The following is a 288,358-nucleotide window of genomic DNA, read 5'->3' on the forward strand; positions in this document are numbered from 1 at the left end:
CAGATATGCCTGGTTTTACACTCAAGTAATGTCACTTCCAGCAGAAGCTCATTTATTAAAATACCAGAATACTGCTGTATGATGCCTATCGTAACACCCACCTCCCACACACACAGGGCAGCATGCATCTTGTAACAAAGGAGGCATTCATAGCTATTATCTTGAAAGGTAGTAGGGGCGATGAATGCATTAAAGGGACCAGAGAAATGTTCACTTCACCAAAGAAAAGCTGAAATAGCTTAGGGGTGTTTTTGCTGGAAGTTGTGGTGCCTCCACATTTGCTATCCCAGGACCAACTTTCCCTCTCATTGCCAAGAACTTAATTGACTTTGAACTTCTTCGGTTTTGCACCTACCCAGAACTCTGAACCTAAACACCTCACTCTGTGCTTTCAAAATGACCAAAACTAAATTTGGATCTCAGCTCTTCGTAGCTAAATTTCTTTGCAGCTTCAGCTGGACTGGTTACCCTTGGGGCATCTGCTGCTGGTTTGAGCTCTGTTGCAGGCAGGAGCAGGAGAGGGCTCCTGAGAGCCCCTTTGGTTTGGATAGACAGGCTTGGTGACTGGATTCACTGCTCCTCTGCAGCAGGGTGCTAAGCTGCACTGCAGTTTTGTTTTATTATCACTATAGCAGCCCTGAGCCTATTAATACGTATTTTGTGAAAAAAAGAGTCTGGCACTTTCAAAAAGGGAAAGGTGGCAATGAAGAGAATCTTTAGCTTCTAAACACACTCCAAACTATTACAAAAATTATACCAAGAGCTGCAAATTCTTGAGATAAAATTAAATTTAAAAATGAGGAAGTAAAACTCAACCTAAGTGCTGTCAGGTCATTCTATCCAAAGTAAAATCTCCAATCTTACCTTCCTCTATTGCTTTTGTTGAATACTTTAAAAAGATTTTCAGTGAAGCAGCCTGACAAATGACGCTTTGGTTTAGGGGTCAGCCCTCCACAGTGGCCACCTGAAGCTGGCAACAACCTGTTTGCCCAGCTGGTAGTTGAGGGTGCTGGACAGGTTTAGGTGCAAAGTGGACAGCTGTGCTTTCTTAGCTCTGGCAGTGTTATTCAGAGCAACCAGCCCTGCCTCTGGTGTTGAAACTCACTAAGGCCCCTGGGACCCACCCTGGCACAAGTGGCTTCCAAGCCGGAACAGCCAGACTGGGGGTTTTTCCATTAGTCACAGGACAGAGATCAGCAGTCATGGGGTTTGTGTAGGTTACACCTTCACCTTTCCCCAGTGGGTTTAACTCCTGAAGCACAGCCGGCTCTTGCTTCATCTCAGCGCCTTGTCCCGGCCAGCGCTTGCAGGAAGCAGGAGAACTTAACGCGTGCTATATAAAGCAGCAGAAAGACACACATTGTGTAACAGATGTCTGTTGAAAGGAGATAAAGAGACAGCCTGATTTCTTTCCCTTTTTATTCCTTTGCCGGTGTCCTCATTCCCCTCCGCCTGCCCGCCTTGCAGTCTGGGGGAGGTTTCAGATTGCATTAGCCTTCCCTCCCTGCCTTGGCTGCCCAGCCACCGCTGCCCGCCCGACAGCCGGGACAGGGCCAGCCCCCGACAGCCGGGACAGGGCCAGCCCCCGACAGCCGGGACAGGGACCCCTCGGTGACAGAGCCCCAGCCTGAGGGGGCCAAAGGGCTACATGCAGATCTGCTGGGGAGCCGAGCAGCCACACGGCACGGCAGCTCTTCCCATCTCTGCTGCCGCTCCCGTTCCCATAGGTAGCTTTAGTAGCTCTCAAAGCCTGCTGTTTCAACACATATTACCCCCAGTTAGACCTCGGTTCTCAGCAGGGAAAAGGTATCCTTCTTTTTTTTTCTTTCTTTTTTTTTTTTTTTCTTTCCCCTCAGGGAACTTCACGGTACTGTGCAATGCCTCTGGTATCTAACCTCATTAAAGGAGCTCATCTAATTCCACCATACTGAGGAAACTCTCACCTCCCTCAAAGGCGATGATTCAAGATACTAATCAGTGCAACGAGGATGTCTGAGGGTTTTTCTATCTCCTGCTTCAGTCTGGGCTATGCTTTTCCTTCCCCCTTTACTGTTGCCACAAACACTGTGCTCACCTTGCCGAGTAAGGCATCCAGTCTCTTCTTGCATACAATGCCTCGGGTATATTTAAATTTAAGCCAAGTGCCAAATAATTAAAAGGGGCCCTGAGCACACCCAGAAGAGACTATTTTCTGCTTTTCCATACTCTTCCCTCTTTACTGCTCTCTGTTGTTGCTTTCTCTGGTTTCTGTCATCCTTTTCCTCTGCAGCCTTTTGGGGTGTAAGCAGAGGAAGACATCTCTCCTGAAGAAGAACCTTAAAAGAGATACGTTTGGCCCTTAAACATAGTTACAGCTGCTGACCATTACATCTCTTTCCCTGGCTGTTAAAGGGGTGATTTAGGATCACTCTCAGGATTCAGGGTATGTCTTAATAAGACCTGACCTAACAATACGACAGTAGCTAAAGTCACTCAGTTCACATCTCTGGATACAAAGTTAGGAAGCTCTGACCTTGAAATGATGAGTCATGAAAGGACTGACATCAACTGCACACAGAATATGGGGATTTTCCAAAAACTGAGGACACTTCCACTCCCACTTACTTTCCCTGATGGTACCTGTTCCCATCCTTCAGGCTGGTGTGGAAAACCTTCATCAGGATCAGTGAAAGGTCTAGAGAGTCTGTCCTATGAGAAGTGGCTGAGGGAGCTGGGGTTGTTTTGCCTGGGTAAAAGGAAGCTCAGGAGAGATCTTACCACTGTTTACAACCACTGGAAAGGAGGCTGTAGCCAGGTGGGCATCAGTCACTTCTCCCAGACAACCAGAGACAGGACAAGATGAAATGGCCTCAAGATGATCTAGGAGAGGTTCAGGTCGGACATCAAGAAGATCCTTCACTGAAAGGATGGTGAGGTATTGGAATGGGCTGCCTAGGAAGGTTGTGGCATCGCTGTCCCTGGAGGTGTTAATGAAGCAATTGGACATGGCACTGAGTGCTATGGTTTAGTTGACATGGTGGTGTTTGGTCAAAGCTTGGATTCAATGATCTTGAAGGTCTTTTCCAACCTTAAGGACTCTGTGATTCTGTGAGTTATTGCTAACAACACTGAACCACCTCCAAAAGGTTATTATTAAAAGTCATTCATTACATTAATTTGCAACCCTCATTTAACGTCAGCAGACCTTTATCTTTCAGCCTAGGGGGTTATGCTAGCTCCTGCAAGCCAAAGCCCAATCATAACAAGTGTTTCAGGTTGTAATTACAGGGTGATTTCCAATGATCCTAACTGCCTATTTTGCCTCTGTACATTTTCAAGTCCAAAGGTTACTTCATGATTTCAATTCCTGAATGTCTACACAGGGGAAAAAAAATCTAATAAACAAATAAATTAATGGAAAAAAATTGAATAATAAATAAACCGGATGGCCTGTGTCTGTACTCAGTGCAGAGGAGGAAATGGGGGCTGGCTGAGATGGGCCCAGAGAGTTCTCTCGACAGGCAAAAAGATCTCTTGAGCAGTGGGATGCCCTCCTTTTCCTTGGGAGGGGAAAGGAGCAGCACAATTTCAGCTTCATTCCTCATTTCTTTGAGGCCGATAAGTTGAAATCAGTTCATATTCCTCCCACATTTCTCCTCCTCCACAGTGTGTTAAACTTTCTTGACTCAAAAAATTATGCCTGCTACTCCCCCGGCCCCATCCAGCACCCTTCAGAGGAGGGGGAAGATAGCTCAGTGAGCCACTTAGGCAGAGGCTTAAAGCTAAATAAGCAGCTGAGTGCTCGGCTGGGTCAGGAATCTCTTACTTGAGATAAACATGCTTTTGCAGGAGGTGTTTGAAGAGATTTAGGATGCTGTCCTGACCAAGTTCCTTCACAATTCCTAAGCACAGAGCTAGAATCTCTGAAAGTACTTTTATGAGGTTCTTTTTTTATTACTATTTCTAAAAATAAATCCACGTGAAATTATATTTCAAGAAACAAGCACAGGAACTGAGATATATTTATATTCTTATTTACACAACAGTTAATGAGACGCAAGATAATGAAATGCTAGGTTAATGGAGGAGGACACCATTATGAATATAAGCACTGCTGAAATATTTTTTATGCATGTTTTCTGATCAGTATGAACAGTTACATTTAACCCAAGCCAAATTTCAGGAATGCAATAATTTCCATTGAAAATAACATAGTGTTTCACATTGGGTTTTTTATGGTTATGTCATTTTTTGATAAGGCCAGTGTTGAAGGACTACCAGAAAGAAAATATTTTACATAAAGAAGGAATGTTGACCCTAAGCCACAAAAAGAGACAATTAATTATTATGTCAGAGAATAATTACTTTTCTTGGTTGTATACTAAAAATTATAACTTTTTCTAAAACCTGTCCCATATGCTCCTGTATTCACATCAACTACAAGATAATGGCTTGGACACGATAATCTTGAAGGTTTCTTCCAGCCTAGTAATTCTGTGATTCTGTGATAAATAACTTTTTTTTTTTTTTTTGCTCTAAGGAAAACGTTGAGGAAAAAATTAAATTGCCTAGAAAGGGGAAATAATTGCAAGAAATTTTTGTTAACTACAGGCATAAGGAATGTGGTCAGAAGTAGGAAACACATCCGACAAGATGGTCCCAGCCTATTTAAAGGTTGTGGAATGCACCTCTCCCTTAGAGAAACAGTTGACAAGCGGCCAAAACTCTGAATTGCAAATCCTCTAGCCATGAATAAATCAAAGGAAATTCCAAGAAATAACTTAAGGCAGCTTAAATGACTTATTTTGCTATAGCAACTGCAAATTCTCTGTGAAGATATATGGGATCTGTCACAAGTCAAAGGTATTTAAGCCACCCTCAGTGGGTATTATGGCTGTGCTGCTAAAAACATGTTGTATTGAAACCAAGCATGTCTGCATGGATCTGATGAGGTTCCCGCTGGAGACTCAATGAGCTAATTAGAGTGAAATGGCCAGTAGGCTGCACTGTTGGTCTGGGAACACCAGGTAATTTTATTTCAGGGGTATTTATGTGGCTGGGGAAAATTTTTTCCTCCTAGGTAAAGGACCTTGTGAGTGCATTCAAAGAAATACATTCCTTGGAGTAGCACACTTATTAAGCAGGCTTTAGCAAGCCAACCTAACCACTACCACCCTGTAGGGGCTCTGCTCTGCCCTGAGCAGTTGGAGCCAGGAGCCATGCAGGGAGCTTCGGCTAGGATGACTGCTTGGCAAAAGGCAAGTGTTTCCTGAGCATTGACTGTTTCATTTACAAAGAAGGTGCAAAGATCTATTTCACTGAATGGGGAAGGAACAATCTGGAAAGCCTTGTAACTTTCAAGAAGAAACGGGATGTGCCCAGTCTCAAAACCACAGTGGTTCACTCTGAGGGCAGATAAGCTTCAGTGAACTCTTCCCCCATCTCATGAGATGCTGCAGTGGGTGGGCTGCCAATTCCTTGTAAACTCATGAAATAACTGTAGGTTCAAAATCATCTCTGCAAATGCCTTTGTCAGATCTGGTCAAAAAATTTATTACTCTCAGAGTCTCTTGTCTCCTTTGTGGAAAAACTTCCAACCATTTTGTGAGTAGTTGGCTGCTGACAGCAAGTATTGATTGCCTACTTCTGCCTCAATCAAGCAAAGGTTTACACACATCAAAACCAAACCAAAACAAAGCAAAACCATGATCCATTGATGATCCCATGAGATACAGCTGCACAAGGGCCACTCTTGTCTTACATGTATCCTTTTCCTTAACACAAACATCACCTCTGCTGTGCCAATGCTCTTTACCCTGCCTGCATTTTACACAGCTCTATATGTGATGGCAAATCACTAAGGGACTGCATTGAGTCTGTGGTCTTGGGAAATTTTTAAGCAGAATGCTGAGGGAAGCTGAGGGACAGGATGAAGTTAGGCCACTTCCCATTTTGAAGGGAGACATTTTAATCTCTTTGAACTTGGTAGCTGTCTTATAAATGGTGATCTATCAAATCTACTGACTCTTCCTTTTGAGTTTGTCATAGTTTTCTTTTATAAAGCACATCAAATGTTTTTGTGGATCAAAGATATTGCAGAAACAAGCAGGAATCCATAACCAGTGAGACCCTCTAATAGATAAAATTTAAAATTCATCCTAAAATGAATTTTATTTCAAAATCAGATTCAGTTGATGACTGCTTTTTCCTTTTCCCCCTCTTTGATAGAATGCTATTTCAATATACAATTAATTATATCTTCTGTTTTCTAAGGCAAAGCCATTTTCCCACAGCAGACCATTTGCCTAAACACTATTTGCTTGATGTTTTCACATAGAATTCCTCTTTTCTGGCATTTAGGACATGAATCAACAGCAAAGGAATCTGTTGTCCCAGTCATTTAGACATTATTTTTTCAAACTTCAAAACTTACTTTCTAAATTTCTACAATTTCTTCAGATCTAAATAGATGCACAACTCCATGTGACATTCTGCACCTAAGGTTCATTCTGCACATGAATACAAGGCTTATTCTGGGTCTTTATCTTCCAGTATTGCTCTGCATGACACTTGTCACTATATTATGTTACAGACATGAGCCAGTACTCATATTCCTATGCAATTCCCAGGTGTTACTTCTGCATTTCAATCCTCAAATTCTCCTTCTCAGAGCATCTCACATCTTCCTTCTTTGCCCATTGTATTGGGCTGCAATTCCCTTGAGTGACCTTCACTAAGCTTTTGGGATGTTCTGTTGCAAACATCCTCACTCTTATGGAAGTCTTTTTATGATCTTTTTCCCCCCATTGCACCCAGTTGATCCACCTGCTTTAAGTTTCTGAAGTATTGCAAATTTCCATGGGTTTACTGAGCAAATATAGACTCAAAAATAAAGTCTTCACAATATGACAGCACAATTTTGGATCCTTCTTTCCCTCATGTTTATTTGATTGAAAGTTGCCCTTGCCAAGTTTGCAGTTATGAGCTGCTGTCTGACCAAGGGCTCCTTCCACTGCCACTGGGCTGCTGCAGGGATCCATGGGTGCATTGCACATACTCATGGCAACTCCACTCATCCCATTCTCACTGCCTTTGCTCTGAAAGGTAAAATCTAGCTCAATACCTAACAGTTGTCCAGAGTCCATTTATCCTGCAAATCCTCACTAAAATGAATAATATTCCACCCAGCACTGTTTCATGTGAAGTGAGACCCACAGGAAAACTACCTTTTCCTGGGGTCCAGGCAGATCTCACAGAGTTTCACTTCCCCAGAGTTTTAGAGGGGAAACAAACATTTTGGTTTGTGTATTAACTATTCATGAACACAAGTATGGTGTGTAACCAAACATGCAAAAATTAGCAGATACATATACATAATTTTCCTGTGGTTTTGTTTACCTTTTATTTTAAGCTTCAATTAAATGCCAAGGACAAATATCTTCACTAAACGGCTTTTGTCTCTAGCCTCTTGTCTCATGCACTCTCTTGGGTGTCCTTGGTAATTCATGTGCATTTAACAGTGCTGGGATTTCCCTGTCTTAAGGATTTCCCCCTGCAGGCTGTTCCTCAGCTGTATGAGCTGATCGAGTCTTAACATGATTCAAGAGGGTAAATTCTCCCTCCTTTGTCAGATCGGTTTCTGATTCACCTCGTTTGACGACAACAGTCCCTTGCCAGGTGACAGCATTGCCAAACTGAGTTATGCAGCGATGAACCAGTTTGACTTGCCATTGCTCAGCATGTGTGCATTGCATGGCATCACTAATTATCAGTGCAAGCCCTGTGCCAGCTCCTCCTAGGAACACTAGCTAGCCCGAGTCAGAGGGTGAAAGGCAGTGGACACAAAGATCAGTCTTCTGATAAAAAGGAGTTTTCTGTATCACACACATTTACAAAATCCATAACCAGTAAACTTTTCTTACATAAACCCCCAAATCATCACATCTGCCACAAGACACCAGCTGTCTCCAGCACAACAAAATATTACAGTACTTAATCTCTTGTATGTCCTGACTAATATACCTCACTTGGCTCAGTAGAATGCATTGGATATTAATATGTCACAAGTACAATGCAGAGAAGAATCCAGCAAAATAAATATTCTGTACCATGAAAGCAACCTCCCATGATATCAAGAATTCCATGGGAGAGTAAAGCCCATGCAATGGATACTTTAGGATATTCTTTTAAATTAATTAATCTTCTCACTCAGAATACATAAAACTAAAGGCTGAATTTTCTAGTTTGCTCCTGTTGCACATATTTTGTCCTTGAAGTTTTAATTCTTCTGCTAGTGAGTAAGAGTCTTAAATTAAACTCTAAACAACAGCTTGGATGTTTTCTTGCATTTGAGCAGTTGAGTTCCTTCAGGAACATTCAATATACCCAGAAGTTCCAAAAAGCAATTCACTACAAGCTAGAAAGTTGCTTTCAAATGTTCTACCTGGACTCATTCTCAGGTGGTCACATACAGCTTTTTGTTAAAATATCTCTTTGCAAGTTTTGCTATTTGAGCTTGGTCTCCACCTGCTGTAATTTCATGGTTTCTGGGAGGGACAGATACCTGAATGTGAACACCACAAAATGATGATGTAATAGGAAGTGTAACCTGCTACAAGAAAAGGTACTTCTAGCTTTTTTAGGGCTTTTTGCTGTTTCCTTTACTATTGTCTCTCCCTCTTTTGGTTACCAATTTGCACTTTAAAAAGACCAGTGACCTACCCTTGACTCTTCGGAAACTGTGAACTGTGTCCTTTTTCAAGTTTTCCTCTGGCCTGAGAGTTTGTTCCCTAGGGCTTTGTCCCCCTCATGCCACCTGTAACAGCTTCCAGATTTCTATGCTGATGAGAGCAAACAGGCCAAAGCTGGTGGATTTTTCTTCCACGTTGTTGTCAGCTGTCAGTAAGCTGTCTCTAGACTGGTGATGAAGGGCAACCATGAAAAACTGTACCACTGAGACAACAGGAAACTGTTGTTTAAAATCTTAAGCTTGCTGTGGCACAGTGAGAGTGCAGCACTGAGGGTTATGATGGCAACTCATCATCACAAGTGTACATTCAGTGAGGTGGAACAAACAGATTTCTAAATACAACTGTCTACGATTTATTGTAGCCACATACAGTCTAAGGACATAATATATTTGGTTTGCAAAAGTACAGATCTGGTTTTGATTGCTGTTAATACATTTTGTACTCACCTGAAAACCACAGAAAATCAAAGCAAAACTCAGCTCCAGGCATTTCTTTTTCCATCCAGCTGCTCATGAAAATCATGCAAAATTAAAAGCCAAATCCTATGTAGAATTAAATCAGGGTATCTCTGTTATTGGATCTACACCAGCAGAGATGAGGCACTCTAGAGGGTTGCCTGTGTACGAAGGACAGGCTTACTCTCCCCAGGGGCCAGGACACATGCTCCATGAGAAAATTTGGCCTCCAGTGCATGCTAAAGGGTTATCTAACCCTCAAGCATGGAAAAACTGCTGGGTTTCCTGTGCTTAAGAAATAGGGTTACCCATTACACTGCCACAAGTGTTGTGCTTGGAAGGATGCTCTGTCTGAAACAGAATCTTGGCCAAAGAGGCAGACAAAGTCTGTGACTAAAAGAGCTTACAAGTTAAGGCACAGACCATACGATGAGTTTAAATATATTTAATCAATGGGGCCTCTCTGGGTGTGTTAAGCACATACCTCTCTCTGGGTAGGACCAACCCCCTTGAAATTTCTCTCTGTGGGAGTTTGCTGTAGAGACAGACTTTTTCCATTCTCTTGGTCTTTTCTTCTTATGGAGCATTTGCACACAAAACCTCCCACAGTTCTTCCTGAAGTAGGAAGCCTTTGGAGGGTATGATGGAGAGCTCAGTTTTTCCTTCACAATGAGCAAGACTAATACAATTAATGCACAGAAAGCAAAGCCTTTCCCCCTAAGAGCTGGGAGCTCCTTTGCTGGCACTCTCAGCTATTCTTAGCAAGCACCAAGATTTAGTCATGAACATGAACTCCCAAACCCCCAGCCCAACTGAGGTGCATTTAATGCTACATAGCACTACTCTTATTCATGTTTAATAAACACCCATTCACTTAAGTAATCCCATTGATGTCATCAGCATGAGAAAGAGTTGCAAAATCTATCTGCTTTCAAGCAGCATTGTGTGTCATGAGGTTGCTTTTAGCACGGATATAAATTTTTATCCATTCAGCTTACATAGCCTGTTTCATTGTCCATCTTAACTCTGGGTTCCCAACCAAGGTGACAGATTCTTGTTCTTCCCAGAAGCCAATGCAGTCTTCTGAAATTCCCTCTACCTTCCCAGAGGATTTCTTTGAATACAAAGCAACAACCTTCAAGTAATTCTCTCCTTAGCTTCAGTCCCTGATACCACTTTAAAAATTATTGACACCCAATTCTTCTCTGCCATGATCCCAGACATCAGCAGAAACAAGGTACAAAAGAAGGAAATAATATTTCCAACTCAGATATGCAATCTGAATTATTAAAGTGCAAAGGGTTGCACATATGCTGTAATGCAAACCCTGGGAGGTAATGTTTGCCTGTAGTTTGACTTTGTATTAAGATAAGAGGGAGCAAGCACACACCTGAGTTATGAGTTGAGCCAGATCCCCCTCTTCAGCTCAGCCAGCTTGCTCATATGTCAGATTATGCTGTAGCTGGGCAGCAGCTTGAACTGCAGTAAGAGAGGCTGGAGCTGGCATGACTGTGACTGGACATTTTGGGCAAACTACAGCCACTGACTTCAAACACATTTCCACTCAGAGAAGCAGGTGACTCACTAACCTTGCAGATCAAATAAGGTGAGATGCTGTGGTATCAGATAGCCACTTAGTCAACAGCCTTTTTTTCTAAGGACAAAGAATGCCTGCCAAGCAAAGGGCAGTGGTTCAAGCTGTGGTTTAAGCACTTAGATTCCAGGTGGGAGACATGAACAAGGCTCTGGGCAACTCTTGTGTATCCTGATGGAAGAGGCCACAGCACAAAGCAAGTGAAAGTTCTTCAAGGGCCTTGTCCACCACTGCACAGGACTGCACCTCTAAAGAGATACATCAGGGCTGAGCCACAGGACATCCCTGTGTTGCCCTGTTGTTGTAAGGGCTGTGCAAACAGCCCCACACTGGAGGAGCATTGGCAGCGGGATGCAGGAAGAGCCATGCAACAGAACAACATGTTCCAGTGGGGTGTTCACTGTTTAGTCATCATCTGGTGTCCACCACTGAGTGGAGATTGATTTACAGCCTACCCTACCACCTGGTGTTTGCACCTGCATTGCTTGCACCATGGGCATTGTGTCACCTTTCAAGGGTGCATGGCCATTTTCCTCCAGAGGACTTGAGCATGTAAGACATTACTTCCTTTTAGACCAGGGCTAGTTAGGCTTTGACCAGCAGGGAGACACAGAGAATCTGTTTTACCTGTAGTATGAGAGAATTTTATGGGAAGGAAGGAGCTCTTGACGTCTTAAATTTGGACAAAGTTCTTGATATACTTCATGGGAAATGGGGAGAGAAGGGCAGGAGAAATTAGGAGAAAAACAACAGGAATACAGTGCAATATGACTCTGGCAAAAAGAAAATGGTAGTTAGGGCTCAAGAGTCAAACTCTTAGAAACTTATGGGCCCCTGTGCTCGAGGCACACCTACGCTCTGGGTACTCAACACAGCAATGAGTGCACAGGTAGTTCTTTATGTGGTTGCAGACAGCCCTTGACAGCAGTCCTACAGCAGCAGCCACTAGGCAAAGCTGGGAGCCCTACTAACAGTGCCAAAATGCACCCAGGCTGCTCACCCCCCAACACTGCTCTGGTTGTCCCCTTGCTTACCTGCTGCCTTACTGCTGGCAGTCAAAGCTCTTGGCAGAAGACAGTCCCTGATGGCTCCCCTCCCCTGTTGGTTGTCATTTTCTTGGCACTTGGGTTGGCTGTGTGTGTACAGGCATATGCACACACGCCCTCCCCACAGATAAGCACAGGGTGTGGTTACAAAGCATCCGTAGAGTTTCTTCCTAGGCAGGGACATACTTCTATTAGCCTGTATTTACACAGGACTTGGAGAACAAACTAAAGGCCAACCCTGCATATGTTAAGAAACACCCTGAAACCAGGAGAAGAAACAAACAGTACTGGGAACTGTGTTTTAATAACTTGCAAGAGCAAAACAGCTTGTATAAGGTATGAAGTAGCTGCATGAGCAGACTGAGTGGACCTGAGCCACTGAAGAGCTTTGAAACAGGCAGCAATCCACACTGAAAAAAATATTGCTCACCAATATGCATGCGAAAATTTTTCACAATGAGGTGGAAACATCAGAAATAATGATAGTGACATTTGTCTGAGGACAGTTGCTACCTTCTTATAACTTCTTTTTTTTTTTTTTTTTTTTTTTTTTTTTTTTTTTTTTTTTTTTTGCATCTGGTTCCATTTATGACTCATACTTCCCAAACAAGCCATATGTTGCTGCAGAAGGCCTTTAACTTTGCTTGATTCGTATTGAGCTGTATTCTTGGCTGTCAGCCAAGTAAATGTAATAAAACCACTTTTTCCATCAAAAAATAAAAATGAAATCCCATTTGCAGTGAGATTTAATTAGCAGCCAGTAAGTCATTTTGGTGTTGAAAGCATGCACACTCATGTTTTGTTATAGCCTGATTTGCACCTTCAAACTCCATGGTAGCATTTTATTTGTTATAATGCAAAAAGGTTTCCTCTTCCCCTGCCTCAGCCTTCATTCCAACTGCAGATCCTATAGCATTTGAATGATGGCAACTTTTTGGAAAATGTAGCACCCTCTGAGCTCTTCTCTTCAGATGTTGAATTGTGCATCATCTATTTAAAATACTGGGACATGTATTGGATCTGCAAGGCAAGATTTTGGTAACAGGAGGGGCTACAGGGCTGCCTTCTGTGAGAAGCTGCCAGAAGCTTCCCCTGTGTCCAATGGAGTCAATGCCAGCTGGCTCCAAGACAGATGTGCTGCTGGTCCAGACTGAACCCATCACCAGCAGTGGTAGTGCCTCTGGGGTAACAGATTTAAGAAGAGGGGAAAAACCTGCCCAGCTGAAGCTGGATAAGAGCAGAGTTAGAACATGAGAGAGAAACCACTCTGCAGACACCAAGGCCAGTGAGGAAGGAGAGGCAGGAGGTGCTTCAGGTGCCTGAGCTCAGATTCCCCCACAGCCCACGGTGCAGATCACAGGGAAGTAGCCGTGCCCCTGCAGCCCATGGAGATCCATGGTGGAGCAGAGATCCACCTGCAGCCCATGGAGGACCCCACACTGGAGCAGCAGGATGCCTGAAGGTGACTGTGACCCTTTGGGAGGCACACAGAGGAGCAGGCCCCTGGTGGACACATGGAGAGATGAGCCCACGCTGGAGCAGGTTTGGTGGCTGGACCTGTGACCCCACAGAGCATGAGCACTGGAACAGCCTATTCCTGGGGGACTGCACCCTGTGGAAGGGACCCACACTGGAGCTGGGGAAGGGTATGAGGAGTGCTCCTTACCCCATGAGGGGTAAGGAGCAGCAGAGACAGTGTGTGATGAACTGATCACAGCTCCCATTTCCCATCCCCCTGCACCACTGGGGAAGAGGAGAAAAGATGGGGAATAAATTAAGCCTGGCAAGAAGGGAGGGGTGGGGAGGAGTGTTTTTGGGATCCAATTTTATTTCTCAGTATCTTACTCTGATTTTATTGGTAATAAAAACTGTTTCCCCAAGTTGAGTCTGTTTTGCCCATAACTGGTGAGTGATGTCTCCCTGTCCTTATCTCAACTCACAACCTTCCATCATGATTTCTGTCCCCTGCCCAGCTAAGGTGGGGAGTGACAGAGTGGTGTTGGTGGGCATCTGGTGTCCAGCCAGGGTCACCCCACCTCTGACACTGATAACTTTAGCACTCCAAGCACAGCTGAAAACAGTAATTTCTGCTGAAATAGACCAGTCTATCATAAAACTTGTGTATAAAATCAGGAGCTGGCATTCCATTAAAACATGCAGAATACAGATGACTAAATTATCGTCACAGTCGATGTTTCTGGAGCAAACAGACTAAAGTTAGAGAAGGAAAGAGACTCTATCCTATCTATTTTAAACAGTCAGGGCATTTCTTATTCACCGCTCTTTTTAATTTGATGAAATTCTCAGGTAGTTTGCATTGTGACAACATATTTTTAGTTCCTGTCTCATATTCCCCCAGGGAGGAGCAATGTTTGATGCCATCAGCATTATTTTGAATACCTTAAATTTAAAAAAACCAGAAACCAAACCATTGGAGGTTTTAGCTTGTCCCCTTTCCTGGAAAATAAAGACTGCAGGAGCCAGGAAAATTTGCAAGCTCCAGGATACAGAATTTCCAAATGCTTTTGAGGAGCTCCTGGGACACTGACGAGCCAGAGCAGCCTTAAGCAGATCATTGGCCTCCAAGGCCAGCATCCCTGGAGCCTCCACCGCCTCCCTGACCAGCCCCACCCAGCTCAGGCCCCCAGCCGGCACTGCCCCACCAGTGGTTTTTGCGGCAGTGGCCAAGGCAGCCCACAGCTGTGCAGTAGCAGCTAGAGAGCAAACCAAGCCAAAGTTTAGGCTGCCTAAACACAGCATTAACTCTCACTTGGATTTCTGCATGGAAATCCAGCAGGTTAGTGCAAGGCAACGCTCTAGACAGTGGCTGATCCTTTGCCCCCGCAGTCTGGCAGGAATCCAGCTCTGCAGAGAGCCAGCAAAAACATTTCACAGGATCCTGCAGAGCAGGGGCAACACCACAGGGGCATTATCTCCCTCAGCTTCTTCCTACTGCCTGTGTTAATTGATGGACCAGCAGCAAGACTTGGCTCATAATATCACCCAGTTCCCTTCACCCTCCACCCTGACAGATCAGCTGGATCTGAATCCCTTTTGCTCACAGTAGGGCCAGAGGAAATGCAGATGGAAAAAACTATTAGACTATTTAGCTCATCTTCTGCCAGAGAAGGACTGCTTCCTGCAGTGCTCCATTCCTTTGCCTTTCTGATTTTTCTTTTTTTATTTTCCCCCGAGTTAAAAGACCCCCTCTCTTCTGTATATCCAAGGAAAATTTCTGAAATATTAAAAATTAGTCCAAGATATCTCGCTGTGCCAACCCCATGTGTTAAAATGTCATCAAGAAATATGAAATGGAGAGGAAAAACTTTGTCACAAAATGGTCCACTTTATCATTTACATTTTTCCTGGCAGTAAAAAGGAACAGGGTATTTCAGCCATGAATATTGGCTCATTGTTTCATTCATTTGTTTTTTTCCTCCTTTTTTTTCTGGCTAAATAAAGATGTTGTGGAGGAAAGAAAGATTGTGGAAAATAACAAATGGAGGTAAAGTGCCAGACATCATTAAGTTAGTCATTAAGTTTTTTAAGGGCCAGATTTTCACATGTGGCCAGAAACCAGCAGTTTCTGCTGATAACAAATGCTCAGCACTTCTGAAAACTCTGACCACTTCATCTAAGTGCCTCAGTCAAAGTCCAGCTCTTCAGAAAACCTGGCTTTTCTAAGAGTCACTCTTTCAAAGTAACCCTTTAGAGATTTTAAGTGTATACCTCTTTAGGAAGAATAATCACACAGCTTCTTCCCAAGCCTTCCTTTGCCTTGCAGACTACTGCTAACGGGCTAATGTGCTTAGAGGATTCAGAGTATTTATACCAGAAACAAGGACATTCAGGGGCTACCTCCTCTCGTGGCCCAGAGCTGCCCACCCAGGCCCTGGCAGAGCCAGGCAAAGATTTTTTTGCTTCTCTAGAAACAGATGGGAACGAAAGAGGTTGAAATGGCAAAATGCCAAGTACTCTGACATTCCTCTGCAACTTTAGCAGCAAGATTTCTCATCACCTCATGGAAACAAGCCTTCAGAGACTACACCTCCTGCTGTTAAAATGAATGTGGAAACTCCATTAATTTCTATGGGAGGGTGTCAGCCTCTTCTTATATTCTGGCAGGAGATGGGGGGAAAGAAATACTGTTCTTCAGTACAGAGCTGGATCTGCCTGCACTAGCTTTCTCCAGCTCCCTGGGTGCTCACAGGGCTGTGTGCTGCCATGCATATTCATCCCGGCTGTTTCGCTTTGCAGCGCTCCTGTCAGCTCAGAGATGTCACTCATCAGGAAGGTATCCGAAAAGGCAGTTTATATAGTAACATTGTTTGGCTTTTTTTAAAATTAAGCCTCCTGCTGACCAAGCTCCCCTCAACATGTCAGCTTCAGAATGAATATTCATACAATGCAGAAAAGCAAGGAAACTCACTAGAGCAGAAAATTTTTCTGGTTTTCAGAAAGCTGTTGTTCTACCCCTGCTCCCACCATCCTGCAGCCCAGCCTGCAAGCAGATCTTGTAGGCTATTTGTATGCTTGAACAGACCTTGGAGGTGTTAGGCTCCCAGAGTCCCTTGGCTGCCCTACAGCAGAGGTGCACTGGTGCCTGATGTGCCGTGGGTGAGAAGCTTGCCTGTAGGACATGATTTTGCAACATATACAGCAATGCACAGTGCAATAGTAGACCATCCATATTTGTTAAAGCTCAGTGAAAATGACACCAAGGCACCTTGTGCAGACACTTGCCAGCATGGAGAAACAGCAGTCCTGAAAGCCAGTTTGTCTTGTATGGGGACTCTTGTGGTTCATGGTCTTTGCTCCCAAGGACGAGTTTCATTCAGTTCTGTCTCCAATTAAGATTATATTTTATGAAAAGATAGAGACATTTCCTTAACTTCTATCATATGCCTACTAAAGCCCTACACATATGTACAGGCCACCTCTATACTCACAAATTAAAGAAACTCTTAGAAAGAGTTTTTGTCACCAAGCACAATCACTTGGAAAAGACTTGTGTAGACACAACAAATCAGCTTATTATATCTCATGTAGGCATCATCACAGGGGCAAAAGCCAAACATTTCGCAATGAAAGCTGTCTCCCACGTTCCTGGTGCTACTGGTGGTTTCAAAGCCAGTTAAAAGCAGGCATATTAAAGATAGTTGCAAACACACGTGACAGATGTAGCATATGTAAAAATCCCAAGAATAATTGCAGAACAAGTCAAGCCATCCAGCATTTTCATCTTAAATTGACCTTACAGTAAGCATATGTTCAGGGTCTGTGTTTAGTGTGTGTAATCTGTGTTTGAAAAAAGGGCACAGGAACATTGTCACTGTAGTGTAGTCAATTAGTACACAGACTGCTGATTTTTTCATGCAGGCATTTTAACTGAAAAAAAACCCCACCAAAATAGTGACTAGACTAAGATATATGATATGCTGTGCAGGTTTTGCATTGAGTATCCTGGATTTACTTTAAGGACATTCCTTAGAGAATATTGATTGAGATTTTCAGGGGTGGCTAAATGACTTAAAAGGATAACTCCCATTGACTTGTTCCATTGGACAATGAAATAAATCAATAAGGCTTGCTCTCCCTGAGCTATTTAGGGCAAAACCCAATGAAGGATTAAGGCACTGTAACACCTAACTTTTGGGATTTGTTCCTCACTCTGAAGCCCAGAATTTTAAGTTTTGGCCCACCTCCATTGGACATAAGAGAGTCAGCCACCTCAGACAGGAGCTGGATGCTAAGTAGAAATCATGTTTGAAACTGTGCTCTCCAAGCTGTCTAGAAGACTTCAGGCAGAGAACCGCTTGAATTCAGTCCTTGTCCTTCTAAGTCTCTGTCACACTACTCTACTCACCAACTTTCCAGGCATCTCTCTTCCTACTGAGCAGGGCACATCCAACAGCTCTTCCTCTTGTGGACAATAGCCTACAGTAGTGATGATCCAATGAATCTTGAATATTTTGTTTCACAGTAGGAGAACTTCAGCAGGAAAGAAAAAACTTCATGTGGGACACTTTAGGGCACTCTCCTAAGAGACTGGAGAAGTTGATCTAGCCAGTTGCAACACAGATTTAGGGTGTTTTGGGGTTCCTTAGATACTCATAAATGGGGACCAAATCTCTAATCTGTAAGAGATGGTGACAGAACTTGCCAATATATTGGCCAGTATAATTCAAGAGGGAAGCATATTTCATCATGTCAGGTATTTTCAAAGACCCACTCAGTAGAGCAGGCCCCTTGGAGGAACTAGGGCAAGAAATACACTTTCTGGTGGCCAGATCAATGTGGAAGGGGAAGAGGTGTGAAGCAGTTCCAAGTAGAAAAATTCACCTCACACCCAAAAGCAGGGAATAGCTTCAAACAAGGCAGGACACCTTGTAAATCAAGGTGCCTCTAGGGTTAAATGAGAGTTGACTGCCTCATTCTGGAACTGAAACTTTTGTACTTAAGTCCCTTGACTCCATTTGGGTCTGTTATAGTTACTGATGCCCTTTTATTGGTGCTCATTATTATCCACTGCTGGCAGTGTGTCCTGCCGTGGGGAAGTCCACATAGAAGTATTTAACATGCAATGGAGTTACTACCCTGAGTCAGAATCTAAATCTTCGTGAGAGGGTGGTGCAGGCAGCTACATGAGACAGATACACCCTCTGTCTTGCTGACGCGAGTAAGTCCTGAAGTGACTCTGGTGACAGTATTCTGAGGCAAGAAAATAAAGAGAGATTGCCAGAGCATCTGTATTTCCCTTGTGCTTTACAGAAAAGACATATGGATCTTCATAGAAAATTATAACCTCCTTGAACAATATAATAGGTAATTATATTCCTGACATGGAATATTTTTAGCATATTGCACATAAAGATCCTTGTTCAGTCCTGCAGTTTTTTCTAGAGTGCTTGTTAAATCTCTTCTTTTCACCCCTTTTGAAAACACAGAACGTTTACATCAGAGAGCTCAGGGTTACACTTTTTGGTCCAAAGAGACCTCCGTGCATCCACTGCACCGAGTATTGTGGAGGAACCCTCTCCCGGTCACCCTCGGAGGGGCTGCCTCACACAGGCAACTCCAGTCCTGCCTGGAGACTGACATACCGGGCAGGGAGCCATGCAGCTGCACTCTCCCAGCATGGAGGCTGAGCCGTAGGCTCCTCACAGCGGGGCACAAACAGCCCCACACCATCATCTCCACAGGCAGCTCGCAGGGGGCTGCACTGAGACGTGCAGGCAGAGCGCTCACGGAATTATTTGCCCCTCAGTCCCAGTTGCTGTGCTTGCTATGTTGATTCTGAATATTGCTCATGCCTGGGAAAATTTTGTCAGACATGTTTGCCATTTCTCCTCCACACCCTTTCCAAAGCAAGAAAAGTTATCATTGATGCCTAAACCTTGTACAAGGATATGTTTTTTTTTCAAAGCACTCTATACACATTAGCTCATTAAGAAAATACAATTAAGATTGTAAGCACCTGAAACTTCTTCAGTGTTGCTCCACTGTAACTCAAAAATATCATATGCAATTCCAGTGATACTTGCTCACGGATTATAAAAAAAATGCCCCAAGGCTGAGAAGGTGGATGGCAAATTGCAGCTGCAAATTAATTGAAATAATCAAACAACTCAGAGGTAACTCCCACAGTAAAAGGGTTGCTTACAAAGGCAATGCTAATAGAGCATTTACCATCAGGGGTTGCCTGGTTCCCTTTTAATAAAATAGCTATGATTACCTGATTAGCTGATCATTGTGCAGAGCATTTTGTTCTCAATACAGCCATGAAGCCCAGGAGGAGAGAGGCTTTTATCAGATGGAGCTTGTTTATTTAAAATGTATAATTGAGTTCTCCTTTTTTTATGGAAGCATGATCCAACAGGCTGCTCATCTCCAACTACATACATTGTTTCTCTTCTCTCCAGTCTGAGATGAGCCAGTTTTCTGGCATATGCTTATCTTGGCAAGGTTACCACAATGATCTGGAATAAAGGCAGAACATTGCAATGGGTACAAGAAGCTAACCTTTAATGCTTAGAAGTGGTCACCGTCCATTATGGTATTACACTAATCATATGCCATCATGCTAGAATTATGACAACATGCCACCTGTGGCTCTGCCCCCACAGGGTATTACTGGAGAACTAAACCGGTTTGGTTTGATAATATATGAGGAAGCCAATATATGGTCCACATTTTTCACTACCACTCACATTTTTAAGGGTGCTTCTTGTGCAGAATGCTGGAACACCAACAAACTTGGGAAATTCAAAGAACACATGAAAACTAGACACCTCATGCATGTAACTGTATATTTATTTCTTTTTAAAGAACACTCCTTAGATGTATTTTCAATATACAAACTTGTTTTCACAGATTTATAATCCACTAAATAGCACAAAATATAATCCAGGTCGTTGGTTTCTTTCATCTGTGCGTATGCATGCGTGTGTTTGAGTGTGTGTGTGTGTGCGTGCGTGCGTGCACGCATGCTGCTGGTGGAAGTGGTAACCCACCACACGTGTTCAAACACAAGCCCGGGCTCCTCCTCCCTTCCCTCTGGAGCAAACCCTACTCAGATGGAGACCCTACACTGGAAGACTGTGACTTTCTTGCCCATGAAACCCACTTCAGAAGAGGCTGGGGTGATGACACCTCCGTCCACAGGACAGGACGGAACAGGACAGAACGGGAGCCTCCCCCTAAACTGGCACGGATATTGCAGTAGGGAGTGGCCAGCTGTGGAGTTCAAGTGCAAGGAAACACTTTTTTCTCCTCTTCAAACCCCTCTCTACACTCCAGGACATTCCTCCATGACACCTACGGCCCTTGGTCAGCCCTCGGGAGCAGGGGACTGCCAGGCTCGGCAGGGCGCCGTGTGTCCAGCCAGCAGGCCAGCTCCTCGCCCAGCCCCAAGCGGCCGTAGGGGCCTTGCCACCCTGCTGCTGGAGGCCAGGGAGTGGGGCAGGACACTGCTGGACTCTGCCCCTGGCAGTCAGCAGTGCCCCGGTCCCGCTCCTGGAAGCACCAGCACAGCAAATCTTGGTGGTCCCGGTGAGCTACACAGATGGCACCAGTGATGCACATATTTACATGGGGTGGAATGTTTTCCCATAGCTTTTTAAGGAGTATATAGATCAACATGTTCACATAAGACCAAATACTTTTAATATATTTATAACTGTTTTATAAAGCTTTGAAAAAACTCACAATAGCACATTGTTTTACTTTAATGCTTTACGGTACTATCAGTTTAAAATCACAATCAGCACTTAAGTTATAGTCAATCCGGCAAACAAGAGACAAAAAAAAATTACAAGAGTTAAGAACTGACTGATACATCTTTTATCTTTGTTTTTTTTAACTAATGCATAAGTGCAGAATAAGATAAGATACTCTAGTTTAAATATCTTGTTTTACAATATACATTTTGTTCTAATTACGCAACAGTAAATCCCATGCTTCACATAGAAAAGCAATCCACAACATTAAGAAAAAAATTTACAATTTATGAAACAAAGTAAATAAATATTAGTATTACAGAATCAGAGCTGTACATAAAAGCTGTTCAGTTTTAATCATATAAAAATATGTTTTAGTGCAACCTCACATATATTGATGCTGTTCTGTTTTACATCATTTAGATCCAAGTGTCCAAAAAAGGAAAGAAATTACATTTATTACAAAGCAGATACACAAATTCTAAAATATGTACAAATTACTGCTAAAAAAATGCTTATAAGAATATAAGCAAAGTAAAGAAAAGGCACAAACATCTGTACAATTTAAAAGTACCAGACCCAATAAGAATTTCAAATTTTGTTTTGGTCAGGTTCATGATGACTTGTTACTTTATCTAATTCTTTTGATATAACAAAAGTATATATAATAGCAAACTACTGTAACTTAGAACAGGCATGCTGTAAAGTTGAATACTTTTTCTATCTCTAGAAAAAAAAAAAAAAGTGGGGTAAATGTATGGGTGAAAGTCTCCATGCATCTCAGATCAATGTGGCTTGCTCTTCTCAGATGACGGATCTTTCCTTTCCTGTGTGCTTGACGGGGGGTCGCTCCTGCTGTGGAAGCCCAGCTGCTGGGCATCCACAAAGCTCTTGCTGTAAAAGGTGGGATGGGCTAGCGCAGTCTGTGATGTACCAAAACTGTCCTGTTCACCACCGTGCAAGTCAGGATGGGTGGCTGAGGCACAGGGCTGGCCCGGCTCAGATCCACTAAAGTGTTTAATGCTAAAATGTGCACTTTCTAAGGGTTTCTGGTGAGGCTCAGAAGGCCTCTGCAGCTGCTCCGCCCCGTGCAGAACGGCTTCTTCTGTGGCGATTCGCAGAGAGGCTATGGCTTTTGTACAAGTCTGTATGTTCTCCTCCTGCTCCCTCTCGGTGGCCACGACGCTGTCCTCGGATGTGCTCTGTGCCAGCAGCAGCAGGGGTGAGGAGGGGGCGCTGGGGGGAGCGGTGGGGTGCAAGCTGTGCGGAGAGGTACGCTTCTCGTGGTGCTTAGAAATGCCAAACGATTCTTTCGTAAGGGTTTCTGCAGTTCCTCTTTGCTTCTCCTCAGAGGCCTCCCTCTGCAGGGCCAGAGCGGACGGAGAATGTAAACCTGAAAGGGCCACGGGGACTGAATGGACCATCTGGATACCCCCAATAGGCATCATGGGGATGGGTGCTCGGATCTGTTGCTGGGAGTGTAGTGGAAGATGACTGAAGACGTAGTCGCTCGGACCTTTGGGGAACAGGCTAGACCTGCGATGCTCCATGCCTCCTTTTTCTCCATATATGTTGAAGTAAGGTGCCTGAGACAACCCCCTCCTCTGTAACCAGAAGAAAAACAAAAAGAGGTGTCAGCACTGCTTACTAGCAGAATTCTTGTCTAGCTGCCAAACCACCTATCTGCTTTCCTGTCTAATACAACCTCCCATTCATGAAGCACCTTTCATTCAGATGGATCCCAAAGCATTTGGAAAACTCCACTAATTGCATATCCAAACAACAGTGGAGGTTTTGCTTAGCTCAGCCCTGCAGGGCTCATGCCTCTGAGGTGAAAGGCAGTGGCTAGTTAAGAGAGTTCAGCAACACAATGCAGCAATTTAGGTCAGGAAGTGGAGGCTATTATATTCAACTGAAACTTTGAACTGAATTTGGAGTAGATTTTCATTCCCCAGGAGAAATTTGGCCAGGAGATCCATCTTACCTCTCTTTTGGAAAGCTATGCTGGTATTTAAACTTTAATGCAGAGACGTACACATCTGAACATCCCCTGCTCACCACCACTGCTTGGCGTAACAGGGAATATCTGACAGCATGTATGTATTTACTGCCTTCTGAAAAATCTGCTTTTGAGCCCCACAAAAGCCACTTGCTCCCTGGGAGCTTTGCCCAATCCTTGGTGAAAGCAGGTGGGTACTTCCATGCAAGTTGAAGTGTCTCTGTTCAATGAAGACACAAATTTTTCTACTCATTGAGACAATAGAGCACCCCTCTGGTTTATCTGCAGTGTAAACAATAAATAATAACAAAAGCACAGGCATCAGCTGTGAGCAAAAGTGATGATTCTGTCCCAGGGAGACTCACCAACTCATAATGGGATTGAGAAGAATGGGAGATTTTGTGATGGCTAATAAAAGCCAATCTCACAATATTGACATTTTCACTGCCTTCCCATTAGTTCCTGCCTTGGAAGAATAAATAGCTCCATCTCCACTAAGTATTAAATATGCCTTGGGCTTTTGGGTTCCTTTTTTTTTTCTTAAGTTTTAAAATTTTGCTATCTGATGATTAACTATCATTTATTGCTGACCAGAAGAGTAATGATGAAGTGCAGGATGACATTTTCATAATTTTATGTGGGATTTGGCCACACAACTCTCAGGGACTCTCATATGAAAGAAATTAAATGAATTAAAACACTCATCTCTGCTCTGCAAATTGACCAAACATGGATCAATTGCCCCAGAGCTGTGATGCCACCACAGCCTTGGTGTGGCAGCCCCAGGACTACACTGCTAAATGCCAATGCATTAAAGTGGCAGCACTTCACTGCTGGGATATCCTAGCTCTCAAGGCATCAAGCAACCTCTTGATCCCATCCCAGGGAGCTGGTTTAGGGGGCAATTAACGATTCAGTTTCTGTGCTACCCAAGGGCTCCATCTCACTGTGCTCAGATGCTTTGTCCTGTTTAATATAAATCAATGTCAAGACAGGAAAGGGTGACCCATAATCATCAGAGTCAAACTTCAGAGATATTATTCAGAAACTAATCTATGTTGGGAATTTTCCTATTGAGAAAATGAGGTGCTTGAGTCTCATAAAAGAGAAACTGTCATAAGACAGCACAGTGACCACACATTATATTGCTGAATGGGGAAAACTTTACAAAATAAACTGCAGATGCCAAGCCACAAGACAGTTCACCTACCCTGTCAGTCCTTCCTATCACTAACTTCACCTCTGCACAGCCACCTGCCCCCTACTTTTTTCCATCTTTGGTCTGTCAACCAGTTTCTCAGTCATATTGTCCTTTTGGATGTTTCCTACACCATGACATTTATTACTATTACATCTGATGTGAACTTTGGCTAAGGGAAATTGAGCAAAAAAAGAGTAAAACTCATCAAAGAATAAACCAAGTCACATACAAATGTCTAACCGAGAAAGACACTGGCTTCATGTTTTACCCTGCCAGAGTTTCACAAGGAAATAGAGCAAGAGTGTGACCTTGTTGGACAGAGGTGGCTATAGAGACTACTGAGTGCTTTAATATCAGCAGCATCATCCAATATATGTCTCACATGCCTGATTTTAACATAGACAGTGACAGTGTGTGCATGTCACTGAATACCTTCCAAGCCTGGCTGGGCACATACTGGATTACTTTTCTCTAGGTCTGGCAGGTAAGTTTGGAAACAGATAACATAAAGGGTTACAATCACTAGTAACTGTTCCTATCTCTCATCCTGCTTTTATTTCCTTACCAGTATCTAGCACTTTCATTTCTACAAGCAGACACACATATTCACAGGGAAAGACTGAATTTTTTCAACAAGCATCCTGAAAATCTGAAGATTTTCTTCAGTTGGCAGGGCAAGTAACAGATCACAGAGCACAGTGCAGGAAGTCACGGTATCTTTTTGCAGTGCAGTCAGAATGGGTTGCTGCCAGTGCTGTGAGCTGAGCTCTTCTCTTTGTCAGGTGATGGGAATGCAGTTTAATTCTCTTTTGTTACAGTTTAGCATGTTTCCCTTCAACTCCAGGTGACATATAATTTCCCAAGCAACAGTATTCTGTAGCAGCTTTTCACTAAATGCTCTGACCTGGTCACAAAGCTAGACTGCCACATCACACCCCTGAGCAAAGCCATATCCAGCTTCACTAGTCCCCCAGAATGCCTCAGGGATGAGATAGGGTTTACCCTGTATCTGGTACATCACCCAAATCAGGCTGTGGGAGATTAAGAGGAAGATCACATTTCAAAGCCAAGCACCCTTCACAGACATCCTTTGGGCAGCCTCAGACCACAGCTTGCAAAAACATGTTGGGTGGAAAACAGTCTCTTTGATTAGCTTGTCATAATGTACTTGAGCCTTTTTTAAGTTAAAAATCAGAAAACACTGAACTCTATAGTGAAAATCAGTAGCAGAGTGTATAACCGATGTGCCTCCTGAAAGACATGATGAGTAATAAAGTGACTGTAACTCCATATGGCCTTCACTTTCAGGACCAGCTGAATTTGCAGCCCTACGGAGAATGCACCACAGTAGCCCAGATGCACCAGTGAACCTATTTACAGTTTACCTGGAATTCAGAAGTTTCTGGCTCTATGTACGAGAATGCATTTCACTCATGATGATAAAGTAGTGAGTGTTTGGGAAGGGATTTAATATTCATGTTTGGGATAATCAAATGACCTTAACTCCTATCAACTTTCAAGTGGTCATAGAGGTGCCTAATTCCCTTCAGCCCTTCTGAATACATCAAGACAGGCTTCACACTTCAAAATGAATGAGATGAAAAACAAGGTGGAAACACAAGGAAAATCCACTAATGCCTAGAAGCTAAAATAGCTGTGAGAGACAAGTCTGTACCACTCACAGCAAGGCACTTTCTTGGTCTTGTTGCCTCTATCCTGAGACTGGAAGAAGAGGCAAAGGTTCTGGTCTGCACTAGGAAGTAATAGGGTGTACTAAGGGTTGGGACAAGCAGGAATGGAATGAAAATGTTTGTGCTGGATCCCATATTCACAATGCAAGTGTTGTGGGTTTGGAAGGGAAAGTTGCTTCATATTAACCCTATGTGGCCTCTTTGCAGTCACCTGAATGGCCACTCATAGTTCAAGTGCACCAGCTGCCCTCCTGGTGCACATTTTCAGTTTAATTCCATCTGATAACAATTCAGATCACTTACCCAAAGACTGATCTGAAAATATGAGTCAAAGCACAAAAAATATGACAACAGACGCATATGCCTGATCCAAACTAAAATGCTAAAAGAGAGTCACTCAGGGTGAACAAATGAAGCCTTCTTATGCCTTCTCTTAGGACTGGCAGAAGATGACTGGAAGAAGAATCTGAGCCCTTTGATAATGGCATCAGCTTCCTCAGTAAGGAAAGAAACCTCTGGCATTGACAGAAGAGAAGATCCCGAATGTATTTAGAGAGCAGAAGATATCTGGCATTAATTTTAAATACACCAATTTAACTTGTCAAAGCCAAGTCTGACCCAGCATACACTAGAGACTTAGGCTACTTTAGAGAGAGTATTCTGTTGCAAGAGTGTATCCTGTTATCGACTGCCAAAGGAAAAAAAAGTGTGCATTTTCCTGTATTTTTATACAATCCTAAAAATATATTTACTTTCACCATGCTCTTTTCTACTTCCTAAACAAATAATTTTTATTGCTTTCTGTGTGGTGCTTTCAATGCCAGAGCACTTAACAAGCCTTTTGCATAAGACCACCAAAGTGCATGGACATGCAACAGGAAAGAAGATGAAGGGCAACTAGACCAGCACTGGCCAAAGAGATTAAAGCAAATAGCAAATACATCAATTTCAGTTAAGAAGAAAGAAAATTGGCCTCTTCTGGGAATAGCAAGCACTGGAAGCACAAAACTTCCCTTATTCCCACAAGGACTGGGAACCCAATGCAGCTCTTAAAGTATTTTAAGGATTGTAAGCTGGCATGTGCATCACCAATACAGCTGCTAATTAATGATGTTCTGGTTTGCTGGATTTCACTAAAAAGTGAAAAACAACCTTTATTCCTTTTTATTCTCTGACAGCTTTCATTTATAGCAAGCTTAGGTGTTATTTGTCTTCCCATATGCTGAGTATAATAACTTGTGTTTCACTTAAGCTTGTCTAATGTTTGGCTAAAGTAGGTTTTCCAGAAAGGCATCAAGACATGAGGAATCCACCTGTCCTTCCTTGCAGTCATTTGTTGCAATGGGCAATCATCCTCACTTGTCATTTTTTTTTCATTTAAGTTTACCTAGGCTCTACTTCCAGTGATGCCTCGTGTAATCAGGTTGTAGTGACTCTACTGAGGTCTGGCCTTCTCTCTCAAAACACTGAACATGCCATCAAGTTACTGATGCTTTCTGTAAGACAACTGATTTTTACGTTTTGTTTTTCACAACCACATGCCTGACTCTACCTCAAAAACAAGGTAAGCTTTAAAGTCCGTCTCGCATGGTGGAGTTTTCAAAAGAAGGAGTGAGAAGTGATAAGGGAGTCCTTACAATGTGCTAAATGCCTTGCTGGAAGGTGTGCACAACACATAAGAAAAATATTACAGCAAGAACTGTGAGATGGCCAAGAATTACTGTCAACATATGCTTTTGCTAGCACCATTACACATCCAAAATCTTTACTACAGGATGCCAGTGTGTCTCCTGTGGGATATGAGGGACTGGGCCACCCTGTACAATGTCAGCTGTAGAATGACATTTGATTTGATAATTTGACATGGTGATTTCATTTGATACTAAGACATCATGACTGGTTTAACTGGTGACTCTTCACCCACTTGTGCTCCCTCACGTAGTCAGTAGAACTGCTAGTGGGATTTGTTTCCTCTCTCAGCTGTGCAGTGATTGCTCCTGTGAGAGTGCAGGAGGGTTTCAGCATGCCCTTTCTCAAGGACTGTTTAATGAATCACCCCTCTCCAGTGCTCTCCCCAACAACTGACTAGGTCATGGGGCCATGTCTAAGATGTGGAAGAAGTACCTGCGTTGCTCTCTCCTATAAATATGGCCACTCAAGTTGCAGATTTCTCTTATACTCCCGAAATCTTGGGAAATCACTTTTGGATCTGACAGGCTGGCAGCTGAGTGCTCTTTTTGGTCCACCTCTGCTCCAACCACCTTTGCCCAGGTGCATCCCTCACTCTATTCCTGAGAGCAGATAACACATCAGCCTGACACTTGAGAGAAAAATCACACCAGAGCTGAGAAATGCTGACTGTACGAGCTCAGCGTTCAATTCTCCTCCACAGAAGAATACCACAAAGACTACATGGAGAACCGAAAAGACTGGGAATGAAGAAGCAGGGAGAAGAGGCCAGCCAGGAGAAGAGCGGGGAACAAGGAGTTCTGAGGTAATCTGAGACTGTCACAGCTTGCCCAGATTGAACCCACACGCAGGCAGGCAGTGAGAGAGCAGCCACAACAGTAACATGGCAAGGAAAGCATAGTAAATAAGCAAATTCACACCTAGCAAGGCCATTCCTTACCTCTGCAGATGTAATCTATTTGTGGAGTGAGTGCTTTGTGAATGCTAGGGCTGGTCAAAAGTGCCAATCTGGCAGTTTCTCAGAGCTGATTTACCAAAAGGGAAGAGCACAGACAGCAGCTGCACAAGTTTTGCATATTTCCATCCGGACGGTTGGGGCACTTTCTGTGGGGCAGACAGCTGCCTGTTCCTCTCACACAATTATATCCTTTAAATTCCAGCCACAGATCCTGATTTCAGTGTGCACTCTGCTTTTCTAAGAGGTTCCATTATCTTAGCATTTTTGTTCCATTAAACAATACTCAGTGATGGGCACCATACCATAAGAATAGGGCTTTAGGCCTTGATCTTGGCTTGATCTCACCTGAGAGCTCAGAAAGTACAAGATTTTTTACAGTGCAGAAGCAAGCCTCACAAACCATGTAAGTCTTCTGAAACAGAATTTAAAAATTATACATATACATATACATGTAATATAATGAATATGGAGGCAGAAAGTGAAAACCAGCCTAATTTCATTGGAGTTGATGGAGCTACTTATTCTACCAAGTGAACACTTCCCCCTTAGGCTGACTCTAGTCCATCTAAATGAATCAGCATCCTGACTTGGTCCCTTGTCTATTCCAAGTTTCTTGTATTTTTCCCAGGACTTCCCACTAAGGCTCAAAATTTATGCCTTCTTCTTCCACAAAGCTGCAAAAATTTCCGAAATGTACAAATTTATTAAGAGCACAGTTTTTGACAAGAGGAGTGAAAATATTGTTTCATACTTACTGAATGTCCCACCGGAATAGATTCAGACTGTAAATATTGACCCATGGACAATGCTGGATTATGGTACAAGCCCCTGCGAGGAGATGCCGCTCTGACGGAGGCCATATACCTCCTCTCTCGCCTGGGAGACAAATCTCTTCGAACAGACACATCTTTCCCTGGTGACATTGGCCTCCTTGGCGATAGGTGACGTCTCGGTGACACATCCCGTCTTGGTGACAGCTCTCTCCTCAGCACAGCTTCCTTCCTTGGGGAAAGGTGCCTCATGGGTGAAATATCTCTTCGGGGTGACAGATGCCTTCTGGGTGACAAATCCCCCTTTGGCATTAAATACCTCTTTGGTGAGTTATCTCTGTAGGGTGAAGAATCGTAGCCAGGTGACGATTGTCGACTGGAAGGTGAGAGGTCTCTCGGAGAAGAACTTGGATCTAACGAAGGCGTGTAATCCTCATCCATGGAGTTGGGTATGTCCAATCTGTCTTTATCAGGCTCTGAATCCGTACTCTTACTCTGGAAAAACCTCTGATATTCTGTCATTTGTGTGTCTTCACAGGAGTCACTTGGTGTTATAAGCTGAGTAACCTGAATGCTAGGTAAGGTGACCAAGTAACTGATGAGGGAAGAGTGTCCCATGGAAAAGGAGCCCTCAGGGGAAGCCCCCTGCGATGCCCCAGCTGAGTTCACTGACAGGGAGGAGAACCGAGGGGGCTGCGGGCTGGTGCTTCTTGATCTGGTTTTTGGTGTTGAGTCTCCCTGAGTATCATCAAAATCATCCTCATCGTCATCATCATCATCATTGTCATCGCCATCCTCACCATCCGATTCCTCCGCATCAGAAAACTGGTGCTCTGCTGACAGCCCTGCCAGGTTGCTGCTCTTCTCTGCCTCTTGCTGCATGTCCTCCATATTTTCTGAAACAACCACAGCAAGTCCAAGTGATTAGCACATATCCCACCTCTCACGCCACAACCATTCCCCACCCAGCACACTTCCTGCCATTCTGTATGCACTTCATCTGGGATGGCTGCATAAAGCCATTCTTCATCCATTAAAACCACATATTTTTCAAAATAATATCTTAAAATTCTATACTTGAAAGGGAGTATGAAAGCAAATTCATCCTACAGTACCTTGCAACTTCACTAAATGTTGCCATCTCTCACATCTTAAGTGGAAATATTGGGAACCTCATATGAGACAGATGACAACTGGCCATACGTTTATTTCTAGTGCCTCTTATGTAAAAAAAACTATAACCCAGACAACTAGATAGAATTTACTTTTTTTACCTGCTGTTTATTAAAGAGTTAACTCTCAATTAAAAAATGCCCCAAATAGTCGTAATATATTTTCCCATGCCCATCACTGTGCTAAAGTGCAATGAGTCATTTGCAGATTCCATACTTTCCATACTGTAGTTGGAATGAGGCCATTCCGACTAAATTAAATCATTTTGACATACCTGCTTCCTCAGTTTCAGCATCATCTACGGATGTCATTGATACTCCAAGCTCCAAGCATTTTTTCATGTGTGCTTTAGACTTCATATGTTTTGTCAGATTTCCTATGGATCAGAGATTAATGTAATTAAAGGACAACAACAAAGATCACTTTTCAAGTAAGGTTTTGGTGTATCTTAACTCCACTATGCTGCAGATGATGGGTTTTAGCTTTAAAAAACACCACAACATACAGGGCTGACTCATCTAGACCATTGCCCTCAGAGCCTATTTTAATGAGAGTAGGTTTTTATATCTAAAGAGAATAAAAAATTCAAATAAATTCAGGGCCTGAAAGGTACATAGGCATCTCTCCAATTTTACACATGATATTTAGGCATCTCTAAAAAACTTATTTTTGGATGTTATCTGTTCCTGGACTCACTGTTCATGAATTGTACAGACTGCCTAGACATCAAAGTAAGTCCACAGCACAGCAGCCACTTAGAATTCATGCTCCTATTTACACAGTGGCACTTCCAAGGTAAGGGCTCTCCCATTTACTTCACACATGGTTTCCAAATGCTCCATGCATTTCAAGCATTTGGAAGCAAAAGTACCCCACCAAAAAAAAGACAGTTATGGGAGACTTCTCTATGCAAGTTTACTATCTAATTGCAGTCTCTGAACTGAGAGAAGCTGTGCTTACAGTGCCCATCTGGGATGTGGGAAATTCAGGTTCAGCTCCCAGATTTAGAGTATGGATCTAAATCAGACACAGCAGAGATTTGAAAGCAAATCTTCCATTTCCCTGAGGGAGCAATCCAACACTAGACTGTTGACTTCTTGGAGTGCTTGTCTTGGTCTGTTTTTATCATAGATAAAAAAACTGGGTTGAGATTGGCCCCAAGAGACATTTCATGACAAGGAATCTTCAGCGCAAAGCACAAGCTGGACAATATCACTCTAATCCATTTGCCACTTCAGTCTCATTTGCAACACCCAAACGGGAAAGCACGGCACAAGCAAACCCAACCCACTACCAAGACTGGTGCTTCTTAGCTCAAGGAAAGCCCTCTGGAAAGGCATTTATGCTGCTTACAGGACCTCAGCTAGCATCTCCAGATGGTGTTGTGCCACATGCCATCTTGGGGCAGGAACACTGAACTCCTCTGCTGGACAGTGCAGGTGTGCTTAGAAACCCACAAGCCAGGCTCTTCTCTGACCTTCAGTTCCAGCTAGTTCAAATGATTCCCTTCTCAGTAGGAGGTTTTTTGTGCCTGTGCACTGCATGAAAAGCCTAACTTGGTCATTGATGCTTCTGGATGGCAAAATGCTTAGAAAAACTAAAAACCTAAGCACCTCTGAAAATTTGTCTGCTACAAACTCTCAGCAAAATAGCAACAATAGTTATGAGGCTGACAAGCGCTTATAATCAGTAATACACCCGTTTAACACTTCTTAGACTTTGAAGGCTAACCTAGTCTTTTGCTACTCCTGCCCTTCTTGTGCAATAGGAAACCACCTCCTCCATGTTTCTTCTTCTTTGCCAGAGAAATGCCAGCCTCAGCAAGCAATTTCTCTTTTTTCCCCATGCCACCTCTTCTTTCTGGAATGTCCTCTCTGAAAATAGCTGTAAAACCACAATACTGTCATGTACTTCAAGGCCTTCCTCAAGACCCTTTTCTCCAGCAATGTCAAATGTAAGCAATGATATGAGGACAGCTCACCAGATAGTCTACTGGGACTACAAACAAGCAGCTCCTTGTCTTTGTCTCTACATGCCCATGAAAGTTCTCGTCTTAAATTAGGTTGATGGGTCTACTACCATCCATCAGCTATTCCCATCTTTGGCACAGGAAGAAGTGCTGGAGTCATGGAAACTATTACAATTCTCAATCCTCAAAACAGCTATGAAGCTGCACTGGGATCTTGGGAGAAATTTCCTTAGCTTCCTTTCTCCCCCTCTGAGTTAAGTTTCACTGCACTGGGACCAGAATCCATTTCTTTTGTCTGCCAAAGGGAAGCTAAGAAACTGAGAACGTAAGGCTCATTTAGGCTGTGCTACAAAGAAATGATACTAAGGAAAGGGTTTTTTTCCTTTCAAGGAGATGGTTGCATCACAAATCTGAATTCCAAAGAATATCATTATCTGTGTCTGAGAGTGACAAATGGAAGCTTTTTCTGTGCTGATAAATACATGTGAACAGAAGCTATCAGATCTCTATTCATAATTAATGCCACAGTGGATGGAGTGGCCCATCTGGGAGACATACATTATTTATAAACTTGAAACTGACCCACTGTAAAGCCTGTGAAGGCATGTATTCCTCAGCAGCTGATGCTCTGCTTCTACATTATGTCATAAAGAAGTATGGTCTCCTGGTAGCATTTAAGTGTTGCTGCAATTAAAATTTGCACCACGTAACAATGTTGGCAGAGTATTATTTTTCAGGGTGGTTCTTACACTACTACATTTTCTCTGCAGACAGAAGGACCAAGAGCTTATAGGTCTTAATGAAGCTATCCAAGGAATTTCAGAGTCTTACAAAATCCCTGGATCAATTAAACAGAAGAGAACAAACTCTCTTATACAGTCCTGTATTTATAAACACAACAATTTTATTCTGAAGAAAATACTCTCCTTGATTGCAATAGGTGATTGGACCCCAGAGGGCAAAATAGCTCCACAAGTGGCAAGAGTTCAGCAAAAAGGGTCTAGTACCTTTAGTTTTGAAGGCAAAATTGCACAACTTGCAAACATAAGGCCGGACATCAGTGTGAGTGCGGATATGTTTTTTGAGCATGCTTGGCTTTTTACAGCGAATGCCACATTCTTCACAAATGTACTTTCCTCGGCCACGACCTCTGACATAGACATAATCCTCATTTGATTTATACCTGTTGGAAGAGAGCAAGTATTTAAGTCATACAGACTCTAGGTCTCACACATGTACAAACATCACTTCTATGCATCTGATCCTCATCATCAAAGCAAACTCACGGAAGTTCCAAGGAACCTGAATTTTCAGTCTGAAACTCATAAAGCATTTGGCTTTTAGAGAACATACTGCTCCCGATGTATTTAAACAATATGAGACCAACACGTTGCAGTATGAGAACAGTATAAACACCATGTCAGGAAACCAATGAACAACCATTCCTATAGACACAACTCCAAATACAAGTCTGTAGGTTGGATTTATTTCAGCCCATTGCAGCCTCGTACAGCACAGACATTTACCACCACTGACAACAGCGTTGTTTTGCAGTGCGGTGCATTTAACTATTTTAGTGTATTTAACCCTTGGGATCAGATAAATCACTGGAAATATTTCATCCTGGAAACGCCCGTTTCTTCCCATTAAACATAAAGGGAACGTGGGTGATGAGCAAGGATGGACATTAGAGATGCCTGACACTCCCAAAGATAAATCGCACCCTAAAGAGAAACCGAGCCGAGTTCACTAAGGTATGTGATCCTCTAGAAATAAAATGGTATATGTCAAGCATGGATGCTTTGAAGAAAGCCATCACTGAAATTTTTAGCACAGACATAAGCTTTCTATGCTATCTTTGCTGGTCACATACTGCGTAGTTAGAAAACAAATAAGATATGAAAATCTACGTAAAGCTGTACACTGCCTTCCTTATCATGCTAAATTGTTAATACTAAAATCTAAAAGAGTCTAGAGAATCTACACAGGCTGTTCTGAGGTTTGAAGACTTCTGGGCATTCCTTTGGGGAAGAATTCCATCCTCATTCATCCAAAGTAAAATTCCAGGAAGTCCAAGAACTGAGAAATAATATTTTTTCTGTCCTCCACTGCCCTCTTCCTAAGCAGCACAAAGTACTTTCAGTCATTCTGTGGATGCACAGCCCACAAAATATTGTTGGTACTGACATTCAGTACTTTAAATAAAAAAGGGACTGTGTGAAAGATTCTGTTAATGTGATGATAACTCTACAAGAAAAAGTGGCAATTTTTTGGGTTACAGAGCTGGAACATTTTTCAAGTGTTCTGCTCTTAGATGAATGCTTTCCCGTATGTTTAGCTGTATCATGGGCAATATAAATTCTGAAGTTAATATCTTAGAAAAACATAAACCAGTGTCCTGTTCTCAAGTCCACCTTCTTATCTTTTAAACACATTAGCTTCTCTTTCAATTGTAGATGCTTAAATTCAAGCTTTTCATCTCATTTCCAGCCAAACTGTACCTCTCCCATTTCCTTCATTGTCCCTGGCAGCATGGGCAAAACAGGCATAGTCTAATGGAATTTAATATTTAGTCATCTCTCTAGCAGGTTTTCTGTAAAACATTTTTGGGATCTTGGTTGTGTGGCTGCCCATTTCCCAGGTTCTCCTTCATATGCACAGGCCAATGACTGCTAGTCATTTCTCTATCCACTGCTTCATCAACTACCTCCAAGCTTTCTTCCGCAGACAAAAAAAGAGCCTATCATTATTTGAAATATTGCTATTTTATCTTTTCTTCATCTCTCCTTACAGTCTGATTTTGCTGGTGGTCTACCATACCACCCCTGATTGATACTGGTAAGATAAATGCTGTGCTATTACATGTGCTTTTCTGTTGCTCCATCTCTGCTCTTCTTGTGTTTGACCTCATTCCACTGGCTTCTGTCACCTGTCAGATCCCATTGGACACAAAGACAATGACAAAACATGTGTCTCTTCATCATTCATATAGATGGTTTTTGGCCACAACTGACCTTGACTCTTTAAGTATGCTTCATCATAACAATGACTGTAAGAGAAATGACACACACAAACTTGACATTTAAAGAAGGGCTCGTGCAAAAACTAAAAGACCAGAAGTTTGAGTCTATGGTGGTTACCTTTTAGACCCCAGGAATAATCTGTCTTACTGCTAACTTGTACCTCTCTCAAAGCTTTGAGTAATTTCCTCCCTACTACTATGTAATGTCCAAGTAAGGACTTTGGCCACTGCTGCTGAGTTTGACTAAGATGGGACCCTTGAGTTAAAAAGCATTAACAAGTCTCAGTGTCCTGCAATTTCTACCCAAAGTGTTATTTTATTTGGGTTTTTCAATTAGAGTCTATTACTGATAGATATGAAAGTACAAACATAAGCAAACTGTGAATTCTTGCTGTCAGCTGATAATGTCATTAAGCTAAGTGTCAGAGGAGCAGGCATGCTTGTCCTGTCCCTTCTGTCTTTGCACACCATTAGTAACTAACTGTACTGCAACAAGTACTGAACTACTGAACTTCAAATTACTGCTTTTCTTTCAGAAATACTACTTCATATCCCATCAGTCACATCTGCAGTCACAGATGATGAAAAGCAAATTTTGTGATTCAGGTAATTTCACTTGAATCAAGCCACCTGCCTGGGGTAATAAAGCAGTGGTTAGCTTCTTCCTTCCAAACACCCTCTGCTAGGATGCTCACAAAATGCTCTTCATGGCCTTTCTGCAGTGAGGTGGTGATGTGCTGTGACTTCTGGTGCTACTGGCTGACAGCTGGACTCAATGATCTTAGAGGTCTTTTCCAACCCTAACACCTCTGTGACCCTATGATCTACTTTTTGCCTCAATTCTGATTCTCTCCTTCAGCTTCTCACTCATCCCCAGCCACAGCTATCTACTTTTTGCCCAGCTGCCACATGAATGATCCACCCCACCAGCACAAAGCAGAGCTGCACTTCCCTGTCAGATGGACAGGCCTTCCCACAAATCAAAAGTAGACAATCACAGATCTGTCTCAGCTAATTACCTTCTTCACACCTATGAAATGAAAGCAATCACAAAGCCTAAGGAAACCCATTTCCCATGAAAACCGAAAACCAAAATGAAAATATCCTGCTGAAAAAAGATATGAGCATCCATGCTTGTCTGTCCAGGGGAGAAAATCTGACATGAAGACAACAGACATTTGCTATATGGTCCATTGCACCATGTGCTGGGAGGAGATGAAGATGCGCTTGAAGAGGGAAGAACAAAACAGCTCAACAAACAGCCAAGAAGAAGCAAGCATAGAAACCCACCCATGTCAAAAACTAGCTTTAAGAAGTCATAAACAATAACTTGAAGAGAAGGAAAAATTCAATAACCAGGACAGAAAGCAGTGCAAGACATGACAATAATATCTAAGGTACATTACATCAATTTAAAAAATAGCCAAATGAACGTCTAGAATGGAAAGAACAAATCTATTCTTCCACAAATAGTTCTTGTAAAATGTACCATAAAGTTATGATGTGTGATTAAAGAGTGGACCTACTGACAGTGCATCACCTCATTTGCTGAAGTTTTGCAGTTTATATGTTTCTATTAAGGAAATCCCAGTCTATTGCACAGGCTATTTGTTCTCCCCCCTCCAGAAATTAATGTGCACATCAAGGTTTCATATGTTCTGTTTTACTCAAAGGGTATCTAAGCATAGCCAAATATTACTAGGGGCCATTTCTAGGTGAAGTGTGAATGATATGATTTTACTCAATTAGTTTCATAAACCTTATTGGCATATGGGAAAATTCAAGGTAGAGCAAGTAACACACAAAATTTCTTGAAGTAAGTATTAGATAGTAGAAGTTTTTTATAGAGTAATCTGCTGCAGCTCACACTCATCTGAATCCTCCTTTAAGTTGCTTTTCTTGACACACTTTTACTCTTCTGATCTCTCATCATGCAGCTTATATCAAGGCAGACTATCTTCAGATGGGTCATCCAAATTCAGAAATGGTACATAGTGGGAAGTAGGCAAATTTTATACTTCAAAGTGGGTGTGAGTTGAAGCAACAGCTCTTTAATTTTCTTGTAAACTTAGGCTCACCTAAGGGTGACTCTTGTAAAGCCAGTCTACTGGCTTAGGTACTAGGACAAGGTACTACAGAGAACAGTCAGGACAAGGGTGTCTGGGCGAGTACACCCATAAAAATCTCCAAAATAACTTTTTTTAGTCTTTCAGAAAAGATGTAGCTATACTCCTTCAGTGTTGCAGACTACAGAGAAAGGCAACAGTAATTTCATGGAGATTGTTCAATCTTGGACAGAAATACAACATCAATGATGGACGAATGACATTTTAAAGGGTACAAACTGACAGAAGAAGGAAATGGATGTATGAATTTCTCACATCTCCCTCCTGACCTATTTAGTTACCCCAATAAAACAGAGCTGTGGGACCATCTGAGTTTGGTAAGTCTGAAAACCACATCTTGTTAAGCCACCTGACTACACACTACTAAAAACTGGCAAGCTAATTGCATTGTGTCAGAATTCTGTAAAAGAAACTCAAAAATATCATTCATTTTAGAGTATGCTGCAGAGACAAATGTCTATTTCATTTTCTTTTCCTAACAAGTTTCTTAAGCCTCAAAACTATGTTAATTGGCTTTCCCCTCTTTGTTACTTATTTCTATTATCACTTGAGTGATAAGATTGCCACAGTAAAATTAAACATTATTTTATCAACCATACATGACAGATCTATGGATTAGTCTTAGATGCTATAGATTTCATTGGCATCTTACATTTTATCTCCAAAATCCAACCTCAGTAAATAATAAATAATACAATATTATGAGAATAAGACTAAGCATGCCTGATCAACCCGTTCAACTGAGTGGAAGTACATAGTGCCTAAAAATGGAAACACATCCTCATGGAAGTCATTAAATACAGAGAAATGGCACAGAAAATATCAAAATGTTAACAGTTCATCCACTTCCCTATGACTTAAGGAATTAAGGTAATAAATTTGAGTGAGTGCTCTTTTCCACACAGATGGAAAATAATTGTCTTAATAGCAAAGCAGAGCCCAAAGTGAGTATACAGGTAACCTGCAGTGCGTTTTAATACTGACAAATACACAAAAAAGAAGAGACTTGGAAGCTACAAGACATGGCAAGAATACAGGAGACTGTTCACATTCTAATTCATTCATATTCATTTTCAAATGTCTTTAAAATGACAGGCTGAGCTTGAAATTTCCAGTTATATTTTCTTACCCTCCTTCAAAGATTTTAATTCGTATCGGCTCAGTTTGTTTGGATGTAATGTCTTTATCTCCATGAATGTCTCCTTTTACTCTTTCTTTTATAATATTCCCCACTACTTTCTTTTCAAGCTTGCTGCCAAACAAGAAGAATGGCTCGTGTTTCATCTGTAGAACAAAGTCAAGGAAGGGTGTTACTTCTGGAGCATACAATAAACGCACACTTCATTTCAAATACTTTTAACATACCAGGTCAAAGCCAAACTCTCATTTTGGTTCAACTCTATGTGATGAATTAATCTGTCCCATTTAATTTGACAGAAAATAAGAGAGGAGGCAACATGGACAAATTTTTACAAGAGTCTTGACAGAAAAGACAGTACTGTATCTTTCCTCAGGAAAAAATAAAAACAAAAATACATGGAAAACAGATATGGAGAAGCCTCAGAAGGTAATTTATTGCCATTACAGAATTTTCCCTGGCACCATTAGCAAATGCTTAATCCATGAGGAAGAGTCAATATGTAAAAAACATTAAATGCATCTGAGGATCCTTATTCAATTTTATCTTAATCTTTTCTTAAAAACGCACATGGATGTTTGTGTCGGACACTGTTTAAATTGGGAAAAACAAGAGGCAAAATAAAAGGAGATAATGTATCAGGCTCTGGCCCACATGAAAGGAGGGCTTTAAAAGCCTCACTTTTTACATCTAATTTTGAAAATGGAGACAGAGACAGAGACAGCAGAAATAGCAGAGCTTGCAGAAGGATAAACTGAGGCTCAAAAGTTGTATTGGAAAGATGTTGCTGGCTGATTTCTCAATGGGGAAACTTTTCTTTTAAAAAAATATCAACTCACATTTTATAATTTACTAGAAATTTCTCATATAAACATATATGAATTAATTTTATTAAAATTTCTTATTTACCTGAGCAAACTGCTTCCATGCACTTGATGATGTCAGTTTACCAGCTCCAGGCCTGTGCATAGCCGCCAGGGTGTAGATTTCTGTGGTGTTTTTTTGCTTGGACCTTAAAAGTGCTAAAGTGGTCTTTGTACTTAGCCCAGACGGGTTTGGGTTACATGAACTTATACACCATGAGGCATAAACAGAAGCTTTGAGGGTTGGCTGCTGAGTGTAATTGGGTTTCGTATAGTTTAAGAAACACCAGCTGACAGTAGTCGTAGTACGCAGACTTGGGAACTGAAGGATCTGTTGAAAATCTGCTACATCTGTCAGGAGAATGGTTGAGGTTGTGACTTTCCCAACAGTATTAGATGACATCTGGACTAACATCCCAAGAGGTAATTTTTGATGTTTCTGTTGGTCTTCTGCAGGAATTTCTCCTGGTGGCAACGAAGACCTCTGTGGACTCATGCTCATATCTGAGGCTGTTTCATCTACATCCAACTCTTCTGGTGAGTCTCTTCCTTCAGACAGGCCACTGGACTTCTGTCCCGGTGATGTGGAATCAAAACTGGAAAGTTTCTCTCTGCTCAGTGGGAATGCATCAGCTCCTGCCATGCTGACAGGTGGGAAATCTTGAGATGTTGATGATGACAGTGATGAAGAGGATGACATGGATGGCAGACTTTCTTTTGGTTCAGTAGCACAGCTCTGCCTTACTAGTTGAGGCTTCTGCATTCTTGGAAAATCTTTCTTTATATCTGAGTTAGTCAACTCAACTGCACTTAGTTCCTCAACTATCTGCCCATACATTTTTTCTTCTTTGACTCGTTTCTGCTGCTTGGTCTCCATGAAGAGCTCCAAGCTGCTGGCAGGGGAAAGCATTCGTTTGCTTCCTCCCAAGGTAGAAGCCATGTCAGAAGTGGAAGGCAAACACAAGGGAATTGGTGGCTCCAGTCCAAGTGGAAGTGTCTGCGGCACTTTCCACAAAGGATATTTTTCTAGTCCTCCATGATGACCCAACATCTGAGCTATGTTAAATCCAATTCCTTGCATGGTTGCATTAGTTGCCAATGTTCTTTGAGAAACTGTCTCATCAACTTTACAAATTACAATTGCAGGACTGTTGCTCTGTCCGAGGATCTGGGAAATGCTTGTATACATGACACTACCATAAGATGGCACGTGGGTTTGAATCCTGACGGGAACAACTGTTCCTGGCAAAGACTGTACAGATCCATCACTTGGGGAGTCAAAATCTGTCTGAAGATGCTGCTCAGAGGAGGTATCTGTTGGTTTAATGCTATGGTCTGACTGGTACTTAGCAAGAGTATTTTTTGAATATGGCCCAGATGTTCCTGAGTAATGCTGGTATGCTTGCTCTTTAGCATGCACATAATCAGCTGCTTTCTTTCCAATAAGCTCAGGTGCATGTTCCAGGTGGTAACTTGGAGGTACGTCTATTTGGAAAGCCTGTTTGACGTAAGATTTCTGCAGCTGTTGTACAAATTGATGCTGGAAGTGCAGGGGTTCTGTGCAGGACTGCCACAAGATAGGCTGCTGAGATGGTGGTAAGTGAACCATGCAGACAGCTGGATAGGGGAACTGAAACAAGGTGCTATGAATAGGGGGAAATGGGACTTTTTCCTGATGTGCAAATAGCTGCTGCTGCTCTGATGGATGTTTGTTAGGAATATAAGGTGCTTGTTGGATTAAAGGAGTCCTTAACATTTCTGGGCTGTCTGCAACAAGAGCCTGTTGCTGGGCAAGGTGGGATGAGCTATTGCTAAGCTGAGGACAAGAGCCAATAGCCTGTTTTCCGGAGTCATCTACCTGAATAGGCTGAAGTACAGAGGAAGGGGAGTGATGCCAGACAAGCTGGGAAGAGCGAAGACCAACCTGTGAATGTTCCATCTGCTCCTGCTTTATACTTTGTTCTGTGCTCTGATCAGTCTGAGAAATCTCTGGAAAACCACTGAAAGAAGCTTGGCGAACCAAGAAGCATTTCTTCCTTTCTCGGGATGGAGACAATGCCACAGTAGGTGTTCCAGCTGAAGAAGCATGAGACAGGTTCCCATAATCAAAGGATTTACTTCGGATCTCCGGGATTTCAGCAGCATGAGGACAGGGCATCTGTTCAGATGAGCAGCGTCTCATTTCCCTCTGATGGTGATGCCCAGGGACGGAAAGTGAGTAAGCACCTGCTGGAACTGTTAAAAACTCAGACTGTTTTCCAAATTCATCTTGTTTGGGAGGTGTGATGAACTTCATATTCTCTTCTCTTTCAAAGGACATTGAAAAACTTGAACTGTGAGACAAATTACTTTCTTGGCTCGGGCTGCGAGAGAGACTGGTACCTGTTGACTCAAAGCTGGATTCCCCAGAGGAGTGCTCCATGTCAGCCAGTCTTAAACGCTTCTTTTTGGGTGGTAGCTTCTCAGCTGGAAGTTGAGAAAGGGTTTCACTTCTCTGGGGCCACTGGAACTCTTCAGTGGGTCTCTCCTGCTCTTTACTCAGCACTTCTTTATCTTTTTCAGGCTTATCTGGCTCCTCCGTGACACGAATTTCAGGTACCTGTATGTTGTGCTGGCGAACCAGCCTGGGCTGCATGTGACATGGCTGAGGCTGCTGGGATGGGGCTGGCTTCCCAGTGTCAACATTTTCCATCTGTGGAGCTCGGTCTGGGCTCATTGGGGACTCACAAATCTCACTCTCACATGTTTCAGATGGTGAATACATCTTTTCCTGCTGGCATGCAATATGTTCTGTAGATTCAGACCTTTCAAATGAGTTTGGCCTACTCAATGAATTTGTGTGCTGAATGACAGAGATGACATTTCCAGGGGGCTTTCTAACCAGTGATTCTGCAGTCTTTTCTTGTTCTGCAGTAAGGGGTGAGTCTTCCAAAGAAGCTGCTGGACTTCCAGACTGCAAGTAAGGCCTGCACATTTCGAAACGCTCCACATGGCAATGGGGAGCATTTTCCAGGCCTTGAAGGGCAAATCCACTTCTTGGCACTTCCGGAATTTGGGATTTGGGATCTAAGTCCAAAGATTGACTTCCCCCAGGGGTGCCAGTTGTACTGCTGCAAATCATAGGACTGTCTTCTTCATCTCCAACACTCTCCTCTTTCCTGCGCTTTCTGTTTTCAAAAGTTGTTCCAAGCATGGATGGCACTGACTGAGATTGTCCAAGTGCATCAATAAAAAACTCTCCCCCTTTGTTCATCCCACCTAAGGATGGTGAGTCCCTGTAGTTCTGCTTCTGAGCCTCAAATTCTTCCCACTTTCTGTAGTGCTTTCCACTGGCATCATAGTCATAAAAGGTCTTGTCTCCTTTCTTCTCTTTTAAGGATGGCCCTTTGTCACCTGCTGTCTGTCTGCTGGAAGCAATAATGATATTTTTCCCTGGTCTTCCATGATAGTCTGAATCTGAGTGTCCCTCCTGTACAGATGGCAGTTCAAAGGCAGCCTGCCTTCTCAACATTCTTTGGTGGGATATTCCCACTGTCCCAGGGTAAAACACATCATCAGAGCCAGTCATCTTCTCATCAAATGAATGGCTTCCTCTCAGAGACGGGGGAATACTTAAGCTGTTTGCAGAAGAGGTTGGCATGGAGTTACTTCTAATAAGAGGAGAGGAATCTACTGGGGGCTCTAGAAGGACAGGCACATCACCCTGCTGACTGCCTTGGTACAAGTTGGATTCACTTTTGATGGATGATGTGGTCTGGGATTGTCTACATTCTGTATTGCTGCCTGGATAAACTTGTGTAGACTTAATAGTGCTCAGATTACTGGAGTCAATGAGCTCCTCTTTATTTGGAGTCAGGTGAGAAATATGTTCCTCAAGCATCTTGATATCTAATCTGTTATTTAAAAGAGGTGACGGGTCTGTTTTGCCCTTTCTACCCATTAAACTGTGTTCCTGATTTGTTGTGGCTACAGTTAGTGCTGTTCTTTGATTAATCCTATAGAACTTCCCAAATATTATTTCCTCGTAAGACTTTGCATTAGTATTTGGTGGGCTAATTTGCTGCTCAGCACTTTCTGAGCGGGAAAAATAGCCAGAGTCAGTGCTTCCCTTACTGTGTGGGCTCAGGAGGTTTAATGACTGCTCAGAATCTTGTCCTTTTTTCTCTGACAGTCTTAGTGCAAGTCGCTGTTTAACTGTATGAGAGTCATCGGACTTGGAACTTAAGGATGGGGTTTGCAACATATCAGAGCTAATATATGGTGAACTCTCACTGGGTAACGGAATCCCACCTTTAGGGATAATCAGAATGGGGACTTTCATTGGCCCCACCAAGGACTCTTCCATGGAGGAGTGAAAACCACTCCTGCTAGCAATGTCCAGTGGGAGCTGTGAGACGGGGCTCAGTTTGTCAGACCCTTCCACTAAGAGTGAGGTCTCCTCATCAGTGTCTGTGCTCTGTTCTCCATCTGAATGTATCTCAGCTTCCACATCGATGTAACTGGCATCAAGGTCCAATTTAGAGACTGCTGACTCTGTGAAAGGTACCAACCCTGCCTTAATTGCATGGGCATGTGACTTCCTGTGTTTGTAAAGGTTGCTTTTCGTCTTGAAGGAGAAACCACAAGGGACACAAGGGTAAGGTCGCTCACCAGTATGAGACCTAATATGCTTTTTAAGTACACTAGGTTTGGCACAGGCCCGATTACAGTAAGGACAAATGTACTTGCCAGGCTTTTTGGGTTTGTGCTCTTTTTTGTGAGCATCTTCTGATTGTTCTAAAGATTTCTGTGAATATTGGCTGTATGTAGGGTTCAAACTTGAAATCTTCTTCCTGGAGAAACCTCCACTATGGCTATGCATATGAAAAGGAAACAAGTCCTCTGAGGCAACTGATTGCAAGTGGCTAGGAAACTGCCATGGAGGGCCTTCCAAGCTCTGATGTGGCTTTATGTTGTGCAAGAAACCTTGTGGCAATGAATGCTGTGGAAAGGAAAGTGAATGTTGACATGAGTAAGGACTTGGACGATGCTGTGGATATTGCTTCTCTGTGACTTGCTGTGCAGCTTCATTTGATGATACCAGTTTCCCAGAACTAAAAAGTTGTGCTGATGCCGTGTTTCCTACTTGCTCGTGATCTATTTGTGGTTGCCGCTGTACTTCTTGACTGCCGAAATTGCTCATCTTAATAACAGCTGAATGTTCTTGCCTCCATCTGCTTGGTACTTTAGCAGTTTCTCCAGACCTTGAGGTAGCTTTTTGCCCTATAGCTGTGTCCCCAGAGTCCATTTTGTTACACAAGGTCTTAAGTGCTAGTTCACTTGAAAGCTGTGCAGACACATGGAGTGTGCCCAAAGCTGTGCTTTTTAAAGTTCTGTTGCTCCCATTTTTCCAGGGCTGTTGCAAGTTCACAGACTTTTCTTTCTCTTTGGAACTTTCCACGCAGTAGTCTATAGGCATTAGATTTGTGTCTGTGCACTAATGAGAGTATTATACAGTTCTGTTCATGGCATGAACTTTCCTAAACAGTTTATTATACATTTGCAAAGACTTGTTATAGCATTTGGACATGCTCCATTGTTATTAAAGAATGAGACGGAAAATGATCCAGAGATACTTGTGATCTCCTACAGCAAAGTTCTGTTCATCTCTTCCATGGTGACACAGCTATCTGTACAGAAATACAAAAACAAAACAACCCCCCCACACCAGTTAGTACAGCCATACTGAACAACATCGCTGCAGTCAGTTGCTCTTCTATTTAGCTTTACATGGAAATTACTGAGGGACTTCAGCAAAGGTAACTACATTTCACAAAACTCTCTTTTGTGAGCAGACACAGTAAAGACTGGCTCCAGAGACTGCACACAAGCATAATCACTACTCCATAGCAGCTCTAGGAATAGAAAATAGAGACCTACACATTCCAAATTAAACAGTTTTGAAAGGCTTTCAGGGGACAGTTTAAAGGATTGATCTCAAAAAGTCCACCACATCTTTTCAAAGCTTTTTCAGCAAATCACTGCTGAAAACAGACGCCTAACACTGTGAGTGGAAATTACCTTATCCAGTATTACTCACCTAGAGTTCAGACATGCACTTCAGGGCCTTCCTCTCAAGTCAAAGTAGGTTGATCAGAGAAGAAATCTTTCCATATCATGATTCTGACAGCTTCTGACATAGAGGCTGTCTGTGCACATGGCCCTCCACTATGGAGATGCTTGTTTCTTACAATCAACTAGTCAACTTGGGGCATCTACCGAATATTGCTAAAAAATTGCTAAAGTTCTTAGCAATTTTCTTACTTCTTACCTTAGATCATCTAAATGGTTTCATAAGGAGGTGTTGTTCAACATTCTAAAGTACTTTTAAACAGTCAAAAAAGAGACACCAAAGTGGTATTTCAAACACAGTACTACTGGTACCTTTCCCCAACTCCACCTTCAAATCACTGTGTTAAATTCTAGTGAGAATGCCTCGCTAGATGTAAAGAATGTATTAGAGATTGTGCCTATGTGACTTTAGCAATTTAGATTTCACTGTTGAAACAATTCCATCCAGATATACATGCATTTTTAATGCTTAAATGCAATAGGTTTCCACAGTTATATTAAAAAGACCAAAAGCTCAGAGGTATGATTTTCACAGAAAAGTACAGCATTTGAATTTGAAGTAGAATGCTTGCTTGCTGTTTTCATATTATCCAAACACAGGATATTTTCTGGATAAAATAGTGAGAATTATAAAGACAGCCATGATTTAACAATAGCAAGGAAAAGGGTAAAACGTCAGTATTAGAGATACTGGAATACTTTTCATTCCTACAGTGGAGAAAATTAATTTGGCTTAAAGAAACAACAGCAAAGTGCAGGAAAACACAAAGGTAATAGGCACTTATGGGTTTATTTTCAGTATAAAGTAATTACCTGCATCTTCAAAACATCTAATAGGCATGACTATCTTCAAATTTCCTGTGGAAAAAAAATAAGAAATTTTTGATACTAGGTATAGATGATGACGAAAATTTTCTATTCTTTACAGTACAGGTCTGAAAATTTCATTTTCTCATCTATTGAAAATTTCATCTTGTGTCTTAAAGGTCTGAGCAATTACATTTGAAGACTAGAAGCATGAATGGTTTTAAAGGACTTAGGTTTCTAATGTGTAGATGAATAACATCAAGTCTAAACTAATAAAGTTCCACCTTTCTGAATCAGTGAAAAGAGAGCCGCCAATGTACCTCTTCATTCCTATGCCTTTGTTAAGCCTGGATTATCCTTGAATCCCCTTGGCAAATCCCCTTTCAATGCCTCTCCTCAGCTAATACTTTTAGACTCCAGGCCTCTCATTAAATGTTTCAGGGACCAGCACAAACTCCTGGTCAAGGTGTCACCATTCAGGGACAAGAAAATGCAGTGAAACAGGAGTAGGTGCCCAAATCAGTTAACACCTGTGTGATACCGCTACAGAATATATGGCTGCCTTCTCAAAGACAAAACTCACAAACCAAAATTATAGAATACATGGTTAAAAGACTTCTGTGATTGCCATGATTTGCCACCTCTCTGTCAGCACACTGCAGGCTACTCTGTACTGTTGAAAAGATCAGCTCAGAGAAGAGGGAGCCTGAACATCATCTCACTGCCTTACGAACATTTCTCCCATCAAAGGAGGACTCTCCCTTTCATTGAAAAGGATGTTTGTTCAATTGTGATAACAAAAGCAACAATGACAGCATTTCTTTATAGCTTTTATTTATACCAAAAGTCAGTGCATCTCTAAAGAAAGGCTTTTAGAAACAGCTGGAACATAAGCTTCAGAGTAGGGCATATAGACTATAGTAATGATCCCCAATTAGCAACTATCAGAAAGAAGTTAGACAATTCATGTTTTCTCCATTGAATAACACCAAAAATTATAAAAAACTAACCTCTATAAATAAAAAAATCAACAAAAATTGAAAAATAATTTTTAATTCTTTGTAATTAATAACACTTTCCAAGAACAAATGGACTTAGCAAAGCCTGACAACTAGACACAAATAGAATCAGTACCATGCCACCTGTTATGAATTAATTACAGTACAAATAATATATCAGTAGTTAGGCCAGCAATAACTGATGGAATGTTGGTTTAGTCAAATATTTTTTAAAAAAATTTAACTATTGAGAAATCCCCTGTAGTATAAAATAACAGCAAGTTATCAAATGCAAGCCAGAATATTTTAGGTCATAATGTCATTTAGTTTTGATGTACTAATGGCTTTTTAAAGTAACTCTCTTGTACGAGTCACTAAAATAAAAAAGAAAAATGCAACCCAAGTACAATTTTTTAAAATTTCCTAATCCACTTCCTCAAATAAAAGGTGCATGTCCAAATGGAAAAAGAAATCCTTTTGCAGGAGTTACATTATATCAGAAATAGTTACCACAGAGCAGCTGGGCATGGGCTCAGGAGGAAATGGCAGGTAAGTGGCCAACCAGTTCCAGCAGCTGAGCTGCAACTGCAGGTCGCTAATGATGCCAATACACCAGCACAGATGTAAAGGAATATGTGTGGCTTGAGAAAGCAAAAACAGAGACAAGAGTGAATGGTCTTCTCTGAGAGAACATGAAGTTATTTTCCATCTTCAAAGAAAAATACTCTTCTCCTTATTTTGCAATTTTGCAAACGGTGAAGGATAAATTTCTATAAGATGGGAGTATCCTTTCTTTTCCATACTCCTTTTACTGAGAGCACCTTTATAGAAGAAACCTGCCAGTCACAGCAATGTGGCAGCAATGGTTTTATTTCAGCAAAAGATGATGCTAATATACATCCAAAACTTTCTTGTTCTGGACTGAGAACTCTGTTACAGAGTTAAAACCATTCTTCAGCCCTGCAATTTCAGAACATTCTATGCAATTTTTCAACCTACACTATGAAACAGGTATAGGCTAATTACAGGGATTATTGATGGCTTAAGTATGGCAAGAGCCACTCTCCTGGGGAAAATAAATCTCTTTCCAGAATGAACGTAATCATTTCTTGTTTGGTTTCAGCTGCCACCCATCCTGTGTCAAAGATGGCTTTAACATTATTTCTCTCCTTTTTTTTTCCCTCCCTAATGGGAGATTGGCCTAACTGGAGAAATGTAAGACACTGCAAAGCTAGTTGGCATTCTGTCTGTTTTATCCAGTCAAGACTCTATCTCATCTGGCTACATCCACAGCCTAGCTTAAAGCAACAAAAACTTCCATTTTTCCAAGTGATTAATGTTTCTCCTTTAGAAAAAAATTGCAAGTATACTTTTAAATATTGCTTTTCATCAAATTCATGCTATTTGATAGGCAGAAACTCATTATATTTCAACTACTACCTATTTAAAACCAAGGAACTAAGGATGATAAAAGTGCACAATTTTTTCAATACTTTTGGCATGGCTCAGCTCTGTGGAGTGAGTAAGAGTAGCCCACCTACACGGATCAGAAGCTGTATGGGAGTTGCACTGAGCACATTGTTTGACAGGAGCTGCAAAGTCCTTCCTGGCTGGAGGCCAAGCCAGGTTTCCTGGCAGGAATGTGGCCCAGGAGCCAGCTCCCCTAGTCACATTAGCTGTGCTATCTGCCTGCTTCAAAACAGGACATTTCACTTCTATGAAAACTTTGAACATGAGAAGATTACTTGGAAACCAGGAGCTGTATTTATGTCAGATGCACCTACTAAATCAAGATTTTCAGAACTTTTGAGAAAGAAACATTATCCTATTGCTACTTTTTTAAAGAGAGTGCCTTTGTGAGCTGCATGCAGGGGATGTATACCTGATTGACTGCAGGGTTCCAAGATTATTCCTTCTTTTCTTTTTTACTCTTTTTTTTTTTTTTTTTTTTTTCAGACCATTAAAATGGTTATACTCAACAGCTTTAAAATAAAATTTGGCAAAATATTACTTTTACTGCTTCTCAATTTGTAGCTCATATTACAGTTCTTGCAAGTGAACAAATTGGAAGCTTATGTCTTCCAAGCTAAATCCTGAGCACACCATACAGAATAAATATTGACTCTAGTCTAATGACTAAGGGTCAGATCCAGCCTTGTTTTAAATCTTTTCTGTCCAGCTCTGCCAGCACAAGGCCGACCCAAAACCACAGTAACTGGCCCCTGAAGAATTTGTATTCTATAGGGCAAGTGCTAGCACAGACAAACTGCAGTGGCTCCTATGAAATCCCTATACTCATGGACAGACCTCTGGCAAGACTCTTATTAGGCAAGTCTAGTTTATATCTGGGACAAGCCCAGCAGCCTTACAAGAGGAGCCACCTCTGAACTCTTATCCACCTGCAACTGAGAATAAAATTGCCTTGGCCTTTCAGGAAGAAAGACAGCATACTTTCAGCTTGCTGTCCTACATGTTTCCCTCTGTCCTACTAATGAGATTCCCCACAGAACTGCTTGGTGTTGATATCCCAGTGAAAAACGTAAAACGACTGGGATCACTAGTAAAACATGGATTTACAGTTTCTCCTGCATAGGTAGAGTCATAGGTGGGCTAAATCTGAAGAGAAGCTCTCAATCATCATCCAGTGTGCACCTCTGAACTGAAGGATTTAACTGGCATGAAGATAGGTAAGCATTTTCTCATCCTGCTTGCCAAGGTTATATATTCATTCACGGGCTGAAGATGTTATGTAGCAACATAATGAAAAGCATGCAGACCTTGGGGTGAATAGTTTTGGCATTTTACCCAAATGAGAAAAAAGGTGACCAACTGACACTTGGCAAAGTCTGAATTACTGGGGAATGGGAGCCTGCCTGTGCTGTTGCTGCAGTTTGGCAGGAGCAGTAAGACATCATTCTGCACATGCGAATCAAAGAAGGCAGCTCTTTTAAAACAGGTTAGATGTATCTATTTTAATCTACCACTTTCTCTCTCGTAACTGCTCGTTACCTCCTCAGATTTGAAGATACTACTCTAATTTGTTAATTTAATTCCACCCCTGATGTTCCATCTGCCCTCTGGATTTCAGTGCTTTATTGAATGTATAGCCACTCTCCAAAACCAGCCAGAGAACCACAGTTTTTGAAAAACCCTGAAATATTTAGAATTATACATATGGGTTTGGTTGGGTTTGGGTTTTTTTGGGGAGTGGTTTCTTTGGTGTTTGATTGGTTTGTTGTTTTTTTTTTTTTTTAATTTGGGCAGCTGAACTAATTATTACAATATACTTTTTAAAATATTATTTTAAAGGACCATCCAATACAAACCCAAACACAGCTCAGCAAGTACATGCAGTACACAATGATCTAACAAACTGTACTAAGTTTACTTGAGGACAAGCTACAGGGCAGGATCTGTTCTCCATTGCTATATTGTGCTCACAAGGATTCCCCAAGAAGCCAAGAACTGAGGGGACTCACTGAGAGAATCCAGTCATAGGCACATCAAGGGCAGACTGCAACCTCAGTGTGACCAAACAACAGCTTCAGGCTTTTACTCTCATGAGAGCACATTTGTCCCTGGTAGTTGCTGGTTTCAAGGGACAGATTCTGTGTGTGCAAAACTAGAATTGGTATAAAACCTGGCATTTTGATTTGTGCAATTATTATTTCAGTGCTCAAACTATATCTGGCTTATACTTTCAGAACTGTTATAGAATCTCAGCCATTGAGAATTGGAATCTGACACAGTTTAGATATCTGTACTAGTAATATTTAATTAATTTTATGCTTTTACCAAATTCACCTTAATCTTAATTATTGCATGTAATTCAAAATACTACCTGAGACCACATGTTGCAGAAAATGACTGGAATCTGTCTGCTTAAAAGTACACTGAAATCAACTAAAAAAACAATTAAATAATCAAATCTGTTGCACTCTAACACCTGAACTGTAGGATTTTAGACCTGTTCAGACATTTCACATAAATGTTCATGTGTACTTGCTGTGCAGAAGAGCTACACTCTGAATGTGACCCTACTGAGTCAGAGGTCAAGCAAACACTGACAGAAAAAACAGGTATGAAACAAGAGCCTCTCATTACGAGACTTGACTCAGAGACACTAAAAGGAGACAAATTATTCCAACAGCAAGGAGAACCAAATTCTCCTCTACGTTAACCTGGTATGAATCTGAAGCAATGAGTTGCAAATCCAACAACATAATACCAGATTTATTCCTCATAAAAACAAACAGAATCAGACCACTCAGGTTTAGCCTTTTACATCCTACCCACAAAATACCTGAAATTATTTGCCACAAGGTGAAAATAAACTAATCCAACACCTCTAAGAACACAGAAAATTGTAACATATATTGCAAGAAATGTTCAATTACACAGTAGTAAGAAAACATGGGTGATTTTCATTAAGAGATGCTGGTTTGTATCATAAATGCTTTGAGTACAGCTGCAGCAAAATACTCAGTTTTTGCTATGTTAAGTATCTCAAATATAATTTTAAACTGCTGCTCTCTGTAGAAAAACAGCACCAACCAAAAATCTTAACTTCAATTTGAGTGTATTTTAAGAAGCCATAGAGAAGTCTAGAGCAGAAATGCATTAACACTGACCTTTTAACGACAAGGATTGCTCACTTAAAAGTATATCACTATTTCCTGTTTCAGCATCATACACAATGTACACATTACTGCCAGATGGAAAAAAAAAAGTATAAAAAAAGCTTTAACGTTGCCAAAGACCAGTTGAACACTTATTTCCACAGGATGAGTAAAAAAAAAAAAAAAAAAAAAAAAAAAAAAAAAAAAAGAGAGAGAAAAACCTATGCAGGAGCCAAATTAATCTAAAATACTTCCTTTATAGGTAGGAATTTGAAAACAAATCACAATTCTTCTCTTTGAATTGAACAAAATCCTGCTATCAAAGAGATGCCAAGTCAAACAGTCTTGTCAACCAATTAGCAGTTAATTGATCCCTCTGATCCCACTGCTTTTAATGGATCAGGTAAGTATTCTGTTTCTGGTTGCCTAATCTTGCTGTAAACTTCAAGAGTCTGACAGACCATGTCAGATAACACAAAAGCTACCTGACATGAACATCCTGAACCCTGAATCTATACAAAGCCAAAGGATTGGGATTATTCAGATATGAAACTAAACAAGAGAACTATATAAACTGCTACTTGTTTCACGCTGGTACTTATTTCCTTGGGGAACAAGTTAAAAAATGAAAACAGTTTAATAAAATACCAATCATTTCCCATGTGGACCTTAAAATGTAATGGCAGAGCAACAGCAGACCTGACAGGCAGTACTTCCAGGATTATTAAAATTTCAGAAGGCAACAAAAATACCACAATTGTTTTGCCCTGCCCATACCCCCACCCCAACACCTCATTTTCTTTTGAACTGTAGTACACAATGACTTATAGGAGTGGGAACAGCTCCCATGCAGAGAACAGTCAGAAACCGATCCTCACCAAGGTCCACTTCATTGTTTTGATGGACGTAACAAGTTTTTTATGATGCCCAATCCCGTTGGTGCTATCTGCAGAAGAATGAGTGTTTCTTGAGGATGAATTAAGTAGTAAGCAACATATTTACTAAATACACATTAACAATGTCCAGGAGTATCCAAAACAGTGCTGAGATACAAATGAGCTCTTGATTCTTGGACTACTCTCTCTCAGCAGAAACTCAACTTTATCTCCCTTTCTGCTGAGCCACAGCAGTTAAACATAAGGATAAACAGAACGATACTGTGCCAAACCATAGAAGTGTCAAATAGTTTGGCATCACTATTTGTAGGATTACTTTTCACCATGTAGAAAATAAATGGAACTTTGGCCCTGCTCAAAAAGGGCTAAAAACCTCTGAAAAGCAAAGGCTCAAACACTAACCAATGATGCTATGTGGTGCCACTGGGATTGCAATGAAAGTTTTGCATTTTAAAGAACTGGTGAAAATTATGGAGATTAAAGAATTTTTTTCTCAATTCAACACAAAGGAACGTGCTAATCGGAAAGGGAAATTTCACACCTAATAAAGGACAGATTAAGTAAACTATGAATTTAGCAGCACTTGGGAAGGTTAAAGTGTATGCAAAGAGCAAGATTCTCAAGTGGATGTGGTTTGTAGTCATTTAGAGAATTATAAAACATCACCTACAGTAGGAAGGGTAAGAACATTTTCACAGAGTTCAAACTGTTAAAGCTGTCAGATATAAGAATTTTCCTAACTGAAAGACATGCAGAGGCTGAAATGCCTCGTCATTTTCATGCGAGGACTGCAAACAGGCAGCCACTGGGGAGAACACAGCTGTACTGGTAAATCCCTGTTAAGATATGATACAGCTTTCCCCCAAGTTTTCCCAGGAAAAAAAAAAAAATCAAAATTTGAGTAAATATTGCAACATTTTTAGGTACAAAGTAACTATTCTTCTCATGCCAAAAGGAAACACTAAGCAAATACCAGGCCTTTGCCTAGCATTTTCAACTCAGAGGGAAAATATAACTGAATTTTCTGGGAAGTGAGGTTTTTTAAGTTAAAATGTTACACAATCCTAATTATGCAACTGCGGCAGATTTTGTGAACAGCCATGCCTCCTTTCACACCATGTCAGAAGAATCCACTTCCATTTCACATGAAAATATCAGTATCTTTCTAACACCTTTTTGAATGAGCAAATTCACTGCCTCTGACTGAAACCCTCACCCTGAGAAGAATTACATATGGAGACATTTATAGTACCTGAGCTTGCATTTGTTTTTCACTCACACCAATTATTATACAAGCTTATTTTAAAACTCGTCACTGTTTACTAAGCTCTGTGGTCATCACATGTCAAAACAAAAACAGACACATGCTAAACACCAGCAGTATGTTCTTCATTTTTTTTTTTTTTTTTCACTTTTTGCCCCTGAAGTAGAATGGGTCTTCACATTAGTTCTATTTCCATCCATCCTGGGTACTTTGTAAGAGTTCAGCTGAGATCAGCTATTAAGCCTCAAATATCGCATAGATGTCACAACAGTCCTACTCAGCAGCCAAAATGTTTCATTTTGACTAATGATTCAATACAGGCATTTTGGTGCAGCAGATCCTGTCACTAAGCATTGTCTAAAGATTCTGATCACTATAGTGGTAATGTAGGATACATCAATTAGACTGCATATTTAAGAACACTGCTTTCTGTACAACCCTCAGGATGGTTAGCAGAGGGGAAAAAAACCAAAAAAAACCTCTTCAAAATTATTCTGGTCATATTTTACAGTACTTTGTTCTTTTTTACTGTATGAAGCATTGAAAGTCAGTATGTATAACATTCAATCGCATCAGGACACCTCTTAAAAGTTCAGCAAAAGATGCATATGCTTTTTGCTGTATTTTTTAGTTATACATGGAATTTCACTCTCTGCACTTAAGTTTCTTTCTACAAAACACAAATCAACTGTGTTTATTAACATTACCATCACTCTCCCAAGCAAACACTTCTGAAGAGATGAATGTCCACCAAAATACTTGAAACTACATTTCAAACCTCTGTTATTCCAGAGCTGTTGCTATTTAAGGCACAGACCAAGCTGAAAGCTAAGTTACAGATTCTCAACAAGCACAACATAATAAAGCCCAAAACACCTTTTGGGAAAGACACTATTCAGATTTCATGATGACTTTTCATCAGACAAGGTCAGATCAGGTGCATCACCACAGCACCCTCAAGTTTCATATATGTATCCCACATACCACTAACTTTTGAAACTACTCCAAGGAAACCTGCAATATGAAACCATTGAACACCAAATTACTCCTATCCATGAAAAGCTGAAATAAGTGCAGCAAAGAACCCTGATTTCAGCCACCAGGGAAGAGGTCAACAAGCTCTAAGAGAACATTCTCAGGACTGATGGTCCATCAAAAGGGAAAGCAACTGTTGCTCAGCTTTAAAAAACTCCAAACAACTTCATACAGGGTTGTCCTTCTCCTGCATCCTTACTGGTTCATTCCACCAAGTTTAGTTTTTCTTTCCATTATCAGAAGTGGAAGTGGAATCACATAACAGTCTGGCCCAAAAGTATCTTGGGTGCTTATGATACACCAACAACATCTGTGCACAACAAACAAAATAAAGCATCACCAACATGCAACCCAATGTTTTGAGTTGGACATGACCTTTAAAGATCAAATTCAGCTCCCAAATATCCCCATGTTAGCCCTCAACATTCCTTTATAGACAGGGAAATTATCACATGGAGTATATGTACAAGCATGCAGGGCTTCATGCTTGCTAAGCTACACTTGAACTAATTACTACTAAATGTTCCTTGGGATATCTCCTAACAATCTGAAATGCTGCATTGCAAATCAAAAACATGTAGGGCTATTTTCCTTATGACAGTACAGTGTTTTAGCACTCAGACCATCTATGATAAATAATCTTATCTTAGACTTAATCGACTCACTTATTCAATTGAACTCTTCCCCCTGCTTTTTCCTTCCTCCCCCACAGACAGGGTTTGAGGACACCCTGTTCGCCTGGAGATGGTGAATCACTACAAGCCAGCAGGCCCACTCGGTTCCTCAAAAGACACAAAAGGTGTAAAAATAGCTCATACTAATGAAGCAAGTACAGCGTCAGCAGCCAGATGAGCGTGGGATCTGATAAGGGTCTGTTGTTGCAAAGGGCAAATTATTAAGAGAATGCTTCTGCCTCTCTCTCTCTTTTTATTAAGCTTTGTTCCTCCTTTGCTGAAACCAGCCCTCTGCAATGCCTGATAAATGACACCTGACAAGGCTGGCTGTAATTGCCAGTTTCATACCAGCGCAGGAAGTGGTGCCTCTCTACAAGCTGAAGGTATAGTGGAGGTGTCACTAAAAAAAAACACAAATAAAGAGAGGCACAAATAAAGCCTAAAAATAACCAGGACTACCCACTGAGTATGACTGTGTGGGTATATTTAGTCTGTCTAACATCAACTTTTCTTGCTAAAAACACAATCTTACCTTTATGCAAAACAGCTTCCTGTTTCTAACTTGAGAAACTTGAGAACACGGGGTGGGGAGGGAAGTAAGATTTTGAAATCATCCCCTTTTCACTGACATTATAACAAGAGTAAAGGTGAAAAGACCAGACAGACCTTCCATGTGGCTTTTGCATCCTGACATCCCATGACAAACAGTTGGAAGCTTTCTATTAAGACATCCCAATAAACCGCCCCTCGGACTATGGGAATAGATTCAGAGGCAAAACCAGAGCTGTACCAGCAAACTCTGGGAAGCAGCAGGAGGTGAAGGCAGGGGGCAGGTCCCATGCCCTGGAGTGTGGCTGTGCCCAGCCAGCAGCAGTGGGACACAGTGGCTCTCCCACAGCCCAGTCCTGCAGACCCCACCTGCCCTGGGCCGGTGCACAGCCCTTCCCCGGCACGAAGGACCTGCCAGGAAGGGAAACATCAGTTACCCACTTCAGGCTGCAGCCAAAGGGCCACCCCTTGGCAGGAACAGGAGGGCTGGACCTACTGTTGGTGCTGGCCAGCCTTAGTTGAGCCGCCACATGGACCATCCCACTCCTCATCCTGACAGGAGCCCTGAGCCTCCCGTGGGTTTGACTGCAATAGATGAGCCACAGCTTCACTCAGATGAGGGGCTCAGAGATGTTCAGCCAAGATTCCTTCCAGGGAAACTCTGTGCTCCTGCACAGGCCATGCACTTCATTCCCTGCTTCTCAAAGGGAGGGAAGGGACAGTCCCCACAATCAGAACATCTGCAGCTATTTAAAGCCTGTGACTGCAATACCACGCCTGGAAGCCACACTCACGGCAAATTCCTAGTGCTGACTAGTGCTCTGCATGAGCTGTGCAAGGAAATGGTCTTTCCCACAATTTTGCTTTTTCTGTTTGATATCATGATTTGTTTGGCTGATGTGCATAAGAGGGGTTTGTTTCATTATTTTGCAGCCTTCCTGTGTGCCTCCATACACCACCCATCACTTCTGCTGGGCTAAACAAAAACACGCAGGTTTTTACCAGACCTTTTCTCTCATTTACAACAGGGAAAAAAGCCTGCTGTAACATATTGCCAACTTCACATGCAAGATTCAATCCAAATGATTATTCTGACATTAGAATTTTTATTTTCCTCTGATTTTAGCATTAAGCAGAAAGCAATTGAAGTTAATAAGATTAAATTTTTAACATTAGCTCCAGTGGGAAATAGAGACCATGGGGTTTTTTTGATATGGTGTGATTAATTCCCACTGATGCAAGAGTACTCCTTGAGCAGCATCATAGTTTTGTCTTTTCATTCTTTGCCTTAGCAGTAAATTTAATAATCACTGATTTTTTTACTAGAATAGATAAACATGATGATGCAAGACAAATCAGTTGATGATACTATTCTTCAGACAATTTAATTTTCATCTGAAATGAAGAAGAAATGTTATTATATTAAAGGAAATATGGATGTAAAAATAATTACTAGTAGGCTTAAATACTGAAGACCATATTCAGGCAGTACATTTCCATAAAGTTAATAGGAGACAGGACCGCACACCCTCAACCACTTTGAGGATCTTAAGTTACAAATTTAAAAGCAAAGTGATCACAACCTCAGCCTATCTCCCCATTCAGATTCGGAGTAGAAATTCTGTTTAAGTACCAGTAATATATTGCCAATCTTTTTAAGATTGCACCCATTTAAAGAAACATGTACAAAGGAGAAGATTGAACTAAGAAGACTGCAGAAAAGTGGATTAGAAAAATTAAAAATTATTTTCACCATACACTTACGAAAACATAACACTTACTATAACATTGTATTTTCCAAAATTTTGTAGAATACACTGAAATCCCAAAATCATAGAATGAAGTCTTCTTTTTGGTAAGTTCCTGCTATAGGCTTTCTCCTTTGTCCAGTGTTTAAACTATGGGTGTTGGAACCCTCTTGTCCCAAATGTAGAATTATGGAATCATTTAAATTGGAAAAGACCTTTAATATCATTGAACTCAAACTGTTAAGTCCGCAACTAAACTGTGTCCCAAAGTGCCACATCTACAAGACTTTAAATACGTCCAGGATGGTGACTCCACCGCTTCCCTGAGCAGCCTGTTCCATTGCTTGACCAACCTCTCTATGAAGAAAGTTTTCCTAACACCCCAGCTAAACCTCTCCTGGTGCAACTTAAGGCCACTTCATCTTGTCCTAAAGTAAGTCCCTAACTCACACCTTCACAAACAGATGGCACAGGTGGGATGGGACACTGGATATAGTGGTGTCCTGCACTTCACATGGGACAGCAGCTCCACAATGGCATTTCCCACACAATGAAAGCCTACAGTTGGTTGAAGCACACCCCTCCACCATGGGGAAATGGAGGCAGTGGGCACCAGCACAGGACAGCAGGGGAGGCTGCAACAGGAGCTATGGGAGGCAGTAAGGAAATACGGCATTGAATAGAGTCTGCACTATCTCACATCTTCCTATATCCTGCTGCAGGATGCTTTTCCTGCCACAGCCTTCTCTCTCACGCCCCTGCACGGTGTCATTTTCCCCCGTGTGCACTCCCCTCCCACTCACCATCACATAAAGCACACACCATGATTTATGTCACCTCTCCAATCTGGCCCAGCATCTCGGAGGTGCAAGCATAGATGCAGTCTACAAAGGGTTAGGATTAATGCTTTATTGCAGCAGGCAAATGGCTCAGCTCCTAATGCAATTTTGTCCTCAGGAAGACCTGTAGCAGGTGGGAGCAGGCTGTCACAGGGCCTGGTGCCTTCTGTGCACTGACATATGTCCTTGTTGCTGGGCAAAAGGGCACATCCAATTAGGTGTCTTTTATTATTCAAGTTCTGCTGTTTCATCTGTTGATCATATATCCTCCTCCTGGCCCCTCTGCACCCCAGCTTGTGTAATGCACTGACATCTGCAGAGACACTGCTCTACCTGGGAAAGCTCAAGTGAAAATCTGATGGTGGAGACCAGGTATTTTCCTCTTGTAGACCCAAGCAAGGGGTGGCACAGCCGACAAGTTGAACAAGACCACAGTAACTACGATCCTCGAGCTAAAAAGATGAGAAATATGAGGTATCTGCCCTGCTGGGAGTAATAATTACAATGTATTATTAACAAAACTCAGGTTTCATCATTAACTTGACTCGGGTTTCAAGAGCTGATCTCACCCTAATGATCCTTCAAATTACATCCAGCCTTTCCTTCAGAGTAGAACCACTACCAGCACAGAAGTCTGCTGGTAACTGTTACACTGAAAAGAGAGCATGGGTAAAAATGAGCTATAAATACCACAATCAAACAGGTGCAAAAAATTACAGACATTTTAAGTTGCTCGAACTCAGGGCCATCTCACCACTTGGATCTGATCCTGCCAGAAAGATAGAGACTGTAACTTCAAAGCAGCTGAGAGGAAAGAGCTCACTGTCAGCGCATGCTGCATATGGCACAGCTGACCCGACCCTCCTTCTGCAAAGGATTGACTCCACTCAAAGATGTCAGTCAAGTCAGAACTCCTCTCTTGGATCTCAAAACATGAGAAAGGCCACCTACGCCTTTGCTATAATGAAGTAGCCAACTGTCTCTGTCACGACCCAACTCCTGCCACAAAAAACTTGTTTGATTTTGTTCCTCTCCCAAGTTCATCAGAGGAACTAAGACCTTCAAAAGTGTTCTCTCAACCCCTAAGCATGAGATGAAAATGCCACTTTAATTGTGGATTGGTGAGGCCTGCCTGAGTAAAATAAACCAAATTGCTCAGATGCAACTGAGTAAGAGGGAGCCTAATTGCTTTGCTAGCATCAACAAAGAGCTGCTGGTTCATTAGAGCAAGCTGGAGGAGCTGCTGTTTGCATCTTCACAAGCTGGGAATATTTGATTGCAAAATCGCTACGGATGTTTGATCCAAAATTCTGCCTCTGATTTCTGATCAGCAAAACTTAAAAGCAAAAAAGCAATATCGCTCTGATATTTTTCTTCTCAACTTCCTTTGGGGTAACAATTCATTTTTCTCCTTGATCTGTTCAAGGATGTCAAATCTCATCATAAGATAGGATATGAACTTTTATGTTCAGTATAAACTGCTTAGAAAAAGAACAGAACTGATGTGAGCCAAACTGCAGTTTCACATGACAGATGGAATATGCTGGCACTTAGGCTGCTATCCTGAAGTCTAACTGCAACAGGACCTTGCCAGAAAGAGCAAAGGGCAGAGGAAGGCCAGAAAAGGGCCAGAGGAGGTCAAAGGCACTCACATTTCCTGCTGACTGGTTAGAGCAGGTTTGGACAGCAGACAGCCAGGCAGATGGCAAAGGAAGCTTACTTCCATCTTATCCAACAGGGAAATAATTTGCTGAATCACACTAAAGGGGAATGTGGCAGCTAGTGTCATCAAAATGCCCAGGGGCATCCCCTGCTTGGGGCAGTTCTACACCCTTTTGGGAGACCACACTGCTCTGCTCAGGTTTGCCTGTGCACTCCCTCCTCATCATAAAGCTCACATAAACCACAGCCTTGCTTTATGCTTTTAAGTAGTTCTTCTCCATCACAACCATCTTTAGACTTAAAACTTTCTGAATGAAAAACTCAAACATATTCTCAGGCAGATAACTGCCTCAGCAAGTCTACCAAAAGCACCTTATTTTCTCCAACTCAACCTCCACATGTGAATAGGTCCACATACGGGCTCAGACACACCTGCATAAAGAGATCCATTTGCCTGAGTGTTTACTAATAAATGGTTGCCACTCAGAGGGACACCAGAAGTGCATCCAGTTGTTTTCCATTTTTTAAGGAAAAGGTTGTTTACGCCTCTAGGAACAAAGCCTTGATGAAGTTGCTCATAAAATGCACCACCCATGGATTCAAATCTGAATCTTTTCCTTTTTTCCCCTTTTTATGCAGTTTGAATCAGCTTGTGGGAAAGTTAATAGAAATATTCCACCAGTGAAATGAAAAGTGGATCAAACCAGTACAACACAAGCCTTCAATAAAGCAGAAAACTCCACATGGGGCACTCTTAGGAAAAATCACTCAAATGCAAAACTACCCATTGTGCTGAGGGCTCAGGTAGGTCAGCCCTTTGCATGCTCTGCTTTTCACTCAAGGTGCTCATCAAGAGTGGAACCCAAAACCTTCTTTTCTGACAGGTCATGAATTAAATAACTACAGCTGGTTTCCAGGATCTCTTACCTGCTGCCAGCAATCCCACATAGAAATAACAAAAGTCCTCACAGAGTAAATTATTTCTAGAGGTATCCTTTTAATCACAGACTGCTGTAAGATACTTCTTCTCCAGTAGCAGTGAGTCCAGGAAGCACAGAGTATCTGCCAGCATTAAAAGAGGAGCACATCTAAAACCACAGCTCCAAGTTGTCAAAATACTGCTTGTTGCAGGAATTTCATCTATGTTAACACTCTGCCAGAGCAGTCCAGGTAATAACAGCAATAACAGACAAGGAAAAAGTTAAAGGTATGCTAATATAAATAGGGCAGCATTGCTCACAGATATTTTTAAGTCCCAGTAGTGTTGATCCACCCATGAGCAGGTCTGAATTTAGAGGAAAGGAAAGAGTAAGTGGGTGACTACCCCACAGGAAGTTTCTATTTTGAAAAGTGTCTGCCTTGACTGAAAATCAAGATAACACCTCTGAAATTCCCACCTGTCAAATATATTCTGTTTCCTCCTTAGTCTTCTTTTTCTCTCTACAGTGAACTGAGCTGCTCTAAAATTATTTTTCTGTGATTTTCAGCAAAAGTAAACAAGGAAGGAACTGCAGACAAGCACTGAGGGCATTAAGCCCACAAGAGACCTAGCCTTTGTCCCCTTTGAGAAATCGATACAATGCCAGCTTGAGTCGACTCTGAATCCAAGTTTTAATTAGACAGAAGGTGAAATCAGTCGAACCTACCTCTTGCTCAAATACTATTCTTTCCTTAGTATCCCACTGTTCTCCAGAAAAAATGCTCTTCTGACCTGTTGGTTGCCTGTTGGTGACCACTTATGCAGGCACAGGATCCAAACTCTGTCCAACTGTGTCCTCACTATCTGCACGTTGTCTACCTCTCTATCGAGAGCCTCCAATAAAAGCTTCCTATAATAGAATTGTCCTGACTCACAGGTAGGGGGGCAGGGAAGCTGACCTCGCTGCAGCATCAAGAGTCTCTGACGCATTTTGGGAGGTTGTTTCAGGTCTGAAAGAATTCAGCCTTGTTTTCAATGAGGTTTTATACAATTAACTTCCAAAATATCCCCCTATAGCTCCATGTCCATTTGAAACTTGATACTGTTTAGTGGTTCAACTCAGCACTATTCAGGGCTTTAGCCGTGTGCTGGGTGAATTAGCAGTGCTCACCAGGAGAAGAGAGTTTCTCAGAAACGCAGCCACCCAGGCTCCTGCCTGGCTCCACCTCTTGTCCACCCACTCCCAGTTTCAGACATTTCACATTCCAAAACTGGAAGTGTCTATGCAACGTAAGGTCACATTATTGCACAACATGCTCTTTTCCTTCTAAGAGCCACTGCATCTTCAAAAGTACATCAACTCTAACAGCAAGAGAGCTGTTTACAGTGAATTTCTATCTGAGTGGGAGTATTTTCTCCATAAATCTTATAACAAGGACAGGACACGTATGGCTTTCCCTGCATTTGGTAAAATTCTTACCGAGATGGCATTTATTCAATACTTCCACATCAGCATGCCTTCCCCTTTAAGCTGCCTTTTGAAAAATTGAGAATTCATTTTTGCACTTCCTTAAAGTATTTCTGCGCTGGATAATTTTAGGACATACTAAACAGAACAATTTCTGCCTATCTTATATTTAGAACCAAGGCCTTTGCAATGCAACTGTGAAATACAACTGATTGTCACAAATGTAGGTTTTGCCCATTTGCCAAACAGTGAATAATTGCTGTGATCATTCCTTCAGTTAGTCCTCAAATTCTAACAGGTGAATGAAAACTCCAGTTTCAGTTATACTTGAAGAAAGCCTTCTGTTTTAGTATAGGGGACTACAAGAGTGGGGCTGTATTGTTTTTCCCACAGAACAACACACAGGTGGAAATGGTGGAGATACATTGTGCTCTTTGAAACAGTGCTGAGCTTTTTGGTACAATTAGGTCTTTGCTGTTTGCTTCTATACTTTGCCTAGTATAAAAGGCCTATTTGATGTTTCCTTGAATGCCAGCAACTTATGTTGGTATCACCTAAAGGCAGCTGTTGACATATTTAAATAAAGAATTAATGACCAGTCCTTATGTGTCCCCTCCTCTTTCTACTCAGACCTGTAACTTTTGTCTTCAGCACCCCTGGGGCAGCTAAGCAGTGGGGAAGCAGAAGGTTTTGGGGCTGGGAGAGTTCCCAGCACCATCTGGTAAGAATGGGGATGCTGGCAGGATAAATGACTAAGGCAGCTCTCAAAAATCCTTCCTGATTTCACAATCAAACAAGTTCTCCATAAACTGTCAGCCCTATCCTCTCAGAAAGAAGGTGATTCAGATCAAACAGTCAGCATTCAGAAATCTAATTCAGGCTGCCCAGTGAATATTATGAGGGTCGAAACAAACCAGTGACAGAGTAAGAGGGAATGGGAACTCCAGAGAATCCTATGAGAGGTGCAGAAAAAGGGACAGAGGAGGATCCTTTAGATGTGTGCTGGCACCACGCTTTTCTGTAGGTAAAGGTAGCCCAGGATTTTCACTCTGGGTCATTCATTTGGAAGACATGATTGAGAGTCAACTGCCCTTCATCCAGTGGAAGAGATACCTAAAACCGACCTAATGGCTTCAAGTTACTTAGCCCCTATCCAGTCTGTGAGCAAGTAAAAGGTTAGATTGTAATGTTTAACCACAACTCCCATGCCTTTCTGAGGAGCACAGGGGAGGCTGCCTGAAGGAAAGTCAGACATTGGCCATGCTGCTTCCTGTGTGCACCAGGTGAAAAAATCTGCACCTGCCTTCAGGCTCATGTAGATAGTGAGCTTCCTCTGGTGCAGTGGCTGTCACACAGTTCACTTTCTGATACAGCCCATTTCCTCCTGGGAGACATTTCCCTCGGGGACAACAGGGGCTACTATTCTGTGTGTGCCCCCAGTCACGATCACCAAAACTGCCACCATGCCATATAACCAAAGTTTTACTGCTGTGACTAGAACTTGCTCCATGTGTCAATGAGAACAGAAAGAAGAACTGCTATGAGAGATAGCAAGACAAAGAAAAAAGTTCATAGAAATCAGTACCACAAGGACAACCCAACACCTACCACAAACGCTGGTGCTATTCAAACTGCTAGCTTAAAAAGTAAAAGTGGTATTCATCCTTTTTTGATATTCATCCGTAAGAGGCCACTGTGTCATACGATGAACACCCTGGTGTCATCAGCATTCTCCCCCCTTCCCATATGCTCAGCACCAGGTGTCCAGTCACTTCCAGTAATGTCTCAGCCATTACCCAGCTGCCCTCAGTAGGGGTTGTCAGGGTAGGAATTAAAACACGCCAAGTGAAAGTCCTTCGTCTTGATAGTGTGATCTTAGTCAACTTTACAATCACTTAAACATACTTTTTATTCCTCATTAATATCAAATGGAGTCCAAGTGTTTCACAACTCCCACAGACATTTTAAATAACCAGTAAAATATACCCAAAATTTTGGGAAACTGAATTTAAACAGCAAAGACACAACCTCACAGATGAACAAGGCTCCTCTGGTTTCCCAGGGCTTGGGGCCTCTTTTTTAGAATTTGTTTTGCTTTGGCATTGCTTTTTCAGTAGTGAGTGGACTTTTTCACACAAGTGACTACAACCCAGTGTGGGACATGAAGACTGTCAAGGTGATCTGCCCACAGGAACTTCTTAAGAATAAAATGTTTGTACTGCCATTCATAATGAGATGAGAGACATAACAGGCAAATGCAACTTAATGCCAACTGAAACCATTTTAGCTCAGATCAGCTAAACAAAGGTCTTCTTCATGGAGTAAAGTGACTTAAAGGGAAGTATTTAATTCGGAGATTTCCATGGGAAAACAAAAAAATAAAAATAGCAATATGGAAATTTTCCAGTGGAAAACTTGTTCTTGTGGAAATTCCGCTTTCAATTGACAAATTGTTTTTATGGGAAATTCCTAAGCAGCTGTAGGCACAGCCCTCATGCTGAGACTTTTAAAAGCAGCTCATGTTTGACCCAGCACCCTCAGATTTCCCACATCAAATAAAATGCAAAAGCAAAGCCCTCGTCTTTCCCTTACTCCCGAGCACACCCTGCAGCACACAAGCAGTCCCACTGCAGGCATGAGAGTATATTGACTGCAGTGGCAGCATGCATGGGGTGCTTGCAGGAATTATCTTTTTATGTCCCAAATCAAGACTAACTAGAGGCTCTTACTGAGCTGTCTCTAATGCTCTGATAACTCTGATACTGGTAAAGCTGTCACTGACTCCAGCAACAGGTTTACCTGCATTAGAGATTGCAGGCTTGGGAGAATTTTAAATGAAACTTCTCACAGTGGACTGCATCAGGGAGAGAGAACTTGGTGCTGACTTTTATGTGCTTATGTGAATGGTCACAAATCATGGATATAAGTCGGTCATTATTAACTGTTTTACACTGGCTTAAACCTGTCAATGACAACTATAGACTCTACAGCCACCATTACAGAGAGCAAGACAAACATTTTTAGCAAGCTTGCTAAGCCTCTTCTAAATTTGCAGGAGCATTGAGTAAGTGTTGCCTTTACAGAGTGATATTAGGAAAGCATAAACCATTCATTATAATGCATCTTCTATCCACCACTTTAGCATGAATCATCATACTGTGTAAACAGGCTAGAAATTGTATTTATGGTAGGACTCAAAGTATCTCAGAAAGTCAGAGGAAGAAAAAACGTACTACAGGAGGCAGGCTTGTACAAAACCTCACAGTCCAGAAAGGTACTAGAAAGGTACTGAGCACCTAAATCATTCACCAGAACATTTGCAGTGATTTAAAGTGTTTCTGTACCAGACCTGAACATTTCACACTAATGCATTTTTAACGCAAAATAAAATTTAGAACCCTCTAGGTAAATTTGAGTAAAGTTAATTCTACTGGCTGTACGGGACTGGTCTTCACAATTTATTCTAAAGAGTGAAACTGTCTCTTTCCTGATGGCCTTCTGCCTCATACAGCCTATTCAAGTGCAGAGAGGATCCAGCTGATCAAGTTTGGATCAAGCCCAAACTGAGTTGGGCTTGAGAAGCTCAAGCACAGTGGAGCTTTAGCAGGAGCCAGAGCCCCAAGGTGCCATCGGAGGAGGCTTCAGCAGCTGGCTGCCTGCCAGGGGCTGAGGGCCACAAGGTGAAGAAGTGGACAAAGGCCACTGCTCAGCTGCTACAGTGACCTTCAGCTATGTTGATCTGCAACAAGAATGCAGCCCCTGGCCATGCTTCCTTGGCTGTCTGCAACACCACATACACACTCATGACATCGAGTTGGCACACACAGCCCATGCCCATGCTGCACACAGGGCCAGTGAGTTCCCTTCTAGCCCCAGTGCTGCTCTGCAGCAAGGCAGCACAGCAACCAGGTGTGCTCACCCAGGCACGCTGCACGGCCACGACAAACAGACACCCCAAGGCTGAATTGCAAGTAACTTGAATTTCAGAGACAGGCAAAAAAAATCCTGTGTCTCTCTACCTGAAGAGAGCCTTTTCTGATGTCACAGTAATAAAACTGCAATGAAAGCCTTATTAATGCAAGCTTTGCTACTGAAGTGTCAAGAAGGGCATTTATTTTCAGAGCCAGACACTTGAAGGAATACCCCACATGCTAGATAGCGTAAGTATCCTGCATTTCCAGTAGAGAACAGAGCTATGTCTACTACACTGAAGCACATGTGATAAGAGAAGAGGGCCTGGGCCTTTCTCCATATTCTCTGCATACCTGTTACTATCACACAGCTGCTCTGAAGTCTACAGTTTCCTGTGAAGTACAAACTGCATACCACTTCCCCTACGGAAAAAAAAGGCCTTACTTGTTCTTAATTGACGATGGAAATACTGTCATATTTTCCACTAGCCAAGCTTGAAACCATTACTGAACAAACCTTCATTAATTTTTCCACAACATTTTGCAGAAATGTCAGGAAACAGCTGCACCAGAATGATTAACTGTCCTTATCACTAAGGTTTCGTTGGCCAACTTCAAATTATATAGGTTTTCTTCTTTCAAAACTCTACATTTAGTGATATTTTTGTTATTCTTCATTTGACTGTTTCAGTACAACACTTTCTCTCCAAAAGTATCTGATTGCACATGTTCAGTGGCAGACAGACATTTTATGACCAATGGAAGAATTTGTACAGTTTGGAGCTGCATACTTCTAGGAAAAGATTGCTTCCTGCAGATTGCTCAGCTGTGCCTTTCTTGGATCAAATTCAATGAAATTCACAACTTGCAGTCAGATTGTATTTGCCAGTCAGGCTGCATTCATTACACTGACAAAAATTTCTCTTGCTACACTTTCTTATTCCTTTCTTTTCCCGTCCTCCTCTTTTCCATGTCCCTTCTCTCTCCCCACACTCTCTTTCTCACCTCTTCCTTGAGCTATACCATGTGTCAAAACTTATCATACAATGCCCTTACATTTTCTGGCAAAAACAAGTGGAACAGTACACATCACCATCCCAAACATGCAAACACTGAGATGCTAGAAGGCTTAGTACCAAATGAAAGTGCAGCCATCTGGAGGTAACTGCTAATGTGGATCTGAGCTTCCCAACCAGCTGAAACTTTGCAGTCTCAGAACTTTTTAGCAAAGTGTCAGCGAGCAAGAGACTCCACTCACAGGGCACTGTGAGACTCCACTCACAGGGACTTGCACAGGGCACTAACTGGACTGTAATTTTTCAAAATTGAAAATTCTTCAAATTTTGTTTAGAACACAGCAAGGTTCATAGAATTGCTTTTAAAGACTGACATTGTGGTATAGGGTCCTGCTTATATTTTGAAATTATTTAGGGTTACTACAGCATGGTATGTAGCAACAATTCTGCATATGTGTCACTGGCAGATTTGAAATTGCAATTGTTCACTCCATGTCTTAATTGAAGCTGTAAGCCTCAAATCTATCTTAAGGTATTTTTAGACAGAAGGAAATACAGATGCAAACAGGTATATGTATGTCTTGGAAGTTAAATAAAATTAATATCATCAAGTGAGGGGGGTTCAGTGTTCTAGTGTTCATGCTGTTATGACCCCCAGCAAAAAGTAGGGTACTTGCAGAATTATAAAGAAATGAAACATATAGAGGTTAATCTAGGTATTATAAAGAATCCTTCCAGCTGCCTGTATTTCAAGACCATTTGCATGTCTTGCTTCTTAAAAGTATCTGTGGCACAGCAGTGTGCAGTGCAGCACACCATCCCCGCACAGCCCTGCTCAGGGAGAGGCAGCCACTGATGCCCTCGCCCTGTGCTGGGTTACCTCCTGAGCTCCTGCATTGCCTTCAGCAGGTACACGGACACCTGGGAGCCCCTGGGCCAGGATGCCTAACACAGAATGCTGGCCCTGTTATTTAGGTGGTGCAGTGCTGGCTACGGGAAAAAAAAAAAAAAAAAAAAAAAAAAAAAAAAAAAACCAGCTCTGTTTTTAAATTACTCTACCAAGATATCTGCTTAGATGGCAGAAATCGCAGTACGCTATATTCTGCTTAAAATACGCATGAATATAAATGGGTTCTATTTACAAGACATGAAATACTGCCAAAAGTACGCGGGTTTTTTGAGGATTCGGTTTTATAACTCGCAACGCCAAATTTCTCCTTCACGATCTCCTTATCTGTCTCTGCTCTGGTTTGAAAGCAGCAGCTCGCGGTGCCAGAGGATGTCAAGGACCGTGTCCTTCCAAAAGGGGGGAAGTCAGTGTGTGTGTGTGTGTGGTGGGGGGGAATGAAGTTGTTAGATTTCATTAAACAAGCGCTGACTCTGATGGCTCCGGGGGTTGGGCTCGGTTTTGGGGTATGGGGACGCTCTGGAATGGCCAGGAGCCGAGGGCCGGCCCGCAGAGGGGCCAGGGCTGCCACAGCAGCTGTGCCGGGCAAGGGATTCTCCCTCCACACCCCGCCAGCCCCCGCCGGAGCCGCCGGGAGGCTGCAGAGCGCAGTGCCCGTTTCTGCCTCCTCTGGACCGTCTCGTGTCCCATCCGCCCCCCGGCACAGGCTGCTCAGGGAACTGACCAAAGGATTTGCTGTCCAGACACCCTGCTCGGCCGCCTCCGGGATGGGAAAGATGTTTTGCCTCTGTCTGCTACCAGCGGGACCAGAAGCAATTGCCCTTCTCAGTTCCCCGAGTTTGCACGTCTGGAGCTCAAACCTACAGGAAGATTCAGCCTCCTTCTATTCACGCTGTCAGCAATGAGCAGCAGCATCTAGGGGCAATGTCACAACAAAAAGAGAGATCTTGAACTTGCTTCACCCTTTGTGTAGTCATTTATATTTGGGCAAAGTGGATAACAGCTCCTTTAGCACTGGCATAGTGGTATTTTATGCTCGCTCGGCATTCACTTTACCCAGGTATAAATAGCAAAAGGTTTCAGACAGTAGAGAATCAGGACCAGTATCTTCAAAGGATTCTCAGCCAAAATAAGGCAGCTAGTCCTCCACACCACAGCTTGCAGTCTTGCTCAGCTGCAGGAAACATTCCCTGAAGGATGCCTGGGACTGCTGGTTTGACAGCATTGCATGCTCTTGGTCCTTGGAGACAACGTGCCTTCCTACCACCCTGTGCCTAGTGGTGGAATCAGGCTCCAAGCTTTCACCTGTAAAGTAGGCAGTAATAGGCTTCCATTTCTTAATGGGAGCCCTTCGTTAGCTCACACAGCGTATTTATTACCCTACCAGTATTAAGTGCTTGCCTTAATATCCTTAGCACACGAGGTACTGGTACATATCATCATAGTTACAATAACACTGGTTTGAACAATGTTAATTGAGAGCATCTATTCTAAAATGCAATTGTTCCAAACAGAAGTGTGCTATTACTCGGCTGACACATTATTGGGGAGAGTTCTCCATGTACAAGAGCCACAGCAGTAAGGGCCCAATGCACACAAGTGCCATTAAGTTACCTGCTAACAAAATTTAAAAATGCATGCTAAAACCCCATTTCAGAGGATGGCAGCCGTACTCTTGTGTACCAAAGTTCTCAGTTTTCCGCTTAAACCCTGCCTGGTGAGTCAGGACATGGCCAGGTTTCCATATTCCAGCAGTGTTCCATTACTCCTCCTTATAAATTTCACACGCTGTTAATGCTTTCCAAACTGGCAGCAGAGCTCAGGGGTGCATGAGGACAGTTTATTTTCCTGCTGAACTTTAAACAGAAATTCCACAGGACCTCTGGCGGGGGTAACAGCCCTGCTGACAGCCATCAGCTCACACCCTCTCGCCCACCCAACTTTGATCCCAGGCTGTGCAGAAACAGCTCAGCTCCTCTCAGAGACTGCAGAGGGGAAAAAGAACAACGGAAATACCCACGACTCCCATTGCAGGGACCTTGAAAGGGACCCATAAGAAGAGATGTCCCATATAGCACCATCCTTGACTGCAGAATATTTGGATCAATTCCAGGGTTGAGCAAAGGTTCAAGGGATTGCCCTTCTCAATTTAACCCCTTTCACTGAATTCATATATTGAATGAAACATAGGCTCAACACTATTTACATAATTCTGAAAAATATGGCAGGGTTATCTCGTCATATGTTCTGTGTTTTCTTTGAACACCTTCTCCTGTGCTCATGATATCTCATGAGAATGTTCAGGATCTTCCTTATACACCTAGCTTCTATGGCTGAAGATAAATATTGGGTAATTAAAAAAAAAAAAAAAAAAAAAAAAGGAAAGTCAATGAGAGAGATCAAACTTTCCTTAACCTTTTACTCTTTCAAGCTTGTCTTAATAAATTCTAAGAGCTAACACTTCTTTTACCATCAAGGATGTGCCTGTAGAGAGAAGATGAGAAAACAGGAGCTTCTCAATGCTTCAGGTGTCCTATAGCAACAAAAGTAACTGTGTACTGCACACAGGCACAGATTTTGAGACTGTGGATGTGAAAATTGACCAACTTGGTCAATCAACCCAAATAAACCTGGCACTGCAATTAGAAGCTGAAAATTGACCTTTTCTTGACAAGATAAATTATCTTCTGAATTATCAGAAAGATAAGTAAGACCTCTGTTGGGGATACACTAACTTTAAGCCATCTTGGGTGTCACTGCATTCAACAACATCAGCACTTTCATAACTGCAGTTTCTACGTTCCCAAGTGTTCCCATCTAGAGGAGAAATTAAACCTTGAACAGTACTATCCATGGTGCATTGAAATGGTAAGACTGTCAAGTAGAAATCATCAACTTATATTTTAGTACAAAGTAAATTAAAATCTCCAGACATTTCAGATATAAAAATCTCACCCACCATATCTTCTTGTATTTTTACAAGCACACTTTTCTGCTTGTTTAGTTCAAGAAGTAGGGTCCCTAGGTACTTTATACAAGAATTGCATAAGAGAAGAGAAAGTGGAAGACCAAATATGTGGACAAAGTGAAGACATCATTTCCAAATTAACAAAAACCTGCCCCAAAAGAGAAATGTCTCTGATTTCAGCAAAAGCAGGCTTCAATTGTAACAAAACACATAATCAGGATTTATATGTGGGTGACTTCCACATGAAACCTTTTGAGAATGAAAAACTCAGACCCGCTCCCTCAGCTCACGCAAAACCACCCTTCCTTCGCTCTCCTACCTGGCTGCTGTCATCAAAGGTGCAAGCGAGTAATGGTTCCAGTCAAAGCAATTTGGTTCACTACTCCAGCAAATATGGCTGTTGACTCTCTCTTCCACCTATTTCGAAAACAAATATTAAAGATTTTTAATGACTGCGATCAATTCAGCTTGCTGTTTGATTTTATAACCAACATTTTGGTGTTGGCTACAGCAATACAATGTAAGAACTTCAGAGATTGTCACAGTCATTCTTGCTACCTTCAGAGCAATGTGGCATGAGCAATCAGTACATCTCCTGTGGTTTCCAACTTGCTGTGGGCTAGAATACACATCAACTAATGCATGTCAAAGTGAAAACAATAGACGTACAAGGCCAGTAGGTGCATACAATGATGTATTTTCAAACACAATATATACAAAAGGCAGGGTAAACACAAAGCATGAGTTGTCTTTGTAGTATTTTTACATTTAGGCCTTGTCATTCCAAGTGTTCTCCCTAATTTCTGTCTAATTTTGAAAACATCATGCCCAAATCCTAACTTAGGATCACATAATTTTTAGTAAATGCAAATACTTTCCTGTTATTGAACCAGAGCAACATGATTGTCTTTCATCCTGCTTCTTTCCTATTTAGCACTGTGCTTTGAAAGTGAGATCGCCTCTAGGAATTCCTGTTTCCATACGATGCTAGTACATTTTAGGAAGTAAGTTATTAGCATACACTGTGAAAAACAATCATAATCCTTACATTTCTCTTTACATGTGATGGCACTCTGGGAAAGACCGCAAAGAAAGCACTTTATAAATGCAGAAGACGTGCTGTAGACGTGTGTGCAGGAGTGTATGTGTACCCAAGGCACAGAGCACCAGGAGATATGTTCATTAATGTGTTAGACATGTTAGCCACAGGCTGCTCTGCTCACACCTTGCAGGGAGTGGGTTATTGAATACCCTTTACTGGAGTATACAGACAAGGCACCAGGAACTGGAGACTCAGATCTAATTTGTACACAGCAGAGCTGGCTGAAACACCCACCTTGTAAATACTAAGGAAACAAACCTTCAGTGATCTTGTAGTGACAAGGAACTCCAATGGGCTTGGCTGTTCTGATTTTGTCAAGACCAGTGTGAACACACAGACAAACACAGCATGTATTTTGCTCAGGGCACTTTCTTTCAGGCTTCCCTGAATACCCACATGAGATCTCAGGTGATGTAATGGGTAGGAAACAAATGTGAGCATCCCAGGTGGATGTGCTCCTGCACAGGGCAGCACTCCAGAGGTGCACAGGGTCCCAGCAAGAAGTACAGCTCATGTTGCCCCTTCTCCTGCTCTTTTGCCCTGGCTGTGTCACTGAGTGGCACAGGTGATCAGGTCACCAGAGCAGAAGAAGGTATGTGCTCCTCAAGAGCTTACTCAAGTCATGGTAAGGAGCCTGTCAGAGGACTTGGAGAGGAAAATCAAACTTAGCACACCTAACTTGCAGATTTGTGCCCGCAGCCTGACCATACCTTGAAGCCAAAGAAAATTTCCCTCTGCTTCCAGCAGGGAAAGACTGTCCTCTGTGGGGTGGGCAACACATGGTGCTTCCACTGCTAGCAGAGCACAGATGTGAGCTAGTGGAAACAGGGTGCCAAAAGCTGAAAGGTAAAGCAGGCCTGTAACTGGCTGACAATAAAACGGATATGCTTATGCTGTTTTTCCCTGCAATGTTTGCTACCAGCAACAAAAACAAATAGCAAATGATAATGTGTTATTGACCAGCTATGTCACCAGCAGTCTATACAGGCATCTGAGTATATAAAATAACACATGCTCTGGCTGCAGCCCCTGGCGCTTTCTCACACCAATCTACAGCTTTCTAGGAAATTATCTGGGTGTCAAGCCAGGAACCACTTTTGAACCTTTGAACAGACAGGGTCCAATATGGTTTTAATCTGTTGGTGAAACCTTGGCATGGCTCTGCTCAAGGGCAAAACTATATATTTAGCAGGGCCAGTAATTCAGTCACTACTTTTACAATTGACCTGAAAAATGTTCCAGCCAAAAAAGCAAAGCAAAGCAATAAAGAAGTTGTGAGTCTTTATTCTCCCATACTTCAGTAGGACCTAGAGGTATTCTGGATTATAGCATCCTCCCCCTGGTGTGGCATGGATACCTTCCAGCCCTAAAGCAGATACCACTGTATTTTCAAAGGCCAAACTGGTTTTAGTGATGCTGGCTACACGAACTTGTTTATCTTATCTGCAACCTAAAGGCAAGGGGTTTTATTCTCATTTACACTCAATCCTCTTTACAGCACCCTGGCAGAAGTAGAGAAGACTTTCATGAAAAGAGAATAAAGCCATAAGTGAAAGATGTCATTTATAGAACAAAATCACACCTCTACAGCTCCAGCTTCATAGAGAGGGTTTAAATTGAAATCCATGAGGAGCACTATATTCCATTTTGCCCTAACCTATTTTAGCTCAAAACTGATGGGATCGAGTATCTTCCCACTTGCTGTGGTAACCTCATTATCTTCAACATTCTTCCTCAAAGAATACTCTAGCATCTGATCCATTCAACGCAGGCTGGATCAGTTTCTGAGTATTTAAGAAACTTAATCATTACTTACAAGGAGGCAAAACATTATCCAAACCAAGATCTGGTTAAGGACAGCAGTTTTGTCCTGGCAGTACTAGTGCATCGCCTTACTAACTTAGCATCTCATAGCAGCACTGGTTCTAGCAAATGGTCTGAAGGAACAGCCAACCTGCTGAGTCTCTAACAAGCCCAGATAACACATGTTATCAAACAGGATTTTGCTGCCTAATTAAAGCTCCCAGAGTTATTGTTTGGTTAGTAAAACAATATTTGTTTTTTTCACTGCATTAGTAAAAATTTGAGCAATCCTTTGTTCCTTTGCTGCAGAAGAAAACGAGCGTGCCTCCAATGCCTGCCCACCAAAGACAGACAGTAATGCAACCACCATGCTGAGCATTTTCTAGTGCTTAGAAATTGCTAGGTCTCTTCTTACAACTAACAAATGATTGGGGAAAAGGAAATTACCTAAAGTTGCATCAGAGGAGGTTTAGACTGGATATTAGAAAAAACTTCTTTGTGGAAGGAGTTGTCAAGCCTTGGGACAGTCTGCCCAGGGCAGTGGTTGAGTCACCATCCCTGGAGGTATTTAAAAGACATGCAGATGTGGCACTTGGGGACAAGGCTTAGTTGTGGACTTGGCAGTGCTGGGCCAACAGCTGGACTTCCAACCTAAACGATTCTGTGATTCTATTTGGTCATACCTGGTCATGACTCTCCTAATCTCCTGCAGTTGTTTGCCAACCATTGGGACTATGAATAGACAAGCTCATCAGAAGGGAAATGAGAGTATGAAAATCACAGCATGTCTCACTGTTTGGAAGAGCTTTTTCAGTTTGAACTTTGCCTCTCAAATGTTCTGGGAATAGCTTTTTACATGGGACCTGGATACAGAGTCAGAAGTGCTCTGATAATGACTTTTACACCATCTGCTTTCGAAAGACTGCTAGCAGCCTTGGTAACCACTGTAATCGTTTTCTAGTCATGAAACTACAACTTAAGTGGTGAAACAAAAATGTAACAGAGACATCAGCATCATCTGACCATAAGAATTAATTAATGTCATGGATCAACAAAATTTTTTTGCTTTATATTACTTCTTATGTATTTGTTAAACTGACACTTTAAGGTCAGTTGAGGGTAAGGGGTTGACAGTGAGATTCCTGTGCACCTTCCAAAGGAAAAAAAAAAAAAAGTCAGAGATCTCATGTGTATTTTAATCAGAAACTATAATTTTTGGAAAGCAACTGGATAATATTTTACTGCTAATTATTCAAAGATTCTGAAATACTACAGTAAAAAGGTGAAATTGCTTCAAGAGTACAAAGGGTAAATAAAGCCATGCCCATGTTGCTCCTTAGCTGGCTAGCAGCAGATAGCACTCCAGCACAGACTGTAACTTACCATCGTTTGGGGATTTACCTAAAGCCTCACTTTGACCACTTCTGTAAGGTACCATTAAGTTGCAGCCAGGTTCTAGGATTATACAAAATAATTTGTACTAAAGAAGAGCCAGGCAATACGGGTAGAAAAATGTGCATGCTTCTGCAGTGCATCAACAAACAACTTGAATTCATGGCTGGTAACTCGAAACAGTGGGGCTATATGCAAATCTCCCACTCCAAATCATCTTGCATGACTTCTCTCTTTATAGATGTTTTCTTACTTAACACAATAAATGACCATAAAAATTTCTGTACTGTAATATGTAGAGAGTGTGAAGCTAGTCAGAGTGAATTTTCTAATATTTTAATTTTTTCATTTTTCTCTTTTTGCTCCTTTCCTCCTTTCTGAACACAGAAGGTCCATAGAACTCTGAATTACTGTCTGTAATGGGAGAACTAAGAAGTCTAAAATTTGCTTGATTGCAGCTATGATGCATTAAGTTCCAGGCATCAATCTCAATTGCAGCACTTTTCCTCCAATGGGCAATATTTTACAGCTATCGCTCTCTAAACAAAACACAATTTATTATACACACAATTTGACAGCTACAGCAGCTGAGACTAGAAGCAAAAAGTCTTCTGACATGAGGAAGGTAAAAGCAATGTCATACTTTAAATTGATTTCATATGATCGATGCCAGAAGACAATCGTCTGTGAAATGATGTTCATGCCCTGATCAAATGCAATCATATAATATGCAATTGAATTTGGAAAAAGTGGAAGAAAATAATTTCCATTAGTTTACTGGTGTTCTTTATGTGTTCATCTTTGAATGGATTAATTAAAATACTTAAAGCAGCTCTACCTTTGCCCTCTTAACTCCAGGTCATTCTGGCAGCTCCTGATACTGCAGAAATATGTTTTCCTACAACCAGTTTGATAAAATTAACAGATCAAATCTTGAACTACTTCCAAAGTAAAAGGTATATAATTTATTTTTTGAATCAAATGTCTCTATGCTGTAAACATTTTTGTCTTCATTATTAAAACAGCAACAGATTTGAAGCCTGCTTTCTTTTTCAGTATTTATGCTTCTTTTGTTTTCCTCTATTTCCTCAATAGGAGTGTGATAGCCCATTTAAATCTGTTTTATAGACAGCTTTTCCTCATTTTGGTATCCTGCTAACACCACATTGCAGATCTCAATGCAAAGAGCACCAAGAAATCTTTGAAAAAATTCAATTTGTTCAAATTTGTACATGAATAAATTTATGTGCATACATGTATGTTTATCAACATAAATATATGTATATTTCCATATATGCATATTTATACATATTATATAAATAAAAAAGGCATATTTACTAATGCATGTGTGTTAGTGGAGCTGGTTTTATTGCCTCTCAGACTCTGCAATCCAAACAAAATTTAACTAAAAGGAACATCTATGAACTTTGTTTACTTTACATGTAGGTAATTCACTTTACTAAAACCAAGAACCTAATTTCTTCTTGGGAGCTTCGATATGTTATCTCCTCTGTCTTCAGAGCCCAACGTACACAGGAGCTTATTTTGCTGCCACCACTGAAACTATGATTTTGGGTTACTTTTTTCACTTCAGCCAGGAACTAAATTAGCAAGAGCACATCCCCCTAAGTATAGGTCCATAACCTCACTGCAAAAAATGGTTCAGATACTGCCAGCTGAGACGAGCACCCTCACTAACCAGGCTTGATGCTTTTAGACAATGGTCAAGCTGACAATTGACACAGTGTCCTCAAACACACATTGCTCAACCCATTTGCCTAGCCTGCTGCTGCCAAGAGGGCTGTTTGTGCAGGCAGCTGGCAGGAAGATGGGAGTACATTTGGCGATCCTCCGAGAGTAGGCAGGGAAAATGAAAACATCGCATCTCAGCCAAGCCCAAGATAGGATTCTAGGTAAAGCTCATGCTCTATGGGATCCAAACATGCTCTGGCAAAACAGACTTTGGCAAAATCATCATGAGGAACCTCCCACACTGAGTGGCCTTGGCTTCAATTCTCTCTTTGAATGACTATCCTGCTATGACACCCACGCATTGGGGAAACCAATGCAGCAAGGTACACAATGAAGAAACTGAGGCAGAGGAACTAAGTGGCCATTAAGGCCACTAAACAGGTAGCCTACAATATGGCAGGTATCCCACTAGACCATGGCAATCACTTGAGCTGCCAAAACTATCTCCATCTCCACGGGAAGACCATTGCAAACATCAAGCCCATGGCAGAGTAATGGCCATAGTGCTGGACAATCTCAGCAGCAGGCAAAAGCTAACTTGTCTCTAAGAAGCTGGCAACTGGTCAACCATGCAGGATAGCAGGAGGGAAGTGGGGTGTCTGAGAGCAATTGGGTTTTGTCAGCAGGAAAAATAATCTAAAGGCTTGTTTACAGAGTTCTGGTTGTTACCTGCAAAATCTAAGCCAAGGTTCCCTATAAAATAAAACTAAGAGCTCAGTGAGTCTGGTGTTAATTAGAAGTATAGACTTCACTCAAGGCACTCTGAATTTAGACTAGCTAAGCTGAGATCAGTCTCATAGAGTTGCAGAGACAGCTTGTACAGCACAGGATTACACAATTGTTGTTTCAAGTTGGCAGTCTCCGCATAACACCATCACTGGCAGCTGATCATTTCTCTTGAAAATCTGAATGGGCCACCAAACCATCTCTGAGCACACACTTCTATAGCACTTCTGCTGGACACCATGTGACCTCTTTACAAAGAAACTACCTCACTATCCTTTGTTATTGCCACATCTAGAGAGAGACTGTTTAAAGTGTCCTTTCTCCCAGTCCTTCTACTCTGGTCCTCCAGGTCTTAAAACTACCAAGAGAAAGGCAGCAGTGAAGTCTTTGGTCCTTCCCAGTGAGGCAAGATCCCTCTGCACTGATGTCACTCTGTTCTTGGGGTGTGCTCAGTAAGACAGTAATTTGTCATGAGCGTGGGCCCTACCCATACATGGCAGGCTGGAGGAGGAATGACCTCAAACTCCGCTTCTAATCCAGGGGGCGTTGCCAAAGCAGAGTGTTTGAGTTTGATGCATGAAGCGCAGAGATATTTTCAGCTACTGAATCACACTTTTGGCTCCACAGCTAACTTGAACTTCTCCTTAGTTTTGTTTGCAATTTTTCACATTTTGCGATCACCACTGACTCTCAGAAAAAGAAAAATAGGTGGTGTTTTAAAGAAAAAAAACCCTCCATAATCAAAAATGTGAAGCTTTTTTTAAAAAATAAATTTTATTTGAATAACTTCTATTTTATTCTCTTGCATGTGTGGAGGACTGGAGTTAAACAAATTACTAATAGATTATGGTGCATCACCAATGTCTGGCTTCTTTATTACATGTTCCAAATATATGCTATTAAATGCTGCCAGTGAATGTTTTCTAATGATTTTTGTGCCCAACACAAGAATGAAAGAGTCTGAAAAACAAGGCAGTGCAACAGCAGTTAGCTTGGACACAGCTACACAAGAGCTCTCAGCTATATATTTCTACAGCTGAAGAAAAATATTTTGTATACTTGCCCCATGAAACCATATTCATCTGACCACAATTCACAACCATAATTTGAAACTGGCAGTAATGAAAAAGCAAAGTGTCATTTTACATTACAAAGGCCACAAGTCTTAATTGGTTTATCCTGCCTGCTACAACTGCATTACCTCTCTGTCACTGTAGCCTGAGCCTACTCTCACTGATTTGGGAGGAAAGCTCTGGCAGAGAAATTATGCAACCTCAGTCACAGCTAAGCAAGTCCTTTAAGCATATGCTTAATTCCATCTCTAATCAGTAAAGTCAATTCAGCAAAGTAAAGCATGTGCTCAAGTCAAAAGTGAATAGGTAGCGAGCATCTTTTTGAATATTGGTTTTGCACAGGGTGAGGATGTAGCACAAAACTTCCCTTGATTTCCTTTGGAGCTCATCAGGCTGGAAGAAGGTAGGATTCAGCTGTTAATCAAACTGTCACTCACACATGTAAAGTACGAGTATTTTAACTCATCCATAGTTCGGTTAAGCAAAAAAAAAATAAAATTAAAAGGTGATGGGATATATCCTGGGAGTGGACATAGATATATATACATATACATATACATATACATACACATACACATATACATATACATACTACATATACTATGGATTGCAGGGACCACAGAAACAGGAGTCAACACAAAAAAAATGAGGTAAGAAGCTACCATAGGAAATTCTGTACATACACTGCTGATGAGCCTCACTGAGCCTTTTCAAAGAGGGAATTGGGAGCTTTTCTTATATACTGGAAGAAGAGTGAAAAATAATGGACATTCAAACTCTTCATTTACATTTTCCTCATGTGGCAACAAAGAAAGGGTGGGAATAATAAGCACTCTACTTTGATAAGGAATGTGGCTCTTCCCTTGATGGACTGAAGTAACAGGGCAGCCTCTAATATAATCTGAAACCTATTCTTTTCCTTTAAATTTCTTTCAGCCTTTGCAAGCAACATTAATCTAACAGAGACGACTTGCAGCCAAGCACAGATCCCCAGGAGCATTCCTCGACTGCAGACAAGTGGGAAAGGAAAAGCCTGTTGCAAAGAGCAGGGCTGGAACCAGTCATGGGGAATTTATGCCCAGCAGCAGGCTGCACCATTTGCCTGCCTCTGCCCTTCTCCCCAGATGAAGGAGCCTTATCTACCTTTGCACATATCAGAATCAATTACAAATACCATGGGGCTGCCCTAAATTATGCTCTGCTGCCCGAGGCTGCTTTCTGCCGAGATCCCAAGCGAGTCCCCATAGAAAAAAGCTGTGGGGAATGTGGGGAAGAGAGCTCTGAGGGCCAGGCTCTACCTGTTCTTCCGCTCCTCCAGCTGCTGTCAATGCACTGACTTGTTCTGTGTTTGAGATTGCAATCTGTCCCTGCCCCAAAGGTGCTGCCAACTGTATAAATGTTTTCAGAAATTAAACAACTCCAGAAAAGCACACATTAGGCAAACATATTCTCTCTTCACAGAGGACACAACATGGTGCACCAAGCATAAACAAAAATGGACCAAAGAAAGCACAAAGGCACTGTGGAAAATAACTTATTTAGTGAAGGGCTTCTCTGCCTTCTTTACAGCCATTAGGACTGTGATAATGCTGAACTGGCTGGTCAGCCACTAAAATTGGATAAACTGAGACACAGAAGAGACAATTGAAAGCAAGGAGACAAACAGCAAAAATAAGTGAGACAACAGATGGAAAGCAGAAATGCAAAGTCTAAACTGCAGCTGTAATTCCACTGGTAACAGTCACATTTAAGAATAGTTCAGTTTGCTTTCCAGTTTTGGAGAGAAAAAGAGTTTTCTTATTAAAAAAACCCAACTTTTTAGCTGAACTGCTGTGGGTTTTCCCCAGATATTTGTGGAACAGGAAAATTATTTTTCTCCAAGCCTAGGAATGCAGAAACACTTCTAAGAAAGGGCAAAATTCTGACAACCCTCTGGTGTTATGCTAGTACTGTTGGGAGGGGAGAGGAAGGTCACATCAATAAAATCTATAGCCACAAGTGAAAGAGCTATGTTTTAGTTGCTGCTGGCCAGGGGTCAGTCTCTGGCACTGTTTAGAGCTCTCTCATGGTAGCACAACTTCCTCAGTCGTTCTCCTTTACTAGTATGACTCTTACAATTAGGCAGGAAAAGGGTAGTTATTGTTGTAGCAATGTTTTTGTAGGTTTATTTGGCAGCTTTTCTAGCAGGATTTTAGTATAGTTTTGATAACATGTAAGTATGGGAAAGAAGGATTTCCACATTGGCCAAAGAAACAGTTGTGGCAAGACTACCTATTTTTAACATGGTTTATTCCTAGCACTTTTTCAGACATAGTATTTTCTCTCCCATCTGTTGACACAGTTGTTTTGTTTCTCTAAAGACACAGTTGTCTGTCTCTTAGAGAAAAAAAAAACGAAAACCAACACCATGAATAGTTGCAGAGAAAAACATGAGACCAAAACCCAATCAAACAGTGATCTGGTCAAAAGGTAACACTGGCAAAGCTTTATGACAACAATGTATAGCAATTCTTCAGATGCCTCCTAAAATTTACATCAGGTATTTTAAGTGTGACTGTGAATCTTTCAAATTCAGATCTGGTTTACTAAACAACGACTAACTAAGATGGTATATTGATCTAAGGGGTATGACTGCAAAGCTGCTATTGGAGCAATGTACCAGTCTGTTCAGGAGGGAAGCAAACACAGAGGAAGGTGCAAACACTTTCTTTAATAAGGGGAGGAAAATGTAATGAGAGCACCAAGGTGAAAAACACAAACCCCAAAGGCTGATAAAAATTAAACTGGTAAAACAGGACAAAACATTAAGCAATCCTTCTAACACTTGGGTTGCCAGGCTGTTTTCTCTGATTTTTAGTGATAATTTTTCTGCCTTGTTGGACTGCTGGAGTTCATGCTTATGATCTCGCAGGCAATCTGAAAACCTTATCTCCTCTGAAAGGCATTTCAGGCAGCTTGAGAGCTAGTACGTGGAAAGAAATAAAACTGAAGCACGGCTAAGGTAGGACCTCTGCAGATCACTGAAGCACCTCTGTTCTTGTAGGACAGCCTATTTGCTTGAAAAGCTGCAATATGAAAACCTGATATATTAAAGGTCAAGACTCCAATACAGAGCAGACTCATCTGTATTGTGTTTTAATTTCTTTTTATGCCAAGAGGTGCCTAGGGTTCTGAAGAGGTGACAGAAAGATAAATCATGCATGACAAACTGGAACAGAAGACAAGGCTGTATCCAGAATAGGATAGCTCTGCTGGTGCAGCTGTCCGAGCACACTGTACTGACAGTGTTCCCAGCACAGCCTTCATTCCTACCAGCAAAATTATGCTATTTGCTGGCACAGCTTTTTCCTGAGGTACATCTTCCCTCATCTAACACACTAAAAGTGTTTCAGTAAAAGGAAAGGTTTGTTTTAAGTGTATCCACAGTGAGAGTTTTGTGTGTGTTAGAGATCAAGTCAAGGATCATCCCTTCTTTACACCTTTGGTCAAGACAGCAGAGACAGCAAAAATCTGTAAAACTTCGTTTGACTGGAGTAACAAGTCCTTTGTAGAGGCTTCAATACTGGCTTCTGCCCCTATTTAGAATCTTACCTTCTCCTGCACTTTTGCAGAAATGTAGAGATAAAATGTCTCACCACACGTGCCCTTATCAGAAAGGTTATGGTATTTCCACAAGCAGAAGAAGTTCCCAGTACTCCCATGACTGACCCCAGCTTGTGCTCCACCCCTGTTCCGTAGAAGGCTCACCCACCTGGCCCTGCCCATATCAGTAAGGCTGAGCCCAGGCTAAGCACCCCTCCCCAGAGCCACAAGAAGGAGGAAGCAGACAGTGGGCTCGGTGTCACTCCACTGCCTGCTGCAGGCACAGCCTCCTCCCAGGATGGAGAAGGGAGGACCATGATGTACAGAGACACGGGGGAAAATTATGCCAAACCAAGTGCAAGTACTATGTGGGCAGTTTAAGAAAACAACCAAATTCACCAAGACGATGAAAACAACTGATTTAAGATGCATTTTAAAAATAATTTTATAAGAAAGCTTTGGAAAATAACTTTTGTGAAGTTATTTTCCACGTGTGCTATATGGTATGACCTACTGGTCACAATCATTTAAATGATTTAAGATTTTAAGAGTGTTTTCTGTGATTTTCTTAAGTGACTTTAACATGCCTTTGAAGAAATTAGGACCAGCAAAGGATCTGGCAGCTACTCACACATGTTTTTCAGCCTGTTAAAAAGGCTTACCTGCTTACCTGCCTTTGGTTTGATGATGTCTACAGCAGCAGTCATTGGCCACCCAGTATTATCTAATTTTTTCATAAAATAAAATACTGTACCTATTTCTGGAAGGCTGGATTTACTCCAAGCTACTATGGTTTCCATAGACAGGAAACTCGAAGGTTTGGGATTAAAACAGCAGGAGATTGGAAAGAAAATTGAGGACCTGGAAATAACAACTGATAGTCCTGACGCAATCATCACTGAGAACACTGCAGCTCTGAAAAATGTAATCAACAGCCTGGAGAATAATCTCAGATGAAAGGCTAGGTTTTGGAGGCCAGTGGAAAGCTCCTGCAAGGACAGTTACAAGACAGGTTCTGGTATACTTTTCCATAAGAGTTTCATTAATTTCTCCTCAGCATCACATAGGAAAACATGATATAAAAGCTTGTAGCTATCCAAGCTATCCCATCACATCTCATTTAAAGGAAAATGTTGTTGCCTAAGAGCTATTACAGTACATCTTCCTCTAGCCATGGAAGCTGAAGATCCTTCTGTCCCTACTTGTTCCATGCTAGCTAAAGGCTCACATTTCTACCTCATTCAGTGTGAGCCCTCCACTGACCTTCAACCAAAGCCAACACAGATGGCTTTCCACAGCTCTCCTCGCAAGTAGGGTGGTGGGGGTAGTAATCTCCAGCCTGTAACCCATGATGATCCATAGGCAGAGGGTCATCTTTATCCTGTGCAGTCCCTTGCAATTCCTGTCCACTGTCTGAGATCTGAATCATAGAGTTACAGAAAAGGCAAGATGGAAAGTTTAACTTGCTGAATCACTGAAGTAATATCTTAAGAAATAAGCTGACCAGACATGCTACTGAACTTAAACCCCTAAATAAAAATTATCTATGATGTGGTACTTGACAGAAGACTCATTTCTTCAGAGCAGACAGAAAGGTTTTATCCTGAATTTTCAAAGTTCATGAAAGTTGTGGTAGACAAAGTATCCACCTTGAATATCCTTTTGTGATAGTCAAGACAAGAAAGAATAAAATACAGACTCCAAATAGTGTACTAAATCAATTCCTCTCTAAATTGCCTTTTTTTACTATGCCCAGAAAACTCCTTAAAAAGCAATATATTTTAAGAAAAAACTTATTGACCTTTGAAACACAAATGATAATGCAGGTGAGCAAAGCCTCTACTAAATTTGATGCCTCTGTTCCAAAAGCTAGGTGCCAGCTCAAACAGATACCATAAAACTAAATGGCAGAAAGAGACTGGCTGACTTAGAGAGACTGGCAGGGATTAGCTAAACCTGGTTTCTGAGGATGTTTCATATTAACATATGGTATCTTCAAGGCCTGGTTGCCCCAGGAAACAGAGAAATGGAAAAACAGGTTTTTAGGCTACCTTTGCTTTTTCTGCTGCATTCAGCTGAGCTTTGGTGCAGCTGCAAGCAAAAGACTAAGGAGTATAAGGTGGCAATTTCACCAAGACTTGTACCCTTAAACCCTCAAGGTTTGATTTTATATTAGGGCTCCTGCTCAAAAAATTAGTAAAACCAGAAAAACTGTGAGAGGCCACTCTGACTGTAGAAGCTCCAACCAAGGTAAAACTGCCCTAGGAAAAGAGACAAGAAAATTGCACGGAACTTAAAAATGCTTTTGGATAACAGAATCAACACATAAGGCTCAAAAATTTTTTTCAACCAGGAAAACATATTACCACTACTAAGAAACATAAAAAACCAAGCTAAAGGCTTCTCATGAAGAATAAAAGACACAACAAACCATAGTGATCACTCAGAAATTCAGATACAATGAATGGTTAAGGAAAGTGATAAGGTAGGAAAAAAAACCAAAACAACAGAACAGATCCTTACTAAATTTTACATCTCCAAAGAATTATTCAAATTCCCATTCAAGCATTTTCAGAGATTAACACGACCAATTCTGATTCAGGCAGTCACAACAGATATATTAAAATTTAGTCAATTATGTCCCAAACCATTATTGCACTGTTCTAGAACCTTTGTGATCACCATAAACTGCTTACATGATAGAAGAGCAAGCACTCAAAGAAAAGAAGCTGTTTTTTTCTGTCAGGACTACTTCATGGGAGACAAGCAGAATAACAAGATCCCAGGAAGAGGCTCCTGGGATGACAGAGCCTGATGAACTCTGCATGACCTTAGGTCAGGTAAAGCACTGCTCACCACTGCTCTACGGATTGCTTACTAATACACCAATCCTACAGCAGTTTCAAATGTGATTTAAAGAGGATAAGTAAATGGAGTCATTAACTTTGCTGGGGCTACTCCATTTCTTTCATTCTGACAAGTCAAAGAAATTCTTAACTTGAACTGCAGATGTAGGTTTTGGCACCTGTGTTCCAATGCTTTTCATACCATTTCATTACAACTAGTCCTGGCAATGAGCAATGAAGTCCTCAGTGGGTTTGCAGATCATCACAGCAACATGATTAGAAAACTTGATCCAAATATCGTAAAAGTCAATGGAACCTGGATTAAGACCAAAGAGAAATGCTCTTCCCTGCCAGGCCTGATTAGCTATACATCATGTTCCTTCTGTGGATTAAAGTGAACCTTTGCCCATGCACCAATTTTAATTACTTAACAATAGAGCCTGCTTTTGAGCAGTGTAGTGTCATGAAAGAAAACATAACCTGGCATAGAGAAAACATGTCTTCAATTAAAAATTCCACTGACTACAGTCACTGTGAGTAAGACTGTCACACTACTACTTAAGGGTATGTGCATACATATGAACATGCATGCACCAGCTTACTGATCTGTAAGTCCTTTAAATCCTTCCCTGGGAACCTGCATCATGACAGACATCTGTAGCAGGAGAGATGCGGCTCATGTGGACATGGGGACAGAGATTGTCTCACCTCCCATGTGAGATTATTCTCTAAAATTCTATACATTTCCTGTCTTTAAAATATGGAGACATTCCTGGGGGGGGGGGGAAGTATTCTAAGGAAAAGAATCCAAAAGTTTCAAGTATAGCCTAAATATTTATAAGATATTTTATTTTTAATACCAACTTCCAGAGATTATCCATATACGCAAACACTCTATTGAATTTATGTAGTAATTATTTGGCATTTTATATCTGCAATAAATGCAAAGCAATAATGGTTGTATTTTTATCTTACATGCTGTTCTTGGTGCAGAGGGCTTTTTTTGTCAGTAGGGCTGTAATAATTCACATACCAACTGGAAGAACAAGTCAGTCTGACAAGACTTGAATCTGAAGAGAACAAAAATCACTGAAACATTTGGGATGGAAGCCACCTCTAAACGGGTCATCCTAGGACACCTATATTAGTCACTTATCTAGTCTAGCTGTGACCAACTCCACACCCTCCTAGTTTGCTCCACTGACCTAAATGTTGTATAGTGATAAACCCCTTTCCAATATCAAACAGTCTAGAGCAAAGTACTCCCTGCTGTAGTTTAACCACAGTATTTCCCCACCCAATTTCTCTTCAGCGACATATGAAAATATCTTGCCCTGTTCATTCCAGCCCTTACAGATACATATGTGCACCTAAAGCTCTCACTTAGGCTCTGTCCAGACCCAATGTACCTAGATTTCTTCTCTTAAACACACTGTGAGCTTGATTTGGGGTTTTCCATCTTCCTGGAGAGTCTTGTGAATTGAGGTTGCCCCTTGGCTCTTCAATTTTGTGGACTGAAGAGGATTTTAAACATTTGCACCAAGTCTAGTTAGGAATTTAATTTATGAGGCTTGAAGTTAGAAATATGTCATTGCACAACTCCCTGCTTTATAGTGGCATTTGTTTTTTCAAATTTAATATTGTTCTCCCAAGAGATACCTAAAGAAAATCCCACATATAAGATCAATACTCAGATTAATGAAATAGCTGGAATTTAATACTGCTCTTCTTCAAGATGTGCCCTGTAATTCCAGAGAATTTTCATCCACACAAACAGAGTGTTACCTCCCTGCATAAACTCATGTCACCTCCATTAGGGATTGCTCAGAATGAAGTCACATCAGCACCAAGATTTACATTTACACAGACCATTTACACAGAACATCTGGAGGCTGTTGAGGTCACACCAAATTCCAGTAGCAGGAACTTAAAAGCTACTTCTGATATGTCTGGCCTGCAAGCATGGCCCATATACTTGGATTTTTAAGTAACACCCTTCATCCTTCACGTGACACACCCATGCTTCCAACACAGAGGAGGTCCAGGAGCACAGGAGAAGCTGGTGGCCTCCTCATGCTTACAGAGAGTCTTTAGCTGAGCTGCCGAGTCACACACCAGGTGTGCAAGGCATGTGCCACCAAACATCCACCTGTCCCAACACGGATCCCTCTGAGTGATGTCTGAGCAACCCATAAAGACAGACTGGCATGGTCAAGTTCTCCATCTGTGACAGAACACCTGTGCTGGTTTTGATACCTGAGAAAACATAATTTCCACAACTGTGAATTTAAAATACAGCATTCATTTGATGTATCATTGTATCATGATATCTGGAACTAAAAATCACTTATTTGCCTGTCACGTAAAACAAGTCCATTTTCCCAATGAAAATATATGCCTAAAGTGCTAAAGACACATGAGGAGGAGACTTATTTTCCTCTGTTTAGACACAAAGATAGGCAAAGCATATCTGAACAGCTCTGCTCCACTGTTACTTCAAAGGGCTACAATATAAAACCCATCCAACTTCTTTTCAGAATCAATACATGGAAGGTTTGAGTTTCCTAGTTTTTCACTGTTTCAACAAAGAGAGTACACCACTGATGGGACTGCCTTTGCCTAGTGCCAGCATGAGGAGCTGAGAACAGATTACAAGAGCATGGAACAAGCAATTTCTGTATTAAGGAGAGAGCTGTAAAGTCTCTGATACAAACAGACAAGCATTACGTTATCCAACATGCAGCCCAGAAGACAAGCTTATTGACCATAAAATGAATTATATAACCCAACTTGTATTATGTCATCTGAGACCTTGAGCAGGCCACTACCTTTGAGATATATATATATATGATATAAGATATATAATAATTTTCCCCAGACAACTGTCAAGTTACATTCCTTATATAACACTGCTACAGTGCTAACCTGAAGCATAATGACTGTGCTCATTATAGGATTATTATGAGTTCTGAGATGAAGAGCTGTCAATAATTTAGTTTTCTCCATATAAGGTAAAACACTGGCTTTGTTACAAAGGGAATCCCAGTTACATCTGTCGGAAACATTAATTACAGCAATAAACAGGTTAAGAGCAGTAACCACAGGTCTCCCTCCAGCAAGACACAAAAGCCTGTAACTCAGGAGGTGTGCAGGAAAAGGGATGCTGCAACCTCAGCTGCTGGACCTCACCTTAGTGTACAATTTTCTCCATCCTTGTACTGAAGAAGACAGCACACAATCCCACAGTGGTTATGGCCAAACAGACTCAATGTCTTTTGTATAAAGCATATACCTATACAAAGTACATTTTCTTGATAGTTTTTTGTTTGTTTGTTTGTTTGTTTGTTTGTTTTTTTCCTGTCAATTCTGTTCAGCCTATTAAAGACTGTGAAAATAAATGATCTTCGGCAAGGATTTATATTCCAATGACATAATCTCAATTTCTTTCAGAAAAAGAGCTATTGACCTGGTTCTTTAGTTTTCAGGTAAGTCAGGTGCAACTTTCAGATGTTATGATTATGTTGTGATTAGGTCTTGCCAATGGCTTCCTATTTAATGTACTGCAAGATGAATTGATACCTGTGCAGGTAGGTTCAAACTGTGTTCAATCAATTTGATAATGACAGGGGCAAGTAGGTAAGTCTCTAACTCCTTTCTATCCATTTATACCACAGTGGGGTTTTTGATCATCTTTTCTTTTAAAGACTTGTGACCTAAAGGTCTTTTAAAGGCCCTATCTCTAGTGAACCAGCTTTTGTTGCTAGAAGTTCTTGCAGTAAAAAAGCATAGGTGTTCCTTTCCAAGGATTCCACTGTATCCATTACCATCAATATCCAACTGAATTGCAAAGCATACTGTGGATTCTGTCAAACCCCTTACTGGGGCTTGTCCTGGTTTGTTACTGATCTTTGCCTGCACTGGTATTCCCAAGAACCAGCTGGGCTTTGCTCACTGCAGGCCGATGGATCAGCAGGAGACCATGAACCGCTGCAATGCTCGAAGCAGCTGCCTCTGCCTGCTCAGTCTCTCCCTCTCCCTCCCCTAAAGCCTGCAGTCTGCTTCAGTGCAGCCAGGACTCAGGCCTGGGCTGATGGATTACATCCCCCTGCTATCTAAAAGAGAGATTTCAGTGACAAATGTTCAGGTGTAAAGGACACTGAGGATGAAATTAAAATCCTGGAAACAATATGGAATGAAGGCAAGTTTATTTCAGTGTATGTGATACTAGAGTTTTTAATTTTTTAACAAATTAGCAAAAGAGAAGAAATCCTAACTTCAGGGCTTCTGCTCCATCTAGTTTATCTGCCTACTCCAGGCAGTTCATCTAATGCAGCAAAGTACAAACCAGATATAGCGAGACAGCCCTGGTTTTGCAAGCTCACTAATATAATGCACTTCCATTTCTTAGGCTCCAGCCCACAGTCTGCCACTTCACAGAGCCTCCTACTGACCCCAGTCCCACAGGGTGAGCCAGCACTTCATGCCCTCCACTGTCAGACAAGTGACACGGATTTGCAGCTGGAGGTGAGAGGACGATTGCAAAGAAAGTGCAAACCTAGTCATGTCCACACTGTCCCTACATATCCCTGCCCTCTCCTAGTGCCACTCACAGCCTGCCCTTTGGGTTCAGCCCCTACCTCCAGTGGCCTCCAAGCCACCAGGACCAGCACAGGCTCCACTGCCCGCCTGAGATGCTGAGGAGTGACGACCAAGAGTCTGCTCCTGCACAATCCACCCCAAACCATAACTCTAAATGTATCTTCAGTTCTACTCATGTATTTATAGGCCCCTGCATGGGGACAAATTATGCTTTCAAAAATATTACAGGAAAATGCTGCAAGTGATTGTCATTAAAAAAAACCCATTGTAATTTCATTAAAAATTAACAAAAAGAAAGCATTAGTGTTGTCCTGCCAACTGGGGGTTGGAGTGTGTCTCACATTATTAAATTGAGAAGGCCAGCAATGGAAAGCCTTTTTAGATTGGTGTTTCCATTCCTTCCTCTTTTGCTTGGTTCAAAAGTCCTGCATAATTAATACTGTAGTACTTAATAAATGCTTATGAACCTACTACCTCTCTGCTTTTTCCATTTAATTAGGTGATTGACTTCAGGCATACTATAAATTATGATGACAATTTAATTACTTTTTTAATGTGCACACTTAAAAGATTTATAAACAGGAATAGGGTAATACAGTGCACTCAAAATTAGAAATACCATGAACTGGAGAACAGCACAAAATAATGACATCTAAAGTATCTTCTCAGTGGCTGAGCAGCTGCAGTGACTGGGAGGTAGGGTATTTAAAGTGTCTGGTACAACTACAGAGAACTGTATATTTCTGTCCAAATGCCCACGTACACCTTTTTTAACTTTTTCTTCCAGCATTTGCACATCTCACTTGATTTCATGGCAGAAACAAAAAGGAGTTCCCAGGACAAGTCAGGCTGTGTACTGCAGTGTGTCTTAAGTAAAGCATTCACAAGAAGTGGAAGACTCTTTCTCTTCTTTTAAACAAATCATAAAACTTCTGCATCACTTCATCATAACACAGTCATTGTTAAAATTTGCAGGGGGGCAAAATCTACAATATTCCAGCTGGCACAGGCAAACTGCCAAAGACTGTGGATTCCATCATTTCATTAACAGACCCTTCCTAGTCAGGAGGCAGGAAAGTCTGAGAATATTTCACACCACATCCAATCCAAGTTAACTCTTCTGATATTGTTATGCCACCCAGCACTCATTCACTCATTCCCCTGTCACTTACAGGAATGTAAAAGCTAAGAGGATTGCACATATAACAAATCAAGTAAGAATCAGATCCTTCAAACTAGTGCTCAAAAAAATACATTTGCTAAACTAAAAATTATCTTTTTAAATAGTTTAAGATAATAAAAGTTAACCTACTTCATTAGCCTACCTAAATGTCCAGACATTTCCAAGCCCTGGTTGGTCATTACAAAGAAAGTTGCATTTTCTACAAGCTACCTATCTCCAACAGAGAGAGATGATAGCATTTGTTTTAAATCACACAGTATGCTACATTGGTGAAAATTTCTCATGTGAAAAAGTCATTAAAATTTGGGCTAGAGGAGACGCTTTCCCATCTGGGAGCTGAATCTGGTTTGGTGTGACTATTCCTGTCTGTTAATTTAGCAGTACAAAGTATAACTCTACATTCTTAGCATACTTACTGGGGATGCTGGCATCTCTGTAACCAGAACTGCTTACAGAGAGGAAAAAAAAAGACTGGGCAATTCACATTGTGCTAGAAAAATTATGGGCAATTCCACGTTTTAAGCACCATCTATCAACAGCGTTGAATAGTTAAAAGGGGAATAAATTTGAATGCATTGCCAAGGCAAATGCTGTGATAATTGTATCTGCTTTTCCTTTACAATACAGAAAAGAAATATCACAGACGCTCATCTCATTTGCCCCCAGTGAAGCTGAGTGGAAAGCAGATCAATCCCACAGCTTCATTGTGTGGCTGCCTGTCCACCTTGGCCAGCACAGAGCAGGACCTGAAATGGAATAGGTAAAAGAAAACACACCAGGAGGCTGAGCAGCGCGGTGAATCACAGGGAGCCGCTTTGTCTGCAGCTTCCGTTCTCTGAGGAACTGTGCAGGGCTGAAACAATGGCTCTCCTATGGAGCTGCATCTCATCTACCTCATCTACAGCCAGTGATGAATGATGGGTCAAGAGGGCAGCAGACTTTGGGTGCACAACCCTTAAATACTTTATCAAAGATGGCAAAAGGCCATGTGCTTCAACAACACAGCAAATACTTCCTTTTGCTGTATAGCAGACAAATTCCTTCCTCTCTGCTAGCTCAGTCTGAAGCTTTTGGTTCACAGCTCAGAGCGTGTGCAAGTTTTACATTCACAAAACATATACGTAAAAAAGCTTCAGTTTTATTCCTGAGACCATTCAACTGTAAACATTCTCACAGAAATGGAAAGTCAGTCCTATCTGTGTTGAAATCCTATGCTTTCATAAATATGTAATTCTAGGGATTTGTGGGGTTTATAGACAATAAAAGAAGGCATGTTTTACTTATTTTAAAAAGGGAAACTGAATACTAAGAATTGAAAAAAAATTCTAAAACTGTAACTTATCCAAACTTTTCATACTAGAGTTTCCTGAAAGAAAAACATACTGATTTGATAGAAATGAAAAGTTCAATAAAACACAGAAATTTTGTCTCTGGTTTAAATGAAGATAAATGAAAATAATAGCCCTTGTGATATAACAAGATACTTCAGTACTAACCATTTGACAGTATTGTGCTACTCAGAGAATTACAATTTAACTAGACATACAAGATGAGTTGGAATACCTTCATGACATAAAAATATGCAAAATAAAACTGAAGCAACATTTAAAATGTTCTGAAGTAAGATGTCTTACTGCTAAAGAGTTGTCAAGGTTTTGTCCCAGTTAGACGAGAGGTAAAGTATTTCAGAACCTTCTGCCATCTAAATTTTATTTCAACCACTTTTGTCTTCTGTTCCTCCTTAGCTGTTTCTTTGTCTTTTTATTCCTCTAGGTATCTTTAAAACTTGATCTAGCTGCTCTGAATTTGACAACAAAACCTAATGTTCTAACAAGACAGAAAGCTGTGGGCTCTTGTTTGGTTTCTAAAGGAAGTGGCAGAAAGCAATCTTGGGAAAAAACTCTGAAGCAGCTGCGATCATTTCAGCTCCCTCATGAAAAACATCAGCAACAGCAGAAGCCCACTTGGGTTCCCACACACCTCACACCAGAAGCCGAGGTAACCCTGTAAATTTGGGATCATTGTTTAATGGCAACAACACTTAGTACTGGATCAAAACTTTTCCCGTTTTGGAGGCTTTGAGGAGTTGGTTGACCCCCCAAAAGCCAATGTGTGCAGTACGGGTTTTCTGGCAGCACCATGCAGAAAACCTGCATTTGTCGCCTCCAGAAAGGGCAGAAGGAATGGATGTTTTCCCTCCCAAAGATCTCACATCATTTTACACTACAGGAATGGATTTGCATAATTTCAATCAAATGATGTATTACAAATCTCACCACAGATTTTGAATTTAAACACTTCAGAACTGAGCAAAATAAACGGTGCTTATGCTCAGAAAATGGAAGGTCTTTGGAGTGGAGATATCTCAACTTCCTTATAGCCCTGCTGAACAGATTACAAACAGGCCTGATATCTCTATTTCAGTCAAGTGAAAATTTCAGATTAAAAAATTAGTGATTTTAATTGATAGCCATAATATGTACTGAAAAGCTTCTAAAACACTAATAGCTTTTACACAACCACTGCTGCCCAGAAAGCAAATCAGCACAGAAGTAACACACCCTCTGAGTATTTTCATTCCTTTTTCAGAGTGTGAAACTAAGATTGGCACCAAACTGCATCACCTTTTAAATGCATTTTCCATCCAAACTGAGAGGCACTTGGGGAGCCACAGTGATGTCCCCGAGAAAACATATTCAATGTAACTTTTCTGCTACACCCACCTTCAGTTCATGGCCCAGCACTCTGCTCCCTTTTATTCATCCAGGTGAGGAGAAGCTGACAGCTGGGGGAGGGAAGAGATTGGGAGCCATATGGAGCTAGAGTCCATTTTTGGTATGTATTTGTGAATAGATACAAAAGACATAAATGCTGGCATGCATAAATTCATATTTTATCGATACCTATTTTGGTACTTACTGTCAGAGTAATTCATTCCAAAATAGGCTTTTAAAAACAAACACCAGTTTAAAGAAGATTCTAATCCCAACTTCTTGCCACAGCAAATCCAGGATCCCAATGGTGTGAAGCAGGAGGCAGAATCCCACTCAACGGGGTTTACCTCATAATGCCAAAAGGGAAAGCAGTGCAAATAACCAAGAACCCAAGAGAGAGATTCTCCAGGTCACTGCCCAAGACAAGCTCCACAGGAATGGGGCTGTTCGAGCAGGGGTGGGCAAACAGCCCTGGCACAAGGAAGCACTGAGGGTCCACATCTGAGCTGCTCACACACAGGGCAAGGAGAGTTGATGGTTTTGCATGCAGCATCTTGTAATAATGAAGGTTATAAAAATTACAAGATTCACCGGATTGGCTGCCTGTAATTGCTGCACCTACAAATGTTCAGTTTCACTTCTCAGACTTATTCAAATAATCCAGCCCCCATGGGCCTGCAAACCTGAGCTGCAAGTCTGAATATGGAAGGGGATTTATTAAAAGATGCTGGTGCATCTGACCATGACGGAATGCTAAAAAATGAAAAAGTAATGAAATGCACAGAACATTTCTGAGCCCCAGATTATGTTTGGCCTGGATCCAGTGGACACGTTTGATATCCACTGGCTCCCCTATTACAGACTGTTATCTCCCCAGACTTTGATAAAGGCCACCACAAGAGCAGAGGAGCGAAAGTATCTGTGAGAGTCACTTATTCCATTAGTCAGAAATCAAAAATCAAAAGAGCCACTTGAAACACTAACAGAATGCAAAAACTCATCACTTTCTTCAGAGAAAGGCAAAATACCTTATTTGTAGTTGTTGATTGGAACACGTGCCATGGCAGAAAATTTCTGGACTCTGTTCCCAGCTCTTAAATAGTTCTGTGGCTGGACTCAGGCAAATGGTTTGAATTTTTTATGCTTTTTCAAAATCATAATAAAAAACACATACCCACCTCACAGAATAGAGGCTTCATCAATGTTCCTAACTCACTCTCAGCTTCTTAAGTAGACAGTCCTGCAAAAGTGCAGAGCACCATTATTTAGATTTGTTTTGTTTTTTTTTTTTTTTTTAAATAATCCTGTCTATTACTTGGTTGGGGTTTTTTTAGAATGGTTTTTCAGGTAGGAACAATTTTCGATGCAAAATCAGCATCTCTGCCTGGAGACTGGCTTCAGGCTCCTGCTTCATGGCACATGTGTACGTCATATTCCTACATCTTCCACAAAACAGAAAGTGAGTCTCTGAACTGGTCAGTAGGACACAAGCCAAGCAATGTACATCTAAATCTGAATGCAGAACAAACAAAAAAAGTGAGTATTTTTAAGAACAAAACTCTTTCCTAAGAACTTGGTTTCATGGTCACACAGTCTGGGTGCAATGTTTAAAAAATGGCTTTCTGAGGCACTGTGGTGTCTTCTGAATCACTGCCATTCCCGAGAAAACCCCAGGAAGTGGTTTGGATGAGAAGCTGGACCCAGCTTGCGTAGGTATCAGCTGATGTCAGAGTACACACAGCACAAAGCCCTAACAATATGGACATTGTGAAATCGGGAATAACCTTCTCTTATCTCCTGCAGTTTGGGAAATTATTTCTAACCCGGTGACTACAAAGCTTAGGAATAAGTCAAACAGTTAATTATTCACTGTGCTTCCTAATTAATCTCCATTTCAGGCCAAATCTTTGTACGCCCATAAAAACACGAAGACCTCCAGTGAGGGAAACAACAGCATGAGTTTTGGACCTCCTTCTGCAAAGCAATTCGTTTTTCCATAAACAGTTACTATTAAGCAAGGACAAAGCAACAAACCAGACAGCCATCTGTGTAAACCAATTTAAAAGGATGGTGACCTCATAACATTTTTCAAACTAACGCTTTCTGTTTAACTTCTGCCACCCCGTCCTGCCCCAGCAGATGCCGGGTTCGAGCAGGTCCTCGGGTGAGCGCAGCGCTTTCACTTTAGGGACAGCTCTTACTTTAAAGCCACAGTGATTTCAAATCCGTGAAAAGAGCATGTCAATGAAAATACCTCGGCATATATGGAAGCAGGATAACCTTAGAGGCTGCCCACGCTCCCAGAGGGTGTTGCCACAAAGGTCTGTGCTATGTTTGCCGGCTGAGCTTCCTAGAGGCATGAGGTCAAGCAAGCACAAAGGTTCAGGCCACTGACGGTAACACAATCCCCGCTGAACTCTGTTCTTTCTTACGACCCAGAGAGAAGCCAGAACAAGCACAGATGGCAACCACATTAGAAAAGATGGCAAACCTGATAGCCTTAGAGCAAACCTTATGAATCCACATACAGCACAGCTATCCTGTGTGTGCCCAGGATGGCCACAGCATCCCCAGCTCATTCTGACTATTTAGATCTGAATCTAATGAAGGTTCAGGCAAAATATGCAAAATAAAATACCAAGTAGAACACCTACAATGAAGTGCAAGTAATAAACACCCAAGGACATGTTTTGCACAAGGTCACTTGCAGAACTGCCCTTTATTCCATTTACTAAAGTCATTCAGAGCCACAGAAGAGCTGAGAGCAGAGTGCATCAGATGATGGTGACATCAGACCATTGGTAGCACAACAGAAGGAAGTGCACAAACTCATTGACAAGGGCACATGGACTACAAACATTTCAGTATCAAAGAAGGTAACTGAAAGAAATGTATATTCTGTATAGTCTCTTCATATTTCCAAGCATCAGAACAACATAACAGTGTATCAATTGTATTTCAAGTAGTGGAAAGGAAATGTGTGCTTCCCCATTATGTAAAGATGATGTTTCTAATGTACATAGTGCAGACACGGTAAAAATTACCTTCCAAAATGCCTTCCAAAAGGCTTGTTACATGGACTTTTTTTTATTTAGCCTGCATTTTCAAAGAGTCACTACTTTACTGCTGCAGCGCCTGATGTTTGTGTGCCTGGTATTTGTGTTTGCTTTAAAATAATGGCTGTGAGGTGAAGGTAACTTCCCCTTCTGACCCAGCACGTAATTGTACAACTGTTTGTGCAGTAATAACCATCGTACACATAAAGTGGCATTTCTCTAATTGGCATTTGCTGAACACACAAGGGCACCCTCTGCAAACACAGTGGCTTTTTTATTGGCAATTTCTTTAATTATTTCACTCTTTCTAACACACAATCTCCTTTCTGTTATTAGAGAAGAACAAACCGTCCCTCACCACAGCCACAGTAATACTATATATTTCTTAATATGTATCACTGAATACTTTCAAAGATTAGCCTTAAAAGACAGAGTAATATTAACAGCTGTCCTGGGAATTTGTTCCAGAAAAGAGAACACTTCTGACCTTTGAGTCTATGTTTCAGTGCCTTTTTGAGATGCTTCAGAACAAAAGTTCAAGTGGCGTCTTCTTTCAGTTTGTCTCATCTTGTTGCATGTTAAAGTGAGGACAGAAATTCAAGAGAAGCCTGGCTGGTGCTGCTTCCCTTTGCCATCAGTTCTGCTGTGTCAGCTGATGCTGGCACATGCAGCGTATTTCTCTGCTTCCTCTGGTTTTGTCTTTCCTTGGTTGCTGCTCTGAGTCCCTACCCAGCCATCTCCACAGCTCTCCTGTCACTGCCACGTTATGTAAAAACTCAGAAATGGCTTAGGAAACATTTAAATCTGTGCTATCTTGGCAAGCAGCTAATCCTTGAAGCAAGTGCTACTTACACAACAGAGTGCCTGCATTTCCTACCCTGTCATGGAGATGTCATGCCTCATCTCCTAAGGCTGGAAGGAATGCACGACGCTTCGTAAAATAGCTCTGACTTTCCATTTCTACTATATAAGCATCTTGTTATCTGGTTTTTTTTAGGGAGGAAAAATGGGAAAGGGAATTCCTGGAAGAGATTACAAGTGTCAAACCAGCTTTTGATACCTGTTAAACAGCTGAAGCATTAATTTTTTGGCGGCACTGTCAAAAGCCTATGAGGGCTTCCCAACTGAAGTGGAGGAAATAGTACACTTAGTTCAACTACAAGCTGTACTTTTTAAAAAAATCCATATGAAAACAGACTCATTATTCATTTTTCTGTTAATATGTGGTTTTGGCCTGCAGTTTCAGTGATATTTTTTGTAAGACCTAGCAGTCTCGAAAAAGAACTGTAACTTAGAGCTAATGTTTTAATAAACTCTTGTTTATACTATAGTCAAACCAGAACAAACAAAATAAAGTTACAAATGACATTTTTATAGGAAGTCAAGAAAAGATTCATGTGTCTGAATATTTTAGTTACAGTGTGGTAGGCATGACTATTATTTCCTGTAAAGCCAAATTGTATCTTTAAAGAACTGGAAGAGGGCTACCATGGAAATAGAGCACGGATATGACTTGGGCCTCTAAAGAGCAGCTGGATATAAATACCTTACAATATAATGCGAAACTCCCATCAAGTATTCTGAGAATTTTACAATGGAGCAATGGCAAGATATGGCCATGAGAAATGCCACCATGATGGATTACTGCAAATGCCTCCCTCTGTGGTAAAACTGACAAAAAAAAAAATTCACAAAGAAGGTTTGCAGTGAGATAGGCAAGAAAATTACCATTTTTAAAAAGTGATCTTAGAATCCCAGAAATGCGATCAAAAAGGAAATTACTGAAGTCTATTGGATTATATTGTATCTAAGTAAGAAAATCTATGTAGTATATTTTTCAGCATTTTGTCCAGTTCACTTCTGAGTTGCTCAAGCTAACCAGCTCCTCTAGTTTCCATCAAGAGAACAGACTTTCACCATGATTTTTTCCTACTAATTAAATTAATATTCGTATGGCTTATGTGCATCATTTTACTACTTGATACCTCTTTGAGACATTCCCCTCTAGGTGATCTTGGCTCTGATACCACTGCGATATCTAATTTAATAGCAATCAAGGTATAAAATGATAAACTAAAAAGAGCAACTGACCTTCTGATTTGCAGCCTTGCTCCCTCTGTAACCAGCAGCAAGCTTCGGCTTGCATGAGACCTGAGCTCCTGGTCAAGAGTCAAGAGGGTGGAAAATCACTACCTCACTTCTAAAGACAGGCTCTATTTCATCAGTGCACAGCTCTGAGCTTTATGGAGGATGGAGAGCTAAGAGTAAAGCAGCCTCAAAAGGCTCCTATTTTCTTTAGTCAACGACATGCTCCATGATTTGGTTAGACTGAGAAAATTTGGTTACTATCACTTTTCCCTGCATATTAGTGAAAGGGGGTTTAACGAGTTTTCTGTTTCTTAGTTGTAATAACCCCTTTTTCATTCTCAAATTGCAGACTTCCAGATTAGAATATCTGGCTGGCCTTTGTATAAAGAAATACAATTCCTTGAAGGAGAGAAAGGAGTTTCACACTGCAGATTGTTATCCTACCTCCCAGGCAAGGGACAGAAGATGTCATGACCTCATGGATTGACTTTGTATCTCCTCTGTCCCTAAACAAAGATGGTCCCAAGCAGCACACAGAGCAATCCCCAAACATACATTCACTTCACAACCCAAAAGGATAAATAAGTGTATAGGAAGAAAAGAGAGTCCATCCTAGAGGATGTTGGAAAAAGTTTGTGGAAACAAAATTACTACCTGGTGAGGAATTTAATTTTTTAACTTAGTTGTTATTATTTTTAACTAGCAGGGTAGCAACTGGAAATTTTACTTGAGAAAGACTCATTGAGTTTTTGGAAAACTCCTCAGTGCTAAAGGCCTGTCTGCAGAGGGATAAAGTCATGTCATGAAACTACAGACACTTGGCAAACTCCTCAGCAATCTTGAGTAAGTAGCTTGTACTGCCCTTGTGCTATTAGCTATTGCAGTATCATGTAAATCCTTCATGACAGTGCCATTTTTGAAGTGCTGCTGTACCGTCAGGTGCCCTGACATTATCAAGGCTCCTGGAGATGTCAGTGTGTGGTGTCTCTTTCTTGTCTCCTTTACAGCAAGTTTCCAAGCCAGGATGTGTAAAAGGCCAGGATGTGACTCAGAAAAAATGTAACTTGGGTTAGAAGGAAGCTTCTTCTCTCACTGTCTCCTTGGAGTACAGGACTTTATCCAGGATAACCCTGTCCGTGACCCGCTCCTGTCTCAGGATTCACACCTGGCTTTTTGTCTGAGAACAGGCTGCTGGTAGGGAGTGCTGGTGGCTGCAGGTAGATGGACAGAGACACTGGGCTGAGTCACTGGCAGCTGACCACTTGTTGAGCTGTTTGAGGTCCTGCAGGAAAAATGCTCACTCTGTGGCACTAAAAGAGAAATACTGCCAAGAGCAAAAATCGCTACAAGAACTACTGCTCCGTGTAGATACAGGAAACAAGACAAGAGACCAAGAAAAGACTTCAGGAGTTGGTGCCAGACTCCTGACATAAACCTTCCTGTCTGCCACATCTGCCACAGTAAACAGCTGTTACCTGCAGTATATTCCTTCTCTCTTCTTCCCCATGCATCAACAAACAGGTGGATTTAATCCAAATTAACTGTTTGATCCCAGGGTAACATTTATAAATCAATGAACTTACTGACAACAGTACGTTAGTCCTGGATCTCCAACAGTCTTATTAAATCTGCTGGCCACTTGCAGGGAGGACTGAGCTGATGACTAAAGGTCTCAGGACCAAGGTTTTCAGGCACAGAACACACAGGAAAAGCTGAAGTGTATCTGACTCCATTCACTCACATTACTGTATACAGTAACATCAAAAAAGATGGAAGGCTCTTCATTCACTGGATCAAGTGGATTTAAAAAATGATATTCACAAAATAAATAACTTTTTTCACTGTTCCAACTTTTCTTTACACTCTACTTTTCTTGTATTATTTCACCACATTATTTTTCTTCCTCTTCACTTTTGTTACTTTGATCACTACAAATATAAGCAATGTTTATGAGTGACTCCCTATTTTCCCTACAGAAAAGCAATGCCTAAATGAAGCAATGGCTAACCTTTATTTCTTCCATGATACTTCAAGGAATAAAACCCAAAACAAACCAGTGAAACTACACAAGCCATTGCTTACACAACCTGACCAAAACTGCAGTTTCTAAGCATCTGGGAACTGGTTCACTGATTTCAATTGGACTTTATGAAAACACAAAGACCATCTTGAGAGATCAAGTATTTATGACTATAACAGATGATACTGAACTAAAACAAACAAAATATACGACGTCTCGTGAAAATGTCAAATCACTGCTTTGCCTCATATTTCAGAGTATTTCACAACATATAGCCAGCTCACACTAGTAACGTATATTTACATGTGTTTATGATTTCACTAATGAATGAGCAGCATTGCCTGCTCCATACAGTCACTCTTCAAACAAAATAGTGCCATCAAAATGGTGGGTCATGGCAAGGTGAGCTTTCTAATTTTTATCTCTTCTTTCTATCCCAGAGCACCTCTTTACTCTCAAGAGTATTTAAGAGCTCAGAGTACTTTGTGTAGAAATGATACAAAACTATTGAATACCAATTCATGACCCCCAACAAATACCCAACACTACAGCAGCTGTACAGAGTATACAGTCATAGATTTAACAGAGAGGTGGAAGAGAAAAGAATTGTATTTAATCTTTAAACAGATTTCAGAATGAAGCCCCGATATTCCTGTGTCAGATTCAGTCTCCGTTTTTGCCTCCCAGGTATGGTAATTACAGTCCTGTGCCCACTGGGAACTAGTTGCACACTGAAACACCAACACACTTCGCTGGAGGAGGGAGAGGTTTGCAGATGGAGATATTACAAGGTGCAGCCGTGAATACTTTGATTTTTGTTGAATGTGAAGTATCCCTTGCTCACAACACCTAATTATTTTAACTAAACAGATGAATATCTGGTTAGCCACTGCACAGAGTGACTTTCAAGATTTTAAAGGTGGACATTGAATAAGTGAAGGCTCTTCTGGAAAAACAAGGCTTTAGCTACTGCGGTCATCATTTCTCAATTCAAGCTGTGCCAGTAGAATTTGGTGCCTGCATTTAAGTCACTGAAGGCAACAGGGTGTAGGCATACAGACCCAGGCATCCACGGGGCGTGACTTCACTGCAGGGTCAGCACCTAAATTAAGTTTGTCCCCAACGCGACATCTCTGTCACAGCACACAGGGAGGTACCTACACACCCTGCCACATGCCAGTTTGGATTCCATCCCTCTGCCTTGGCCTCAGTGCCAAGCATCAGGAAACAGCAGGCAACTTGCCAACACTTTTTCTTAGAAAACGGCAACCCTTTCTGGAAATGTTCTGAAGGTCTGCAGATTCTTTCTGGAAAGGTGGTAATGCTGAGCTTTTGCACAAATACTGTAAATGAAAGCTACCCTAAAATACTATCACTACCCTAAAACATGATACCCCTAAAAATGGGGGCAAATGAGGTCAATATTTGCCAAAAGATATGACTGTGTAGCCAGGCATTTTGATTCCTAGAAAGCTGAGGTAAATGACACATATAGTAGCATCAACCAAGTCAGCAAGCTTTACATCTTCAAAGCACAGCCTAGGAAAATCCACTGATTTTTAATGCAAATGACTCAAGATTCATCAAACAGTTTTGTGCTCAACCTTTTACAGATTTTGAATTATATAACCAGTTTGTCATGAATCCCAAAACCTTACTGAAACGACTGAAAAAATATAAACCAAAAAAAAAAAAGGAAGAGTATACTCATTAAATCACAGTTCAATTATGACTTCCCATTCCCTCCTCTCCCCCTCTTGAGTTTCTAAGCCTCTTTTTAATCACTGCTTTTCATTCTACTGCTTCTGCTGAATGCAATTCTTAACCAGCACTCAACTAGCCAGAGCACATTAGGAAATTTACTTCAGAGCCAGTTCATGTGCTGGACCAGGCACCTGTCTGAAGGGAGCAGAAAGGTGCACACAGCCCGTATTGCCAGGGCACCCATGCCATGGCAGCGCACACCTGTAAGCGCTGTGTCAACAGAGGCACAGACAGGGGTTAACTGGCTTCTGCAGGAAGCCTGGTTTCATTCATTAACTTCGACCTCTGGGCTAGTACATGCGGAGGAGGGAGCACACAGGCGAGTTCAAACAAAGCTCCTGTTTTCCCTCTGAAACTTTTCGAGTCTCAAAATCTTGCACAAAACCCAAACCGCTGTCACCTGAATGAAAAAGAATAGTGGGCACTCGAATAAGTAAGACCCGCCTGAGAGTTTGCAAGCCCAGCCTGTGCGGAAGGCCACCTGCCAACAGGAAGAAGTGGTGAGAAGGAATTTGGATCCAGCTGCTATCCTCCCTCAGCCAAACAATGCCGCGCGATAAACAGCGTTAAGGATTATTATTTTTTTTTTAAATCCTCAATCACACTGGGAGCATCCATATCTGTCATTTTTACTGCCTGGTTACCAGGAGAAGGGCTTGAGAGATTTCTGTGCACAAGTTCACAGAGAGCCAATCTCTTGTTTCCTATCATAGCTTTATCAAAGGGATTGAGACAGGAGGGAAAGAAGAAGAGATGACAAAGTGCCTTGCTGTAGGGCTGACTCAAGCTGCTAAATTCATCACAGGTAACAAAGAAAATCTTGTGGCTGTCTTGCAGCCCCATTTCACACATCAGACAGAAAGGCAGAGTGGACGTAGAAAGGGGAGATAACTCAGTATCTGCAGTCCATTTTTCCTTAAAATGAAGTGCTGAACACCGGGAAATGCACCACGACTGCATTCACAGTGGCTCACTGTGGCAGGTGCAACTTCACCTTAAGCCCACGTAGCCTACTGCACCTTCCGACTTAGTGCAGGCAGCACCGGGTGAAGCCTGCCAATAAATCCACTTGCCGCTGATGGTAATAAAAAGGGTTAAAAACCAACCAGACTGCAGCTGAAAATTCCACAGCGCTTCCCTCCACAGAGCCGCAAACTGCGTGTCTCCCTGTTTTCAAACGAACGGACAAAGTGCCCTGAAGATCAGCCAGCTAAACACATGGAGACGGCAGTGCCACGGGCGGGCACGGCTGGCTGGAGGGCTGGGAGAGCCGGGAGAGCCGGGAGAGCTGGAGCATCCCTGCCGCCCGGCGCTCCCCCGGCGCGGCCACTTCCCGCAACGCGCGGCTCCGATTCACCGCCGGATTCACCGCCGAGGAACCCCCCTCTCCTTCCTCCCCGCCCCAGCCCCCGGTGAACACCCAGGATCTGGGCACTACCTGCGTCTGTCAGCAGAGCCATCCCGCGTCTTCAGTCATTCAAGGAATTTAACAGCCTGGAAATTCCCGTTGTCCATTATTTGAGGTCACAGATAAAAGCTAAACAGCAGCCGTGACTCCCATCAATCATAAGTCACTCGCTGATAGAGCGTATGGTAGGAGACCTACTGATGTAAGCTAGTCACCAGAGAAAATACCCACTGATGACGCATATCCAGGCACAAAAATAGTTACAGGGCCCCCAAAGGGATTATTCAACAGCCTACATTTAGATATTCCTTCAAGAGACCCGCAGTCAATTTGCTGCTATTAGATGGCTGGGGAACATTGAAGTTTAAGTTTCCTCAGCAGACATAACCACAAATAGCTGGTTTAAATAAGCTACTACAATTACAAGCTGTTTTGTAAATTTTAACACTGCATTATAGTGATTAAGTCTAAACAGAACCACTGGCTAAAAAGTGCTGTATCGCCTTTGCTCTCAGTATTTGCCAATTCCTCCTGCGTATTAGCCAGCAATGAAAAGAACAATTTAAAATTAATTCACAAATGTTTACACTAAGCCCCTTGTGCTACCCTAGAGCAATGGGTTTTAATCATTAAAAAAAAAAGCCCAATATATGCAAAATGGTATGGGATGTTTTGGTGCAGCTTAAATGCTATCTGGATCAACTTTTGCCTTAATTTTTATCCTTCTTTGGTATTTGCCTCTGTACTACATAAAAAGAAATATACCCAAATAGTTAATCTTTCTTGCACAAATCAAAAACATATAAAGGTAAGTTATTGCAACATGTAAAACCACGTACTGTGCACCCGCTTTGAGCAGGGGCTAGAAAGAGGATCCCCAGAAATCCCTTTGAGCCTAAATTATTCTGCAATTCTGTGCAGCTGGATTTTTTGGCATTAAAAACATAATCCTCTAAATTAACCAATCAACTGATAATCCTACAATACTCCTGCCCCCTTCAACAGTTTCAGGATCCTTCTCATGCCCAGACAGCAACAAAACTTACTAGGCTATAGCTGAGCCTACTAACACTGACTGTGAAATTCTGGCAATATTAAAATCCTTATTTTTTAAAATATTTGATTTTTACATCCAACTCCCCTTTTTGAAAGCAATTTTGGTGCTTAGGAGTCTTAGAGTTTACTGACTTTTTATTGTACATTTAGAATCTAAATTTAGGAACATATTTTATGGCTTTGATGCCTTTTTCATTGACATACTTTTGGAAAGCATAACCTAGCCAAACAAACACTCAAGGATTTATAGTGTTTACCCTGTAAAGCAGGAGAAGGAATTGTCTCAGGCTATGAACTTCTACCTCACTTTCTTCATCTGTGATAACATTATTAAAAATAACACCGAAAATTATTTTTAGCACAACTGTTTCGTAAAGCCCTCATGTTTCTCTCATGCATCCATATGCTGCCAGTCCACATGGCCTAATTTAACAGCCCTAAGAAGAAATATTGGTGCCATCTAGCTGATTTTCCTCACCAATTTCCTGCAGACACTGAGCAGCAGTCTCTCTCTTTTCTCCTGACATTCCCAGGTCTTTCACTGGTGCCCCCAAAATGCAATGCCCTGGAATAAAACAAACCACTTCCTACAGAAGATACAGAGATACAGGAATCAAAACACTCAAATCCCTTAGTGCTCTCAACTGCAGGAGCTCTTTAAATAGCATAAGTGCCATGAAAAATAGGAGAGGTATAACTGTGTTCAATACCACCTTACCAAGAACTGGTGAAGCACATAAATACATTTCGTAGTAAGTCTCCATGGGAAAATACAACCTGCAATTCTGCATGAAACACAGGAAGCCCCTCACCCATTCAGAAGTGGTACAATTCCCCCTACATCAGGAGCCTTTAAAAAGCTTATAAGCCATTTATTATGTTCTGCCACACATTCTGAAGTTAGCTGGTGATGGATCAGACAATTTCACAGCTCAGAGCCCAGGACCTCCCTTTTGCCATCACACAAGTCTTGGCAAGCAGGGAGAGCTTTCCTCTCATTTCACTCTGATGTCTGTCAAAGGGAATGACTCCCCGTTCCACCCTCCCTGTTCCCACCCCTCTGCCTCCAGCCCCTCTCCTGGAGCCTGTATCGGGTACTACTGAGCCTCATCTCCTTGGAGCTGCATGTCCTTGTCCAGCAGGGACACAGCTGGAGCACATCTCCAAAGCTAGGAAAGCCACAAGGCAGGGATGCTAACACATACTTTGAACACCATCTCCAGTGTGACAGGAGAGGTCAACAAAACAGTGTCCAAATCTCAAAAAGGAGATCTCTCCTGGCTGGAGAAAAACTGCTGAGGAAGAGCTGCCCCAGGAAATGCTGAGCCTGTGGTGGCAGACAGCTGCCTGGCAGCTGCCAGAACAACTCTTTGGCACCTCTGAGTGAGTGCATCTGCTCTAAGCCAGACCAGAGGCCACTGGCAGCCTAAAGGATGCAAGAGAACAAGAGTCTGTGTTGAAAGCAGGGTTAAAGCTCTGTTCTCTTCCTACTTGTCCAGCTAAAAGAGGCAGAGGTTGGCTGGATCTGGCTGTCTCTGTGCATTTAATTAAAGCCATAAACCTCTGTGGAGAACTCTGGATGGTCCTATTAACCATTAATCAAATTAAACATAGAAGGGAGATCAGGATCTGAAGCTCAAAATAAATACTGTGAGACAGACTAACTTTTAGGGCTGCATTCATAATCCTCAAAAGGTCTCTTTAAACCTTGATTGGGAAAAAGGAAGCTACAGCAAATACTGTGTATTTCTGTGTTTGAACAGCAACTATAAAGCAGAAACTGCTCAAATGTATGGGAAGCATCAGGCTGATCCTGCAACTTCCACCTATCTTTGGAAAGTTAACTTCCCGTGTTCCATCTGCCAGTTGGAAGACAGAATGGGTTAATCACAGTAGCCAGGCATTTTGGAAGGGTTCTAGAGCTCCATTTCTCTAGCACCTTACTACAACATTCCAGCTAATGTTCCTTTCACATTTACCTCTAAGAAAAGGATGCTACAGACTCAGTCAATACTCATTAAGCAGTTGTAATCCAAACCTCTACATCAATTAAAAGATGAAGGGCTTATTTGAACACGGAACAGTCAAAAACCTTTGTTCACATAAAATGGGAATTTTACGCCATTTGGAAAGGGAGATTTTTGGCACAGTTCATTTTTTGGGGTTGTTGTTTTTTGTGGGGTTTTTTTGGGTTTTTTTACAACCAGCTGTCAGTTCTGCCAGTTTTCACCCAGGAGACCTAGAACATGGCTAGTTTGTGCAACTTCTGGTTTGTGCACAGTATGGTGCATTTTGTCACCATATCATACATTAGATAAACCAGGACACTGATGTGAGAAACACAAATATAGTTCACGCTATTCTCAGTCTATCTGCCCATCAATGTCTTAAGGCCTTTCTCTCACTGCTAGCATTGGCAAAACAGGTAATATTGATTATAACTGAAAAACAAAATTAAAATATTATAGAAGCACAGGTTTCTGAGACTACATATTGATTTTTCTCTGTTTGGAAGCAGGACTCTGATACCTCCCCTTGCATTCAAGCATCCCTGAAGAAATCTAAGATGAGTAACAATGGATGATGGTGGTGGGACTTGTGCTTATTTTAGATATTTAACAGAAAAATAACATTTTTATTTGTGGAAATAAGTACACTTGAAGTTAAATTTCAAATTAACACTACCTTTGATGTAGTCTAAGATAAGTACATTGGAAGCATAGTTAACAGTAAATTAGAGAGTTTATGTCAAAGTTCTGAAATAAATCAAACCATAAAACTAAAGAAAGCTATTGCCTGAGCACCTGAAACCGAGTTTTCTTGAAATAAGAAACTAGCATTTGATAGCAATAGCCTTGTCTGTGTACAACCCTATTCCAAGGTAATAACTAAAAATACTTTAAGATCTATTCTTCACCAAAATTCCTTTAAAGTATTTCTAGAATATGGTGATGAAAAACAATAGCAGTCTCAATGTTCATATCATACGTATGCCACGTGACTTGAAGGGACCAAATAACATTAATCATCAAAACATGACAGATTTATTCTATATATTATTCTACAGTAACTGCACTGGTGGATAAGGCAAGAAACTAATGCCTTGACTTCTTTAAGGTCTCTGATACAGTCTCACACAACATCTGTCTCTCTGCATTGGGGAGATAAGGCCTTGATGGCTGGACCATTCAATAGAAAGGGAACTGGCTGGGTGGCCATACCCAAAGAATTGCAGTCAACCTCTCAATGTCCAGATAGATCTGCATCAAGCAGTGTTCTTCATGGAACTTTCCTGGGACTGATTCTGTTCAACACCTTAATTAATGACATAGTGGAATTGAGTGCACCCTTAGCAAGTTTGCCGGTGACACCAAGCCCAGTGGTGCCATTGGTACACTTGGTGGAAGGGATGCCATCTCTAGGGACCTTAATAGGCTTGAGAATTGGGCCAGTATGAACCTTATTGAATTCAACATGGCTAAGGGTTGGGGCAACTCCCAGAATTAGGACAGAGAGGGAATGAATGGTTTGAGAGCAGCCCTGTGGAGGACTTGGGGGTATTCCCAAGTGGGTTGACTTGACAGGACACTGAGTGCCTACCACAGCTGCTCTGTCACTCCCTTCCTCAAATGGACAGGGGAGAAAAAACACAGCAAAAGAGATAAGGAGATAAGGAGAGATAAGATCACTCACCACTTACCATTACAGACAAAACAGACTCTGTGTGGGCAAAGAAGTTTTATTTCTTGTCAAAAAAATCCAGAGTAGAATAATGAGAAATAAAATCAAACCTTAAAAAAATTTTCCCCTCACCCTTCCCTTCTTGCCAAGCTTAACATCACTCCAGACGTTCTCTACCTCCTCTCTGCCACTACTGCAGGGGAATGGGGAATGAGGTTGTGCCCACTGCTGCTCCTTCCTTCTTAGGGGGAAGACTCCTCATACTCATTTCCTGGAGTCCCTCCCACGGGAGAGAGCACTGGCTTCCCATCGGGTCACAGCCTCTTTCAGGGATCCCCATGCTCCAGCATAGAGTCCTCCATGGGCTGCAGGTGGGTATCTGATCCACAGTGGACCTCCATGGGCTGTGGGACACAGCTGCCTGACCATGGTCTGCATCCCAGGACACAGAGGAATCTGTGCTTTGGTGCCCAGAGCACCTCCTGCCCCTCCTTCTACACTGACTGACCTTGGTGTCTGCAGGGCTGTTGCTTTCACATGTTCTCACCTGCTCTTCTCTGGATGCAATTGCTGTTGTGCAGCAACGTTTTTCCTTCTTAAATCTGTTATTCCAGAGGTGTCACCTCTGTTGCTGATAGGCCCAGCCTTGGCCAGCAGCACATCCATCTTGGGGAAGCTTCTGGCAGCTTCTCACAGAAGCCACAACTGTAGTTCCCTGCTACCAAAACCTTGCTACACAAACCCAATACTCTGTTAGATGAAATATTAGATATGATCCAGCAATGCGCACTTGCTGCACAGAAAGCCAACTGCATCCTGGGCTGCATCAAAAGTAGCGTGGCCAGCAGGTCAAGGGACATGATTCTGTCCCTTTACTGGGCTCCTGTGAGACCCCAACTGGATACCATATGCAGCTCTGGTGACAACCACAAGTCAAACAGACCTGTTGGAGTGGATCAGGAAAGGGCCACAAAGATGATTAGAGAGCTGGAGCAGCTCTCCTGTGAAGCCAGGCTGTGAGACTTGGGGGTATTCAGCCTGAAGAAGAAAGAGAAAGCTCTGGGGAGACCTTACAACAGCCTTCCAGTACCTACAGGGGACCTATAAGAGAAGGACTTCTTACCAGGGCTTGTGGTGATAGGACAAGGGGCAATGATTCTGAACTGAAAGAGGGTAGGTTTAGATTAAAGAAGAAATTCTTTACTGTGAGGATGGTGAAGTACAGAATAGGTTTCCCAGAGAAGATGCAGATGCCCCATCCCTGAAAGTTCAAGGCCAGATTGGATGGGGGTCTGTGCAATCTGGTTTAGTGGAAGGTGTTCCTGCCCATGGCAGGGGCATTGAAACTAGATAATCTTTAAAGGTCCCTTTCAACCCAAACTAGTCTGTGACTCTGTAATTCCAGTGCACAGAACTAGGAGTACCTCAGAGATACTGTAAAGCAAAAATAGAAACAGTGACTGCAAAGAGACTATTCTGAAATTGCGTTTATTTCAGTTTGATGTTTGACTGCAAATCAGTAAAAACAATCTTCATCCACAGGTATTGCCAATAAAAAAATAATTCAGAAGGTATACCCATTTCTAACTCCATCTGGAAAGGAAAACACAGAGAGAATGACTAGGGGTCACCAAAACTGGGGAGTGGAAAAGGGCAGCACAGGAAACTCCATTGTCTTCACTTTCTCCATCCCTGAGCACTGTGATAATGTAAGATCGTATGTAAGTGTTAATGACCTCACATGCACACAACCTGACCTGCCCTTGAGGATGAAGTTTCATGCTTCATTGACGTCAGTCCAGTGGTGAGCTGCCACCCAAGAGGGGAGGATGTCACTTTGCTTTTTCCTCTCCATGCCAGCTGTGTGCTCCTGCCAGCTCTAGAGTTGGCCTGTGCCCCTGGGGAGCCAATCCAAGGTGCTCACCCATCAGAAATCCCTGGTTATCCGACAGCTCACTGCCCACCCCACTGCCCAAACCAGCCCAGGGTGGGCTGCAGAGGACAGGTAGCAGGAGCAGCCCCTCTGAAACAAGAAACCACAGCCAGGACAGTGGGAAACCTTTCCTCAATCTCCAAACCCCTGCCCACTCAATCCCAGCTTCGGCAGCACTGCAGAATCCAGTCCAAGGAAAAGAAAAGCTGACCTCTCAAAGCTGAGAGGCGCTTCAGACACTGATGCGGACAGCTTCAGCAGGGACCATCAGAGAGCCAGCAGGGCCTTGAAGGAACTGCAGGGGGAAGAAGGGAGAATGTCCAAACCACTCTATGCAAAGGAGAGAGACCCAGTTTGGCTGCAGCCTCCTGGCTGGTCCCCCACCACCAGTACCTGCTAGAAGGGGCGATCACTCCAGAATGTGTATTTAGTTCTGTGTTGATTTGCTTACTAGGCCAGTTGAAACCCAAGTATGCCTGATGTTTCAGAAATTACCATTCGTGATATTTTTCAAAACCTTTGTCCTTTTTTTTTTCCTTTCATGGTAAACTGCACAGCTTAAATCCATGAGTAGTTTCCTCTAAAAGAGGTGGTTCCTTTTCCTCTTGCAAGGTTTTTTCATATTGCTCAACAATCAAGGAAAGAACACAAGGACCAAACTCATAAAGCATTCTTAAAAATCTGATTTATTGAAAAAAGTACAATTACTAGATCACACGGCTTCATCTTTTGTATTTCTTAAACAACACAGAAGAAAAGTACAAAATCTCATAGAGACTTTTCAGGGATTTCTCCTCAAAAGACAATTTCACTTGTTAGTTATACCCAAATTCCCCTCTTCCGGGACTCCCTCAAACTACCAGCTCTTATCTCTGGAATATGTTAAATGATGAAAAAAGCATTATCTTGCCAACTTGGCATAGGAAGAGGGAGATACCTCTCTTTGCTCTTATGGGAATGCCTACTGAAATGAAAGTTTTTGGGTTGCTCCATCTTACGCACTGATAAATATGACTCCTCTCTTACTGACATCTCCTTTTCCTATGAGAAGTTCAAAAGCTCAGTTAGCAACAATCTGATGTCTTAGCCTGCTACACAAACCTCTGGGTTACCTAATCAAGAAATTAGATTTCTACAACGCATGGCAGTACACTACCGCAGTCAGACTAGGAATTGTTGCTAATTAACAAAAATGCCAACATACAATTATTTATTATATTAATTAATGAAAGCATATATAAGCAGCCTATCTGTAAGAAGTTAGATGCAATCTCTAACAGACTTCCTGTTGCTGTGCTGCCAGTTTCTCAGTGCAACTGTGGCCATTCTTAATTAAATAAATAATTTACCCTGGAAGATTTTATTGAGTGCCAGACACAAGCACCAGGGCTGGGTGAAAATAAATCACTGCCGGCAGCATGCCAGTACTCATTCCTAGAATCTATGGAAAACGGCTACTTCCCTACAGCAAACACTGTGCATAACCATTCTGCACAGTTTAATTGATCTCTGCAATAGCATCATAGTAAAATCCCCTCCATTTCCATATTTTAAGACAGTACTTTGTGTTCTTTTGATTTCATTATCCTCTTATTAGCTGGCTTTTTGCATCAGTTGTGCAGCTTCTTGTACAGAATCATCATTTTTTAAATTCATTTATTTAGAGTTAAAGTCTTCTTCAATACCATCTCTTGGTATGATGCTGAGTCAAATCCATCCCTGTTAATGCTCTGAGTCTATCACCATGCCCTGCTTTAATTTCTACCATAGTCCTATCAAACTCAAGTCACTTCCTTCTCTACCAATGTCTTCTTATCAGTACACATAAACTCTGCTTTTGATGGTTAACATTTACTGCACTACACTGCTATTCAGGCATTTTCATAACCACAGAAAAAAATAGGAAAATTCCTAGTTTGTGCTGTGATGTCAATTTATTTTAAAACCTATTGCAAGTCACCACAACAAATATTACAGCATGACTTCAATACCTGACAGCAGTGTGAACATCAGCAAGTTTTCCTGGGTAATCACAGGCATCTCAATTATCCAGATACTGTCTCAGCAAAAGGGCAGCCTGACTTACCGTATGGTCAATGACTTTCTATGCATTAGTAATTTTAGAAAGCCTAGACAGGAAAAAGAGTCCTTGGTTGCTCCTTCACAGAAAATTTCTCCTTACATTTTTGTGGTGAATTTATTGTTCCTGTTCAGAAGAGTTCATGCATTCTGAGAGGTTAGTACTCACCACTGCCTGCACCAAATCCAAAAGGTGAGTGCCTGGCCTCTCTGCCAGGTCAGATTTCAGTTGCTATTCCCCAGTCTCAAAGAATTAGGGGGTTTTTTTGCAAATTTTGGCAGTCAGCACGTGACACTTCTAACATAAAAAACACACCGGCATTTCAGGAAAAAGTCAACCACCCTGACAGAGCTGCTCCCCTGAGGAAACAACGAAGGGAACACATTCTTCTCTGCATACATTTTACCCTAAGGCACATAACTTCCCAAGCGCCTCCACAGTTTCACAGCTCCCAAAACTCTCCTCGACCACCTACCCACTTTTTGGCCAACTGGCTGACCCAGAAAAGCAGCAGAGAAGCAGCAGCCACTGCAGGGAGGAAGGAGCAAGCACAGCTTGCAAAGCAGCACGGCGTGGGAAGGAGCCGCTCGCTGGGCACAAAGAGGGTCAGCTACAGCTTGCCCTGGAATGAGCAATGCAATGGGGGTCGGACCACAGAGGTCATGAGAACAAAGGACAGGGGAGAAAGAGCAAACGAAGGGAAAGAGCTTTCTTCTACCGCAGTTAACTCCTCTAAATTTCCTCCCTCCTCCTGGTTCCCCAGTTTCCAAAAATAAACTATACAGAGGCAAAAACTGCAGAGGCAGGGAGCCTTAAAAGAGCTGCAGTTGGAAAATACAAAAAAGTGGTAAGGGAATATATTTAAAAGAAAAAAAGCCCAAGAAAAAAGAGACACATTCTTTTTGGAAAAGAACAGTGACATCTTTTAGTGTGAAGCCATTTCAGCTGGGATGTAGGTCAATAGCTGAAACCAGCACCTGTGGGGTCTCAGCTCCTGGGGGTTGGTGTGGGCAGCCACAGCAGCAAAGCAGCCAGAGGGGCCCGGGGGCTGTTTGGCCTCTCCCCAGGAAGCTGGAGAAGGCTTGGGCTGGTCTTGGTCCCTCCTGCCCCCACATGCTGCAGCTCAGCAAATGGTTCCTCTTTAGGCAGCCACATATTTCATGTTTCTGGGGTCAGAAGATGCTTGACATTTACCCTTAACAGTAAAGGCACCTTAACGAGGAAAACATCTCTCAATGACTAAGAGATTCAACAGCAAATATTTGCACCCAAAGAATTCAGCTCCTCCCACATCAAAGCAACCTCCTAGAATCATTATAAACAAATTAAAAAACAACTAGCGTGACTATCAAAAATAATTGCTTTGCTGCTGGCAAGGAATTTAAAACTCAAGAGTGCCTGAAACAAACACTGAGGGTTAAATTTGATTCTTAATTGCTAGACTGGACACCCAAGTGAGAGAAGAGAAGAGAAAAAAAATTCCTCCTGTTGTGCAGAAATGGTTGTCCTGTTCACATGGCATCTTTAAGAAGGATGGTGTTCCTCTAACAACTGAGAAGATAATTAAGGTACAGGTTGAGAGATTTGGGGTTACACAAACATCGGCCATCATAATTTCCACATCACACTGGCTTTGGTTCCAGGTGTATTACAGCACTCCAAAGCCACATGCAACTTTTTTGTCTCTGTTTTTCAGCCCTGATCAAAATAAGCAAGTATCAGTACATCTCTGCATCACTACAGTGAGATACAGGAATGTCCCTATTCACTCCACCACCAGCAGCAAGACCACACTCACTGTCAAAAGGTCTATTTTCACTAACATCTTCTTGTGCCTTTCACCGCTTGCTTTCTCTATAGTAGGAAAAAATATTAAGGTCTCCAGGTCTCTCCTGTCCCCATGCTTTTAACAGAAATACTACCACATACTGCAGAGTATCTCACAGATGAGTGCCCAGAGAACCATCCCTCTTCTTGTACAACAATCCCACTGTTTTGAATGCACATTTCTCCACCTCTGCAGACATTTGTTATCCTCTTGCATTTCAGTAGTGACATTCCAAGAAGTCTGGAGAAAATTGGTAGGTGGCTCTGAGCAGGAATTCTAGACATGCCTCAAACTCAGCCCTTGGGTATTGCATGGCCACTGTGGTGGTCAGCCAGGGTTTGAGCCTCAGCCTGTTACACACTGGTACCACTGCCCACAAAACAACCTATTTCAAAGAAAGGATGTTTCTTACCTTGGGGGTTCTGGAGAAAAGTTGAAAAATATAAAGCAAATACCACCTAAGTTTTTAGAAAAGAAGAAGCGGAAATGGCAGAAATTATTTGGAGGTTTGGAACTTTGGATAGGGTTTAAATCTCATAATTTCTGATCTCTTTCTTCCCTTTTGTGCTTAAGTAACCATTTTCAAATGACACAGCTAGCGATGCCAATGAGTTGTTCCACAGCAATCTTCTTCAGCCTCCTATCAAGATGGAAGTCACCACAATCTGAGAAAACATCCCCTGGCAAGCCATGGCACTAAGTGGGCCAAGCCGTGCCTCCTTCAGAGAAGCAGCAAAGCTGTTGAGAGAGCAGCATTTTTAGGAGCAAAGTTTAGGAGAGTGGGAAGAAGACAGCTTCACACAGCCTTAGCTGTTTTTCCCAGCAGAGCAGAGCTTGAGAAGGAAAAACGCCACAAGCCTCTCATGTTCTCTGGCTTGCCACAAAACAGGGGTGTATTTTTCAGCAGGATCCTCTGAGTCTGACACCGAACTTAGCTCAACTGACATGAAATGTTAATGTTTAGGAACAAGGTAGGTGGAGAGGAGGAGGAAAGAAGACATTCATTATTTGATGCAGAATTCATTCAGAAGCTTCTTTTTCACAGCCAGAACTAAAATTTCCATTCAGCTCTTTATTTCTGGTAGCCTAGATAGCTTGAACAACTGGAAAAGTGATCTAGAGGGAGCCCTTACCCCTGCCTGCATGGCAACAGCCCTTCCTCAGATACCTTCAGAGAGAAGCAGGCACATTTTTATGACTGTCAGTCTTCAGATGCAGGATGAGCAATTTTCCTTGGGGACATTCTTTCTGGCTTTAGGCTTCCAGACATGGTGCACAGAAAAGATTTGCCTCCAACCACCCATTCTGGTGCCAGCAGCAGCCTCCCAATATAGCCCTACTGCTCCTCACCAGTCCCCAAAACCACTATAGGAAGAAGGTCACAAGCTCTTGATGCTCCAAACTTAGCAACTACTATTTAAAATAGGCTGGACCATGGTATGAAATCCATCCATGTGTTTTATGTATTTTCTCCTCTTAATGTCAATCTGAATTCTGCTCCCTCAGGTACCTTCTCCATTTTGTGTATTTTAATTTTCTTGCTCTGTTTTTTGTTTAGTTTGGTTTTGTCTACATTACATCTGAAAACCAGCTTTTCCCTCATAGGCACCAGAGGAATATCTCTTTCCTTTGCTGTGCTCTTCCCAGCCTCGTTTTTCCTCTGATCACCCTTCTGCCTTTGCTGTTTCCTTACTCTCCCCATCCTTGATTTCTCTCCTCCCTTTTTCTTTTTTTGATATTCCTCTTGGTGCTCTCTGTTCATCCTTCCTGCCAAGCTGACTGAGGCACTCCCCCTGGGAAGGTGCTGACAAATGGCAGCTGGGCTGTTTGGAGGGTTGTATCAGGTAGGAACACCTAGGAAGGAATCCTTTGGCTCTCTTGCTACATTGTTGGCTGGAGTGATGCCTCTTCATTTAGGGCTGTATACATAGTTCCTTTGTCAAAGCTCAGGAAAATGAAGGTGCAACATAATTTGGGAAGCACTTGCCAGTATTTAATGAGCTGCATCTGCTTCCTTGTTTCGGGGGGCTGTGCAGAAATCAGAAGCCACAACAACAACAGCAAAACTGTGAAGATGTCAAGTGCAGCATTAGCAAGGGACCTGGTCTTACCAGTGCTCTACCTGAGAAAGAAAATATTTTAAAATGACACCTTCTTACTTTGCAGCTCTACTGCCTGGAAGGTGAAATCCACCCCTTTGTGAAATGCTGAGACATGATCACTTCAATGCTCTTTATTCCCTTAGAAAAGATATACCCATATTGCACTGGTCTCCTGAAGAGGGTGAAACTTCCTCCAAGCACAATCTCAAACACAAGGTTCTCACTAAAATGGAAGCAAAGCTTGTTTTTAAGAAAAAATATATTCCTGCTGGCATTTAACAACTAACAAACAAACCCCAAACCAAATTTTTAAAAAGGAAGAAAATAATAATAATAATAATAAAAAATCTTTAAAAGAAAGATGAATGTTATTCCTCCTCTTCTCTTGCACAGTGTAACTGCAGTTGGAAGTTGGTCAACTGCTCTCTTCTTGCACAGCAACTTCCAACTGCAGAGCTATATTCTTCACCCAGTTAGACAGAGAAACCTTGCTGAAATCTCTAAGCTAGATCCATTGGTATGTTCTGGCTGCTTTGCTTGTTTTAGCAATACAGAGCAGCTGTAAATCCAGTTTAACTTGCCATTTCTGTCAGCTTTAGCATGCCAGATTAGCACTGCTGTTAGCCTCACAAATACCAACATCTGGAGGTTCTCCTACTGCCCAGTCTGACTTTAAACCTTGCAAATCTGCAATTCATCCACCTATCAGCACAGCTGGCAGGATCAGCCTGAGGTAGTTCTTTACCCTGAGCAAAATGCATTTATCACAATCTCCCATCCTACATTCCTGCAGTCAAGCAAGCAGATCAAAGAAAATTCAGGTAATGATCAGCTCTGTGTTATTCCCTGGCTGATTGCCCAGTTGCTCTGGAGGGTGACTCCTGACCCTCTCTGGGAGCAGGTGCCTTTCTAGTGCACGTCTGTGAATCCAAGTCAGCTGGGAAAACAAAATATACCGTATCTTTGTACTTTTATATTTCTTTGGATGTCAGGAAACAGTGCTAAGTCTTGTTTCCTGCTCCTCAGCCAGGGGAGGTAGGGGAAACTGGAAGTAGATGTAGAGAAAGGCAGAAAGAGGGCAGATCAAAAGAATCAAGGAAAATAATAATAATAAAAAACCCATCAAATAAACAAAAACCAACCAACCACCCACTGCTTTACTCTGCTCTGTAAAGCAACACATCTTGGAAACAGTATGTCCCTCCACCCCCATCCCAAGTCTTTCTCTCTAGGGATATACGACTGTCTCAGGGATTAATATTATTTTCTTGCAACATTCACGTGCTGCTGCACTTACAGTCTTATAAAAAACCCTCACAAAACCCAGCCTATTCATTTGCTTTTTGCCCAAAAAATGTATGTATGTATCATAAAGAATATTAAAGAATCACATAAAAGAATCAGAGAGAACTGGGGAGAGCAGGTGTATTCATGTCAGCTTTGATTTTCTAAGAACAAAGGCTTTACTTTATATAAAAATAAGTTAACAGGTACAATTTTGGTACATTTTATTTTTGCCCAGTTCAGTCCCAACCCATCACTCTGAATGCATTAATACATCCACCTTCAGCACAGTCGGGCCCTTCGTGTTGCCATGGAACTGAAACCTTTGCAGTCTGGATGGCGATGTACGCCAGGAAGCATACTGTTCTTACACTTCCTATAGCAGAAGCAAAATCACTGCATAGCATTAACTCCCTTAGTATTTAAGGCATTCAATGTCTTTCTTTCTTGCTCGTCTTCACACAGAGTTTGCTTTTTCTATCTTGCCACATGCAAATGAAACACACTCGACAGAGCTATTCTCGTCTTCATGAACTCAACAGCTCACACGCTGAGCACATTATAGAAGGTCCACAAGACTATGGTCTTTCCCTCTTTAATAGGAGGCTGTTGTCAGGCCTGCAGCAGCTGAGACAAGGGCTGCAGAAAGCATAAATGTATGAAATACAGGTGGATACAGAAAAGTATTATCTTTCAAGATGACATTTAAGCAGACTTTTGAAACCTAATAAACCTATGTATTGCTAATGCTCTTGATGCTTCTGAATATTCTTTTGTACCCATTTGTCTGAATAAACAAATTATACTATAAAGATCCAAATCTTTTGGTTCCAAGTAGGGACCGAATCTGTCAATACCTTTCTTTAATAACTTAGGCAGGTGGGATATCAGTGGTGAGCACAGCTTTGGGCACATCAGTTAAAGAAAAAACAGTCAGTACAATTCTGTGTCATCCTAAAGATTCAGCCTACAGTGACTATCTTGAGCAGATCTGAGCCTTTTGCCAAAGCTTCTGAAAATGCCTGTACACGAATTGCAAATACATGGACTTTTATGTTCAAAGCAAAAGCAGGGTACAAAAATATCCAAGTTTGTTATAAAGAAGATTATCATAGTAAATAAACAAACAAACAAACAAACAAATAGCCATTCATGGATGTAAACATTGGATCTGTACCTGCAGAAACAGCTGGAAGCCAGTCCATGGTCTGAAGCCAGCTTGAGGCTTTTTTTGTCCCAAGTTAAATATTTGCATAGTATTAAGCTTAAAATTAAAGCACTTGCTGAAGAAACTTGCTGACTTGTGTATATGGAAAAACAAGAGGGAATTTACTGTCCCTGCACACTGGGGCAGATTCTTGGGATGCCTTCTCCTTCCCATGAATTCCTGGACAGCAGAGAGACAGACAGACTACCGACCGGGGAATTCCCCTCTCGGTTTCCAGAGGATTTTGTGCGCAGGCTGGACAGAGAGGCAATAACCCAGGTAGAGACTTTATGAAGGCAGCATTTGTTGCTTTGGTGCCTGCCCCTCGACCACCTGGTAACACTCCTTCCTTTTAGCATTGTCCCCAGCTCAGAAAAGCCCCATTCACGCAGCATCTCCACCCGTGCAGGTTTGACTGGTCCCTGTGCCGCTCCCGGCCCCCCGATTCCTGGCAGCTGGGCCAGCATGCCGGCCGCTGGCAGGCTCCGGCCACTCACTGCCCCAGGGACACGGGCTGGGGGCTGCTCACAGACGGGCTTTCTGAGGCAGTGCTGGCCCTTGGCGCCCACTTGTCAAAATAAGGCACAAAAGCACTGCTGTCTGTGTCTCTGTCTGGGCCAGAGCAAGGCAGCTGATTCCCTGTCCCCCAGTGCTAGCGGGTGCACATGAGAACCTGTGAGTGCCTGTGTTTTCGGGTTCCCTCTTCTGCCCTCCACAGAGGGCAGAGCTGTGCTGGCAGCATAAGCTCCCTCTCCTCCTTCCATCAGCAGCACACGTCTCTGACAGTCGCATGTCCTCATCACTGCATCCATTACCTCCAGTTTACATCTCACCATCAGTTTTCTAGTTACAGGAAAATGTATATTGGGCTGTGATGAAAGGCCAGTGCAATGTCAAGGGCATTAAAAGGACTCCAGGGACTGATTAGAGTCAAAAAGGAAAGGATTTATGATGGTTAATAAAGTTAAATCTGCCAGAGTCCTGCTTATTCTTTCTAACTGCAGATAATCAGATCTTAAAGGAAAAAATTATTGAGGTGTAAAATTATTAGGGGTATTACCATCCCCTCTGAAAGAAAACCTATGTGTTGCTGTGAAGCACCTAGGCAGGAGACAGTCAGGCTCACTGAGGCACCAACACTGACCCCAAGGAAGAAAGGAAAAGATTCATCATCTGCCCTGTGCCTTGAGTTAGTAGCAACCTCAATACCAATCATATATGCCACCTGAACAGTCCTCAGTGTGCCCCCCTGGCACCTGGCACTCCGGCTGGGAGCTGGGGCAGAGCTGGGACTTCCACAGACCATGGAGCACCACACTGCACCCCAGCAACAAGCATGGGCAGACAAGGAAGAAAAGCTTCCCCCTCTGCTGGCACTTCACATATCCACAAGAAAAAAGGACAAAGCAAAGAAGGAAGCTCCTGCCTCTCCCAGTCTGGTGTCCACGTATGCATCTTCTGCTGAAGAATACAATCTACCTGTATACCATAGGACTGCTCTTAAACTTGATTTAAATGTTTTATAATCTAATGCGCCTAAAAATTAACATAATTTTACAGGACACTGCAATTGGTTGCTCAGAGCAGCTGTGGGTGTCCCATCCCTGGAAGTGTTCCAGGCCAGGCTGGATGGTGCTCTGAGCAACCTGGTCTAGTGGAAAGTGTCCCTGCCCATGGCAGGGGCATTGGAACTAGATGGTCTTTAAAGGTCCTTTCCAACTGAAGTTATTCTATGATTCTAAGAAGTTAATGATTTTCCACATTGAAATAACAACACTGAGAGAAGGCAAAGCAAAGTGGAGGGCCAAAGTTTAACAAAACTATTGGGAATTTTCTATCTATATCTAAATTACATGCACTTTATTGCATCTCAAGTTTTCATTTTTCTACTGCTTAATAATCACAAATATGTTATATATACCCTTTCCATTTTGTCATTCTTTCACTATATTACATCAAATTTAATTTCCTGTGGAAGTGTGTAATCTTTTCAGCTGTCACTGTCTCAGAAGCTTTTCTGTAATAAGCAGAGCCTCATCCTCTGGCAGGTCGATCTTTTATGAGCTGTGCTCCTGCAGATTAGTTTCCTGAAATGTTTGCAATGCTATATGAGAACCAGCCAAAGAGGAGAACCAAAATAACACCCAAAAGGAAAAACAAACATGAAAACCTTCACTTCCTTCTGACTGCTGTGTTCACTGGTCAAAGGAAATTTCATTTTGATGTGTGTAGATGGCAAATCCATGAAGGTTATTGCTGCGTATCAGAACCTTCACGAGGTGCAAGATGCAACCTCCGTTGCCCCACAGCTAATTAAAAGTACAGCTGTGAGATGGCTGCTTGCTCTTTGTGCTGGGGAACACAGAGGTCTGCAAATGGTCACTACTTTGACAGCTGCCTCTCCCCACCACCTGCCCTCAGCACTCCAAGAGGTCACATTCCACCAGAAAAGTGAAAATGTCAACCAAGACGCATTCACACTTTTCATGATGAGATACCTGTGATGGCAGGAAAGCAGACCAGCTGGTCTGCTGGGTCCTTTCCAGACCTGTGTCCCTGCAGGAGATGAAACTCATCTTCTTCAAACCAGCTTTCCATTACCAATGCTTACACACACTCCAAAACAACTTATTTACAAAACCACACACCAACAAATAATTCTGAATGTTTGAAAATTCAACTCACAAGAAATATGACCAACAGAAATTCTTATTCCTGTATCCCTCTTGAAAAGGTGTTTAAGTATGGATAACAGAAGAGATATCTGAACAAACACAAACAGTCTGCAAAGGGTCATGTTAATGGTGTTTGGCCACCAGAGACTACTGAGGGTGGTTACAAAGGCATACTAGAAGCCCTGCCAGAAGAAGAAGGTGCAATGCTCCCTCATTTCAGTGGAGATGTCACCTCTAAGAGCTTCTCTTTGAACTATCCAGCTAGATGTGGAAACCTTCACCAACCAACGCACAGGCTACCCAAGCTGTGAACTGCTTTCCCAAAACACCCTGCACTGATCAATGAAGAATGATTTTTCTCTTCCTGTTCCCTCTAAGACTTCTGTCTTGCTTTCCCTCTCTCACATCACTGCTGTGGCAGTATATCATCCATATTTCTGACAGTGTCTTCAAAATTACATATAAAAATGCAGTGCATAAAACCCAGATATATACTTTCAGAGCAAACAGTTACCTCTCTTTATCACATATAACAAGCATTTCACTAACTGAGTTCTCTTCTCATTATTTTGTCAATCCATTTTCATGTAATTCTGTTTTACATTTGTATCTTTAATACTTAATCTCTAAGAAATGGCTAAGCAGTAAAAAAAAAATCCAAGGAGGGAACATTACTTTAACAGAAGGTGTTAAATGCAGTGCAATTCCACTCCCATCAGCATGAAGAAACTTTTTCAGCCAGCTTTGGTGGAAGTTGCATTGGGGCCATAAGTCAGATGAAGATGTTCCACACTAACAGCTACATGATGTGCTCTGAACTGCTTTAGAACCTAAAACAACAATGTAATCACTCTCATAAAAACATTCTGCCATAGTCTTACAGGACCTGAGAGTGTGTGTATGTGTGTTAAAAATTTCAAGGCAGAATTCCAAAAAAGAAAAACATGCCGGCTCTCAGTGACCTTAGATTTTTTTGCCTTATAGGTCATGAATTGAATAGCCTTCCTTCACCAGATGTGGATCTCAGTCTCCATTTCCTTATAAAGGGTGAGGAAAACAGGCTCAAATATGAATTTACTTCCTATTGAAATCTTGGTCAAAGATGATGGGTGATGTAAAGATCAAACATCAAGGGAATAACTGCCATCATCTGGTTGAGTTTGGTAAAATGGAGTTAATTTAGACTTCTTTAGGGACTCATTGCTGTGTGAAATTAATCTAATTTAAACTGACCAGAAATTGAAAATGGAATGAAGAAAGAAAGCAATTAAACACCTTTCCTAAATGCAAAAAAAAAGTACTGCTTTAAGTGCAGCAATACAATTAAGGTACAGAACAATACAGTTAAAGTACAGAACCCTTCATGCTACTGCTCCCACTCCCTCCTTCTTGAGAGACAGAATAATCGTCTGTATATCTGCATATTGTCACCGTACCAGTATAATCTCATCCAAAGGAAACATTGCTAGAATGCTTCTACCAATATCTGTGAATAAATACATGTTCAAGTTAAAACAGTTCACTGTTCTGCATACAGGCCAGGCCTAGCAGATAAACATCTGCTGGAACAGCTCCCTGTAACTGGTTGTACATGTGGCTTAACATTTACTTCAATGACTTTTAGCACCTTCTTGTTATTGTTTCTGTGCTGTTCCAACAAGCAATGGTTAATGTGAGATGCAGACTTTCACATACCGTGTATTTGTGGATAACTGGTTCCCAGAGATGTGGCAGTGATAACATTGTCATCGTAGGAGTCAAAGGAGCTCAGGGTAGATCACATGTCAGAAGAGGGTCCCACCTGAAAGTATAACAAATCCAGATACTAAGTTCATCATATTCAGAGGTTTACAGCAAGCTCTGCCAATACATTTGTGCATTTCACACATTCATCCTGTGCATTAACAGAGTCTGTGCTTTTTCCAGCTCACAGAAAACATTCTGCCATTCACAATGGCAAGCAGAAGTGCCCTGCTGTAGCCAAACTGTTCTGGCCCACTGCTCCAGACCATATTTCAGGCATACTACCAAACCACTGAAAACTAGTTTTCAATATTAAAGCAGAAGCTGTCATTGTCTGGTGGACAGATACAGATTTTCAGATTTCCCATTGGTCCTTGAAAAGCATGTAATTCCTTTCACCAGTACACCAGTGCACCGCCAGTTTGGCTTTACCTTTCCTTTTTGTTTTTTCCCCTCCCCCAAACATTGTAAATTGATGGTTTGGAAGAAGACCCAACACTGGAGCTCTCTTGTAACCAACTTTCTTGAGATCAAGGGATCTTAAGAAAGCATTTACTTCCCACTGGTGACTACAATCACCTTATTTATAATCATTTGATAATTTAAAATCACCTGATGGGTGATTCTGCTTTAAAATATTTTGGTAGGTAACAATGCAGAGATGAAAAATGAGCTTGTATTAGCAGTGCTATCTGCAATGACAAGACACACTGCAACAAACAAACAATCCAATTTCTTAATCAAGCCTCTCCAAAAAGAAGCTTCCTCCTACTCTACAAGCTCCATCTCATCCTAGAGGAAGTGGTTTTCAGGAGGAAAGTCTGGTAAATAACAAAGAATTTTCAAGAATTCGGATTAGGCATAGTGTATATTTTTTTAAATTACTCTAATGCTTCTTTGACTCTTCATGCCTCCAAAGTGGCTTGACTCTTGCCTTTATTACACTTCAGTGAGCAGCCTCAACACCCCACAGCTCACTAGTATCACGTACACCTTCATTTGCTGCCACCCAAGCAAGTCAGTGTCTCCCATACTCTGCATTTGGTTTTCAATAACAAGTGTAAAACCATGTAAATACTAAGTTACAAAGCACACAATCCCTGGGTCCAAAACAACAACAAAAAATTATTGAAGGGTGGTATACTGCCCATGGGTATGATGCTACAATGTAATACCTAACATTTGCCTGCTCTGAAGCAGTATAAACACCAACAGAGCAGTGCACATATTTTTGGGCACAGGCACACTTAAATGCCAGACGCTGAGGTGAGCTGCTGAGCCACAGCATGGGACCCAGCAGCAGAGAGGAAAACAGAGGAGCAGTGACTGCCCAGAGGCAGCGCTGGCTGGCAGATGGTGCAGAGACCTATCTGAGTGTCAGACAGATCTGTTCTATGGAACTGCTTAAATCTGCTTTCCCAATAACTCTCCTTCACCTACAAAAAGCAAAATTTCCTAACCCATTGAAGCCTTAAAAAGAATCTTCCTTCCCAGAGAAATCATTTGTGACATACTCCCCACAGAAGGATCAACACAGCCAACTGCTCTCAACAGAAAAACACAGTAAGACATGCAACACATTCTTCTTCTGCTTGCAGATTTATTTGCAGTCATTTAATAATCTGTTCCTAATGACTGCGCCTAATCATTTACCTTGCAAACTACCAGGACTTTTCAGGTGAATAATTTAAACGTTTTTCTTTTTTCTTTATGTCTGTTAATAGTTGTGTTAGAAAATGAACAATCTCACGAATAATTTCATTTCAAAGCTCTGAATCACCATATGAATTGAAAAGAATGATCACCAGATAGCTACATCATGAACAGAAATATACAGCACACATGGAACCAAGTGAAACACAGTCTATCACCTCTAGGGAATCAGTTCAAACCTAATCAAGTTGGTAGCTGTCACCAGCTACCTTTGGCTTCCTGCTTTCCAGTGCCCTGTAGGAAATCAATTTGTAATTCTCCATTTGATTCGCTTTTCCTCAGATTTCATCACCAAGAAGAAATCTGAGGAAAAGATTTTCTTTATCCTCTTCCTTGGCCAGGTCCAGATTTTCAAGGCCACCAGTTACCCCTCATTTCAGAGCTTGCTGTCTCTCTGCTCACAGCTGAGATGGGGGGATCTCAGAGACCATGTAGAAGAAAGCCAAAACTGCTCGAAACAAACCACTTCTAGTGGAGCCGGAGGCACTAATGAGCAACAGCTAAGAATTTATGTAATTACTCATGACCCTGACAACTTTCAAGATCTTTTACAAAGATCTTTCTGTCGGAGGCCTCCTAATTCCTTACCTGTGGTGAGAAACAAACACCAAAGTCCCAAAAATACACCTAAAAATTGCAAGTCCTAGAAGAGCTTCTTTAAGGCAAAAGCAAAGTCTTCCTAGGTGAAGCAGAAGCATGGAAGTCATTGTGAAATGAAACGGAAATGAAAATTATTTGGGAAGTATTTAAATATGTGGTTCTAGCAATTATGAAAATAGTTAGTGTTGACAGAAATCCATCGGGAATCCAGCGCTTAAAATCTCAGTAGGAGAACGACTGGGAACTAAACATACAAATCAATATGGTCTTTACAGAAAGAGAGACTGGTAAGAAAATGAATACAGTTCTTGTCCAAACTGTTTATTTTCTATAGCTATACAGATAATCGCTAGTGCTATCAATTAAAAGCTTCTTTTTCACAAGCAGTGTTTTAAGGAAATGCATTACTAGGCACAGTTAGAAAAGTTAAGGGAAGCTGAAGTTAAATTTTTGCTTCCAACTTAATTCTACACATTATCTGTGCCATCACTTTCTAACACTGAGTCTACATGTCTTAGGACTATCCTAAAACTGCATTTGTACATACTAAACTACAGATAAGTTATTCCCTTGCCCCAAAGTTACTCCTTTCTTATAACAAAGTACAGCACTGAAGAAGCAAATATGCAATTTTTTGTATTATAATATTCATATCAATGTACACAGCTAAGTCACACCAACAGAGCTACAGAGGCCTAGCAACCACAGGTATTTAAAAAGTCCCTATAAAACCACTGTTGTGCTCTAGGACTTACCAGGGTTTTACGAATTCTTTCTCCTCATGCTCATTTGAAGAATGAATGAGGACTTAAGAAATAGACAAAGCAGCTAAACCAAATGCTTAGATTGATTATATACAAGCATCAAACTCTTTACTAAACTCAGGTCAGGAGGAATCAAGCCTCAAAAACTCTCCAGATACATATAATAGAATATATTTTATTATTAATTTCATTAAAAACTATAGCTTCTAGTTTAAAATCTTCTATTTTTTTTAAATATAGCCTTTCAGAAAATTAGAGTTTAAAATTAAATGAAAAATGTAATTAATGATCTGAAAAAAACTTTTCTGTCATTTCCTCTCAATCAATCTCAGGTATTTCCTCTCAATCAAAGGCTCAGGTATTACTTTCCTGACACGTGTTTGCTGCTTTACAACTTCAGCATGATCTTAGTAAAGGTGAGAAAGCTGGTATTTTGTTCTCTCTGCCATCAGAAGCCACATTACAGACACAAGTGCACTTGTATGCTTTACTATGCAACACAAAAATTGGATGGATGGATGGATGGATGGATGGATGGATGGATGGATGGATGGATGGATGAAGTGAGAGCAAAATGTATCAGACTGACATACACGAAGACTAATGCCCTCTTCTCCATACAGAAGAGGCACGGTGCTCAACAGTGACCCAGGCTTTTCCCCAAACCATGTCTCCACACACACTGCAGCTGCACTCTGGGAGGAAAACAGGAGCAGTACTTTCTCAGTAAGTGGGAATTACACTGCTGGTAGCAACTATTGAGTTCTGCCTTTGTAACATCTGAACACAAATAGGTCACACCAACAAGTGGGAGGGCAAGTGAGAAGAGAATGAGAGAAAGGGGATGCAGCTGCAGATACAAGGGTGAACTGCAGCAGGGGGTTCCACAGTGATGCACAGCAATCTGCTGCCCAACAGCACTGGGGAATTCAGAAACCGGAAACTGGAAGCACTCCCTGGCACAAAGCTGCACAAAAGGAGTGAGGGACGTGCCAGAGCTGTAAAGAAAATAAAGCATGAAAATCTCCACACAAACTACTTTTTTTTTTTTTACTTTCTCTGATAACCTGCAGTGAAAGCCCCTAAAATTAAAAAAAATACTTGTTAGACAGTCCCTGGCACGATATATTCCACCAGGCACTACTTAAATAATCAAGTACATTATTCTTTGTCACTTTGTCACTCTATGACTTGCTTTGACCTTTCCCGCTTTTAGACTAACCTTTTTTTTTTTTTTTTTTTTTTTTTTCCTCCATTCTGTGCCTTATTTTCATGAATGTTTGTGATCACAGAATATATTGAGAGTGACAGACAGTAAACATTACTGGAGGCTGTTGCACTTGGACTGTGACTTAGACTGTGATGTGAATGATCATCCAGAGGCGGGTATATGAGCTCAGAGTTAGAAGGTCACTCCAATGCCCCTCCCTCCAAAGATCAACACTTTTCAAAAACAACCTCTAAAAATCAAAATTTAACACCAAGAGAATTTCACAGTAATTCCTATTTCTATTCCAGCCACAGTAATGAAACACTTTTCAGAGAACAAAAGTCATTAAACAGAGAATGTTGACAAATGAGACAGAAGATGCTGGGGATATGAAAGCACAGGAAAAAACACCCCATTCCACCCCATATCCCATTGGGATATAACATCTCAAGTACTGGTGAGAGACACACAGAAAAAGACAGCCAGAGTCAGTCTTGAAAAGCACAAAGAGATTTGATCACTAATCAGAGACAGAAACCCATCTGAAAGTCACAACTGTCTCTGCAGGCTCTGAAAGACAGAATTAAATTGGCTTAGTACTATATTCAAAACCGAATTTAATTAGCTGACATTAAGCAGGATAAGTTTGCAGTACCATGTTGCTCTGACAAGCTGTCTCCAGAAGGGTAAGTGGAAGGTAAAATCTTATTTTTCAGGATGAGATTACGGCCATGCACTGAGACAGAAGGTAATGGCATGTCTGCTGAGGGCAGCTGAAACTTGCTGCTGGACATTTCATCTCACACTATAAAAGGATGGTATGTGATAGATGAGCCAGAAGTGCAAGTTTCAGATTCTGCACATTTATTCATATGGCTGTGCAGCTTCATCCTCCTTCTGCCGTTGCCACTTACATAAAGAAGAGAACCTCTGCCAGGAGCTTTTCCTCCAGTTTCTCAGTCAGAGCTGCCCCCTGGAAAGACTACGATATCCTAGGTGCAATTTATTTATTTTTGTTTATAAGAGAGCATGTTGGTCCCTGGTTGGAAGAACGAGGTCTGTGAAGGGGGCAGTTTCTGTGCTAACCGGGCAGGCTGACACATCTGTTGGCTGCTGCACATCTGTTGTGTGTTTTATGGGGTCACCCACAGCACCCCTGTTCTGCTCTGCTCTACCAAGACTTCTCTACACGTACTAGAACCTGCACATCACAATGCAAGCTCCAAGCAGAGTGGCAGCATTTGACAGCGAATAGAAGTAAACACAAACTATGGCAAAAATCTAGCAGCACACAGTGCCGAAGGAAGGATCAATGGTAAAATGCATGTTGAATCCAAATTGTTTCCCCAAGGAACACTTGGAGGAGATGGAATAACACATTTCAAAGGGAAAGTCCCATGAATATGGGAGGTAACAAGCCTTGCCTTCTTGTGCCTCCTTGTATTGATAAATTTTGTTCTGGAGAAAGGTATCTCACTGTCGGTGCTAGAAATTCTGCTTATTTTCAAAGTAGGCACATGCATCCCAGGGTGTGACCAGGAAAGCTATTGCTCACATCATTTGAGCTAGTATCTCATCTCTGCTGCACCAGAACCAAGCCAGATTTACAAAGCAAGCTTCATCCATCCCATTAGCAAATCACTAAGAAGGTGTTCTTCCATCCCCTAACAAAACTGCACAGCAATATGAGATCTTAATTTAGGCTGGCAGTGCCCTTCTTCCTCCCGCGACTCCTCTCACCAGGACTGTGTTTAGGCTGTGTGACCTTGTGTGGCAGCTCATAGATTTCAAGTGCAAGCACAACACACTGCATGCCCTTCTCTGGCACCACATTAATCACCCCACTTTAATGACTTCTACTGATAAACCACCCTGCGTACCCAGCCATCCTCCCCAGCGGCCGCATCTACAGCAATAAATTAAACATGCCCTTTCCCATACTCTGCCACCGTGTCATCCACCAGTAGAGAAAAAGTCACTGAGAGTCTCAGGTGGCAGTCAGGGGTGAAAACTCATTTTACTAGTCAAGAGACCCCAGTTTTATTGCCCATTTGACAGGTGACCCTGAATTTCTCTATGTTTTTTTCATCCAGAAGAATCCTATTCCTTTCCAGCTACAATGAGAACCACAGATGCAAGATACCACTAATTACTGCAAAGTATCTACACCACCTATTGCTCTACATAACTATAGATCAGAAGTACCTTCAACTAAACAAACATAGCTACAGAGAACATATGATTTTTTAGTATTATTTCTTAATTATTTCACTCTCTTCCAGGAAACTCAAGTCCACAGCTGAGCACGAATAAAGACACAAGATCTTTATGATAAGGAAAGCAAAACAATGGCCTGACATGACCTAACGAAAGCACAGGATACTACTCCCCCAGGGTAGAAATCTCCTTATTCCAAAACTTCCTTTCAAGTGTTTTGAATACATTACTAAACAAAGAAACAAGACATTCACTTTTGTGAGGCAGTAATATCCTTTAAAGTAGTGGCATCTGATATTATTCCATAAATCATCCACAAAATCAATGTGCTTTATGTCGGATGGGACCTTTAAACTTAAGAATAAAACAAGTTTAGGTCTGAGTCGCAATGCAAAGATTCACGTAATAAACTAAATATGTCAAAAGCTTCAGTGGAAAAAGGGTGGTTGAAGATTTAACACGGTTTAACACAGCGCACAAAGGCACACAGATTGACCTCTGTGATGCTAAGTGATGTATGGTGCTGGGAGTGCCACCAAATCACAGGACCTGAGAAACAGACTGAGTTCTTAGCTGCCGGTGATTTCTTATCTGACTACGGTGGGCATCTCACAATCTGTCTCCATCTTTGATCCCTATGGTAACATTTCTTTCCTCTCCTCATCTGTCAGATATTTATGCTGTAAATTCAGCAAGTTTGAAGATGTAAAGACAAGGAAGCCTACATCTTCATAGAAGCCTTTAGATATTACTACACAGAAAATAATTGTCGTGGTAATAAAAAAAAAATCACTTACATCACACAATTCTAACATTTTACCATTTTAACATAGCTTCCTATCTGGAAAGTATTCCCAAAGGAATTAATTCAACCTTCCTCCCAAGATCTCTTTTGTAACCTTGCTTCCTACTTAAAAAAACCCCCTGTAATCACAAACTGTGTGTGATGTCACGCCTATGTCTGTCTGTCTTCTCTTAATAATTTCTCTAAAGACATTCAACAAAGAGGTAGCAGTCTCAAAATTACTCAGTTGCCAGAAGTTCTTTCCAATTTCAATTTATGCTCAGGAGAGAAATGATCAGCATTCATGTTAAGGGAAGATCTTCCATGTTGAGTCAGAATTTGCAGATAAAACAGATGTACTGAGATGCAAAACGGTGTCAAAAGCTGAAGTTCACAACTACAGCTGTACCCATACGGCTAAATAAAAGTGGGGAAGGAAGCAACTTCACACACTGGAGTACACTGGCCCAGCTACCACATCATTGTGAGATGCAGAGTTTATATCTGTGGTCTGTATCTCACTGGGAAAAGCCTACAAACTCCCATCGCCCAAGTGTCTCCCATGGAGTTTTCTAGGGAGGACACAGTGCAGCATTTGAAAAATCCTGAAGCCCTCAGTGAGAAGATACTGCTTTAAAAATGGTGAGAGGAAGACTAGAGCAGCTGCAGAAGAAAATACACATACACACACTCCTGAGTACTCATTACAGTTGCAAAGACAAACTTCCAAACCCAAAATAATACAATATTGTCTCTCTTGTTCTGTCACAATTGGCTGTTTCAGCAAAGTGTAACAACAAAACCAAAATAAACACCACCAGTGAAGTTCACTACTGTCTTCTCGAAAGGCAGTGTCTGCCAATAATTACATTCATGCTCCTGCCACTGCAAGACAGGAAATTTGGATCAGCAGCAGGTGAATTATAAAACTATAAACAGCAGCACTGAAATTATAATCTTATTTTGCTGTAAAATTTTTTAAAATATTTTAAAGGCTATATTTTGTCATACATATTTCTGTCATGAATTATATCAAAACACATCTAGATGGTTATGATGATACTTCAAATATACTGTGCAATGAAAAATACAATGAAACAACTTTTGAAATAATTTATTACTCATTCCCATGCTTGATAAGAAAACAAATACTGATTTATTTATTTTATGCTATCAAAAGCATCATATTTTGAAAGCAGTAAGTTCTTTCCACTACCAGTTTGTAGCATCCTGCTTCCATCTCTGCAGTTTAGGAACTCAGAGTTTCATCTGCTGGTGTGAGGGAAAAGATTTGAGTAGCTACAAGTAAGTGCAACTACAAGAAATGGCTTGTAGTTGAAAGACAGATGACAGCAGGATGGAACACATAACCAGAATATTTTAGAAGTCTAAGATTTTTCTTCCTATTGATATAATATGGACAACAGATGGGTTTTTAAATGCAGCTCTCGATACAACTTTGCATGTGAGAAGGAAAATAATTTGGAGTTCACGGGAACAGGAGCAGATTGTTCTGTGAATCCAGTTGGTGTCATTCTACACCCTTAAATTCTCCTGTAAAATACTGTAAGCAGAACAGCAGGAGTCCCAAAATTCCCCATGCTGGCTCCAGCTCAATAAGCCATTCCTATTCACAAAGTATATAACCATATACTTAACTTCAGGAGAATGTATAGGACCCAGTGATTTCACTACAGCTTAGGAATCTGCCTGAAATTAAAGTTTCATTTAGGGGCTTTGCTAATGAAGCACCAGATTCATCCAGCAGATATTTGTGCCGCATTTCTCTCATGCCTTGGCTGCTGACTGCACTTTAGGTAGGCTATTTTTCCTCTTAAGAAAAGGAGATAGAACTGGACTCCAAAGCCACAGGTAGCCTGACTTTTTCAAAGACTTCTGTGTTTAATATCATAAATACAATGAGCAGAGGTGTCTGTAGCAAATGGCACAACTATTGGTTGCTCTGAGAATGGTCACTTAAAAACAAACAACAAAAAATTAAGGTTCAAATCTTGCAGTCAGTTTTAGCACAAAACCTCTATTGGCTTCCTATGGATCAATGGCAGAATACAGCATCTGTCTACAAGGAAGTGGAACTGACGTGAAGAGAACACTGCACAGCAGTGATAAAGCTGTGCCTCACTCATATTTATGAATATAACTCACATGAAAATCAGTGTAAGGTGGTGTGAATCTTGCCCCAAACTCATCAACTGTGTAGCAGAACCAGGAACTGAAGCTGTGGGCACTGAGTCCCCACCCAGCCTGCTACTCACTAGACCATACTTCCTTGGGTAGAGAATTACAGTAAATATCAAGTCAGCTGGGTACTGCTGAGTTCATGTGATTACACGTCACAAACAGTAAAACATGCCACCACCATAAACTCAAAGGTCTACTCCATGCATATGACGTTTTCATGTTTAGTTTTGATGCAAAGCATTCACATTCCAAGTGCAGACACATGCATTCAAAGCAATTTTTCAGATGGAATAAAATATACATTGAAGCAGTGAGTGCTATTCTAGTTTTCAGAGTTTCTCTGCAAAATGGTTATAAAAAAAACTGTCATTACCATTTTGAATCTACAAGAATGACACGTCAGCAGAAAGAAAAAAATATTTTTCTTACTATTGCAACCAGCCACCTCACTGCATGCAGTATGCCAGGAAAACTGACTTGCTGCAGGAGGACTTGAACTGGCACAGGCACAACAGAAAGGATTTTAATCTACAAGCACTGCACTATGGAGAGCAACTGCACAAGGAAGCATGCTCCATGCAGATAAATCAAATCTTTCATGATGCATTCAAAAAAACAACTCCATTCACAAAGTAAACCTTACGACAAACATCTCCAAAGTCTGGGAAGGTTCAAACCCAGGGCCTGCCAAGGTAAAGAAAGACAGCACATGTATTTCTGCAGGGTGAAACCTGTTCTCTACCATAGAGAAGGGTGTTGTATTGGTGCTTCCAAAGAAACATGCACCATGGCAACACCACTGCGGTGTTGAACTCGCCTTGGTGAGACTGATGGTGCAATCAACACAATCTCATGGGCAGCCTTGTCTGCAACTGAGCAAAAGCTTTTGCTTCTCATCCCCACAAACAGTGAAACCATCATGACTTGTGATCTGCCTCTCCCAAAGCAGTGGCAGGTTCACGAGGGACTGGCTGAGGGGTAGAAGGACTACAACAAGCACAATCACAGGAACCAGGCAAACACTCTCAAATTCATTCCTGTGACAAGGAGCAAAGGCCACACACCCACTTAGGTCACACATTATACAAATTTCAGTATTATCTAGGGTCCAATTTTACACACACAGCAGCTCTGGGGAGATTGTGTTGCAGCAACACAACATGGAAAAAGAGTGGCCTTTGCATGGCTCCAGACACTATACCACAGCACACAGTACAACCACAGTTAAGAGAAAATAAGTCTGCAATAATGAAAAGATTTGTTTGAAACTCTCCCATCTTAATCTATTCTTTATTTGTATCAGACTTACTGTAAATTTGCTTGAGTTTTTTTTTAAATGCTTCAATCTGCTAAGAAAAGTCTTCTTGCAGATGGACTGGTAATGAAATACAAATAGAATGCTTAATATGAAAAATGTAATGCACAGCATATTTTTTTCCTTTACTTGTTTCATCTTAATTTGCACCTGGCCATTTTCATGCTGAGCATCTCATTTGGTTAAATAATTAGTGTAAATTAAATTTCACCTTTTTTAACAGGCAAAAAATTGTGAAACTGAGTTGGTAATTGTTTCAAGTTTTGCCACAACATGGAAACAACTTGATAACCTGACAACACTTAAGGATTTGAATGAACAAGACGCACGAAAGCAAGGAAAATGAAACTGTGTACAGCAACTTGCAGGGCGAGAAATCCCTCTGTGCAGAGCCTTGTGACCTGGAGTAGTAACCCCTGAAGATCTACTCAAAGACCCCAGGATGTAAGAGTTTACTCCTGAGCAAGCCACTGTCAGCTCACACACAGAGATACACCCCCTCCTTTTCTGTGCATCAGTGCCACTCATGGCAATTAACTTTCTTGCATCCAGCAGCCACATGCTTACCCTACTCTGCTCACTCACAGATTTCAACAGAAATTACACTAGAATCAAGGCCAGCCCACACCTCCCACAGCACATGGTGAACAACCCTTGCTCCTCACGGGCACTGATCCCAGCTATGCTCATCTGCACCATCCTGTGCCTGCACAGCCCAGCTCATCCCCCCATCAGCCCTCAGCCCACCCCTGGCTGCCCCCCAGCAAAAGCCAGCAGGCGCAGTCTCTCACCTGACAAGATAAGGCAGCAGGGAGCCACAACAACCCCCTCTGCAGCCATGCTCATTTCATTGATTCTACTGAAACACAGGGTGGAAACTCCCATGGGTCCTGTGATGCTTCCTCTGACCCTCCTGGCTTTACAAGTCAGGCTCTTAACAAAACCCCAAGGACTTCTCATCCAAAAGAGTAAGGGAAACTCAAGTAAGGTACATTCAAGTAAAGGACAATTAAGCCCTCCTAAGAAGCCACAACAGAAAATTTCACCAACAAAAATTTCACCAATTTTATACAATGTCCCTACACAATGTTCATCTGCATCAAGTAAATCATGGAGTTGAAGAAAGGACATAACCATTAGTCTGAAAAAACCCACTACAGAGTCAAAAGTAATAAATATTGGAGTTGATAGAAAGCATTTCATGAACTCTAATTTTGTTTTTTATCATTACGGTTCAGGAAAATGTCCTTCTCCACCTACAAGATCTTGGTGTCCTCACGTGCTGCTATTTCAATTCCCAGCTCTAAGCTTCTGCTGCTGTATCAATAAAGTGACTATACAAAACTATGAGTCAATTCAGTACAATAAACAAAAATTCTCCAGAAGACTGAAATTTATTTTAAGTTTTCATAAAAAAGCGAGTTTCTTCTGAAGGATGTTGCACTGACAAGAGAAAGAGTCCAAGAGAAAGCCTGCATTTGTTTGGAAAATAAGGACGTACCAAGAGCAACATGGTTCGCTTCCTTATATAGCGCCTTTTCGACACCCCTTGGCCATGACCTGGATGGCCTCCTGTGTGAGAAAATACTAATTTCCGTCTGTGCTTGTTCATCCCCTCGTCTCCGTGCTGAGGTTATCAGCACTGGTGCTGGCTACAGCAGCAGCTTACAGGGGCTGCTTGTCACTGTAACATCTCAGCTGTCACCTGTAGCAAGGCGCCATCGGCCGCTGTGCTCATACGCACACATGGCAGTGCAGGAGAACATTAATATCAGCACTCATTTTCAACCATCTGTTGTTAATAACAATAAAGTTTAAAAGTACAGGAGTTTATAACCCTATGCCACAGTTTACAGCTGTTTCATTTATAGATAAGGCAAAGGAAAAATACATAATTATTTGGTGAAAATGAGGGAGCAGGACAGTCTGAAGGGGAATTCAGGAGCACTAAACCATTCCTTTCCAAAACAGTCATTGTTCCTACTCCTTACCTGAAGACCTGTTATTCTTGCACCTTTATTTCCTGGCATTATTATTTAACATTTGTATACATGCCACTAAAGCAAAAAGTCATCCCAGGCTTAACAACTCAGCATGACTTTGAAGATCAAGCCTAAGTTACAGCAGAGAAAATTGTCAAGGAAATATTATTAAAGTAAAAATTAATTTAAAATCAATTGCTTTTATTCTAATGCATTCATATAATCACTTGCCTCTCCTTTCCATAAACTGGTTGTAAAATCTCTTGAGACAGAGGACTGTTGTGTTGCACACGTCTAATGATACTATGAGGACGTATTAAAAAAAGGAAGGAAAAAGATTTCTGTAACACTTTACAGGGGCAATCACAGCTCATCAAGTTATTTTCTTTTACTTGTAAAATCAGGCCCATTTAAGGGAATTTTCCCATTTATTATCCCAGAGGAAAAAGAAGGCAGTGGGTTGGGGTGGGGGGAATTGGCGCGCACATACACAAAACCCTCCAAGAACTGCTCACGCCTGAGCAAATTCAGTCTTCTGTCTGTTAAACATTCCCATCCCAAGACTTGGTTTCAAGACACATCCTCCTAATGAATAGCTGGACCTTGTCTTTGCAGCTGGGAGTACCAACACACAGCATTTCATCTCAAAACTCTGTCATATCTTAGTCTGCAGGTTGACTGCTGTTATTTCTTTGCCTATCTTGCTTCTTCCTGCTAGCAAGCATCTCACCAGGCATGATTCATGTTACATAACTTCAGCTTGTTAAAAACAACAGTTATGCAGCTAGGTAGTACAAAAGATTAATGAGGTAAATCCAGAAGTTGCTTATTACAGAACCCAGACAAAAGCTGCTCCTTAAATAATATGCCTATGCAACTTTAAACAAATGAATACGCCACTGCACCAGCACTGTTTACATTCAATGTTAATTAAATCTTTCAAATTCAGGATACTGTACTCTAGACTACTTAGTGTTGCTTCTCACACCACTATATGCAAACTCCCTAGTGCGTATGTGTTTTATTTTTCAAAAGTGACCCGCTACCCCCCCAATCATTAGAGAATAACAGCTGAATACTGAATCAGTCAATTTCACTCACAAAAACACTGTATTGCTTTAATATTCTGGATGACTATGCTGAGATAAAATCCTCCTCCCTGAGTTAGCAGCAAAATGCTTGTGTTTTGCAAATAACCATTTTTACTCATATCACTGTTTTGGTCATGAAGTGTAAAAGCAGCAACCAGAGAGGGTTAAACAGGCTTCCTGGCAATGCTCTGCAAGAAGCCAGCTTCTTTATTTCAGCAAGGCAAAGAAATCTGTTTAGGCCCTGTACATTCAGCATTATTCAGCACTATTGGGACCATATTCCAGGATCCCTCAATGCCCACCTGACAGTGTGTCCTCTACATTAAGGCAGTGATATGGTCTCCCCCAAGGCAAATCATCACCTGACCATCCTGGTCTCTGCAGCTCAGCTGTGTCCAGTGACATGCTCTGTGGAGCAAGCCATTGCCACATAACTGTATTCTCTTCTCAGTCACTTCTCCAGGAGGTAAAAAAAATGAGGAAAAAAAAAGAATTACAAAGCTGGTATTTCTGGCATCACCACCCCAGCAGAGCAATAGGGAGGCAACTGGCTGCCTGGGGAGGAGGCAGCAGCACTGGGGACCTGTGCGAGCACCAGCTGGCTGCCAAGCCCAGACCTGAAACTAGGTCTCAGCCCACTTGACTGCAGGGGAAGGGAGGGGAAAGAAAGAAAAGAAAAGAAAAGGGAAAAAAAAAAAAAAAAAAAAAAAAAAAAAAAAAAAAAAAAAAGAGAGAGAGAGAGAGAGAGAAAAAAAAGGCAGCAGCACTTTCTCAGAGCAGGAAGAAGGGGAGGCCACGAGCGTTTCCTGTTGTGCAGCTGAAACAAGCAAAGACGTCATTACACTTACGCTCCCTCAGGGTGTCAGCAGATTGAGGGCCAAAGTTCAGTCATTTCCAATGCACCGCAAGGAGGGAGGTTTTGGAGGAGAAACCAGCAGTGGCTTTATTGCTAACAGTGTTCTCTGCACTTGCATAGCAAAACAGCTAAGCAGCGTGTTACCAGGCTCAGCTGCAAAGTATCGTATGTGACTAGAAACAATATTTGCTCAGGAGCCGTGCTGCTCTTATTTTTCTTGTACAGCTTGTGTAAGAATATTACTGAAATATAGACGTGGAATGAAATATTACTACAATACCAAAATGCACTAAGCTTTTTTCTGCAGCCTATACTTCTGCAAGCATCTGGAAATCAAGCCTTACATTGTTTTGGATCCCATGAAGTAAAACATGTTTTGTAAATGCATCAGAGGCACAACTAGTAGGTGAAACTCCAAGATTCCCTTGTCAGATACGACCGACAACCTGGCAGAGTGAAAACAGAGGCTTCTTCTCAAATTTGCTTCTGTCTTTCTGACGCAGGTAAGGTCCCAGCTTAAGGAAAAGGGCGAGGATGCACGAGTTGGGTAGTGGCATGTGGCTGTCCAACATTTGGTAACTGTCACCCAGGCTGTCCACCTGAATCTAAGAAAATCAGTGGAGCTGGCAAGCACAGGGGGAATCTAGATTGCAGTCCTACCCACCATTACTACCATCTTAGGCTAAACACTAGAAAGACTTTTTAAATGGAAAGCATTGACAAGAATACAAATGGGATTCTTGTCAGAATTTCAGGTGGTTTCAGTGTCTCCACGCACCACTGGAAGCTTTAAAGTGCAGTCTGAACAACCACCTATAGGAAATGCTTTGGTTATAGGTGATCCTCTCCTGGGGCAGAGGGATGCACAGGCTTACAGTATACTCTCACTCATGAGACACATTCTAGACCCAATTTTGATACAATAACATGTTGAAACACAGTGATAAATACAGTCATTCCACAATAAGCATGTCCCAGCATACACTGGGACATGTGACAAATTAGGTAGCAGTGGAAATGTGACAAATTAGGTAGCAGTGCTCCAGTTGATAGAAGTTGTTTTTCAAATAGAGGTACTTAAGAAATCTCAGTGAAAAAGGTCACAAGGAGTTTGGAAAATGCTCTTCTGAATTCTCTTCTCATAGTACCATCACTAGCTGAAGAGAGTATTTTTGCCTTATTTCTGCAATAACCACCCTGTGGTCACACTGGGAACTGAAGACAGTTTTCAGCCTTCGTAATTCAATATAATAGACCTGAAACTAGGGAATCACCAGACTGTATCTTGGATATAGTGTATCTTTCACGGGACATAAGAAGTGTCACTCACTAACCAAAACTACTCGTTTTACTTATTTACTTATTTTATTATTTTTTTTTACTTATTTTATTTTTACTTATTTACTTATTTTACCTTATTTTAAATAAGGTCAGATATGGTATTTTAATTATTTATAACCTAAACATTTGGGATATACTTTCAAACACATTATTCTGCAGGGATACAATTTGGTTTGGTTGTTTTCTACACTTTCCTTTGGAGGTAAATTTTCCAAAGGCAACTTATCTCTAAGATTCATTGTCAGGTAGCATGAAAAAACCTCTACTGCTTCTTGTCTCTTAGCTTGAAAACCTAATCCTGAAGGTTGTCAGCTTGGCACTAATAATCAGGACTCTTCTCAATATTAAAAAATAAGCAGTTCTGACCGTACTGAGACAGCTGGTGCATGGCACAGCAGCAGCACAGGGCCAGGCTGTGTAACCACCAGGCACTGCCATGCCAGGTCACAACAGGCTTTTTCCACACATCCATGGCTGCCTGTTGCAATACAGCGTCTGCTAAAGAACACAGAATATAACAAGAAACAGCAGTGGATTCACACACCCATCCGTGTCCTGAGAGTTAATTTTCATGTAATTACATCTCACTGTTCCATTAGTTGACAAAGAGTATTAAGCCATCTCTGCCACGGTTTGAGGTAAGAAAGTGGAATATGCTCTCTGCAATATCCAAATACAACCCTCATATTTTTAAAAGAGCTGTATCTGTTGTATTGGGTTTTATTCATTAAACAGTTGAAACTTACAGCAAAGAGACAGATGTGAACCATGACCTGGTCTCACTGACACTGCCCTCGCTATGCTGATGAGAACACTTGCCTTTCCACTCCAAAACAGATACTGGTTGTGGTAGGTACAAATGCATACGGAAAACAACTCAACCTCAGTTACACTTTTACCCTTTACAACCCATCCGCGCAATACTTTTAACAAAGCCACTAGAGTGTATCACTTGGGAATTCAAATTATGTACAAGGTTTTTATAATTCTTTCACTTCCATTTGAAGTGAAGTGCAAGTGGAAAAGCCATTATCTTGAATTTTTTTGTTGTTGAATTGTCACATCACTAAGGGAATTCTCTCAAATGATCCTACAAGCAGATAAATAAAATATCCTGCACCAATTTTATAATGAAAACAAAGATGACAAAGTCCAAGCTGCCAGAACACCTGCTAGCAGGTCATTGTTTATCTTCAAAATATGTGTGGCAAAAACCAGAAGTGAAGGCAGGGAGGGCTTGTTGTTCACAGTGAACCCGGTGTTCAGCCTAAATACAGCAGTACACAGAATGCAGGAGAGTCTGCCCATTGCTGAAGGGCACAATCCAACCAGCAATGCAGTGGCAGCAACTAGAAATTCCCAAAGTATTCCCCATCATTTTGTCCCCTCATTTACTTCACTCAGCCGCCCCATGCTATGCTCTTCTGGCCCAGCAGGACACTGCCACCAGCACTAGTCTCTCATGTCCTCAGGCACAGAGATGACCACACTCCCTTCCATTCAGAAGCTACTGGGAAAATGCTACATTGCCAAGAAGAACATTCCAATTATATGGTAGGGATTGGGTTCAGAATGAAAACATTAAACGTGAAATGGGATGATTCCACATAGCGCAGATGTGTGTGTCTGTAGAGACACAGTATGGGAATGTGTTTGTTTCTGTGGTGTGTCTATAGATATTTACACATGCACTCGTGCACATGTGAGTGTATAGATACAAAATAATATACAGACATCTAAATATATAATTACATAGATACTAGCATTAGAAGTTTGTATATTAAGTGATTTGGCTAAGTTGTACCAATAACCTGTGATTTTAACTATCTTTTATATGCAATGGTTTATGGAGATTCTTTGGGCAAAACACATTAAGTCCTGGAAGCTAAGTAGAGGAAAAGACAAGCCCTTATTTAGTGGCTTCAAGTAGCTGTATTTTATTTCAAATGTCTAATCAAGAAAAAGCAGATCTAAAACCCATGTTTAAGAACCTGAAGTTTTCAACAATAAGTAACCTAATTTCCAGAAACCAAAAGCAATTGCTAAAATACTTATTTAACTGCTTTCATGGAAACAAAGAGAAAACATTTTAAAAATGTTAAAAATATTAAATCAACTTAACTGCTTCTGTATCCCATGAATTCAACAAGATCCTAGGCAACAGTAATATTTAGAATAAATATTTTTCTCATGGGAATAGCATTTTCACTCAAATTGACCAGATGATATCAATTTAAAAAAACAAAGATTAGATACAGAAAACACATCTACTGACTTAAAAAATAAACTACACTTCAGTAAGTACAAAGCTTGTTTAAGACATTGGCTTTTTATTTTAAAGATCTTCTTACTTCTAAGGGGAAAATGCTTTTTTCCCCTTGCAGTGTTTTGAACTAGTTTCAATCCAAATGATGAAACTCTGTTCCCTAAAACTTCAGAGAGCACACCCTACTCAGTGTAAAATACTGCACTCATACACAAATATAAAGCTGAATATATCCAGTACAGTAAGGCAAATCCAGTACTGACTCCAAGTTCTGCACTTGGCCTATATGCACACCTTAAAAAAAAGAGAGGAAGATGAAGAACGACATAAATAAATACAAACCGGTGATACAAAAATACAGTAACTTTCTACGCGATATACCATCTGTTCCTCCAGAAAAGCATGCTGCATCAAGCCACAGGGGCTACAGCTATGAAAAGCCCTTGTAGAAGAGCCAAGTTCTGTAATGAGCAGTTTCAAAGCTGTGGAAAACTGTACCAGCCACACAGTAAGGAGGCAGCTCAGTGGGAATGGCCATGCCCCCCTTGCTGTGGGCTGGGGTTACCCGAGCTGCCACACGGTCCTCAGAGAGCTCCCCAAATGTTGCAAACCCAGGGTCAGAGGTTTACAGCATACCAGGAAAGCTGGGCCGTGCTACTTGTTTGAGGATGTGGTGTTTCACCATGGGTTTTTACGGGAAAGTCTCGTCTCCAGAGTTACGGACACAGTACACTGGATTTCCCCGACTACTCCACAGACCACACCTCCACTGCTGCTGCTCCCTTCTCTTGTCCTGTGGATCTAGGATCAGCAAACAGAAATAGTTTCCAAAACATGGGAACAGGCACCCTAGTACGCCTGCTGCCCCTGAGGCACATGAAAAGCAGGAGCTGCTGTTGCATGCCAGATGCTTGCTCACTGTTGTGTGCCTTACAGCAAATGAAGTGAGCGTCTTCCAGCCACTTGGGCAGGCAGGAGAGACCCAGATCAAAGAAGTGCTAAGGGGTGCTCTGTTATGGTTAAGAAGTCCAAGTAAGGTGTGCAGCCCTCTCCTTTCAGCTGGCAAAGTCTCAGGTACTCAGGATTATATAGTAAGAATTTCCTCTGCTGCTTCTATTGTTATTCATTATGTGCATGTTAAAAAAGGCATCTGGCCTTTCCAGACTTTGGTTGCATTACCACACCAAACACGGGCTTTAGGGCAAGGTTTGAGTTTTATAAACCATGGTTATAGAGAATTTGTTTGTGTTCCCTGTCACCACCCCCAGAACAAATGATGGAATCGCAGAACCCTGGGCAATTAGGAGACCATACCTGGACTGGAGGGAATTCATGAGCCAACACATTATCACTGCTCTCATTAATAAAATAATAAACTGTGCAATTACAGTGGGTTGTACACATACCTTAGGGTATGCAAGAAGGCACAAATTTAGAAATGGAATATTTCCAACAACCAACAACTTAAACAGGCAAGGATTCTTATCAAACAATTAGGTTACTCAAGAACTACTCCAATAAATGGCCCTTTTTGCCCAGGGTTATGCATTCTAGAATCATGTCACAAGCTTTCGTTGAACTAGGCTTTTTCCTCTTCCTTTTTTGTTTTGTTTCTACTGTTAAAAAAAAATAAAAAATCTCCCCTCTAATCCACCCATCAGATGAGGTGCAAGATTTTATCTTAGATTACATCCAAAAATGGGGAAGCGCAAAGAAAAACTCCATTACCAGGGATAACCTAATTCAGTTTGGCACTACTGGGCTACAGATGGAGAAGCAGATACATAGGGCAGGTAGAGTACACCAGAAATTAAACATCACACTAGAACCATGCAAACCTTTTGCATATATTGTTTTATCTTTCTTTTTATGCTGAACCGTACCAGAAACAGACAAAAAAACCCCCAAAAAATCTTTGAAATTATGCCACCTGAAATAAGCAGGCATCAGACCTCATTAAAAATAAATAAATAAATTAAAAAGGACATCATACACAAACTGAAATTAAATGCAAGTTTCTCACATCTTAATAATTCCAAAACCAGATAATGGGATTTCACTGGGGAGAGAAGCACAAAAACCAAGTAAGATATAGCCCTGGCTCCAAGGAACTTTTTTTTTCAGCTGGGTTTCAACTACAAATAATAACCAAAAAAAACCCTAAAACCACAGCTCTAAGCCAGTCAGTTGTAACACTTTCACCTAAGACTTCATGTACTTTGTATTTAAATCGAAATGAAAGCACCTTGGGGTACATAATGTATCTTTTTTTTTTTTTTTTTCTAAAAGACCTTATACCATCTGGCAATGTAAAGATCATTTCTGTTGAGACTGCCTTTTGTTGTAGGTCTTCTCTGCCTGAAGTATCCAGAGGCTCTTTCTGTGTAGACAGTTTTTCCAACATTCTCACCTACTGTCACTCTATTCAATGAAAAAGCAAACCTTGCATGCTGAAGGTTTCCATTTATAGGCTGAGACAGTCACAAGGAGCACTATTTCAGCAGTACAAGTCCTATCTACAGCCGATGGCAAAATCCTGGCCTCATTAAAAAAAAAATCAAAATCAATAACAACTTCCCATTCTGTGCTTTTATTGGTCAGGACACAATCCAAAATGACATAATTTTCATTATATTCACAAGAGACAAGGCAGTTCACATGGTGTAACAAGCTGTTCTGGGCACAGTTTGGTGTCATCTTCTCAGATATGGGGCACCAATTAGAAAACTGTGAGACGAGGGCAAGATGGTTTTGTGTTGGCTCCAGAGAAAGTGAAGGTCCAGCCACAAGATCCATGTTGGTACGATGCAAGTGCTTTTTAGGATAGCTTTGACTTCCACCATCTATTTGCACAGGTAGTCTGTTCATGGATTGACTCTCTGGTCACCTCCCTACAAACCTGAGAGCTGGCACCACCAGTTCAGTCGTTGTGTGGAGCTGGGCATCCCACCAGAGGAATAAGGCTCAGTGAGCAACAGGCACAAGGTAAATGTCAGGCGCCATCAATGACAGGGCCTGGGGAATGACCCTTTCACCCTCTGAGCAGACTAAGAGTGATGTGACTACGCCCTTCAGAAACACAAGGATGTAAAGGGAATTCAAAGGGCTTCAGCTTAAAGGAAAATATCTTTATCGTCCAACAAGACATGACCTTGGCTGAGTCAGTCACAGACAGCTAAATGGGGCCATGCTCACTTACTGATCCTGCTGCATCCTCCTAGCAGCAGAGCACCAGGAACAGTGGATAACGTTTCAGAAAGATACCCTGGGCAGACTGATACACACTCACCAAAGTGAGACCACATCAGTTCCTTATTGAAAACGAATAAGATTTTTTACCTTTTCAACAAAATGTGGCTGTGTATATGCATCTATATAGACATGTGTGAAATAAATGCTAACCATCAAACGTATGTAATTCAAATAAATTAATTTATTTAAAATATTTTCATTGATAGTTAACCAGCAGCAGAAGTTGAACCTACATGGAATCCAGGACAAATCTTCCTCCTAGTGCCAAACAAGCCAGACCTCCAATCATGAAATTATTCCAGGCATATTGTACTATGAAGGACACAGAACACGACTAGAGGTAAAAGCTATGATCACATATATGTACATGAGTCTAGATGTATGTACTTAGACATGCATTCTCAAGTATTTCTTCACAAAATGTGGCAAACCCCCTCCATTTTCTGCTGTAATATGTTCATTTTTATGGGAAAGCATCAAAGCAGGAGCCAAAAAAATGCATTTTTGTCTGAGATAAAAAGACAAGTATAATCCCATCACCTGCATGTGAACACTGCCTGAATTAGGCTAGGAAAGTGAAACACAGCTCTCTGTTTTCTAGTGCGGGAATCTGTAAACAGCTATCAAATGTATTTATTACACTTTTGGCTCACCAGACAACCCACTTGACTGAGAAAAAGAGAGTCAAAATTAGTTTCATTTATTCCTCTGCTTGCTAGTTAGGTGTGTTGAACTATTGACTAGGATCAAATGGTACTGCAAATAAATTAAATCCCAATCATGCATAAGCAAATGTAAAAATAAATACCTTCAAGCACTAAGCAAGATAAGAAGCATCATATTCTGTGTGCAAGCTATCTGTGGAGATGTCAGAGTTGGAAGTTAGAGGATGTTACCACTGTATCCTTGAATGTGCCTTTCATAGGATCTTAGTTACTCATCAACAAATGTTTGTATGACTTGAGACTAGGCAGGGATTCTAAAGATTGTATTACTAAAATTCTCTAGGTTAGAGGGACACTTGATCTAATAAAAAATAACTTCCTGTAGGCAATTATAATCCACTGTCAGTCACATTCAAACTTCCCCTCCCCACCTTATTGATCTTTCCCTCTAAGCCTCATCCTCAACCAGCATTTGTTTATTTAACAACCCTGTTTTCTTCTATAATTAATAAGGTTGTGAGTGAGAGAAAGAAAATTAAAAGGTTTCTCTCATATTCATTCCATTTGTGGAAAATACGCTGCACTGAAGTTTTGCAGAGGTGTGCATAAAGGAACTCCATCGTCCCATGTGTCTTTCTCTTTCCTGCCGTGCACAGGTGATCTGGGGAGCAAGGGGAGGAAAGTCAGGGTACATCTACTGCAAGCTACTTCAGTCTTCCTACAGAAGAATGAGCAAAGACTCCGGTTCTACCACTCCGCATCACACAGATGACATAGACCGAAACTAAAGCAAAGGTTCTTCCTGTACTCTCATCGTTTACAAGTGAATGTGTCCAGCCTCCCATCATGGAGGGTTCAGGTTTATAAGCCTTGGATGAGGAAATCTGTACAACCCAGAAGCAAAACAAGCATTTCCAAGGTGACATGTAAATGCATCTCGTCCTTGATCCAAAAGAAAAATTTGGAAGACCTGATATGCTTTCATTCTCCTTCAAGCCTGTTCATAAAAGAGCAGTTAAATTTTTTCTATGAAGACATCACTAATTTAATAGAATCACTGAACAACTATATGAGCTCAGTTAAAAAACAAAGCAGAGAAAATGAAGGTATTGTACGTCATCCTTTTGCCTCCCCACATTTCACAGACCAAAGTCCTGTCAGTCCAAAGAAAGGTGCTGTCATACTACTGTATATCAGTTCCAATTTACAACCTTACTTGTTTAGAAAAAATAGCTGACTCAAAATTGCCCTACTAATTACTCCAAATCATTGAGTAGTTTTACTAATGCGTGGCTGAGTATGAAGTTCTTCACCAATAATTAACATTACTCACTACAGTGAATTAGGTCAAAGATGAGCACAATTTGTGTATTTAATTAGTAATTAGGTAAATCAGAGATTAAAAATATATGACATATCAAACATGACAGATAACTTACTGGATCAACTTCAGTGTCCTCTTGATCCCAACAATTTCCACCATAAAAACCAACTGCAGAGGTAGCAACACAGTATTTGGTATCACCCTAGCTATAAAATAAATACCTTTCTGTCAGTCTGTATTTCACTAACATCATTTCCTCCTAAACGTATTATATAAATAACTCCTACCTTTACGCTTACCACAAATTTCTTCAGATGTATCAGTAACATCTTGCTAAGCCTGTATCAAAATTCAACTGTACCTCACAAATTAAATACATGTAGCTTATCCATTATTTAAACCTTAAGAAATCAAATATTCTAGCCAAGCAGCTCTGTGAAAATATTCACCAACTCTTAAAGGGATTTTGCTAATATTGCAGGACCAAGCATAAAATGGAACAGACTGCAAGTTTTATTTGACACAAATTTACTAAGAACGTTGGAAGAAATTAAATTCACATAGCTTTGAAGAGATTTTAAAGTGAAGTCTCTCTACTCAAAGAGCCTAGTACTACAGCCTCACCTGGTGATCAAAACAGATTATCATATCAAGACAGCAGCAAGATGTCCAACTTCATAGTCTCGTAGTTGATAGTTTAATCCTATTTTGACCAAACTGCAGAAACTTTTACCGACTTACACGGGACAGGGAAATTGGCTGTAGGAGTCTATGAATGTCCTGCCAAAGATAAATGCCTTTTTCACTAGAGAACTATTTTACTTCAGACAAATGCACTTAAAAGGCTTTTCATAAGCAGTTTCAGAAATTACATTCATAAAAATAACTGATTTTAAATGGGAAAAAGTCAACATTTGTCCATCTCTATTGTTAAGGAAGACCATGAATTGTACTTGATTTTCTCTTCTAAAACAGTATCAAAACAGTTTTAGAAATTCAACTCTCAAGATGAATCAGAGTTTCACAGGTGTCACCCAGGACTCAGTTAAATACTTTCAGTGCGCAGAGGTGTCAGTGAACCAGGGGCCTGCACTATGCTCTAGGGCGTCTCTTTTTCATTGCTAATGCTTGTGCAGAAAGAAAGAAAATCACATCCAGTCCTCACAAAAACTGACAACAGTTAAGAGCAAATAAAGATATTATTTTTCAGCTAACTGAACTATTTATTTTAGCTGCCTTTGAGAGACAAGGAACGTAAAACTCCACATACTTCTAGAACTTTCGTAAGCAGACTAGACTAAGAATGAACTACACTGACCTATGAAGACTGCTAGTAGATGCCAGCAACTTACGTCTCTGTTGAATACTGACTTTGGTCTAAACTAAATAGTTTTTGCTCTAACTAAATAGTGTCATGTCTTGTTGTCAAGGAAGGGTAACCTCGGCTATTATTTCATATTATTCTTTCTTGAAACACAACACATGGTTTTTTTTTTTTTAATGCAAGCCACAAACACAAGATACATAAATACAGAGACTGGGACATTTATCTTATTTAAACAAACAAAAATTACAAAAAACCCCACACCAATGTATAAGAAAACCCCACTGAATAATGAGACTAATTTTGATAACCCTGATCTTGTGCCATTAGATTTTTTAAAACTCAGAGCTCCTTTCTGCCTAAGCCCAGATATTGGTCTGTGAAAAAACTGCTCAATAAATAATATTATTTCCACAAATTCTCTTGACTTTATATCATATCTTACACTGTGCAGTTGGAATTTTCTTTCAGCTTTTTACATTTCTTTAGGAGTACTATTCTCTGTAGCCACAAAAGTCTAAACTTCAATAAAAGTCACAGAAAACAACTTGGAATTTTTCTGCTTCACTTTCTGTGAGTATTTTCTTTATGAAGAGGGTCAAACCCTACTTTATTGCATTACTTTTAAAATGTCACTTGACACTGTAATTTCAATTTCCATTCACTCCCCTAGTTTTCACTTTTCTATTAAACTGCACCATACATGCAAATTACCTAACTGCTTTTCTTTGTATGGAATTTCCAATAAACTACTACCTGAAAAAGAAACTTTCTGTAGCAGTCAAACCTTGAATTTCTCCCGTATGACACAACATCAATTAAGCCACGCCTTTCAAAAAATACTGTACATCCTTTCCCCCTCCTGTTTTGCAACTTACATAAATCAAAGATTTTAGCCAGAGCTGCAGCAGTTTATTACGACTTACTACAGTTGCAATTAAACACATTTAGGAACAGATGTATTCTTTACTATTCTCTTTTGGGTGTGCAGGATCAAATTTCTTGTACATGAATTGCATTTTTCAGACTCTGGAAGTGTATTAGGGCAGAATTATCAACTAATAAAAGGAAAAAAAAAAAAAAAAAAAAAAAAAAAAAAAAAAAAAAAAAAAAAACCAAGAAAATAATTTTCTGTAAAACACAAATTGAAGTGCAAACATAAAAATTTCTGTAAAACACAAATTGAGGTGCAACAAAACAAATCCATGTGTACACGAAGTGGCCGTAAATTCATTACCTACTACATTATTACATTACTTGTGGTTTCCATGTCATATTTAGAAAGAACTTTTCTGCTGAGACCAAGTTTACACTGACAGCGATAGAATGTGCATAAACAAACTCAGGAAAAAAGGGATATTATCACTATACAAACTGGTCATATCAGTATAACCATGTACCAGGGGAATTTACATCAGATAATTAAACTCATATTTGTGCACTGTATTACTTTAAGAAAACCACTCAAGTGGTACATTTTTGGGTAGGTATGCCCTGAGACTCCCATCCAGAGAAAGTGAAGAGGAGGAAAAAGCATGCATGAATAAGTTTTTGCTTATTCAAGTAAAAGGCGATATCCAGGTTCAAAAAACAGTTAGAGAGACACATTCAGGGCAGAGCAAGGAAATACAGAAACAGAAATAAGCAATACTGTGACCAAAACCAGTGTGGTCCACACTCCTTTGCTGTTACCCTGGCATACAGAGAACAGAGTGACCATTTTGCAGACGTACAGAATGTGCATGAAAGACAAATGAAAACAAGCACCCAGAATCCACAATACTTCCTCAGAGCAAAAAGAAGTTCTTACGTTAAGACCCTATCAATGATTACAAGAATTTAATCACAGGACAATAAAAAAAGGCAAGAGTTTCCTGACAGACAACATTGCATATGGTACTTTAATGTCTTATTCTACATTGGGGATTTTGAAACTCTGTGTAAGATTGCTCCCCCACGCATATCCTCTCACACCTTTTCCATGCTCATAACTTTGCAAGAGAGCTTTCTCGGGAACAAACCTTACTGGAGACAACCTACTACAAATGAGTAGGAAGGGTAAAGTCAATTGTTTAATCTATGAACAAAACAGAAATAAAATGTCCATGGTACCTCCCACTTGCCGTTTCAGTGAGAAGAAAAATATTCTTAAAAACCCCAGATGTTTCCAGACGTTAACATATTCTTTAATTTCACTAATGATATTTTGAAGTCTAAACAGGGGCTTGGTTGTCATGGAAAAACTTCTAATATTTCTATGTACAGTGGATTTTTTCTCTCAGGCTGTCAGACCAGCATTTTCACAAGTTCTAATTTCACTTGAGAATGAAAAATATGGCCGCAATGAACTGCTTTTTTAATATTTCCTGCTGAAATAGAGGAGTTGTTGCAAAGTCTTATAAAAATTTTTAAGCACTCAAAAGAGAATCGAGGCTGTACAAAGTTGCTATTTCCTATCAGAATGGCACAACCAGCTTGAAACTTTCATTGTTCTATCATAATTCTGTGCTACTTTATTTAAACACTGTACCCCAAACTACTGACTGAATATGTGAAAAATACTATTCTCCATTTTCCATCTAGCTGACACTTCCATTTGTGGTTTCTTTAAATTTTTTTTAGCAACTGCTAGATATTCTATTGAAGGGAAAAAAAAAAAAAACACACACACACACAAAAAAAATCAAAACACCCAACCAAACAAACAAACAAAAAAACTTCCAACAAACAAGTGGTTAAACTACAGGAGAAAGCCAAATAACTTAAAAAAATATTTCATCTGCAACACACTACTTCAGAGATGCTGTTTAAGAAATCTTGAGAAAAAATAACCTGCCTCTTTAAAAAAAAAGAATTTTAAAAGCAGTTTCCTTGTAACTTATCGGGCCTTTTTCAAATAACAAAGGTATGCAGCCTCTGCACTCAACACTCCTGTTCAACTCCCAAAAGTATTAACAATTAACTCTTCCTGAAGCCTTTAACCCTTAAGAATAATAATAATTATGCATTCCTCCTGCTTGGAGGACCAATAATTTAAAACCACATACTGACAGAGTGAGGTAAAATGGGTAAAACATTTTCTCTTTACGCCTTGTGAAGAGCATTGACCTGAAGAACCAACTTTTCATGGGCCTGATTCATAATGGGACCTAAGACAGAGTAAGTTACTACTCAGCTCTGGCCATTTACCTGCGATTCTTAGGCAGAATCAACTACAAGCAAGTAGTACTTGCTGAGCTGTACTTACAGAGCTGGACAGATAACTATCAATATAACCAACCACAGCTTATTAGAACCCCATCACACTCAAATTTGAAAGATGGTAAACCATATTTCATAATCCCAGTCACATTACTGTGACTTATACATTACTATGACTTGTATACAGGAACACTCTTAAATAGCAAGCATTTTTTCCTTTCATGGGTAAGTATTGCCGTATTTCACTAAGTAAAGCACTTCTGCCAGGCACACAGCTCCTATATTCCCACTACCTTACCCAATATGGTTAAATTACAAAAGCAGTAACTGCCCCTGCTGTTGACCAAAAGGGATGAGCAGAGGGACATACAAAATGGTACTCATTACTTTCACTTCTGTTTAAATCCAATTCATCTTGATTCTTTTTTTAAAAAGCACCTAAATAAACGAATAAACAAAGAAGTTTGGCAAAATGCTTAACGATAAATGTACTGCTTTAAAAACATCCAGCTTCATTACAAACATGCAGACCAGGGTCATAAATTTGCTCACACAGCTGAGTACAGCCAGTGGTATTAGAAATAGTTAAAAGTCAAAAAAGAATAGCCTTGTAGGGTGCCACCACATAAACTAAACATGATATACTGCCAAACACTCAAGCAGACACATGTAGCATTATTCAGCAAGGACCACATGAATGCATATGGCTCTCTGTTTTGTCTTCATAGTAACAAGAAGGTTTGTAAACAGATCTCACATATGAGGCAATCTAGTCACTTGAGAATCTAATAATCTGCCTTTATAAAGAAGCATTCTGCACTGTTGCCACACAATTGGACTTAGATACACAATTAAAAGTCCCCTACATTAGTGCTTTGGGACAAGTGCTGCTCGATTCTATTCTAATCCCTAGCAGTGAGGTTTTAAGAAATCACATCAGTCAGGATGTAGAGAGCTGCTACGCCCATTGGAAAATAACATCAACACCACAGACTACAAAACATTAAAAATGCGGATTGTTTGATCAACAAAAGTAATGACACACCGACTTTGTACCTATCACTGCTGCCCTTGCACAGCTGAAAACCACAGTAATCTTAAATACATTTGCAGATGACAGTAGTACCTTCTTCAAACTCACATGAAAAAACCCTCTCAGCCTACTCTACAACACTTAAATTTTTCTGAGAAATGGGACAAAGCAAAAAAATATTGAAAGTTTCAGATAATCCATACCTGAAGTTTCAAAAATATCTCCTGAGTGGAAGGATCAGGAAGGAGCTAACATCTAAGTGTAAATAAATATAACCCCCAGGTTACACTGCATCTATCCAAATATGTCCACGTGCTGCAAATCTAACAGGCAGAGACTCTCCTATCTTTGAAAAACAGATGCACTTTTTTTGCATGTCTGTATATCACCTTCACTATCAAAATATTGAGGATTCCACACCGTGTCCTGATAACCTAAGGATCAAACTCCTCTGGTAGTCAGTGGTAATCCACAACAACAACAGAATTTAAAACTGGGCCCACTGAATTTGTACCTCGTTAGACCAGTAGTTCCTCTAACCAAATAATTGCTGTAACTCCCTGGTGTCCCCAGAACTCCTGGTGATGCTGATGACCGGAGCCCCCTTGTGCTGGGAGCTGCAGGAACACACACACACACCCGCAGCTCCGGGGAGCACAGAAACACTGACCCAGCCAGCAGTGCTTCCCTTCTGCCGCCCTGACCGCTCTGTTTGCTTCTTTCCTAATAATTCTCAGTATAAATTCATTAGAAGAAAAAAAAAAAAAAAAAAAAAAAAAAAAAATAAATAAAAAGTGACACCCTTGACTAAGCATAAAATAAGTTTAGTGCCCCCTCTATTATTTAATAATGTACAAATCCAGACAGGTCTAATACTAAAGTAGGCTTCGCTTTAAGATGAGACAAGGGAAACTATTTAGCTAAATATTTCTGCTGAAACTCGTTAGTATTTGGATTACTTTAGTTTAAAAAAGTTTTTAAGAATTATTGCCCAAAAAAAACCGCCAAGTCTTTAGCGTTTCGGCAGAAGTTTCATTTCTGCAACTATCATACTAAAAAAAAAAAAAAAAAAAATTAAAAAAAAAAAACACTTAAAAAAAAAATTCGACCATTAGTGCCAACTAATAAGAAAAACAGCACCCTTTTCCGGGAAATGAAGCTCTGCGGAGGTTTATCGTTGTCCCGGGCGAGCCTGCCCGCAGAGACAAGCGGTGCTGGCCGGAGCCGGGCCAGGCGCGCTGGGGCCTCCCGCGGGCGGATTCTCGGGGACACCCGGCACCCGGAGGCCGCCCGGACATCCCCACCCTCCGTCCCCTCCGCCCCGGGCTCCCTCTCGCACGGGGAAGGCCGTGCGGCGCGCCACCCCCCGGCAGGAAGGTCGGGGCGGGCTGCGGGGCATGACCCGGGATAACCCGGGGCTTTCCCCCGCCTCCCCCGCCCCGCCTGACCCCGGCGGCGGGGACACGGCGGGGACGCGGCGGGGACACAGCTGGCCGCCCCTGCCCGCCTCCCGGTGTATCGTATGCGATCTCCTATGCGACAGGCGCGGACGTGCCGCTTACATAATCGCCGCCGGCCGCACACGTACCCCGTGTTACATAAGGGACCGCGGCCCGCCGGCCCCCAGGCAGCCCCGCCGCCGGGCGGGGGGACGGGGCGAGGGAGGGAGAAAGGGAGGGACCCGGCGGCGGCCCCGGCCGAGCCCCTCGTTAACCCCCTTCCTGTGGCGTTTACACGTCATGGAACATTCCCGGAACGGGCCAACGTCCCACCCACTTCAGGGAACAGTCACCGCGGCGGAGCGCAGCGCAGCGCGGCGCGCACACGGCTCCGGCACGGCACGGCCCCCGGCGCGGCCCGGGTGTCCCCGCACACACACACACACACACACACACACACACACACACGGCACTCCCCCGTGTCCGGCACCCCCGGGGGACGCGCCGGCGGCCCGGGCACATCCCCTCCCTCCCGGGGCCACCCCCAGCGCCCTGCCCTGCCCTCCGCCTTGCCGGGTGGCCCCGGCCCCCCCCCGGCTCGGTGCCCCCCAGGCCGCTCCCGGGGCGGCGGAGGCCGCGCTGAGACCCCGCCGGGCCGGGCCGGCCCCCCCGCGGGCGCCTCTCCCGGCCCTGACCGTGCCCATTCCCCGCCGCAGGAGGGGATTACGCAAGGCAGCCTTCTCCTCATCTGCATACACTTACAAGCCGGGTATTCCCCGCATTTCCTAACGGCGTGTCACCGACAAAGGCCTGTCCCCGCCGTGTCCCCCCTCCCGCGCCGCCTCAGCGGGAAGGGCCGCCGGCCGCGGTGCCCCGGGGACGGTGCCGGTGCCTGCCGGCGCCCGGAGCGGCCGCCACAGAGGTGACTTAGCGCTCCGGCGGTTTTACAGCCCCGCCGGCTTCCCCCGCCGGCGCCCTCCCGCCGCCTTGCCCTCCATTTACCCCCGAGCCCCGGGCGGCGCTCGGAGCCTCAGCCCCCCCCGCTCCTGCCGCGGCCCGAGCCCCGCACCGATCCCCGCACCGATCCCCGCACCGAGCACCGAGCCCAGCCCCGCAGCGAGCCCCCCGCCCCGGCCCCGGCGCGGCTGTCAGTGGTGCCGCTGACAGGGGACGAGCGGCGGGCAGGGAGGAGGGGGCTGCCCGCAGCAGCCGGTGCCGCTCACCTGGGAAATCACCGAGGAGGGAGGAGGGAAACCCTCCCGCTGCCCTTGTTGTTGTTGTTGTTGCCGCCGCCGATCCCGCCGGGCGCTCGTGTCGCTCCTTTGCTAAGGGCTCGCCCGGAGTGAGGCGGCTGGCGGTGCTTCTTTATATATAAAGACAGACAGAGATATTCCAGCGGCCAAGGGGCGCCCGCTTCACGCGTTTATCTTAAGGCAGGTCATTCCTCTCCCTCTTTTTGGAAAGGCTCATCACCATCTCCCTGACAGTGGCGGAGGGGCTGGTGTTGCACGGGGGAGAGGCGGAGGCCCGGGAGGCGCAGCCCGCCCCGGCCGCGGCGGGAGGGAGCGCTGGGCGCTGCAGGCGGCTCCGCCGGGCTATTCCCGGCACCACTTCCCAGAACAGAAGTTACGGGGCGGCGAGCGCGGAGCGAGCGCGGGGAGCGCGCCGCCCGTGACGTCACCGGGTCCCCCCGCGCGGCGGCGGGAGCGCTCCGGGCGCGGGGCTGCGCTGCCGCCCTGGGGCCGCGCGGGGCGGGGGCGCGGGAGCCCCGGGCGGGGAGGGCGCGCTCCGAGGGGGCAGGGCCTCCCGGGGCCGAGCCGCGGCCTCTCCCCGCCGGCGGAGAGCGCCTCTCCCCTCCCCCTCCCCCTCCCCGCCGAGGGAACTCCCAGGAGAGCCGGTCCCGGCTTGCCGTGCGCAAGCCGCGCGTCCTCCCGGCCTGAGAATTTCCTCCGAGGACGCGGGATCCTCCTGCGCCCTCCCCTCCCTCCCTTCCTTTCTCTCCCTCCCCCGGCCCCTCCGCCCCCTCGCCTGGCCGCGATCACGTTATCTGTCAGGGAGAACAATACACGGCCGGGGCTCCCCGGCTTCCCGGCCGCGCCCGGGGCTCCCCGCGCGGGGCCGGCCCTGACCCCGCTCACCCCTCAGGCCCTGGCCCCGGGATAGGGGGCACCGGGCCGGCCCTGAGGGCAGGGAGCCCGCCGCGCCGCCCGGGCTGTGCCGCAGACACACGCGGTTATTGCAACACCCGCCAGCCCCGGGAGCGGCCCGCAGGGGACACGGGCGGGCAGGGGACTCGGGCAGCGGGGCTCTTGTCCCCAGTGCGGGCCCGCAGCGCCCGGGGCGGGCCCGGCCGGGCCGGGGCCGCTCTCCCGCAGCAGCCCCGGGGCAGAGAGGCGCTGCGGGGGGATCGCCCTCCCGCCGGGCCAGGCGGTGCTCGTGCTTCCTTGAGACATCCCACCGCCCTTCCGCTGAGGCCGGGAACCCACCGCGGGCTTTGGGAACCTTCGCCGCGGCAGGACCCGGCCCTGGCCCCGCACCGACACACGCCCCGGGTCCCGCCGCTCACGCCGTCTTTGAGTTAAGCCTGAGCGCGATTCTGGGGAACGGCGTTTGTGTTCCTGAGATTTCCCAGGGCTGTTCGGAGAGGGAAGCTCGGCCGGCTGGTTCCCTCTCCCGGCCGCTCGGGCAGAGCGGGGGTCTCTTGCCCGGCCTCGCCTGCTTTGGCTTTGCGGCGGCACCGGCGCCTGCTGCGCTTTTGACAGCAGATCTTCCAAATTTTCTTTTGGGGAATCCATTCAGCCGCGTTTGCAGGCTACTGGAAATTGATTCGAAGTGATACCAATTCTCGGCACTGTGACGGTGACATCGAAAGTCATACTGGCATCTGGGATTATTCTTTTGGCTGAAATAAAAAAAAAAAATCAACCTCATGGATGAAAAGGAATAAGTTTATACATAAATCCTGAAAGCAGTGGTTCTTATGGCAGATGCCAGGGTAAATAAACCCATTATTTCCTAATTTTAATAGCTAAGAATTTTAAGTTGTTCCTGCATCTTTTAGGGACTAATAACAATTCAGTGCTCAGAGCTGGCAATACAAGGTTATAGAAGGACATAGAATCTATTAATAAAAATCTTCTCATGCTACTGTGGTCCTTGGCCCCTGTTAATTTTGGTGATCTCTGAGTTAGGATCCTAGTGCTTTATTTTGCTCAGTACAGGAGGTGCAGAAGAGTCTTGGGATTTCTTGGGGTTTCCCTGAAGTTATATTGGCCCAAGATCCTGTGACCATAATTTAATGATAAATTATGACTTCTCTTACAAAAAAAAAAAAAACACGACTTGCTCCTACAAGCATGTTCAAGACTAAGAGGGCTGAACAAAGAGGGTTTTTCTACTTGTTTAGTTCCATGAGCATGTCTGTCTTTGCTTTCCTGATTTTGTAAGTGTGATACTGTCATTCCTGACACCAAGGATTGTTTGACTGGAATTATTCTGTCTGAGCAAACATATTGACTTTGGGCTTGTGATCTTTATTTGATGTCTTGTCAGACTAAGTCAATGGAAAATGGGAGTGCTTAGGATTTGTTTCAAATTGAGGTTTTCCCATTCTGCTGTTTTCTACAACAGCGTCATTTATCTCTGCCCCCAAATGATGGCTGCCAGTATCTTCCCCTCTGGGAGGCTGCAGGCTCCTGACCAGCACCTTTGACTCCTTTGTGTATGCCCAGCATTGTCCTCCTCTCTCCTCCCTCTCCCAAGACTTCTGAAGTTTTTTTACTGTCACAGAGACCTGCCCACAGAAGGTATTGCAACAAGGTTCAGTGTTCAAAATAGGAGTTTATTTACAGTCAGTTTCAAAGTGAAATTAAAAAAAAAGTTTCTCCGTAATGCTTTTCGAAATAAAGGTCTTTTTCCAATTACATTGGTTACCTCAAGAAGCTGTACTGTGTGTGCTTTCCCACATTCTCTTAGTATTGCACCATCTGAGCTACAGCCATTTCCTTCACTGTGGCTCTACAGGGTATGTGCTGGAGCTACAACTCTTCAGCACTTTTGTGTTCCCAGAGGAGAGAGTGAAGCTACACCTGTCCTCAGGGACCCTCACTGTTGTACAAAATTTGTTTGGCTCGAGCCCCAGAGGTTTTGACAAGCTGCACAACTTGCAGCCGCAAGGGTCCTTAGCTTGGAGGAGACCTCCCCAGCCAAAGAGGCAAGGAGGTCTTCACAGGGTTCCTTCAGCCCTCTCCCCCTTTGTGCACAGTTGTAGGGGAGTGGGTGTAACTGAGTACAGACTGACCTTCATCCCTGACCGATACCCCTTCCCCCCCCACAGGAAGCACGAGGCAGGAGCACTGTCCTGCAGGGGGACTGCAGCTGGGACACCAGGGTAATTTTCCTCCCAAACTCCAGCCAGTGACTCCACAGAGAGGCATCAGACATCTGATTCACTTTCTCTCGCCTACTTGTGGCAACAACGTAACTTAATAATGATGTCCATGCATCATACCATCCTATCATTTCCCTCTAGATTTTTGTTTTTGGTTTATACCCAGGATTTAATAAAACTATCATTCTAACATAGAAGAGAACTAAGGGAGCTCTCAGATGTAAGATTTACAGCTGTTATTTAAATACAGATTTTGCAGATTCATCAAAAAAGATTCTTGTTGCTTGGAAAGCACCTTGGCCATCACAGCTGCAGCTCAAAGCAAACACAACATACAATGACAGTATTCAGCAATGATGTTCACAGATTATTAAACACTATAAATTATTCTGAAAATTTGGTTTGGTCTCAGAACACACAGAATCCATCAGTTTTGTAAACTGTGCTGCTCTCAAAGTAGATAATAGAAAGTATTACATAATTTTTCTATAATAGTGCAATTGAATTGAAATGTTAAACAATCATTCTTAAAATAGCTAGTGATTTTAAAGCAATTAATCCTTTATTAAGAAAAAATTACTTGGTCCCCAAACCTGTACCCACAAGCTCATTACTATTCTTCACGAAGTTGCTACAGATAGAACTGCAGCAAAAGAGACAATTCCTTTATATAAGGCATTGATACCTATCTACTGATTTCACTGTGAGCAGTGTAAAGCAAAATGGACCAAATGTATCCAATTTTCTGAATGTCTCAGAGGGTAGGAGTGCAAAACAAAATTAGTGGTGTTATTTTGCTGTTTAGATCCTCTTTCTTAAGGTTTGGTTAAGTTAGAAAATCTATGGGAAGCTGCCTGTGAATGGTTTTCCTCATAAATACACAATTACCAGTAGTTTCCTATCACTGGTGTTTAAAACACATTGTCCTTGTTTATACAGGAGCTTCGTCCCATGTTCCTTCTCTCCTTTTTCTGACTGCTTGGACTGCAATGTCTCTTGCTGCCCTTGCCCATACCACTGCCTTTTCTAATGCCCTCATTACACTCAGTGCTCTTCACACTCAGTAGAAAAATATGCAAGATACTTAGAGCCCTGAGTATTTCCAGCCCTGGCTTTCCCATGCTGGAAGAGGTGGGTATACTCCCTCTTCTGTTCTCCTTTTTGGAAGACCTGCTCTTTCTCCCCTTATCAGAGAGAGAAGAGCCCTGAGCTGGGTGCTGAGCGATGAATAGCCTGTGAGGGTGAGGGTCCCTCTCAGGGATGCATGGAGAGCCTGAGAGGGCACATCCACTGGCTCTGGGGCCAGCAGGGAGGGTGAGAAGGGAGACTGAGATGGATCAGAGAGTCGGCAAGAGTACTAAAACAGCTGTATATGCCTCTGACTTTACTTTGGATATCAAATACACCACAAAATGCATTTGAAGAGCAGTACTAATTCAGGTAACTGATTTTTTATTTTAAGAGATACCTACCTTCTACTGACCATCTCAAGCTCTTCTCAGAGACAACTAGCAGCTATGAGTTTCACATATCATTTAATCATTTAATACCATAAAATGTATTTCCAGCCGCAGAATTCCACTTTCTCATTTGTACATACTGCATTCCTTTTGCTCAAGTGCCATCTTACCATATGAGAAAAGAGAAAAAGACACTGCCAGTTCACCCTCTCAATACCTCTTCCTATGTATTCCTTGAATCCAGGCTGCTGTATCTTGTTTGTCTACTCTCCTACATAAACAAGGGTAATCTTTCCTCGTGGGGGAGTGTGCCCATGACTCCTCCACAGAACACAAAGGAGTCACAGTGAAGCACTTCTTTATCCACAACAGCTCCAATCTCATACGGTATCAAATGGTGTGAAGGAGCACGAAGCCAATGTGGTGAGCTTGAACAAGCCTGTGTGTAAATAACTCTGGCAGAGGGCCCAAAGGAAGGGGAGTCCTGTTTGCCTGGTAATGAACAAATGGCTGTATTTCCTGAAGGAAAAATATTTTTCTGCTATCTTGAGATTTCCTTAAAAAAAAAAAAAAAGTGATTTGCTCCACATAAAGTATTTCCAGATGCAGAACTAACATGCTACGTGCATCAACAGCTTGATAATAACATGTCATCACTTGACCTTGGAATAGAGTGAAGAAATTAAAAAGGCAAAATCTTCTGAAATTATGCCCTTTCATGGGAACATTTTTTAAAGGCAATGAATCCTGGGAAAATGCTTTTAAATAAAATTTGATTTCTTTTACTAATTTTCATTTTTTCATACCTAATTGACTAGCTGAATAGGAAAATCTACAGTGCTGACTAGAAACTTAGGCAAGGGATTATGTGCTCTTCTGATGTGAGATAAATAAAGCTTGTAAGATCTATAGCCAGGTTCTCTTTGATTGTCCCTTTTAACATCACAATCCAATTAAGTTTTTGATAGAATTTTAGGCATTTGGAAAAAAATATTTTGCCTTGCTGACAAATGGAACATGTTGCCAAGCACTCGTTATTTCTCTTTAAATATAAAGTATTAGCTCCTACAGATTTTGTATACTGAACTCAGTTCTCCCCCTCACCCTGCCCCATTTTTTCTAGGAACAACTGAAGTAAGAGCCTGCCAAAGGCACGGCATGATTTAGCAACTTCTGAGTTATAAATAACCTGAACTATTAAGCGACTTAATTTTCTAAAAGCTTACCTATTTATATTCCCATTAGCCCTGAAAGCCTTTCATTTAGTGTTCTTCTCAAGTACGCAACTCTTTTGCATCATCTTCCAATTCAAGGAAACCTCCAGTGCTTCATGTATAGAGAATTTCATGTATGGGCTGGAGAGAGCAGAGAGGCAGACCACTCTAAACAGTGAGCAGTGACAACTTGAAAACAGAGTAAAGAAGATATTTCAAAATGGTAGGGGGCACTTTGGATAAGAAAATGGCATTAATTAAGTTGCATCTATCTAGAATTTTACCATATTATCCTACCTCCAATACTGCTCTGGCACATGTCATGGGAACCTTCCTAACCACATTGGTTGCCTTCCTGGTTTTGCATCTCTGGAATCTTCCCACAGGCAAGCGCCCCGAGCATCCTGCAAATACTTTCCTTCACAACTGATTGAGAGGGAAGTGTGCCACCTACTGAAGGACCTCAGCCACTTTCTATATGTCTTGGACTTTCTTAAGTTCTTGCCCATTCCTGAACTTTCCAGGTATTTACACTACTGATCTGAATTAGAAATTAGGCTTTGGTTTATGAAAGTTTGTAAACTCAGGAAGGTCATGAATATGGACATGAGCAAATGTAATCCAGGCTGGTTCCATCTAATTCATGTGTAAGTGGCATAATTTGATAAATCTTCTGGCTGAAAGCAGGTGTGTTACTCCTACATTGACACTTTTTGCCAGAAGTGAGATAAATATCAAGAATTATCTCTATAAATGTAAGAAAATATTACATAACATAATAATCAGTAAAACATGCGGATGAGTTGGCAGTACTGACATAGATGGTATTTGCAGTTTAGGTGTTAGTTAGGTATTTTTAACAAATGAGTGAACAAATGAGCTTCACTGCCAGGCAGTAGTTGCTTCTGATGGTGGGTGCTCTTTGTTCAGTTAATCATTTGGTTGAACTAGCTCAAAGGAAATGTTACACAGGTGTTGTCATAATTTGCTGTTTGACACACCTAGAGAGTGTCCTTTGGTTACCTGAGTCTCACACCACTGAGTTACTCATGTACAGTAATGCATTATTTTGGATGCCAAAAAAAGTTGAAACAGATGTCAGTGTTGTTTCAAGTGTTGTAATAGTGGATCATAAACAAATAATTTATAATAAATTTATAAATTATTAAATAAATTAATAAATTCTTTTATTAATATCCATGAAACTGCTTAACTGAAAAATTTTCAGTATTGAGGTTCATCAGAGCCTTTCACTTTTGAGTCAGCAATATGAATTTGTTATGTGCATTACAGCAGATGATCCAAACTTATAAAAATCTGATTCACTGAAATTAACAGATAATATATGCCTTTAAAGTTTCTCACACTTCTATATTGGACTGATTTGTTCCTAAGAAATATTGTTCTCAATAATTCTCAGTAAGAATGTCAACAAAACTTCTGCTGGAATGTAAGAACTAAAATAATGTGGTTCAGAATAAATATCTTAATGTATTAACAGTTTGAAAATGTGTAAAATAAAAGTTTGAAATGTTTCTACCAGTTTTGTCAGTTTTAACCAGCTTGTTGTACGGTACGTTAAAATCTCTGTAATACTGAAACTATACCATTCAAGGTTTCACATGTGTAGGACATGGAAGGGAAATAAAATTCATGGTCAGCAAGCACAAAACAGGGAGAAATCTAAATCTAGACTCACCATCATGTCTATATCTACCATCAGTTTAAAAAGTTCTGCAAGTCATTGCAACAGTCCAGCAAAACTGTCAGCCCAATGACCAATGAAAGCACCATTATCAGGAGTAATTCAGAAACAAAAGGGATAAAGAAATGTTACACCTGTATAGATCTAGGTGGCACACACCACTCTTCTGCCACAGGTTTGTAAATGTGAAATACCCAGGCAGCAAACTTTGTATTACCTGAGTTTTTGAACTTATAATATTTTTGAGCCATTGGCAGCCCAATTAAATGTTCACCATATGTCTTGCATTTCAGAATCCATATACCATTCATCTAGAATAAAGAGATATGAAGGGGATGTGAGTCATTAATCATCTTCAGGAAACAGGTTTCTGAAAAATTAATACATGACCAGTTGCCAGTAAATAGCCATCTGCTACATATATGAAAAAAAAAAAAAAAAAAAAAAAAAAAAAAAAAAAAGTATGTTCTAAAGCTACATATTTTAATGATAGTTTTAAAATGTTAAAATTGTAAACTGTAATGGAAGCAATGTTTCTCTAATGGCATATCTAGTATCACTTAAGACCCACTAAGGGCTGCACAATGATTCTGATCAATGGGAGCTGGGTAAAGTTGCATAGTCAGTGTGGTACAGACAAGTCTGAAGTCAAGCTGGTGTGTAAAGGCATAATTCCTGTTAGGTGCAGGAATAAACCTAGTGATTTCAGTGATGTTCTCCTGGGCTTAAACAAATACCTAAGTGTTCTAGACTTCGCAACCATGTGCACTCCATCCTTACTCACAGACAGTGACATTTCTTGCACACCTCTAGAAGATGTACAATTTGGCCCCATCTCTAGCTGACTAATAGTATGCAAATACATGGTTATCTTACTTTTTCAGAATTTATGGATTTTTCAAGTGGGTGGACACTATTAAATTCAAACAGGTTACATTCATTGGATGCTGTTTGTTAACAATTTCAGTTGTAATCTCGGTATGAGTAATCACTGCTTGAGAGGGCGGGGAGGGGGTGGAAAGAGTCAAATTGTATTCTTGGTCAATAAGGACATTGTCAGACTGTTTAAAAAGCATACTTACCTGAAAACTAAGAACTGAAATTGCCAGTGCAATTACAATGTTTTGGCAAGGAACTAGCATGAAGACTGGGAAAAGTCTGTTGTGGATACTGACATGTATAAAAAGAGATTCACTCCTGGGCTTAAGGATGGCCAGCAGTGTTCCTGGCTCAAGGTCTCTGGACTGTAGAAATTACTAAAAGAGCAAATTCAAAGTTCTGTGGCATCTTCACTTAAACTGTAATTATATTTCAACAATCCAGAAACTTTTGAAACTGCAGAAAAGTTGGCAGCAGCTAACCCTGTGTGCTGTGAGCAATAGGCACTCACAGCCATATAATAAATTAAAAGCAACCTTCTCTGCGCAGGTAGGTGTAAAGGTCTGTTAAATAATTTAGGTGAAAATCTTTTCTTTCAAAAGATTGAAATTGCATCTTCTGTTTCTTAGCACAAACCAATATATGGCCAAAGACAGTTGATGACTGTGGACAACAGATGTTCTGAAGTGTAATTTAACTCTGATTTTTGTCAAAAGATACTATGTAAAAATATTCTAACAGCCAGATACAACAAGAACTGGGAATCTTATAAGGGGGAAAAATCATTGAAACCAATCTAACAGATTGACCAGTCTTCTTCAGTGTCAGTCATCCATTATCATCCCAACAGGACTTCAGAGACTGACAGGTATTACCTATTCAGATGAAAATAACAAGATATTGCCTACATACTCTGTACTGTTTAAGATCCCACAACTGAAGAAGAACATTTGTGGAATGCCCAAATTTGTAAGTACTGAGAGAACAGAAAGTTTCAGGTTTGGCTTCAGTGAAATGCTGTTGGCGAAATAATGAATAAAATCTTCTGGTCAAAGAAATATTTGGGATCAACAAATCAGGTAGCTGGTGAACTTGTCTAAAATTTGGGATCATTATTTAAGCTGTCTTGGACTCTACCAGCTGACTTACAGGGCAGGATTCACAAGCTTTCTTATATCTCCTATCTGCTTCTCCAAGAGCACAGGAGACAGGACAGCAATGAGAAATGTTACAGAACCAGATTTTTCCTCCATACCCTAGGTTCTGATAACAGAACAGGTTAGTATGGAAATCTGAATCCAAACTTATTTTAAGATATTTAGGCTTTTAAATTAGGTTTTCTTTCATTTTCTACAGGACTCATACAGCACAGAAGACAACAAAGCTATAGCTATACTACTCAATGAACCACATCCCATTCCTGGTCCCTTAAGATCTGTATTTTTATTGCCCTGTATATTTAATGCCTTCCCAAAAGAGTGTGGCACAACACACACACTCTACCGAAGAGAATGAAAAGATTCTAACCAGCAAGTTGAGGGCTGGCAGGCAATGTGCAGAGGGAAATGAAGTACATATTGGCAGGAAGTGAAAAAATAAAGTTATGCTGGATGGGAAGAGAAATACTGAGAAGGAAATTATCTCAATTCAGGAAGCTCTTAATAATGTGTTTAAAAATAAAGCATATGCTCTAGTATTTTCTTGAGCCTGTGTGCCTCAAGTTAGGCACATATTTGTGCATCTTGCTGAGCTGGGGCTCTGCAGTGAAGTTTCACAAGCTGCTTGAAGTGACATAAGTATATGGTTCACTGAGAGACACGAACCTCCCCTTCCTGATATCTCTAGCCCTGTTGTTCTACTACCTCTCCTTTCCTGGCAGAGTACTCGTGGGAGCTGCACTGTCAGCAACATCAGCAATGCACTTGCAATGGGGGGCTGGAGGACAAGAGCAGGTGGGGAGAGTGCAAGACTGGCTTCTTCTGCTCATGCAAGTGAGCTGGACATAAGCTGAAGACACTTGTCAAACCATACTCTGTGTCCTCAGCCACTCCACTCCTCTTTTGGCAAAGCTAAACAGAGAATTCTAACTCATCTTGGATGGCCTGTCTGGGCCATCACTTCCTCCTTCAGAAGTAGTTAAATAGGCATCATATCTCCATGCAGACATGCTGTAAAGATATATATCCTTCTATGTGACTTGAAAGAAATAAAAAAGCATTAATTTGTATTTACAGAACAAACATTTCTAAACATTGTGTTTGTGTTTTTTTGGTTTTTTGTTTCTGTTGGGGTTTTTTTACTGGAGAAGTGCCTGACAGATGGTTTGAGTGAGGAGTGGTGAGGCACTTAAACCAATTTCCCAGTGTTCTGTCAGCTATTTACAGTTTCTGTTGCACACATTAATCTTTCGTAATCTTTCATAAACTTCAACTTTACCTTTCAATGTATAAGGAAAAAAATGTTCAGATGTCCCATACTGAGACCACTGTATGATACTGTTTAAGTTATTGGTCTCCATCATTCAATGTACAGTGCAGATATAGACAAGTTCATTAGTCAGGATGAGACAATAAAATAGCACTAGCCATTTAAAACCTATTAATCTGGATAGCACCATTAGCATAAGCAATAATTTATTATTATCAAATTAAATCCATTATAAGTATCTTGAGTGTCCAATCAGGTTAGTAATAAACTGACTAAAGCTACCTACCCAAATGACTGTACTCCTTGATGGAATGCTTTTGGGATTGCTACTCATTAATCTGACTTTTAGTGGGCTGTACTGTTATTTATAACTCTGATAAACTGACTTTCATAACATGTAGAACAGCTAAACATTTTAGAATAGTTAGAATGGTTTCATAGGCTTTGTGATGAGTATTTTTTTCTCTCTTTAGGGGCTAAAAGGCTTTTTCTACCATACCACAGTTCCATCAGTCAGATAATCATTGATCAATATGAAACCTAACTATGCATTTTTTCCTTCAGATTTTACAGGACTTATTTTAGAGAAAACAGCTACAGACAAAGCTGTAGTAAAGAAGATGAAAATTTAAATACTTGAAAAAACTAGGATGCTAAATGGATATTCCAGATGACAAGACTAATGTGTTCTCATTGTTCCCATAGAGTTGGAGCCCTGGCTGAGCACAGCACACTGGGTGTGCTAGTTGTTCGGACAGACAAGGATTGAGACTGCTCCTCAAAAAATACTTTACCTATTTAGAAGTGACAGAATAAAGTCAGAGATTTACTATGGAGAATTTTAAGAAGAGAGGTAGGGGGCTTTAACTGTTCAACAGAAACCTGTAACTTATCTTGCTAAGGACACGGGTATGTTTTTTTGTCTGTTAATTTTCAATTTGTCTGACTATTTTAAAAAACTGCTATTTCTTGTAAATGCTGCATATGCTAAATATTGTGCCTATGTATATGTAATGCATGGTACAATGTAGGGGTCAGTTAAAAGGTTACTCTAGTCTTCCCCAAAGGCTTTGCCAGTGGAGGCTCTCTATTGCAGTTACTCTTGCTGTAGCTTCTGAAACATTTATTCTCCCCAGTCTCCTGTATAAGCTAGAAAATAGACCTTTTTTACAGATGGGAAGCTGAAGGTAAAAGATTATTACTTCACTTCACGCTGGCAGACAAGAAAAGCAGCAAGAGCAGACCTCCCTGGTGCTTTCTGTGACGTTTTTATAGAGTGGATACAATATCTTCCCTTTTGGTGCATTTCTACGACACATTTTGGTGGCGTTGGTATATAGGAGAGCAAGTAGAATCAAGAACTTGAATTCTATTTATCAGAAGTCAGATGTTAAGCAATTGCTGGCATTGTCAGGGATTGCATCCCATATATATTTTGAGATATACAGATATAAAAAATTATTTCCCAGCGCTCTTCCTCATGCAGTAGAACTATGCTTTCACAGGGACAAAGGTGGGATAAGCTGTTTGATTCTCACTGATGGGAGATTTTTATCACTGCTTTGAACTTTTTTAATGCCATTGGAAATGAATGTGGTAGGATCAGCATCAAGTTTAACTGGTCCCCAGTCTCAGTCTAGTCCCTTGCTCCATTGGTGGGATTATGGGCAAGGAACCAGAACAAATACCCAAGTTCACGGGGTATCAGGAGTCCACTGGATAAAATAAGTTGCAGCACTGATGGGCTGGCATGGGAAGAAGGGGACTGTGTTGCTTTTGTTTTTCTGTTGCTTCCATTTTTCTGTTATCTGCCACATCTTAGTACTCAGCACAAGTTTTTTTCTTGAGGCTGTTGTGATTTTCCCCTGAAGTAAGAAAATATATGACTGGCTCTTTTCTGACAAACTGACAGGGCAATAACTTATATACACGAATCAGATTAGTTGACAGTAAAGATACATGGGATGTGTTATTTGAAGGACATGAGAAGTTGTTGTTATTTTTCAGCCTGAAACAAATTTGCTCTCCTGAATGCAAAAACCTGCCAGGAAAAGTAGAGTGAACGTAGCTCAGTGTTATAAAGCTGACAATAAGATATGCCTAGTATTTTAAGCTGGCCTCTTACCCTTTTTTCCAAGGTTCAGGCATAACAATCATTCTTCTCAAAGTCAGATTGTTTTGTGCGATTTTCCAACATAGCATGACTCAGTTGCTTAAAAGTCTTTGAAATTCAAGAAGGAAATAACCTAATGCAATCAGAAGAAAAATCTACTGAATTTTAAATCACAAGGGCAACTCTCAGGCTCAGCATTTTTCCCTTATACATGGGTAAATAAATTTAATTTGAGGATAAGAGTTGTCTCCTTCTCCCACAAAATTAATAGATTAAACAGAAATGAATACTTTCCTGACAGTCCTTCAAAGAATCAGTTTTTGTTGGTTAAACTGAATGGGCTTGCATTCTGATCTTTTTAGGCTATGTTTTCACCAGAGTCAAAGCAGTTTATGCATCTATAGAGACACGCTTACTTCATTTACTGTTCCTCTTTTAGTCTTCTTTTAAAGCAAAAGCATATTCAGTGAGCAACTGAATTACATTATTTAAATATGCTTTAAGATCTATGCAACAAAGCTAAATATGTTCCCTGGTTTCCTTCAGTGAGGTTTCTGTGAGGCTGAGCAGGAACCCTGTAAGCTGTGGCTCACAGTGTGATTCTGCACCTCTTCCCACCTGAATAAAAGGAAGAAAGCTGAGGGGACAGTGGGATCACTGGCTTTCTCCTGATTTACTGCAGGCAGGATCTTGACTCTGGTGACTTACTCTGAGGCTCACCCCAAGCCTAGACTCCCAGGGAAGAGGAGCTGCTCTGGGGGAAGCCAGGCTTTCAGCCAGGCATGCAGGACCACAACCGAGGGAGTAGCAATCTAGGCTGGGGCAGACACAGCTAGCTGGACACAGGCCTGACCTGATTGTGAGGAAACATCTTTTACAGGAGAACTTCACTCCTAATAGAACCAGGGACCTTCTGGATCATCGAATAGACAGAAATTTTGTTCTTGATGCTATCAACAGCCTTGATGTGGCATATTTATCAGTTTATTCAGTCTATATTTTCATGAGGAGGGAAACTTTCTGTGGACAAGGAGGTATGCATTACCAGGGGAGGAGATAGTGTCAACTGTCAATTCCCCTGGCTATGTCTGGGGACTCCTCTTAACCAAGGAAGAAAAATATTATTAATGGGAACCCAAATCTTTGCTCCCCAGCTTAATCCAAGTGATGAGCATGACTAACATGACATGAGGCAGAGACTAGAATCAAATTTGCTCCCTCACTATCATGACATGAGAGCCTTAAAGGCTAAACTATAGAATAGTCAAATTTTCTACAGGTGACACTTTTTCCTTTGCAGCAGCCAAGGTCACAATAAACCCTCAGTCCTGCTTCAGAGATGAAACCTGAACATTAATCTCCAGAAAAAAGTATTTTATTATTTAGGCAAAATACATAGTCACAAAAATAGTTAGAATCTTTCCCCACCCAAGCATATTCTCTAAGATGTTAGAGAGAACAAGAAGTGGAAGTCACAGATAATAGTCTGTTCTGCTCCTGGGCAAACAAACTTTCTCATATGCTTCATGATTTCTTTAACTCCTGGATTATTCAGGGGAAAATGTTACCCTTTCAGTCTCTTGTGTCCATTCTTTCCTCTGCTCTCTCTCACCCATCTTTCCCACAGTATAATGTTTCATAAAAGAGGTTTTTCACATTTAAGTTATTTGCATATTGCCTTACAGACCAACGGTTTGATGGCAATTTGCTATCCACTTGCAGCCACAGACCTCTCACTTTGAACACCAGGAACTGAGGGAACCATGCAAAGCAGGACAGCAGGACTTGGATATTGTAATTATTCATATAAAGATTAAATGCAATGGGCTACCAAATGTAAGAAGGATCTTAGGAGCATCAGAGTAAAAACAAAGGCATTATGTAAGGACAAATAAATCATTAATTAGATTGATAGAACCTGCAATGGAAGAACTTTATTTCACTGAACTATAGACACATATTTGTAACAAATCTATACGTAAACACTGTTGAACAGTACATAATCTTCCTTATGTACCAATGAATTACAATCACATATTTCTACCTGTAGGTGGAAGTTTCACTGGCAGTCTGGCATAGTGATTGTTTCTATAGATTTGTGAAACAACTTGGCCAGCAGTTCTGCAATTTCACATTTGAGTTCCTTCAAAATCTTGGTTGAATGCCAATCTGCCCTGGTGACTTATGGATATCTGTCTGTTTGATTTAATTCCATTTGGATCCCTGTTCTTATAGCTGAAGGAAATGGGAGCAGGGACTTGAAGTAGAGTGTCTTTGTCTCAGCCACATAGCCAAAGCAGTAGTGATATGTTAAAATGGAAATCTGTGGAAAGAAAACAGGTCTACTGATTCTATCCAGTCATCCTCATGCAATCTGCATTGTGCTAAAAACATTGGGCAGGGTAATGACAGCACTCATAAAGGCAGTAGTGAGGCACCTTTTGATTTGCACATCTGTCAGAGCAATGCCAGCCTACTTATGAGATGATAAAATGAGCTAAATTAAGAATGATCAGGGAACCCCATTCACATTATTGAAGCATCATACAGTAAGTGCAAGAGACAGGTGGCATAAGTGCTAAAACAAGGATGGAGAGTGTGTGCTGCAGGGAATCAATCTACTGCATTAATGGCTAATGGCACACTCAGTATTTATCCATTATTTATCACATAAATGAGTATGTACTGTCTAGACTGCAGAGGTGCTTTCATAACTAGAGTGACACTGATTACTGAAAATTAAAAAATGAGAGCCGATCTTAATAAATGAATTGAAAATTAGCAAATGATAACAAACTCCACATGGTATATCTGCTCAAACTCATAACAGTGGGTTTTGTTTTGATTTTATGAAAATTATTTGATCCATTGCTCTAATTTTAGAGTTTAAAGAATAATGCCAAATCTGGAAAAAAGGCAGAGGACTTAGGATTCAATCACTTCCTGCCACTATCACATACTTTCATTTGCATGCGCCCTTTTCATTCTGAGATGCTTTTTGTTTTGCTTTAATATTCTGCTTAGTTATTTCTTTTCCCTTTCAACTTACTGGCACATTAGTGAAAACTAAGAATATCTGCTCATACTGAGAAAAGAATTATGTTGCTCACCATGTTCCAGTCATGGCATAGAAACCACACTCTTATGCATTGTTTGTAATGTTTTAATGATACCAGAACATTGGCCTTGAATAAGTCAGTCACAGGAGCTCAGGCTTGATCATGCATCATTATCAGTGACAACTCTATCATGACATTCAGAAGAAGCGTCCAATTTTCACCTGAGACCCACAGACTGTGTTAAAATTGGACAAAAAATCTAGATGGTTAGTTGAATTCGGAAACTTTAGAGATTAATTCTAATAAAAGTAGTACAAGGTTTTTTAGGCATACTAATTTACTAATGAGGGATAGAAGAATGATATCAAGTAAGTGGAAAAGAAGCCTTTAAGTGTTCCCAATATATTAAACATCTTAAAAAGATGACTTCTACATTAAGAGAATTTAGTTCCTAGAGACTTAGGTAACCATTTAAAATTTATAGTAATGCTAAATGTTATCCATTTGTATACACCCACATTATACCCTATCCTTAGCACAGACCAGGAATTCCCAAGAGACAAATCATTATATCTTGCAGTTGATGAGGTTGTTAACTAGGTATGCTGGCCCTGAAAGAAACCTGTGTACTTCTTCTGTGTGAATCCATCATAGCTGGTCAGTTATTTCATAAGCAGCAAACTGTTGTCCTGCAGTGAATCCCTTACAAAGAAAATAGACACACTTGGATATGTTTTCCGTGACAAAGTGAAAAACGTAACATTTCCTCAGCTGCCACCAGAAATGTCTAAAGTTTTAAAAATCCCTCTCTCCAATCATTTCTGGAATTATTCATTATATGATTTACTCTGATAAGAAGGATATATCCTATATTAAGATGCCAACAACAAACAAACAAACAAACAAACAAAATCAAAATAAAAAACCCTCTCAAACCTTGAATTGCTTAGGTTTAGAAAACATAGAGAGGACAGTTTTGTGATTAATCTAAATCAGCCAAAATTAAATGGAGTCTTACAAAGATTTAGATTGTTCTGAATCATAGAGTGCCATCTGGGCTGCTCATAAATTATAAAGCTGCTAGGCCAGTGGCTGCCTAAGTTCATACAAGGCTTGAAGCTGCTTGAGAATAGATTATATTTTTTGAAAAATGTTTATAAATAAGATTTTTTCCACTCTCATTCACATGAATATTTTGGTTTAAAAAATTGCAGTCCTGTGCATTTTCAATTATCCCTAGCAATTGTATATTACTAGCACAACTAGTCAGATTTACCAGTTAATATACTCCAAAACGGCACCTAAAGGTTTTCAAAGGTATCCTAATTATCATATTTACAGTCTCCAGGGTTACTTTCAGCAAAGACATCCTAATTTAGCCTCTTCTGGTTCATTCAATTGCACTTTATTAGCTAGTAACCATACTGCTAAGCTTTATAGTAATGCTGCTCCACATCTGCTTAAACTGCTGTTTCTTCACAATGCATCTGTGAAGTGTACACAATTGTGTTCCTTCTATTAACAGAAAGAAAAAGGCAAAGTGACTTGTGGATAGTCTATTCAGTTAGTGAATCTGAGATTCATGGGCAGGAATTCTGGCAACCAAACTTTTCCCATGGATATTAAGCACTAGTTTCTCTTTGCAAACACTCATTTTTCCAGTGTGTCCTCTGCAGTGGTAATGAACATTGTGCAACACTACTGTCATCCAGGAAAACAAGGATTATGATTATCTCATTCACTTGTAGAGAAATTCCCATGATTTAGCTTGAATAGTTTTAAACTGTTTTGATTTTTATTTTTGTTTTAGCAAGTGGGTAGCAATAATCATAACATGGAAAAATATATTTGTAAGAAAGTCTGAAGTAATTTCAGTGTGTTCATTTATTCCCATTTGCATTTGTGGCGATTTACCTAAGAGCTCAAATATGCAATAGCACATAACTGATTTCTTTCTGGAGGTTGGTCTCAACCTCCTGCTTCTCCCTTAGTTTTCTCCTTTAACACATATTATCTTTCCATCCTCTGCAATTAATCTCAAATGACCATCAGACTATAAAAACATACAAAGCTGAACAAACAGTGGAGTAAGTTATTCATGGTTGTTTCCCTAAACCCAGTTTGCAATTCACTTTTCATGTCACATCAATATGTGTGTTTCCTTTCCTCTTTACTTACATTTTGAGGTTTCTGTTGTGCATTTTTTTTTTCCAAGCTGATTTTTAGAGAGGCTTTTAGTTGTGGAGATACAGACACATGGCAGATTAATAAGTGACAAAATTACACAAATAGTTTTCTGTCTACTATTTCTACACTGGCTTTGTGTGTCTAAGAACAAGATTTGAAAGCAGGCTGGAAGAATGTGAATTAGTGAACAGTTTAATCCGTCAGCATAGCCATGGACTGAACTAAAAAGACAGGAAAAAAAAGGATGCTCTGGAGGCATGAAGATACCTTACCCACAGATTTCTTGTTCATGTTCGTATTTTCCAGATTATTAAACTGTTTTAATACACAGACAATAAAACGAAAACAAATCATCAGTATCCAGGAAAACCATCCTATGGAGCCATCTGTAGTGCAGTATCATCACAGTACAGTGGAGACCCCCTGCCATTGTTAGCCCAGAGAAATGTGAGCCTTCAGCAGCAGATTGCATCAATGGGAAGGACACATACTGAAAAAAATGACACAGTTTCCACAAGTTGTGTGAAAGACATTTTGAGGATGAGCACTAGAATAAAAAACTAGATAAAAAAGAGCTTCCAGCTGGTGACAGAGCGAGCTTGGTCGCTGCTGTATTGTCTGGCAGATAGCAAAAAGCCAGAAGTGTGGCATTCTGCTGAGAGTCACTCCTACCAAGAGAGGAGGAATTGGCAAGAATCAGCCATCCCTGCAGGGGGGCTAGCAGATGATGGGAGGCACCTCCAGGTTTGCTTGGCAGCCCAAACACAATACAAGCTTCTGCAAAAGCATCAAAGCAAAACTAGTTAAAAAGCTGGCCATGACAAATCTTTGAGATGGGTATTCAGTCACTCCTGTCCTTGCTAGCCAGTGCTGTCTCTGCTGCTGAATGAAAATGCACTCTCTCTGTCCTGGCTGTTGTATTAGATGTGTATTACTGCTCTCCCTTGATCAGCTAAATCTTACTGCAGCTGAACCAGAAAATTTAGTCATTCACAATAGAAGATATTTTATGTTTACTCTACTTTCCAGTGCTGCCTATGAGTTGGTTGTCACAGAAAAAATACATTGTTTGTTTAAGAAAAGTCTGTATTTTTTAGTATTTCATGTTTCCTCAGAAGACCAGGATGTAACTGGGTGCACTACAGTGACACATTCATAATTTCAAAATAAATTAAGAAATAGCTTTTGCCAAGATGAACTTTCAGTCAGGACATGAGACATACAGTTTTACTAGTCCAGAATTATGGGTAAGAATTTGGGGTACAGACACAGTGCAAACAAATAATTCTACAACTTCTGCTGGGCAATTTCAGGGCAGAAATTTGTTCCAATTCAACTAATAAAATACACGTTAAGTCTCCAGCACAACTTAATAATTACATAACTTCTTTTTATGTGAGCACTGCTACAGAAGTGGTATGGAGCACCACTCCCATTCCTTCTTCTCCTACTAACTCCTTTGCCCAGAGGCAGTAGCATGGTGATGTACTTAGGGGATTGAAGCCATCAGGGAAATTACTTTAACAGTCAACAGTCAACAATTTAATTTATTGTTAATTCTTAAATCTAAGAATTTAAAGTAATCATTAAAGTTAGCAATTTAAATTAATTGTTAAAGTTACAAATTAATAACTTTTAATCTAGAAAGTTCAGGCAGACTTCATGGGCTATGCATTAGTCACTAAATGTAAATATATCTCCATTTACACTAACCTGTCACATCAACCTGTTGAGGTTGGAAGGGACCTTTTGAGAACATATTGTTGAATCACCCTGCTCAAGTGGGGTCAACTACAACAGTTTGCCCAGGACCATGTCTAGATGGATTTTGAATACCACCACAGATGTAGAATCCACAGTCTATCTGGGCAACCTGTTCCCATGTGCAACCAATCTGAGAATAAACAGCATTTTCTTACATTCAGATGGGATTTCATGTGTTTCGATGGTAACTAGTAAAAAATCTTATGCCAGGATTGTCTTCTATCAGAAGAAGAGAAGGCAAATCCTTAGTGTGCAATTCCACACAGGGTTAATTTTTCTGGCTTTACAATTATTTGTGGAAAATTGGTATATTTTTAATGAATAAGAAGTTGACTCATATCTCCCCATGGCAAACAGTTCTGCTTTTTTACTGTTCATAAACACCAAGGTTGTGGGTTCAACCCCTGTATGGGCCATTAACTTAAGATCTGGACTCCATGATCCTTGTGAGTCCCTTCCAACTCAGAATATTCTGTGAATCTTTTGACCCCAAGATTAGCTCAGTTGGTTAGAGCATGGTGCTAATATCCAGCTCATTGTCAAGAACTTGACAATGATGTAGTGTAAGGAATAAGCTCTTAAAACAGGATAGCAGATAATTTATAACAGTGCACTGCATGTTCCTAAACTATTTCCTGAAAGCCACATCCTTCTGTGAGAGTGAATGCTACAGCAGAAGAATATCTGCTCTGAGGGCCATATGATCTGTGGGCAGGTGGAATACTCCCAGTCACTTCTGTGCCTCAGAGCCTGGTACCTACCTTCCCTTTCTGCCCAAACACTATCTCATGCACTCAGCAGAAAGTATATGAAACTGAGATATTAAATCCTAACCAAGAAATAGCTTTGTTACCCACATACTATCTGATCCAAATGTGGAGAAAAGTTAATCTGCTTACACAGTCCCTGCAACACTTACATATTCAAAATTCCTGATCTGTACAAAAAGGCTTTTTCTTTATAAAAATCATCCCTTTGGGGCACTATAATTTAGGAGGGAAAATGAACATAGCAAGTTTTTAAACTCATTTCATCTTTATAGCAAGCAAGTTCATGTTTTTTCAGGATAAAGCCAAGTTTAACTTGCAGAGAGGATAACTCAATTTCCATCTGCCCCAAGTTTTGTTTCACTAATCTCCTGGTCATCTCTGCTCCAGCTCTTTTTCCATTGTTAAATACATATAGATAGATATATAGTACAATATGCAGTATAAAATATGCCAACTGAGTAACTTCGCTGTAATTCTTAAACCTAAATGTGAAGGTAAATTGGCAATAATCAGTCATCGGAAAACCAAGTAGTTCCAGAAATCTAAACACTTTGCTCTTTATACCAGGTATGAAAGGGGCCTTTTAATTTTTATTATCTCTTTTCTTCCACCCTTCAATCTTTATTGTATAGGTAATTTATACCCATTCAAAATAAATGAAGAAATAAAAAGTTGCCTAAACTTTATGAGTTCTTTTAACAACAGGCCTAGTTACAGCATCTATCTTTACCAAAAATTTTGAGTTAAATCCTCCCCTGATACCTGAGGCCCTTTCCTAGCCAAGCAGTACTTTATTCAACTGAAGAGCTTCATATTAAACACGTACATATTAACTGAGAACATTTCCAAAAACTCTTCTCTTGGGCACTGAGAAGGTTTTCCAACAATTTCCTGTTGATTTTTAACTTGCAGTGTTCCAGTAATTTCACTTATGTTCCTTGCAAGAAAGCTCAATTTTTGCATGTCTGCTTATGTGGGAGTCACACTCCCACACATCCAAGTACTTACCTTGGCACAGATTGTACTCTATGCCTCAGATATTAGAAATTGCAGTATCAGGTGCACTGCCATGAGCACATTGTGTTAAGGCAGTATTACCAATTTCCTGTAAGTACAACATTTATTTATTTATTTATTTAATTTATTTATTTTTGCTTTGGAGGGAAGTGTTTGTGGCATAATTCCTTATAGACAACTAATTTGCTTTAAAGCAATTAAGGAAAGGCACATTGTGGGCCTCAAAATCTCTCTCACAGATAATTCACCAATATCTTTTAATATTCACAAAATAAAATGCTGTTCAGACACTCAAATGTCGTTTGTTTAAAAAAAATGGAAAACAAACAAAACCCAAAGCCATTAAAAAAAAACCCAAGCAAAACAAAACACAAAACAAAACAAACTCCCTCCCAAAAAAAAGGAAAAAAAGAAAAACAAACAAATAAATCCAAACAAAAAACCTCAAACAAACAAAAAAACTAAACAAACAAAAAATCAAAACCAAAACAATCCACCAAAAATTCCTTCAGCATTCTTATCTGCTAGCCTGCCTAGAAAAGATTAAAACTTGGGATTCCAAGATGTTACGCTTTATTCTGTTAAGGTTCCAAGTAGGAAGAACATCATGCTACTCATTTTATATAATTGCACGGGAAACTCCCTTTTTTTTTTTTTTTTCCACTCAGTTCTCTGACAGATTTTTAGGCATCTTGCTTCCTCCCCTGTGAAAGACAGCCCTTCTCCCACTCCAGACACATCAGTGCTTTGAAGTCTTTCTCCTTTCTAATGCCATCTCTCATCTCAACTGAATGACAACTATGACCTGTGTCAAAATCCCACTTTCAATAACTTTACAGTATGTGGTTTAGGAAAATTGAGTCTTTTCACAATTTACATACCAACAAATATTTAAACATTGGGATCTGAAAAACGACAGGGTAGCCATGAATATCTGACTTTACATGGTTTAAGTCTACCTAACTATGCTTTAAGCATTTAATCCAAAACGTGAAATGTAAACATTTTACCAAAGTACAAAAAAGTTGCATTCATACAGCAATGTAAGGGGAAAAGCAGTAAACTTCTAAATTTTACTGTGCTAAAAAAATTTTAAGACCAAAGGAAAATAAAATCCATTGCAGGCCAACTTCAGTGACAGTCACAGAAGACTTTGCTGCTTGTCTCTCAATAAACAGAGAGTATGAAGTCCACAGCAGCACATACAGGCTAATTGCAGCCTCCAATCTAATACAGTCCTTATTAGAATACTGCACAGAGATTCAACAGATACTCTTTCAGAAAGGACACAGGCTCAAAGAACCCACTCATAGCAGACTTATACTTCCTTTCAAAGGTAGGAATTAGAAATGTATAATAAAGAAGAGTTTTTGACCATGAAGAAGCTTGGCTGGGCCTGGCATGATAGTTAGCCTGCCTTGAGATTTTCTTCACTGAAAGAAAAAAGGAATGGGGAACAAGAGTGTCATAATATACAACATTCTGCTTCATTTAGACTTTCACCTTGGCTTACAAGGCTGAGTAAAACCTTTCCTAATGAGGTTAAGATTTTCTGTAAGCCTTGTTGAGATGTCTATTGAAGAGTAGAGAGTAAAACTGAAGAATGTTCAAATGGGGCTCCAAAATACCTGAGTGGTTTTTCAGTTTTAGAGAAGTTTTGAGGGTGCTGCAACCTTGGAGACTGTTTAAACTATACACAACTAAAATGCAAACTGCCAAAGGTGGTTATCAAGTTATGTTCAGTGTTAGTATTTGCGGTACTTCATTTTTGACAGAGAGGAGTGAGTGCCTGTATATTGTAGGAGGTGGTGCAGGAGAAAAGTAGAGGTTGGACTGCCTAAGGCTTAGACAGCCCCAAACTCTTCCTGTCAAGAGATCACAACTCACAGGGGTGTGCATGGATATGTAATCAGTCGTGCTGTAAAGTTCTGCACAGAGTAACTTCCCTTAGAGAGCTTTTGCAACTTGACACAGTTTCAGAAAGCAAGCTGGACTCCTTTTGAATAAAAACAAAACACAAGGTGTGCTCCAGGGTTTCACTTAATGCACCTCAGCCACTAATGAATATTCACAGGTCCAGAGAAGTGAAACCTCCTGCATGCATACAGAACAGACATCAGGTCCTCAACCAGCAACCATGGTGCTTTACAGACTCCCTTCTGTTGGGTCACACTGATAATGCTACTAGTCTAGTCTCCTGTTGTATTGCAGACCATCACATTACACTCAGATGAGTCTTACACTGCACCTTGGGGCTTCAGGGAGACTGCAAGACTTTTAGCCTGCAACACTAAAACACATGCCATAAACAAGGGTGTGATTGCCCAATGGGCTTCCTGGGTCTGAGAACTGATAGATAAGATTATCTAAAGCATCTGGTGCTACATTCATGCTTCTAGAGGATTCTTTATACATGCATTCATATGACTTACAATTCCTCTGCATAAGCAGACACCTTGAACAGTGCTAAATTCATTGAGGATGGCTGCTAGCATGTGTTCTCCTAAAAGCCCTTCATTTTAGCAGAGTTGGTATCAGATTAAGAGGCTTTGACTTTACTTAGTGGAATAGAAGCAGGGAATGCATTGCACAATCATTGATTCTTTTTGCCTTCCAGTAACTTAACTATGATAAAGCACCTTATTGTTCAAATATTTATTTCATAAGACAGATGTATGGAGATGGTGTTTATACAAGTGATTTGTCTATCCAAGCCCAGATATCATTGCTCGTGGGGTTTTTTTTTCCCTCTTTAAAATATTTTTTCCTGATGGTGGAGCAATTTAATATTCACCCTGCAATCCTGCAATCAAGCACCTTAAGAGGTTTTTTTTATAAGGTGTAGGAGTCCAAACATGAACCCCCCTTGATTTCTCCTAGTATCAAGGATGCCTGTGGTGATCAAGCTTCTGCTGACGGGACAGAATCACAGAATGGGTCAGTTGAAAGGGACCACAGTGGATCATCTGGTCCAGCCTCCCTGCTCAAGCAGGGCCATCCTAGAGCACAGGGCACTGGAGTGTGTCCAGATGGTTCTCAAACATCTCCAGTCAGGGAGACTCCACAATCTCTCCAGGCAACCTGTTCCAGAGCACAGTCACTCACACAGTTAAGTTCTTCCTGATATTCAGGTGGAATTTCCTGCGGATCAGTTTCTGCCTGTTGCCTCTTGTCTTACTGCTGGGCACCACCAAGAAGAGCCTAAATCCATCCTCTTGACACCTTCCCTTAAGATACTCTCAGACATTGATGAGATCCCCTCCTAGCCATCACTCCTTGAGGCTGAACAGGCCTAGCACACCGAACCTTTCCTTGTAGGAGACACGCTCCAGTCCCTTGGTATGATGATCCAGGGCCTCACGCTTTATAATGCGGCTACTTCAGTTCAACCCAGGGACCAGGAGGCTCCCATCTCACAGGGATTGTAGGCGCGGGAGAGCATGAGTGGGACGAGTTGAAACACTGAGACACTTGAAGGTGCCTTGAGACACTTGAAGGTGCCTCAGGAAGACAGAGGGCAGGCCAAATGCTCTGCCCGGCAGGGCCGCTGTAGGGCACACGAGGGGTATGGGCACACATAGGGTACGGACACACGAGGGGTACGGACACACGAAGGGCAGCCCTGGAGCGGCAGACAGGGCAGGGCACACAGCCGGGGCCGCTCCCCTGCCCGTGTCCCCCGCGGGGCCGAGGCGCCTCCTCCGCGGGCCCATTGGCAGCGCGGCCGCGGGGGGGCTCCGGCCCCGGGACACAGCGTTCCTCTGAGCGAGGCCATTGTAACCCTCAATTGCTGACCAGTCGTAGTTCTGGCTTGAAGACCGGCGGGCAGCCGGGTTCTGCAGTTAACTCGTGCTCACAACCGGCGTCCCTCCGCTCCCTGGGAAGGGCACAGCCTCCTCGGGCCCGGCCCGGCCCGGCGGCGGAGCTGAGGCTCGGGAGGCGCCGGGCCCGCTCACCCGCCCGGCCCTCGGCCCCCCTGCCCCGCCGCCGCCGCCGCCGCACCGCGGGCCCTGCGCTCCGCTCCGCCCCGGCCGGGCCGCGGGGGCGCTCCGAGTCCCGCCCGCACGGCGCGCACACACACCCGGGATACACACACACACACACGCGCCGGGACACACGGACACACGGACACACGGACACGGGGCACACGCGCGGACACAGACACAGGCACACGGAAGCGCTCCCCGCGCCGCAAACATGGCGCTGGTGCCCTGCCAGGTGCTGCGCGCCGCCATCCTCCTGTCCTATTGCTCCATCCTGTGCAATTACAAGGCCATTGACATGCCCGCGCATCAGACCTATGGAGGCAGCTGGAAATTTCTGACCTTCATAGACCTGGTAAGTGCCCCCGGCGGCGGCCGTGGCCCTGCCCCCTCCCTCGGGCTGCCCGTGGAGCGGCCGCGGCCCGGGCGCATCGCGGCCCCCGGCGCTCGACGGCCTCGCCATGCGGTGACCTCAAAGCGGGGCGGCGACATGTCGGGGCTGCAGGGCCGGCCGAGAGAGCAGCCGGGCGGGCACCGCGGAGCCGGGGCTTTGAACGGAGAGAGGAGGCACGGACAAAGCCCAGCGGCTGCTGCCTGTAAGCGGCCGCGGGGAAGGAGCCTGGCGGCCTGTCACCCTCCCCAGTGCCGATAATGTGTTTCTCCTTTTCTAATGGCCGACACTGAACACCAGAACCCGCTGGCCCAGCACCTGACCCCGTGTGCTGTCAAAATAAAAATATGTGTCTTGCTCCCTTTGGCCCTTCTGAGGAATCCATCCGTGACAGGTGCAAGTGTGTCAGTGATGCAGAAAGTGCCAGGCAACTCCAACTTGCCAGATCCAGTTAGTTTTGGTTGCAAATCCATAAACGAGTGTATGAAATAAAAGACATGTCATTTCATCGTATTTCTTCATAATGATCCAGATCTAGAAGAGTCACCAGCATGCTGGCCTGCTGGAAAACACCAGGTGCCAGCCAGGGCTATTTTTAATCTCAGCTTCCTAGGCTTGCTGCCTCCACAACAAGTGTTCCTTCAGGGCAGGTGGGAGGAGAGGGGGCGGGAAAAAGAGAGGAGATGGGAGGAGAAACTTCGTTTCTGGTTCAGAAATATGATAGCAAATTTACACCTAGTACCTAGATCAAAATACCTTTTTTTTTTCTTTGTATCCACGGTGTAATTAGGTGCGAAATTCTGCGATTCCAGCTCAGTTACTGAAGAGTCCCAAAATGCTGGTATTTCAGTGCCTCCCAGTGATAACGCCTCTCTCAGAACTTCGTTGTAGATTCACAAGTATTGCTGCTATTGACTACATGCATGGCGCTGACTCAATAGCTTGAGTTTGTGGGCTTGGAGGCCAAACTAGTAGCCAAGCAGGTCAAATGTGCAAATTTCTGTATCAGGACTAAGTTAAGGTTCACTGAGGTCCATACTTTATTTGCAGAGAAGAAGCTTCTACTGTATTTTTCACTCAGCCAGGATAATTTTTTTGTAGGTGCAAAAATTTGCTGGAGCTCTGAGGATCCACAGCCGTAACTAGTGCTTTTGCTGCAACTGTAAATTGGTGTCTTAAGGTTTGATGTTTTTCTGGAGGACAAACTAGGATCTGGGGTTTTTTTAACCTTTTTGATTGCTGAAAAGGACTGTCTGTAATATCGGTTAATAGAAATTATTATTATAATCCCAGTAAGTTAGGGGGGTAGCTGTTGACTTCAGTGACAGTTGAAGTGGAAATGAACCAGCTAAACCTAAAAGCTGATAATCTCTTTGAGTCTCCTTCACCTTTATCTCTTTTCTCTTAGCCCTGGCAGTTGCTTGAGGACTAAGTCAACCAGAACTGTCATACAGTGAAAATTTAACTGTAAATGATAGTCATAATTTCCCAAAAATTATAGCCTTGTCTATGGCAAGTTCACATGGACTTTTCCATCAAAGCATGTACATGGTTCAGAAGCTCAAAAGGTCAAGGTAAATATGTAGTGCTTTCTGAAATGTCTAGAATAGTTATCAACTGTAGCTAGTAATTTCTGTCCTTTAGCTAATAGTTGTCATGTGTTTCTCATAGTCAAGCCCAGTAGCTGAGAAAAGGTTTAGCAATTTCTTAATAGTCTTCAGTCCTTCGAAATAACACACAATTCAATGGCTTGAGTGCCTTTCTCAGTTAGTAGCCAGCATGCAGAGCACCCCACTTGCTGAGGATATTTCCTTACGTCCAAATGGCCCTGCCAGCATCTTATGTAAGCAAATCTATCTTTCTGTTCCATGGGACGACTAGGAGACTTGACAAAACAAACCCAGTTATATTCCCGAGGAGGATACCAGGAGGCATGGTTGGAGGATATTAGGCACATTTCCAAAATCCTGTATCTTGACTAAGTCTTGTAAAGCTCTTCCATAAGTTTCAGTTTGCTCAGCCATGTGCACTGTTCCTGTGTCAGTCACATTCAAAGGCTGTCTAGACAAAATATCATCAATGCCAGAGTCTTGGCAGACGCGTGTTCTTGCTACAGATTGTACCTCCACAAACAGAGATTTCATCTTTGACATCACAGAAGCACGTAGAAGTTCTTTTCTGCTTCCAAAAACTGCTACCAGTTTTTGAGGAAAGTCAGTTTATGACTTTATTCTGAAAATTAATTTGGAAATTTTTTCCATCTGTCCGTTTGCGAAGGGGTGGTCGTTCCAGTCTCAGCATCCATAAATCTTTTGGAATTTTAAGCAGCCAGTTTTGTAGACATTCTGTGGGAAATTATTTACAGTTATCTGCAGGTAACATACTTTTGAACTGAATTATGAAAATCTAGTAGTTTGGACTCTAAAACACAGGACAATAAAACATTATAAAGTGTATGCAATGATTTGAACAGTAGACTTTGAGCCCTCACACTGTTCACGGAAGTTGAGCATTATAGTAAGTAGTTTAATACAAATGTAATGTCCCTGTCCATCCGAAGTATTTTGGATGTTCCTATCTAAATAATGTTTTGGATACCCATGTTCATTATTAATTTCTCCTGTCCTTGAATTAGGAAAGAAAATAAGTGCAGCCAAAGACTTCACTTTTAACTGCTGTCATTCTGATGACTTACTGGGTTGGTTTTTTTTTTTTTGGAGTCACAAATGTTGTGGCAACATTCCCTAAAACACCTGTGTCAGTCGAATATTTTTCTGGTTTGTGAAGCAGTGCACAGGCAATCTGTTTTGGCATTATACTCAAGATGCTCCTGACTGTTGCTACTAACAGCAGTATCTCCAGCCTTTCTTCTTGGTATGTAGAAATGGTAGATATTTACCCTGTTTATTCAAAAGAAGTAAAGATACCTGCCTAGTATCTGTGTATTCCAAAGCCCACACAGAAAAGACAGCAGTGTCTTCTTTATCATGTATAGAGTGGAAAACCGAGGCATGAAGAGATAGTTGCTGCCAAAATCAGTCAGTGTGCCCAGCAGATGGAATTATGGAACTGAATATTTAGACTAGATCGAAACTACTTGTTCCTTTCATTTAAACTCAAAACACAAACCAAGCCCTGAGGTTAGTTCCTGTGAAAACAGCAAAAACTTGGGTTCAGGTGGGATATTTTAAGAAATGGGCCTAAAATTTCTTCTATAGTTGCTTTTGTTTAAGTCACATTCACGGTTTTGTGCTTTAATGGTAGAATGCTGCAGGACAGCACTGCCTCTAAATTCATTGTTGAGCCTCATGGCTGAAATTTAAGTTAGGCCAGAAGTGATGCCAGCAAATATGATTCTTCACAACAAGTTTGTCATCCTATGTAAATCCCTCAGAAATTTTCCTTCCGCTGTTCTGTAGGTACGTGAAGCAGCTGGATTAAAGATAATAGTACTTGGTCATCCTGCATACGCTGCAGGATGCCTTTATAAATACACATTTGCCTTTATAAATACACATTTGTTGAGGAATCCATTGCACCAACTTGTTTAAAAGTTGCTATTCTGTTCTTCAGTTTCTCTTGGATCTCTTACTGTTGCTGGGAGAGGAGGCAAAATTAAATAGAATTTTGTTTTCTGGAATAAAGTGGAACCTGTGGGTGCCAAAAGAAGACCAAATCTACTTTTTGTGTTTGAGTGTGCGTAATAATTAGCAGAAAAATAACTTAGGAGTTGTAAGTGTGTACCTCCTTAGTAAGAGATGTGCTGGTCTAAGTAGCTTCTAGTTTTCGTTGTGCAGTTTCTCTGGAAACCTTATTCCTCAAAGAAAGTAGAGTAAACCAAGATACTAGTGCACATGTATTAACAAATGTATATGTTTTTGGTTTTGTATTTTATAATCTTAAGGTCTCCCTGATAGGCCACGCAGAGTAGTTACAGAGACGAAAAGCAAGGCCAAATTTTTGGAAGCAGTTTCAAGTGTTATGTTTTATTATTAATCATCATAAAATTAATGGTCCCATTTTGAATATCAGAATGTTAACCTGGATATTCCTATGAGTTGATTCAGGGCAGCCAAAGCTAGAGAGGAACAGATTTTGCTCATAGATAAATTTGCCTGATGGTATACATTTATTATTCTCTTGAAAGAAATAGCAGGATGTCTCTGTGAACTTTTTATACATTGTCTGGCAGATTGAGTTCTGCAAAAAATAGGTTCGTGCTCTGTTCCCAGCACGTATTTTTTGCCAGTAAATGCTGTAATTTTTTTGCAGAAAACACCTTTAGATTTAGTTTAATTAAGTTCAAGTAAGTGATCAGAACTTAGTTCCTGGTCTTTGAAAACTTTCAGAGGGCCATGTTATCAACAGGACTAGAAACTCAAGTTGGTAGACTTATAATTTATTTATTTAGTGTATCACTTATTAAGTTATATGATATACAGTTACTAGACAACAAAAAGAGGTATCAGTTTAACAAAGCATAGCTAAAAATTTTTGGTGTTTTGTGCCAAATTTGCATTTAGCCAAGGTGATAGGAAATAAAAGGACCAGAAAATACTAGAGGCCAAAAGTTTCACAATTAAGAAATAATAAACGGTACCACTGGTGTATTATCTAAAATTGAGCATGCTTCATTGCCACAGAGGACAAAAGTGAAAACACATTCCACACTCTGTGGAATATAACTATGACTCTTTTACAAGATTTCTCTTAGTAAAATAAATTTCACCCTATGATTTCCTTTTTCATCATCTGTAAAGTTACCCTGATACACAAGTGTTTTATGGCTTTTGAGTGAAAAGATTCCAGAAGTGTAAAATATTTCTCTGTATTATTCCCGGTAGTAATTCATCATCATATCTAAGTATCTTTGTGGTCTTACTATAGCAGAGAATACAGTCAATGAAGAATTTATTTATCAGTTTACATTGAAAGGGATTGCTTTTGAATAACAAGATGAGGTTTCTTAATGATACTTAAGGTATTTGAGAGAAAATGTAACAATATACTTAAGAGGCCTTTTAAATGTTTCGGAGGTTTTTGTTCGCTCTTGGGCTGTAAAGATGTCTGGGGAAGAGTAATGTATGGTGCTGTTGATGCAGTAATAAAAATATAAGAGTGTCACCCTTTTTATTCATAGACCCGTTTTCCATTTGCCGTTGGTAGCGCTATTACAAATTGAGTGGAATTTGAGCACTACATTGAAGTCTTCCATTTTCACATTGCATTAGTCTGCTTTTATTTTACAATTGTACTTCAGTATTATGTACATTTAATTTGGGAATTCTCAGGGAAGTTATGGCTGTCTTGAACTATTTGTGTTGGCAATAGGGTTGGCAGCCTACAGCAGGAGAATGGAAGAGAGGAAAAATTGGGATCACTTTCTATGATGATAGATTTAACTAAGGTCAGTAATACTATTTTAGAACTTGGAGTAGGTAAGTGATATGTAACAGTGCTGTGTTTTGTACCAGTGTACGGTCTAAAGAGTTTTGCCAGAACAGTTTCAAATGATGACAACTTTAAGAAGTTGGTTTAGTAGTCTTTCTGTTGCCCTTTGAAAAACATCCTAATTACTTAAGTTGTGTAACAGTTGAATTATTTTCTTTAAAATTTTATTATAGTGGTAAGGATAATTCACATAATCTTATATGTCTTCATATGGCAAAATTGTTTTAAACAATTAGTTTAAACACGACAACACATCTAGTGTTCTATGTTAGTGTTCTTTGCTAAAGTAATTTGGGTTCTGAGCAGTCCTAATCCATTGTGAATATAAGTATATACAAATTATTTAATCAATGTATTTTTGACCTTGTATTTGTATTATGTTAAATGCAGCCATGTACGTTTATACAAGAAATAGATTCTGGAAGATTCGCCTTCTTAAGTTGTAGTAAAGATTTATATAACCTATCAAATAATACTCCTAAATAGTATAGAAAATTGCAAACCTACTGTTCTAAATTAAATATATTTGTAATAAATATCAAATAACACTTGATTCTTTGCAGTTACATGGACCTTAGGATATATGAAGACTTGTAGGGTAGATATCTGTGTAGGTAGTTACTTGCTTGTCCTTAGGCTGAAAAAGAAGAAAAAAAAACTTGATTATCTGAAAACTGGGAAACCCTCACATGATAAAAATATTTTATTATTGGAAATCTCCAATGTGCTAATATGACACTGTACAACAAAATCGAAGTTGACCTATAAGTAAAAAAAAAAAAGTCTTTATGAAATTACAAATATAAGTTTGCAGATTTGAATAACGTAAAACAATAGAATCTAACAAAGAAAAAGTAGGCAATTCTGCAGTGTATTGAACACAATATATGAGATTCATTGTGAAGGATTATACTGAGTGTGTATTTACCTGAACAAGCCAATTAAAAAAAAATCTTAGATTCCTTCTGTTAGATGAAGTATTTTCTGTGCTGCAACCTTCCATATCTAATAATAGGTTCTGTGAAGGCCTGCATATCCCATTGCAATATTTAGAAAACGTTTTTCTAACTGTGCTACTTTAATATAGACTCTGATATTGGGAGGAGCTCTGATGTGGGTGGAGAATTTTCTTGTCATTTGGAGTTCTGATTGCTAATGCAATTCCAGACAGTAAATGTAAAAAAGATCACCACCAGTGACAGGTTGGTATGCTTCCTGCAGAATTCAAGAGTGAAATACATATTGGCTTATAAGAAAGTTCACCTTAGATATTTCTATATTTGAAATAGAAGTGATGCAATTGCTTGCAAAATGCTCATCCAAAACATCAAACTCCTTTCAGTTTACGTTTTTGGGGTTTTTTAAAGTATTTGACTCTGCGGCCTAGTCTTCTCATCTTGATGTTCCAGTATCTATGGATATAGATGGATATAGATGGCATATAAGGTAAAACAAATTTGACGATTTATTTTGTAGACCAACTCTTTGAATGGGTGAATATGAAAAGCCTTCATCCTTCCAATGAAAGCTTTTTCAAATTTTGCCTTATTTGCCAGCATTTATTTGTATATTTACATTTTCCCCGTACTGTATTTTCCAAGGCTCTGAATGTGTTATTAGTCTTCAAAGCCTTGCAGGCTTTGTTCCATTACTCTTACTGTGTATAATGCAAGATTTTTTTCAATTCAACATAGTTAAATACGCTACCACTGAAAAAGTCATGCTTAACGTTAGTGGATGGAAAAGTGAACCCAACTCTGAAGAAAAAACAAAATCTGTTGGAAAACTTCCAGACTTTTCAGACAGGAAGAAACTCTAAAATAAGTTTAAATTTGTAAGTATATTTTGGTAACACTTAAAAACAAGCCCCTCGTCCAATTAGAACTGCGATTAAGCCTTTTTTTTTTTTTTCAATACTGAAAAATTCCTTTTATGATGCAAATTTTAGGGATCCTGTTGGTCGAAAACAGGATAAACTCATGTGAAATACTAGGGGAAAATAAGAACCTGATTTTCATTTGTATGAAGGCTCCCTCTGGCAACTCAGCTAAATCCATGCAATTTTCCCTTGAGAGTCTGAAAGTACCATTTGAAAGCCTCTAGTTGCATTCCCTGAACATCTTGTCTTGCCACTGCCCTTACAAGCATCCAGTTTACAGTAGGTTTTCCAAACAAATATACCAAAAGATGCAATTGTATAATAATTTCCACTTAAATCTGTGTGTAGCTGACATGGTTCAGGTATTTTTGCCGCAGTTGTCTGCCAGGTTAGTTGTTCTGCAGTGCGTGAGGACTCTGCCGTGTAGCTCAAACAAAACTACTGTTGCATTTTTCCTAGCAGAATATTTGGTGTCCTGGTAAAGTAGAATAGAATTTGCAGGAGAGCATGATGTAAAATCCCTCACTAATTCCTTCCTTACTTCTAAAGCAAAGCACAAGGGGTGATGGGGTTTTGCAATTAATTGCTCCAAGTGAAACAATTTAAGAGGCTGGATCTTAACTCTACAAATGTTGCTAGACTCTTCAGACTGTGTGAGATGCTTGCACAGGGATGAACCTAGCTGAGAATTTAAATTTTAATCTGTTAGGGATTGATTGGCTCATTTTTGGTTTCACGTAGTACTTAAAAATATTTTTTTAAACCTAGAGTTTGTGTACCTGAGGGTAAATTTACTTTTTTCTTCCCTGTATTTGTGTATATTTTATTATGTGTCTTGAAGCCTTCTGGTCCTGGCAGCACATAAGTAATCAATTGTTATTTATTACTATTGCTAATATTGTTAGAATTGAGCACGAGTGGGAGTTCCACAATGCAAAGCACAGGTGGCATATGTTCCTAAATGTGCTTGATCAGATGCAAAAGGAAGGAAAAGAAACTGCTGACTTTAAATGCTGCTATATGATTTGGTAAAATGCAGGAATACAAAAGGGATGTTTTCCCTGTGATGTGCTTTCACAAGCTTGTGCCTGCAGTGGTGGAAGCATTTCATGCAGCCAATGTCGGGGCAAGTGGCTGAACCTGAGGCACAGCAGTGGGGCCCTTGCCCATAGAGAAGACACAAGTCGTTTAGGGCCAGTGCTTGTGCAGGCTCAGCTGTGTAGAGAAAGGAGGTAGGGAAGTGACAGAGGAAAGGAATCATACATGACAGCACTTTATACTTGGGGCGTGTAGGTGACAGAGTGCACCATGCTGACCAGTCTTGTGTTGTGACAAACTGGTATTTAGGTATTTGACTGCTGGCTATGAGGACAAAGTGAGGGAAAGCAAGGGGTGGAGATGCAGGGTGTCTGGTATTTCTTGGCTAAACCAGCATGTGTTAGCTCCCTCAGGCTTCTCTCCTTTTCCTCTCAGTCATTTCTTCCTCCCACACACCCACACAGTCTCCCCACACGGCCCCCTTGGCTGGGGGCACTGGTGCCACAGCACCACTTCCCTGCACATACGTGTTTGGCTTAGCAGGCTCTGCTCAGTGCAGGGTGCTTGCAAAGCTTGTCCCTAGTTGGAAGCCATATGCACCGACAGATGCAGAGGGTCCCCATTTGCTGTTCACTTAGGCTTACAGACAAATGGAGACTCCATGCTGTGAAAACTTTCTTAACCTGGGTTTACTTGTTCTATCTGTGTTCCAAGGACTGTGCAGTAGACACAATTGTCTGCATTCCAGTAGGTCCCAGGAAGGGAGTCCCAAGAATATGTGAGTCATGATGGAAGCCTCTGCTGTGTGGAGCTGCATGGCACTGTGCTTTTAAACTGGACATTCAGGAGGGTGAAAGTGATTTAGTGTGTTCAGCTGTGGATACACATCTTTGTGTATGTTTGATATAATAGCTATTTACCTATGCTGCATGTAATTTGAAAATACCAAACTGTTCATAAGAGCTGCTCTGTTCCATAGCCTTTCCATGTACTGTGCACATCTCAGAGTAAATTGCTCTGCTGCTACTGAAGTCAATTTAGGTGACCAATTAATGAACAGTGGGTCAAAGATTACAGCAGTTCAAGATGCTGTTCAAGTTTTTCAATGTAAACTGTAGAGGACAGGAGAGAGTAGACAGCTTTTGGGTCAGCTGTCTCATGACCTACCGTGTCTAGAAAGGGATATTCCTGCATTTATTAAGGAGCTAATGATGTTTCTAATTCTAATATATTATTATAGAAGATTAGCATTCAAATCTCCTTGATTCATTGCATAATTTCAGAAGCTATGCATAATTTCAGAAGCTAGACTCCTCTGGTTTTCCATAGATTGTATCCTATTCTATTAAGTTATATGCCATTTCAGGCTATGTTTTACTTTCTTTTTCTTGTAGTTTGGGGCAGAAGCTACTTAAAATTAGTACCAAATATTATCAAAATACATCAAAGCTGGTTTTTTTTTCCCTATCAATTACAAGGCTGAGTTCAAATTATGAGATGTGTTTTATGACCATGCATTATAGAAAAGGATGGAGGGACCTCTTGTTACTTTGAGGATTTGGGCCAATGGGATCTGAACTTCTGGATTTTAAAATTCAACCTGCAACATAAAAGCAAACTATGAATGTTCTTGAGGGTGTGCAAAGGATAACTCTTTATCCACTGCTGGCTTTTTCAGTGGAAGTGCTGTCCCTTTGCCCTGATCTGTTTGTGCCTCTTACCACCCAGTCAGGCTCTTCAGTTACAAGTTCCTGTCAGCTATCAGTATATTTTCTGCCTTTTTTTTTCTTACAGGAATCCCCCTGTCCAATACCTCTTTCCCTGTTATAATATCTTCTAACCCAGCACAGTCTCCTTGATCTTTCAGCTCTGCTTCACGGTTCCAACTGCACACCCAGTCCTCTTCCAGAAGCCTGTGTTTTCCTGTCAAGTGCTGCTTTTCTTACCCCACGTACTCCTTACACTCCTTCCCCGCCATTCACACATACTGTCTTTCTTCCCAGTGCATTCAGTCTCATGTATTCTGCTGCGTTCTCACCCTGTCCTTCCCAAATACCAGACCTACTCAGTGTCATTCATTCTCTTGTGTTTTTAAAGCACCTCGTATACACCCAAACCAATAAAAAATAAGCTATCTTCCATTAGAAAAACTTGATGTTGGTGTGGTGTGCCCTTAAATAAACCAGCATAATTTGGAAATTATGCTGTTACATAAGACTCTTAGCTTTGCTTTCTGTTTTTAACAAGTTTTTAAGCATCCTGGTTACAGGAAAAAAAAAGCCTGTAAGTGTTAAGCATAATGGATCATGATCCTAATGTTTATTATGGTGTTAAAATCTTGTCATTTTTTGGCAGTCTGCCATTCAATTTTTTTATGATAAAATTTCCAATTCAGAAGCAGGTCCTTGATAATAACCAACATTTAACATTAAAAAATCAAAATTATGTACAGACTCAGCAATCAGTACTTATTCAGATATTTTCCATCTTTGTTTTTTTGTAATGTACTTGTTTTAAATGAGATGCTGAAATTATTTAAATTGTATTTTATATTTCCTGATAAGAAACCTCATAACAATCATCTTGAGGTTTGAAATCTACTACTTTCAGTGAAATGAACAAAGATATTTTTGAGCATTACTTGGCTTGTCAGCTGTTAATAGAAGCAGCTCCTTTTTTTTTTTTTCATGTGAACATATACAATTACTTATACCTTTTTTGTGAGTGTGAATTTTGGCTGTGTACAGACATACCTGGTGCAGTTTAGGAGTAAGGAAGAGTTAAATATACATTTCACAGTGGTGACTTTCTCCTCAAACCCACATGAAAACATACTCAGTTTTGTCAGGGGTTACTGGATACACATGAGCCTGCCATGGCTCCACTCCCCCATTTCCAGCCCTGAGCAAGGCTGAACACAGGCCCAGTAGACACATACAAAGGCAGAAGTGTAAAATCGGGTTGCCTCTAATCCCGGTCAATACAAATAAAATCCTGATTGGACTAGGTGGTTTAGAGTCAATATCTTTTAGGATATGTCAGCCAGGACACCAAGTGATGTTTGGAGCAAGGAATGCTCAACATATGACCCACCTAGAGTCTGTATCCTGCCTGCTTAGCCTTCCTGTGCTGAACACAGGGCTGGGCAGCAGTCAGGGTGCTGTGTTATGATGGGAGCACTTTGGTCTCAATGCCACTTCTGTCAGAGAGTCCAGCCCTGCCACAGGGTTTGACCTCTGTGGCACATCCCTGGAACCAGTGTTCGCAACTGCCTCGTGATAAAATGTCCCAGGAGGTCAGTGCACCTTGGAAAGGTCCAGATCTACAGGGATATTTTGGTATTGCTTCCAACAGCCAATGGGACAGCAGCAAAGGTCTTGATCTACCCCGTATTTTGATGTTACTTTTGATAGCTGATGGGAAGGTATTCTCTCTGTATTCGCATGTGTTCTGCCTAGTTTGCACAGGAGTTGAGGTCAGACTCCCAGTTCTGGGAGATCCAAAGCATCCACATATGCATATGACTTAGGAATATGTGATATAAAATATTGAAGGAGGGTTTTTCTGTTGGGGTTTTTTGTGTATTTTTTTTTTTTCCAAATGCCTCTTCTGGTGTGATTGTAAATTTAGAAATTACGAATTTGTTCCAGATGGGAAGGAAAAAATCAATCTCACAATATCTTGTGAGGAAAAAGATTCAGAAAAAGGATTTCAAAATTATGGTTTCAGTGCAGTTGAACTGATCAAGTGAAAACAAGACATTTGATTGTTTTCATTGAAATACTCGGACAAAACAATGTTACAAAGGAATTGGCCATTGCAATGAGAAATTGTTATTCACAAATATTTTGTGAGTGGTATTAATTGAAAATGTGTTAAATTTTCCTTTTGCAAGGGCCAGATCAATGTCACAAGAGGACTATAATACTGAAAGTTGTGGCTTAATCATAAATATTTCCTTATTTCATATGAATTGTACCTGTGCTGTGCAGAATAGTCAATGCAAACTTAAATTTGAAGTGAGACTCAGAAGAGGATGTGATAAATCCAAGCTCAGAAAATAACTGAACAATTGTTTAACTTTTTTTTTTTTTAAAGTATGTACAACCTGATTGCAGGGATTAATAAGTATTTTGAAGACAGAACCAAATAATAATAATATGGTACAAGAGAAGTTCTGTCGTGGCCAGAGTTTCCCTTGCAGACCTTGTATTTTGCCTGTCTTGTTTTTTGTGCTAAGTGAATGTGACCAAACAGTATTTGCAAGACAAAGAACTGTAGGGATGGAGGTAAACATGTTTTTTGAGATACTTATTTGCATGGTGTGCCTGTATCTCAGTGGTGTATTTTCAGACAAAGTCTCTTTGGCTAGGTTGTGATACAGACAGCCTTGAGCACTCATTCTGAATCACTCCAGTGTCTTCGTGCTGATCTCAAGTGCATATATCTCATGTGAGAGAAGACATATCCTTGATATTCAGAATTCCACAGAGTAAACTGACCTTTTTAAAGGACTCTTTCTAAGCCAGGTAGATGGGGATTCAGCATTCTGCATCAGACCCGGAACAGACCCATCTTTTATTAATATAATGTCTTCTGATTTACTGCAGGAAGACACTGAAATGATTAAGTGTACCAGCAGTCTGCATAAAATGCCTGGGTGACCTCAGAAGCACTATGATAAATATCAAAGAAAAAATTTTAAACCTGTATGATCAGCTTAAGGAAAATTAAGGCCATATCTCAGTTTGTTGGAAATGCTGTTAAAGTAGGAAGACAGGTAGTGCCTGCAGAGTGGCAGAAGATCTAGGTCACATCTTTTTCCCTATGACCTGAAATGAATGAGTATGCTGGGCGGAAAGTATCTTTCCACTAGAGTTTGCTTTGCAGTTTTTCTCCTTGGTGATCTTCCCAAAACAAAGCATAGGTAAATGGTATAAACAGCTGACTAATTCTAAATTACCTATCTTGTCTGTTCTCTTTAGGGATGCTTACCATATGTACCATCTCCTTTGTTCTCCCTATTCCAAGAAAGAAGCAGTACACATATAGAGATCTTCTGAAAAAAATTAACATCATCTGGTAGCAAGTGTCTTACTAAAATTCCTTTGGAGTGCCGTTGTACCTTTTATTACAAGATCTCAAAGTACTTAAGAAATACTTGGTAACTGAGCTTCACATCTCTCTGCAGAGAAGTGTGACTCGAACCAAATGCAAGCACAGCAGACAAGACACTGAAATTGGCTGGACATACAGCCATTAAAATGCTTTAGGAATTACCTTAGTTGTGTAATCTGCATTTAAAACATTGTTAATCTCAGGTGGTTCCGGAGGTGATGTGGGGCAGAGGCTGCCCACAGATTACTCCTATTCAGCCACTGGGTTTTTTTGCGGGGTGGGGCTGGAGGTGAGGCTGCCTATTCAACTTGATGATACTGTTAAGCATCACCTCCAATCTGCCCTGTCCTACCTGGTGACTCACTGCTGCTGCTGCTGCTGCTGCTGCTGCTGCTGCTATTCACAAAGATATGGGAAATGTGTGGATATTACCATCATGTGTGAATAAACCTAGGTGCTGCCCCCTTGGTGGAGCAGGAGCAACCTAACTCCGCTTTGGCCCCACCTTCTTCTGCTGTCCAAGATAAGAACCACAACTGGGGTAGCCTGGGCCCTTCTTGGTGTTGCAAGAGGCCCTGTCCTCAACCACTACAGAACAAGAGGTGAGGAGAGGCAGGATGCATGTTTATGTGCTGGATGTAGGCGAGTGCATTTGATGCTACAGGAAGGGTGATCTGAGTACAGGCTGCTGATGAGGGAGGAAGAAAGAGACACAGCTATTTAAATGGTAGAATGTAGGCTGCCACTGTGGGTGCAGAGTGGGTGATTGCTGCAGCAGCACTTCAAGAGGCATAGCTCCAGCAGGGCAAGTTGACCTTAAGGGAAAGATGAGGCCATAGACTGGAGATCTGCCTGTGTGCATGCTGAGTTCAGGACATCCTCAGTCTGCAACAGCTGTTGGAATTACGGACATATTTCTGGACAGAAGGAGGTGTACCTGCACTGTGTAGCATATGTGGCATAAATGAAGAATCTCTGGGAAATGTTGAACCTGCTGGGTGTATACTGTGAAGTTAATCCCTGTGTGAACAGTAGGTGTTTATGCAGAAGAACCAGGCTTTCAGCAGCCTGGACAAGTACCACGAATCCTCACATGCTGCCTGAAGACAATTTCTAGCAGGAAAGAGGGGAAAATGAATATAGGGTACCTCTAACCTATATGATGAACATGTAGGTTAGCATGGAGGCTTCCACCCACGTGACCTACTTGTGGAACAGCTTCTTTTTTGAAATAAACAGCACAGTATCATCCATGCCTGTTTGAGTAGGACGTGTATTTCTGTTGGCTGGAAGAAAGGAAGGTACAGTTGTCAAGCCCAGATGGAGGCTTTGAAATATGCATGATAGTGGCAGCTGTGTGTGGGAAGAATGAGTTGAAGTGTGTTGAGGAGGAGGAGGAGGCTTGTTTACTGTGCTACTGTCTTCTTGTAGCTGTGGAGTTGAATGAGGAGAGAAATGTGGAATGTGTTTCATGTCCGTGTATTATTGCTCCACTGTGCTGGACAATTTTTTCTCCCAATATTCATTATTTGTTTGAAAATCCGTAAAGGATCAGTGATTTGCAGTGAAAGAGATTGCAAAGACGTATCATGCATATTTTGACAGTCCTGGATCCACATGGATTAAGTCCCTGACTTCCTGAACTGGGCCCTTTTGCCTGAAGGATCTATCTTGAAAGCTGGGCTGAGGCAGTTGTGTGCATGCTTTGGAGAGGACTGCGTTCTCCTGGCAGCCTTTCTGATCTTGAATTTTGTGCCCTTATTTATTAGTGTATTTTGTAGTCTGTGGTTATGTAAACGGTTCAGCCTGTGTATGACTGGGATGTGGGTGTTGGGGCTGTGTTTTGTTGCTGCTCTAGTCACTGGTTGGCAGTGATGCTCAGGGGTGGCTGCAGGTGAGACCTGGCTGAAGGCAGTGGTGTGGAGCTCACACTCTTCCTCATGGGGAAACAGATTGCTGAGGCCTCCTGGCCCAGCCCTGCCTACAGGCAGCCTGCTGCTTGGTTCCTGGGGGCCTTCCTCTCCCTGATTGGAAAGGGAGCCTGTGGTGCTGAGCTGGGGCAGCCTGTGAAGAGATCTGGCTTTTATAGCTGTGGAGTGCACCCCTCTTTTCAGGACAAAAGGCAATGCCAACCCTGGCCAAAAGACTATATGTATATGTACTTGCGATTGTAAAAGAGAGGATGATGTGCCATACATGACAGAAAGTATTGCATTTATGTAGTGAAGTGGATAGTGTCAAGTTAATTCTCAACCTCCTTTGGGTTTTATGTTTCCTTTAGATATTTTTTTTAATGGCTTTCAGTCATCTCATTAATTAACACTTTTCTGTGGGGAGAATAAGGGTTCATGATTTTTTCTTTTTATCACAAGAATGTTTTCTAAGCATGTTTTATTATGTATACATTTTTTGTGTTCCCATCCCAGAACTTGAAATCCATATTTTCTGAATAATTCCCTATATCTCTTTGAGCTATGTGGCCTAAAAAGCTCGTTGACTTAATTAAAGTAAATGATTTAAAAAGAAAGGCTGAAGATCTAAAGTTTTCTGTTAGAAGACTATCAAGAAGGCATGAAGCCTAATAACTTCTATAATCAGAGAATCAGTTTTAGTGTCAGGTATTTTACTTTGTGCTAATGCTTGGTTTGTCCTGTGCTGTCTGAAGAGCCTTTGCTCTTACACTGAGATAATGTGTATCTGCCTCTGCAGAATGCCAGTTAACGTAGTGGATGGCTTCTGGATACACCTGATCTTGAGAGTGGCTGCCATTTTAATCTGTAATCATATGACAGTGACTTCCAAATTTTTATCCGTTGAAAATCTACATCCCAGGTCATTATTCTGATTTGAGCTTAAGCTTACAGCTATCAGACTTCTATTATAAATATCCTTCCTTACCTCTTCATTTTGTTGTGGATCTGTGAACAAGCTGTGCTTCAGACCTTTGCCATTCATGAGGTATGTCCAAGTATTTTATAAAGAACCACAGCCACAAAAGGAAGCAATATTGGTATTTATCCTTGCTATGACTTTTCCACAGCTCTATTTTTCTCACCTCATCTGTGACATGGACAACAGTGTAAAGAGCCAAAGTAGAGGTCATCAAATGTTTCATATGGCCAGTTCTCAGGAAATTGCGTAAGTCTCTAAAATCCAGTTTTCTTGAAGTCATGAAAGGCACTGAGTTGATCAAAGTGTAGAACCATCAAAAAGTGAAATTTACAAGTGTTTGTGTTGGACAAACACAACATCTTCACAACACTTCAAACAGAAGATGTTGCTGCAAATGGAGTGTGAAAAAATTATCGGCTTAATTAGTCGTAAACAATCATGGCAGCAAAAGAATTTTAGGTGTTTAATTCTATTCATCGTAGTCCAGATTTGCTTCTAACAATTTTACTTTGAAAATTAGGCTGGTTTTATTATTGTTCTGCTCTTTTCCAAATGAGGATGTAACTTTTTTACTGCTTGAATTTCTGTGCCTTCTTCATCCAGTTTTAAGGCCTCTAGCTTGCACCTTCTATTGCCATTTGCATCTTAGCAATGCAACTACACATTGTTGTCATCTGATAGTGCTCACAACTTGTCCTCACTTTGTATGTAGACATAGAGGACACTGAAGGTTCAAGACATAGCCTTTGTCCAGCCTCGATCTGATTTTCTTCCATGAAGTAGATAGGATTTAGAAATACCTGTTAAATCTGGTAAACAGACAAACTGAAGCACTCATTTAAATTTTTTGCACTCCTTGTCAAGGTCCGTAACTGAAAATATATTTTTTCCATGATAGAATTATCATAGGGCATAGAATTGTAAATGGGCATTGCTTTATCAGCAAAAGACAGATGTAAGCAGTGTTTATTTAGAAGTGTTCATGACTATATTTAAGTATAAGCATTCAAAAGATGTCTATAGGAGAGGAAGGTAATCAAATCCTGAAGAATTTCTGCCAACTGACTTCTATCAAGTTCAAAAGGATTATTTAATGAGTCTTGCTTGGTCAAGAGTTTTGACTGTCTTCTTCCACAATGTCCTGAGCTTTAAGATGTGATCACAGGGAGTAAATTCTCTGGACTTCAGTTTATCTATAAAATTGACAATGAAAGTAGCTAGTGTTACTTCCCTGGATGATGTCTTCATCAGATAAAATATGATTTGCCACTGCTTTGTACCTTGGGCTATGAATTCTAGAAGGTTTCTTTTAAGTCCTGCCTGTAAATGGTTGTAGAGACTCTTCTGAAATACTGGCTGTAATTTTTCTTCACATAATTTTCTTCAAATAAATCAGTAATTCAGTATTTTTAACTACATTATAGAATATTTATTGCCTTAATATGTAGGATATTTTATCAAATGTTGGAGGAAAAAAAAATAATAAAAACAAACCAGCAACCTAATTCTACCTGACAGTATGTAGAGGAATCTGTTACAGCCCTTTGGTCCAGCTTATCTGAAAGTCCTTCATGTAGATGTCTTCTATGCTTTCATGCTCCAAATGCTTAGAGAAATGAGCTTTTTTCAGAAACTTTGCTGCAGTTAAAGTTCAGTAACCACCAGCAGTAGTAGAGTACTGTCATGATTTAACCCTGGCCAGCAACAGAGCACCACGCAGCCCTCGCTCATCCCCCTGCGGTGGGATGGAGGTGAGAATCAGGAGAGTAAAAGTGAGAAAACCTGTGGGTTGAGGTAAAGGCAGGTCAATAGGAAAAGCAAAAGCCATGCATACAAGCAAAGCAAAACAAGGAGTTCGTTTGCCACTTTGCCTGGGCAGGCAGGTGTTCAGCCATCTTCAGGAAAGCAGGGCTCCATCACACATCACAGTTACTTGGGATGACAGATGCCATCACTCCAAACATCCCCCTCTTTCTTCTTTCCCCCTCCACCTTATATAAGGAACATGATACCATCTGCTATGGAATATCCCTTTGGTCTCTTGGCATCAGCTGTCCTGGCTGTATCTCCTCTTTACCCCCAGCTTCCTCACTGGTGGGGCAGTGTGAGAGGCAGAAAAAGCTTGGACTTGGTGCAAGCACTGCTCAGCAATAATTTAAACATCTATTTTTAACACTAATCTAAAATATAGTCCCATATTAGCTACTGTGAAGGAAATTTACTTTATCCTATTGTATACAGAACAAATAGAAAGCTCAGAGAACACTACATACATGTGAGATCCATTCAGCGTGTTCTACAGGGCCAAATAAAGGAAAAAGACACCCCCAGGACATGTAATGAGAATGATTGAATCTTGTTTGTGGAGTATATATGTAGGCTATATAGAACTGAACTTGGAAGGGGAAAAGTAGCAATAATTGTCTTGCCACAGTCTCTTTGTTCTTATTCTTTTACCTGACTTTATCTCTGCAGGCTGAAATAAATGTAATTATGGTGCCCTAGACAGGCATTAAGGTTCAGAGTTCTAGCTCTAGTTTTCAGGACCAATGGTGAGGAATGGCAAACTCCTTTTGAGGAATGTACATGTCCAAGGTATTAAACTGGAAGGCTTCAGTATGCCAAGACAAACTGAAGTTTTTGTTACCAGCAGTGGAGGAAATAACTTTGGTTACATCTGTATCTTGCCTCTTACATTTTAGTTGACAAGACTCAACTAAGTGAAAAGAGAATTTCATCCTAGTTTGTTATTGTCTTGTCAATATTGCACACACATATGGACAACCACCTATGGGAATTCAAATCCTTAAATTAGTCTCCTAGTTGATAAACCCTTTCATAGCGTACCATTAGCTGTTGGAAAGACTACCTGCAAAACTTTAATAAGCTTTTTCAAGAAATTAAATTAGTGCTGCATTTCATATGCAACTTGCCTGGCTGCTATTGAAATGATAATTTTTTATCAACATTGTGCATCTTGGTTAAAAGCTGAATTGGTGTTAGTTTGCTGCTGACACCAGCAAGGTGGATCCAGGAAAAAAATTCCATGATTAGGACCTCACCAAAGAATGGATAGCATCCCTTTAATGTGAACCAGAAGTTTGACATGGTATGAGTAAGAATTTTTTGTATGACTGAAAAAGAGTGGACTGTAAAACTACATAGAAAAGACAAAGCTTTTTGTTTCAATGTCTTTCAGTTTGATGGAGATAGAAACAGATTTTGAACAGTCACTATAGGCTTAAGAGGCAGTTCTGGTATGTAAGTGTATGTAAAAACTTCCTGACCTGTTTAGACAGAAAATGGCAATGAATGAATCAGTAAGGTGCATGCCTAAACATGCACAGGTAACTCTTCTTTATTCTAATGGATGAGTTGAACCTGTCAAGTGCGAATGTTGCAATTGGAGAATGATTTCCAGATTTACATGGGTGACAACTTGGGATAGAGTTTGAATTTTTTTGTTTGTTTCTGTATAAGCATATAAAATAGCAACCGGGTGCTACTGAATACCTATCAGTTAGTGATGGTCCAGTATACAATTTTACCCTCAAAAGCTGGTCTATGTCTGACTACTTTTTTTTCCCTCTGAGTAACATGTTTGAAGTCTTACCAGAAGGGACACACTTGCACAAGACCTAGTACTATTGAAGCAGTGCCTGTTCACCAGAATCCTCATGTGAAGCTTTAACCTGTAATGACCATAGGAAAATTCCTTCAGTAAATTGTGAAAATAGTTCAGAAATGTTTAAAATTTTGTGATCAGCTGGAGTTAATCAAGAGATATGTGAATTTTGCAAACAATGAAGAGGTTTCACAATCCTTCATGCAAGTAAATGCTTTCCTTACATGAAGCCCCAGACTTAATGTAATCACAGGATCACTCAAGTTGGAAGGTAAGCCATGAGGTCATCTAGTCCAATCCCTTAGTCAGATCATGCTCAACACTGACCCAGGTTTTCTAGGACTTTGTCCACCTGAGTTATGAGTAATAAGTTGGAAACCTCCACTCTTCTACAGTTACACATCCATCTCTTTCTGTTGTGTTGTACAGAACTGCTCAATCACATTGTCTGCTAAGGATCTCACCGGTGATAATCCTGTTTGCTGGATGTGTGATAGTGTAGCACACTCATAATCCATCATGTATCCCAGTACAGCATATTTTCAGGTACTTTTATAAGCATTTAGAGCATTTAGCATCCAGATTTTCCAAGTTTTTAACAGAAACCACACCACAGAACTGTTTAAAGGTAATGGTTAAGCACCAGAGCTAGTTTCCTTCAGTATTAATTGCCTTTTTGACAATACTGCTCTCCTCTACAGATGCAGAGAAAGTATTTCTTGTTATTCATTATGTTAGTTCAGTAACTATTTCATTCACACAGAATGAAGAGAAATCAATTCAGTGAGAAACTAGCTGGGAATTAGAAAAACTGGTTTTCCTCCTACTCACCTGCGAATAACAATGAGGTGTGGGAGGATAATATCTACTACCTCTAAAATCTTGTAAAGCATAGTTAAAAGAAACACTAAATCTGGTTTTACTTACTACAGAAAACATAGTTTCTTTAGTATGTCATTTAAATACATAATGTGTTGTTTCAAGCTTTTCTTTGCATTTGCAACAGATATCAGGTTAAGATCATTTATTTAGTTCAGAACTGTCCCGAATTCTGCTTGGAGATATTTTAGCATATTTCAGCCTATCACCAGTCATGATACTTATCTAACAGAAATAAAATAATTGCACTATTTTAGTCACTATTTTCTAATATAATAAAAAATAAGGAGTATAGCAAAAACCAAGATTTCATTTTTTAGGGTGTTTGCCATTTTGCTACTTGGTTTTGGCCCTTATGAGTCTGGTTACCTTCCTGAACTCTGGATTCCTTTTTTCTGCCTGTGGTTGACTAGGTGGTTGTGTTTATTTTTGTAATGCTCACATGGCATCAATGCTTTAGGCCTTATTTCTCTGCAGTTTTCTTCACCAGAGGCTGCATCCAAAAATGGCAAGTCGTGCAAAACGTAGCAGTCTGCTTACTAAGTATATCTTATGACAAGGAAATTGCATTTTTTTGTTTTGTCCAGCTACAGTAGTGCTTCCTGTATTTTTTCAAGTTGTATTTAAAGCACTGGTTTGGGTTACAAAACAGTAAATTGCTGTGGATTTGTCTGCTTTGCTCTTGGTTGCTCCTCCTGGGCTGTTATGCAACAGTGAAGTTAACAGATGTACTACTTTGCCTTCTTATGAAATTGCCACTGATAGGGAACATCTCTGTTATAAATCTTACTCCTCTTTTTGATGTAAATAAATACAATGACCTGTAAAAATTATACATGAAAAAATCTCTCTCATTAGTTCTTTAAGAAGATTACCGTTAGTAAGAGTAAAGAAATTAAAATCAGGGAAGCAGAATTCATTGTTTTTGAGATTTTATTATAGATAGTTAGCAATTTATGGTCTCTACGTAATGATTTTCTGTTGATTTTAAAAAAAAATCATATCTTGATAGAAATACTGCAAAATATGGACAGTTTATGCTGCTGAGTAATTTGCATCGATTTAGGCTGGTTTATGACGTTCCATGTAAAACACCCTTCCCATATGACATTTAGAATCATTTAAATAAGAGATGGATAAGAAACAAACAGATCATTTCTTTGATCAGTTTCAAGTTTCTTCAAAAGATGATAACAGTCTCATCATACCAAGGAGAAAGTCCTATCTGAAGCTGGCTGTCTCTGTTTTTAGCAGCAAAATAATTTCTGATTGACTGAGTGCTATTAAGGGAAAGCAAACCTAGAACTGAAGTACATGAGATCCTTTCAGATTTCTTGAGTTGCTTAGAGAGGCAAGAGTCCATCTAATACTTTCTCCATCTTCGGTCTGAAAACCTGGGGAGTGCTAATGACAAAAGACAAAAAAGGACAAAAAAGTCTGTACAGAAGCAATTATAATGCTAGAGTAGTACTGTGATATGCAGATTAATTATTTTTTTAAAGCTAAATACATTTAAATTGTGTACATCATTATACGATATTATCCTTTTCCATACAAGGTCAATAAACACATGGTTAAAATATGACCATTTCTGCTGTAGATTTTTTGTGCTTATTTCTCAAATTGACTATGGGTTAATGTGCTGACCTTGGCATTGATACAGGTGTTGTAATTATAGACAGGAAATTCCTGTAGTAGTTTTATATTAATTATTCTTCTTCTTTATTGCAATACTATATCATATTTTGCTTTTAGATGAAGTACATGTTTTGACTATGTTCATAGCTGGATAAAGCCTGCTTCTTGAAAAGAAAACCCTTTGCAGGGAAGCACAATGTGCTTTTACTTCACTGCATGTATGCAAGTTGATGATTGGATGTCAAGTATTTTATAACTCAAACCAGTATTTAAATTGTATTTTCCTCTGAAAGATAATGCAATTTCATATAAAGGCAAGCTGTGGTATTCTAACTTGGAGTCAATGTTTATTTTCTGGGTTATTGTTTTGTTTCAGTGTTTTTCACTCAAAAGAAGATGTTTTCCTACCTGTATTCAATTTGCCATTCTTGCAGGTGTCATTAGTTTTGATTTTTAGTTATCTGTTTTGGATATTTTGGAAGCAGATACAAGCAATGCCTGCAGTGACTCAAATAAAATTTCATGGTTCTCATGATAACTATCACTGTATAGTAACTGCTACTACACTAAGGACTCAGTTCTTTGAAATGTAATACTAATTTTGATTGCACTGTGGCTGCACGTGCGTTCCTTAAACACATAAGGAACACAATTTATCAGAGCACTAGTTCCAGCAGAGTAAGTTAACACGCATCTGTGTGGATACTGTGGGAGATCACTGCTGAGTGGTGTCTCATTAGACTGAAGGTCATTCAGTTAGATTTTCTGGTAAAGTATTATTCTTCCTGAGTTGGCATCAGGACTAGTAACCAATAATTGCAGGTAACCAACAGAAGGAGTAAAAAATATAATTTGTATGATCTATATAGTCATTTCACAGCTGTCTGCTTCTAAAAACTTTTGTGAAGTAGATAGAAGACATTGCTGGAGCTGTAATGGAGTGGACTTCTGCAGTCAATAGGCTAGGCACCCAGCCAGTTTGTAATTCAGTGAGACACAATACATTATCTGTTTTGACAGTCTTCATGGATAAATAGTCTGGTTCTTGCAATACCTAACTGTGTTTATAAATAGAAATGAAGAAGTAAAATGGCTGATCTGGATAGCAAACTTTGGATATGGCTGGAGTTCACACATGCTTCTTCCCTTCAGTGCAGTGGGAAAAACAAAGTAAACTGATTGAGTTAACTGGAACTTGAAAAACATCTCCAGCATGTGTTTTCCTTGAGGTTTCAGTAACGCATGAAGAAATGTCATATTTATGAGCTCTATGGTGAGACTTGTAAAATATATATAGTTTTTTGCACCAAGAAAACAATTATTTTAGTGGCAAAATGGTAGACAGAGAATTTATGAAGAATTTTACTTAGAATTGTGGCTGTCCGGTTTCTACTGTCCAGTGTCTACATCCAGGAGAAAGTAATCCTTGTTTCTGATTCCTATTTCTTGCTCCAGATAAAGTATTTTAGCAGATAGTTTTCATGGTGAAATACAGGCAAAGGGCTGGAACCTCAGGATAAGTTCCAAAGACATCTGTGGGCTCTGTCCTACATTAGCACAACTTACCAGGAAAGGTGGGCATAATATTCTTTGACATTGTCAGTAATATGCATCTTCTGAAGACTGGAAATAGTCTTTAAGCTCAATTTGAGTTGAAATGGGTGTTGAAGGTGCATCTGTTAGCAAGTAATACACTCTGATACTGCATAAACGTTAATACCAGGAATTTGTCTTTTCCTTTCACCATGTGTTAAGTGAGCAGTTCCAAAAGTTAGATGCTGGACTCTTAAAGCCCTTCTTCTTGGGCTTCAATCTGTGAGCACTCATCTCACACAAGAAATCGACTGAGGTCACTTAAATTCTACATGTATGTGCCTTGCAAGGTGGCCTTGTTCTGTTGCAGGGGTGTCTGGGCCTGATGCTGCAATGGGCTGCTCCCAGATTATAAACAAATGGGCATGGCCTGGAAACCTCCAACGTTTATGAACGTTATCTGAGTAACCAGCTTGTTTTGTTTTGTGAAGAACAGGGCAGAATACTGGAAAGTATTTATTTACCAAGTGTTTTGGGAAAAGAGTATGTATTCTGCAAGTCAGAATTAGAGGTACCTTACGTAAAATAAGACAGTGACATAAGATGTATTTACTTGGACCAATGTTCTTATACTCTAGGATAATGTTTTAAATCTGTGTGGCATTTCATTGTGGCCAGTTTATGTGGTGGTAGACTCATTTTCTTAAGAGACTGTTCTGGTTCATGTTACACACACATTGGTTTACGTGTTAGCTAACAATCTCGTGTTGCTGTTGTCACTGTTATGACAGTAAGGCCAGTTTCTGACCAGGTGATGATGGGAGTCTCCATCACAAGTATCCTTGTAGCAGCCTTTTCAGCTCATTTGGATGAGAACCCCCCAACTTCTGGTTTTCTCCAGCTGGCCTGCAGTCCCTTGTCAACACTCCAGTATAGTATGCATGATGATTTTCTAGTTAAAATCATCTCATCTATGTGCAAAAAGTTGTCCAGTTCAATGGTAGACATATCTCAATAGATAAATAGTGTCTATTAGTTCACCGTTTACTTCATATGAGCAAAGCAGGATCCACCTAGGTTGTTCCCAGGGCTGCTGGGAACTCCCTGCCTCCCAAGTCTCTGACGTGCAGTTGATTATCTTGTTAACATAGACTGGGACTGCCAGTGGAGTTCTTCTATCGATTCCTCAGACCTCTGGTGGAGCTGGGACTGCCCGGGGCGGGTTCCAGTAGCTATCAATCAATTATCTCATCTGCACAGAAACTGGCTGGGGAGTTCCCGGGACTGCCCAGGGAGTTCCTATGGGTGACTCAGCATGCCCAGCATGTGCAGGGGCACAGCCCTTGTCCCCAGCTGCATTATTACAATTACAGCTACTGAGTTAATTCGGAGTGCACGTGCATGTTCCCACCTGATGCATGGAGGCAGGAGTGTTGGGAGTACCAAGTGGTTTTGCAGAGGCCAATTGATGCTTGGGCATTTCCTGGTGTGTCCTGCTTGGCTGATGTAGGCTATGTTCTTTGGTAGGCAGAGATGCCTTTTAATTTATTTTTTTTCAATCCCAGGCTGCCAGGTTTACAAGCTAGTTTTCCTGCCATGGAAAATCAAAAACACCGTGCGCACTGTCGCCAGAACTACACTTCAGCAAAGGTCTCTTTACTGGAGTGATTTGCTTTCTTACCTGCTACAACAGGTGTTGTTTGAACCTTCTGTTTCTTCAAGAAGAAAGGGTAGCCTATTATTGAACATGTAGTGCTTACTGACTAAAAAATATGTTCAGTGCTCATGGAGAATATCTAAATCTCAGGGGTCTGGAACCTGGTATGATATCAGGTAGTTGTCATAAAGTGGCTTCCTCTAATATGTAGGGGGATGTAACTTTAAACTTCTATATAGTTTCTCTTCCTTTATTTTTGCAAATGAAACGAAAAGTAGTGAGTTAGGCAGAAGTACAGTAAACAGGTATCTCTGAAAGGTTAGTTTGGAAACTCAGGACAGAGTTAAAGTTGGTTAGAGTAAGAAAGAGTGAGAGAGGTTTGAGCTGTGTCTGTTCATGAGCATATAAGGCAAGATGGAGTTCCATGCTGTTTTCTTTTTCAGACCTCTCTCTAAAGACAATCTCCAGGTAGCAGATGAGGTGGTTGTGCTGCTTCTGCTCAGTGACCTGTCCTGTGGGGATGCTGGGAAGCCAAGTGTACACCACTTGAAATTGCAGCACATCATGTTCTTACTCATACAGAACAAAACAAGGGGAAAAGTTAAAAATACATATTTGCTACTAGTATTGTTTAAATTCAATATTTGCTGTATGAAATATGATACTAGAACAGTGAAGGTGGGAGTAGTAAAATGGGCACGAAGATCTCCAAAGGTATTAGAGACCTTGGTAACTCTAGTTTGTTGGCAGAAATAGATCAGCTGGTCGGAATTATAGTATCTAACTATTGAAGACACAGTACACTAAAGAAGATGTTTGAAAACTCTGATCACTGTGAGCTGCATAAGAGGAGAAATATTTGGATTTATGCTAACAGTAGTATGGCTGTATTTGGAGGCAATTAAATGTGTGGGCATTGGAAGTGGCTGTTTCTATAAGAGTGAGTGTAGGTGTGTGGAAAATAACCTTGATACAATGCCTGGAGAACTGCCTAGGGGTCAGGACACCTGAGTTCATCCCTGGGGTCCCCGGCTGCCTTGTTGCCTTGGCCAGCTCATTTCCCAGTGCCTTGCTGTTACCAACAACAATCAGGAAACAAATCCTTCATTTCCTCTGAGATTGATTCGTGAGAAAGACAATGAAAGCAGGGAAGTGTTATCATCTGTGGTTGGAATGCCACACACCTAGTGAACGCTTAACCCCCGCTTGTACATTTAATTTAAATGCAGTTAGTTTGTATCGGGGTTTTCCCATGGTTTCTTTAGAGATGTGAGATAATGAGATTTTTTTTTTCTCCTCCCGAAATGCAACTCTTTAGAACAGTGTCTTGCTTGAAGTGTTATGTAAAGAACAGTCCTGTTTATGAGGATGCCTCAACATGTTAGATCACCTTTCATTGAACCAGGTGCTTTATAATTAATGTACAGAATTATGTCCTTTTTTTTCAAGTGGAGCTTGAATAGCAGCATCCTTTGCTGTGGTCTAAATTGCAGAAAATCTTTATCTTAGTAATAACTTTATTTATGAATATACCTATCTGTCATAAATTGTACTTCAGCTGCTACAGCAGTGCACAAAGGAAGAAAAGTTTAAGCAAAAGCTAAAGATGAGCCTGATCAGAGATTTGAGCTGTTTTTCACAGTATGGGTTTGCAACTGACTTATTTGTGTATTGTTGGATGAATGACTAAGTGGGATAAAGCCCTCAGTGTCTCCTTCCCTTACCTTCCCTGGAGAGGAGAATTGCCCAACTTAGATGCATATCACGTAAAAGCCTGTCTTTCTGGACTGGTGTGTGGAGTCATTCATTACTATTTTCATGGTCCTCAGGAAACAGACCTTTAAAACCTTTTATTTCCTAAGCCATGGTAGGGCAGCACTGAGGTTGCTGTGTCTCAGAAGATTGTAGTGACTTTCTCATTTGCATTTCTAGCTCTGTCCCCATGTTCCTGAGATACATTTGTAATGGCATTATCTAAATTCAGCAATTTAGAAGGCAGCTATGATTTTATTCATTAAAAAGGGAAGAAATTAAAAGCAGAATGGGCTACTCTTTGATCAGTCAACATTGCTTCACTGTAGTGGTATTCAAACTGTATTTCTAAACATGACAAAGTTGGTGCAATGCAGAAGTTTCTGGAGTTTTAATAAAACAATTTATTAAAAATAAAGTTTTGCACTTAATAAAACGTTTCTTTTTGGGGGTAATTAGCTTACAAACTGCTAGGGGCCTTCTAGCCATGGGAAACCCTATCCTAAAGCTCATTTTAGCACAGACAGCTGTAGAACAAGTCTTACCTTTTTAGCTAGCTATCCCAAACATTGTCTAGAGAGCTGCTTTTCCTGCCTTGACTGCAAGGGCACTGCTGCAGAGAGTATACCAATCATGCTGAAGTGTGTAAAATTATCATTTAAGCCAAAATAATGACATAACCTTCTGAGCAGTGTATAATCCTAATAAGATTAATCTTTACCAAAGAAAAACATAAAATATATAACCTAATAAAATCATAATCTATTCTGAATAAACTGTATTATACATGTTTGCTGAATGGATTATATAAATTTAATGAAATTACACTGTCTTATGAGCAGGATACAATAAGTAGTAATGGCAGCTTTTCTATACACAATATAAGAGAGCAAGGAAGAAGATGGGGATTTATTAGAAAATGAGTTTAGTCAAAACAATTAAAAATATAAAGATAAAAATAGAATAATAATTTCTTAAGTACTGTAACAATGAGCTTTGTGCTTCTTTGAGTGTATTAACCAAGATCAAAGTAAGATATATGAACATCTAAGAAGAAGACTGATACGGTGTTGGAGAGGAATGATACAGCTGATGTAATTGCAAAAGGTTTGAGAAAATGTAGTACTTTCTCAGCATCAGTTGAAATTTTGATTCGTATTTCTTTAGTACATTGTATATTTGTCCATTCCATCTCTTCATTTGATACATGGCAGTGGATTCCAGGCTGTTAGCACTTCTGAGCCAGATGGCATACACTCTGTCATGCTGAGATCATGTTCAAAATGTCATCTATGCAACTCAGCTGAGACAGAATAGCACTTTTAAATGAATTCCTCAGTTGTCAACTATGGATTTTTATTTTTTTTTTCTTTGCTGGGGGTATTGCACCCAGGTAAAAAGAATAAAGATGTTTTTGTTGCTGTCAAGGAATTAAGTATTTCCAAATACTTTTGCTAGTGTACCAAATTCCAGTTTAGTTTGCTGTAGTAAGTAATACTTGTCCTTACAGAAGTACTGACTATGAAAACGGCTTTTAAAACTATATTAGCACAAATAGTATTTGTGACCTGTGCTGCATATTTTTGGAAACCTTTATGAGACAGAATCATGCTCAAACAGAATGATCTGGGACTTAAGAGTACCAGAGTAAGGGATTTTCCTGACTTAAGTGGAGGGAAGATAAAAAGAGAAAGAAAGAGCCTGTTTAGTTGCTTTTTTGTCTGTCCAGATTAAAACACATCTCATATTCCAACAGGCATGATTTTAAAAGGTATCTTTTCATGGAAACACAAAATCTTCTTATCTTACACAGCTTGATCCCCATTCCACACCTTTATAATAGGTGCTTAAGCACAATGAATTGAACAGTGTAGTACCTATAAAAACTAGACCCAAGAGTCAAACAATTTTTTTCATACATATTAATTTCATAGTAGATTTTATCATTTTGTATACCTATAAAATCTCAGTGGTTTAAAATTCCCTCCTTGGTTATATTTGGACCATGCTGGTGGGCTTCAAAAAAAGACCACAGGAAGTTATGTAGAATGTAAAGGATTATATTTAAAGGACTCCCTGAACTTGCATCATATGGTAAGGGATTAGGCATGTTTTATAAGCCAGTTCATATCATATGACTAAACCATGAAAATAAAGTTACATCTCCTACTAAGGCCTAGTCTTCATGTGCAATATGCTGGGTGGAAGAGCCATCCCCCCACTGAAGGCTGCAAAGGGAGACATGAGTCATTAGCTTGGATGAGGACAGTGCTAGACATTTATAAGGCTCTCCCTTTATCCAGTTACTGAGATTCTAATGACTCCTCTGATAAAAGTATGTGTCATGTTTTACTAGTGTCGTTTTTAGTTCTAATTTGTGTAAGTAAAAAAGAAAGGCAGGATAGAAGAAACACTTATTTCAGGATTCCTAACCAGTAAAGAACTCAAAGTAAAATAGGTGGCATTTGCATTAAGTATTCCTTTGGCTTACTCTGTTTTTGTTGCCTTGTCAGTTAGTTTTCTTCTCAGTATGATGTATTTGTTTTCTGACACTACTGGCTTTTGATGGGCCAGGGGCTCATCCTTTTCTGTGTTGAAGTGGCCTATGATGTAAAAACCTGCTTAAGAAACAAAGCAACCTAAAACAATCAAGGCACTTGCAGCTGGTGTGGAAGAAGATGTGGTACGAGCTTTGCCTGTTTGCCTCAGCTTACTGTTGATGAATCTCTGGGGTGATGCTTCTTTTTTGTTTCTGACCTTGGAAATAAGAGTATTTTTTCCCTATTCCTTGCCCAGAAATAATGATTCTGAGTAGTGCCCAGTGCTTTTTCGTGGTTCTTGGATACATTAGTTGTAGGTTTAGTGGTTAGATGTATTACACTGTATTTTAGTATTCAAAAAACTCTTGGTTCTTGCATGTTTTTCTTTATTCCTTTCTTTCATTTGTCTGTAGACACAAAGATCTGTCTTTTTTGTGTCTGAAGTCTGTAGCTTCTCTGATACAAAGATTTAGCACGTGATAATGTGTTGTCCAGCTTCTGCTTGCTATCATAACTAACAAAGATACAGCAAGGAGAGGAGAAGTGACAAGAATAAAGCAGTGTGCCTGTGAGTAGTGGTAGAATGGCAATGGGCAAGAAGAATCAGTAGTTCACTGCAATCAAGAACATTAATATATTTATTACACAGCTAAATCCATTACTTCATTCAAAGCATTTTCTATTAAAATTACCTTATTATTCTCTATCTAACCTGGACTTCCCCTGCGTGTTGCAACTACAGATAACTGAGCTGTTGTTACAGGATGCAGGCTGTCCACAGGTGTCTGCAAATAGCCCCATACACGACACCACTTGAAACATTCATCTTAACTTCTGAAGTGTAGTTCATTTGTTACAGGAAGTAATAATGTCTAGAGGCTGTAGAAATTAAAGCTAAGGTGACAGCAACCAGTAATTGATACTCCAAGGTTATAAATAATTTTCCGTTGTTTGAAGAAGAAAATCAGACCATGTTCCTTTATACAACAGATTGTAAAATCTGAAATAAGAGAGAAATTACAACTTTCAGCAATTTGATTTTGCATGCTGGTAGAGCTAAACTTTCATATTCTTGTGGAAATACAACATGTGTCTTAAGCCTGAGTGGTTTGGTGGGTCAGGTTATGTCTGTCCCAGCACTTGGAGCCAGTGGCCCGTCCCCAGGGAGATGCCTGATGCCCGGAAGCTGGGACTGGCCCCTTGCCACTGGCTGCTCTGCTCCTGGCTGGGGATGGGACGGGCCCTGACTACTCCTCTGCCACTCCCTGCCCCCACGGATCATTGAGGCCTCCCTGACACCTTTCTATGAATTAGTCATCCTATCATATGTGTTATGTTTGGTTACTTAGTGCTTTTTTGTTATTTCTGGTGGGTTTTGTGAGTGTTACTCCCATGTTTTATTCTGGCAGCGCTGCCTATTTGCCAGCCAAGACTGATGCCTTATCTCATAGAGGGGCCACATGAAGTAAGTGGTGTTAATCTCAAAAATGATAACTTGAGGACAGTGATTTTTCATAATCATAGGTAGGTAGAGGAAAAATTACCCTTGGATAATATTAGTGCTTGCAGAGACTTTTCCAGTTCTCCTGCCCTGAGCTCTAAGGAATGCTTCTGATTATGAGAGTGAACTTGAAAGAGAATGAAATTCTAGATTCAGTGAATTTAATGGGGGATTTCTGTCTTGGTAAGACTAGTAACAGAATTTTCATAATATCAAGAGATCTTCTTCACACCATGGAGCTTCATGGCATGGGGGAGAACGGAGTCTCCATGCTCTGGAAATGGATTTATGAGGAAATATAATATATTATGAGGAAATATATTATTTATGGATTTCTGTTTGACTTTTAAGAAGTCAAATTGGGGAAGTATGAGGTGGTCATTAGCTGCAGTCCTGAAATGAATGCCTTGCGAAAAAAACTGTTCTACTGAAGCAAGTCTTTATTTTCTTGTAGTAGACAGACAGATACACTTAGTTTATTCTATGTAATTCAACACATCTCACTGTTTGAGAAGGTTTCTGTGCTGCTTGGTTTCATCTTATGTTTATAGCTGTTTTCTCCTTAGCAACTTAACCAGTGTTTTCTCTGCTCAGAGTTTTGTTTGATGACATCCTTTAGATGGCCATTGTTACCACTTGTCATTACATTATCACAGTTTAAAGGTACTGTAGTATCAACTCTAGTGGCAGTGGCCCCTTTAGGCTTCAGGGAGAAAAAGGATCAGCAGTAAGTATTTTATGCCTGTTCAGTTATTTTATTGGGATTGTATGTTCTGCTTATAAGTTTTTGATTCTAACTATACTATCGATACTATCTGTCTATACTGTTACATGGTATAGGGAAGCTGTGTCTGTTTTCTGTCGAATTTGTCATTTTCTAAATCACTTTTTTCCTTCGAGCTCTAGTTAGAGACGAAACTGGAAAGTATTTCCTCTGAAATGCTGTTCTTGCTTACATTTTCAAGGGGAAAAAAAATTAGTTGTTTAACAGCTTGAGGATATTTCATGTATAGATTCACCACCTGCAAATTTTCAAAATAAGGTCTCTCTTTTGAAAATGTGATCCTAAATCTGAGGTAACACCAGGGCACCTTGGAGAACATTGTTTAGAGGGAGTTTCTGTTTCCTTGTTGTGATATTTTCACATCTATTAGACAGCATTCATGCTGAGCATGGAAGAATTTGGTTCATACCAAAAACCACCAGTAGCTGCGTACTGTGCTGTTCCTATGCCAGACTCACAAAGGATGTAAATCATTACTGATTTCTGTTTAATTAATGTTGCTGAGACTCATGCAGCTCTGGAGGTCCTAACTCTCATCCTAAGTGTTGATAGGTGTCAGAAGAGTTTTCTTGTGCATTCTAGAAAGGAAAGAAAGTAGAATGAATGGAGGGAATGTATGTACATTATTTGTATGAATAGGCTGTAACTGTTCCTCCCTGAACACTGTACAATATTTTCATTGGCTCTGAATGTTCTCAATAAAGATGTAATTTTCTTTTTCCTATATGGATTTTTATTTGTTAATGTTTTTGTAGAGCAGTCTGCTTCATACCTACCCTCTGAAACATTTGGGCATTTCCCGTTAGGAATTTTCACTGATTCCCAATGATATCATTACATTTTCTCTTGAAGCTCTGTGTTCATAACAGGATAATAAGGAGAGAAGTTGCTCGGTTTGTGATTGATTAGTGGATGTACAATCTCAATTCCCTTGGAAAGTGGGCGTGTGATTGTTTGAGTCTGTGTTTCTTTGGAGAGGGACCATTTCAGGGAATTGTAGTTAGAGCTGCAAACAATCCATTAGTCACTCTTCCAAGCCCTGCCAGCATAATACTGTTCCCTTCAGTACATTATGGAGTGTTTTGTCCAATATTGGTTTGAGTGACTCAAGCCATGAGGCTTCCACCACTTCCTCTGAGAAACTATTTCATGGTCTGACAGAGCTCACTGTTAGGAAATATTTCCTGGTACTCAGCCTAAACTTTTTAACACCCAGATTGATCTCATTACTATTAGGTATACTTTTTTCCCCAGCTCTGTCTTGTTTGGCATTCACACTCTTGAGTGAATAGTAGATGGTATCATATCTCCTCATAAGTCAAGCAAATGCATAATTAGTTCTTCTATTTCAGCTCTCCAAATAGGCCATCTGTTTGGTGGAAAACAGGGCTGAATATGGGAAGATTTTTTTCTACTAAGTGCTTTTTTCAAACAAATAATATGAAAAAGTGCATTAGGAGTTCTTAGTAGCTCCAAGAAGCCCCAGCTTACATGTAAAAGGCTTTTCAAAAATTATGTAGAAGATAGTAACTTTTCCAAACAGTCATTTGAAATAGTCATACCTTTTTCTAGTGCAATATACAGATCTAGCACTAATAGTCTGTCGCATCTCATGGCTTCAGGGAATGTTTTGTAATGTTGCTCCATCTATTTATCAAGAAAATTCTATGTAGCTACAGCCTGGAGAGGAGACAGCAATGGCAGCAGAATTGCAAGCAGATCCAGGGGCCATTTGAATGTTTGTCATTCACAGCTTTACAGCCAGAATTTACAAGTGTTTGGGTCATATAAGGATTGTTGAGGAAGGAAGTGTACTTTAATCCATCCAATCATTACACATCTCTGGATTTCTTCCTAGTAACCAACATCTGTTTGGTATTTCTCTCCTTCCATCCTTCCTTCCTGCCTGTCTGCCTTATTATAGTGTAAATTCTGCAAAGATGTATGCAGATAATAAATTGTGTTTTGCATCATCTGGGTATATGCTATTCTTATTTCTTATGGATAGTCTTCTGCTTGGTCAGAGACTCCTAGTCAGTGGAACACTTAGGTATTCAGTAAGACTTCTAAACTAGGACTCCATGCTTGCTTTGAAAGACATGCAGTATGAATTCTAAGCATATATATGTTTATGGTTTTTGATGAATCACTGTGTAATTTGGGAACCAGGCCCATGTTTTGTTAATTTTTTACCTGAGATTACCTGATGTGTGTGGGTTTGTGACCCGGGCTTCCAGCTTGGGGAGTAAACAAGCTGCGTGCACTTCCTCTGAACTGTACTAGAAAGGATGTGCAAGTCCTCAGGCTAGAGCATTCCTGAGCTAACTTACTACAATTTTACTAAACTAATTAAGGGAGAAAAATCTCAGTGATCACATTAAGATCAAGTCAAGTTTGAACTAAATCAGTGGGTTCAGGTGGTTAATTTAATATAACAGATAATCTTACATTGCACACAAATATATAAATGCAAAAAAGGAAAAGTTAGGTAAGCGACAGTCTGCTATCAGGAAAAGACAGTGAAAAGCTCCTGCTGCTTTCTTGTTCTATCATTCACTACCTGAGATGAAGTAGGGATAGATTTGCTGAGCCCTGGGTCATGTGCTGTGTCTATCAGGAAGTCTCAGGCACTTCGCCTTTAGGTGGAGTGTCTGGGGCAGACAGAATCTCCAAGAGAGACCTCCTGTCACTAGGGAAGGAAATATTTATTTCTGTTTCTTTCCCTTCTTCTCACTGGGAGCATTCCTCACTTTTCCACCTCGGAGGCAGTTGCTTTGGGGATGAGCTGTATGGAGTGACACAGGAAGAGGTGGCTGCAGTTCAGCCCCCAACAGGTGGCACGTACCTGAGGTGAGGGTGAAATGCCAGCTGTGGAATGGTCCTTCCACTCACATTGATTCTCTGTGTAGATGAGGAGCAAGGTGCATACAGGACTTTGAAGCACACGTGGCTTTTATGTGAATAAACTCTACCCATATTTATGGGACTGATGTATTCCCACTCCCCATGTCAATTCTGTGGCAATATTCCTCATGTGTGCGTGTGTCTGACCTGCTCTCTGCCAAAGGGCTGGTCTTCTCTGTTCAAGAGGAGTACTGAAAGATTAAGATGTGTTCAAGAGTGTGTTTCTCTTCCACGCAGGTTATCCAGGCTGTCTTCTTTGGGATTTGCGTCTTGACTGACCTGTCCAGTCTTCTCACTAGAGGGAATGACAGTCAAGAGCAAGAGAGGCAGCTGAAAAAACTCATTTCCCTCCGTGACTGGATGATGGCTGTTCTAGCTTTCCCTGTGGGAGTGGTAAGTACAGTGTTAATCTGTGCATGTCTTTGCAAACTGGATGAACGGTGTAACTTACTGAATGTTTTCTTCCTGAAAGGTTTTCCCATCGCTATACAAAAGACTAGGCAAAAAGGGAAAAATGGTAGAGACGATTTTACTACTCTCTTGTTTTTCACAGGTGTAAGGGAACAGAATATACAGTGTGTTGCTGAAATCATTTTGGATCATAATAAAAAAGCTATGTTGCAGTAGGCACTTGATTGTTCAAGTAATTTTAAATGTGTATTGTACCAGCAGCATCTTGAGATTCAATTTAGACTTTTTCTGCACCACGTCATCATCAGGAGTAGTGAAAGTGCTGACTGTGGCATGTTTTACACCATAATGACCTGAGGGAATTTGGGCTATAAGACATTTTGACATGGGGAAGAAGTGAAGCAAAAGTCCAGGTTGCTCCTTGTTAATTCCAGAGGGGATTCAGAGCTGACAAAATAAATGATGTAGAAAAAAAGGGGGGTTGTTAGTAATATTAAAAAGCACACAGAAGGTATGTAAAAATGTGGGGTTGACATGTCTTCTTTCAAAAGAAAAATATTCTTTGGATCAGTCTTGGGACCTGTCCACTGGGATATTGCATGTCACTTTCAATGGCAAGAGATGCTCAATGTCTTTACATAGCTGATAAAGCTGTAAAAAATCCAAATTTTTATGAGTTTTTACATGGAAGTGTCATCTATGTCAGTCTACTTCTAAGCATAGGTTGCAATGCAAAAATGTGTGAACATTTCATTAAAGTTACTGCTTTTATTGTAATTCAAGATTAAGCTCTAATTTTCTTTTTCTCATTTCATTGTACAGTAGTTCAAAATAAATTCACAAGAAGCAGATTTTTTTCATGAACTATTAGTAAGCTGTATGAGGTCTTTAAAGTTTTACTTTCACAACAGCTGATCACTTTCTGTCAGTTAACAGCAGCTAACATATCAATCTATCACTTATAATTTCATATATTCAGCGATGCTTCATTAGAATTTCATTTCATCATTTATGTGGAATTTCACAATACGTGAAGAAATGCAGAATGCTTTTGCAAAGTTAAGAAAGGCAAAGCATATGTGAAACACTGCAGGTACTCCTTTAATAAAAACCCAGCTGGTAGCCTTCTCTTATTATACTTGCTTGCCTGCCTTTTGGGAGCTGCCACAATTCATGTTGAGGTAGCTGACTGCAGTTTTCCAGAAATGATGGCAGAGACTGGATCAGCTAATACAGCTAATAGAAAATCTGGGCATAGACAAGTTTGCAAATACGCATTTTATGGGTGCAGTGATTTATGTTGCATTTATATTTTTAAAGGGAGATGAGGATTTAGAAGTAGTTGTGATTGTGATTAGCAACAGGCACATTTCTTATTGTTGATAGTAGAAAGGAAAAGGGAGAGCAACTTCACACTATTGGTCTGTGTTTAAATATTTTAAGTGCCTTTTTCACTCTAGATGTGCACTCCCTCACACACATCAAAGCACACCCTCCTTGGCTCTCTCACGCCTCTCAGGATTCAGGGATTCTTCACTGCCACTGTTTCAGCTCCATTCTGTTGTCTGTGTGCTCCTCCACTCCTGCAATGCTCCTTACCTCGAAACTGTTCAAGTTCTTGGAGAATTTCAGCTTCACTTTCTCTTGGCAATTCTGAGCATTTCTTTCCAGGCAATATTTCTCTTGCCACCAGTACACAAAGAATCCCAGTTAGCCACTGCCTGTGCTACAGGTGTTGTTGCAGTATTTACAAATTGGCAGTTCCCGAGAGATATGTCACGTACCTGGAGATAGCTGCTTTCCCAAGGGTTTCATACAAAAACAACTTGTGTCTTAAACATAGTAAGGAATGCCATGCTCATTCTACAGATATGCTCCATTTCCAAGTGTGACCTTTCTGTGGTGAGAGGGAATAATTGTTTACCACTTTACATCTTAAAAAGAAATCCTAACAAGGTTGTTGTTGTTGTTACTTATTCTGCTGGCTACTGAGAGACAAACAGCAGCACCTCCTAACTTTACACTCGTCTCAGCTGCTTCCTGAAACCTGATTCTCACCAGCAGCAGAGTTCTCACCACATAGCAGCTACCACTTGCCTGGCCAGTGGTAGCGTGGCAGTGCCTGAGAAACTGCTAGGCACTGCAGGTTCTGCTTTAGTGGGATTATAGATTGGAAGAGTGCAGGGCCCAAAAGTAGCAAACATCTAACGGAGATGTTGTTGTCCGAAGAGCTATTTATGTGGAAGAAAATAGTGAAATTTTGCTATGATGGAGGTTCTCGTTAGAAGGAAGTTATTAAACACCGGAGTGTCTGCAGAAAAAAAGTTAAAAGTTCCCTTGTTTCTCATATTCTTTTAACAGCTTCCTCACTCCAGAAAAAAAAAAAAAGGAAAAGAAAAAAATTATTTGAAATGCAAACTTTCTTTCCTTGAGACTCATCCACCTAGCTCTCCATGGAGCTTCTCAGTGGTTTCCAGTAGTGACACAAGGGAACCTTCACACATAAAAATTGGGCAGATGTGAATGAAATCTTTATTGGGTTTCTAATGTAACAGTGGTGGTCATGCTTAAGTACTTGTGAGTTACCTTAACATCTAAATTATTTTTATTGCTCAATGTTTTACACTGGGCATGTTTAGGCAATAATGCAAATACTAGGGGAACATTTTAAAGCTTAATAACTGCAGCTTTTCAAGAGCAATTCACCACATTTTTTTTCTGTATTTCCTGCTTACTGGAGCCCTTGAGATGACTTGTTCTGAAAAACAGATGAGGAAAGGGGTTTCCACTCCCAAGTTAAACAATGATGCGAGAAAAAAAAAATGTAACAAAGTTCTTCATTTTTAAGACTTCCTAAAATCTATTACATACAAACCATCTGGGAAATCTGACCACCAGCTTCTTTCCACCTTCAAAAGGAGGGGAAAAACAGCCCAAGGATAAATAATCTCCTTTTGTGGCTTCACAACAAATCAAATCTTGCAAACAAATCAAAACTTGAAAAATCTGTGCAGCAAATCACATCTCTCCAGTGTTGTGATGTGCATTGTGTATCTTCAGGGGCTCTGATAAAACTGAATTGCCAACCTATATTTCACAGGAGAGTTAAGAAATAAGCATGAACCTCTTCTAAGGACATAATGGCTACTATTTACCTATTGTTGCTCTTTTTAATATGACTTTTCAGAGAATCAAATGAGAAATCAAAGATTAATTTTCTATTCAGTAAAGCCTCATGCCACAAAAAGTCCATGGGTAACATTTCCTAGCCCTTTTATAGTTCATTATAAGCCTGCAATACTATTCAAATGCCTAAGACATTAAGAAGCATCCACTGAAGAATATTGCTTGCATAGGCATTTTAGAAGTTCATTACCAATTTTCATCTATAATTACTTGGACTTGCCATCCCTTTATCTGTGTAAAGGAGATCTATATTGAGAGTAATTTACACTGCTAGAGTGATGTGAGACATGCTTAAAAGTCAGACATTACACCAGTGGTTTAGTTTATCCCTACTTTTTTTTCTATTTGTTTGACATAGATCATTAAGTTGCCAAATTTCTGTGGTTAATTAGTGTTTTGTGTAAACTGTCTATGGCTTTATCAATATGTTTCTTGTAATTTGTACTGAACAAAAGGAAAAAGAGATAAAACAGGCATTTCTGGTTGTTTAAGACTGTTTAATAAAAATAGGAAGAACAAAAATTGATCTTTTTACATATTAAAAGAGAGATTGCTGCCTAGAAAATCTCAGAGTCTACCACAAACATTTTATATCATGTAGCATCAATAACTATGTTTGAATCTGAGTCTAAACTGACCAGAATTACCTAATTTTTTCTGTTACACTTTTATGGGTTTAAAAACCTGTGATACAAAGGAGAGAAAGTCAGGCATGCTTTCTTATTTCATATTTCTCTGTACTAGTAGAGTCAAAAGGAAAGCAGATCACCCTTCTGTAGATCATCAGTTATGCTGATCTGTGATCTTATGCCAAGAAAAGATGTGTAGGCATTGCTGCAGTTTCCTAGTTACCTTGTTACTTGACCAGACTACAGCATAATTTTATTTCCATAACTGACTCAACCATGCAAAAATCTCTCTTCTAGATTTTACCCTCATCTGGTCTGATGAGATGACTGGTAATGGGATAATTAGCAAGTAGTGGTACAATTGCCCCCTGAAGTCTATTCTCTGAGATGGGTTTTCCCTGGTTTTTATTTCCCACTCCTTGTGATTCCTGTCACTGGCACTTCTCAAATGCCTTTAGTGTATTGTGCTAGCTCTTGATCCCATCTAAAGACAGTACCATGCCAAGTTGCACCTACTGTGATCTGCCTTTAACACCACTTTTCTTCTAGATGTAATACCTCTAACTGTCAAGAAGTTCACAAACAACATATTTATACTCACAGTTAACCACAAGTGTCTTGGGAGATAGCAGAAAGCTTACCTTTAACTGTACTTATAACAAGTTGTGTCAGGGTCACAAGGGTTGGGTTTTTTTCCTTTGTCATTAGCCATCCAGGAAATGACTGGACTGTGCAGCCCAGCCAAAACCAAAACCACATAGTGTTGGAAAATAAAGTTCCACTGGGTTCATTCTTCGTTTGCGTAACATTTCTTGGTTGGACTCATGTAAAAGTGCAAATTCTTTCTGTTGGCTTTACTTTCTTAGTTTCTCTTTGCTTCCATTTGTAGTGTTTTGACAAAACCACTTGATTTCTCTTTTGAATAACCATCCATTCCCCAGCTTGTCCTTTAAAACTTTTCCCTTGACAGGACCACACACTGTTCTTGTGTCCTCTGAAGCTTCAGAGACAGAGGACAAACACTCAAGGAATATCTCCTTAAGTGGGAAGACAGCTTGTTGTTTTCAGCCTTATTTTTTTTCTGCTGCTGTGTATTTGTTCAGCAGTCTTTCAGATGCCTGTAATAAGTGAGCTATTCCGTATTTTCAGGTTCCAAGGTCTTCTTGCAAATTTGAGGTTTCCTTTGGTCTGTAATGACTGGACGCTAGATAGATAATCATTATAGGCTCTAGATAGGATAAGTAGCAAATGAAGGACTTCTCTGTTCTAATATGTTGCTTAATTTTATGCTTAACCCAGTACTATCTTTGCAAAGTTGTCAATCTTAGGAGGCTCCTGTGCAAAGAAATGTAAAAAGCAATTGCTGGTGCCTGTTTTCTTCCTTGAATTCAAAGCCTTGAGTGTGTCTACAGAGGAAATGGAAGGGTGATATTTGTGCCATTTTGCCTTGGGAACAAAGGAAAATAAAATATTGGGCTCCCTGAAATTTTTCTATTTCATATAAGCAGCTGTTCAGCCTGGCATGTGAGTATGGTACAATGTCTGTCTCCACAATAGTAATGAATTATGCCACAAGGAAGGCAACAGAAGCACAAGAGCTGCAGTTCTGCTCGAGGCCCACATAGGTGTGAGAGACCAGAGAAGATGGGTACTGGCTCAGAACAACTAAAAGGAGGGAGGAAGAGAGGCAGGGCAAGTCCTGCATAGGTGGGATGGATGCACTGCTCCATACCACCCCCCTGAAGCCTCTAATCCAGACTCAGACTGGCTACTAGCCACTGGCACACACAGGTATAAAGACTGCTGGTATGACAGAAAGAGAAGTGGGGAGAAATTCTGAAAACTGCAAGATCCAAAATGGTATCAGTTGGATGGGTAGCAGCCCATCAGAAGGGGGACCATCCAGCCCACATCTTAAATGACCAAGTAGACTCCGTCACTCAGTTGGATGTCTTAGCTGAGGAAAAGGAAGCAGAACAAGAAGAGAAATGGTGGCATTTATTGGAATGGCTGCATATGAAGCATGGCCACTCTGGGATGGAAGACCAGTTAAGAGAGGTGGTAAGCAGAGGATGGCCTGTCACCCAAAGGACTTGTGAAACAGTCATTTCTGTCTGCAGCCAGTGCTGCAACATGACGCTGTTGTACACCACAACAACACAAGACTCTAACCTCAGAAGGCTGAAAATTACTCCCTTATTTTTGGGATGTGTCTCCTTTTTATTATTCTACACAGACCAATTTGATTGGTGTCAAGAAGACAAACCTCTTCAATCACATTGGTCAGACCAGAGGGACATCAAGAAGAAGTCCCTCCTAGGGAAAGAATGTAAACATAGTACAGTTACAACACCTCTCTTGTTTACAGAAAATTCCCTGAGAAAAGAATTTCAGAAAACCAAAACATCTCAGGCACAAACCAGGGCTACAGCACCAGACTGGAGAAACACTCTCTCCACATTTCCCACCTACACCTAAGGATGAGAAAGGGGTTGTGGGAAATTTGGCAGGTGGACTGCACTGGTCCTTTTGACAAATCAGGAGGAAAACAATGTGTGCTGATGGGCATTCAAATGTTAGGTGTGGGCTAAAGCAGTGGCATGGTCTACATGGGAAGGTACTGTGAAAGGATTAAAATTACAATTCAGTTTCCTTCCTAAGCCAAAATTAATGCAATTGGATAATGGCAGTCACTTCACAGCAGGAATAGTACAGGAATGGGTGCAAACTGGAGGGGTACTGTGAGTGTTCCACTCCCCCTATACCACATCCACAAGCCAGAGGGATAGTAGACAGGACAAATGGTCTCCTAAAATGGTTTTTGAAATCTCAGGATCCAAAGTGACCTGATCAACTGTGGGACACTGTGACCACAATCAGTGACCCATGAAGAGTAAGTGATGTCCATGATTACAGCATTACTGCTCCATGACACCTGCCGTGCCTTCTGGAAGCAAAAGGACTGACGATCCCTGGAACCCCATACATTTTCCTGGTCAGCCAGTACTGCTCGGCCTGCCAGCTATTGGGAAAGTCCTGCTTGTCTTAAAGGCCCCCTGAACATGCATGCCTGAGTAACCACAGATGCCCATGGCAAAGAACACAAAATTAACACCAGATGGATAATTCCTTCTTTCTAAAACTGGTCAAAGTAGGACCGAGATTTCTTTTCTCTCTCCTTCTACAGGTATTCCATGCAAAGGTATGGCTGCAGAGAAGACACAGTTCTTCGCTGCAGTGATTGTTTGTACATGTTTTTATCTTAATATGTTTTGTGATATTTATATTCATATGTGTTTTGTCTCAGTAGTTTTGCAGTATGTGTATAAATGTCACAAGCATTGTTTTGGGCTGTTTTGTGTCTCCTCTCTGATTGCCACAGCAGGTGGAAAAGATTCCTTCCTGAATTTAGCTTGGAAGTGCAGACAGGATTTTATATGATTATGAAATCAGATTTGTATATCCCTTCCTACCTCCTCAGAGCAAGGTATAAACTTACTTTGAATTGAGAAAGAAGTGTAGTTTATGCCAAAGGAACCAAGGGGGTTGACACAGACTGAGGTGGCAGCTGGAAATTTTTCTCCAGCTGTAAGCAAAGAAGTCCTAAGTGGTCAAGATGTCAGAAGAACGGCTTTCAGATGGCTTTACTAAACCAGTGAAGGGTTTAGTAAGTTAGGAAGGTATTTGATTTGAACCCAGGACCCTGTCTAGAAAAATATGCCAAATATACAGGAATGGCTCAAGTTTTTGTTACATATTTAATCCCCCTGAGGCAACCAGACTATTATGTAGTAGAATTTTTACTTGTTGTAGCTTTCCCGTGGTACACCCTGATATTCCCCATTATCCTGGCATTTGGATCTCTGGCATTGTAATAAGATAATTGACTGTAATACGGGCCCTGGGGAGCCCCCTGAAACCAGGGTAGTGGAAGGAATAAGGATGGTAATGCAGGAAATATGTGCTTGTTTGGGTTACAATGATACCTGGACTTGTAAGATTATGAGCTCCAAAACGTAAGGCAACCTAACTGTTGAAAAATTGCCGTATCTTTAAGGTTTGTATTTTTTGATGAGCTGTGCAGTCGCATTGCAATAGAGAATCTTAAATTGAACTCATTAGGCCATTTTGGAGCTCAACTAACCAAGTCCAGATAGTATCAAAAATAATTTTATAAAACTGTCTAATCCTCGATAAATTGTTACTAAGTGGGCAAGGAATATGTGAAACGCTGAACCTCACCAATACGAAAATGCTGTTTTAAGAAGCACAAGCAAAATAAAGAAAATTGCCAACCAGTCTGCTGAACTCTTTCATTCATTGCAGCTGAAAGACTGGTTTTATGAACTCTTCCCCTCAGATCCTGATTTGCATCTTTTCTTGCCATCTCTGGAACTCAGAGGGTGAGGGATGATGGCTTGCATAGGGTGGAATCCCTATACTGACTGGACCTATATTTTTGATTATTGAAGTAGCAATTGTCTGCTATATGATTTCTTGTACACTGTACTCTTTCTCTCCTTTTCTTTCTCCCTCTTTCTACTAAGTTAAAATCCCTCTACTGCCACCATGGAAGATGATCTTGTTTCCCATTGTTCTGGTCCCAGTCATTGTTTTGAGCCTCAGGGTCATGTGAGAAACTGGAGGAAATTATTACAGGCTTAAAATAACTAAAGGGATGGGGCAGGGCGTGTCCTGCATAGGTGGGATGGTGCACTGCTCCACCCCCCAGACCCCTGAAGCCTCTAGTCCAGCCCCAGAATGGCTGTTAGCCACTGGCACAGATAAAGCCCTACCAAAGAAGGAATGCCCTGAAAGACCAGAGCAGATAAAAGGAGTTGCATAGGCACATGTGGTCGCAGCCCACTGTTTGGATGTCACAGTAGCTGAGATCACACTGTAATTCAAGCAATGATTTTTTATCTTTCTCTCTTCCTCCTCCCATTTCTTCTTCTCAAAATCTGAGTAACTTAGAGTTGGATGGTTTGGAGTTCACTAAGTCAATGCCTTGTGAAATGTTTGATTTTAATTGAATGTTACTTTAAAATTTGCCAAGTACCATTATTTTCTAAAGTTTGCAAATAAAAGTTTGTTGCCTAACTTCCTGCGAATGTTGTCTCATTTCTCCTGTGTGCTGCCTTGGGTATAAAAAAAGCATAAGAAACTAATTGAGCAGATCCGGGACTTTACGAGAGGCAGCGTAAAGAAGCAGCTCAGTTGTGTCATGGTCTGGCACTACACAGTCATGTAGAATCTTAGCAAAGCCCAAATAAAAGTCTGCTAGTAGCAAATCGTAAGCATAGTAGAGGGGATTTAAAAGTACCAGACCAACAGTTGCTCATTAATCAAAGTAAACAAATTCAGAAGCAGCCAAAGTAGCTATGTTGCAAGCCCTTACTATAACTCCTTTTATCCAAATAGTTAATTTTTATAGTTCATTTTATCCAAGTTAACTAATGTAAAGAAGAACAAGGTGAACCATTCAGACACTGGAAGTAATCTTCCCCAGGGTGTCGTGTTAAGTCTCATATCAGGTCATCATTTGGGACAGGTTAGTTCTGTAACATGTTTGGTTTTGCGCACTTCCTTTACCTTATGTCTGCCTTGTGATAGTGCTTTGCTAAGCAGCGTTTGCCGTCTGTAGCTCCAGATGGTTGCAACCAGCTAGGCTGATCCTGTTCCATCCATTGGCTGACTTTGGTTAAGGGACAGATGGCATGTCCCCTCTTTTCTTGTCTTTACCTCCTTGACAAAGTCTATTGTTTTATTCTACTCCACACAAAAATCACAGGTCAAAACATGTGATTTGTTACATTCAGGGTAATGAAGTTCAACCTAATCCTGGTTAATTTTTCTTGCTTTGAGACTTCCTTGGAAAAAAACACATTCTCAATCTTGGTCTTCATATGCCTGAGAAGATGTTTTTATGCCCCAGTTGATCTTAGCAGGTTCTCAGAGACCCACTGTGATAATACATGACTTCTAGGAAGCCTATAGAGAAGAGGATACTTTGCTTCCATTTTTCCTGCTGTTCAGCTATTCCTATCTTGGCACTTACGTGTCAGCAGGTGCGTAAAGAGCTGCATTGTGCCAGTGCCAAGGCTGGCCCAGAAGAGAGATTTCTTGTGGGGTACTTTACACTTGCAGTATTTTTTGGACTGTCCGTCATAACCTATTTTTTTTTTCCTGGCCTCTGTGCGCGAGTCAAATAGTCCAAGCTTATTCTGAGGAGGCACCGATAGCTGTCATAACAGATGGACAACTGTGCTGGAGACCAAGAAACTATGTACTGTATGCACACTGAGAGAACAGTGTACTGGTTCAGGTCATTGACATAACTGGCTGGCTGAAGTCTGCGTGTCTGTGGTTAGAACAAGGTGCCATTGATTAACTGCAAACCTCAATTTTAACTTTCTAAAGTCAGAAGCTAATGCAATAACTTAACCTACACTATTGCACATGCTTGCAGGATGTGCTGTGCTCACCTCATATTTTTTTCACTGATGCTCTAAATGAGCTGTAAGATCAGGAGCCACATCACGTAACTGCACGTAACTGAATACTTCCCTTCTATCTCAGTGAAAGTTCTATCTTTTGGCTCTCAAACTTTAAAATTGGATTTAGCATTACCGTTTAGAGATCCTCTGTAAATGGTCACTGAAAAGCTCCTGGCCTAGGTATTGGGTTTTACTGCTATGAACAGTAAACCTTTTTTATTACTAGAAAACTATGACTCAAATTCAAGATAAGAAAGCAGTAGTGTTTTAATTAGAAAATTAATTACTTTCCACCACTAAGGTAAGTTAAAACTACTATTTCTGTACATTTTTGTGGGTTTGTATTGTCTTTGCCTTCCAGACATCAGGATAACTTGAAAGAAAATGTGAACACTTTGGCAAAAATTTAGCCTACTGCAAACTTCATCTGATACTGTCCTCCATCTACAGGAAATAATGGTCTTTTTCTGGGTGCCTAGTAAATAGTCTCTGAGAAGAACGAAGCCAAATTTTGTATTGAGAAATGAGCAGGATACTAGACCTCTTTTCTGTGGATCCCAGTCCATGAATTGTGTGGAGAGTCATCAAAGGTTTTTTGGTTGGTTTTTTTTTTTAAAGCTGTTTTGATGGCTGACACAGAAAAGTGTAAATATGAGTTTACAGGCTTCTGTTCAGGAGTGAGTGTTTCATATTGATACGTTGTATAAATTCCAAGTGATGTTTTAGCTGATTTTCCATTTGTTTTCTGTCTTGTTAGTGGAGAAACATTATTTATGTGCCATATCTGCTACTAAAGTCTAATATTCACTTGTAATTTGGCCACAGGCATGTAAGTCAAAAACTGAGATTTTTTTCCTGGCTAAAAGTTAAGGGGAAAAAAAGAAGAAAAGTTAAAACCGCAGTGAATGCAAAGAGTAATCCAGATTCCAACTGTGGATTATTACAGTATTTGGTCAAAGAACAATAATGCCCATGTCTATTCCTAAATCCTTTGCTAAGTGACCCATTTTGCTATCTAAAGAATGCAACTAGTTTTTCAGAAGCATATATTTAAAAATGTCTTGTCTTTTTTTTTTTCTCCTTAGTTTGTTGTGACAATGTTTTGGAGCATCTATATCTATGACAGGGAACTGGTTTACCCCAAGCTGCTTGATAACTTTATACCAGCATGGCTAAATCACGGAATGGTGAGTAAAGTAATGCAAACACTTCCTTGCATATACAAAAGTGTAAGACACTGATTTCTCTGTGCATGATTCTGCATACTCTTGGTGCTAATCCCCTCAAAAGTAATTAAGGAACATGATTTGCAAGGAAGAGTAACATCTTTCCTTCTTTGACTCCTGGAGTTGTATTTGAATCCTTACTGGGTTGAAACTGGAGATTTGAACTTATGTGTCCTACATGCCAGGTCTGTTGTGGAGATTATACAGCTCTTTCCTGCATAAGTTGGCTTTCCCAGAGAAATGTCACTGTGGTCATGAGGAAGAGGCTGTTCCATAATACATAAGTTCTGAATTCGACAAATCTTGCTCTGATGATGACAGAAACTCTTAATTGAATGTTTCTTTACCAGTCTACCAAAGTATAATTCATGTTGAAAACCTTTTAGTTCAAATTCTTTTCCAAAAAATCTCTATTTTTTGGACTTGTGTGTTTTTAGAAAAATAACTCAAGCACACCAAACATATATAGCAGAACCTGTATCTGAATGTTTTTAATAATGTGGAATTATATGTATCAATGCAAAGCTTTAAAATTGATGCATTGATAATCATAAAGGTAGTTTCTTGAGAAGAAATCTGACCTTTTAATCCCTCTCTGCTATGTCAAGTCAGGCATCCTTTCTCTCAACCATATGTTTAAATGCTAAGGGAAAGTTAAGGCCACAATTTGCCATCAGGTACTTTCCACTGTTTATGCAGTATTTGGAGATGAAAAGAGTCATGCTTGCTTCTCTAGTTGCATCTGTGCAAAATGTTTCATTATTACTTTGTTTTCCTCTTCAAGACGTGGCGAACCATTTGGCACTGCTGTTCATCAGTAGACGACAGCAGAGCTCATCCTTCTGGGTGTGTGCGCTTTATCAACACAGCAGATCAGGATTTGTCCACCACTGCTGTGCTTGATAAATTGGTCCGTTGTGGAGAGGGACAGATGACACTGCTATTTATTTGTTCCTCAGATTTTGTGTCAAAGGAACAGTATGAGAGTTGTTACTGACAAGAGGAGCATCAGCTTCTGCTAGATACTGTACTGTTTTATGATGTTTTGAAAGGAACAGCATGATATTAGGTGTGTCTAGAGCTGAGGAAAAAGTCTGATGATTCCTGCTATGTTTGTTCAGGCTGTCCTCCCTTGAGCTTTGAGGTTACAAACTGAACACTTGCAAACACTGCCAAATCATGCACATGTTGATTTTTTTTTCCCCCACAACAGATCAGTGCCAGCTCTGATGACATTTCTTTCAGGTGACATTCCATATACTGGAAATGCCTAACCCATAACATTTTTCATGAATGTACATTGTGAAGCAGTTGGCAGCAAACAGCTGTAGGTATTCAAGAATTCTTCTCTGTGCCGTAACGAAAAGACAACTCAAGCTGATGTTGCTTTGTAGAAATGTATACTTAGTGAAATATATGAAGAGGGCTTTTGTTTGAGATTTTTGGACATCACAAAGTTTGCTGAAAGGTATTGTGTCCAAGTATTTTAGACTTTTTTTTAAAACTTGAAATATTGTAGAAAGCATTTTTGAAAGACTTTTGTAAAGGAATTGGTTTCTGTCTCAGTCTCCATTCATCCAAGTGTTCTTCGGTTAGATCACAAGGGAAGCTGATGGCTATGGGGCTTTTCACCACATTGAGCTCATTCTTTCTGGTGTTTTATCCATCATTTTATCCTCACCAGCTTTCATGCTAATTAATTCTGATGCATGGCTCATCATAGTATGAAAGGATTATTAAACTACCTTGAGAATGCTTGCACCTCCATAGTAGTTAAAATTTTGACATGACAAATTTTAGAGAATATGATAGAGGCCCACTTGGTAAAAGGGTAGGACCTCAGGTAATACAGTTTAGAAAAGTCAGGGTCCCTTGCTGTTGCTTAATACCGAAATAAACATTTATTCCCATATATTCCTGCACATTTTGATAGCAGTTGTGCACATGGAATGATAACTATTCTGAAAGCAAGGGTGGCCATGCTGGGGCCCAACATTGCACAGCAAAACTCACACAAGAGACTCTCCTCTGTCGGTGAGAGGTGGGCTGTTTAGCTCCTGTCACATTGCTGATTAACCCCACTTTTGTGTGAGCTTCCCACAAAGTATCTGGTACAGCTCCTAAGGATCCGAGTTCAAACGTTACTTAACTTGTGAACACTCTATCCAGAATTTTTTCACAGCAGTTTCCCCAGAATATTTATTTAGGACACATACATGCACATACGCACGCACACAGAGAAAGGAAAGGGGAAAAAAAAAAAAAAAAAAAAAAAAAAAAAAAAAAAAAAAAAAAAAAGTGAAACTATACATTTTGCACAATAAAAATGCATTCTACTGTATTATGATCAGCTGTAACAACTTGCTCAAGTGTCAACATCAACCTGCAAAATCCATACATAGAAAAGGAGGGAAAAGTCATGAAATCTGGCTGTAATAACAGCAATCATATTTCCATTAGTAATATGGGCATGTATTGAAACATTTGAGACTATTAATACTTTAGAAGCATTTTAAGGTGACTATCTTGAAGGCTCTGTGAAGAGTTTGAAGAGCTCATCCAATTCAGTGCATTAGCCCAGGAAGAAGTGGTTTGGGCTGCAGTGCCTGCTGCTTTTTAAGCTTATAGTAATTAGTTCTTATTCTCCTTTTTCTTTTCCTCTTTCCCATCCCTTATTTGCAGTTACAACACCATCTATATCTAAACCCCTATTTTCTTGAATGCACAGTAATGTCTTGTTAATACTCAGAGATACCAGTCCTTCATAGCAACACTTTTTCCACATTAAAAAAAAAAAAAAACAGAATTATAAAAAAAATCCTTTCTAGAAATGGGAAACATGAGGGAAATGAACCTTGGAAATATGCAGTCCCATTAGCAATTAAATTTTAATATTTTTTATAAAGTTTCAGAGAAAAAGTGGAGAGGCTTATTGCTGTGCAGAAACTGTTCACCATGAATTGCATATAGATTAATGAACGTCTTTCTATTACACATTCATATATATAGAGAGATATATACATATGCGCACATACCCCCTGTAATAGTTACAAATATAATTCCTGTATTTGGGAAAATCTGTGTGGTGCCTTATGGTACCAGATAGTACCTCATATGTGCAGATTCATACAGCTGTGAAAGGTATCACTAACAGAGTTGTACTGTGCCATAAAACTGATGTATTGCATCTTCTCAGTCAGTTAATTAATCCATAACCAATGGTATCACTATGACTTGATAAATGACCAGGGAAATCAATAGCAGGGTTGCTGCTGATTTGACCAACACAAGGATTTAATCTCTGTTTATTATCTGAAGGAGCACATTTGAGTAGCTGAAGATAAGCTTCTGTCAGCAGAAATAACTACCTGTCTAAAGAGAGTTGTTGGAGAGTAGGACTGTGTCTCAGCCTTCATCTGTTTCTGAAGTGTCAAGTGCACTTCCTGGATTTATTAGTTATGCAGATGAATTCATCTTTGTGGGCTGCAATTTCAGTTGCCAAATTACTGAACTCTTTCATCAAAGATGTCATTTGTTTTCTGGAGACTGTCTTGCAGTTTGGAACCATATCAGCTCATAATTCCAAAGGCATATTTTCCATGGGAAATATTCTTTTCTATTTTCTAATGGCTGGCTATCTGATTTTATGAGGAATTTTTAATTGAAGACTAACCTTTAGTGTGTAAAACAAATGTATCATAGTAGTAGGATTTTTATCACCTCATTCCTTGCAACTTTTTGTACTGGGACTGGCCAGGTTGATGCATGGCTAACATCTGTTTTCAGAAATTATATTCTCTTCAATATTAGTGCAGGCTATAAAACTAGATGTTGCCCCTATTCTAACCAATGCCCACATAAACAGATATGTAGACTGAATTAATTTAAGCTTGAGCATTGCTGATTTTCAGCCAGGTTACATGGCAGGACTGCCTGCAGTATGTGTCCAAGTTAGCATACCATTTCAGCAAGAGTCCTTCTTTGGTTTTTGCAGACACTGTCTCAAATTTGTTTTAAAAATGTGAATCATCTTTTGTTTGTGGGAAGGAAAGCAGAATACAGAGATAGAAATTACTGACTGAAGAGCTGAAATGCTCTGGAGGTTGGAAACAAAGTAATGTCTTCGTATGAAGACCCTAGAGGAGAGGTCAGGAAGCGGGGAAGAGAAATATGCTCTGCATCTGTGGAGTTGGAAAAATTATTATTGTCTGGGTTCTGTGCCACTGCAGTCTATATAAGCTCTTCCAGTTTTGTACTCTGTTGTTTTTTAAGCTGCTTTTGGGAAACGGGAAACAAAGGCATTTCTAGAAAGACTTACCCTCTGTCCTAGTATTTAAGAGAATGCACAAAAACTGGGACAAATAGCAGAAAAAGGCAAGTTGTGGAGAGGAAGGAGCCTATCCAAGAGATATAACTATTTATTTACAAGTTTTCTCTCTTTTCTTATCGCTAACTACTCAGCTGAAAAGTTGAGCCCACCGGAGAGTGGTAAAAAGTCACACCAACCACCTCTCCAATTGTTTGTCCTAGCAGCCTTGTCCTAGGTCTGGTGGCCATGGCTTGTGTGTCTTTTTGTTTTAAAGGGGAAAGGACATAATCCTGTTGGAGTCACTCTGGAGGAGGGCCACAAAGGTGATTAGAGGGCTGTAACACCTCTTCTGTGAGGAAAGGATGAGAGAATTGACATTGTTCAGCCTAGAGAAGTGATGGCTCTGGGGTGACTTTATTCCAGCCTTTCCTGAAGCCAGTACCTGAAGCAGTCCTTCAAGACAGCTGGAGGGACTTTTTACAAGGATACGTAGTGACAGGACAAGGGAGAACGGCTTCAAACTGAAAGAGGGCAGGTTAGTTAATTAGACATTAGGAAAAATACCTTTCCTGTGAGGGTGGTGGAGCACTGGAACAGGTTGTCCAGAGAAGCTGTGAGTGTCTTGTTCAAGTGTTCAAGGCCAGGTTGGATGGGACTCTGAGCAATCTGATCTAATGGAAGGGGTCCCAGGTGTTTGGAATTAGATGGTCTTTAAGGTTCCTTCCAATCCAAATCATTTTGTGATTTTATGAAGGTTGTTTTTCTGGTGTAAATCTTTTTTCCCTGATGATTTAACAAGAACAATAGAAAAGGCATGCAAAAATCAAAATCCATAGTAACCTGAACATGAAGATTGGGATGTCCAAAACTGATGAGTTATTTGACAAACACATCTCTCTGTTATTCACTGGTCAGTTGCTAAGCAGTGGTCACTCTGATGTATGAATAAGGAGATATTCTTTTTTTCATCAAGGTCCTTGTCTCTATGTAGATGTAAAAATCCTTTTCAGAAATTGCTAATTTGAAACAGTGCATTTTACTCCTTGGAGATGCTTTCCTAACACAGCACATCTCATAGATGGGCTCTGCTTGTAAAATGTACTGCACCTTCATAATGCTTCATGCTTCTGCCTAGAAGATATTTACATTTTTCTGGATTTTTTTTCTAAATCCAATTTAAGTGTTTCAAGGATATTACAACTCAAGTGCTCTTCATAATTTATTTACAATATTTTCATATGTTAGGTATGAAAAAAAATTTCAGGAAGGCATTCACACTTTTTACATAAGTTGCAAGGTTTTCTGATAAAAATCAGGGAAAATTTTTAATTTAATTTGCAACAGACTAACCACTCCTGGATGGCTATTATTTAAACATCTATCTGATGGAGAGAATAGCAATTGAAGCTGGTTGCCTGGGGACTCAAGATATTTGCAAAACCCATGAAAATAATGATGGGTTGTTGAATTTGTACACTTCTTGCATGTTCATGCTGCAGTTATGTGGTTCCGTCTGCTATCTCTCCTCATTATCTGCCAGTTCCACCACTGGAGCGTAACTACAGTGGTATCAATTATCTCCCTGCTCTGGGGAGAAAAACAGCACCAGCTTGAAAGATTATTTTTTCTCCTACTTATGTGAAGGGCTTGGAAATTAGTGGTATGTCAAAACCTGTGATAGCATAGCACCTGAAAATTGAGAGAGGCTGCTAGGGTGAAGAAGTCTGAGTTGTCTAAATGGCATCCTCTGGAGGCATTAGGAAAACCCCTTTACCTAAGACAGTAACAGCACGGCAATTTTTGTGAAGTGGGAAGCTGGCCTTAACCATGTTACGTATCTGCCAGAGAACACTCATCACAGTAAGGTGAAGACAGCTTTTTAACTGAACACAGATGCTGAATTTTTCCGATTGTTTGCTATTTCCACTTATCTGGAGAAAGCCCACACAGAGGCTCCTCCTGGTATAAATGTCCCTAAACTGTAGTTACAAGGAACCTTTTCAAAAATGTCTTCAAGCACTTAGTAACAGCAAAACCTGCAAGCCCTATTCTGGGTGTGAAGATTGAAAATTAAAAGCCTGAGAACTGAAATCCCCAGATGAAATCTCTTTCAAGAAGTTAAACCACCTTCTGTTGACAAGGTCACGTAACTCAGTCTGCGAGCAGAGAGCATTGAGACCATCTAGTGTCAACATCAAGTTGTGGAGTTATTACCAGAGGAAATGAGAAGGGGAGAGAGCCAGTGAAAGAGCACAAAAAGGGAGGTTAGGGAGAGATGGTTGAATGAGAGGGAAAGACAGGCAGGAGGAAAGAGATGAATTAAAACCTCAGCTGATGCTGTTCTAACTCCTACCTAGGCAAAAAATAGAGAAAGAAAAAAAAAAAAAAAAAGAGATGAGGCAAGTGAATAAAAAAGGAGCTGCAAAATAATGTAGACAGGCTGGAAGAGACTCAAAATGCTAAAGAGGACCTCAGGGAGGAGGAGGAAGAGAGAAGCAAGGAAATAAAAAGTAAGAAAGATGAAATGAAGAGTATGTTTTCTTGCATCTCTTCACTCAGGGTAGACTTCCCTGAGATGTATTAGTTTGAGGAACTGAGAACAAGGAAATGGCTTATGAGTGCTGCTGTGAGGAGGTGAATTGCTTCTGTTGCTATTGGATGTAGGTTTACAGGTCAGGTAAAATAGTATTTGCACAGTGACATCCTAGGAGCTTCAAAAACTTGGAAGTTTAGGATTAAAACCACCCACAACCATGGAAGAGTATGAGGCCTGTGTTCTTATAAAACTTACCTGTGTGACATCTGTAGAATGACATTGATATCTTTGCGTCTGTCTATATTTTTATCTGACAAGGCTGTACATTATCTTGATCATCTGTTTTACTCTCAAAACTAGAGTCCTCTGTTAAAAAAAGAGACCCTTGTTTTTCCGTATCAGCTGTGAAGTGTGAAATGCATTGTGTATTAAAACAAATGCAGTTTCCTGAGGTTTGTTTGCAGGTGAGCTGGAAGGTCACATATTTGAAATACCAGAGGTAAGAAGGCGTTCTGTCTGTATTTCAAACTGCCCTGCTTTAACAGCCAAAGCTAGGTGTAACTTTGGAAGTAGTAATTATACTGATAGTAATAATACTGATAATGAAAGCTTAAACAGAGTTTTTCAGCTGAAGTCTCTGTTGGGGGTTAGCTTTGTTACTTTTTTACTTACAGATTTTTTCCCCATAAGTTGCTAGGAGACTAAATACTTGGGTACTTGCGGGTGCTGGATGGAAACAAAGAGGTGGCCAAAAGTCGGGAGGAGGAAGATGCCAGTGAGGTTTGGGGGCAGATAAAGGACAGGGCTGGAGGCAACTACCCTCTCTTGATCTCGGCATCAGAGGGAGGACAGCCAAGCTGTTGGCTTGCTGCAGGAGGAATTCACTGTCACCACCAAGTCCGGTCCTGGGAAATCTAGTATCATCTGTTTGTGTGCCCAGGAACTCTGAGCTCGCCTCCCCCTGCCCTGCTGGAGCTGCCAGCCCTGTCCCACCATTGCAGCTTCACACTGCTGCCTGCCGTTCTAGCCACCAGCCTGGACTTTCCACTGTTCCAGCTTGGTGCCCTGAGAGTCCTGCAGGGGCACTGAGATCAAACTGCCCTGGGTTTTGTGAAGCAAAGCCCTCGAGGTTCCCGGTCCTGTTTTGTTGTTAATGCTGTAGTTGTTGTTGTTTGTTTTGTTTTGTTTTGTTATACATACTAGTAAAGAACTGTTATTCCTATTCCTCTATCTATGCCTGAAAGCCCCTAATTGCAAAATAATAATAATAATTTGGAAGGAGAGGGTTTACATTCTCCATTACAAGGGAAGCTCCAGCTTTCCCTGGCGGACACCTGTCTTTCTAAACCAAGACAGTCACTCATACAAATGTTTGTTAAAATTATTATTATGGGCACAAAGCAAATAACCAAAGAAAAACCCCAAAAGGACACATGAAGGGATCCTTAGCCTTTCTCTGAGTGTGGACTACTGAGCTGTTTCCTAGAAGCAGAGTTTGGCCCTGGACTGCTAGGTTAGTTTGTTACACCAGCAGTGATGTCAGATGGAAATGCATTTGGCTCACTCACATAATTTTGACAGTATTAGGAATGCTGGTTTTGTTTTAACATTCACCTTTTGTGCAGTTTATATAGCTTGCTGCAGGCACTGCTGGGGCTGTGCACAATGCTTTTGTAATGCCTAAAATGGTACATTTTCTGGTGCTTACTGCACCATTTATCAGATACATAGTTACAAGTTATAAATGCAAAGAAATGTTCAACTTTAAAATCAGTGCAAAATGTATTAATAAGTGGTATGCATTTTCAATAAAAATATATGTGTTTTCTTCTCTGTGCTAAATCAGACACTTGTTTTATCTTTTAATAGAATAGATTTCTGGTTTCTTCCCTGAGTTTTTTTTCCAGAGAACATAGGCAGATAGTGGAGTCAAACATTACGAGCTAGATTGTTATGATTAATAATGAGTATACTCAAAGTCTTTTATGAAGAAAAGAGAACATTTCGCAGAAAAAAAATAATATATTGGAGGAGGATGGATTGTATTGAAGAAGGTTTAATAAGTCAGCTGCCAGCTACAGTTTCTGTACTCTAAACACTCCATATGTAAGTCATCCTGGAGGCCATCATGATGAAGAGCTTTGTCTCCTTAGCAGATCTTGCAAGCATGATGAAGGATCCAAATACCTCTTTTAAGGTATAACAGTTTAATAAGCATTTATTGTCTACCTTTATCTATTAAAGGGACAATGCTTTGCCTTATGATTGGAGTAAAATGCAGTGTTGTGTACCCTTGGACACATTGGTTACCATTAGCACTCAGATAAGAATTAGACTTTGCATACAGTAAAAGTGGGACTGTACTATATTGTACCCACTTAACTAAACTGTGCTGTTAGTGTTCACACATGTGGCAAATATGACTTAATCAGACCACAAATATTTTGCAGCATTCCATGGTATCTCTTTATTTGTTTAATGTGCCACTATAGCAACTGAATTCCATCCTTTTAGATTATTTTTTTCACAGACCTATGATCTACTTGATTGAAGCTTGGCAGACAGCTTTTCGTTCAATTGAAGGCATATGTACTAACTCAGTGACCAGATTTTTACCTATTTATCATTGTTGGAAAGTGGGTTATTTCACATGGACACAATACCAGAAGAATCAGCAGACCTGATGAAGGGAGCCCAAAAGCTTATATGCTTTTTCCAGCCTTTGAAGTTGGTGGAATAAAAAATACTGCTTCTCCTTTTATCCAGAGATCATTATTGCTTCAGGAAAACTAATACAAGGAAATATTTTGACATTGTTTTTGTAAAAAATTACCACTTTTTAGAAGTAGCTTTTTTCTTTGTTAAATGCTGTCTTCTACGTGTCTTTGTATTTGGAAACAGAGATCATTTCTGCAGAAGTAATTTCATATTCAGATGATTAATATGTTGAAATTGTGCCACAGCAGTAATGTTTTATACATGCTGATAGGCAGAAATCAAGAATTTTGGGACAACCTTGGGACCTTTGCTCATGAAAGACTGTAAGTTTTAACATAAACTGTTACGTTCAATCCTCATATTTTAAAATTTCCCACATAGATACAAATAAGTAAAAACAATGTACATTTTTAGTAACTTCTCAAATGCAAGAGCCCAAACTCAGGATGTAGCATGGAAGATGTTTTTGACAGATGTGTAAACGATTGCCATTAGTCATGCAGTCCTACAATTGTCCCTTCTACCTTTTCACATTTATGTAACGCACCCAAGTTCCATCCTGATGCCCTACTCAGGAAAAGCCATAACCTTTCAGAGATGTCTTGTTAGTGTCAGAGACCATGAGTCTGACTAAGGTGACCCTTGCCCTCCCTCTGACACCAGTTATCTGAGCAGGAAACGGCTCTGACCATGAAAAAATAGCAGATGGTGTGAAGTATCTCAAAACGGCAAAAGGCAGACTAGTGGCCAATGCATGATTTGCTCTTTCATCTCACTTGTGTTAACTGATACCCTTCAACTCTTCACAGCTTGGTTTCTCTTCAAAACAAGGAATGCTGCATATTTGAAGTGCTGCTTAAACCCCATCTTTAAATTTCTATTTTAATTCATTTTATTCCTTTTATTCCTTTATCTGTTTTACTAAACAATCTGGGGAAATTATGTAATGTTTGATATTTTTTTATAAGTCTTCATTAGCTAGTGCCTGTGTTTTGTGGGGCTTTGTGATGGTAGTTGGAAAAACACTGATGTCTGTCAGAGAGTTTGTGGTACTGTGCCTCTGATTTGTCTCTGAAGAGTCCCAGGCAGGGCTGGGCTGCTGTGCCAGACCTGATTGCCTGTGCCTGCCCTCTGCTCCTCGCCGTGCTGGGGCTTGCTGAGACCTCTGAGGGATTTCCCATTCATGTGGCTCAGCATCCCGTTCATTCAGTTGTGGTGAAGAGATGAATTTCCTGCTGCAGACTCCTCTGAGGTTCATGGATGCAAATGCATCTAAGAGTTAGAGTTGGTATTGTCCATTCTGCTGCACAACACAAGTGGCCTCCACTACAAATAATAACATTACTCATGGTTATGTACAAATTTGGTGCTTCTGGTATATTATAAAAATTCTAGGCTGACATGAGGCATGCTATAGAAAGTCAAATATACTTAAAAAGGAAATTCTTCTTTATAAAAATGGCTGTAATGGTCAAATCACATCCTTCAGTTTATTTCCAACAGGAAGAAATTTTATACGCTTCTTGGGGCTTTTAGCTTTTTATTCTGTTACTTTGAGCTTTACCAGCTTTCTATAAAGCCAGTATACAGGGTTCCAACTTGCTGAGTCATTGCAATGCACATTTTTGTGGCTTCTTTTGCAAATGAAATATGTAATGTAGTTTTTTTTTTTTTAATGAACTATTTATGGGAAAGAGGAAATATGTACATCAGTCTACTGAATTTCATATTTTAAGACAGTTTTTAAAATAAAAGAATTGGAAATTATATAATTTTCTATTAAGGAATCATCTATTAAAAGTGTCGTTTTGCTAACACACAGATTTACTGATGTCTCCATTAACAAACAAATATTTGCTGGCTGCTGGTTGTTTAAAAATTCATACAGCTGCAAATCATCTTAGAGGATGAATATACATATTCTTAGATCACAGACTTAGGTGGATGCATTTTGGTCTCTGCTCCTGAAGCAGAGGAATGAACGATGGAAGAGGGAATTTGAAGGAAAAAGAAAATCATGTGTCAGAAACTAAGAGAAAAAGTGATAGCCTTACAGGTTGTTAAGGAGGAGAAGACAGAAAACAAAGCAGAGGAAACCAAATGCTGAAATAAAGAGGTGCTAATAGTAGTCAGCTGGAGAGAGCCATAGAAGGTGGAGGTGATAATTGTGTGTACTGTACTTCACTGAGAAAAAGCTTGAGAGAGAAGTTTAAAGTACCCACTGTATACTGAAAATTGCATCCATAGTTTATTTTAGACCAACATGCAGAAATTTAACTGCATTTGGTTTCTTGTGACCACTGTTTTTATGGAACAGTTCTTTTTCCAGCATTTTTGGGCATGCAGAAACCAAAAGAATGCCTTGCTTTGCACACTTGGTGCCTCTACTGTCACTAGAGCCTATGGGTCTTTGGATCTCCCAGTTTTTTGTGTGAACACTGTGCTACTGAGCACAGTTTTATTCTCCATGACATCTGTTTGGTGGAATTACTATATATATTAAATCTTTGGTAATATATTTACCATGCGAGCATGTATATAGTGTGTGTTTATAGTGTATGTATAGTGTTTGTGTGTATATATGTCTGTATACACACACCCACGCCCATCCATAGAGAGAAATACATAATATATATTGCCATTCAGATATTAATAATTATACTGGTAGATAGTACCATTTTAAAGAACATCTGTAATTCTATCTAAGCTGAGCTCTTTTGATACACACAAAAGATGTTTAGTCCTTAAATTTCTCTCAGCTTATATGAGTGGACAGGTAAAGACTGGCAGAAGAGAGTTAGTATTTTCCCTATGTTACAGAGGAGAAACAAAAACATGGAATTTGCGGTTTGCCTGAAGCTACAGGCAGTTTATTAAAGATTGAACTGCGAAGTGAATCTGCGTTTGCTTCATTAGTCAGTACTTTTGTTAAGAAATTATTCACTCTCTACAAAACAGGCAAAGACAACAAATTCATAGTGAATGAATGAGCATTCACTTGGGTTTCAAACTTTTGTTCTATTGGAAGGAAGAAGTGACTCAATTTTTGAATAGGGAGATGTTGCTCTATGTCGTGCTTCACTTAGTTACAATAGGCGTTTCATTATTTTCATTTTGTTTATATCACTGGAAGTACAGGTTCATCTCACCCACTGCTTTTGTGTTTATGTTTTCTTTTAGTATAGTAACTACTGACAACTTATTCCAAATAATTTGATTTTGGGCGTACCTTTTCTCTGTAAGGAGGAAAATCCCTTAGGTTTCCATTCCTTCTCAGATGATGATTGATTTGAGAAGAGAGACACTAATATGTAAACAGAAGGATGATTTAAGAAGGATGAACTTGGAAACTGAAAATATGTCAGGGGAGAAGAGCTCCCTCTTATGTGCCCCTATCCTGTCATTTGGAAATGTTTTTTTCTTTTGTGGTCCAGGAATGCTTTGGTCCCACTTTGGGACCAAAGTGGGGGACAGGGAGCTGAAGGGGGTGGTTGGGTGTTGCACTAACCAAGATCAAGAAAAGCTGAGAAGTTGAAAATTTTTTAAAGATCTTTCAAAAGTATGAAACTCTTTTATGGAGTCAAAGCTATTTCAGAAGTTATGTCAATAGTTGTGATTGTGGGTAAGAAGAAATAAAAATACTCCTAAGACAGAAATTAGCTTGTGCAGAAGTGGGTCACGGACAGTAAAGTGTAAGAAGTGGCCATGAAGAGTTGTATTTTGATTATTTTGACTGGGGTAATCAGGTGTATGTTTACTACACGAAGTTATGCCAGAATGAGTAGCAGCACGATGTAGAGCCCTGGAACCACTTTGGGAAGTACCTTTCTTCAGGCAAGAATTCAGTGTTTACCAGTTCTGTCTCAAATCTGAACTCTACGGCTTAGCTGGCAGTAATACAAATATTCACAGCTGTATAAAAAATGTTATTTAGTTCACAACAGTAGCCATGGTTACCTGCATACTTCCATTGCCTTATTCATGTGCAATTCTTTTTTTTTCTGGAAATACCATTACCATGTAATATAATACTGTACAGCCTCCTGGTAATTTTACAGTGTCAGGAAGAACATTCTGTGGTGAACCTGAAAGTGTATTTTATCAAGTTGGCTTGTTCATGGAAGATCCCACCTATACATTGCTAGGCAGAGAAAGGCAAGTCTGAACATTCAGTGACTGCTATTTCAAAATGTAGATAGTAATATGTAAAATTCCTTGGCATTGAAAATTCTCTGATAGTGTTTTAACTGCACAACATTTTTAAAGAACTAGCCCCTGCTTGGTCCCTTCACAGGTGACACAGACCTAGCAGTTCCTGCCAGTACATGTTAGAATAGCATGATTAGCCTTGTTTACCCTTGCAAGAAATGTGAACCCCAGCAACCTCAGAAGGGTAGAAAAGTGCTGTGATTTTCCTCTTCTCTCTTACTTTTGTCAGTATAACTCAGTGTGCTCAATACAGATGAAATGTACTTGAGAATCCAGTGTTTTCGTTAATTTCATGGAAATTAGTCTCACGTGTATTACTGCAGCACAATTCCCAACCATATTCTAACCTTTGCTAGGAAAAGAAAATAGTACTTAATCTTCGAGATATCTCAGATCACTTTGCAAACAAATGAATTAAACTTTACAAGAGTATTAAAGACAGTTTACTTAGGCTTATATATTCTTTTCTTAATTGAGAGGTGTGACATTAATTTTGGAGGATTAAAATGGCCTGTTGGTTTAAATTAACAGCAGCTAAAGGAGTAAAGGATATTTGCTGCTTTAATCTGGAGAATTTATCTAAAGTCTTTCAGTATTAGGTTCCTTACCCCTGTTGCTACTTTTGTAGAGTAAACTTACCAGACTAAATGTATTTAAGTCATGTTCCCTGGCATTTTCATGTAAACAGTGAAACCTAGGGTTTTAATAGGTGTTGCATGTAGATTGAACTGAATTTCTAAAATGAAATTTAGAAATTGCTCATGTAACCTTATGAAAGCTTGTTGAAAGCCTGATAGAGTTTTAAAATACTATCCAGGTCTGTTTTTAATGCATCTCCTACAGGAAGAAGGAAGATGGCATTAGGATGAAAATTTCTATAGCGAAGCCGGCTGTTACCACAGTCTGGCTTATGTTCCTGCCGTAGTGCTGCCAGCTTGGTGCTATTTATAGGCATTAGCCTATATCTATCCACACATGTGGATCTACTACTCTCTTCAGCAGTAGTTCAGCTCCTGAAGAAGTTGGTCTGAGGTTTCAAGCTTTATTTTTTCCTTTCAGAGATCAGTTTCTTCAGCTATCCTTATTACCAATTAGTAAGAATTTGGCAGGCATTCACTCCCTGCCAGAGCCCTTGCATCAGCTTTCCTGCGCTGGCCTACAAGCCAGAAGGTTCAGTTGTGGTGCTTTCAAATTCTTCAGACCTAGTTTCTTACAGTACTGGACCATCTCCATCATCTTATGATTTCAATACCTTTTCCTCCTTAAGTGAGAATGATACACAAGACTCTTCAACAATGCTAATTGGTTCCCTTACCTCAAAGATACAACTCATCTCAGTTACAAAAGCAAAATCAAAATTCTCTCTTTGTCAGATATCATGCCAGAATTCAATTTTTGTCTGACTGCAGTGAAGGGTTCTGGTCCTATACATGATTTACAGTGGAAACAAAACCTGTTCTCTTTCATTTTCCTGATGATGAATTCTGGGCAATAAATGCTTTCCTCAGGAGCCAGTCCTTGCTTGGAGCAAAGGCATTGTTTAAGTTTCCTGCGCCACAGCACGGCTGCAGCCTTGTGTGGTCTGCAGTGTTCTCTTAACACTTCATGCCTTCGTTCATCCATCCATAAATTAGATACAAGGCAGCCAAGCACAGTCTTTCTGCATCCTGCACTACACCACCTTTATCCATGACATGAATCCCAAAATGCTCCCTGACAGAGTCTGAGTGAGAGCATGCTCCACTACCACAGCAGCAGCAGCGGCAGTGGCAAGCCTCAGGCGGTGGCCTTAGGGTGTGTTATGTCTTCTGCCACTTCAGTTATGTAGCACTGAGGGCAGCATAAAAAGCGCTGATAGCTAGTAAACTTGCAGTGATGGGCTCAAAACTAAGTTAAACTGAGGAAGTAAAATAACAGAACAAGTATTTGACTGATGTAAGCCATCATGTCCTTTGTCCTTACATTCTCAGTTCTAACGATTATTTCTCTGCTTCACAACTTAGGCACATTTCAGCTTTAAGGAAAGCAGAATACTTTCCAGTCCATTCAAACAGGGTTTTTCCTGTTTGAGTAGAGTAGAAAGCATTCTGCAGCTATTCAATTGGTTCTCCCTGTTAGTGGTGATTTTTTAAATAAATGTAATATTTTGGTTTCTTTAGTTACTTGTGGTAGTTTACTTTTGAAGTACATTTAACTTAGCCTTCTGGCTTTCACTGAAGAGTGGCTCAAATGTTAAACAAAGATAATTGTGCAGAAATATGTTTGCACCAAATAAGTCGTTGATATCAAATTCATAACTGCCCACCTTCTGGAAAGGTAGTAAATTTTACTGTCCAACACTTCGGTAATTCCTCCTCCATGTCAGCAACTTAAAACCATTTTTACAGCTCTAGTCAGCACTCCCCCCACTTTATTTATCTCTTCTTTTATGTAGCTGCATAATGTATATATATGTATATTTATCTTTTTCCCTCCTGCAGTGTTGTGTCCTTCAAAGATTTGAAGCAATGTGCTCAGTATCTGCTAACATAATTTTTTTCCATGGCAGCAAATTATGACTTTGCAGAACAGAGTTTGCTGTAAGCTGAGGGGAAGTCACAGCCTCACAGCATCGAGTTTTAGCTCGGACTTCCGCTCCTCATATGTACTTAAGCGTTCCTAAACAGAAGAGTTGTCATGTTTAAATTATTTTCAGTTTCTGACCTTTTCAGTTCTGAACTTCCAACCACTAAAATGAGAGGTTTCTCTAGTATTGATTTCAAAGGCCAGGTCAAGGTGAAATGTCAATGTGAAGAGGAAGGGAAATACAGTTCCCCATGGGTTCCTTCCAAATCAGGATATTCTATGATTCTGTATAGTATTATCTGGGTATCCAGTGTCCAGTTCATATAAATAAATCAGTTTTACTAGATTTTGTTGGATTGTTTTTACTGCTAAAACTCAGACCACATGGGATACAGTTAATGATCTCCAGATGTGAAATGGAAAGGACCATCAGGCAGCAAAGAAAGATTTTCTCAGTGAGGAAGGCTTCTGCAGTGGAATTCATGGTGATGCAAAGGAAAGGTAGCTGCTCAGACCATGAGAGTCAACAATCTTCTTCCACTTGCTGTGTTCATAGCAGGGCATTTACCAAACCTGTTGTGCTAATAGAGGTGCAAAGAAGGAGCTGGTGAGCTACCCAGGGAGAGCCACGCTGAGCTCTCTAGCACACTCCTCCAGACAGGGATCGATGTTTGCCTGTTGTTAGTGCTTGGGGAAATGCCTCCTGGGGTGGCATTTAGATGAGCTGTGTGTTGAGTGAAGTCTCGTGGGACTGAAATGAACTCAGAATCTTCTTTCCTTTCTTTTGCAAGTCTGTCCACAGGGAAGCCTTGGATGGCATTTGACACTGTCTCACTTTTCACATCTTTATCAAACTCTGGCCCCATAGAGGCCTTGGTAAGGAAACTGGATGCTGGGACAAGGAGTGGGTTGGAATCTGTCTGCTCACAAGATACTCTGTGACTAAGTGCATTTCTTTCATCATAACCTTTTCCACCTTGCTGATTGAGAAACTGGGTAACGATGATACACAGATAGTTTTTCAGAAAATTTTGTGGACCTATTGACTTTTAAGGAACATCTGTGTAGCTAAATGAGATGTCCTGCTTTTAAGAGGCTGTTTAGCTCAGCTGGTCTCTACACAAATTCAGGGAAAATGAATGGGCAGAAAAATATGTCCACCACTAAATGGCCTAAGGTGCGGTACAGAAAGTTGTACTCAGAACATGATATTATAGACATGTTGTCAGGGAGTATTCTGGTTGCACAATGTTCTGAAAACATCTCTGTTTGCCTCGAGGGAATGCCCGTCTGCTCTTCTTATGATCCATGGGAAAAAATACCCTTGTGGTAAACACAGATGGAGTGTTTCCAATGCCTAATACCCATCCTGTTTTTGTTCCTAGTACAGCAACTGAAGTGATGTGTTTGTGGAAATCATACTGGTACACAATAGAGAGAGGAGAGTTTTCAACTTTTGAGGTTCTGTGATTACAGAAAAACTTAACTTTAAGGACACTGTTATAGTTCTAAAGTTTTCTGGTTCACAATTATTAAGTGGTTTTGAAATGTTTACCATGTTAATGTTGATATTCAGTAGCTGTGATACTGTTTAAATCCTACCTGCAATGCCACTTTCCAATTACTCTGCCCCTCCAGATAGACATTATTCTTTCAAGGAACTATCCTCCCACAAAACCAGTGACTCAGGATGCTTTCAGGAGCTATCCTGTGGAATTCATCATATGTGCTTGTACTGCTCATGCAGCAGTCCTTCTTGAGCATTTCTTTACATATTTCTATGAAATACAGAGATTAATCCTGAGCATCCTACACTGGTGTCATTATTTTGGGGCTCTTCACCAGATGTCAGTGGTCTCGAGGTGTAAGCTTACAAGCAGTAAGGTATGAATGGTCAGGATTAAAAACAGCAGAGGCCCAGAAATGCACAAGTTTATGAATTTTATCTTGATAGGTTAATCCTCATGGTCACAGATCTAAGCTCTTCTTCACATCATGAAGGACTGGAAAACTTTCTTTATTCAGTAAAACCTGAGATTATCAGCTAACCATGTAAATTGAGTATCTGATACCCTAAAAAGGAGGCGCAGTCCCAGCCATTCTCAGAGGAGACTTTGTCTCAGTAAGTACATCCTGCAACAATGGAGGTTTTGGTTGAAAGTTTAACTTATATTGTTTTTACCTCTGTCTTTCTTACTTCTCCTGACTTCTCTGTATAATGTAAATTTCTGCTGCTTCTTGTAAGTCTTCAGGTATTTTCAAAACTATTCCTCTGTACTTAGGTTTCTTGAGAAGTAGTTAATCTATTCTCTGATAACAATTCCTTCCCAGAACCTACCATTTAGAGTCAGATAGTCCCAAGTGGAGTAAACATCTGAATTTCACTTTTGGTTTGCCCTTTTACTTCAAACCTTCTTCACAGCATTCAGACCTGTGGCATAAGCCCTTTAGCACAACATTCTTCTCTCTGGACCATGTTCTGTCATCTTTCCTCAAGTTGTGTTTTGCTTGTCAGTGTAGAGCTCCGTGCTGAGAAACCAAAGTTTTTCAGTATGTTGCTCACTGTACTTTCTGTAAAGACAAACTATGTGGCGGCAGTGACATTATCACCATTATTGCTTTATTTGCTCTTCTTTGCGTGTCCAGTGCATATTCTTAGCACTTTGTTCATTTTTCTACTCTTTAGATGCTGAGCATAGAAAAGAGTGTGACTACACAATTTGTTTTGCATTTGGATTTGCTTTCATTCATTTTATGCTGAGAAAAAGAGACAGGTCACCAAGCAGGTGCTGAGAGTTTGATGGAAGGGGATGCAGGTTGTCATTTCAGAGCCTTTAAACTCCAACTATGACCAATGAGCTGATCTTGAGCCCTCATTCTTGCTCCATAAGAAGAGAATCCGTGACACAATTTGCGCTGAGTATCACATGAAGCAAGAGAACCTAATGCCTACCTACCGTGCAGCAGGGTAGTCACTGGGGCTTGCTGTGTCCTGGTGTGGCCTGGCCTGTCCCCATGTGGTACAGCTCTTGGTCTTGAAGGCACTGCATTCAGGTTAACCTTCCCCTTGGCCAGGCATTTTTGGCGGGCTGAGATGGCTGTACTGCTGCCGGCTCCAGCATGAACACCATGGATGCTATCTCGGAAATCCTTGCACCATGTTCAAGGACATGGCAAAGACATGCCTTCTGTTTCCTTATCTATAAAAATGCACCAGGTTGGCTGGCTTGACAACTTGCTAACTTAGAGGTAGGTGTGTCTGGATGTATTTTGCAGACAGATGCAACTTGATTCTCTGTTGTGAGCTGGCTGATGCCCAGTGAGGAGCATGGTTGGTTGGTTGTTCTTCATTCTAACCACAGCTACACACTCCTAGTTCATTGTTGGCGAGGATTCATCCAGACTCAGAAAGAGAGTGAGTCCTCACCTACCAACAAAATAACACACAGACAAACTCAGACATTCATGGCATTTAAGGTCTGAAAAGAATATTAGGTGATTTTGTCTGTCCTCCTGCTTAACATAAGCCATAACATTTCACTTGCACCTGTAGTGAGCCCAGTATTTTCATTTGGCTAAAGTTTGTCTTCCAGAGAGGCATTTGGTCATGATTTGAAAAGATAACAATCTTCTGTTTCCTTAGGAGCTTGCTCCTGTCATTATTCACTGTCATTGCTAATTCTTTTCCAAATTTCTAACTTGTCCAGCTTGTTATGCTTTCCACTGCTCTGTTAAAAGAGCCTTTCGTCCCTCATCTTGTATCATGGTTTTCCATACAAGGAGAGATCTTGTGTCTCCTTTTGGATAAGCTGATCAGGTTAAAACCCTTGAAAGTGTCATCTCAGATGATGATCTAAAACCTTCCAGTAGCACCAATATCTCTTACTAGCCCTGTTCCCATACCCTCTTTTAATGGAGGGCACCTGAGCTATCGTTATGTTCCGATCTACATGAATCCATGGGTCTGGTGTCCCCCCACAGGTCATGTTGATCATCCCTAGAAAATCAGCACAAGGCAAGATGGTCACCACCTACCTTTAATGAAGCAGTGTTGTTTATTTTAGGAGTAATACCTGACAGAGAAAATAAGCTATATACAGTAAACTGTTTACACATGGTTGACCTAACTACCAGCTGTAATGCTTCAGCTGCTTCTGGTGCTGTTACAGACAGATGTGAGCTTGTCACTTGTTGATGCCACTTTATGTCTGCATGCAGTTCCTTTGCCTTAAACTAATTTTAAAGCTCTCCCAGTCTATTATTCTTGTTGCATGCAAAAAACATCTCCCCTGTGAGGGGAACTGCATGCAGCAAATTCTGCACCTTGATGTACCTGACTGTCAGTTTGCATTAACTACTCCTCTTTTTTTTCTTATGCAGTCTGAAATAAGCCAGTCTCTGTTTCTCACTTACTTGGATAGAATGATAGAGCTTACCAAAAAGATATTGTACCTAGTCATAAATGCAGCACAGGTAGGGCTTTCCAAAGTCTCACATCTGACAAACCAAACCACACCATTACTGTAGACACCCAGCAGTCTGCACAGCCATCATTCGCCAGATCTTCATATATCTATAGATTGTATTTACTCTTTATACTATTAATGGAGGCAAAAAATAGTAATAGTGGTTTTTTCTGGGATGTTTTCTTGTTTGTTTGTTTGTTTGTTTGTTTTTTGGGTTTTGTTGGTTTGTTGTTGTTGTAGGATGGGGTTTTCTCCATTATATTGTACATTTTAAATCTGTAAGTTGCAAAATAATTTCCTCTAAAATAGTGTAAACCTGAAGTGCATCTTCATATGGGTACTGCATGTTTGCACTTGTGTTTCTCCAAAGTGGTTGGGTTGAGAGGAGGAAAAACTGTGTTATGAGAGCCAGAAGCTAAACCCACATCCCAGAACTGGTGTGTCAGGTGCTTGAAAACCAAATTCACCCAAGGGTACATTGTTCTGGAGAACTGCAAGGAGAAAGCAGAATGCCTCCAGTGCAGTCATACTGAAGGAGCCTGATGGATCTTTTAGATTGTTTATAAGCATGGAAAAAAAATTTTTAAATGATGAAATTTCAGTTATACCCAAGCAACAGTTCCTGTCTAAAATTTATTTTAAAAGATGTTTTCTAACCCCAACATGCAATTTTGTGACTATTTTAAGTGTGATGCTTTTTTCAGTCTCAGCTTTGGGGGATACATGAATTACCTTGAGGTTTGATCTTGGTATCATATTGTAGGTTTTATTGGCAGAATCTTATTCTTTTTTTAAATTTACATAATCAGCTTTTTACAGCACCTTAGAGTTTCAAGATAGTTTATGGAGGTAATGGGGAAGTACAGAAGGGATGATGTTAAATAAGCTAGTCACAACAAATTGTTTGCCAGATGTGTTGTGGAATTTTGAGTGGAGTTTGTTAAATCCCAAATGGAGGAAAAGAAGGTTGAGGAGTCACTTCAGAAATATCGCCTGAATTTAAGCTGCACTGGGAAGTTAATTTTGCTGCTTTTAAGCTTTTCAGGAGCTAGTGCAAGAAAATCCAGATATAAAGATGTGTTGGAAAATGGGTAAGTCTTGCAACTTGCACATGGGTCTGTAGTTCAGCCCTACCACAGTGGACACAGTGATGTACATTTGAAAATAATGGCTTCCTTCACTTTCAGAGAAAATTTCTGGGGTCTGTGCACAGATGGAGGTAAGACAGTTGTCAGCAGGACCCTCCCAGCCTGGAGGCAGGCAGTCTGCAAGGTACTGGTGTTGCAGCCTAGCAGGTGAAAGTGTCACCTGTCCTGGGTGACACTCTGGGAGCTTGCATATGTTCCCATGTGTTGCATCTCACAACCATCTGGGTGCACCATCTTGAGGGTGTACCCAGAGCTGGGGCGCAGCTATGTCATTATGTTTTGATGAAGGGGTGGGTAGCAGAATGTATTGTTTAACCTAATTAATTTCTTCATTGTCTCTACATTAACCTTTGAATCCATTACCACTCTTGTTTGCTTTTCCTACGTGTTGCAGGCCAATTTTCCCCACAGGCTTTGCCTATCAAGTTATTTTGCCAACAAACAGCTTCTCTCTGAAGAGAGATTTCTCCCCAGAGTTTTAGTGGCGAAGTCTAAACAAACAAGAGAATAAAACCACATTTAGTAGCTTTAACAAAATAAGAAGGCCTGCTCACTGGATTAAAACTGTACCAGGTATTAAATTATTGTAGTTAAATTAATGGCTGCCTCTTTGACTTTGACATTGAAAGTAAAACAAGGAGGTTTCTTCTCTGCTTACAGGGGAGATGAGCATGATCTTTTAGTTTCTTTCACTTTTTCCTAAGTTACTAGGAAGGAAGCTGCATCTATCTTGAACTCTCCAAATATGCCTTTCTGTGGAGGTCTGCAAATCCCAGCAGGTACTGGGATTACATTTTCCAGGATTCCTTCTAGATGAGATCAAGTGAAGATGGACCCTGTTCGAGTTCTGGTCCTTGCTCTAAGGCACCTCAGGTGATTGGCAACCTGGACTCTTCCCAAACCATGGGTTTCCACCTGAGACCACCTCTACTTGTCATAGTCCCGTGGCTCTGCTTTGTTTAAAACAGTCCACAAAAAGGGATTTTCTGACCTCTGGTACATCCCTATTCTGTCTTAAAGCCTAATTGCACACTTGTACAGCCTCCAAACTGAGACAAGGAAGACTCACAGACTCTCTACTTCCCTCTTGAAGGAGGAATAGAAATGTCAGAGGTTTCTGTCTTTTATTTTCAGCAGCCTCTTTAGAGTGTAGCCATAGGGGCTAGAGCTGGAATATGCTGTTTTCATACCTTCTCTAGTTCGCTCTTAACCAAAAATTTACTGGTTATCTAAAATCCCACCAGAAAACCAAAATTGTTATGTTGTTTGCATGCCTCCCCTTGTGTTGTTTTTGGATTGCAGTATGAACGGCAGCATAACAGATGTGTGTTCCTTCTGTGCATTCACGGTTTTTTTCATTATTTGAAAGTTCCTGTTCTGACCTTGTAAAATTGAGGGCCTTTCAGAAAAGAGAAATTAGAGCCTTTAGTTTCCAAAATCTCTCTCACACACAGACATCTGGGTACACACACCCATACTGATTACGTTTTGTTTATAAAGAATTTGATTTTTTTCCAAAATATTTCTTAATGCATTTTAAAGAGAAAATTAAATATAGTATATGGTGTCATATGAATTATTAAATGTCTTCTTTAGTAGAACTTGGTGATTACTGTAAGTATTGCTGGCAAATATAAAATCTGTTTAAATTTGAGAACGTAGGCGTCTGGCAGAGAAGAACATTGGCTATTTGGGCCTCAGCTTCCATACAGTGTGAGTCAAATGCAGCTTGGCACTAGTAGTACTGTTTAGTCTCAAAACATTTTTTATAAGCCTCCCTTTCTCTCAGTGAGATCAGATCAGCCAGCGAGATGATATTCTGATCAGCATGGACTGGTGGTGTTGTAGTAGTCTGTGGAAGATAATTTTGGAAACAAAAGTAAATTATACTTTGAAAGTAATAAAGTCATTAAAAATTAATCAGTTTTCCTCCATAGATTTTTAAATTCAGTATAGTTTTTAAGATTAAGGGCAGAAAATAGCTATAGAAGTGGAGTTTTTTAAAGTCTGTGCCATTGTTAAATTTTGTTTCTCACCTTTCCCAAATGCAATCTTCTAACAAAATCAAGAGCATATCTAGATGACAGATTTAGCCACAGCTTGAATCGCAACACTCCACTTCTTCCTGATTACTAGGAGTAGACTTGACTAGGTCTTTGGATAGAAGATGGCAATATGAAAGACACCTATAAATTAAAAATTAAGAAATACATAGTTCAGAGGTGTAGGAGCTGTGGGCAAATTTCTACATTGAACTTCTGAAGGGTTCAACTTGTCCCAGAGAACAGAGAGACAATGGAGGTATTAGGTTTTCTAAAGGCTGTCTTGCATCTTTCCTTACCCCTTTGACATCAATACAAGTTAGGCCATTCCTTTCACTGCAGTGAGGTATTGTCCAGTGTTTTGTTTCTTAAGAAATACATTCACAGACATTACATGTAGCTAAATTTTCCAAACAAAATTTTAGAACGTTTTTCTTAAGTTGAACTGAATTTGGTTTTGATATCTACCTGCCTTATTAAGGCTTCTCATCGTATGTGATCTTACATGCTATCAAGATGCAATGTGAATTTCTTCACAGCAGTAAACAAAATTGCAGAAACTTGGTCACATTTTCTGGGCTTAAAAAATTAAGTACTGCAGTCTGAATTTCCAGATACACCAAAAGTCGTGTATTGCTTCTCACCAAGTGTCTTGTGGAGAGAGACTGCTGAGGAAAGCAATAACTTTTTTTGTTGCTGTTGAAACAATTACTTTTATTTGGACAGTACTTAGTTTTTAAGAATAGTTGGTGGCTTTATCTGAAAATATATACGTATAAGTGAGCTATAATTTTTAAAGTATTTAAGTACATTCTTAAAACTTCATTCCCTGATCCAGCAGAAGACTATGAAGCTTATTAGGAGGCTGGAGCATCTCTCTTATGAAGTAGGATGAGGAAGGTGGACCTGTTTAGCTTGGAGAACAGACAGTTGAGAGGGGATCTTACCAATGCACACAGACATCTTAAGGGTGGATGTCAAGATGATGGGACCAGCCAGTGCTGCCCACCAACAGAACAAGGGGCAGCAGACACAAACTGAAATACAGGAAATTCTGTCTGACAGTGAGGAAAAGCTCCTTCACTTTGGGGGTTACAGAGTTACTTTGGGGATAACAGAGCACTTGAACAGGTTGCCCAGAGAAGTTGTGAAGTCTCTTTTTCTGGAGCTGTTCAAAACCAGTCTGGACATGATCCTGTGCAACCTGCTGTATGTGAGCCAGCTTTAGCAGGGGTATTGCACTGCATGATCTCCAGATGTGCCTCCCAACTCCAACCACTCTGATTCTGTGACTGAATTGGGTTAGCATTTTCAGAAATGTGTGCCTTCCTCTTTTTTTACAGTTCTGTCCCCTGAACCCAGTAGGGTTTGTCTGGAGCTGAAGTACCATGAGGCCTTCCAGTCTGTCTTAACTTTCTGGTGTCTGGTTGGTCTGTAGTGGAGTTGTAAAAGTGAGCCAGAAAAGGACACGAGGGTGGAAAAGAAAGGAATATCTGCTCAGAATCTTACTATTTCCCTTTTTGTCTGTAGTTTTGACTGCTTTTGAAAGGTGATCAAAAAGCTATTCTTATTCCAGAAAACATGTGCTGTGAGGCAGACAACTGTTTTTCTCTAGTCTTGCCCTAGAAGTTTTCTATTCCTCCCTTCTGACCAGCACCAACAGAACTGTGCATCATGTATCTCCACCAGTGGCTGAATTTCTCTGAAGCTTGGCTGGTTGTGCTTTGGCCAAGCTGCAGAACTCCAGTCACAGGTGGGCACCAATGCACAGGATGCATCAAAAAAGCAGGACACAACCAAAGGTTGTGGCTTCTTCTGCTGGTTGTGTCACTTCTGCTTCACTTCTCATAAATCAGAAAAAAACTGATACGTGAGCAGTTGTTTGGAGGAGAATAGAAGGGAAAAGAGTAGCAAGGAAGAAGAGCATAGAGATGACACAGGCAAAGGGGGCAAGGAAGAGAGAGCTGTGACATGGCAGGGAAAGGACAGCCAAGGCTCAGGGTATGGCAGGGAAGAGCCGTGCACAGGACATGTTCAGCCCAGCAGATGGGGGTGAGGACAGTGGTGATACACAGGAACAATTGGCCTAGGAGCATAGCAGGAAGGTCCTAAAATCAAATGGGAGAATGCCACATAAAGGACTTCTTAAACCAATATAGACCATGTGTTGGTCTGGAAGAGGGGAAACCAGTGTTTATGTTTGTCTGATGAAATATCCCTGAAGCTGAATAGTAGCTCATGAATGTGCAAAAAGAAACAAAACTGGAGAAGTTCTTCTCAGTGCAAATTGTAAATATAGTCAAGAATTACTCTTTTAAAAATTGAACTTGGTAGATTTTATCAATTTATGCCTCAATTTATTGCCTCATGATTCAATGAGACATTTGGATGCTACTGCCAATAGCAAAGTGCAGCTGAAACAAAAATTAAATCCTTCTGGCTTTCTGTTAGCTTTTTGGTATGGCTTTTCCTGAAGGACTGGTCTTCTTTGCTTTGAGCATGCCAGAAGTAGCAGAGGTCAATCAGGGACTAGAACCATTAGCCGGGCTTAATTGTAAATGCTGTAAAAAAAAAAAAAAATGCTGCTTAAATAAGTGGTGTTCCCTTCTCGATGAAAAGCCTACTATTATCTCCCATATAAAGTCTTTACTTTAAAAAAAATCAAAAATGGAGAAGCAGAAGAAGGGGAAGGGGAAGGGGAAGGGGAAGGGGAAGGGGAAGGGGAAGGGAAGGGAAGGGAAGGGAAGGGAAGGGAAGGGAAGGGAAGGGAAGGGAAGGGAAGGGAAGGGAAGGGAAGGGAAGGGAAGGGAAGGGAAGGGAAGGGAAGGGAAGGGAAGGGAAGGGAAGGGAAGGGAAGGGAAGGGAAGGGAAGGGAAGGGAAGGGAAGGGAAGGGAAGGGAAGGGAAGGGAAGGGAAGGGAAGGGAAGGGAAGGGAAGGGAAGGGAACTGCTCGTCATTTATATTAGCGTTGTGTAGCTGGGGTAATGACAGAAGTTTCCTCAGATAAACAGTCAGATATACAACATCGTTTTTTCAGATTCTGTTTTGTCACTCTGTCTCTGCATTCCTTGTCACCCTCTTCATCCTTTGCATTCTTTTCTCCAGTTCGGGGGTTTTGTACTTTGCCTTGCAGACAGAAGAATATTTTTCTGGCACCAATCATAATAGTACAAGAGACAGAATCTCTGGCATACTAACCGCAAGATACAGATTATTTTAATCCAAAATTGTATGAAGAAGGACTGTTCTATTGGATAGGAAGGTGCTTTTTAATTTTACTTCTTAATTGGTCTGAAAAACAGCACCTCTATATAGGTCTGGGGCGGGGGGGGGTGGGGGGGGAGTTTGCACAGATTATTACTGTAGACATTTTATGTTAGACATAGCACTAGAATTACAAACAAGTGGTTACCATGACATTCTTATAGATGTGTGCTGAGCCCTATAGTTGTGTTCACGTTGCTTCTCTTTATTTAGGAATTTCTAAGCTGAATGTTTGCTTATTTAAATAGTGGAATTCAATTTTGGTGATCATCTCTTCTACTAATTGCCTGGCTTCAGCAGAGATCAAATAATTATGTTCCTGAACCAAGTCTTTGTTTAGTCTCCATTTATGCTGCCTCCTCTATAGCTCCACTGTGGAGGTAGGATGGAGGGTAGCCTATTTTAGGTTGTTTTCCTTGCTCACTGCTCACTAGCCAGTGGTATGGATGTGTCTTTGACATGAGCAGTTTGGTGTCACAGTTTGGTTCTTCTTTGGGGAACATGCTGCACTGAAAGAAAACTTCCCCCTTCATTACCTAGCCCTTTCTCCTGGCAGGAATGATTTTTAATATTTTTTTTAAACTCTGGGGAAAAACATTTTCACAGCTCTGAAAAGGATTCATTCAGCCTTTCCATAATAGTTCAAGTGGTTGGTTTTCTTCTGGCTTCTAAAATACATTACAATTCACAATTTGGAAAAAGTTCTAATATGGTTCCAAGTCTTGCTGCTGAATTTGGATACGTTGCTGGGACTTACTTTGTAGCTCATCCTTAACAACTGACAAAATATTTACTAGGCACGGTGCAAAGAAGGCGAACTTTCTCCAAAATATTATACAGAGTTGGAGTCAGAACACAGACAATGAGGCAAAAAAATTGGACCTGCCCACCAAGCCATTAGCTGAATAATTTTCCAGAATGTCATGAGAAAGAGCTTCATGAAATCACTCGCTGCATAGCTGCTTCTTGTGATATGGGAGTGGGGAGGGCAGCCAGGTCCCCAGTAGTGAGGACAACATATTGCAGATACTGATGTCTTAAGTGTATATTTGCATAGGCATTGCCAGCAGGGAATGTTCTTTACTGTTTATTAAACATTTACTTCATAAAATGGTGGTTTCCCTAAACTGATCTTCTACATTCAAAATGAACAAAAAGATCTTTAACCCAAGCTGGATCGGAGTGATGTTTCTGTTTCGGTATTTTTAGAGTGTTAGTTTTCCTCTGGGGAAAGGATTATTAAACTATTAGAACCATACTGGAGTTTTTTAAGTGTGGTGTGCTGTTCATCTCTTAGTCTAGAGAATGTGAGGTTTGTTTCATGGGTTTCACCCCACTTTTTTGAGAAACCATGGAGGGAGATAAATTGCAGTGAATTAACTTGAGTACAAGAGAGCCCTTAGTGACAAAACTGTAAGTCTGATAATGGGGGGGGGGTGGGGGGGGGTGGTTATGCTTTTATGTTGTCTTCATGCAATCCTTTGTAAAAGAGCTTCCTCAGTAGTTCTATTCCATTGTCCTTTTGACAGTGGCACGTTGTTGTTTTAGTCCAAATAATATAGGATATGTCCCAAAATAAGATCACATCTCACTGTGTACTTAAATGCAGTGCACTGTGGTCAATATTTCTGGCAGATTCCTTATTCTCTGTACTTTCCCCCAACGAAATATATCAGACATGATGAGGCATAATAATTCAACCCCTCTGAAACTAAGAAGAAATGCCTTCATAAAGCAAGATATTTTTGATAGTCTTAAACTACAATAAACTTATCTTACAACCACATTTACATCCATTGATGTCATGTTACTGTTTCTCCCATCTTCTTAAAATAATAAGAAATATGCTGTCCCAACTCTCAGCATGGTACGGCTGCTATAGCTGTACAGATTTGGAGGGAGGGGATAAGAGTGAGGACTTTTCCTGTATTTTATTTATTTAACAGTTTATACACTTGTCTTCAAAAGTAGCAATCACATGGATTGGCATTTTGGAGGACTTATCTGCAAACTTGTCTCGTCGTCTTTCTTGAGCCCCTAAGAAAGCAGATTCTTTGCAGGGTCCTTGACAATCCATCAAAGGTGTTTGTAAGACTAGGAATAACCCACCACTTCCATAGGCAGTGAAAAAGCAAAGAGCACTGCCATACACTTGTTTAAAAAACCTGTGAAGAGTGCTGACTTTTCATTCACCCTGAGGCTTGAAAAACAGACATGGATGTCCTGCAGCTGACTTTCTCTCGGAACTCAAAACATTAAAATCCATTCTGTGGTGGTTTTCAGTCACTTGCTTTTTTTGAGATGTTGTGTAACCTAAAGAAAATAGGGCTTTTCAGGGTTGTTTAAAAGTTCTATTTATGGTACAGAAAACATGACAGTCCAAGTTAATTACTATTTCAGTCACTGACAAACTGGAAGCAGGAACAAAAAAGGAAGATAAAGTAACCCCTAGAAGGATTTAGTCAATTACTTCTCCAGGGATACAGCTGAATTGTTATTATTTTTATATAAAACAAATGGGAAAACTTCTGTGCTGTGTTTGAATATAGTATTTCATTGGTAAATAAGAACAACATACCCACAAATCAACCAACATTTCCTCAAAAACCCAGTTGAGATGAAATAATGAAATAACTATCCAAATTGCTATTATCCCAGAAACCAAACTATCCATATTCAGGAAGCATGGAATAATTTAAATTTTAAACAACAGAACCATTCATGTTACATCAAGTACATTATTACTACTTTTGTTTTGGCATAATGTTTTATCATGGGTTGAGATTTTCAGAAAATTGCATAAAAGGTTTGCCCACACCATTTTTTCTTAATGTTAATGGAAGATGTAGGGCCAAACCTCTGCTAGCTCTTTAAAAATAGAGTTTTTTAAGGAAAAACATACGGAATTTTGATTGGGGGGAGGGGGGCAGGTACATTTAGTCATTTTCTCCCTTACTTTTTATCCAAGTTTCAAAAATATTTTCTGATGTGATAGAGAAATTCTGGCCAATTACAGAAACAAGTTATTCCCATTGTGTATGAAAACAAAACTACACCGAAAAACCAATCAAAACACAACAAGCAACAAGAACCAAAACCTTTGTGTAATTCTCAGTTTCTCCTGATAATTCATAAAATTAATTGATAAAATTGTCACATTTCAAGTTTTTCCTCAAATCAATTAGAGGATTTTGAAAATGTGTAAGAATCTGAAAAAGAGAAGCATATGCAGTTCTACAAGGAAAGATTATAATATTGCAGCTCCGTATCTTCTGAAAAAGAAAACAGGACTTAACGTACTTATACAGTACATTTAAGTCATTGCCTTTGTAGTGTTAGTCTATACCTAGCGCTTGTTAAGGATTGCATTGCCTTTCTGGACCCCAAGCAGTTCACCAAGCTGCAAGAGTTTCAAGTGAGTCAGTACAGGGCCATGTGGCAGCCGGAAGGGAACTGGAGCTCACTGATGCTGCTCTGCTGTGTCATGTTTTTGGAGATGAGGTGTGTGGGAAAGGAATGTGAATAAGAGTGTAAAATCAATGATCTCCTTTACCTTTTCTCATAATTTAGGAAAATGCTACTGTTAGTATTGTGTTTTTTATAGCTCCTTTATTTCATTTGTTCTTTCCTCAAGCTAAAGCTTGTTGAGAAAAAAGAGAGAAGAGAGTGTAAATTGCATTCTCCAGTTTGATCTCACATTTTTACCTGTAATGGCCAAATAGTGGGAGAATCTGAACATGGACAGGGGTGCTGGAGCATTTCTTCTGCAGCAAGGAAATCACTTGCAACAGAATATAATGAAGTGCCTTTCTTCTTCTACAGCCACCATTTTCCAGCCCCTTGCATCATCTGTGGCTGAGACTGATTTAGAAGGAATGTGGTAGCTAACATATGTGAAAGCTAGCTCTTTGTGAAACTCTTGATGCTGTGGCAGTGTTGGTTTAAGTTGCCCAATGTTGCTTCCTTTCTATACCAAAGTGGATGTGGTTATACTTCCAAAAGTATTTTTGTCACTGTAGCCTGTTTTGTTCAAGGAATTTTCTGCCAACATAAACCGTCTGTACAGAGTTGGGGTTACATGGAGTGTCTGTGTAGATGTATCTCATAGTCTGCATTATATTTTGGGAGACTGACACCAATGGCTTTAGTTAGGACTAGATAGTGCAAAAGGTGAAGGGTTTGTATGTTCACAGGCCAGCATTTGCTCTGCATTTATGTTGACAAGAGCATGGGTGCGATTAAGAACCAGGCCCTTACTGTCACCTTAAAATTCAGTACAGCAGTAGTGCTCTCACCTTCAGTAAGGGTTCTTGGCCCCAACATGGACAGCCTTGAAACATATCTCTTCTCCTGTTGAGAGAAGGTCAGGCACTGCAATGTTTCAATTCCATACTTCTGTTTTCTGCTGCAGCATAGGCCTTGCCCTCCCTTTAGTCCTACTTTGTAATGGTAATTGTATAGTTGTTGTATTTATGAGTGAAAAGCTGTTATCTGAAATAAACTGCTACCCATACTCCAAGATAGAAATTATTACCTAATACCCGTTTCTAGAGCTTGACCACTTTGTGCTTAAAGACCAATTTGTCCTGCCTAAGGAGTGAATGCTGTACTTAGATTGTGGAAGTCAGACTGTTTCTCCTATACATATTTTAATTGATAATGTATTTGACAATGGTATTATTGTATGTCAATTGCTGCAGGAATCTAATAAATTCCACTTAAAGACTCAGACATAGGTATGTCTGTAATGAAAGCATGTATCTATTGATTAACAAGTATAACTCTTTAACTGAGAAACTTTGTACCTCAGATATTAATAACTTACTGCTAGATGCTTTCATATTTTTTCATTTTGATTTTACCAAGACACACTATGAATGTATCTATTGCAATTAAAAATTTTTGGAATCTCTACTTGAAAAGCACTATGGAACATAATCTTATCCAAAAAACAACAGTGAACAATGAAAGCACGTGAAGTCAGAAGCAACTGCTATTTGGACTGAGAAACCGACACATTGTGCTTTACTTTGTTATATTTATCCCTCAGTTGCATTTTTCAGAATTTTTAAAAGTGGTAGAAATCTGGGGTGTAGGAGACGGTATTACAGGCAACTTTGCCCCTGAGGGGTTGCAGCTGTGTTAATTAGGTCAGGTCTTCTGCAACATCTGGTGACCCTGATGTGATAAGACGTGATCAGACGCAATCTGAGAAAATACAAATAACTGGCCACGAGAAGAACGACAAAGATGGAGGTAGCCTGAGAGTTGCCTAGGATAGGATAGCCAGGTGAGAGCTGCCAGAGAGAACGCAGCCAGGAGCTGCAGGAGAACACGGCCTCTTGAGTCGTGGGAAGAACAAAGCCTCTGAGTCGTGAGAGTCGCAGCCTCGAGTCACAGAGAGACAGTGGACAAAAAAGAGCTGCAAGAGATAACACAGCCAGGAGAAGTGCTGCAGAAGTCCAGACTTCAATTTTAGAAAGAAGTATGGCTGCAGTCCAGCGAGATCCCCCGGCAGTGCCGGGTTCCCCCCAGCTGCCGGTGTGCACAGTGGCGCGGTGGGAAGCGGCAGCTCGGCTGGAAGCGGCGGTGTAGCACAGCTGGAGCAGCGGCCAGTGCTGCGGGAGGGAGCAGCAGCAGAGCTCTGAGAGGTGGAATCATCAATATGGTGACCCATGGGGAGCTGAGAGACACCAGGTTAACTAAGGAGAGATGAACCAGCCCAGGAGCTGGAGACAGAATAGTTTTATATATTGTGTTTAAACATTTGTATAACTACTAGTCTTAAGTAGAACATGTGAATGTGTCCATTTAAATATGTGTTTGTAATTAAAAGAAAAGGGGGGATTGTAGGAGAAGGGATTGCAGGCAACCTCTCCCCGGATGAGTCACAGCTGTGTTAATTACCAAAACAGCCTCGCCCCTAATAGGTCACAACTATATCCAATAAAGATGAGTGTGATAAAAGGGTGGCTTGGCTGGTCAGGGGAGAAAGAGGAAGGATCAGGATGAGGAATGGGAGAGGGAATTGCTGCTGTGAGGTCAGTCAGAGTCTAACTAGGTAAAAGCCTGCAGTTGGAGTCTGCAAGCGAAGCCTATACTGGGAGTTTGCTGTAGTTAGAGTCTGCTGGAGTTAAAGTCTGGATAGTCGAGTTGTGAAGATGAACGAACCAAGAGTTCTTGTGCTGATGAACAAGAGTGTTTGTCTCAGCTCATTTCTATCCCTAATGTGAGGTTTGCTGTGACACTGGGGCATTTTTCTCTATTTATATTTATTCTGTCACAGTATCTGTCATCAGGTGTGTGCATATAGGTAAAGATAAATTGCTTTGGGATAATATTCCTGCAAGACACTACATTCTCTTTTTACCATAGTCTTAACTGGCTGATTGTGTCCTTCCAGTAAAAAAGTCATCAGAAATTATCTTAAGCCAGGTTTCTTATGACTTTTCTTCCCTCCTCCATCTGGAGACTATATATGAACGTCCTTTAACTGTCATGTTAGTTTACAGGTGCTGAACTTGACATGACATGTAGCACTGTCATCCTTAACTTTGTCTCATCATCCGTTGTTCTGGTTAGCATCAAGCTCCTTTAAATGTAGTGGTCTTTGTCTGACCTAATCTTTTCATGATGAGTCATTTTATACATATTAATAGACAGCAATTTTGTGGTACAGATGAGGCTGTCTTCAGCTGATTTTTTTTTTATTTATTTTAAAATAAAATTTCAGGGAAAAGAATCCTATCTTCCCCAGATGCTTTTAACCTTTGCAAACAGTATTGTGCTTTCTACTGACTTTGGAAGCTCTCTTGTTTCCCTCCTGTATGGCTTATCCAACATGTCCACTTTTTGGTTTTACCAAAGAAAATCCTCCCTGACCATCGCCTATCCTGTAGCATTCCCTTAAGTACTGTTTGGAAGTTGGTTATGTTCATGTCAGCCAATTATTCCCTATGCTTCTTTCATAATTAGGTATTTGTTAGGGTGCAGAGAATACGGTTGGCATAAGTAGTGCAACTTCAAACAACCAACTCTACCTGTGTACAGATCACATCAGTTGGATCTTTAGCAGTAATCCTGTACATAGCTGTGACTTTTGCTTCCGAACTTCAGAAACCACTGGTTTGGTTTGATTTGACCTTGAAACATAACTAAGACCCATAATGGGTAGCTAAGTATCATAAAATGGAGCAGCAAGCCCCTGAAGTTAACAGAGTTAGTGAAAAAAATGCTAGATAGGGTGTGTAAGATTGCTCATCCAGTCCTGATAATAGTAAGCACGCAGCAAAAATATCTTTAGAGGATAAGGATGGAAATGTGATGGACAAGCTGGTGAAAAATTCCCCTGACCCTGCTGGCTGGCTGCAAGGCTGCCTCTAGTGGCTAGTACCCATTTGAAAGCCATGGTTCCTCTTCAGATGAGCAGAACATAGACATTGTATGATGTCTTGAACTGAGGTACTGAACTAAGGTACCAAGGGATGAGTAAAGTAAACACATCATTTTCATCCTGCTCAGGAAACTCAGAGACAGGTGGTATCATCAGTATTGTGTATAAATCTTCTTCCACAAGAGGAAGCTGGCAAAGAGAGAGAAAAAGGTGAGTGCTGTGAAGTAGGCTTTCTAGGTAGGTTGACTCTGATGTTTGTGTAATTTCTGCTGCCTGTAAGCTAGAATATAGATATGATAATAAATACCCCTTTTCAATGTTAACAACTTATGATGTGAGTTCTTGTCTCTAAAACTTCAGAACGGTGTATGGATGGCAGGGAACCCATCCTTCCTGCTCATACCTCGTTTGCAGAAAGTTTCCCTCAAACGTGTATGCAACTTTGCAGTTCCGTAGGGAGGGGAGAAAAAATATTCAGATGGTTTTCTAAGCTAAGGTCACATAAGAAAAACATTTTTTACTGTGAAGTTGACTGAACACTGGATCAGGTTGCCTAGAGAGCCTGTGAGGTCTCCATCCATACTGATGATCAAAATTTAACTGAATGCTGTCCTGTGCCATTTGTTCTGATAAAACCTTGTCTGAACAGCAAGCTCGGACTAGGGGATCTCCAGAGGTCCCTTCACACCTCAGCTTTGGAAAAGTCTATTCTATGCGTAGCAACTTAGGAAATTAATCTTTCAGACATTGCACAAAGCAGCAGCTATCATCAGTCCTGATTCAGGTGGCCTTTGCTTGATTGCATATGGCCTAAAATGCTGCCATTTGGCTTTTTTTCAGTATAAGAAGTGGATCATTGCAAGCCCAGGAAAACAAAAGCCAAAGTGTGGATTTGCTGACCTGTTTATTTGAGCAGAGTTTCTGCAGCAAAGCAAGGTAGTTGCAGAGGTACCTCTGACAGAGGTGTCAGGATAAGTCCATTACAAGCAATGGGAAAATTCCTAATAACGTGTGAGTGGGCTGTGCAAAAGCTTTAGCAGATGCAGTAGCAACATGTGTTGGTGGCCCTGTGTGCCTTTGGAAAATTGTAAAATACTTCTCCATTGATTCTGCATCTCTTGTAGGCAGCTGATGAAATGCCACTGTTTTTCAAACACAACATGCAGAACCATCTCTGTAGTGGCTGCTCTGGAGAGATTTACAGCCTTTGCAGCTTTGGAGCCTCAGCAACACAGATAGGGAAAGGTTATCTTCATGTCGCCTCTACTGCATCTGCTGACAGGGAATTGCTTCTCACTGGCTACATAGGAGAAATTTATGGTCTTTACTCCTCAAGAGTGTACGATGTAATGTCTACCCTACATTGTCAATATTCAGCAGGTATTTGGAGTTGCAGTTTGAGTGACTGATCACATTTCAACAGGAGGAGATGTGACATTGCTTTTAGAAGTTGCAAGTATTTAATTTCATAGGTTTTTGCCTACTTTAGCTGGAGAGTGAGAAGAAGGCATTTGAAAAAGCTCACAACTAAATAATTAGCTGAGGTTGATAGTGTGTGTGTAATTGCTGCAGATTACAATTTAATTTTGTGATGCACTTGAAAAGGTATCTGTTTTTCTTTGGGTATTTGTACACTTTAGAAACCTTCTCAATGCTTAAGAGGGGTTTGGTCATAGTTTTTGGATGGAAGAGAAGGAAAATAGTGGAGGCCAAAGACAAGTGTGATTTTTCCACAAGTATTTTTTCATAAACGTGTTTAAAGGACAATGCCAGGAAGGGATGAAGAGAAAAGCATACATTGAAGTGATGTAGGAATTAGGAGAGAATCCTGTCTTTGTGTGAAGGATTTTCTCAGTGAAATCCTGGTTACTGAAAAAACACCAACTCATTCAAAACTGAGACATGCAAAGGTAGGTAGAGACTTTGTTAGCATTTCAGTAAAAGCATCAGACATGAAAACTGTATTAAAATAATCCAAATTTTTTTTGTATTTTAAAATTTTCCTCACCAACCTGTTCTTTCCACTGAAAAGAACAGTACTCTAAGATAAAAGATGCTGTTTCAGTGCAATCAGCAGCTCTTGGAAGTAAGAACTGCAAGGGGACCTGATGAATAACCACACACCTAGACTGTAGCCTAAAAAAAATAAAACCTGGAAAGACCCTGGCCCCAAGCAAGCTAAAAATTGCTAAATTCTACTCCACTACAGGTAAAAGCACAATACCCAAATGCAAACAAACAAACAAAAAAAGACAGGTAGAAATAGGTAGTGGGTTAATGAAACTATGATAAGGGCTTATAAAGAAACAAAAGAGGTGGCATGGGTCATTGTGAAAACAAACAATAGATAAATATGGCTGGAACAAGAAAGCATTGCTTTTTTTTTTCCAAATGTCTGGGACATTTGGAGTCCCAGACAGAGTGAGAGTCTGGATCTTGATGAGAATGTGGACAGGATTGATTAATAGAGAAAAGCCTTTCTTGAAATGAGCAAATACCTGCTTCCCTAAAATTGCTGCACCAACAACAAGTGAGCCAAGGACGTGGTTTAGTGCTGAGTAGGGGCAACAGGACTTGTTTCCTGCAACATGCCCCTCTGTGCTCAGGGAGCAAAAGGAACCTTCAGTCCCTTGCAGGGGTGAGTGAGAAGGTGTAACACAAATTGGGGGATTATATGTCCCCCAAAACATAAGTCTCACCTGAGCTACTTAAAAGCTACTTTTGGCTGGATTCAGATACTGAGCCTGGATTCCCATTCTTCATCATCACCTTAAGAGCAGCTCAGGCAAACTTGTGTTCAGGCATGAAGAGGGGAGATTGTGTTGTGTTGTGCTCTGTCTCAAATCCATCCTCTCAGGAGGCAGGTGTGTTGATGTCTTTTTCACCAACATAAACAGCTTGAGGAAATAAGATTTCTGACAGCCCATGGAAGCTGTTACAGACCTCGAGTGAATCAAGCCAGGTAATCAAGCTAATAGGGAGGCATCAGGAAGATGAATTACTGTTATTTATATTGTGTGACAGCTAGAGTCCTCCACCCTTTGTGCTTGGCACTGTACAAAGCGCATGCTAGAGGATGATCCTTGCCCTGAATTGCTGTCTAATGAGAGTATGGACTGCTACAATTTGTAGAAGTGGGAGCAGGGCTGAATTTTACTAGCTGACATCAGTAGTGCTGGTTCACTTCTGAAATACTTTACAGGTCCACAGAAGGTTATGGTAATTGCCTACATGGCCAAGCTGTGCATGTGGGCTTTTGACAAGCATGGCACAAGAGCTTTTATTCACACTTTAGCATATTAGAGCCAAAATTCTTGTTGGCGTGATCTTCTTGTCCTGTTGTATGTTCCCACAGAATCTGATTATTCTGCCTGTTTGGGTGACTTAATTTCTTTTTCTTTTTCACTCCTAAAGACTGTTTAAAATTTTAGTGCTTAAGTGAAGTATCTGGGATTTACAGTGATTTTGACCTGGTATTTCATAGACAGTGATGTTATAAATAATGAATGACAAGGCTTCAGATTAATACCACTGAGATGACCACAGTGCAACCAAATGTTCTTCTTACCATGCATATGGAGCCATAAATCTGTATTTGGATTTTTATAAATATTCTTTCTAAAAAAAATTCTAGTGAAAACAAAGCATCCCAAACATGGCTTGCTGGTATTTGTAATCTAGGTATTTCCTAACTTGTTTTCAATTATGCTGAAAAAGGCTCAAATTATTAGTGATTGCTTACAGCTTTTAAAACCAGAAATTAATTAGCTGTCTGTTTTGGGGACAGAGAGTGATTCAGATTCAGGATGTTTCTTCTTCCTTGCTTCTCTGATCATGTACACCTCCAAAGCTGCTAATAGTATTTCATGTAGCTGTTTTGTGTAGGGTGTCATGTCAACAGTTTTCTGTTCTGCATTTCTTATAAGGACAAGTTCCTTGTGTATCTCCGTCGGCTCTTGTGGTGTCATTTCCTTCTGTTCCTGTTTCTTCCTTCCCACACACCTCCCTTCTCACAGGTTCACAGCATGATTACAGCCTAGAGCCTAACCCAGAGCTTGAGTGGAGCAGTTTGCAGCCACGGGGAGTTGCAGTGACCGTGATTGAGACTGACAGAAAGAATAAAGCTTTCCACTTTTGTGAAGCATCTTCATGGCTACTGTGAGGAGCTCTGTGACATATGGCAATAGCCCTAAAGGAGGCTAAAGACTTAGATACAACAACAGGAATGCCTTCTACAGCATATTCAGATGACAGACAGGACTTTTTCCTGGCCTGTCCAGAAAGTTTAATAGGCAGCCCTAACATTGTTCACCATTCCTTTTCTGTTTCCACAATTCAGATTTAAATAGGCACATAGCACCTCCTAACAACTTGTTAACAACAGAATTCCTCTTGCAATTCAATTTTTCCTTCCTACCACAAGCTCCACTGTTCCTGTGCAAGCACCTGTGTGCTGCTCTGTGCCCCCTCTGCACACAGCCACAGCCTCTGCTTTGCATTAGCAGCCCTGCTTTAGCTTGGCATATGCTGTACCTAATATGTGTAGTTTGTATTAGTGTTCCCTTTTTGATCAGTCTGTGTGAGAACCCAGCAAACATGAAGGTAGCCACCCTCTTATGTTGATAGTTCTTTGGTGGCAAGCATTCTCACCCTGTTGTCCCAGCTCTTCTCAGCCAGTTGCACCATATTTAGGGCAAATTTGAAGCTCAGCCAAGCTGACAGTCAAAGTTCCCCCTCGATAAAGCCTCCGACAGCAGGAGGCTCCCGATGGTGTTGTCATTCTCATGCCTACTGTTCAGGTTTTTATTTTTTGCCCTAACACATGGGATATGCTAAACATGAGATGAAGGAATGGGTGGTTCTTAGATATCCATCATGAAACATGATACGTATCTGAGTGCTACAGATTTTGATTTTCCTTTACCAATTGTAGCAGCTGAAGCAGTGGTCCCTACAGTGAAGTTGTATCATGATTTCTAGTCCAGTTTTCTTTTTCAAACTGTTTGTGAATTCCTGAAATTTTTGCTATCTGAAGTACTCTAGGCTTTGTCTCTATTTTGCTTTCATCAAAGTCAATCCTTTTTTTCCCCTTTTCTTTGAAAAATGATTGAAGACTCTCTCAAAATCAGGCAAGTTACAAAGTTTGTTAGCTGTGTACACAAAGTGGTTTCATTCTGGAAACTGAAACAGCATGAAAGGAGTCTTTGGTCAGACATCATGTATTTCATTGCCACTGGCTTCAGCTTCATTAGTCTCCCTGGCAAATGGTAAATGTGTGGACTCACTAATTGTTTAAGTGAAGTTAAAATAAGAAGTTTACTCTTCTTTTATAGACAGGTGAATGTTGTCCCTTTTAGGTAAAACTTCCACAGTTGTTAAGCAGATCAATAAGGCTTGTGTAGGTTAAACTTAACTTTCTGAATCTTCAGTGGTTGTGTTTCAATAAGTCTTTGAGCTCCATATGCTGTAGCTGTACCCAGTGTTAACTCAGGCATTGAGATGGCTGTGGGAATTAGCCCTCAGCCCTCCAGCTGGCACTGAAGTTGTTGTTCACGTAGCTATATGTCAATCTTCAGCTGCTTGGAGCTGTGTATGGAGAGGGGCAGGGTCCAGACCAGTTCTGTCAGCAGCTGAAGCTGGCTTCCAGCAGCTTGAGTCTCCACAAGGGTATCCTGATACCCTCTAATCCTGTCCTAGAGGGAGACAAGGCAGGAACTGCCAGGCTCTGTGCAGAGCAGCTTTACACTGGCAGAGTCCTTCACATGGAAGGATTTCCTGCAGCCTGTGCATTATTGCTGGAGTGGAAGGACACAAAGGCAGCTTGGTAGCTCCAAGGATCTGGATTCCAGACTTTGGTGGCTGTGTGGGAGGTCTGAGGGTCAGAGGCCCAGACCCAGGCATGCCTATATGCTCTTCCTGTTGCCTTATCGGACTCCCATCTCCTTCCCACTTCCGCAAAAACTCCTGGATGTTTTGAGAAAAACTGCACATTGCTTGCCTGGCTGTCCGCTGCAAGGGTATGGGAGATGAGGTCATGTGGGAAAAAGGCTCCAGTGGAGCCAAGAGGAATGTGGAATTTGGGCAGCAGCCAAATTCAGATTACTTTTACATGGCCATCTGCACCTGTGTTTGTGGAGGCGGGGATTTCTGATGCTGTTGAACTGACTCAGCAGTTGTACACACAAAGGCTGGCAAGGTTTCTCCCCTCTCCTGTTGTCTGCTCAGTGTCCCTGCCAGCACCCCATCATTCCCATCCAGGTGCAAGTAATCTGTATCGAGAAATCAGAAGAACTCATCCCAGGAACTGACGTGAGACTGATAATGGAGGAACAACTGCTGAACTGCTATGTCCAGAAGATACTGGCTCATTGTGTAAAACATGCCTGTCCGTAAAGCACCATGCCCTGGAACTGTGGTCTGGAGGGAACAGCACACATGGTTTTCTGTAAGCCCTGTGTTGCTTTCAACACAGGCCCATAAAAGGAGGTGTTGGTGGTGGTGAGGGGATCTGCTCTCTCCACAGTGCCTGAGTGGACTTGGCTGTACTGGGACTGTCTCTGAAGGATTTCCTTTAGCCTCACTTGGGGCTTGGGCCTGTAAGGCAAACAGAAACAGAAATCTCTGGGTTTTATATGGACCACCAGAAGTGTGCTTGTACTTCTGAAGACAAAGAGGCTAAACACATGTTTAGGTAGCCTTTAAACAAAGAAGAAACTTAATGCATAGATGGATGTAGAAGAAAATTATAAAAATAAAATACAAAAAAAAATTACAGAGTGATAGAAATTAATGTAGGTGGCAATATTGCCTCTTGGCTTGCAAGAAAGGAAGATTTTCCATATCTACAAAATAGGCATCACTAACATTCTCTGCTTTATCATCAGCCAAGAAGGTAAATCAGGGACAAGCAGAAATTAAGAGAGCTATAACCAGCTCCCTAATGGCCCTGCTGTCCTTTGTGCGGACACCAACCTGACACAGAAGGCAGTGAGGCATGCACTGTTCACACTTAAACTCCATTATGTGGGAGTATGCTAATAAGCATATTTTTCTGACCCTCAAATTACCAACCTCATGTTATCTGCCATGGGAATTCCATGCTCTCCAGTGAGGTGGTTGTGTTACCCAAAGATGAACTGCCAGAGAGAAAATATCCAAGTAAACAAACATATGCTTAGTGACCTAATTAAGCAGAATGTTTATATTCCATTCAAGTATGAGACCATTTCAGTTTATTTCCTGTTCTGCATTCTAATTTTGCTGTCAGAAGTATAAACAACTGACTGTGGAGTTTCTGTCTCTCAGCAGCTGACCTCGTCAGACATTGAAAATACAGCTAAGATATGAGGTGTCAAGGAGTACCAGCAAACCTTTCACTTCAGAGAGAAGTGGAAATGATAATTATTCCACTGATCTCAACTTATTTCCTTGCATTTTTCCATATCATCTAATAACTCAGTTAAGTTGCCTATACACTTAGGAAAAGCGAAGTGTTTTTAATGGAGTTCATTAGCCAATGAATTGAAATGTAGAATAAAATAGTCACAATATAATGTTTTATCGTAATTTGTTGGGTGATATCAGAACAATAATGCCTAATGTTAATAGCAGAGCAAAACTTTTTATAGAGAAAAATCGTTTGAGGGCAGTTCCTGCTAGGATGCAGGGTTGTCCTGCAAAACTCAATATGGTCTCAGATAAAGCCCATCCACATCTGTGCCAAAGGATGTGCAGAAGTGTAATATATATGTGCATATTTATGGGCATAAATATATGTGCAGTAGCTCTGTGCACCACTTATCTCAGGTTTGTATGTCCATGAACTTAAGTTGTTCCCAAAGTAAACTTGAAAAATGAAGAGAGAGGAGCAGTGTGAAATTGATTGGGAAAGTCAGAATTTGTCATTTAGGAGGACAAAGATGGAGAAGTTTGATGCAGTGTATAATTAGTGCAATCTGACAAGGAAGAGGCATTTACAGGATGCGCTGTGTCAGTTCTTTTTCCAGGCAGCATGTTGGTTATGCACGGTAGCAGTATAGTAAAATGGCATTTATTTATACATAAATAATTAGGGAAGGATGCAGCTTTCATAAAAAAACATGCCTTTGTTGTAATACTGTTGTGGGCATGCCACTAAAAACTGGGTGCTGTTTGAACTACCCCTCAGCTGGAGTAGTCCTTGAGGAGTGGTACAGGCCAAAGGACTTCAGTGAATACTGTCCTGTTAGATCTGAAGCCTGTTAAATCAGCACTAGAAATTTCCATCAGTTATGAAGTTCAGCAGTGAGTCAGTGATGTTACCCATTTTAGGGGCAGAGAGGGTATGTACGTACCTGTACACAAATTCATATACACAAAACAAAGTTTTCTTTGTTATGTCTATTTAATTTGCTATAAATCACTTAAATGGGACCGTAGGAAAGTGTGTTCTGTGCTGTAAATAACCAAGGAGTATACTGGCAGTCATCATAGAAAAGTATTCACTGAGATAAATCACATCAGTGAGTTCATCAGTTAGCTAGTTAAACGTGCATGAAGCCCTGTGAGGGCTTTATAGTCATTTTGAAATATGGTTGTATACTTACTAACATTAATAGAAATATAATAGCTTTTTAAACAATATACAGGAGTCCAGAATTTGTATAGATATATTTGTGTTTCTATATATATCTATATATTTACAGTTCAATTAATAATCCAGTGCTGAAATCGTGTTCAGCCCTTACTTCGAGTCTTTCAATGTAAGTATCTGAGCCAAATATCAGGAAGACTCTTCCTCTCAGACCCTGCTGCTCACACAGAGAAAAGCTTCAGGGTTGGGGGGAAGTCATTCTTCAGGATTCTCTCAGCCTAGTTCTTTCCTCTTTTGATGTCCTCAGATGCTCCCAAGGACTTTGGGGGCTTTTTGAGCTCAGCTCGGAGCTGCCTGCCAGTCCCATTGGGTGCCATTTCCTCTTCAAAGAGCTATTCCTGCAGCTGCTCCCTTCTGCACAGGGAGCGGAAGCCTTTGAAATTGCTGCAGCTTTGCTGCACAGTCTGTTGAAACAGCTCGCATCAAAAAGGAGAGGAGGAGAAGTGCTTGTATCTGTTTAAATTAATTATAGAGGCTCCAGCAGAAATGTGAAGGCAAACAGAGAGAGGAGACCTGATTTGTGGGGTACTTCTTAGAAAATTGATTGCTAATCTCTGCATCGACTTTTTGCTCCTGGCACAGAATGAAGCAGCCATGCCAAAAATTCTTTTTACAGGAAATGTTCTCCGATGGGACAGACAGACATTGTGTGATCAGCTCAGTAGCTGCAGTGCGGCTAGGGAGCACCACAGGGAGGTTAAATCTTCAGCTGCTTTGATAATGGAAAGGTTCAAACCTGTAAACAACATGAAGAAATCACTTCAAAAATTATACCAAAAACATCATTTCTTTATTCTCAGGCTGGGCAGTCCTTGAAGTCCCCTGATCTGCCTGAGTGACCTGTTGGGCCCTGTGGCGACCCAGAAACTAGGCCGTATACAAGTTCCTTCTCTCTGCCTTCCATCATGTGGGAGGTGCTGCACAGAGAGGGGGTTATGCTCAGCAGTGATTGCAGATGAACTGTGGGGAACAGGATATTGCATCAGGTGAGCATGTGATGAATTTCTTACCCCATGATGGAGAAATTGTCCTGGAATATGCTGAAAATAGAAGGATTGAAACAAGTTGGTGGTTTTTTTGGCCTGCTAGTCAGATTTGTTGCTTCCAGGTGTGATGGAAGGGAAGAGGAATCATTCCCTGCATGAGGCACTAACATTGGTCACACTGACAGACTGTTAAACTGTTTTGACCAGGAGAACTGGAGAAGACCTAAAGACAGCAGAATAATTGCAGCCTTTCCAGCAGCCCTGTAAGGCTGACTTATGGCAAGTATATGCTAGTTCTAGATATCAAATGAGAGAGATTATGCAGCATCCACCTTGAGAGGAGTTTGAACTACAGTGTCCTTGACTGTGCAGTGCCAGCATCCTTCATATGAAGTCATCAAAAGCAATGAGCTTGGGTTCAAATGTTATGCTCAAAAGTGGGTTCAGTCTTAATTGTAAGATTTATCAGAGGTTTTGCCTGAAAGGAACTGACTTACAGGAAGATGTCTGGGCTGCATATCTGATTAGGGGAAATAGGCAGTATTTCCCTGTATTTTTTATTCCTTTGGTCTGATCTTTGTGTGTGTATGTAGAATATACTGTGGAAATTAGCTTAGCAGTAGCAGTCCTTGTGCTTTTTTACATCTGCATTCAGTAATACAGGCAGCGTCTGAAAGTAGATGGTTTGGATTTAATTGTTTCACAGATTCCTCAGCTGTGGTTCAAGTCTGTTGTTGCTTTGGCTTAGTGTTCTGGGGGCATTGTGCCAACAGCAGAAACTGATCTTAAGTGTTGGATGTGTGACAGATACTGTGACATGAACTTCTAAGGTGGCATCTCCTCATCCCTCAGTTGCCCTTTGAAAGGATGAAACCATCTTTTAGCCAGAAGGTCTCTAGCTCCTTTGTCCCAGCTTTGGGGCTTGAATTGCTTCTGGTTTCAGAGTCATGACAGAGTTGGATATGAGCAAATGCTGGAATAATGATGTCTTCATATTTGAGGATTCAGGGTTCAGTGGACCCCTAAGATGTACGCACCACCTTAGGAAGAGGAACTCTGGATTTTAATAAGCAGCTGATGTTTAGAAGGCCAAAGCAGGGTTCTGAGCTTCTCTCATTAGGAAGAAGCAGCATTCAAGATACCAGTCTTGGATGCTTCTGGAGTTGCTGTCCATGGATAAATGCTTTTTACAGAAGGAAAGACGTTTTCCAGCTCTGCCTTGCAGAATTCTTCCATGCTTTTGCTGAACTGGGAGGAACAAGTTGGTTTGGGGGCAATAATGGAGATGGCTTTTCTCATAATGTACCAGTCTTAATAGCATATTCTGCCTGCAGTGTTTTTCTCTGCCTGGTACATTTGGCTGCACTAAATCAGAGTGAATTTATAATCTTCTACTTCTGGAGGAGGTGGCAGGAAGGCAGATGACTACAGTACCTCTTATAGAATATTATTATAAAAGAAGTGTGAATTACCTCCTAGCCTCTCATGCTGTTGAAAAATTGATTTGAATGACATTTTCAAGGTGTTGTTTCTAAGACATTCAGTAATTGTCATTCATCCATGAATGGTTAGTGAGATGAATAACAAAAAGTTGTTTTGGATTCATAGGAGGAAGTGTTAAAAAATAACATTTGGAAAAAAACCCTGGTTATGCTAAATTCTCCTGTATATCTAAACAGCACCAAGGTTATCTAAGTGGTTTGAGGTAATCCAGTAATTGTGAAAAAGATTATTTGAGATATAGAAGTGGAAAGATCATTTCCATTTGTGTGTGGATTCTTAAGAGTTATCTGACATGGGCAGATAGATGCATATGATATTGTGGCAATGTGGCTTTGAGGAAAATAAAGCAAAGCTCCCTTGCTGGCCATTCTTTAGGCAGATAAAACATAGCAGCCTTGCTTTTGAGTTCATTCATCCTTTCAGCAAGCAAATGTCAGAATTCAAACATGGAAAAGAGAGAGGAGGGAAATGAATGAATCTTCGAGTGGAAACTTTGAAAATAATTGACCTGCAAGGAGACATATACTTACTGGGTAGTTGCATGTAGGCTTTAGGAAAAGCTTACGATAGATTTCTTTCTGAAAATACTACAAAGATGTGTGTACCTCAAGAAACCAGAATACTTGATCAGGATTTAAAGAAGATCCATGTAGTTCTCATACATGCTAATGGATGAAAACAATGTATGTTATTTTGAAGGTGCATGATACTTTAATATTGCTGGTATCTTAGGTTGAAAATAGATACAAATAAATACAAAACATCTCCCTGAGCAGCACTGGCACAGCATCAGCACTGTCTGTTTGACTTTTAACCCCCATCAGGGGGCAAATTCCTGGGAGGGGACACAACCAGGCCAGCTGAGCCAAACTAGCCAAAGAGATATTCCATACCATATGACATCAGCTCAGATATAAAAGCCAAGGGAGGAACGTGGGGCATTCGTTATTTTACAGTGTTCACCTTCCTGAGCAACCCTTGTGTGTGCTGAAGCCTGGCATCCTGGGAAGTGGCTGAACATCACTTGCCGATGGGAAGTAGAGACTAAACTTTTTTCCTCCTTTACTTATGCACGTGCAAACTTTTCCTTTAGTAAAATCCTTTATCTCAACCTAGTGGTTGTTTTCCATCTTGCTTTCTCTTCCCTGTCCCACTGGGAAGGGGAATGATAGAGTGGCATGGTGGGCATCTGATGTCCAGCCAAAGTCAACCAACTACGGATACGTGCATCCTCCAAAAATATCATTAGCAGTGCTGAGCTTCCATCCTGTAGGTCTGATTCCCAAAACTTATATCTACACACAAGCAATCAGTAAAGCAAATATTTTTTGGTTCCTTACAAGAAAGAAACTCATGCTAAAGGAATAGGTTTCTAAGGAAATGCTAAGAGCACTTAATAAAAAAGTCTTCTACCTATCTACTTCTGTAATATCTGTTTATAGAGTGTACTTTGACTCACATGTTCTCCATCTGCTCTGTTCCATCTATCTGTGCTTTTGCCACGAATATATCTGCTTGAGATGCAAGGTAAGTTGCCCATCTCTTACTGAGAAGTAAGCAGAGAGCATAAATATTTTTTTTGTCACATTGATAGCAAGAACTTGCACTTTTGATGTGCATTGCATTGTCTCTAGTGACTTCTGCACTTTGCCCACCCTCCCTCTCTGTGTTCCCTGAGCTCTGGATGTCAAGTTGGCTTGGGTTTTGCCTCTGCTTTTTTTTCCCCCTGTTCTTGAAAGACTTTTGCAATGTTAAAAATACCAATGATGTGGGTCATTTCTTTTCTTCCATTCCACATTTTAAACTAGAACATCCTTAAACAATAATACTTTTTCTCCAACCGCCATAGGCTGTCTTTCTTGGAGGACTTCATAGCTGCACTGTCTTCTTAAAGCCTGCCTGTTGCTGTGTCTGTGAATGAAGCCTTGTCCTGTGTTTGATACCAGAATAGAGCATAAAGTAGAAAGATAGGACAGGGAATTTCTTTCCTATCAAAAGACAGATCTTCCACTGATAAAAACTTGGTTAACACCCAAATTCACAATGTTCAGCATGGGTGGAGAGAGAAAGGAGAAGCTGAGCAGCCTCCAGGCAATGTGAAGCTGGAAGCAGAAAGGGGAAAAGTGATTTTATAGAGAAGAGGTGAAGGATGGGAGGAGAAAAAACAGTTCGACTTGTGGTGGCTCATCTCTGTGAACTTGGCTGGAGGTTTCCCTGCTCTCAATACAACCAAGGCACCAAAACAGTAGTTGAAGTGATTTAGGAGTCCTTAGAGGACAGAAAGCATGGTATCAAATACTGAAGATTTTTGCCATATTACAATTAATCTAATTTTTGTTTTCTCACTTTCAGTTTGAAGGACTATTAAATACATCTGGAATTGATAAATGAATGAATAGACTGCCATTTACAAATCTTCACCCAAAATGAAAGAATGTGGCTTCCTGTTAAATGGGAGATTATTACTGTCCCAACATAGGCAGCAGCATTAGCAATAAGTCCAACAAAATTAAGGAGCTTTCTGAATGCTTTGACAAATAGAGTGCTAATGGCCTTGATGAAAAATTACTTTTAGCAAGATCATCCAAATATTTCCTCCAATTTCAACTATATTTCAGTCCCACTACATGCATCTGTTCTTCTCAAAGGAATTCTAGCAGGCATTGGGACATTTTTCAACATCATTGGTCAATTACATTACCATCAGAGCTGGTCACATATTAAATTCAAACAAAGTTATGGTTCACACAGACAGAAAACCTACTGCTTTGTGGACACTGGGGCTGGAAAAGTCATGCCAAAGGAATCACAGCATGGCACCATCATTTTTTGCCTCCCCACTTTTCTAATCTGGGCCACCATTGTGCTGGGAACCTCAGAAGCAGTTCCAAGATTCCACTACAGTTAGTGTTAAGGTTCAGAGAGTCAGAAATCGTAAGGGTCCAGGGACACTGGGACTGCAGAAGTCATGCCAAGGGGATCACTGCAGGGCACCAGCATTTCTACCTTCGCACCTTTCTAATCTGGGTCACCCATGGTGATGTGGACCTCAGCCTTAGCACCAATAGTTCCAATATTGTTAGGATTAGGGTTAGAGTTCAAAAAGCCAGTTCAGCTCAGGGGACACAGGGGCTGTAAAAGTCATGCCAAAGGAATCATGGCAGGGCACCAACATTGCTGCCTTCAGCCTTCACCCCTTCCTAACCAGGAACACCCATGATAATGGAGTGAGGGGAAGCCATATGAAGGGTGGCTGAGGTCTCTTGGTCTGTTTGGCCTGGGGAAGAGGAGACTGAGGGGAGACCTCATAGTTCTCTACAGCACCCTGGTGAGGGAAAGAGGAGGAGCAGGCCCTGATCTATGTGGTGACCAGTGACAGGTCCAAGGGAATGGCATGAAGGTGTGTCAGGGCAGGTTTAGGTTGGCTATTAGGAAAAGGTCTTCATTGGGAGGGCAGTTGGGCATTGCAACAGGCTTTCCAGGGAAGTGGTCACAGCACCAAGCCTGATAAAGTTCAAGGAGTGTTTGAAAAAGGCTCTTAGGGACATGGTGTGACTCTTGGGGGCGTGCTGTGCAGGGTTAGGAGTTGGACTTCAGTGATCTTTGTGAGCTCTTTCCAATTCAGAATATTCTATGTTTCTATACTTTTTAATGTAAAAAGGTGTTTCTGATTGACTCAAATAAATACTTCAAAAAAATATTTTTTTTGAGCAGAAAAAGTAGAGTTGTTTTTACTTTAAAATTTTTTAAACGGGCTAAATCCACATTGTTAGCATTTCACAGAAATAAAATACTTTTGTATTAACCCTTGCACCACAGAAGCATCTGTAAGCAGTTGATTTTCTGCAACTCTTAAGACTTAGAAAAGGATTTACTGGCCAAAAGGGCTGTTGACTTCCCTCAGATGCAGAGTGAGAAGGCCTCTCCACTTTTTGGCCAAAATAGTCCATCATCTGTCAAGTACACTGAGGGATGTACAGTAGAGATCTCCTTCAGTCCTTCTGCCTGGGGAAGGAGCTTGTGTCTCAGCTACCAGCAGAGATGAAGGATCATTAGGGCTTTCCTGAAGGATCAAGGCTCAGGTGTTAGTGCTGCCACTTACTCACTGTATGTAAATAATTGATAGTTACAAAAACTCGGTTCTGTTTCTAAAACACACTGTTTCTATTAGGTTATTTAGACTTGTGGTTATTCCTAAAGGTGTTGTTGACTTTTCTTGGGAAGTGGAGATGGGAAACAGTACAGAAACTCCTTCACAAATACTATGATGATGTTTCTGGCTCCCTAGTCAGGGAGCTGCATCCTTTCTGCATTCCGAGATGTGCCTAACTGAAGACTTGCCATGAATCCTTGAATCTTAACCATATGAGTCACTAAAATGCATGCCACTAAGCCTGATCTCAGGTTCATAGAACTTGTCTAAGTTGCCCTGAAGCTGCAGTCCATTGCTTTTAAGGCCCCAGTTGCTCTCTCCTTTCACCAGAAGAGAGGGGTCAGAATAAATTTAACAGGCAATGGCTCAAGTATTCCTCTGGCCTTTTTGTGTTCCCTCTAGCTTGTTTACATTGACATTTAGAGAGGCAGATGAGTTCACATTTAATAAAAAGTTTTGAAATAATCTACTTTGATTGGGTGCCTAAACTACTGGATTTTATCCACATGATTTTCTTCTGCTGCCATGAATGTAAGAGGTCAGTACATTGATGCCCTTAAGTAGCTGTGTACTTCCCACCGATATTGTTCTGACTTTCACCTCCTGACAAGGGAGTGTTATAGTGGGCTGAGCTCAGTGGAAGGCATCGCCAGCAACTGCATTCCAGTTCAAAATCCATCACTGTTTGCCTTTTCTTTGGTTTAGTCAAGATGCTTTTTCTTTCTCCGTGTGCATGTCTTCACTGATAGAATGCTTTTATTTTTCTTCCCCACTGTCCAACAGAAATATTGTAAGGGTTAATTGGAATTTTTATAAAGCATACTGACAGTCAAAAGTTATTTTAATTAATAAGACCATTACAAAGAATTATGTTCTAGTAATACCGACAGCTGATCCCATAGGGTTGTCAGGGGTCTCTTATTCTACTTCTTGTCCCAGTTCGCTAAAAAGTTGGGAATTTTGGTTTATTTCACTCCTTTGTTTTGCAGTAAAATGGCAATGTGGTAATTGATATTCCTGAGATGACAAAGCAGTCTCATGCACTGGAGAATGTGTTAGAGATAGCTGTTTAAAGTTTAAGGTTTATCTAAGGACCATAAGATAATATTAAATCTGTCTATAGTAGTTCCTCTGCCCTTGGAAATTGCATCAGAGCAGCAAGATTTTCCTATTATTTTGATTCTGTTCAATAGTGAAGGTCATTAAGAAGTTGGTTATAGGGCTGAAGAAGCCCGCCCAACAAAGCAGTCCAATAGGTCAAGTAATTAAAATACAAATATTATTCTATTGCCAGGTCCCTTCTGCAGAAGTGCCAGTACAGAGTGTAGTAACCTATTAAGAATGCACCGCAGCAGCAGCAAAGGAGAAACAAGAGTGCCGAGTGTGTGTACATTATGTACCCTCTCTCTACCCAGCTCTGCTGCCAGTCACACAGGCCGGGTTCGATCACTTGGGTGTTCCTGCTGAAAATAACACTGGCACAAGACCCTGCTTAGGAACTTGCAGAACTGAATTACACACGTGGGTGCCCCTGTGCAGCAGTGCTTAACTACTTGCTAGCAGTGGCCCCAAGGTCTTAATGCAAATGCAGTCTCATTTCTGGAGGGGTTAAATGCCCTGGGGAAGCCCATAATGAATAAACCAACAGTATTAGGTAAGTCTCCTCTTCTTTTGGCCTGCCTTTGCAGTGCTTTTAAGTCAGTCCTCCCTCTCAATTCTGGGAAAGTAGCTGCCATCCTTCCAGTCTCCACCGTGGGCTCCTCACACCTTGTTGTCTTGGCCTCGCACAGACACAAATCTGAGCCTGTTAGTCTTCAGCCAGCACAGCTGAGGTGGCTGCAGCTCCAGTTCTGGAGAGAGAGGCCTTTCTCAGCTAGCCTGCTGTTTGGAAGAAATCTCTCTTTTTCCACCCAGATTCCTGTGCCCACCTGGCTCACCATGCTGACTCCCACACCTGCACTGCAGCCTAATTCACCTGAGGTGGTTCTTAGGTCTTTCTCTTCGCAATGGGGTTATCCTTAGTGCTTCGTCCCAGTGGAAAATATCACTGCTATGGAGTTTAAGGGTTTCTTATTAAGTGTGCGTTTTCCCATTCGCAACAGATGTCATTCCCCAGTATAAGGTCAATCAAGTAGTCTCAGGCAACTTGGGATCACAGTTATTCTTCAATTACGCATTTGTAGTGATCTTCCCTGTTTAAAGGGGTTTATGCTGCTATTCTTGCACTTGAGTACTACAACAAAACAATGTTATAGCTAACATTATGAAATACATCTAGTGACTGGTTAGTCCGTTCCCACCTCAAAGGCATTTCCATAATCTTCTGCTTCAAACACACACCATTAATGTGACCATTAACAATGAGGCCAACTTGTAAAACTGGGGATTTCTGACATCTTTCTGCTTTCCAGTTAAAAAATGGTGAGTTACATTTTTAGTAAGAAAATACCAAGAGTCTTCAAGAGAGAAAGTACTCAAGAGACACTTCAGAAGGGCAGAGGGCAGAAATACTGCGGGTCAGGTTCATCTCTCCTTTTCCCCCTTTTACCCAAGAACCAAGGCAGCGGTATCAAAGACAATGTACAGAATGCAGCAATTTCTTACAGACCCAGTGTTGGCCAAGGAGTGGAGGTGGACAATAGACACTGAAGGCTGACAAGACTGGGTATAAAGGCCAGCGACAGTAACAGTCAGGCCATTAGGGTGATAGAATCAAAGGTTTGCTGAGGTGGGAAGGCAGCCATGGAGATTGTTTTGTCCAAACTCCCTGGTCGAGCACAGTCAGCTGGAGCCAGTGGCCTTGGATAGTGTCCAGTCAGATTTTGAATATCACTAAGGATGGAGTGACTCCATAATCTCTCTGGGCAACTACTTTCTGTCTGATCACCTTCAGAGTAAAAAAAAAAAAAAAAAGTATTTCTTATGCTTAAAGAAAAATTTTCATGAACCATTTGCATGTGTGGGTGACCTCTGTCCCAGTGCTGGCATCCATACCACAGCACAGAAGAGCTCAGATCAGCTCGAGCATACATGACAAAACTTCACAGAAGACTGATTGCACAGCTTTATGAGCAGGTGCTGCAAAGGAAGTTGTGTCTGGAATCCCTGTAGCAATAGGAGAATACAGATAAAATTTCTACTACCAAAAAAATGCATTATGGTACTACAATTATCACCAAAGTAATGAATTTTTTAGGTTACATTTACCAGGGTCATGAGAAGGAAACCAGTGGTTACTTTACTTTAACTACCTTGGACCTCATGTGGGAGGCTGGAGCAGAAGTTCTTGAGGACTTCACTCCATGTTAGGAGCTGTTATATCAGGCAGAGTAAGAAGTCCTCCTTCCTTCAGCATTCTCCTGAGTATAAGACATGAAACCACTCATCGCATTGCAACCCTGCTGTGCACACACACTCACAGCAACACCTGACATTGCATATGGTGACTGCTGTTGTTCTACCCCTCTGATTGCTAGGAAAAATGCTACTGTTTGGTAAGAAGAATCACTTTTTTTTTTTTCCCAGTTCTCCTTTTTTTTTTCCACATTTAAAATAAAAATAGTCATGCAGGTCACTGACAGCCCAGTGAGATCAGCCTGGCTGGAGATAGAGCTGTAAGTGAGGGAAGCAGAGACAGGCATAACCAACATTAAACTGAAGGAAAAAAAAACGGGCCAGAGTCTGTAAGAGAACCCAGAGAAGCCCATAGCTTTAATATTATGGATGTCACAGCTCCACTGCTACCTTATCATCTATGTATGTTTAGTATCACTGTCCTGTCATGATGTTTGTATATAGCCATCACTGTAATTCTCAAAAAGATATTTGACAGCAAGAAAGGCCATTTCTGACTGAAAGGTTTTTTGTTTTTTTCTTACCAAGCTCTGCATTATCTGTGTTGAAGCAAGATTACTTACGTTTACAGAGTTCAGAGTCCAAAAAAGTAACAAAATGTGAAAGATAAACTCTTTACAGCAGTGTTAACGTCAGTTTTATTTGCATCTTCTATTTTACAGTATTCAGTAAATATGTACAGAATATGTTTGCAGATTACAGTATCAATGTCCACATTTTCTGAGAAAAAACTAGATAAATAGAAATATGTTCTGGGTAAGGAATGTGGTTTGCTCCAAAAGGAAACATCACTTGTAATTTACTGATATTTGACACTATAACAGTATAACCTTTAGTTACATTATATATATTGTTTTCAGCTCTCATGTTTTGGCAGGGATGGTTCACAGAAGATATGAATGTCTTAGTGCAGACATGGGTGAAAGGCAGAGCACCTGTCAGTCTCTGAGTACATTTGTCTTCTCCTGCCCTTCTCCCCAAATGTGTACCTTTTCATGCTTGTCTAAACTGCATTTCAGTCATGCACTGTATTTGGATTTTAGAAAGAAGTGACATTATCAGGATTCATACGTGTTTAAGAACAAGGACAAACACTTTCTTGCATACTATACTGGTTAGCACTGAGATCTTTCTTAGTCCAAGCATTTATACACGTGATTTAATGTGATTCCATTTGTAAAAAGCATACCACCCTCTTGAGACCCTTGTATTTATCTGCTTTCAATTACATTTGAAGTATTCTGAAAGTCTCCTATACTAATCCCATCCAAGTTGGAAGCCACATAGCTCATGCATGAGACTGTCAAACATGAGTAGTTGCAGATGTCAGTGCACCAGTGGCAGGAATCCAGGAAGATAGATCAAGGCTTAGTCACTGAAAAATACACGCCAGCACATCTCAGATACATAGCATTGTAGCACCTCATGAGGAAAACGTGTCATGACAGGAAATCAATAACCTCTTGGAGGCGATCTGTTTCTGAAATATTCTTGATTAATTATGCCAGGGTGTGTTTGGCAACTTAGCCTGATCTTGCCTTAACCTACTTCTTTTTGCATGAAGCACTATTGTTACTAGTCTCATAAGTCAAATCTGATGGTTCAAGTTGGGTTTTAAAGGGTCAGGCTATAGATTTTGTAATGTCTTTGTGTCCGACATTGCTGTCTTTACTATGGTGTGTAGGCTTTTACTATCAATCAAAATAACAGTTGTTTTAAGATGAACAATAGCATTTACAACTAATTGCATTTGAAACAAAATTACTCTCCTAAATAAAGTGTGTCATACAGTGGGTAAAACAAGTAGGCAGTGTCAGTGTGTTTTCATGGCAGAAGGCGTTCATTCAGTATGTTCCCTAGGCTTGTTTGCTCATGTGCCTTCTCTGCAGAGGAGAAGCAGCTCTAGGAGACTCACAAGCAGGGCTCCATCTCTGTCCTTCCCCTGCCTTCCTGCACAAACTCGTTTTTGCCCTCAACAAGTTTTTCAACCATACTTGCTACTCAATCTGCCTTTCAACCAGTACAGGAACCCAGCCCATGGCTCTTGGCTTCCCTGTGCCCCCACCACATACCCCCTCTTGCCTGCACCTCGACACATGCTAGTGCCTTAGTCACTCCTGGTTTTAGTAATCTGATGATGCCACTAAACCCAGCCCTGGCCTTCTGCATCCTGAGCACAGCGTGCAAGACCAGCAGTGCCTGGCCACAGCTCGTCGCCGTTTGTTGGGTGTGCAGCTGCTGTCACACAGCTTAGCCCTGTGCTGCTGCACAGGCAGGCACCTCTGCCTTGCTGGGGAGTATGTACTGTTTAGGAGACTCAGGGCAAATTGGACAGACAGAGTATTGGGTGCAGCAGTAAGATTATTCTCACCTTAGTCTGCTGCTGCTTTCTGTAGTACAGCAAAAAAGCTTAGCAGGTTACATCCTCTAGAGCTATTTGTTAAAGGAGTTTACATATACAATGTAAAGAAATAATGAAATAAAGATAATAACAATATCTGTGAGATAAATAGTTTGAACCACATTGCAGATAGTTGCAATCACCATGTGATAGACCAAAGTTTGACCTTTGGCTACCTCACCCACACAACACCTAATAAATCCAGTCCCTCAGTAATCACTTCCAAGATTTTAGATTTCCGAATACCATCAAAGAGTCACCACTTGAAAAAGAAATCGAGAAATAATGTTTTTTTTATTTTCCCAAATGTGGATTTTTTTTCCCCAAATTATACTCGCCCAAAGTCCAGGACAAGCAATATTTGGTCCTGAACCAGTGACAGATTCAGAGTCAAATGTTTTCATGCTGGAAAGAGGATACTGTGGCTATCATAAAGCCAAAAATATCCCTCTGTGAAAGCCTTAGAACTAGTCCTGAGAGATTGCCTGATGTTAGAATTTAATATAGCATACTTTATGTACTGATAAAATTTACAAGTTAGTTAAAGAGATTTAGAAAACATATTGATACAAATTATTTTCCCCCTTTTGAAGCCTTCGAGTCACGGTATGGAAAGAGTAAGGGAGAGGAATACTATTTTCCATATGAGTAATCTCATTTAAACCATTGGTAAAGTACTTTTTCAAGCTCTCTTTAGTGATTTTTTTTTTTTTTTTTTTGCTAGGAATACATGAGGGTTAATGACTTTACAAGCACTTTTTCAGCATGACCTGCAAAAACAGTCAAACATTCATTTGTGCAAATTAAATCTTGGTAACACATGTAAAAGTGTGTGTGTGTGTGTGTGTATAAACATTGATTTTAAGGATAATTTTAAGAGACAACAATATATTTCTTTGCCTAGATAAACCTTTTTGCAAATGGTAGTTTGAGAAATTCTAGGGCAGGTGGTTCAACTGGCAAATAAATTAAAAAAAATATGTAGAAAAATTACTTTACATAACACTGTGATTAATGAGTGCTCCTTGCACAGGCTATATCTGTGTGTATATTCCAAGTTGTTAGTAGCATGTTTTTTCTAAGGATTTCATGGCAAAAATTATGACTTGAGGTTGAAAGTAAGTTAGGGTATGCGGAGTTTGCTCAGCTGTGGCAGAGTGCACAGAACCAGGACTTTGTTGACTGTGTTGTGTTTTAAAAGTCTGCTAAGGGTCAAGCAGTGCCTGCTGGCAGGAGCAGACTGGGGAGTTTGGGCATGGCACAGAATGAACTAGAAAGCCTGGCTAAGGGATCCCAGCAAAAGGACTGAGTCGATTTATGTGACATTGCACTTGGCATGTGTTTAATGATATCTGCACACATGACAAGCATTAAAAGTAGTTACACTGAATGAAACAAAGTTAAAGGAAATTAAACACGTAGCAGTGCTGTTCCATTTGGCAATATGGCACTGGTTTTACACAGTTTTGCTGTACTGTGTGTACTGTGTCTGGTCCCTACCCTCATCTTGTTTCAGGTCCAAGTTACCAAGATTTTGTGTGTCATGTTAAGGTATTAAGGATGGGAGCTGCGAGAAAGCAGCTTGGAGCAGCAGGAGCTGAGATGAAAGAGAGACAGACAGCTCAGAGAGAGGCAATTGAAGAAGCCTCCAAAAGCAGAGGGAAATCAGGACAGGAGGTCAATCAGGGTGACAACTGATAGATGCTGAAAGGGCCAAGATGTCTCAGAGCTATAAACTTGAAGGATTAGATTGGCTTTCATACCAAATTTTTGTTATTTCTCTATACATGCTTGCTCATCTTAGGCTAACACTCAGGAATGGAACTGAGGAATGTGATGTGGTTCTTCATTCCTCTGTAGCTACCCTACGTGACCTTGAATGAGGCATGCCCTCTGCATCTTGCCCTCCATCAGAATGAGGATAGGATATCCTGCTCCTACAGATCAGGGCTGCTGCGAGGGTATGTTTAGTAACGCTTTTGAGGCGCTGAAGTGCTTTAGTGATTGGCACTGTGGAAATTCTATAGATAAACACCTATATATAACCTCCCTGACACTAGTACAGTCATAGGGTGAGATCAGATTGGCACTGCTATTTCAGTATATAGTATATACTGCGTGTGTCTGAAGAAACAAGAACAAAGCTGTCAACATCAGGTATGCGTGGAGAAAGTGATACAAATCCTCTTAAGTCAGGAATGCCATGTCCATTGGGTTTTTCTACAGAAAAGAGGAAAAGGGGGTAACATTAAAGAGGAAGTATTAATTTTCTTTTCAAAGAACTCTACTCTCTCATATTGATTGAAAATGGTTATCTTTGTCTGTTGTGTGTTTTGTGGCGTTATAAGGTATTGGTGTTTGTTTAGATCATATAATACTTCTTCCTCCCTCCAACCTACCCTAACAATTAGTGAGCCGTCTGTGGCTGCCTTGGAGTGCATCCTGTGCATCAGCATGTCTCATTTAATAGTCATAATTTCTCATTTGTAAGAGGGAAAGTGCTACCAGCACTTTCAGTATCATAAGGGCTCAGACTCACTCAAGGATTCAAATTTATTATGCACCCAGCTCTGATATCCTGCTGCTCTCTTTATGGATTAGGCTGCCTTGGTGGAAGGTATCATCCTTCAGACAACACATAAATACTCTCTTGCCAGCTGTTCCTTTCTCAGAAGTTTCTCAAGGAGTAAGTCATAATCATGCCCCTATTTTACTAGTTCCTGATCTGGTTATCCATGGTACTCTGCTAGGAGCATGCAGAAAAATGAGCTTTATTGCTACTGTTACTCTACAAATGGCAGTGACTATAGGGATTTTTAGGCCTATTAGTATTGGTTTCCAGGGTGAACACATTAGTAGTGGTATTAAATTT

At 40.9% G+C, this 288,358-nt stretch overlaps 2 protein-coding genes and 2 long non-coding RNA genes across 10 annotated transcripts in view; 2 read left to right on the plus strand and 2 right to left on the minus strand.

Annotated features, from left to right (window-relative positions):
* Positions 1–20,119: 20,119 nt before the first annotated feature.
* On the minus strand, positions 20,120–156,864 carry HIVEP2 (HIVEP zinc finger 2). 6 transcript variants are annotated; one of them, XM_083856875.1, is made up of 11 exons: positions 156,532–156,864; positions 124,682–124,787; positions 95,983–96,044; positions 72,352–72,449; positions 46,566–46,610; positions 39,688–45,310; positions 38,770–38,924; positions 33,500–33,675; positions 30,798–30,899; positions 29,336–30,246; positions 20,120–22,646 (listed from the first exon to the last, which is right to left on the minus strand). In XM_083856875.1, the coding sequence occupies exons 6-11, from the start codon at positions 45,097–45,099 to the stop codon at positions 21,828–21,830; spliced, it is 7,575 nt and encodes a 2,524-aa protein (XP_083713001.1). In that variant the 5' UTR covers positions 45,100–45,310; positions 46,566–46,610; positions 72,352–72,449; positions 95,983–96,044; positions 124,682–124,787; positions 156,532–156,864; the 3' UTR covers positions 20,120–21,827. The 6 variants fall into 6 exon arrangements, with proteins under 6 accessions (XP_083713001.1, XP_083713000.1, XP_083713003.1 ...); XM_083856874.1 differs by lacking the exon at positions 95,983–96,044; XM_083856877.1 differs by lacking the exon at positions 72,352–72,449.
* Positions 138,917–148,418, plus strand: LOC310907048. Of its 2 annotated transcripts, none has more exons than XR_014589527.1 (3): positions 138,917–139,966; positions 145,926–146,662; positions 147,644–148,418. It is a non-coding gene; the product is annotated as an uncharacterized lncRNA (long non-coding RNA). The 2 variants fall into 2 exon arrangements; XR_014589528.1 differs by having other exon boundaries at positions 145,926–146,055; positions 146,529–148,418.
* A 25,467-nt stretch (positions 156,865–182,331) lies between the features above and the next one.
* AIG1 (androgen induced 1) overlaps positions 182,332–288,358 on the plus strand; it is a 125,075-nt gene continuing 19,048 nt past the window's right edge. Inside the window, exons 1-3 of the mRNA XM_083855988.1 lie at positions 182,332–182,631; positions 218,096–218,251; positions 229,667–229,768. Coding sequence (XP_083712114.1) covers positions 182,491–182,631; positions 218,096–218,251; positions 229,667–229,768 — 399 coding nt within the window. The 5' untranslated portion in view covers positions 182,332–182,490. The remainder of the gene's footprint in view (positions 182,632–218,095; positions 218,252–229,666; positions 229,769–288,358) is intronic.
* LOC310906602 lies at positions 200,474–223,170 on the minus strand. Its single transcript, XR_014589455.1, has 5 exons — positions 222,726–223,170; positions 220,054–220,166; positions 204,849–204,953; positions 202,659–202,737; positions 200,474–200,827 (listed from the first exon to the last, which is right to left on the minus strand). It is a non-coding gene; the product is annotated as an uncharacterized lncRNA (long non-coding RNA).

Source organism: Zosterops lateralis (genome assembly GCF_965231275.1).
Source record: "Zosterops lateralis genome assembly, chromosome: 3".
In the NCBI taxonomy this organism is placed as follows: domain Eukaryota; kingdom Metazoa; phylum Chordata; class Aves; order Passeriformes; family Zosteropidae; genus Zosterops; species Zosterops lateralis.

Excerpts from the sequence above, each read along its gene's own strand:
- HIVEP2 (XM_083856878.1), bottom strand. The coding sequence starts at position 45,099 with ATGCCTATAGACTACTGCGTGGAAAGTTCCAAAGAGAAAGAAAAGTCT. Across the intron at positions 38,925-39,687 it reads CATGGAAGCAGTTTGCTCAG|ATGAAACACGAGCCATTCTT; the intron begins GTAAATAAGAAA and ends TTTGTTCTACAG. Across the intron at positions 30,900-33,499 it reads TTTTGCCTTCAAAACTAAAG|GAAATCTGACAAAACATATG; the intron begins GTACTAGACCCT and ends TCTGATCCATAG.